Source organism: Phalacrocorax aristotelis, chromosome 1 (assembly GCF_949628215.1).
Source record: "Phalacrocorax aristotelis chromosome 1, bGulAri2.1, whole genome shotgun sequence".
Lineage (NCBI taxonomy): Eukaryota > Metazoa > Chordata > Aves > Suliformes > Phalacrocoracidae > Phalacrocorax > Phalacrocorax aristotelis.
The window spans coordinates 217,708,605-217,928,963 of NC_134276.1; the positions used below are offsets into that span (position 1 = coordinate 217,708,605).

General features: G+C 53.0%; 5 protein-coding genes and 1 long non-coding RNA gene across 11 annotated transcripts; 2 read left to right on the forward strand and 4 right to left on the reverse strand.

Moving 5' to 3' along the window:
- Positions 1-6,294: 6,294 nt before the first annotated feature.
- On the reverse strand, positions 6,295-31,560 carry STRIP2 (striatin interacting protein 2). 2 transcript variants are annotated; one of them, XM_075081753.1, is made up of 21 exons: positions 31,332-31,560; positions 29,643-29,712; positions 28,556-28,630; positions 28,318-28,452; positions 27,996-28,116; positions 27,615-27,683; positions 27,395-27,501; positions 27,160-27,287; positions 26,656-26,841; positions 25,111-25,334; positions 23,708-23,773; positions 23,001-23,064; positions 21,840-21,911; positions 21,466-21,540; positions 19,518-19,615; positions 18,845-18,971; positions 16,681-16,781; positions 14,553-14,619; positions 11,059-11,163; positions 10,482-10,686; positions 6,295-8,280 (listed from the first exon to the last, which is right to left on the reverse strand). In XM_075081753.1, exons 1-21 carry the CDS (start codon positions 31,506-31,508, stop codon positions 8,030-8,032), a joined length of 2,523 nt encoding a protein of 840 aa, XP_074937854.1. In that variant the 5' UTR covers positions 31,509-31,560; the 3' UTR covers positions 6,295-8,029. The 2 variants fall into 2 exon arrangements, with proteins under 2 accessions (XP_074937854.1, XP_074937853.1); XM_075081752.1 differs by having other exon boundaries at positions 14,502-14,619.
- Positions 31,561-32,939: 1,379 nt separating this feature from the next.
- Positions 32,940-149,417, reverse strand: AHCYL2 (adenosylhomocysteinase like 2). 3 transcript variants are annotated; one of them, XM_075081791.1, is made up of 17 exons: positions 148,950-149,417; positions 65,157-65,265; positions 57,036-57,179; positions 56,271-56,371; positions 55,808-55,910; positions 54,644-54,738; positions 48,643-48,749; positions 46,730-46,846; positions 42,745-42,808; positions 41,559-41,647; positions 39,980-40,050; positions 39,746-39,840; positions 38,840-38,938; positions 38,338-38,406; positions 38,174-38,252; positions 37,267-37,387; positions 32,940-35,649 (listed from the first exon to the last, which is right to left on the reverse strand). In XM_075081791.1, the coding sequence occupies exons 1-17, from the start codon at positions 149,349-149,351 to the stop codon at positions 35,643-35,645; spliced, it is 1,872 nt and encodes a 623-aa protein (XP_074937892.1). In that variant the 5' UTR covers positions 149,352-149,417; the 3' UTR covers positions 32,940-35,642. The 3 variants fall into 3 exon arrangements, with proteins under 3 accessions (XP_074937892.1, XP_074937895.1, XP_074937894.1); XM_075081794.1 differs by lacking the exon at positions 148,950-149,417 and adding an exon at positions 76,842-77,015; XM_075081793.1 differs by lacking the exon at positions 148,950-149,417 and adding an exon at positions 69,193-69,283.
- Positions 149,418-156,501: 7,084 nt separating this feature from the next.
- Positions 156,502-163,049, reverse strand: SMO (smoothened, frizzled class receptor). Its single transcript, XM_075081754.1, has 12 exons — positions 162,297-163,049; positions 161,182-161,387; positions 160,804-161,013; positions 160,552-160,724; positions 160,142-160,361; positions 159,910-160,033; positions 159,733-159,825; positions 159,419-159,527; positions 159,050-159,235; positions 158,559-158,707; positions 158,330-158,464; positions 156,502-158,189 (listed from the first exon to the last, which is right to left on the reverse strand). Exons 1-12 carry the CDS (start codon positions 162,571-162,573, stop codon positions 157,663-157,665), a joined length of 2,409 nt encoding a protein of 802 aa, XP_074937855.1. The 5' UTR covers positions 162,574-163,049; the 3' UTR covers positions 156,502-157,662.
- Positions 163,050-163,181: 132 nt separating this feature from the next.
- LOC142051950 (uncharacterized) lies at positions 163,182-167,355 on the forward strand. 2 transcript variants are annotated; one of them, XR_012658675.1, is made up of 3 exons: positions 163,182-164,558; positions 165,301-166,250; positions 167,164-167,355. It is a non-coding gene; the product is annotated as an uncharacterized LOC142051950 (long non-coding RNA). The 2 variants fall into 2 exon arrangements; XR_012658676.1 differs by having other exon boundaries at positions 165,481-166,250.
- Positions 165,274-169,359, reverse strand: TSPAN33 (tetraspanin 33). Of its 2 annotated transcripts, XM_075081757.1 has the most exons (8): positions 168,885-169,359; positions 168,026-168,083; positions 167,714-167,841; positions 167,533-167,607; positions 167,341-167,436; positions 166,941-167,069; positions 166,400-166,561; positions 165,274-166,167 (listed from the first exon to the last, which is right to left on the reverse strand). In XM_075081757.1, the coding sequence occupies exons 1-8, from the start codon at positions 168,987-168,989 to the stop codon at positions 166,066-166,068; spliced, it is 855 nt and encodes a 284-aa protein (XP_074937858.1). In that variant the 5' UTR covers positions 168,990-169,359; the 3' UTR covers positions 165,274-166,065. The 2 variants fall into 2 exon arrangements, with proteins under 2 accessions (XP_074937858.1, XP_074937857.1); XM_075081756.1 differs by having other exon boundaries at positions 167,533-168,083.
- A 26,304-nt stretch (positions 169,360-195,663) lies between these two features.
- On the forward strand, positions 195,664-219,924 carry TNPO3 (transportin 3). Its single transcript, XM_075092658.1, has 14 exons — positions 195,664-195,708; positions 197,044-197,244; positions 198,103-198,176; positions 198,928-199,084; positions 204,111-204,254; positions 207,762-207,937; positions 211,809-211,947; positions 213,560-213,706; positions 214,356-214,463; positions 214,823-214,914; positions 216,161-216,300; positions 216,392-216,583; positions 219,310-219,401; positions 219,853-219,924. The coding sequence occupies exons 1-14, from the start codon at positions 195,664-195,666 to the stop codon at positions 219,922-219,924; spliced, it is 1,779 nt and encodes a 592-aa protein (XP_074948759.1).
- The last annotated feature ends 435 nt before the right edge of the window (positions 219,925-220,359 follow it).

The window sequence follows — 220,359 nt, forward strand, 5'->3', positions numbered from 1 at the left end:
GGAAACAGGGCTTGCACTGGCACATGGGTTGCCCATCCGCCCATCTGCAATAAATTCTGAGCCGGCTGGCCGATTCCAACCAATATTGACACAGAAGTAAGCGTTCAAATACATCAATTCCCTACGCATTTAATGCAAATCATCAGCTGCACAGAGCGTGGGAGAGAGGCACTATTAATGTCTCTGCTGAGACAACCAGCTCAGCCTGTCTCTGGGCTCTTTGGCAGGGGCATGGGCTGTCATTGCAGTGCGGAGGACAGAGTGGTATTTCAGGGCAGTGGGACATGAACTTGTAGGAAGACAGTTTTGTTTCAGAATGATTCATTTAACAAAAACAAAAATTGTCTTAATTTTGGGAGCTGAAGGCCGTAAGTTTCAAATATCAGAAAGGCTCATCATTTTAGTACAATGGTAAGTACTGAAGTCCAATGTGTAATTTCTATTTTTTAAAAAGCACTTTTGGGACTAGAGGTGCCTTTACTTTTTAATTTGCCTATTGGACATAACAGCTGTCCAGCCTTTGTTTTCTCCCCTGGTAAGAAGTTTGTCCATATTACAGTCTGCTATGTACAAACATTTAAATAAATCAGCATTAAAAGGGGCTGTGGGTAGAGGATTGTAAGCCTGATTCACAAAAATATCCAACCATCTTTCCTGCTCTTCCTGGCAGCTACAGAGATCGTTTATCACAATCACAAATTTCCATCTCACAGAATTGCAATGATTAACAAGCATTCACGTGTTGCTTTGGATGCTGTGAAGTGATGCACTGGTTAGAAGGTATGTGGATTTTGTAAAGGAGCTTTAATACTGATAGAAGAGTGAACATATTTGGCTATGAATGTACAAGTACTGAAGGGGGGCAGAACAACTCTGTGTTGGCAGAATGTTTGTAGGTACAGTATTTCAGCGTGAAAATGGAAGTGGGTATAGAGAATGAGCCAGACCAGTGACTGCCTAGAGTAAAATGCAGTGGAACGAAGAATGATCAGAACGACTCCCAGAAATGAGAACAAAAGAAGAGATGAGAACAACAAAGAAAACAAGAGCCCAATAAAACATGAAAAGAAATAAAGGTATAGTGAAAGAAGGGAAAAAGGTGGTCAGGAGGAAACGTTTGACAGGAAAAATTATCACTGCGTGTAGATTAGATATCAAAAGAAGGCTAAATGACAGGAATGAGTGCAACAGCAAAATGCACCAGGTGATGACTAGAGGAGGAGCTCAGGAATAGAGAAAGTGAAGAGCAAAGGTGCTCCTTGGCAAAGTACATGTAATGATTATCTCTTTGATCAAGAGGGAAAGTTGAGCCAGGAGTGCAGGCTGGGTGGAGAAATGAGACCAGCAGACTTTGGAAATAATATCAGCTGGGTCATCACCCAACATCGTGGCTGAGCGTGGGTGTCAGTGGAGAACGAGATGCTGCTGAGGAGGGTGTTTTGAAAAGCAATTTTGAAACACGGAATGGAAACCTTAGACTTATTTGCCTTGAGCAGAAAGAGAATGAGTTAATGGAAAACACCATTTTATCTTTCCAAAGTAATGTGTTTGAGTGCCTGACCAGCTGAAAGCCATTACTCTGAGTATGATGCAGCCCTCTTTCTCAAGCCGGTGGAAGAAGCTTCTCTGTTGTAATCTGGACATGTTACATGTTTTCAAGAACAAGCAATATGACATTCAGTGCAGAAGACATACATCTCAGATTCTTTTGCTTAACATGGGTATTTTTTTTTTTCACTAGAAAATACTAGCCTTTTTGCTCTCATGTCTGTTCTCCGTTGCCATGAGTGGGATCCAGGAGAATGTGCTATTCAGAGGGAACTGCTTTCTGACCAGTGGGGAGAATTGAGCTTCACTGAGGCTAATGAGCATGTTACCTCTCTTCTACTTGGACTAAATGATGGAGCAGCTGAACTTCTTTGTATTTAGCAGTGAAGGAGAATGATGGATACTGTTACCCTGTCTCAGAGACGAAGCTTGTCAGGGCAGCGTAGAAAATTAATTGTGAAGAGGTTCCTTGCCATCTGAAAAGGCGTAGGACCTTGGCCTTTGGTTGTTCTAGGCATGTCTGTGGTTTGAGTCTTGTTCTCAGCAGCTAAGTTTACTAAAGCAGCTCCCAATCTTCCTTGTGCTGCTCGTTTCTCTCCCTTTCCTGTCTCTAAGTGGCCATGGGCAACTGAATAAGTTAACTATTTGAGATTAAAACAGCCTGGCCAGAAGAGCGTTCACTGCTGAGGAAAATCTCAGAGGATTCCTGGTGCCTGATTGGAAGGAGCCAAAAAAAGTAGTGAAAGAAGCAAAAGAACCAGAGAGGATAGGGAAAGGCTCGATAGCATAGCTCAGAAAGAAGGTCTGCTGATTTTTCTAAGTAAAACTCTTTTGAAGGAGTCTCGGGATGCATAATGAAAGAAATAATGAAAAAAAAAATTGATTTTTACTGTGTTCAGGGAAAAATTATTTTGTGTAATTGTTATTAATGAACCACATGGCATAAAAGAAGCAACCATAATTATACTCATTAGCTCCTTTTCACAAAAACAACTGGCAAGAGACCACATTATACTAACTATTGAGGCAAAAAGAGGTAACAGTAGTGACAGGAGTGTCTGAAATGTCACATCGAGGAGACAAAAATTAGCCTGTGCAGTCAGCTGTTGTATTTTGTGAAGATGCTTGGACCTGGCTACAAAACAAGCTACTGTTTACACATGCAAGGCTTTCGATAAATAATTAAGGGATGTTTCTGCAAACTAAGCGTATAATAAACCTGGCTTCATAAAGTCACTGCTGTAGTTACAACTGGATAAAGAGTGCTTTAGCTTCGGCAGCTGTCAGGCCAGGCCATCTCAGTATCATTATTTTTATGGAAATATTCACATAAGAAAAAGGAGAGATATTAGGTTATGGTCCTTTTCACAGAGAGAGGAGAAGATCTATATGCTTAGCCAGGGGACCACATCCAAACCGAGAATCAAATGACTACTGAGAAGTCGGGGGGGAGGGTGGGGGATACGTAATGTCTTATGTTCCTTACTCCAACAAGTTGATAATATCTTTTTTTCTGACAAGTTGTTCCATAAGCTGTGGAATTAACGGAAGCTGGTGTCATACAGATTCGTGTCCTTTCCCTGCAGTGCTCTGCAGCTCAGCCTGCCTCCTCCTTGTCTTGTCCCAGCACTAACCAAAGCCCTTCCCCATGTCCTGCAGGACAGAGTTCCTCTTCCCCCGCAACCCCGGCGCATGAGGCAGCTGCAGCCTCACCCCGGCATCTGCCAGGCACTTGCAGATCTGCCGGCCATCACATGGGCATTAACGGGCCCGCTGCCTTCTGCTCAACAACCCCTGCCTTTGCCTCAGTTGGGAGGTAATAGGGTTGCTCTCTACCTAGCTGCCAACTTTCACAGCTCTGAAAGGAACTTAATGTCTTTGAGGCCTTTTATCCTTCACTCAAATTTGCATGAAATTAGCTAACCAGTTCAATAGTTGCTTACAGAGGACTGAGCGTAATTGCATGTGCCTTATATTCCTAGGAAACAGTGCTGAAAATAGAAGAATCTGTACTGAGGTACTGAAGAAAATGACTTACCAACAGCAAAACTTCCAGCAACCACCTGTAGGCTGAAAAATAATAAAAAAAAAAATTAAAAAGCTCTGCATATACCATTTAGAACAGAAACTGAGAACACACGAGCATTCCTGGAATCAACTGTCATGTTTGAGGTAAGATAACAGATGTGGTTCCTTCAGCTGCACAGAAACCATCTGAAACTTTGTTCTGAGACTTTCTTGCTATACATCAAGATTATTATTCTGTAATTGCTGCCTCCTAGCTCTCCTGAGATTTTTTTTTAAAGAATAAAATCCTCTCTGTGAATCCAAGAAGTTTTAAACTGCTACCTGCTTGCAGTTTGAGAAGTGCAATAGGAGGGTGGCGTCCTTGCTAGTACTGCTAGAGAAGTAGCATCTGGGACAGCCCGAAGTACTGGTAAGGGGGTTTTTTAGAGGGACCTCAGCTAATATACTGCTCAAACACCTCAAGGGGAGGTCTTTAAAGTATTATGTTGTTTGAGTTACCCACGTCTGTTTGTGAGTGGAATAAACTTATTAAAATAGAGATTCCCTCTATTCCTGTTAAACTGGCACTTCAGCCCCACAGCTGCTCTGCAGACCGCTGTGCAGTCTGTAGTGAGGCCAGCAGTTTTTATCAGTGTGACCTGAAACCCATGTTTTCCAGAAGATACCTTCACTCATGGTGCATCTCAATAGAAGTACAGTGTTTCTGATAGATTTGGGATGAGACACAAATATTTAAGTTAAAAGATGTACCTTTCCCTACTTACTTTTTTACACAGAGGTTCTTTCTGTATAAAGGCATATCTCTAGGAAGTTGAACTTGTGGTGGTAGTGGAAATAAATAGTATTCAAAAACAACAGTTTATACCATCTTCTACCACACAGACATTCAGGGAAGAATTTGTATTTCTATTCTCTGGCTCAGCAAAAATCAAAGGCACTGAAAAGCCATGTAAACCTTATATGAAGCACAATTTCATAGAATCATAGACTGGTTTGGTTTGGAAGGGACCTTTAGAGGCCATCTAGTCCAACCCCCTGCAGTGAGCAGGGACATCTTCAACTAGATCGGGTTGCTCAGAGCCCCGTCCTGCCTGGCCTGGAATGTGTCCAGGGATGGGTCATCGACCACCTCTCTGGGCAACCTGGGCCAGCGTTTCACCATCCTGGTAATATTTTTTTTCTGTATATCCAGTCTAAATCTCCCCTACTATAGTTTAAAACCATCACCCCTTGTCGTGTCACAACAGGCCTTGCTAAAGAGGTCACCCCCACCCTTCCCACAGCCCCCCTTTAAGCCCTGAAAGGCCGCAATAAGGTCTTCCCGCAGCCTTCTCTTCCCCAGGCTGCACAACCCCAGCTCTCCCAGCCCGGCCTCGCAGCAGAGGGGCTCCAGCCCTCGGAGCATTTCTGTGCCCCCTCTGGCCCCGCTCCAGCAGCCCCGTGTCTGTCCCGTGCTGAGGAGCCCCGAGCTGGACGCAGTGCTGCAGGCGGGGTGTCTCACCAGAGCAAATTTAAATATATAATACAGAAAAATGTACATTGTGTATGTACTGGTTTGGTTTTGGTTTTTTTTTGACATAAACATTGTGGGAAGGAGACACTTGGGGTGGGGGGGAGGTTTAAGCCAAAGAGCTGGGGCTTTTCTGAGTTTTTGAGTCTCTAATCATTCATCCATTCCCTTGTCCCCTTGCAGAAACACTTATCTTTGTGAGCAGTTTGTTAAAGACTAAAGGGATGTGGCTGCCTTCATAGTATTCCTTTTCGTGCACACTTGGTTGTTGGGGAATTAGACTGTATTCTACGTCGCTCTAAAACAGAGAATACTGGAAGAATTAGAAAGCAAGGGGTGTAATATGGTTAACCAGAAAATAAACCCACTCCACACTCTTTCAGTCTGGGGTCACCATGTGAAGGAAGGGAAAAAAGGAACCAAGAGTGCTGGAGAGTTGTCCCTTGTGTCAGGATACATGATATCACGGAGAGGCACAGCTAAATTCCCAGGGCCCTGGCCCGAGGGGCAAATTGCACCCTGTGTAGGAAAATATGAGACAAAACATTACAGTGAAGATCCTGAGCTTTCTAGCTAGTGATGGGCTCTGGACCCTAGTACCTGCCAAAAATAGTATTTATACTGCATTTCTGCTACTTAAATATTTTACAGACCCTTCTGATGTCTGCCATCTCTAGTTGGGGTTTGTTAAAATATCTGTGTTTATTTAGTCTTTAGTTTATGTACTACCAGGAGGCTCTGGGGAACTCAGGGAAATGTTAGGTGCCATTTTTCAGAAAGAGCTAAAGCACAGACAGTGAAATGACTTGGCCGGAGCTACAGAGCTCTCCCACTTCTGGGATCCCTAAAGGCAATGCCACGCGTCCATTATAGATTTTACGACTCTGGGTTTTGTGCCATACTGCTTGGAGAGGCTTTATTTATTTTTAAATAACTTTTTTAAACAAGCACAAACACTGTGAAGACTTCTACAGCCCATAATTCTGTTTTTCTTTTTTAGATTTCTGTAGATAGATCAGAATAGACCATCCAAAGTATGTCAGACCGAAGGCCTTTCCTCAGAGAGAGAGAGCAGAGATGGGCAGGGGTCAGAGGTGAGTTTATGGGTTGGTTTGTGGGGGATGGTTTTGTCCTTTAAAAGAAAAACAGCAAAGGAAGCATTTAAATTAAGGCGCAGGAAGAAAAAGGCTTAAGTAATTGTACATGCTTTAAAGTTGCTCTGGTTTATTATGAACAAAAGCATATTTATAAAGGTGAGCGGGTTTACTAAGGCTATTTCTTTGAAAAACACCTTTTACAAACCACATTAAGGAAACATTCTCAGTATAATTCCACAGCAATAAGCACAAATCCTGTCACAACATATACTTATGGTTTTATCACTCATGTGCTTGATATATTGATAACAGCGTGGCCTAAGTGCTTGCCTGCACTATATGAACACATGCTTCTTTGACAAAAGCCAAAATCCTGGTTTCATTGCCGGGGGCGGGGGAGGTTAGACCCAGGATTCCCTGTGCTGGACTGATAAAACTTTGTAGAGAAAGATTATAGTTTGCAGGCTCTGGCATAATACTTTTGAAACTACTGTGAAGCCCAGCCTGCCTTTTCAGTGCGGCCCTCGGGCAGGGCCGTTGGGCGAGGAGAAGGTACCGTCACCCCTGCACAGTACCAAGGGCTGAGATTAATTCAGCGGGTCAGTCCACAGCTCCAACCAGACACAAGGGCTTCCAGCCTGCCTTCAGCTGCCATCCTCATGCCACGCAGCTTTACCCAAGTGTAGAGTTTGTATGGACGTTACAGAAAGTTTACAGCTCGATATGCTATTCATTCTGAAAGCTAAGGACCACAGTGTCTGCTTTTTGCCTCATATGGTGGCAGTAAATTGCTACCAAAGCACTTTTCCTCCCTGCTTTAAGACTTAGCACATTCCTCCAAATAACCAAAATACAGTGTAAAAATTAGGTTATTTAATGTGGCATTTACTGTCTCCTGCAGGGTTACAAGGGCTGAAGAGTAATGAAGAAAGCTATCTGGAAACCTAACATTGCAGTAATTATCCTTCAAAAACAATCAGGTAGAGAGGAATGGGGCAACCAACCTCCTGAACAGCTCTAAACTCTGCACAGCGTACCGATCATTATACTCTAATACAAATGGTGAGTGAAAGGAGTGATGGAGGAAAACGGAGCAGTGAAAAGGTAATGGATTGCTGTCCCTGGTGAACGATGCATAAACTGCCAGTTGTGGAAGCAACCCTCTGTTAAGTCGGGTTGTGTAATCCCAGCAGCAGCAATGCCAGCCCAGGGACAAGAGGTAATGTCCTCTCCTTTGGCCAAGTCAGCCTGTCACCTCTGATGGAGGCTGTCACAGACAGTGCCATGTATTTCTTATTTTCAGCTTCATTAGGAAAGCAGGGCAGCTTGTTCATGGCAGTAGGGCATTTGAAGCACATTATCAGGCAGCCATAACTGAGTAAATGAAAACAAATTAGGCACAGCGCGAGGCATTCGGGAGAGATGAAAACCTTTCACGGTTGAGATACTCTTACAACAAACTTACATGCATGAACCAAGCTAAGAGACAGACCTGGACTCTGAGCTCTCGTACATGGTGTCAACCTGCAGCAAAGACCAGATAACCTCACTCTTGACACTGCCACTAGTGTGACACTGGAACCTGCTCCGTGGCCTCTCTGCAGGTCTGTTGATACTGTATGGTCTCCAAGAAGTCCCAGGAAAGGGATGACCTCCAAAAAGTCAGCAGTTGCATACCCAGGGGTGTCTGGGTAGATACAGAGAGGCTTGGTCTCTTTGGAAAGACTGTAATTTTTTTCCAGCCGTGCTTATGAACACCCACGTCCAAAATAATCTTCCTTTCCTCACCCTGTAGCACCTTGAGTCCTTATTGAGGTGGGAGGGGGGGCAGGTGAAGGTGTCGCACTCACTGGTAGTGCAGCAGCTCCTCCCAGCGAATGGGCTGGGAAAACACCTCCCGCTCCAGCCAGAGTTCATAGGAGTAGTGGAAGTCCTCGGGGAGCTCCAGCCGCTGTCCCAGCACGCTCTGCAGGCAGTTGTCCACCGGCGCAAACTCCGAGTCTTGAGGTTTGTCGTATCTCCGGCTGTTGAAGGCTTCGATATTGGCTCTCAGGGTGCATTCTTCAGCCTGGAAATCCCATGGTCTGGCATCGATATCTACATCAAAGAAGAAACAAGCTGAAGTATTGTGGAAAAAATAACTCTGATAAGGTTTGGGCAAAAGGAAGGATGAAGATTTTACAGCAACAACGGGCCTGAATTGACCAGAGTATTAGCCAGTCAGTTATTCCTAATCAATTCCCATTACGTCTGTATTTTAATTTAAGGTATTTAAATGACATGTATTCAAATAACCTGTAAATTAAGCAGAGTAGAAGACTTCCTATAGAAATGCCATTATTTTGCTCTGTAGTGTGCTTAAAGGACTCTCTAAAATTACCAAGCTCCTGCTTTTTTCAAAAAGGCCCCACCACTTTTACTGAAAACCTCCACAGATGTCCAAAGCAGAGATCAAGATTTAATGCATGAAGCTAAAAACTGGTGAGCTTATTACGAGCTACTTAAAACAAAGGTGGTTTTTTTTAATTTGGACAAGTTTAATTACTAATGATGTTGAAAATCTAATAACTGGCTGTAATAAACATGATATTTTAAACATGCAACGTGAAAAAAAATGGTATTTTGAAAGTTGGTCCTTATGAGCTCTAGATCTATATGAAGTAGTCATTTGATCCATAAAGGTTCAGTAAATTTGTTGGCAAAGCTCAGCAGTGGTCAAGGGAGGGAAAGGTCTGCGCTGAGTATCAACGCAGATATACAAAGATAAAAATAAACTCTCCAGGAAAAACCCTTCCAGATTGTGTCCCTGAAAGCCAAGTGCTTCCCTGGCAAACTGTCCGGGTCGAGATGCAGTCTCTGCTAAGTAGTGAATTGTGCAGTCGAGTGTTGTGTTGCCAATTAACTCATTTGGGGGACACACACTCACCAATTTATCCTTTGCAGCTGTCTTAAAAGTGCATTATTCTCACTACTGCCACGTAAATTCAGTTGTTACGGCAAACCCTTGCCCCAGGGCAGGTGACTTAGGTAGTGGTCTTCTCCTGCCGTTTTAGAGCACGTAGTGCTCAAGCTATTTAGGTCACCCAAGGCAGGCAGTATCCCATAGCCGTATCCCCTTAGTGGCATAAAGAAGCCTTGCTGCCATATTCAATCCCAGAGGGAACAATCAGCATGCTGAGAAAGGCAGCAATGGGATAGAAATCCTGTAAAACAAAGGAAGTCCCCAGTCTTCCAGCCTTCCTGCTCTTTGGGTTTTTTTGGGGGGAACTCCACTAACCCTAAAGTGAAATTAAAAATAGCAGGTCTAGTTTTTGGTTCTTCTGAGTTAATGTCATAGTGCTATAATGGCTATCAAAAGCATAACAAGTCTTCAAAAAAAGCATTATATCTTTTACAGTTGAAGTTGAACACCCTGATGAAATTGTAACTCCTTTCTCCCTTGTGAAAAGGTTACGATGTTAGGCTTTTACTTAGAATCATAGAATCATTAAGTTTGGAAAAGACCTCTAGGATCATCAAGTCCAACCATCAACCCAACACTACTATGTCTCCTTAACTTCTTGCCGTGTTATCTTTTGAAACAGGAATGCTACCCAGTTTTTGTACTTAATCCTCATTAAGAAGATACATGCAGAGCAAAAATTTAGGACTGTGTTAATAAGGCAAAAAGATATTTTAATACTTTCTAGTCCTAGGCTTAGGTCAGTCGTTGCAGCAACTGGGTGTTCTTACAAGGGAATAAGAGTATGAGGACTGATGCATCCCATGGATGAATATGTGAGCAACATCAGGAAATTCATGACATGCCTCAAAAAACCCACAGATTTAGACGACACGAGAGCTGTTTAATGGATCAGCACATCTAGTCTGTGCTTCAGCTTAAGGATTCAGAGTATCCATGCTGCTGGCTTGTAACCGCTGTCATTTCTCAGGTGTGAGCTGCAGAGCTATCGGTCAGATTTTCACTCCACAGCCGTCCTGAGCACACAGATTTGGTGTGGATATAGGACAGCTTAGTGGCAAAAGTGATTTGGGAACGCAAAAGTGCAGGCCTGGGCTTGGTGGAAACTCATGTCTTGGAGACCTCAGCTGACCATGTCCCACGCTGGTCTGATTGTTCCCACCTTTCCTCATGCAATCAGTTTGTTCCCTCCTGAACAGAGCCTTAAAGCTTCTGAAAAAAACCTCAATACTGACCCAAATGAGTTTATAGGATCCTAACAGGTCAGAGGGCAAAACCCCCTGCATGCCGATTTCAGCTGCGCATGTGGAGAGGATCCCTCCCTGGTGCGACTCACCGTTGCCATAAGCCCAGTCATCGTTCATGCGGTGCCGCACCTTCTGGTAAATGGCAGACATGGTTTTCATGTTGCTCTTTCTCCACTGGCGCCCCAGGTATTTGGTCTGGATTTTCAACAGTTTGAGGACATATAGCTGCATCATGGCCTGCTTCACCTTCAGAGCTCGTTTCAGTATTGGGGCCGACTTAAAGACAACCAGCATCTGCCAAGGAATCAACACAAATTAACACAATGTGTTCAAGAAAGCAACACTGTCTGTGCAGCTTTGGGCACTAACACCTGGGCCACGTACAGTACAAACCCCAAGAACAGGGGTGTTCAACATAACCAACGCTTGCTGCAGGGGGCTTGAGGGTCATTGAAATAAGTATTGTTTGCTGAAGAAAAACATTTTCTGCATTTGAGGCTCAATCGGTGAAAGAAAAACGGCCATCTTATGAAGCCCCAGCGCTGCCAGGAGAAACTCTTAGCAGGAAGGCTGGGTTGAAGCCGTGCAGGGAAGAGCTAGGGACACGCTTGAGGTGCAATGCTGGCAGACCATGACAGGTCTTGGGGAGACGGGACATGGTCTTACCATTGTTCTTGAGTGCTTCCACTTGGTCAGCTTGTTGAGGATCCTCAGCAAGTTAATGCAGGAGAATAAATTTCTCCAGCAGAACTGGTTGTTGTCTCCAGCTTCCTGCAAAGCAGAGAAGGAAAAGCATAACCCTAATGGCAACGTTCAACAGCACCGCCACAGAGATATCCCTGTGCAGAAAGGCTTTATTTTTACTATCTGCACAAGTCTTATTTCCAATGGAGAGTGACCAGCGGAGCTACCTTCTCACTTGGGTTGTGATTTGCTGCTGTGACACCAACAGATTCTGGGGAAAACCATTCTGAAAGACTCAGATGTAATCAGTGTTTTAATCTGCATTTAGGCTTAGAGTAAGAGCTAAGATAAATCACATTATTCTGTCATGGGAAATATATATTGTGGTAGGTTTGTGTTCGTTGTTTACAGTCAGACAGCAAATTACAGCCTAGCGATCACCATGGCTTAGAAAACAGGTTTTGTTAATTATATAAACTAATTCATAAATTACTGCATGCTTAGAGGACATATCACAGACAAATAAAAGGAAATCACATAACAACAGAGGATGACAAACAGCAGTGTTTGTGTCAGGAGGACGAGACTTTTCTGTAACAAAGATCCCCTCCAGTTTAAGTGCAGCTGAATCGTTATTTTAAGTATTAGCTAAATGTAAGCACCCCCAGCTCCGCTTTGCAAAAATATTGCCTGTGGCACATTTGAGCAGTAATTCCACCACTACAGTAACTTGCTTTATGTTTGAACAGCACCGAGCACAGCAGAAGTGTCCCACGAATAACCTATTTGGGGATGAGAGTGGACACAGGCGCTGCTTAATTTACAAGCTACTTCCTGCAAGCTACAGCCCTAGCAACTCATGGCAAAAACGGCAGCCTGGTGCACGATCCAGGTTCTGGGCATCCTCGGGAGGAGTTTGGGGACGACCCCAGGGACCCCCTTCTGTCAGAGTGTCTAATCCAGCTTTGAAACTAGATTTACCCAAGAAAAGCCTGCCAGCAGAATATCTTTGTTCTTAAAAGCAAGCACCAAACCTATCATTTCAGTAAGCTGGTAAAATGCTATTGTATGTATGATTTTTAAAGGCCAACGAGAAAGTGCTTCTGACTGATTTTATTTAATTCTGGGATTTGGGAGAAGCCACTCTGAGTGAATGCACTTTTCTGCCAGCAGAGGCTACGTCCGTGCCGGAGGCTCCTGCGCACACAGCAGAGCGCAGAGGCGGGATGTCACCGAGGCGCTCGCGGACGCTGTGTGCAGCTCGGGGGGTACCAGCTCAGGAGCAGGGTCCGTGCTGTTTCGTATCAGTGCCCAGTCCTGATCTGCTCCCTCTGCACCAAGTCGTTTTCCCAAAAACTCCCCAGGAGAATCAGCTAGTACCAGTTCCATAGCCAGCTGGATTTATTTTTGTCACCAATCTCTTGTTGTCTCTATAGCTTCAAGCAAGTGAGAATCTTTCCATGAGATTTACGGCTGGAGGGAACAGGCTAAACAGACTTTAATCCCCCTTTTACACCCATCTCCTGTTACCCTCTCCATGGCACCACGACATGGGGAGCTGGAGGGGAGCAACAGCCCCGTGACAGGAGAGGGGAGATGGGGACCGGCAAGGAATCGAAGAGCCTGTCCCACAACAGGGTGGGTGAAGCCCCTGCTACCTTGCCAGGACTGCAGCCGCTCCTGATTTACACCACGTGGGGACAGCCACTACCCCTCTGCCAAAGGGTCCCTCCTCTGGAGATGGTGCCTCTGAGCTCGTCCCAGTTTTCCATGGAAGTAAACCAAACACACACCCTCCTGCGTTCAACCCACTGAAAGCACAATCATCTGTTATATCTGCTGAGAAATGTGTTACGGCTGGGATGTTAAAATCAGTGCATTGGAGTATTGGGGAAAAAAAAGCTAAAACGATGCATAAAACGTTGGCTGAAGAAACAAATGCATACAAAAACATATGCCTCTGATGCACCAGGGCATTGTTAATTCCTATACAAATCCTTACATTCATGGGTATCCTCCCAAAGACAAACACACACGGTAAAATTCAAGTTGGTTTCTGCATATTTTCTAATTAAATTAGTCTCCCGTGAGGCTGACATCCGCGTCTGCTGGAGGAAAGTGATAAGGCACTGTCATTTAATGCAACAGCTCCCAAACTGGGGAGCAGACCCTACTGGGAAAGGGTAACTGGGAATATTTTCCCTAAAAAAGTTAAGTCTTCTCCTACAGCCGTAAAGCTTAGCGTGAGCGTAAGGATTAGCACGAGCCATCGGAGCGCTCAGCAACGTGTCGCTAGATGTCCCCACCGGGCCAGGATACGGTCAGTGGGAGCCTGGCAGGGCTGGACAGGCACCGAGCCTGGCCAGGCCACCCAGCCCTCAGCAAGTAGCCCACGGACCAGCGCAAAACAGGGCACTGATCCCGTTGATAAGGAGGGAGGCAATCTCCAGGAGCTGTCACCCTGAGCAGGCACCCGAAAGGAGGCAAGAAGCGCTGGCGGAAAGGCACGTGGGACAGCGGTGGAGGGCTGAGCCAGCACACCGGCCACACGTGACGATCCCACACGTGCTCCACAGCAGGTTTTTATACAAATTTGAGCTGGCATAATCAACTCAGGGCAGGAATTTGCACATTAGAAATGCCATGGCTACAGATCCAATAAAACCAGTTTGGCTGTCCTGGCTGACCACAGCCTTAGAGGGATTTGTGAGAAACTTTGGCTCATAGAAACTAGGGAAAAATCTTTCACTTTGTTTTCATGATTTTAATCTTTACACAGCTAAGGAAAACAACACAGGCTTAAGATTTTAGCAGCCAGACAACATGAGATCATCCCTGCCCGGACTGGTTTTGGTCAGGCTCCTTCTTAATGACCCCTGCATCATTTAGGGTCTCCCTTCCTTCTGATCCCCCTCCCTGTCAACCCCAAAGCTTGTCCCTGCTCTGCGCCCTGCCCGAGTCCAACCTACGCTGCATTTTCAATTATTGCAGTTAGGAACCCGCCAGCATTAATGTCTCATCTGGAGTCCGTATATTCACACAGCCCATCGTGCTGGCCGGTTTCCATAATACTTAGGGCTCCTCTCCATAGGGAATTTGGTTCATTCCGTAATCTACTGGCATTTTACGAAACACAAGTGCTCAGAGCAATTTAAACCTGGGAGGCAACAGCCTCTGGGCAAATAATTTTTAAAAGTAGGCTCTCTCGCTTGGAGAAGTGAAAGGGAAAACTCTAAACTGAACTATTTTTATGGGGTGCACAAGGCCAGCAGTGCCTCCTCCCCACTGCTCCATAGCTGATAGCGAGTCAGGATAACGACAGGAGGAATTTTCAAGTCTGGAGGGGAAGAAAAAAGTCGAATTTTGGAAAGGTTGGGGGTACAGAAAAAGAAGACAGAAAAAAGAAAACAAAAAACCTTCCTCACCCTCTCGCATACAGCAATACTGGTTACAAGGACCCTTTCTGTTCTGCTTACCAGGCTTTCTGCAGTGAGCTCGGGCAAATCATAGACCGTACAATGTGGATAATCCAGGACAGAGATGCTGTGGAAGACAGGAAAGAAAGGACTTGTTAAGAACCAGGTCAATATGAAAGCAACTTTTTAAAATGATCTACATGATTATGCCCAGCAATCTGTAACGTCTTCCTTCCCTGTGCCTGGGGTTCGAATTGCAATGGCCGCGCTGCCTTATGCAGCTAGTAGTTTGTATGGGTGGCAATCCCAACTCCAGCGAGCCACGTTGGGCACGTGAGCCAGCCCGCAGCCGGTGCCGCGTGGACGTGCCTCCCTCCTGCATTTCCAACTGCACAGACGGCATCCAAATGGGCTCCCAGCCTCACCACCGCTGCCTCACGTCTCAGCTTAATGGAGCACGTCGATTCCTCTTGGCTCCAAAGCGCATCCTGAGTACGTTAATAAGGACTCGAAGGATTTCGATCCATTAAGACATGACAGATTAGTTATTCATATGCATATTTTAAAAAAGGAAAAAAAAAACTCAAACAGATCTGAGGTTAAAATGGAGATGTCTGTTTACCATCAAAAAAATTCACAATGAGGGCATCAGGTGTTTTGAAGACCTCCAGGCCTACCGCCTTTGTAAAAGTAGCCAATAAAAAGAAAAAAAAGAAAAGCATGTACGTGTATAAATATACAATGTATGTATACAGACACTCTCTCTAATGCTACCTGTGCCCTGAGACGTGCACCAATCTAAAACGAAGCGTGCGCTATCACACTGCTCCAGTTCTTGTGTTCCCTCTTTTTCTTCTTTTTTGTTTTTAAATCCAGCAGCTGAGCAACAAGCTGACCTGTAACAATCACTGAGTCGGAGGCAATGCAGGATGAGACCCAAGGTCAGGAGATCCCCTAAAACAGGCTTTGTTTACAGTGTTTGGCCCAGGAAGGGCTTCTCTGACCACAAGGACAGATGCTCCTCGCTGGCTCCTACCCATCATAACCCTAAAACTGGAAGTGCAGTTACAAGCAAGAGAGCTCAGAGGGAGCCAGCTCGGGACCAGGAGCCCCACAGCTCATTTGCCCCAAGTCATCATTGTCCTGACATCACTTCCAATGCTTCCCGCTGCAGCATCACTGGACTTGGGTCCCTACATCTAAACACGACGCAATCCCACAATCCTTTTTGCAGGGCAGTGCCCGATGTTGTTCACCACTGTCTGACAAACACGTACTCCGGGCTGGGCAGAACACCCAGCTGCAAACCCCACCTCATTTCACAGGAGGGCATCCTGCCTGTGAAACCTCCATCAGAAAGCAGAGGAGGGAGCTAAGTGCTCTTGGGCTACGTTTCCTCCTCCCTTCTGTGACTTTAAAGCATAGGACCAAAAGTGGAAATGTTTATCAGTGAGAGAATTAATATATTACTTTATATTTTTCCATGCATGCCTTCTCACACAATCACAACCATAGCATGCAGGAGACAGACCAGCCTATGCACGCAGCTGAAGAGCAACAAAAAGAGCATCAAAACGCAAGGAAAAGGATCTTTTCAGCATTCCAACAGCAACATCCCCTGCAGCACTCCCTTCCGAGTGGGGAAATCCTACTCAGTCCTATGGAGTTGTGAAAGAGCTGAGCTCTTTCAGTTCTTGCGCTGATTTGCACTAGTCCAGCCAGTCCCTGTACAGACTCGAAACGGGGATAGTGTCTTTCTCAAGTCAGAAGTAAAAGGCAGTCACAACTATGCAAAACCTCAAGAAGTCAGGAAAGCTGAATTATAGCTATAAAAAGTGGAAAAGACCTAGAAGACTCTACCCCATGTAGCCTTTTGGAAGCTGTGGCCCACAGATGGCACTGGACTGCTTTCCAGGAGCCCACGTAAAGATGAAAACAAGCCAACTGTCAGCAAAGGAGATGGGTCTACGTGTATTTTAGTAGTCCAGTGAGAGACTGGTAACTCCCCATCCAGTCTTCCTCATTAAGCAGAAGGGATCTGCTCCCCTCCAGTGGATTCCTGCAATGGAGAACACACTGCCCCAAAGCCATGCTTGGGACCAGAGGTCACTTGGTCCCACCATGTGTTCCTCATGCACAAAGCCTCCCTTCTCCATCGCCTCTCTCTCTTCCCCAGAATTGGCTGTACCTGTTTTTGGCAGTGATATAAGACATGATGTTTTGGTTGAAGAACTTCAGGATCAGCGGGATGCAGTTGGCAAACACCAAATGTTGGGACACGTACTCAAACTGAGGAAGAGAAGTGAAATGGGTCAACGTTAGCTGGAACAACTGGGAGCATCACCTGGGAATGGACACCCATTTCCAGCCAAAAGCGAAGCAGTCTTGATGGTTTGCTCTAGACACCTCGCAGACCATCTTCCCTTTGTGGAAGTCTGCTGTATAAAGCTCACATCATATACAGCAACTCCCACCAGCTGGAAAACTTGCCATAGAGCGCACACAGACATTTTATGGCAGTACTTTGGGAACAGTTGCACCTAATGACTGCAGTGTAGCTTTGCAAGATAAAATTCTGTGGCAAAACAGTATATGGGAAAGGGGGAAGGAGGACATGTACCTATTACATGAGAAAATACAATAATTCCTATTGCTGTCACAGGCTAACCCCAGCCCCCCTTCAAATTTTTACTGAGAAAAGTACCCTTACCTTCATAAATGCTTTTAATTTTTCTTTCCCTCTAAATGTTAAATGGTCTGAGTATGTACGGCTGCATAATACAACAAATCTCTACTGTCCTCTGAAGAGACAGACGCAAATAGCTGCAATGTCATATCCTATCCCATCCTATCCTACCCACGCCTCTCACTAACCTGCAGTCAACATCCCAAAGAGTGAAGAAACATGTTGTTCCTACATGTCTCATCTCAGCCTGGTACAAGCTGTTGACACTCGCTATGCCACTGACGACACACCGCCGCCGTTATTTGTGTGTGAGTAACTGGCAGTCACCGCTAGCCGGGATCCGAGATGCTCTCACTGCTTTGAAACGCAGCTGCCAGCCACTAGTATGTTATACAGGATCGGATCAAAGATAATGCTGACTTGCTGAACTGCAATAATTTGATGGCATTTCTCTGTTGGCATAAGAAACACCAAACCTTGACAGAACCAAGACAAAAACCCCCATGATCTCTGTTGGCGTGCAGGTCCGTGCAGTTGCTGCCTCACTGATGTGGCAGCTGCAGAGCACAGGGTGACCCCCAGTAGAGCCCGGATCAGCCACGCTCTCCGCTACCCCTGTCACTGCTGGAAGCACCAGCCCAGCCCTCACAGAGGTTTTTGGTGTGGTCCTTGAGACCAGCTTTGGCACTGAAAGAAATTATGATGGCTCACCCAAATTCAGGCACAAAAGCAGAATCGGGGGGGGGTGGGGGGGGAACCTCACAGCTTTCTCCAGACTTAGCACCAGACTGCAAGGGTCCTCCTGCCATAGAGGAAGAAATAAGGAGAGCTGTTTTGGTGTTGAAGTGAGAAAAATTAGTGAAGGGACACAGGGGGACCCAGAACAAATGTAGGATTGTAAAAATGTGGGGTTTTGTTTAATTTTATCCAATCCAATATATGGATTTATATTTATCTTCAGATAAATATCAGTGGGCTTTGTAATATAGATGGATTTGTACCATGCTGAAACCTTGAAAAGAAAAAACAAAAATAGAAAACACTAATTGCAGAATGGGTGGAGAACTGGGCCCAGGCCACAACTCGAATCAGTCCTCCATCTGTATTTAATCTAGGAATGCACTCACATGGGTGCAGTTCGATTGGTGCCATGCAGATGAAACACAAACCAGATTGCATCTAGGACCCAGACCTCCAGGCTCTGTTGAAACTGGAGCCCCAAGAACTTGATCCTGCTGAGGGATAGAGGACCAGATTACTTGACCTCGTGAGGTCCTACCCAGCACTATTTCTGGTCATTGGAGATGAGACAGAGCAAAAGAGGATCTTGTCTAACCCCCATCCCTTTCCCCCTTCTGCCAGGGAGACTCATGATATCTCCTACGCTTTAACCTGATCAGCCACAGTATGAATTTTTCCAGAAGTCTGAAAACTCCTTCTACATGAGTGGAAACAATCCTGTTGAAACACAGAGCTATACTGCAGACAGGTTAGCATTGCCTGAGTAACCCTATAGCAATCCTGGCCCGGGGCTAGGGTCCACTGCTACAGAAAAGCGATCTGCAGCTCCTCATGGAAATCCTTCCTGGAGAGATCTTAGAAGAGGCTCTATCAGGACACACCAGCTTCAAGACCAGCTTGGCAACGGGCCCTTCTCTACACTCACCTGGTAGATGTGATTCAGCTTGAGGTGCTTGAGGAGCAGCAGCAGCAAAGCCGAGATGCTCTTCACAATGATCTCTTTGTGTCTGTTCACATCAATCCCCAGTTTCATGCTCTGAAGAACAGTGATGCTGGGTTGGAGGGAAAGAAGGCAACAGCACATTGAGTATGGGAGGAAGAAGGACTAAGGGACTGTTGAGTTCTTGTTCATCTGGACAGGCTCTACAGAAACAGAGACCTTTGCTTCCCTCTGGGACTTCCATTTCCATCCCCTCCTGTCTGGTGACACCAAAGTGCATTCAAAAAAAAACAACCCAAAAAAAAAAGCTGATTGCTGTCTGCCAGCAACCCTGGGGGAGCAGTATGAAGGACACCTACCATATGCTCCCATATCTTTATGATTGGTGTCAATTAGCATGATTTTATGATTTGTGTCACTCAGCTATCAGAGCACAGCGGCTGCCAACTGTGCTCGAATTGTTATGCTCTTGAAAAACTGGCATTCTCATCCTTGGCTTTCACCCCTCTGCCCTGACTTGCAGTAGCTTGCACCTATCCAAAGAGACATCCCCAAATGTGGAGCCCCCAAACTTATCAGCAAACCCCAGCTCTCCTGCTCAGTCCAAGACATTGTGGCAAAGCTGGGATGGCTGGTGGCTGCCTCCTCAAGGACTTACGGCATCTCTTCAGGCAACACGTCTGCCAGGATGTTGATGGAGTCGGTCTTGGCTTTAGAGGTGGGTGCTGCAGCAAGGAGGATCTTCAGCAAAGCTATCTGCAGAGGAGGACAGGCATGGAGGGATGCTCCCAGGAAGGGGTATCCCTTCCTTCTCCTTCACTTGCTGAAACTAAACAACTTCAAGCCAACTCTATAGGGTTTCACCATCCCAAGCTCTGCTCACTGTAATGGACTGACTATGACAAGGCTCAACCTCTCCTTTTATACCCTGAACAGACAGACCAAATGTGGGGACCATGGCAGCTGTTTTAGTCTTAACTTAAGGCATCATAGGCCAATAGGATGCTGGGTTGCATCAAAAAGGGCATCACCAGCAGAAATAAAGAAGTCATTATCCCGCTCTACTCAGCGCTTGTCAGGCCACACCTGGAGCACTGTGTGCAGTTCTGGTCCCTGCTATACAAAAAGGATGTGGACAGGCTGGAAGGGGTCCAGAGAAGGGCCACCAAGGTGATAAAGGACTGGGAAGCTGCCATACGAGGATAGGCTGGGAGAGCTGGGTTTGTTCAGCCTTGAGAAAAGGAGGCTCAGACGGGATCTCATCACCATGTACCAGCACTTAAGGGGAGCTACAAAGAAGATGGAGACGCCCTTTTTACACAGAGCCCCGTGGAGAGGACAAGGGGGGGATGGACACAAGTTGCTCTTGGGGAGATTCCGATTGGACACCAGAGGGAAATTTTTCACAGTGAGGACAGTCACCACTGGAATAATCTCCCCAGGGAAGGGGTTGGCTCGGCCACGTTGGACACCTTCAAGAGTGATCTGGACAGGGTGCTGGGCCATCTTGTCTAGACTGGGCTCTTCCTAGAAAGGTTGGACTAGATGATCCCTGGGGTCCCTTCCAGCCTGGGATTCTGGGATTCCGTGATCATGAGCACCTGAGCTCTAGTAGTATGTATAAAATAACGCAAGGGACACCTGGAGTTAATGCATTTAAAGCTGTGTTTGTATCTCCCTACGGACAGAGTGCACGTGACCCAATTACCATCTCAGAATCATAGAATCACAGAATGGTTTGGGTTGGAAGGGATCTTAAAGATCATCTAGTTCCAACCCCCCTGCCTTGGGCAGGGACACCTTCCACTAGACCAGGCTGCTCAAAGCCCTGTCTAACCTGGGAATGTAGCTGAATTTCAGGACATGCATTGTATTCCTCTGGGAATCTCTTGGGGCCATGGGAAGGCTGCAAGGGCTGCCCATGTAAGGAAGGTCATAACCTACAGACTCTCCAGAGTTTGAATTATTGTTGAGAGCACAGCCAGCTTGGCAGAGACTTGAAGGCATTACCACCTTGTTTGCTGAGCCACGTACAGCACAATGATGGTTTAGTTTGGTTCCTGGCCCAGCAAGCCATCACGCTCGGAGATCAGTGTAATACCATAATGGAAAGTTAATCTCAGCAAGAAGGACAACAGCTCAAGGGACCAGTGAAGTCCATAGGTTGCTTCTTGAAGTAAGAAGTGAAGGTACCTCCACCAGCATGCAACAACTTGATGGTAAATACTACAGCTCACGCGGCTCGAGAGACGACACGGGGCCATCCCCGACTGGTGTCCCTCAGTGTCCAGAGGGCAGGAGCCAGTTCTGAGCTGCCACCCACGTGGAGGACTTTGTTCCCAATCCTCAGCACACATCCTATTTTCTAACCACTGACCTGTCTCCAACCATTTGCCTGTGTCCCTGGGTATCTACACCCCTTGCTCCTCTGAACCCCTCCTGTTGGACTGTACTTTCCACCCAACTCTGCTCTGGATTCCCACCAAAATCTCACTGTTCAAGTCCTGAACACGCCCCAGCAGCCCTGTGCTGAGCTCTGCAGCTCACAGATTAGCACCATTCCCCACTCAAAAGCTCTTCTTTACTTTTAAGAAACACAAGCTTACCATATACTGGGGGAGGTTGTACAACATTGCTCGATACAAGATCTCACAAGGGGTTTCTTGGACTTCTTCTTCCCCCTAGCACAGGAAAACATTAGAAAGAAGGGAAAAACTAAGTACTTCTAGTCTACACACTTGAGATATGTCAGTCACGCCCAGTAAAACCCAGCTTGAGGGCTTATTGGTGGACATAACTGCATGCTGACTGCAGGAGCCTCCAGGCCTTTCTCCACTGCTACATTTGGTCAAGATAGGGATTTCTAGAAAAAAGAGCATCCAAGGTGTGTCCTAAAGCTCATGCAGAATGTATGAATTTCTATGACACCTTGGAAATCTTCCACACATCTGTCTAGTAATGGGGAGCAGCAGCTTCTTACCAGAGACATGGGGCACTTCTCCAGCTCCTCCTCGTTCTTGATCTGGATGTCTGAGATGGAAACGTACTTGTGCTGGCAAAATACACAGACAGAGGCAGAGCAATATCACAACTGAAGGATGAAACAGTCAGCAATGACAACACTTGCTGATTTCAGTAATATCCGAGTTAGGTGTATAGGTTGCAGCAGATACATGGAGAATTCATCTTTGTGTGGGACATCCCTCTGCCCCTGAAGCCCCTCACACATCACTCCCTTGATTGCTTCCATCCAATCTGTCTAGGATCTCTCTGTAAGTAAATGGAAAGGGACAAGCGCCTCCAAAAGGCAATCGAGACCTCAGATAGGGTCAGTTGACCTCTAGAGGTGTTTTACTCCACATGCAGAGCACTGCAGGAGCCAAGGCTGGCCATGCTTCCCTCTGTGAACAGCACAGGTCTGGGCGTGTATGTCCAAGCCCAACTCTGGAAGTCTGTCACCGTCAAAGCACGATGTGGCAAATGCTCACCAGGATGCAGCAATGTTACACCTCGGAAAATGGAAAGTCTGAGTGCTGGACAATCTACTTGGAATTGCAGTGAGGACTCAGTTTTCCATTTTTTTGCCCCAATTCCTGCAAGAAGCTCCAAAAGCTTGTCCTGTGACAACTAACAAGAAGGGATCCTCTTACTCCCTCCAGTAACTGTGTTTCAGCCAGAGGTTAGACATGAGGAGCCCACACTGCATGTGGTGGATATCCAGCCACTCTCAAGCTGTTCAAACCTTGACTGGATTCACCACGTTGCCTTCCTAAGGCAGAGAGCGCAAGAGCTCAGACCGAACGTGCTGCTGAAGAGGAGCAGAAGACTAAATTCATGTGAAACATTGACTGTGGGCTGAGACCATACATCTGAGGAACTTGAAACTCGTTTTAAGTACTGTGTCACAAAATTTATGTGTGTGAGACTTGATCCCCCTGCACTCTCCCTATGGCCCTGGTGATCTGAGCCAGTGATTTCCCTACTTCCATGAGATCCCCATGGGTCCGATCCCACCTCAGAGCATATGCTGAGTGCCAGGGAGCAAAAATAGCATGGGATGAGGTTAGACAAGCTGACTGCCACTCAGCAAGGCTTTACGGGCTGCTTCACCCAAGTGCCGAGCATGGAGCCACCATCCTACCTGCTTCAGTGTCTTCACGCTTTCATGGATAGGCCGTGGTAGCCCTATCAGGGTTTCAGTGTCTCTGTAGGGAATGAAGGAAGGTAAGTATGAGGCTGGGAAGAAGATCTGGGTTTAACACTTCCATGTCATACAAGGTAAAAGAGGGAGCCTATAGTCTACTGAGCACATCCCAGATGGGTCAGGAATTGGGAGAGGTGTTGGCATGAGCTACCCACCCTCCCACCTCCTCCCAAGCAAATCCTGCACAAGAGAGGGACAACACTGGGGTGAAGAACTGGTGTGAAATCAGGTCTCTGCATGGACCCAGCACTACACCTAAAAATTAATATACCTGCAGGATGACTCTGCACCTGCTTCTTGATTTATTCACAAACTGGGTAATTTGCTGTAGATACCAGATTGTCCCAATTCCCTCCTGCATTAAACTGCTCTCTGGCTTGGGCCAGGGGTCACTTATTCTGGGCTAGGTCTGATTTTTAATAGAAAGAGGTCCTTGGAGACCAGCATCTCCAAGAAATTGTTTTTATAACACTGAGTGCACTGCTGCAGCCCCAGTGAAATCCAGCTGCGCCGCATCGTCCCGAGATTGCCCTCCACTGGCGGAGTTTAGAAAACCTAAGCTCTGTGGACCCCTCCCACCAGTTAAATTGCACCGATAGGAGCTATGAGGCAGGCTTTGTTGGATCTACACATGTAACACTCACTGTCCCAGCGTGAAGCCGATGAATTTGTTCCTGCTTGCTTCCAGAAAGTGCTCGATGTCCTTCTGTCTGATGGAGCAGCAGAGAAACAAAAACAAGAAGGTTGGAAAATAGACGTATACCAGATCACAGCCTACGTTGCTCAGAAGTGACAGCAGTGTGGGACCAGCAAGAACCTTTGAGCTTTCCAGGATTGATTTCTAGAGGTCTTAATAGCAGCAGGCTAGAGCCACCATTGCTCTCGCTGGTTGGGAGCAACGCGAACCAAAGCCATTTGTATTTTCTGTGCAGCTCCATGGGAGCGTGCAACTAAATGGAGAGGAATGCTCCATGACCAGCATCTTTTTATGCACCTTCTGTGCACCTAGAACATGCATCTTCAAGCAGCATCTGCTCGCTTTGTGCGAACAAATGTTGTCTCCGCAGTCTGGCAGAGCACGTGCTGCTTCGAGAGAGCAAGCTGACATCTTGTCCACCTTGGGCGTCTTTCACAAGAACTGGTCAGGGTCTCAGCACTACAAGTAGGACATGAACCATGAGCCAAGGCTCTCACAGGCAGCAAGAAACCCAGCTGGATTTCCAGGCACCAGCCAAGAAAAACAACGGTCATTTGAGTTCAAAGCTGAGCGCATTAAGTTACATGGAGTACCACAGCACTGCATGCGTGGAGACCCATGTGGGAAACCAGTTCTTGCTCTGTCCCTGCGAGGAGTGCTCTGGATAGACACACTTAACCCTGTCACTGCTCCCACATCAAACAGATGAATTTGCTCCCATATTTTAGGATACTGGATTAAATCAGGCTTCGGATCAACAGCAAAAAAGTTCACAAGGGTTAGAGGGAAAAGGGCAGAGGTTTTCACCCTCTTTTCCTAATGCTCCCCCATATCATGTGTAGCAGAACTGATCTTAGGAAGGGAAGGCACCAAATTCTTTATCGTGAGACGGTTTTCTCTGATTTTTCACCTTAGAGCAAGGCCACTCAAGAAGGCTTCATCCGGCAACACAAGAGTCCCACTCAACAAGCAAGATGCAACGTCATTAACCTTTCCCAAGATGATTAGTCTACGACCTTGTCCTGCTGAGATCCATTGGTGCCAGTTGGGAAAGCTGACCCTGCTCCCACAGCGCTCCAGCACAAGCCACCTTCCCAGTACAACCTGGCATGTCAAAAATGGGATTGCCACTTATCGGCCAAGCTTGGCCACGCTTGGTTTGTAAAGCCTGGGGAAGAGCTTAGCTAAACTCAGTCCAGAAAGGACCAACTAAGACAAAAAAAGAAGAGGAGTCACTTCAGTTCAACTTGCCAGAGGCCAACAAATTTGCCACAGACTGACGCTCAGCCTGCAATGAACTCCAGGAGAGGTAGGACTGGGGAGGATGGCAATGACACCAGACGGTTTTACCTGACTTTGGGGGCCCAGGGGAGCCCTTTGGGGAAGGACACCCTTTCAATAGGTGGGCGCTGAGCAGGCATCGCAGGGATAATCGCATCCCGCTCCATCAGGTCCAGTTCTCCCTCGATCCCACTGTCCACATCATCGTTCTCCTCTTCGTCGACTCCTGCTTCATCATTCTTGAAGGGGTCTCTCTCGTTGTAGATATCCAAACTGTCTTGCTTCACCAGGGGCTGCAGCGGAAGGAGAAATTCAAGTAAATTCCATTGATTTTATTTCCCTCCCAGCTGCTGGCACCAGACCTCTCCATCCTGGAAGGATCAAGCTCCCAGATGTTCCTCAGGTAAAGATTTCCCTCCTAGCTGTTGCCACAAAAGCCTGGTCAAGGAATAACCTCCTCTGTACCTCTAACCTTGCTGTTCTAGGAGATGTGACCCCATTTTCCATCTTAAATCTGGAGCTACCATCTGACACCTCTCCCCTAGCAAAAGGGGTGCTTTCATCCTCGGATCATAACACAGCAACTCCAAGAGTGGAGCTAAAAAAAGATGAGCTTGCTGCAAGCAGTTTGCTCTTCGGTGCTTATCAGCCCTTTGCCATAGGGTCAGGATGTCCTCTTGCTTCCTCTGGATCAAACACATCATGGGACTGGTCTGCCACAACTGAAATTGCTGGATTAAATACTGGAAATGAGCTGGCAATGTGCACTCAGCCCAAAAGGCCAGCTGTACCCTGGGCTGCATCCCCAGCAGCGCGGGCAGCAGGGCGAGGGAGGGGGTCCTGCCCCTCTGCCCCGCTCTGTGAGACCCCCCTGCAGCGCCGCCTCCAGCTCGGGGCTCCTCAGCACGGGACAGACACGGGGCTGTTGGAGCGGGGCCAGAGGGGGCACAGAAATGCTCCGAGGGCTGGAGCCCCTCTGCTGCGAGGCCGGGCTGGGAGAGCTGGGGTTGTGCAGCCTGGGGAAGAGAAGGCTGCGGGGAGACCTTATTGCGGCCCCCCAGGGCTTAAAGGGGGGCTGTGGGAAGGGTGGGGGTGACCTCTTTAGCAAGATCTGCTGTGACAGGACAAGGGACAATGGTTTTAAACTAAAGGAGGGGAGATTTAGACTGGATATAAGGAAGAATTTTTTATAATGAGGGTGGTGAAACGCTGGCCCAGGTTGCCCAGAGAGGTGGTCGATGTCCCATCCCTGGGGACATCCCAGGCCAGGCTGGACGGGGCTCTGAGCGACCTGGTCTGGTTGAAGATGTCCCTGCTCACTGCAGGGGGTTGGACGAGATGGCCTCTAAAGGTCCCTTCCAACCCAAACCATTCTGTGATTCTATAATAAACAGGGGCTCATATTATTGCAGAATTAACCTCAAAACCATCTTATGCATTGCTGGTGATGTAAGTGAGCCAGTTTCAATTTTGCTGGCACTCCTGGAAAACACAGGAGCACTTTGAGGGAAAGGAAAACATGCTCCCAAGCACAGGCTGGCTCCTTGAACGGGTGATGGTCCCCATTGGAAAAGCATCTCGGGTTGTGCACCGGGAGGATGTGCCCACTCTTACCCTCCGGCTGCGGTGACCACGCTTCTGCTGCTGCTGCTCCATGAGCTCGATGGAGTAGGTGGGAGGCGAAGCGGCACGCATGCTGCGCATCACCTGAATGCTGTCCTCCGGCAAGGGTGGCAGCCCCAGCTCCTCCCGCTTCCTCACCTTCATTGCCTGCAGGGCTTCAAATCCACCCAGCGTGAACTAGAGATCAACAAGAGAGGTGAGAAAGCGGGAGCAGACACCTCACCTGGCCTGCATGGCTCTTCTGGGTTTCCAGGCCATCAAACTGGAGAGTTGAGGATGAAGACACCACATCACTGCTTTGTTCTCCAGACCTCCCCACCACCCCATGTCTCAGCTCACCCTCATCCCAGAAGAAACTATTTGCCTTGCGTCAGCTTCCTGTGCCCTCCTAAATAACCTTGTTATGGTTGGACTGAATAGTGGGGAACATCTAGGCTGCATCAGCACTATTCCCAAAATGATCAGTTTCTGGAAAAAGGAAGGCTTTGCACCCACCAGAAGCACCTTCCAGAGCAGGAGCAGGACCTTCTTCATGGGGAAGTGTGGAGCGTGGCCACTGCAGAACTTGGTCACCATTGTGAAAAGCAGAAGAGCAAACGGCTCTTCATTGTGCACAGGGAAACCTGGCAGAGAGAGGGACCAGGAGCAGGTTCAGAGCAGATCCCCCATCCCTGAGGTCTCCAGCATGACAAAGGGACTTTGTTAGGGCACAATGAACTTTGTGGCTCACTCAGCTCCATCCTGAAGGTCTCCTGGCAGGTTTTCCACTCGGGGGGATCTGCCTCCTGCTCCACACGGATGTTTTCCACCATCAGATACATGACACTGAGCAGCACCCTGCCAGGACAGCATAGCAGGCAGGTGACACTGCCAGCCAGAGGCCACTTTGTCCCCAGAAGCTGTCCCACAGCCTCCACCCAACGTGCTAGTGCGGGGCTGAGAGGGGCTACCTGAGCTCCGTGCTGTCGGCCAACGAGATGGCCGGCTTCCTCAGGGCACTGCTGCAGGCCTGGCTGTTGCTGCGGGGAAGGGGACGAGCTCAGCGCCGGCCACCGGGCACAGGCTGCTCCTCGCCCCGACCCACAGCCTATGTCAGAAGCACCGCGCTGGGGGATGTGCCGTGGCTGCGGCACCTCCCTGGTCCTCAGTGAGGAAGAGGAGAAAGGAGAAAGAAGGCAGCGAGAAGAATGGGCAGAAATAAGATGAAGGAGGGTGAGGAGGATGGGGAGAAAGAAGATGAAGAGGGCAAGGAAGACTGAAGAAGAGGGCGAGAAGAAAGAATAAGATGAAGAAGAGGACATGGAGGGCGAGAGCAGTGCGGATCCTCTCACTCAATCTCCATGTTGAGGAGCTCCAGGAAGGCGGTGAAGGTTCCCAGCCGGTACAGGAGGAAGCTGTTGTGTCGAGACCAATGGAGGACATCACCTTCATTATCGCAGTCTCCAAAGACCCCTGAAGAGGCCCAAAGGCAGGCACCGGTTAGGGGGGAGCTGCCTTTGAACCCCTGGAGCACACGGGACCATCCTGGGAAGGAGCGTCACTGCACCGACCTGGCACAACCCCATGAGAAGGTTTCTCCCAAGCCCCCATGCTGAAGCCAGCGAAGGCAGCGGATATGTGGCCGCATCCAGACACAGGGGACGTGGTCCTTACCCTGTGCCAGGTAGAGGATGGCCCGTGCTACTTTGAGCCGCTTTTCCCTGTTGACCACCTCCAGCCCATCCAGCAGGTGCATGACGTAGGCCTTCTGCTGAGCCCCATCCAGCTCCAGCCACCTCCTGCCCTGCACTGGGAAGGGGACATGACAACCAGCGGGGTGCCTCCCTGGGGGTCCCGCTCTCCCCCGGCGGGGCTGCCCCGAGACCTGGGGTGCTGAGCCCAGAGCTGATACCTTGAGCGTGAAAATCCTCCTCGAAGCATCTCCTGTTGGTGCTGAGCTCAGGCTCCTCGGTGTAGCTGTACAACTCTGATGGAGAAAGGGGTCAGCAGGGACCCGGAGGAGTTTTACCCTCCTCTTCATTGCCAAATGCCTTGTGGGACTCTGAAGCATCCCTACACACCCGAGGAGACATGGGCAGAGACCTAAACTTATCCCTGAGCTCTTCTGCAGCTCCAAGGGGCGTCTTGGAGCCACCCAGTGCTACCAAATTCATCATTTTCATCCCCGTGTTCGGGCTGGGCTGTTCCCACGCTCCTGCCCACAGCGGCAGCGCTCGAGCTGCCTTCGCAATTTCAAAGGGGATTTTGGGGGAGAATTTTCTGTCTCAGTTAAGCCAGTTTGCAAAGTGAGGGACTGCAGGAGCACCTAGGCAAGACCTGCATGGATTTCACACCCAGCGGCTCGGATATTTTGGGACCTGCAAAGAGGATTTGAAGGGACATGGTGTTGTGCCTATTCCTGTGTAATTCCTACCGTTTCCTATAGAATTCCTATAGGTCCTACGATGCTGAACAGCACCGTGGGGGACTGAAACAGTCCTGCAAGGGAGGAGGAAGGATCCCTCAAAGAAAAAATATGCTTTAGCCAGGCCAGCTTGTGCAGCTGAGACACACAGAGCTAAAAATAACCCCTTTGCTGGTCGAGATACACTCAGGACCCCGAGGGTTACAGGGCAGAAGCAGCCGGAGTTGGAAGATACGGGATGAGGACTCGACCCATCGTGACAGCCATGATGAAGGGTGACACTTCCCACCCTGAGCTGTGCCACTGGGCATGCCGCCCGTCCTCCCACCCCTGCATGCCTGTCATCATGTCCCGGATAATTCAGAGCGCAGGGTAATCCCCGTGCCCCTATTGCTCATCCCCAGGGAGCAAGCAGCTCTCTATTAATAAATCCCTCTTGCTCTATTACCGCAAGGATGATACCACTGGATATCCATCCCCCATCCTGCTCGCCCGCCTCCCCGAGGGACCTTTTCTTTCTCCCTCCCCAGCGGACACCTATTAATAGCAACACAGCACCCAAAAGCCGGTTCACCTGCTAACTCAGCGCCATGGCCATCGGCATCCCTGTATTCAAACTCCAGGTTGGGGCAATCCACTGAGCCCTGCGGAGAGTGATTGGGGTTAGCAGCGGGGCTGGCGCATCCCCACGGGTATTTTGGGAGGCGGGAAGGCTGCCAGAGCTCTCAGCCTTTGCATTAAAGCTCCTCCAGCCGCTGGAGCAGCAACTTGTGCATGGATGGTCTTGACGTGGGTCTCCAGGGCTTCAGCAGGACATCCGTGTGAGGCTACTTAAAATACAGTGCAAATTTGGAAGGCGAGTATAAAAATAGCAATTCTCAAGTCCCAGGGAAAACAGAGGCAGAACTCAAAGTGCCGCTGAGTATTTGATGCATTTCAGAGCCCCACGTATGCTTAAAAACAGAGTCTGGGGCTGGTTTGAAGCAAAGATCCCTGAGAGGATGCAAAACCTCCTCATGCTCCATCCTCAGCATCCCAGATCCGACAGCTTTTGGGGCTGGGCTTTGCGCTTTTGAAGCCCGTAGGGTTGTGGCTCTCCCTCTTCCTCCCCTGCGGATGAGGAACTGGAGCATGAAACTTCACCGGAGAATTACAGCAGGGCAGGGAGCGGGCGGCCACGGCCAGACGACCCAAGGCCGGCATCGTGCCGCCGTGCCCCGGGGAGGGAACACATGAATGGGTAATCAACTAAATTAACATAATTTCTCATTCTGAGTCCCAGCAGCCCTTCTCGGCAGCCGGGCTGGAACTGATGCACATCGTCACGATTAATATTGATGACCCTGGAGGACACACGGCTCCGGGCTGAGCCCGACTTGCTCAGAAATGCTGGTTTCTCACCCAATTTTTGCAGCCTAGCTGGCAGGGCAGTTTGGGGAGCTAAAGCCGACGAGGAATTCGGTGAAGCGCATGCGGCGCTAATCCGCTTTGCGAGGCAGAGCCAGAGGAGAAAAGCAAACCCCCCAAAGCCGGGCAGAGCGCGGGGCCATGACTTGGGCACCGTTCTCCAGGGAGGAGGGACCCTTTTTTGGGTCAGCCGACCCCAGAGTGCCCCTCGACCTGCAGCTCCTCGGCAGGGAAACAAGGTCTTCCTGCTCACGGGTGTTCCTCGGTGGCTTTATGGTGGCCGGGAACATCAGTCCTGGGCCAGATCCTGGTGACCAGAGCCCAGTCCTGCTTTCCCAGCCCTGCACCCACGAAACCGGACGGGGCAGAGCAGTGGCGCTGACGCAGCCCAGGGCGGGTTTAGTGGTTACATTATTTGGGCATAAGGGGTGAAGGCTGGTGGAGGGGTCTGTGGACCCCAGACCCTGGTGAGTGGGGGGGTAAGAGGGTGCTTGGAGGGTGTGGGGGAGCCCGGGGCCCAGCTGGGACCCCAAAAGCCATCTCCCAGGAGCGGGATGGAGGGGTGCCAGTGCCGAGGGCTGCCTCCCTGGCGACCTCCACTGCGGAGCGGACACCCTTCACCCCCGCAGGACCCCCAAAACCCCCCAGGCTGGCTTGGGGGGGGGGGGGCAGCCCCAGGACAACCCCCCCCGCCCAAATCCCGATCCGGCACCCTCCAACCGCGGCTCCGCAGGACCCCCTACCCCCGGGGCAGGGACCCCCCTCCCCATTTGGTGTTCCCCCCCACCCCGAGCAGCGCCCAGAGGGAACCCACGGGGAGGGGGGGGAGTGTGGCACTGCTGCCCCCCGCCCTTACCTCGGACTCCTTCCGCTGGGTCCTGAATTGCTCCCGGCTCTTGGGCTGGGCCTGGGGCTGGGGCTGGGGCTGGGCCTGGGGCTGGGCTGGCCGAGCCCTACCCGGGGCCGCGGCTGGGGCTGGGGCTGGGGCTGGGGCTGGGGCCGGGGTCGGCGCCGCGCCGCCCGCCGCCTCCATGCCCGGCGCCCCTCCGCACACGTGGGGGCCGGACCCTGAGCCCCGCCCTGGACCCGCCCCCACCGCCTCCATTGGTCCGCCGCTCCCTGGGGGCGGGGACAAAGGACACTCCCCCGTTCTGCCATTGGGCGGGGGGCGGAGCTAGAATGGGCTTTGGGGAGGGGCGTCCCCGGGGTCGAGGGGGTACTCGGGGGTGATGGGGCGCAGGGACGGGGGGTTTGGGGTAACCCAGGGGGTGTCGGGGGTCTTGGTGGGGGGGTGCAGGGGCGTGGGGGCACGGGAGCCCTGGGGTGGGGGGTGCTGGGAACAGGGGGTGCTGGGGGGATTAGGGTGCACCTGGAGGTGATGGGTTTTGGTGGGGGCGTGGGATGCCCCAGGAGTGACGCGGTGTCCCTGGGGGTGCTGGGAGCAAGAAATGCTGGGGGGGGCGGGAGTGTTATGGGGTGCCCCTAGGGATGCCCCTGGGGGTGCTGGAGGGGGGTGGGTTTATGGGGTGTTCCTGAGGGTTATTGGGTGTCCCTGGGGGTGCTGGCAACAGGGGTGCCCCTGGGGGGGGGGTTATGGGATGTCCCTGGGGGTGCTGTGGAGAATATGGGCTATCCCTGGGAGTGACTGGTTGAGGGGAGTGGGGGGTGCTGGCAGCACTAGGAGGTGCCTGTGGGGCTAATGGGGGTGCGGGGGGGAGGGTGGCCATGGGGGTAACGGGGTGCTGGGTCCCGCTGGCACCTGGGTGGCTGCAGCTGCCCCACTGCAGGCAGGAGCCAAGGGTCTCTGTCCCCGAGGCAGCCCCCCAGTGTCACCCACTGAGGTGGGTTGTCTAAACCCCCACTACTACAATTTTGGTTAAAAGCAGCTCCTGGGGGTCTGGAAAACAGGGTTGGGAGAGGTGGGGGTCTCCCCTACCCGCTCCCCTCTTCCCTCCCTCGCCACCTAATACTGAGGGCGGGGGAGGGTTGTTTTTAGGGGTGACCACACAGGCACCCAGACAGGGAGGTGCTGGATGCTCTGTCTTGGTGCTGCTCGTGTCCTGCATCCTTCCCCAGCCACTGGAAAAACAATCTTTCGGTTGATATTTCCCTCCTCCACACCGGCAGCGCTCCCAGTTCTGCAGCAGGGAGGTGACAGATCGGGAACAGAAGCGATAAGGGGATTTTTCTGGCACCGTTCATCCCACTTTGCCCAAGGACGAGAGCCAAAACAGCCGCCCGGAGCCCAGACAGCCCCGGCTGCCCCAAGGATGGGCAGCTGCCGGAGCAGCTTTCCCAGCCAGGTTTTACACAGCAGTGGTGGGAGCTCAGGGCTCTGGCACCACACCGGGTTTGGGGACAACGTCCCTGTCCAAACCCCAGGGCATCACCATCCCTCACCCCCTCGTTGTACCCCCCCAGCCCCAAAACTTCCCATCAGACCCAAGAGATGTTCCGGAGAAGGTTTGAGTTTTCCAATGGTTTATTTGTGTTTTGAGATTACAGAGTCTTTATTGCTGATCTAATACAATCACTCAGACATTAATATTTAAAACATCCTTTTGAAAATGTTACGGTTGCAAAGTTTTCATTTCCTCACTGCAGGCTGATGACAGGTTTTGTCTTATTATTTCTAAAGTTCAGAACAGAATTAATTTCCTTATACAATTTTGCTGGTGTTACCTAAAACTCCTTTTTCCTAACTCTTTAAAAATGTGTTACATTTAAAAAAAAAAAAAAAAGAACAAAACCCAAAACCCATTACACGTTTAATTTAGAGATGATCACAGAATATGATTCCGGATTGATTAGGAAAAAGCCAAGCAAGCAAAAAAGCTTACAGAAGAAGCAGAACGACATGGAGAAGAGCTTTAAAAATCGAGGTGGGAAAAGCCAGTTGGGATTTTATTATTATTTTTTTCTTTTTCTCCTATCTACCTGGCAGTTAAAATGGGCTTAAAAATCAGCACGAAGGAATTCACGGATGAGGACAGCACCACCGTATGCTGCACGAGCGACGGACACAGGAGAGGTAAGCGGCTGCGTGAGCTGTACCGAAGGGTCATGCAGATGGAGAGGGGTTTTCCCGGGGCAGCAGCAGCTGCGGTGGCGACACCTGTTTTCCAAAAGCTGCTTTGCTCAACGTGACCCCTCAACCGCCTCGCCCGAGAGCAGGATTTCACGCTGCGCATCTGCAGAGAACAACACAAACTCGGGGGTTCGTTGGCTGATGCGGACCAAGGTAATCCAGCGCAGGGAAAGACCCGAACGTGACGTTTCAAATAGCTCAGGGGACCCTTCGCAAAAAGCTCAGGATCTGGATAGAATTAATGAGTGAGTAGAGATTATTTTGAGTTTGTGGTTAGTGATCGGTCTATGATAAAGTCTTTTCCAAGGCCTAAGGTCTTCTCAAAGCCCTAATGTCTCCTCAAACCTCAAGCCTTACTTCTAGGCTTTGAGAAATTTCAAAGAGGAACTCGGAATAAGCAAGCACACGAGTACGTTCACTCCAAAGACGAGCAGCTTGCGGTCGAGCTGACTTCAGGCCTCGGCATCAAGAGCCACGAGGAGTACTTGCCCGCCGAGATTGCAATTCCACAGTTTTTCCTTTCTTGTGCGTAAACGAGCTACCACAAAAGAGTTTTTTCATGATGGCAAGGAAGTCCGTGAGGACAGAACAAGAATCTGTAGCTGACGAGGGACTCAGGTACCAAGGCAGCAACCACAGGATGAAGGCTTTTGAGCTCACGGGATCGGGCAATTTTATTTTAGAGGGACCATGTTCTCCATGTGAACCATAAAAGTGACCCCGATGAGACACGGAGACTTGGAAAGTCACCCTGGTCAGCACACCATGCTGTCCGCAGCATTCAGGTAGCGCATCCTGGGCTAAAGCAAGGAACTATGGCAAATTTGTTCTCCGTCAGCTCTGATGCATCAAGATTTGAGGTGATTGAAGGGTTTTAGTGATGCTAAACTCCTCCCTGCGCACAAAATTGGGGCGGGGATCACTCTGGCGTACGTCTCTCACACTCAAAGGGGATTTCCAGATTTCATCATACAAATATTACTAGAAAATAAATCTCCGAAGATTTCCAATGAGGACTGAAATTCAGCTGGAGAAAGACCTCGCGCGGACACAAGTCCTCCCAGCTGGGATGGCCGACAAGCTCTACCTGGGTTTGGAAGAGCTCCCCGACGTGTGAGCAGCATTCATTGGTGAGGTTGCAAGGCTCTTCCACCAGCGTGGGCACGCAAGGGTGCCCATAGCCCCAGCGGGAGCACGGCTTTGGTTGAACCGTAGGAGGTTGGCACTCGTAACGTAAGCAGCAGGAAAATACTGCGGAGCTGTGAAGAAGGGAGCGGTGGTGGGTCCTACCCCACCGCCACCACGTCCATTAGGGTCTGCCTCCGAGCGGGCACTGCTCTGCCCTCCCGGCTCCTACTGCGCGCTGGGGGCGATCCCCGGCCGACGCTAACGACCGGACCCTTCGTTACAGCTTTCAGCAGTGCTAAGGCGAAGTTCACCGACTTGCTGGCAGAACCGTCCCTCGGGCAGTTCGGCAGAATTACGAGAGGTTTCTCCAGTGATTGCCGGCGAGATTTACCGCTTTGCTGCCGAGGCGGCAGCCGGCTCTTCGGTGGCGCCTGGCGCAAACACGGTTTTTAGCTGCATTGTCAAATGGCATGAGAAATGCGAACCCGGCCGCCCTCTCACGGCTGCCGGGACCCTGGCAGAAGCGCTGGGATGCGAAGGAAACCAAAAGCAACCTGCGACCTCGAAGTCGGATCCCGCGGCTCCCGTCGCGTGCGTCGAATTAACGGTGATAACGGACTATTCCAAGTACATCGCAGCGATTCGATTCCACCAGCTTCTTCCTAGCTTCCTCCATCCTCCCAGCCCCGAAAAAGAACAACCCAAAGAGAAAAATGAAACAAACAGAAAGAAATCCACCGTCTCCCAGTCCCGCGGCAGTACGAACACCAGTGGCAGAGGCCGCATGTACAGTATTCTAATTTAATAAATAAATAACCTAAACACACTGTCTACTATGTGAGCAAGCCCAGCTCTAACTTAGGAAGCTTGCGCTGTTTCATCCTGTACAGTAGTTGAGAAAAGACTTGGGTTCTCGTTCCTCGCGTTTCTCTGGGATAAAGCAGCAGGAACTTAATATCTGGGGAAAAAAAAGAGAAAATGAGGTTTTGGCGAGGCGCTGGGGAGGAGATGTGAAGCTCCCCCAGCAGCAACACAGTGTATTTTGGGAGGGGTAGAGACCAAGAGAAGAAATGATTTAGAAAGGGACTCGGTCCTCTTCTCCTCCCCCACAAATACCACATCGTATTTAGCCGCCTGCCCTCGCTGCTTGAACACAAAGCCTCTCGCTTCGAGTACGGGAGGGGGAAAATGCAACGGTGCCCGACTGATTCAGGGACTGAGTCTCAGCGGTTTGTGGCAACGTCGGCGCAGAAACTGGGGAGGATGCACTGAAGGTGCAAGAGCAAATGCCTTAAACACCAAAGCCTGGCTCAAACTGCCTGAATTTATCAGGAAGGCTCCCGTTAGACTGGGAACTAAAAGCGGCTCATTCACATCACAAGCAGAGCCAGGTATAAGGAGAGAGAGCTGCTTGCTTTATCGAAGCAAGCTGTTGAGCTGCACGGGGATGAAGTCTAATTGCCCGTTATATCCAGAAAACGAGGTACGTGCACCCGGAGATCTCTCACTCCCCGTCCAACGCACCTACACATCAAAATAGGGAACTCTGGAAAACTTGACTCTTTGCCTTTTGTATCTGGAGGCTTAAATTCCTGCGGGACACCAAACCAAAGCCGCCTGCGTACATCTGCACCCCGTGGTGCTTGGGGGATGTTTGAGCCGGCGTGGCTCTCCCTCAGTGCAAGGAATTTGCCATGACCCTCTACTTATCCCAACTTCTCTGCGTGTGGGAGAAACCGCGCTCCCCACAAGGTTGGGACTGCAGCCGGGCACCGAAACCGGGCAAAGGAAATTGAAGCGGAGGAAATTCCTCCACGGCACGGCACGGCACGGCTCGGTGGTGCAGCAGCACCATGACGGTTTTGCACATAGAACAGGGCAGGAAAAGAAAAGCTCAAGACCTGGAAAAACCCAGTGATTCCCCCAAACTGGAGCATTTTGGAGCGGCGTTGCTCTCGTGTGAGCGCTGAAGACCTGCACGCCAAGAAAATGCCTTTTCTTGCAAGAAAAGGATCAAGGCTTCAACCCCACCCCCCAAGCTGATCTGTGTTAGTGCGAAGCCATTTCATTTTCACGGTAAAAAACGCGTTGCAGCGCTGGCTACAAACATAAGCCTGGAAAGGGAAGCGATCCAGGGGCTCACGTTGAAAGTTATTATTTCTGGGGGGGCCAGCACAGGCTGTGCTGGGGGAGGAGAGCCACTGAGGCGAGCCCGCCCAAGCAGCCGCCGGCGCGAGGGGCGAACGCTGCTCTGCGCCATCTCATCCTTCGTCAAACTTTAAAAATAAAGCTGTCATCTGAGTCGGCTGGATGGCATCACCCTGCCATTTGCCACGTCTGGGCGACAGCTGCTGCCAGATACAAAGGGCTCGTGCCCTGCCAAGCGTGCTGCGTCACAGCTCCAACCGCGCCGACCCCCTCCCGGCCGGACCACTGCCTACGTGGCGATGGGAATTATCAGAAAGCCTGTGATATCTTCTCAGGGGAGCGGTGGGATTAGACCCCGTCCCCTCTGCGCCCCCCGCACGCGTACCCCACCCGCAGGCCAGAGGAAAGAGAGGTCGAGGAGCAGCACCTGTAGTAGTTTGGTTTGAAAGGTCCGTTCTTATTCAGTCCCAGGTATTTTGCTTGTTCATCCGTTAGTTCTGTCAGGTGGGCATCGAACGTTGGGAGGTGAAGGCTTGCCACGTACTCGTCTGAAACGATTTCAAGCCTCGTTAGTATGGGTAAGGGGAAGGCAACGCGTCCCCTCCTGCTGTGCACCACGTCCCTAAAGCCCCAGCTGGGAAAGGCACCGCTCCTCACGCCTTTGCTGCTAAATTGCACGACTGCTTTTCACCCTGAACGGGTAAAACCACGGCTGTCATCTATTTTGAGTGAGAGGAGAAAAACCAAACCTTCCTCTGAAACACCCTTCTGGCGGGACTCATGGGTCTGCCTCTGTGTTACGCCGTACCCTCGGGCAAGCTTGGGCGCTCTGCTGGCGCAGGAGCCGCCGGACCTTTCTGGTAGGTGACCCCTAACGCCCAAGCTAGGGACAAGCTGCGCCTGGTCTCAAAAAAGACAATTAAGGCAAAAAAGTCCAGTTTTGCAGCAAAAGCGTGGTCAGTATAGCTTGTGTCCTCAGGAGGGGGTTCTGCTGGCAGAGCTGTTGGTCAGGGACTACGTGTCTTTGCAGCCAACGGAGGCAGCTCTGCTGGCAGAAGCCCTACGTGAAAAATCCCCTGCATCAGCGCGGATGGACTCCTGCGGTCGGCCAAGCCTGTTTTCCCCAGGTGGGGCGGAGAAACAACACGTCCAGTTTAGCGAAGAGCCCGGACCCAGTGGGAAGAACTTGCTGGAAGACCCTGAGCTTGGCAGGGAGGGAAACGAGAGACCCCAGGATGCCGCGATGCCCTGCCGTCCTCAGCCCAGCCTAAGCAAAACCTCCCTTCTGTTCAATCTCAAAACCAAAAGAGAGAAGGCACCGAGTACGTCTTTACCCATTTTCTTAGGCAGCAAGTACACGTCTTGCTTGTAGCGGCCTTCGGGAGCGTTGTACAGCTCTATCAAAGCCAAAGCCTGGGTGGAGAAGACACTTAGGTAAGTAACTGCTGCCCGCTCGGGCGCGAGGCGCTGCTTTCAGCTCAGCCCAAACGCTACTCGCCTGCGTGGTGGCGGTGATGGACAAGACGAAGGTGGGGACGGTGGAGCAGCTCAGGTTCAGCAGGCGGCCCTGGGAAGCAAAAACTGGTTGTTACCTCAAGCCGGCACCGAAACCAGTTTACAACCCTACAGAAGGTACCAGAACCGCCAGTGAAACGCGTCCCTTCTGGGATGAAACACCGTTTATCACACGCACGTGAATCCCAAGGTACTGGTTGCCCTTCTAACTCAGTAGAACTATTTAGAAGTGAAAATCTGACAAAACACCCCGTGGGAGATACCCTGGAGTGGGATAAAGAAAAACACAGGAGCTTTTCTGCCTTCCAGTAACTCACGGGCCAAAACAGGGTCACGCCAAGCCTTCCAGCCAGAGGGACTATTGAGCTGCTGAGGCCCAAGGAGGTGATTTCTGGACACCCTTCGGCTCCACAGCTCACCCAGCCCCCATTTTCTTGCTCCGCAAGCAGAGAACAGGTTTTGCAGTTCCTTTGCCTGCAACTCACCTCCGCCAGAAGGACTATTCTCTTCCCGTCTGGCCAGATGACGTGGTCCACCTGGGACCTCACCCGCTCCCAGGTCAGCTCGGGTGTACGCAGGCTTGCCTGGAACAGAGTGTTAAAATAGTTAAAGCACTGGCAAAAGATCAAAACCCAGAAGCTATATAATAGGAAGGAAAAGAGGAAGCAACTTGCTGACATTGTCCTGAGCTTATAGTTTCCTTTGGGTCCGGTTGCAGTCCCAGACCAGTGAAACCTTTATGAATCATAACCTATAACCTGGAACTATTTTTATGACTACAATACATCAAAGCTCCAGCAACAGCTATTGTTCAAGCTCTTCTGGCTGAAGAGGAGTCACAGTCACCAACTAGACCGTGCACGGCTGCGGTCACTTCTTTCCAGCACAAAAACCGGCTTTAAACGCACGGGTTTTGCCGGGCGATTCCCCACTGACCTTCAGACAAGACTCTCCTGTTTTTCTACTCATCTCTAAGCATGGATGAGCAGATTTCAGTGGCGTTCGGTAAAGCGCGGTGGGGCTGAGCGCGCTGTGTTGCACCAGGCTGAACTGGCTGGGTCTTAATGGTGTAACAGCACAAAAGCAGAGGGGTGGGGCTGGAGAGGGCGATTCACTGACTCGCTAGGGGAAGGAATGAGGGTGGGGGACGCCACACACTGCTCTGGAAGCTGGAGCAATGTGCCTGGCTCAGTGGCATCCTTTGGGATCGCAGGAATGACGACGACGTATCTGACAGTGTCTGCCGAGAGACGGGCAGCGATGGATTATTTGACCTCCCCCCAGGCGCTTGCTGAAGCGGCGCGGGTCAGACAGGGCTGCCGAAGGGTGCCGAGAGCCCCGTCACCCCAGGGCGGGCCCTCCCCGCTCCCGACGCGCGTCCCTGCGCTCACCACGTCGATCTCGGTGTTGGAGTGCCCCATGTTGCAGACGATGCAGCTGTTCTTCATCCGATCCAGGTGCTCCCTGGTCACCACGTTCTTGTTGCCTGCCAGACAGCAATATCCGTAATGAACACCCGCGGTCGCTTTCCCCACACTTTCTGCCTTTTCCTTTGGAAAAAGATGGGTGCGATTTTGGGGTGCGCATCCCCGGCGACCCGTCCTCCTGCCTCGGGGACCACGTACCTGTGCAGGTGATGACGATGTCAACTTGTCTGATGACTTCATTGAGTTTCACGAGCCGGAATCCATCCATGCTAAGAGGAGAGGGGGGGAAAAAGTAGCCTGAGAAGCAGCAAAACTATGCCAAAAATAGGATAAAAACCCCATCCAGTGATTCTCAGGTACTCATTTTAACTCTCGAACGCCAGGCTGGAAAACAGCAAGGCAGCATGCGAAGGGCCACGTGCCCCAAGCCATTAGGAGGGTTTCTGGAGTCAACCCGGAGGATTCGTGACTGTTGTGGGGAGAAGTGAAAAGAGATCTGGGGGGTTTCACATTTTCTGCCAGGGCCTCCGCATCTGCAAATCTCAATTTTCAATCGAGTCGGCTTATTTTAAAGCTGCTACTCCTGCAAAGTACATCCAGAAGATGCAGATACGCCCTCCTGCTGCAGGATCCTTTCTGATACGGATTTAGATCCTCTGCAGAAAAACCCAAACACCCCAAGCCCACAGATGTCTGTCATTAACCTCGCAACCCATATTTAGGCACCTACACGATCTTTAGAAGTGCTGAGCGCTCAGCAAGCCTTCCCTGACTTCACCGAGCAAGGTGTATCCAGCGCATCGGATAACAAGGGCAGGACTTTTTTTGTAGGATTTGTTGACAGTCCTCCCGAGAACCAATTTCTGTGACTTTCACAAGCTGCAAAATCATAGTTACTATAAAAAAAAAGGTCATTTTTTTCTGCTGTACGTCCCATTTCCTGGGTTTATTTTTCCCCCCGAAAACGCCTCGCAAGAGGGGCCGCACGGCGTTGCCTTGTGCCGAGGCAGGGAAGGCGTCGCTGCAAACGACCAAATTCACGACTTAAGGTTGCGGCTGCTGGATGTGCCTCTTGTGAAGGTCGCAAAGCAAACCAAAAGCCGATCAGCTCTGCTAATTAAGCAGGGCTCATTAGTTTCCTCACCGCGCTAGCCCTTCGAAAGCTTGCTGTTAGGAAGAGGCTGCGGGTTTAGTAACGCTCCGGGTATTTTTGCGACTCTGCTTTCATAGTCACGTCCCATCTCGCACCCTGGGATGCAGAAGCGGCGTCTCTGCACCAAAACAACCTTTACCTGGAGGAAACGAGGTCGGGTCTAACCGCATCGTGCCCGTGCGAGGGGGCGGCCGTGTGCGTTCAGCCCTGCGTCAGGGTACCGGCGTTAGTGGGGAGAGGCGTGTGAGGGGCGGGTGACCACAGAAACCAGAACACCCCTCGGGTGAGGGGCGTGCATAGCACAGCAGGGCCCGGCTTTGCACTCCAAAGGTCACAGTTCGCTCCCAACCTCCTTTCAAGCCGTATCATTAAACTCTTGGCCACTGTGGCCATGATTATGCAAGCTGGCACGTGGCATACAGACTAACTGGGTGATGCTTTGGTGCAGGAACCCTTTTCTGGCCAAAAGAGAGAGCTGTGGGTCACCCTGAGGGTGTGGAGAAGCCACGAACCCCTCACCAGCATCGCTCTCGGCAGGGACGACTGCCGACCGGTTTCTGGCCATGGTTTTCCTGGGGAAAATAAAAGGCTGAAGGAGAAGCCGGGCTCGGTGCGGCTGCTTACCAGGCCTGCAGGGCACAGATGGGATCGATCTCTGTCACGTACACTATGGAGCCCATGGCCTTCAAAGCAGCACAGCAGCCCTTTCCAACCTGGGGAGGGAGAGGAGCACAGAGGAAGAGCGAGGTGCCGAGAGCTCGGGAGAGGCCGCGCGTCGGTACGGCTGGGGGAAGCTCACAGGGGACGTACGGCTGCGGGCGTCTCTTCTGCAGCCCCAGGAGCCCTCTGCAGCCCGCTTAGCAACGCTGGCTGCATACACCCAGTTTTTGGGTGCATGAAATTTCTGGATTTGGAGTAACCTAGGATCTGAGTCAGGCCCAGCTTAGCTAAGAGAGGTACTAAAAAATACAAAAGTGCCGTTGGTTTTGGTCCCAGAGAGTTCTTTTTCCCCCAAAACTTCTTGATATGTAGAAAACACCACGATAATGAGAGGTTTAACTTATCTCAAGGGAAGTTTAAGAGTCTCTTGTAACCTTTAGTCTATTTAGGAAGCTTAACAATTTAATCTCCAAGGGTTAACGAGCTTTAACCTTCACACAGCATACAGGTGCAGCTCACAGGGGAATTCAGGGGAATGGTTAAATGAGCAAGGGTTCCCAAAACCTGCGATTACACCTGAGAAAATTGTCCCATTTCAGCTCTTTGGGAAAAAAAAATAAAGAGTCCCAGTAGAGCACCCACAGCACAGCCCACCGTAACTGGTGTGAAATGGTCCCAACAGGAACTGCCGAAGGGTGAGTAACCCAGTCTCGCCTCGAGAGAGGGCTCCTCCGTTTGGGGGTGAAATCACAGGCGTGAGTCAAGAGTCATTTATCTTTCCTGACCACGCTTCAGCGTGCAACGCTGCGGCTGCACAGTACATCTGCAGAAACCCTTTAATATATAATATAAAGGATAATATTAATATGTGATATATTAATAGCTGGATATGTCAATGTTCAGATATTAAAAGATATTCAGCATACTTAATAGTCATGTCTTTTAAGATTCAGGTTTGGTATCTGTTTAATACTAAAGAAAGATACTGGAAATCAAGAAAACCTTCAGTTTGGGCAAACCCGGCAGGTTTGAAGACACCTGCAGATGCTGAGAAAAGCCCCGAGGACAGAAAAGCCCCGTCGGATACAGCCATGCAAAGGATGTGCCGAGTTTACGCGCGGTACTCGCATGGAAAGTATGAAGCCCTTACCTCCCCGTAGCCACAAACCACTACTTGCTTTCCTCCAAACATCATGTCTGTCGTCCTTTTAAGGCTAAGGTAAAAGAAAAAAGAAAAAAAAACCAACAATTAAAGAACAGCAATAAGATCTATTCTTACAGGCTGGGAGAGCTGGGGTTGTTCAGCCTGGAGAAGAGAAGGCTGCGGGGAGACCTTATTGCGGCCACCCAGTGCCTGAAGGTGCCGACAAGAAAGCTGGAGAGGGACTTTTTACAAGGGCATGTAGCCATAGGACAAGGGGCGATGGCTTTACACTGAAATAGGGGAGATTTAAATTAGATATAAGGAAGAAATTCTTCACTGTGAGGGTGGTGAGGCACTGGCGCAGGTTACCCAGAGTTGTGGATGCCCCATCCCTGGAAACACCCAAGGCCAGGCTGGACGGGGCTCTGAGCAACCTGGTCTGGTTGAAGATGTCCCTGCTCACTGCAGGGGGTTGGACTAGATGATCTGTAAGGTCCCTTCCAGCCCAAAGCATCCTGCGATATTCCATGACGATGCTGTGCAGGACAGCGCTCCTCCTCGGTTTGCTCCTCCTAAACACCGTGGTAGGGTCCGTACCCCTGAGGACACGCAGCAGCTCTGGGTGCAGACGGGACCCGGAAGGCACCTAAAAATGGGCTTTTTGCTTTGGGAAGGGCGGGTGCTCCCAGTGAAATGCAACAAAGAGCAAGGATTTGGGGTTTGGATCCCTTTTTTGTGTATTTTTGTTGCTGTTGTTGGTTCGCTTTGTTTCAGTACTCCAGAAATATTTAAAATCTTTTAAAAAAATATTTTTTCTTAATTTTTTTGTAAGTCAAAATACCCCGCAGAAATAACTACAGAAGAAGCAGGGAAGTGGTAATTTATTGCCAGAATCCCAGTGCCTCCCACAAATAAAGCTCTCCTTTCCACACGGTTTCCTTCTGGTTTCTCCTGAAGAGTGTCCTACATTACAGGCTATTTTTAGCACACGAGTAAATAGGTTAGCAGTGCAGGGAAGGTGAAATTCCCTCACATTTCCAAAAGAATTTAGATTAAAACCACAGCAGATTTAATTGCACCTCTGCTCAGATTTCCCTTGGCCCACATTTAGATGCCTGAGCCAGACTTAACTCCGATCCCAACTTACCCACCCACGAGGTCCATCATCCATCACAACCGAAGACCAGAAGATAAAGAAGATTTTTAAAGATTTTAACGTTTCTTAGCCACTGACAGCATCTGCTACACACGGAACATGGAGCTAAAAGTTGCCTCCTTGGGCACTCAAAATCTGGGGGCAGCCGACCCCCATGACAGAGGCTGCCTTGGGTGCCTTGAACCCGGTGACCACAGAGCAGGGGCATGGCCGTAATAAAAAAGGAAGGGCTACTTAATCAGAATTACTTCATCAAGATGTTTTCATAGAGTCAGAGACTGGTTTGGTTTGGGAGGGACCTTTAGAGGCCATCTAGTCCAGCCCCCTGCAGTGAGCAGGGACATCTTCAACCAGATCAGGTCGCTCAGAGCCCCGTCCAGCCTGGCCTGGAATGTTTCCAGGGATGGGGCATCGACCACCCCTCTGGGCAACCTGGGCCAGGGTCTCACCGCCCTCGTTTTCCCCATTATTGCTTCTAGCAAAGCCCGGTTAGCGGCGCGTTGCGTGTTGGAGTACGCGGCTCCACACCGCACCTTCACAGCTTGCACTTTGGGGGCCACCTGATGATTTCGATAGAACGTTTCCAGTTTTGGTGGGCAGGAAGGGCAGGAAACCCCTGGCTATTTGCAGTGTCACATTGTGGAATAAACCATTTTGGCACGGAAGAGCCAGGTACCGTCACCGCTGACACAACAAGGAGCCCAAAATTTAGTCTTTTAGGACAACGTGTGATGGAAACGTGGGGAAGAAACCGCATGCGCAGCGGATCACCCAGGGAAGCGTATCTGGGGCTTCGCTAACTCCTACGGCGCTTGCACGCATGTTAAAGGTCATCTTCATGCCCCTGTGTTTGGACGCACAGGTTTTACGAACGTGAGTCTTCTTCACTTCTCCTGGTCGAGACGACCGCTCGGAAGAGCGCTTCGAAGGCGAGGCGGCTAATGAGGCACTTTACTAAAAATCACGCAAAGACCTGGGAGAAAGGGGTTAGAGCAGAGCCCGCCACCCACGGGGAAGCCTCCGCTGGGTCTCTGGGTACCTCTGGTGCTACCAGACTGAAGGCAGCGGTAGCACAGCTGAAGACCAACAGCACTGCCAGATGGACTTTGGTTGAACAGAAGGCGACACCTCTGCGTCAGTAAGGAGCCGAGAACCGCGGATCTCAAGACTTGTTTAAACTTTAAGCCATACCAAGTTATCAACATGCAAAAAGTCTTTTCTCTTGAAGCAGCCTGTCTTCTCCACGGAGGGTTCCTCCTCCGCACCACAGCGACCTGGCACAGAGCAGGCAATCTTTCCTCTGGTATTCATCTCATCAGCATCAACGCCAGCCTGGGAAGTCAAAGCTGTCCTTCCTTCTGGGCTTACTTGTCTATCGCGACCACTACCAGATGCAATATGGCACAGTCTGAACTGTAAGAACAAAACTTGTCCTAACCTCCCTCGGCTTTGACAAAATTTGGCGGTGGAGGTGGTGGGGACACAGACACCCGATTCCATCAAAATAAAGAAAGAAAAAAGAGAGAGAGAGAGAAAAAAAGACCACTGAGATTTACACTCTCTCTAGATCACAACTTCAAGTATTTTGCACTGCATCTTGTGACCAACAATCTCGGAAGACACATCATGTTCCCGGTGCCCACGTATCCGTCAGCAACTGATTCCCGGCTGATCCTAAAAAGTTCAGCACCGTCAGGATGCTGCAGAGCTGCTCCCGGTCCCACGGTCTGCCTGCTGGGACTTCTGCGGGGAGGCAGCGCAGAGGGAAGCAAACGCTCTCCCGCTGCTTGTGGCTCCAAATCCTGCAGGACCAGGGTGGGGAGAGGTGGCTACAGCTTTCAGGAGCCCTGTCATTCCCACCCTCTGCGCCTTTATGCTCAGCTGAAGGACAGGGTTTAATCCTCGGGCTCAGGTTTACACTTCAGGCACACAGCTGTTATGGGATAAAGTGTTGGTCTACCACAACCTCCTCTATTTTCTTCCTTTTGGTTTATTGTATATTCACAGGAGAGGATAAAAAAGGAAACTAGAAAGGCAAAAAGTGCTGTGATGAAGCAGTGGGTTGACTCATACACACGCAACAGACGCAGATGGGTTTTATCCTGATGCCACAAAGGTAAGAGGGATGGGAAGGAGTACCGTGGCCGTATGTGAGGACTTCTGAAGTCCTCACACAGGAGTACGAGAGGCTGCAGGGCTTGAACACGGCTCCAGCCACGCTCACAGAGAAGGGAAGATGCGTGCGGGTCACCTACACACCTGGAAGGACGCCACCACCCTGAGAGCACACTGCCTCAGTGAGCTCCCTTGAAGGCCACTGGGAAGTGTCTTATGTCACTACAGCTAATAAAATATTTGATGTGTCTTCCAGCCACTCTGGGAAAAGGGAAAACATGCTTTCCACAAAAGGAGGAGCAGAGGCAGGACTGAAGTGATGTGCCCCGTTCATACCTGTGGCTGGGTTAAAAATATTGAATCCAGACTTGTAGAGATGCCAAGGTCTTTGCTGCAAGACCATTCTCCGACAAACACAAGATTCAACGTTTGTTTTCTGGTGTGCATATGTTTGTAGAGCTTTACACACAATTGTATGAACGAGTCTCAGGACCTTCTGACCCCCAGAGACATAGCTGCCGTCTCCAAGCGCCTCGCAGATTCCCATACAAATAGGACGGACCGGGGGTAACAAAGGGTCTTTGTTCTCTTCTGACACATCAATCGATCTAAAATGATCTGAAGTGGCAGGTGGGACAGGCCCGTGGGCCCAGCTCCCCGTGGGGGTCCGACGCGACCCGAGCAAGGGCCACGGCCCCGCTTGGGAGGAGGCGTACGCACCCGTCCAGGATGGACTCTCTGCAGCAGTACAGGTTGTCAAACTTCTGCTTTGTGACTGAGTCGTTGACATTCATGGCTGGGACGCAGAGTTTCCCCGCTTTGGACAACTGGTACAGCCTGTTATGAATACGGGAAGAAATAGATGATCAATGGAAAAATACTTCCCTGTGCTCTACTGTTGTGACTCTCGAGGTCTCGTTTTGCTGGAGTAAGCAGTACCCATCTGGGGGGTCAAAGATAACCTCTTAATAGCAGCTCCTCATTTCAGGAGGAGACGTAGCAGCTTACCTTCCACAGACGTTTGCACCCGTTTCCCTCCCCTACGGAAGAACTACCAGGTTGGCACGAGGCATTTCATAAAAACGCCAAGCAGCAGAGTTCAGAAGGTGCTCTAGACTCGATGTGCCTCAAAACCGTCAATATTACGACCATCCTCCGACGTTCTCAAAAGGACAAAACCCCCAAATCCTGCCTCAGATAACACGAGAGCTCCTGTGATTCCTCAAGCTCTTACAGCTCGAGACAAATAGAAGCGGCCACGGGAGGGTAACACCGACGGCAACGTGAAGCTGCTGCGACCAACCCCTGCAACAGAACACCCGTTTGAACAGCAGCAGGAGCGTAATCACCAAGATGTAGCACAAGAAGCAGCCGGGGTGAGGAAGACACCAACCTGGCCTCCTGCTTCTGAGAGCAGACTGAACTGGCAGCAGCAAAACCACTAAAAATGAATCTAAGCTACAGCAATGAAGAGAATCTGAAAATCATCTCCCCGCTCCAGACCTTGGGAAGGAGAACCTGCTCCCTCGGTCAGTCTCCACAAACCACGACCAGGTTTCCCCCCCCCAGTCTCACTTTGTCACCGGGGAGCCCCGGTCCCCACGTTGCCTGTCCCCTGGAGGTGAGGGCCACGCGTTCCCCACACGCGTGCACTGATACCACCAACCTCAGAAAAGACCCTCGCTCCTGGCACGAGACCGCGGGGAACAACTTTTAACGTTGCTTTGGTTTTGCACGTCGCTTTTGCCCAAACGGGGAACGATTCCTGATGCTAAAAATATTATCAAGCCCTTTTCTTGACCTCAACTGGCTGCAAAACTGAATCGGTCACTTCCTCGTTTCATACATTTCGTTCCCCTGTTTCAAGGGCTGCCTGCACCTCTGCCCAAACTCTCAGCCAGCTCCAAGGGCTGCAGCCAAGCCTTTCTCCCTGAAAAATAAAGAAAAAAAGCAGTGTCTGCTGCTCTTCTCCTCAGACCCCTATTTTCTGTCACCTGCGCTACGATTAACGCCACTAGAAGAGCACCTCTGACACCTCTCCTAGCCCTGGGAGCCACCTCTCCCACCACAACTCTGCTTCTGCTGCAGAGCGATGGATGCCACTCACCCGTACGGCTGCGTCTCCGTGGTTCTCCCCTTGCAGACCCCCCACCCCAACTAGAGACTCATTTCCTCTTTCCAAATCTCACTTCCCATAGATTTAGTGTAGGACCACGCTTCTGACTTTCTCCAGAGCCCAGCCCTTCTTCTGCAACACCCTCATCCCTTCCTTTTTTCATCTGCAAAACGAGGTGAGATCACCATTGCTCCTATTTCCCAGCTGGAAAACCAAGACCTTGTGCGCTTTCTGCAGCTGCGCAATGGTCAGCAGGTGCTTCTCCTCCCCGTCTGAAATGCAGAGCAGCGGTTCCAAGCCTACTGCTTTCGCTGTACAAGAGATTTGAAGCAGTTCTTACAGCAAAGCCAAGCCCATGCTGAAGGGAAACCACAGACCACGTATTAGGAGGCTCAACATTCGGCTGAGTCTGTGGCACCTTACAGCTTGGGGACCTTTTGCTACCGGCGCCCTGAGGCAGGAGATGCTTTTGTCCAAACACCTCCGTGCTCACAGCCCAGCCTGGCCCGTTCGTTACCTGTGGACACCAGTCACGCTCTCCTCCACAATCCCCTTGATCTTCTTAAACATGTTGGGATATTTCTTGTAAATCCAGTGAGTGAGATCTCCTCCGTCATCCAAGATCTGTAAGCAAAATAACCACAGAGTCACCGCTCTGAAGATCCAGCAGGCCTGCGGACCCCAAGGAGGTGCAACGGATAAATCACACGCTCGAATCATTCCTAATCAAGCCATGTTTTGGCATCTCAAATACCCCATCGTGACAGCTTAGGTGAGACTACGCGGCCCGACTATTCAGAGCAGGAGTGCCGCGTCATCGGTATCGTGCTGGAAAGGCAACAGGTCAGGCGAACACGGCAGACCTCAGTGTTTATAATGAGACCGGGGGAAACACGGCAAATCGCTGTGGGAGCTCCTCTCTCCCCATCTCCCAGAAGCACAGAGGGAAAAGCCTTTGAACCTTAAGAGTCATCAGCTCTTCTAATATGACTGCAAATGGAGGAGGACAGGGAAGGAGGAGGATGGAGAAGGAGGAGGATGGAGAGGGAGGAGGAGGATGGAGAAGAAGGACGATGGAGAAGGAGGACGATGGAGAAGGAGGACGATGGAGAAGGAGGACGATGGAGAAGAAGGAGGATGGAGAAGGAGGAGGATGGAAAAGGGGAGGATGGAGAAGGAGGAGGACGGAGGAGGATGGAGGAGGAGGAGGATGGAGAAGAAGGAGGAGGATGGAGCAGAAGGAGGAGGATGGAGAAGAAGGAGGACGATGGAGGAGGAGGAGGAGGGTGCAGAACCACTAAAGCCAATTATAATGTAACTGCAGCATAAAACACTGCATATTAAAAATACCGAACCTCTCTTAGACAACAACTTTGGGTCTCTGCCCACTTCATCTGGCTGTGAACCGCAGTCTCAGAAGTACAAAACTCTTCTTTATGAGGTCGCGAGTCTCGCGAGCCACCCGTTTCCTCCTACTGACACATTTCAGGGTGGTCGAGAAAGCCAGAGACTTCCTGCTCTAATAAAAACATTGAAGATAAGCAAGTAAAGGTGCCCTTTGAAAAAGTGCCTTGGAAAGGACGGACACGAAACCAATTTTGTCACAGAAATCTAAAAATTGCAGTGAAAAGAGATGTTTAAGAGCTTGTCTCTTCTCTGCTGGTGAGAATACACATATGTGTTTCCCAGCATATGGAAACGCACCTGGTAATGGCTTTGGATGGGAGAGTCCTAACACCGCTGAAAGCGTTACCGGCATCCAGGTACACCCTTGCACGGGTTGATGTTATTCAGGTATTTTTGTGACGTGCTACAGCACCGCCAGGACAGCCGAAGACTTTAAGCCAAGGCTTATTTTTTACCTCTCTAAGTACAGAGCCTCTGATAATTACAGAAAACCTCACTGCTAGTGATAGCCAGCGGAGTTCATTAGGAGTCTGTTGTGTCTGTCCTACACACTTTCCTCATAATGAACGTGGCCCCAGTCCCAACCAGTTTGGGTCAGCCATTCCCAAAGGGGGTTCTGAGCTCTACAGGCTTCAAAGAGGGACCCACTGGGTACCGTAAAGGGGTGCACAGGAAAGAAGATAAAAGAAAAGAAAAAAAAACCTCAAAACATGCATTTCCTGAGTCCTCCTGCCACCCTGGTGGCCTCAGGTGGCCCAGGCAGTGCCCAAGCAAGGTGGGAAGTGTGACAGGCCCCGAGGGAACGGCAGGGAGATGTGCCAGGGGAGGGTTAGGCTGGGCATTAGGAGAAGGTCCTTCCCCCAGAGGGTGGTGGAGCCCTGGCACAGGCTCCCCAGGGAGGCATCACGGCACCAGCCTGGCGATATTCCAGAAGCACTTGGCCAAGGCCCTCAGAGCCCTGGTGTGAATTTGGGGTGTCCTGGGCAGGGACAGGAGCTGGGCTCGATGGTCCTTGTGGGTCCCTTCCAACTCAGGGCATTCTGTGATTCTATGATTATTATCTTTCTCCTCCTCCTCCTCTTTGCACGCTCCCAACACCAACGTCAAAGACTTCTGACTGAATCATCATCATCCTCTTCGCACATTCCCTATCATCATCATCCTCCTCTTTGCACGCTCCCGACACCAGCGTTCAAGACTTCTGCTGCCAAGCCAGCCCTTATTAACCGACTGGCGTGGCGCGCGGGTGTCCTAAGATGCAAACATCAAACCCGGGCAGAAGCGTCCCTGCTCGCTGCCCGGCGGCGGAGCCCGGCGGGGACCCTCTGCCGCAGGCGCCAGCAGCTCTCCCACCAGCATCTGCAGCCACCCAGGAAAAATTAACACTCCCACCACACTCCTGCGGCAGAAGCCCCGCTGCGGGCAGAAAGATGCCGTTCCTGAGCTTTGTCACGACGCGACGTGGCGGCCGCGCGGAGCCACCCCTCCGTCATCCGTAGGCAAAGAGTTGCTTGGAAATGCTACGTACTATCACAAGCTTTTTCTCTCTAAATCGCATGTTTTTCCAACGAAGACAAATGCTGTGGGTAGCAGCTGCTCCTCCACGAATGTCTGGAAAGCACACGGTGTCCTGCCAGAGCAGAGCACGCGTCTTCCACGCAGACCCAACTCTCTTGAGTCTCCAGGGAACCCCCAGACCCACCTCCTGTTCACAGGCTGGGAAGCAGAGGCAGGCAGGGGTTAAGCGGGCTGAGAAGCTCCCCTGGGCCAGCTGAGGTAGGAATTCAGCAGCCTGGCTCCCAGGACATCTTCATTTCATTAATCTCCATTTAATAGGGCACATAATCCTCTTTCTCAGAGAGAACTCTGGGGGTTGGCAGTTTCCTCTTTCCTAGGAGGGCAGGAGATGAAAAAAAAAAGCCAAGCCACATCAATGGAGGAACTGGCTTTTGATGGAAGGTCACCTTTGTGTAGCAGCCCCAAGTGGCCAACGCCAAAGCCCGTGGTGTGAGCCCCGTATTCCTGCGGTTTTCTCAGCTTTACACAAGTTATCCGCCTTCCTTCGAATTCTTCCCAGGCAGATTTTTTTTCTGGGACATGGAAAGAATTTTTCTTACAGAAAACGAGCCGTTATAAGATGTGAGGGTTGCTCTGCCTCTCGCTGCCGCTGCCTGACGCCCACCGAGAGGCACGATCTGCAAACCGAGGCTCCCGGCTGCGGTTCGTCAACCTCCCTCGTGATTTTGGCACTTCCATCGCGGAGCAGAGCGTGCCGGCGTGGTCGCGGCTGTAAAAACCATCTCCCTATCACCCTGTGCCTGCAGAGACGTTCCTCTCGTTGGAGATGGGACTGTCCTCTGCCCCCAGCACCGGGAGGTACCTACTCCTGCTCCTCCGCAGCGGTACTCACCCTGAATTTTTATGATCTTTGACTGATTTGGTGTACCCGTATCCCCTTGGTAGGTGTTTCTCCCTCAGTGCTTTTCTCGCCAAGTAACCAGTTTCACGTTGCTGCCTGCACAGCCGCGCTGTGACTTCTCGCTCCCTCAGTCGTCCCATTTCATGTTTTCTCCAGCAGGAAAATCTCTGGCTCTTCCATGAAAGAAACTGGCGTCTCGAGGTGCCATTTTTACAACCTCTTTGAACCCATCTAACATCCCGCTGCCACCAAATGTCTCACCCCCTTCCAACTCTGTTGGGGCAACAGTTGACACCGTGGGGCTGATCTCGCCAAGAACAAGCTGAGGCTCAGCTCAACGACATGACTGAGAATAAAGCGCTACGGAAAATGCCTGGCGAGAACACAAGGAGGTGGCAGGAAGGCACGGTCGGAGGCGGCATTGAAATGCCCCGGTGGCAGCGTGGTCCTAGGTGACTTTATGCTGCAAAGGAAACCAAACCCTGCGGATTTGGTATTTTTCAGAAAAAACCCCTCTGAACCATTCCCGTCCAGACAGAGCACCCCTCTAACGGTGTGCTGTTCCCACCAGAAAACCCAACGTGTTTTTTCTTCGGAGACTCGCGGTATTCCTGGCTAACTGCTCCCATGGAGTAGTGCCACACAGAAGCCCAAACATTGAATATTCAGGTTTTTGGACTGTTAAGACTTCCCTATTTATTTGCACGGGACATACAAAGTCAGCTCCGTCACGCCTTGCAGTGCCTACCTGGGCACGGGACTGGTGGGGGGCAGCGAAGCAATGCTAAATGAGACTCTTGGGGGGTATCTCAAGCCCTGATATTAAGTCAGCGTGGCTTACAGCAAGCTGCTGAACTACTCTGACCCATAGAAAATGAGACTGAATTTCTCTTTATTTTCCTTAAAGATGTAGAAGCCGGGAAGTGGAGATGCATTTCCACGCTACTTTAATCTCGGATCAACAAGTAAAAGTTGGATGGATCAATGGGTACAAGTTGGATGCTTATGCTCTAAATGACTCCACAGATATGGGTCCAAACTGATTGGTTTGTGCGGGACAGAGATAGGCATGGTACTAAATGACTTTCCACAGAGAGAGAATTTCCCATGTGATCACACCGTGGCACGAAGCACCGCACAGGCCCCCTGCAAAGCACTGCACGGCCACTAATAATTGTCAGCGACGCTGAAAGGCATCGTTGGTATTTTGTTGGTGGGAAGAGAAGAGAAGGCAAGAGACAATTCTTTGCTGTGAGGCTGGTGAGACCCTGGCCCAGGCTGCCCAGAGAGGTGGTCGATGCCCCATCCCTGGGGACATCCCAGGCCAGGCAGGACGGGGCTCTGAGCGACCTGGTCTGGTTGAAGATGTCCCTGCTCACTGCAGGGGGTTGGACGAGGTGGCCTCTAAAGGTCCCTCCCGACCCAAACCAGTCTCTGACTCTATGAAAAGATTGCCTCTTTGGCCAAGTTTGCCAGCTCACGTCTTCTGAAATAATCATATCAAGAAGATCCTTTCCACACACGTTCTTCACCCAGTGTCCAGCATCCTATTTCTTATCTGTAAAAACATGGACCTCCGAAATCCAGCGTGCGAATCTCTGGGAACTGCGAGGTCCGGGGCACCTGGTGCTCCCCAGCAATTATTTCTGTGCTCCAGAAGCAGGTCTGAAAATACACCGATGGATAGAGACACGTCGCAGAACCCAGAGGTCTGAAGAGATCCTGGGAAAGCATAAATACGCATATTCTGGTACATCGACTTCTTCAGTTACTGACATTTTCGATGGGAAATCATTCCCCAAAAAGAAGAAAAAAGCTGCTCCCGTGTCTAGATTCAGACTCGTAGCTTGGGGGTGGATTTTTTTGACATTCACAATTCTTTTTAAAGGTGACAGCGAGGAATTGAGCTGGTGTAGACTGGAAGGGACAAAAAATCCACCTCGAACAAGCTGATATTGGCAAACAAACAATACAGACACACGCCCATCTTCCACCTTTGATTACTTTTTGTCTAATTTAGATCATAAGCTCCAGGGCTCAAAACCTGTCAGGAAGCCTGATGCAAACAGCACATTTGACAGCCGTGAATTGTTCCGCTCACCTTGCTCAGGGTTCTCTGTTTTCCCTAGAAACAAGGCCAGGATAAACCAGCAAAGTAAGGATTTGGGCTACCTGGGGTTGTGTGTTTGTACAGTAAGGACATCACCTAAAATCTAATTTTTATTCTGAAATAGAAGCCTTGCCTAGACAAGAAAAATCACATCAACCAAAGCCGTGAATTTAATCGAATACAGTAAAATGGACGCAACCGCTTTTCAGAACATACTGATTTTGACTCATTTTTTACTGGCTACATTAAATCAGTTTGGTTTGAACTGCAGCAAGCTACTCTGGAAGCAAACTAAGCACCCTAGAAACTTTGCGCTAATACAGCCATGCTTGTTTAGAAGCCAGTTAACCCACCGTCCCCCTGACTGCACACCCGTGAGACTGCACGTCTTCCCGCATCGCAGAGTCGATTGTAAAGTACTTTAAAGGTTAGTGCCGTGTTAGCACCGAGCCGCAACTGCTGAGTTAGGTCTAAATTCAGGAGGAAAACACAGACCAGCACTAAACCCTCTTCCGCCTCTCTAGATGAGAGCTACCCATGCTTCGACACGCGCCGAGCGCTTTAGAGCCGGCCCCGCCTCACCATGTTGGGCTGCCATCCCTCGACGTTGACGCAGCGATCGATGCACCACCAGAAGTCGTCTTCGGACTCTCCCTTCCAGGCGAAGACGGGGAACCCTGGCACAGAGAGGGAGACGGGTGCTAACACAGGCTTAGCAAACCCCTTGGGGATCGGCTCTCCCTACGTCCACGCGCGATGAACCAGGCTCCCGACACCACTGCAGCCTCACTTGCAGTCTGCTTTTTCAACATCTACCTTCTAGAAGAAGCTTCAGAGATATACACTGAAGACACACTGAAGGCAGCAGATAGGAGTTAGCTTTAGCCCTCCTAATTTCGTCCTCTCCCCCCAAAAAAGCTCTAGCCACCAGACGAGAGGGCAACACGCTCTCAAGAGTAACATTTATTTGCAAAATCAAGCTTTTGCTGCGAGTTAGGTGTCCTACCTTCCCGTTAGGCACGTTAGCCACACGTTTACTTGAATGTATTCTGACTGATGAGCAATTATTTCTCAGCTTCAGTGAGCAAGACCAGGTAACGGGCAAGCTGGTGGGTTTGGCTTCTGGTTCTCCCAGCTCTCATGGTAAAATCCTAAATTCAGTTTATCCTAAATTCAATTTAGGGTATTAAAAATCCTAACCCTAGGTAAAAAATCTTAGGTAAAATCCTAAATTCAGTTTATCCTAAATTCAGTTCAGGGTGTTAAAAATCCTAATCCTAGGTAAACTCCTAAATTCAATTTTCCTGGGCCTTACCCAGGTAAAACAGGATTTGAATGAAGGCACCTCCCAGGTGAGCAGCAACATGGACAGCTTCTGTTTTGTGAGTTAGGTCCCCCCCAAATTCTCTCTTTCACCCCTTTTAGCCAAAGTCATGACTCAAATTTATAGCACTGAAATAAAATTTCCCTTAGTTTCTTTTAGCAAAATAACTTTCAGGTTCACCCAGCCCTGATGCCTAATAATGTGCATCATCATCAGTTGTACTACATACTTCTACGCTCCAGAGAAAAATCATTCTAAGCTTGTCAGACCAAAGGAAGGGATTATCGCGTGCTGTTTACCTCCTATAGGTTTATTCTAAATTGAAGATGACGAAGGAAAAAACCATAACAGATGGTAAATGAGATAAATACAACGGGACAGTAAGAAATCTTTTTAAAACCAGACAGAATAAAGTTTCCTACCGCTCTCGGCGAGGGCAGCAGCCACTTCATTAAGAGTGGAGTAGATGTTGCACGCAGCCCACCGGCACTGCGCACCCAGCGCACCCAGCGTCTCCATGAGGACCTGGATTTAAACAACAACAACATAAAAAATCAGAAAGAGCAATGCAAAGAGCAATATACAGCTGGGGTTTTACTTGCTATCTACGGGGAAGCTTCTTGAGGAGTATCTGAAGTGGGTTTTAAGCCACATCAGGGTCATTAGAGAGTTGCAGAGGCAACAACTTTGCAATTACTTCTTTTTCTTTACAATTTAAAATGGAGGAAGTCAATAAGAACTGGATGAAGTAAATAAGAACTTCAAGGTATATTATATATGCAGCATATATATGTGTGTGGGTACATATATATTAACCGCTTGGGGTCTGTTTTAGAGGCGAAGCAGTGCAAAATCCCCGTCCAGAGTTTCCTGACGGGGCCTTACCGCTGTCTGCGCTGTGATGTGCGTGCAGCCCACGATCTTGGCCCCAGCCAGCGGCTTCTCTCCCTGAGCTCTCTTCCTCAAAGCCATCAGTGCAGGCATTTCTGAAAGGCAAGAGAAAAAAGAAGTCCATCAATGCGATGGAAAGAGGGAAGCGCACAGAAGGAACAGTCAGCATCGCTCCTTGCCCCGCTGTCTGGGACCCTGATGGATTTGCACAGCTGGGGCAGCTTCAAAAAAAGCAAAACCCTGGAGAGCAGGGTTCAAATAACCCAGCTGAAAAGGACCAAATAAGCCTCTGAGGTCTTTTCCTGCTGTTTAAGATGCAGCCTCGTCACATTTTCAGATTTCTACTTGCAAACACCCATGTGAGGCTGCAGGAAAATCTGCTTCAGACCGAGGCGGGACTCGCTGCTCTGACCAGCCTCTCCAATATCCCGCCAACTGCATGGCCTTTGCTACGGGTTTTTGGAGGCAATCAAGCTAAACCAAAGTTGCCTTATTTATTTGGTGGATTTAATCTTTTCTACTGATTTTAACAAAATGCATTTGTAGTCCTTCAGTAGTTGGTCGGTTGGAGCTACACGGCATAACCCTGTAACTCCTTTCCATCCCACAAAATCCCATTGAAGTTTTCCCATCTCTAACAGGAACGGTGTCAAGAAACCACCACGTACCGAACCTCAAAAGAAGAGGATTTGGGGGAAAGAAGAACCCCGCAAGACGGCCTAGAACAATGTGGAGCTTGAGGAACGCGCCCCATTTTACCTTGTTCAGCAATTTCAATCTCTCGGCGCCCAAATTCTGCCTGCTTTATGTTTTTCACACAGAAATCGCTGCTGCCTTTAGAGTTCTTCTGCTGCTTGTCCCGGGGGGAGGTCTCATCATCAGAGCTGTCTGTGTAGGAGGCAGCTGGAGGAAGAAAAGGAGGTCAGAGACAGAAAAAAATATTCCCTAAAGCCAAACCACCTGCAGTGGGAGGGCGCAGATGATCTGCTGAATGTGTCCATGGTGGTGCTTCTCCATGTGCACGTGCCAGCTCCCTCTGTCCTCAGCCGGCATCTCCTCTTCTCCTTACAATGACCATCTCCCCACAGCCAGCTTTTACCTGCAGTGACCTCCTCACGCTCATCTGCCCCTACTGCACCACCACACCCGAGGGAATTAGCCCGAGCACTGCCCGTGTCCCCCAAGGGCTCGTCTCCTCGCGCTTTGCAGCTCCTCTGCGGCCTTCTCCCATCACTCTTCCCAAATGTTAAGCCTTTACAGCTCTAAAATAGCCAACAAAAATGCCTATTAGTGTACATCCAAAACATTAAGGGTTGTAATTTAAGACAGGGTAGATACAAGACCCTATTCCATTTTAAACAGCGGCATGGCGGAGCCTCTGGTTAATTATTATTCAGTTACGGTGCTATTCCCAGCCCTTGGATTTGCTCGATTTCAACATTCCTCAATAAGGGCAATGGCTACAAGTTGCTGCTTGGGAGGCTCACATGGGACGTGGGAAGAAACCTCATCGGGAGGCTAATGCCACACTGGCACGGGCTGCCCGGAGGGGTGGTGGATCCCCACCCTTGCAGGACTCCAGGAATCTGTTAGAGAGAGTCGTGGTGCACCTGATCCTGTGCTGGCAATGCCCTGCTCTGAGCGGGCAGGGGCGCGAGATGACCTTGGCGGTTCTTTCCAACCAACATCTCCGTGCATCTACAGACAGCTCAATCCAGCCCTTGGATTTCCCCCTTCTTTTCTGTGATAAATAACAAACTCTTGGAGACGTATTTAATGTTTTGCCTTCCTCGGTCTTCTTGAAACCCTCCTCCGCCTGGCTCTTTTGATAAGAGGAAGAAAGACGGTACCACTTCTCTCCGTAGGAGCCTACAGGGGATGGCAAGCATACGATCTCACAGAGATTATGCTTCTTGTTTGAGATGATATATGGGTACCGGGTGTGGATGTGCGTGTGAACACAGAATTAATTACAGTTGCTGTCAATAACTGTCTTCTTTTCCTATCAATGTCCTCCAAACTTCTGGTTGGGCAACTAGTCTATGGCAGACACTTGAGATTTACTGAAGAGCCCTTCATGGAGCTAGAAACCCCCCTTCCCATTTATTTTGATTACTAAAATCACATGCAGGGTCCATTTTCGATTTGAGCCGCGATGAATTAGCTACCACTTCTGCTTCCAGCTTATCAGGATCAGCTGAAGAGACTATTGTGCCACATTTTCCCCTGGAATATGCCCCCATGTGGGAGACCAGACATCTTTTATCTTCTAGAACTGGCATCAGCAGTCAAAGCACCTCCTCAGCTTGGAGATGAACTCGGAAGCACCCCTCTTTCCTTTCTAGAGACAAAGCAGCTGGAGCGTGAGGCTTTTGGTCCAGCCGAGCTCCTCACCTCCATCATCATCATTATCACCATCTCCTCCTCCTCCTCTCTGGCAGGAGCCACGCCTTGGGACCCAACTCAAGAGCCTCATCCACATGGTCATCCCCCATTCCTCATGAAATTGCCCTGAAATTTTACTCCAAGTCCTTACTCTCCAGATCATGTGGCACTTCTGAACGGAACACGAGACCTGGCATCAGATTATTTGTCACGGCAGAGGAGGACCTCCTTTGTAGAACAGCACTATCCATGACAGCCTCAGTGGAGCCGCCCAGTATGATGCACTGCTGGCAAGCGATGCGCGTGTGTGAAGGCATCACATACGGCAACGAGTTCTCCTTCCACGACACCAGAAAAGGACTGGTCAAATCTTTACCTAGGAAACGTGGCATAGTCAAACTCAACAGCTACTGGCTTTGGGTGATGAGTTACTGCGTGCGTGGGCCAGCTTCTCTCCCAGGCACAGTCTCCAAAAGGGAACGATCTACACCAAACACCCAAGGGAGTTGTCCTACCCAAAAGTCAGTACTGATTCCCAACTTTCTACCCCAATTCTGTGCCAAAGGAACTTGGCAGCACGAAGGGTGAACCTTCCTACACAGTGTCATAGGAAGAATGGCATGGCTGAACCCATGGTCTTACCACCACCCACCAGTGCTCCCAAAGAGCTGCAGCTTTCCAGGGGCATCCAGACCTCAAGTGAAGACTGATACCAAGAGCCCCTTCCTAAAACTGGGAGTAAAGGCAAACCACCCTCTGCCCAGCATTTCAATAGCGCTGTTAACATTTTCATGCCAGAAAACCCAACCCAAGGAGTTAAACCCTTCCCCCCCAAGCATGGCCATGGGTTTGTCTTTCCTGCAGCACCCAGCAAGCTGATTACTTTCTCTTCTGGCTTGCGTGAAGCGCTTGTATGATCCCAAGGAAAGAAAGCTTAGCGCTGCCACTGTCGGTGTGCCAGGCTCCCCAAGACCCGCTCGGGTCTTAATCTGCTTACGGAGGAGAATTATGCATTGCTGAAATTTCTCTGCAAAGGCTCCATCCTCAGCAGGGTGTGAAAGGCAAGTCCGACCCTGCCAACAACCTGCTGACGGCAACGTATTTCTGAATTTGTGCTCACAATCCCAGAGCAGCTCTTGAAGGACCGGGAGCCCGGCTTAATAACAAAAGAGCACCTTATATAATACCAAGCTCTTGTATATCAAGGACTCCAGAAGGATTAATTAGTTAAAGGAAGATTATTTCCTTGAAGACAGCTAATCTGTGCAGAGGTTTCTTTAAAACCAGAGATCTTGGTACTGGGGGCTGAAAGTAATTATGTTAAACAAAAAAACCCGCCTAGATGGGAGCCAGATTTTCATATGCAGATGGTTTTTACTGTTACATATGTATAACAGTGCGTATAGCACTATGGTAATCATGGAATCACAGAATGGCAGGGGTTGGAAGGGACCTCTGGAGATCATCTTGTCCAACCCCCTGCTTGAGCAGGGAAACTAAAGTTGATTAAGCAAAGCTTCCTAACTGGGGCTGGCATTCCGTAGAGCCGTGTAGAATTCTAATATAAACCGTGTTATTTCAAAGAGAATGACATGAAAACAGCAGCAGGTCTCAGGCATCCTTATCCAGTGGAGAAATGTTGAAGGGAAAAGGAGACACCTGCAGCCCACGTCCTAACCCAGCAAAGACCATGTCAGAGCCTAAAGTCAGCAAAGTTTAGCTATTCTAACATTTTAGATGAGGATCCACTCACATCTGGAAAGTGCCCGGCGGAGAAGGCCCTGGGGGTGCTGGCTGACAGCCGGCTGGGCATGAGCCAGCAGTGCCCAGGTGGCCAAGGAGGCCACCAGCCCCCGGGCTTGTGTCAGCGCTGGTGTGGCCAGCAGGAGCCGGGCAGGGATGGGGCCCCTGTGCTCGGCCCTGGGGAGGCCCCACCTCGAATGCTGGGCTCAGGTTTGGGCCCCTCGGGACAAGAAGGCCCTGGAGGGGCTGGAGCGTGTCCAGAGAAGGGCAGCGGGGCTGGGGCAGGGTCTGGAGCACAAGTGTGCTGGGGGGCGGCTGAGGGGGCTGGGGGGGTTTAGCCTGGAGAAGGGGAGGCTGAGGGGAGCCCTTCTCGCTCTCTGCAGCTGCCTGAGAGGGGCTGGAGTGAGGGGGGGGTCGGTCTCTGCTCCCAAGTCACCAGCGATGGGAAGAGAGGAAACGGCCTCAAGCTGCGTCAGGGGAGGTTTAGGTTGGAGATGAGGGAAAATGCCTTCCCTGCCAGAGGGGTCAGGCCCTGGCACAGGCTGCCCAGAGAGGTGGGGGAGTCACCATCCCTGGAGGGGTTCAAACACCGTGCAGACGTGGCACTTGGGGACTTGGTTTAGGAGGCCTGGGGGTGTTGGGTTGGCGGTTGGACTTGGTGATCCCAGAGGCCTCAAGCTGCATCAGGGATGTTTAGATTGGATATTAGGAAATAGCTCTTCATGGAAAGGGTCGTCAAGCACTGGCACAGGCTGCCCAGAGAGGTGGGGGAGTCACCATCCCTGGAGGGGTTCAAACACCGTGCAGACGTGGCGCTGAGGGACATGGTTTAGGTGGGCTTGGCAATGCTGGGCTAACAGTTGGACTTGATGACCTTAAAGGTCTTTTCCAACCTAAATGATTCTATGATTCTTCCCCTCCATTAACATCTCTCTGCTCCTCATGCTGCTTCTTTTGCAGCCTCTCCCTATCCCAGGAGGGCTTAATGGGTTCTCTAGACTGTGCTACTGCTCAGCCCTAAAAGGAGAACGACAAAGATCCACGCCGAGAGGTACTAATGCGATTTATCTACCAGCCTTACAACTCTCCTGACAACAGAAGCCTTCCATCTTGACTGTCAGCCTAGAAGCTTTCATTAGGAGGGAAATATAATACTTTCACAAGCTAATTAATTGCAATTGCTGATGCTTTAGCAGGAGATGCAAAGTGCAAGGGGCAGAGGAGAATTTCCCAGAGTTGCTCCAGGTTCTTTCAGCTGTGAATGGGGAGCAAACACGATGACATTAGCCGGGCTAATCAGCCTATTAATCTTCAAAAATGACAGTAGTGAAACCTACCCTGCCGGTTAGATATCAGCTGGGGTTGTAAGACCTGTACAGACGTTATATTAATCACAGACCTGTATTAGAGAAGTCTAATCGTTAATGCCAGCTTAAAACATGCTACCAAAGACGATAACATTACATACGTGACCCAGGTGGCTGACAAAGAGCAAACAGAGCCCGGGCTGATGTCTCTCTGGAGAGGACATGGCACGCACTGTTCCTCAAGTTCTCCTAAAAGCCCTTTGCATGGGAACACAGCCACTGCAGGGGTGGTGGGTCACCCAGGTTGTCCCCAACCTTGGGGGGGCTCCTCCAAGCTACTGGAGGAGGCTCTGGAGGTTCCTCCAAGCATGAAAGAAAGAACCCAAGAGCCAGGAAAGGAGACAAAGAACAGCTGCTCATTCCACAGGAATGAGGATGGAGCCATCAGACTGGGCGTGGCTTTCACTTTTTGAGCACGAAGGATCAGATCACAACCTCCAGCAGTTGCGTCTTCTGGAGATGGGCACCCGCCTCTGCCGGGAGCAGAGAGGACTGGATAACCATGACTCTTCCACCAGTTACCTTTGCTCTTCTAATCCTGGGTTGTTGAAAACCATGAAAAGCTTGAAGGTCCTCACCTAGTGTTGGCAACGATCTCTGTTATGGGCAACCCACTACCGCCACAAAGCCGCTTCGTATCGATCTGCTCGTGTTCATCGCGCACGGGAGGTTTCATCCTCTTTGCTCCCAACACGTACCATGACAGGACAGGCACAAGAACAGGGACATTCCCTACAGTTTCAACAGTCAAGACCTACTTGGACTTCAGACAGGCATCAACTTCAGCTGTAGTTGTCAGCTATAACCACCCTGGGAAGTAAAACCGGCGAGGGAGTGGTCTCCGGTGCTGGGGCTGGTCGGCGCGGCAGAGCTCGGCTCACAGCCGTCCATGCACGCCCAGGGGCTCCGTCCTGCATCCTTCAACAGCAGGCAGGCAGCTGGAAGCTGCAGGTGGGATATGGCCGAAAACGCCCTCACACAAGCAGACGGGGGTGGACCGCCTTCAGATTTGATTTTCGGCCACGGGCTTTCAGTGTGCGGAACGCGACCTGTCCGTGGCCAGCAAACGCGGCAGCCGAAAACCAACCGTAGCTCGCAGCATGTCATCCACCCCAAACCAGGAATATTTCTTGTTATACACAAGGTATCTAGCTGAGAGGGTCAGGGTACGATGCACCTTTGCGCTCTCGTGGGCTCTGATGCTCTGAACTACCAGACACCTACCCAGATTCTCCCCAAATATGCTGTGACCTACCAAGGATCCAAGAAATGCATCCATGTCACGGATGGGTGCATCCACGTCGTGGACAGGGACTAAGTGAAGGACTGTGGTGGAGCCTTGCCGTGAATGCTCCTTATTCCCCGTGGCTCTGGCATAAAGCCAGACCTCTGCAAGGTCTACAGCCAGACCTGAATACCCACCTGAGGGCTCTTGACGGTACTCCACCTTGAGTTTTGGAGCACGTCACCAGAAAGGCCTGATCATTTGCCTTCACGGCCATGAGGAACGGAGGGATAATACCTCCTACGCTTTCAAGTTGCTTACATCTCCATTCTTTGTAGCCTTGCATTGGAAGCTGATTTCTTCTGCATCTTCTTCAAGGGACCAGGACCAGGAGGGGATCAGATGCATTAAGTCTCCTTGAGGGATGGGGAGTTGGACCCAAATTCCTTTCTGTGGTGGTCCCGGCTAGGACAGTAGCTGTAACATTTCAGGTAGCAAGCAGTATTCCCTTCAAAGTGCCGAGGATCCCGGGTGGACCCATCGTGAACAATCTGAGAACATCCCTGATGACCTCTCCCTATTCCTGGAAAGCCACTATCCTCATAACCAACTCCTGAAGTGACACGAGCTCTCCGGCACAGTAATAATACTTAATGACATATTCAGAAACAAAGAAAAGAGGACCCTGGAAGGTGAGGTATGATGCCAGTCCCACACGGGTGTTACTGGACTAGGGAAAATTTAGCTCTTGGGAGCATAACGTTCTACCGAACGGACCGGTGGCGTCCCTCCGTGCTGGCAAGTGCGGTGGCACTGAGTTTCCTCAGCACTCCGTGGTCACAGTGACTTATTTGCTGGATAAACCAATGCTAGAGACTGTTCGTGAAGCGCAGGGCAGCTCGCCTTCGTCACTCAAAGTCAAGGCAAGTTTTAGCAGTCGTTCTCTCAAAGCTGCGCTCTTTCCTGTAAGGAAAAATGCCAATTTCCACCAGAAGACTTGTTTTTCAGGACCTTCTTGTGCTGCCTTTTTTTTGCATCAGCTCTAGATGTTAAATGATTGATAAATGTTGAATGTTTGATGAACAGGGCACTCAATGAAATTAGTCTTGTTTTTCAGGGGATCTACCTTTGATTGGGTTTTATGAAATCTTCCTGGACCGCTCCAGAAATGAAGTTTCAGTTGTCTACACTGAAAATCACGCATATTCAAAGAAAAGAAAACAATTGGAGCACCTACACAGGACAACCCAAAACTTTGCTGTGCCATGTGCTCACAGGAACGAGCCTGCTGCCAGGGCGACCAGACTCTGAAGGTTTCCGGATAGTGCTACACAAAGCACCGAACATTAGCCCAGACAAATTGAATTTCCACAACCAAACCTTCAGAAGAGCCCTGAAATTTGAAAGAAAATAACCCACCCCCCTCCAACAAACCCAGCCTCCCTCCGCAGTGAGTTCCCGTAAGCACAGCCAGCAACTCCAAACCGCAAGTCCGCCGCTCGCTACAAGTTTCATTTCACGGATTCCAGGAGGAAAAACACAGAAGATATGCGTGGCCTTCAAAGGTCACCACTGCTCTTCCAAAGAGTCCAATTTCACGAGCCATGGGTGAGTCCAAACCTACAGTGGGATCCACATGGATTTATTCAAGAACGGGAAGGGAAGATGACGTGCGAGCATGGATGTAGCAGGAACACTGTTGCTGAGCCTGGAAGGAAAAGAAAGGGAAAGAGGGGAGGAAAGCCAGAAGCAACCACACACGAGGGTTGTAAGGAGGGATCAGAAGTGTGAAGAGCGGCGGAGTATCTTGATTTTCCATCCAACTATACAAGAAGATGAAAAAAAACCTGCAACAACCCCCTTCCCGTGGCTTCCCTCCGACACCACACAGCACAGCAGAGCGGGGAGATCCCTGAGCTGCTGCAAAACGCAGGACAAACCCTGTTGGTCTGCAGAGATGCTGTAAGATCACAGGATCGTAGAACATCTCGAGTTGGGAGGGACCCACAAGGATCATCGAGCCCAGCTCCCTGCTCCTCGTAGGAGCACAACCATACATAACTTTATATAACGGTAAAAGATTTCAGCTTGCTTTTAAATAATCTTAAACTTTTAATTATGACAATAAATAGGAGCAATCGATGCCGTGACGGCACACACCTGAGCTGTAGCTATCTGTCGAGGACTGCGAGATGGAGCGGGAAAGCGAACGGCGGCCGATCTTCGTCGGGCGCTTGTTGAATTCTTGCTTTTGGTCAGCAAACTGGATCTGTTAAAAGAAATTAATAGTTAAGTCAGACAGTCTGACACAGAGGATTAATCCCGAGAACCCAAAGCCTTGAGCAGGCACTGACACATCTCAGGTGCGGGCTGAATCGCAGCTCCTATTATTTGACTGGAGACAGGGTACGCTGAATTGCCAACTTTGTTTAATTTCAGACCCTCCACCAGACGCAGCATCGACACACTTGTCTTTCAAATACCTTGAAGCTCCTCTTTTAATGATACAAATTAGAAAGCTTCTGTCCCCATTACACACAAACTTATTTTCCCAAAATGCTGACGATAAGGGTTATTTGTCGCAAGAGAAGCCCCGTTAGGGCTACCCAACATTTGCAGAGCTGATGCGGACACTGACCTATCTCGCAACGTTTATGGTGGTGACCAGTATGAGGCGGTCCCTGTTTGCTCTACGAAATTCAAAAGGCAAAAATAAAAACACTTCAAGTAACGAACACCGCTTCCAGCTGCACTCTGTGTTGAGAAACACTTGAGATTAGATACATCACCCGAGGCTGTTGCAGCTGTTGGGAGCGTGGAGGACACAAGTATTTAAGGGTATTGCATTTAAGAGTCCACAACTCCGTACAACGAATCAAGGAATGAAGGATGAGGCATGTAAAGGAAGCGATGTGCAGACTGGCAAGATGTAATTATCCAAGTTGGAGAGAGGGAACCAACTATCACTGACCAGCAACACCTACAGTAACGCCACGGCAATGGATGTAGCACCAATATTTCGTGGCATTTTGAATCTACCCTCTGTTTTAATGGAGCTCACCTCCTCGAAACAAATTGTTGCGGTGACAAATAGCAACCGGCACAACCCGAGGCGAAGAACCGAGCCCGTTTCCATTTCAGTCACCACCAAGGAATGAAGATCCCGGACTCCCCAGGAGCCCTCGCGAAGCCCCAGGAGCGGCAGTGGGTTTGGGAGCGGCTGAGCCCTAGCAGGCTCAGCCCACGTTATGGCTGCGGTAACTGCCAAGCCGAGAGATAAGTATTTATTTTAAGTCGGCAACTCTGACCTGCTCCAAAGCATGCAGAGGACAGAAGAGATAAGTGAAGAAGTGTCACTTTTATCTAGGCAATTTTAAGGGGAAGATGACGTTTACCATTTGTATTTATGGAACAGGCTCCTGCCAGCGGCTTCACGCCCTCCTTGGCCAATGCATTGCTTGGAGGAGAAGAACCTCTTCCTCCAAGTGCCATTTGACTCCTGCCCTTGGTCGAAGAGAAGAGCAAGAAGGCCGAATAATTGGTATTTCCTTACTATAAACCACCCAAGTCCAGGTTTTCACATAAAGCAAACATCTGCTCTTACAGATGATTATCAGTGATTTTACAGTAGAAACGCAACCCTTCCGTGCCCCGTTGACGTGCATCTCGGGTTGAACTTGTCTTAATGCTTCTGTGCTCACATCAGCACCAACCTTCAGCTAGCGACCCCAGAAAGGCTTCACGACCATCAGACACATTTCAACAGAACTAAAGCTGCTCAGAGCCCGCCCGCCTTGCCCAAGGGACACGGTGCATCTCAAAACCACAACAGCAGCTCAACGTCCCTTTTAGTTCTCTCTCTATGTGGCTCCTGGGCCACATTTAAGCATTTGGGAGAACAGGGTTATTGGTTTAGGGCACATTTTAACTCATCACTTTGTCAGCCAACTACCGATGCTCCCGCCACGTTCACAATTTGTGCTGAATCTGAGGGAAATTGGGAACACGACTTCCAATTTCAAATTCCCTTGGACTTTGCTACGGGCATCAATTGACTCAGTCTGGTGCGACAGGGTTAAATATTTACATCTCCATAATACCTAATTGAGTCTATTAACTTAACGCCTTGGGGTATTTTGAGAAGTTAGTTTTGTTTAAAGAAGTCACCTAACCATAAAGATTTTGATCCCGTTCTGGGAACTCAAATTCAGGCTCAGTGGTTCAAGTAGCAGCACTTGGCATTGCACTTGAGACGGGCTGCTGACGCTGGAGGGCTGGTACCCGGCTCCTTGGGCCTGTAAGTGAAGGAGAAAGGTGACGGAGGTCTCGGGTGGCAAATTCAGAGTCCCCTGTGAAGCCAAGTCTGAGCTGGCCGGGGACAGCCGGCCCAAGCTGCTGGGGAGGCGGGAGAGGACCTGGGAGAGGATTTGCAGCAGCACCTGGAAGCTCTTTTTTTTTTTTTTCCTGCTAATCTTAAACCAAACAACAGAACGGCACCGGATCAGGAAACACACAAGGGAGGAAAAAAAAAGCCACGCCAAACTCATATTACAGTCAAGAGTTGCGTTGCAGATTAACACCTCTGATCCCGGTGGGACGGGGTCTTTGCACACACGATATTTTTTATTCTTTTCGAAGAAGCTGTTGACTTCTTTTTTTGCTTTTTTCATTTAAAACAAATCCCTCGACAGCTGAGCAGCTTCACAAAGCATCAGGTTATTTGTGCAAAACGATGCTCTCGGCAACGCGAGATACGCTGGAAGTCTAACAAAGGGCGAATAATTTGTATTATAGTTAGCGTTTTCCTTTTCTACATCATCTCTTCAAGGACATTCAAAGCAACTACTTCAAACGACACAATAATATTGATAACAGCATTCAGAGCTCTTGAAGTTCCTCCATGTTCAACATTGATAGGCAAGAACCTGCCGAAATGCAAAGTCAGTCATGAACCAAATTAGGCCAAACTAGAGCTAGACTTTATAATAAACCCTACCCTAAACCCCTTCAAGGGTTTAAACGCTGCCACAAGCTGGGTTTAGCTTTAGCTGAGCACGGGACTGACTGGCAAGAGGTGGAAGGAGGCGTCAGAAGAGGGGAACGTCGGGAAGGGGTCTCTGCCAGGTCAAGGCTCAGGTCTGCTTTTGCTAGCGTTGACCCTTCACCAATGTCTTTTGACTTTATCCTTCGAACAGAGAGCGGGCAGGAATAGGGGCTGGAATTAGATTTATTTGAGACATCACCTTCCTCCAGTGCTAAATTCGGTATCACATGGGCATGTGAAGGGTACAAGGTGCTGGCAGCAATATACCCTTAAACCAGTTTCCACAACGCATCTGCATTTTAGAGTTGAAGTTTCAGCAACGCACACTCGATCCAGCCACAAAGAGAAAACCCGACCCTGCTCACCCAGACCAGAACTCTTGTTTAATTCCCTACCAAACGGCGCAAGGTGACCGGTGGCACAACATGCCACATTCCAGCCCAGCTGGAAAGATGGGGGTGTTCAAGCCAGGGATGAGAACAGTGATTTGGTTCCAGGTTGAACTCGCTCAGCTCAAACCGAAACACCTTTGAAGGTAACAGCCAACTCCGAACAGGCGAAAGCTCAAAGGAGAGATCGTGAAGCCTTTGAGAGCTGCAGCTGCTTGGATTTAGGAGTCCAACCTGCTCTGCAGCTACACAAACGCTGCTGCTCTCCACCTCCAGCAGGAAAAAACACCAATTCAAGGTGAAAAACCTCACCTCCAGAGGTACAAGGGGTTAATGGCTTCCAAATGCAGGTGCGTGCTCGTTACATTTCAAATGAGCTCTCATTTCCACCTGGGGTTTCCACCACGAAGAGCCGCTCTACGCTACTTCACCAAGCACAAAAGTCTCGCCGGCCAAGGTTTTCCTGGGCAATCTCCCTGCTCGCAAACCCATCGACTCCTCCATCACGGTGCTCCGAAGAACAACCCCAGAGCAACGTGTTTGGCTCAACACTTCATCGTTTTCAAACCTCCTGCTCCCAAGAGAAAATGAAGAGAAGTCCTCTGGAGATGGGGTTTTCTCTAAGAGGGGGTGCAGCCAACTCCAGAAATAAGTGATTGGGGAAAACAGCAAGGAAAGGAGGAGGGGGAAAAAAGGGGGTAGAGAGAAAGAAACATATTTTGAAATAGAAACATGATATTACGATATTAAAGACTGCCCTCACCTGGGCTTTAATCCCCGAATCTCCGTTCACATTGTATTTCTTCTTGTTCGGCATGACGGCATCACCCACAGCCCCTCCGCACCGTCTCCCGCCGGGGCAGGGGCTGCCCCCCATTTATACCTCCCAGCCCCGCCGATCCCGATCCTGCCCGCTCTGGTTTCAGCTGCGGGGTGGAGGGAGAGGGAGGGAGGGAGGGAGGGAGGGAAGGGGAACCGCTCAGATTTTCAGACTCGCTTTTTTTTTATTTGGCAGGAAAGGACCCCAAGACTTAATGAGGCGTCCCGCCAAACAAGCCCTACTTCTGTTTTATGTTGAATTACAGCGTTTGCCTGACCTCTAGACAGTTAGCGGCAGTTTTTAACATGGCCCGGCTTGTGTGCGCATAACAATAGCTTATTTATATAACCAGAACATTTCCCTGCTCGCTATAATTAACTTGCTAATTAGGCTCTTTTTAACTTGGGTTCTCCCCCCCACTTTCTTTTTCCCCAATGTCAGATGATTACGTTAACAGAACCTCATTAGAAGAAAATTAACTAATGAGCAACAAAAACAACGAAGGCATTTGTTAGACGGCAAAGTGGTTTTTAATTATGCCGGTCCCTGCTCCGTCCCTCACGGCAGCAAGTGCAGCGAGCCCGTCCCTGGAAGGGTCCAGACTCCAACACCCATCGCGCTATTCCTGTGTCGGACTGTTCTGTTTAGAATCATCAAATCACAGACTGGTTTGGGTTGGGAGGGACCTTCAGAGGCCATCTAGTCCAACCCCCTGCAGTGAGCAGGGACATCTTCAACCAGACCAGGTCACTCAGAGCCCCGTCCAGCCTGGCCTTGGGTGTTTCCAGGGATGGGGCATCGACCACCTCTCTGGGCAGCCGGTTCCACTGCTTCACTGCCCTCATCATGAAAACTTTCTTCCTTATACCTAGCCTCTTCTCACCTCGCAGGTACCGACAGCAGCAGCAAAAAAGCTGTGGCTAACACCAGAGGGATGCTCGCCCAGCATCCAGGGTTTGGGAAGCACGACGCTTTGCTACCAGTGCCCAAGCAGATCTGATGCAGGGCATTTTTTATTTATTTAGTGGTTAGAGCTCTTATCCAAAGAGTTTTGTCCCTGACAATGTACCCAGGACAATTCCCGTAGAGAATCTCAAGATTTGCTTCCAAAGAAGGGGGAGTTGGGAAGCGACAGGGCATCGCCGATTGACCTCAACGCCAATTCTAACTAAATATGAGAAAGAAGCTCCCCTCAGCTCTATATATTATTATATACATATGATTTAGAAATAATTTATCACTAATCTGAATTAATATTGCGCTGATTTGATATCACAGGATCCCAGAGTGGTGGGGGCTGGCAGGGACCCCTGGAGCTCACCCCGCCCCACCTCCTGCTGGAGCAGGCACCCCCAGAGTGGGGGCACAGGGCCGCGTCCAGGCGGGGGGTGAATGTCTCCAGGGAAGGGACCCCACAGCCTCTCTGGGCAGCCTGTGCCCCTGCTCTGGCACCCGCACAGCAAAGGGGTTTGTCCTCATGTTCAGGTGGAACTTCCCGTGTTCCAGCTTGTGCCCGTTGCCCCTTGGCCTGGCGTTGGGCACCACTGAAAAGAGCCTGGCCCCATCCTCCTGACACCTGCCCTTCAGGTATTTATAAGCACTGACGAGATCCCCCCTCAGCCTTCTCTTCTCCAGGCTGAACAAGCCCAGGTCTCTCAGCCTTTCCTCCCAAGGGAGATGCTCCAGCCCCTGATCCCCTTGGCAGCTCTGCGCTGGCCTTGCTCCAGCAGTTCCCTGCCCTTCTTGAGCTGGGGGGCCCAGAACTGGCCGCAGCCCTGCAGGTGTGGCCTCACTGGGGCAGAGCAGAGGGGGAGGAGAACCTCCCTCGCCCTGCTGGCCACACTCCTTTCCATGCACCCCAGGACACCCTTGGCCTTCTTGGCCCCAAGGGCCCGGTGCTGGCTCAGGGTCACCTCGCTGCCCCCCAGCACCCCCAGGACCCTCTCAGCAGAGCCGCTCTCCAGCAGGTCCCCCCCAGCCTGTACTACAATATTGCTCCTCAGTTGTTGTCACTGTTGTCCAGTGGATGCCCAGCACGATGGGGAAAACGCTGCCAGGGAAACATGGCTTGGAAATGCTCCTCCAAAGCGTTTCTGCGGACAAGCACGAGCCATGAGGGCATTTACACCCCTAGAGCAGGTTTCAAGGAATCCACTAAAAGAATAAAAATTCCTGGGCTCTATGAAAGCAACGTCTGCTTTGTGAAGGGGGAAAAAACCCAGGATTCCCAACTTTAATGGATCTGTAGAGTAATTGAAAAATGGAAATATGGATTATCTCCAACATGGAAATATGTCAGGAAATACGGGACTGGGGTTAGCACCATTTGCCTCAACTGATGCTACAGCCAAAGTTGTGTTTTCAAGTTAAGTTTTAAATTTTTAACATTATTGACGATTGTTTTCATGCAAAATCCTAAGGGAGGTGCTACTTCAGCCCAGGGTAAGCCAAGGAAAGCCTGGAAAGGGGGCCACGAAGCTCACACCACCGAAGCACAAACTACTTTTTCCGGTAGGTTATCGCATCAAGATGCTTAAATCAAATAGCTTTTCTGGGGTGGGGGTGGGGGGAAGCCTTTTTTTGTCAGTAAAGACTGAGTCTAAGACACTAAAATTAAGAACATCTAATCTATAAATACGCTAAAAATAAAGTTCTTTCCTGCCCCTCCAGTCCACAGCTCAGGGATCTTTTGCAAGTCGCATGTCAGTTGTAATCTGGCTCGATCTTCAAATAAAACCAGGAGAACCATGTTCAATCCCAGTAAAATCTGAGTTACGGCTATAATTTAATAAACCCTGCACGATTAACATCTGCTTTTTAATCATGGTCGGAGACCAACCTTACTGCAGCCTCCCTCTGCGTTAGTTTAGCCGTGGGCTGGTAACATTTTCTACTTAAAAATTGCTAAATGAAACCTTAAAATAGTGTAACAGCTATCAAATCCCCCACCGCTTGCGCAACGTGCAAGAGGAACCATCCCTCTAAATTCTCTGAACTTTTCAATTTTGTGAGCGCAGCGTTTTTGTAGTGCTGGTGCCTTGAATTTATTCTTAGCTGTGGTTCTTTTTCTTGTTTTTTTAAAGGAACAAAGGGAGAAAACAACGGTTTTCTGTGCGATTAAGTCGCACAAGCTCTCCGGCATTGCTAACGGCTTGCAAATCCACCTGCCACGAACGTGGGAAATAAAAAGGAAGTTATGGAGCTGATTAAAATCCATCTATTCACATATGGAACGTCAGGTCAAGTCTGTGGGCTTCAAGAGCTGCCACTAGTTGGTTATTCGTGTGACAAACTGCCTGGAAAGTCTTTTCCCAGTGGAGAGACTTCTTACCCATCTGTGATGCCAAGTGATAGAGTCAATTAATTATTTTCTTTTTTAAAATAAAGGGTGAAGATCGTGAGAGAAGTAAGTTTGCAGCTGTGACTAGAACAGAGAGGACCACCATGGCTCTTCCAATGTTCCACCAGAGCCCAGGGCTTGCAGCTCCCAGACCAAACCTCCTCCTCCCGCCCTCTCATCCCTATTCATGAAGGAAGAGCTAGTTTCCTCCAGAAGTCGACCTGCTCCACCTTCCCCCGTGAAACCGGAGATGTGTGTGTAGGCACCAGGTGTCGGCATCTGAAAGGCACCTGGGAGGAGACCCGCTCCCCTTGCGCGTTACCAGCGACGCCTTCCTCCCCCTCCACCACGATGTGAGCTCGCTCCGTGCTTGAAAGAAGCTGCAACCCTCAGCTTCACCATTTCAGGCAGCTTCTGTTCTGCTAATCCACCTCCTGAGCCTAGATCATCCCGCTTCAAGGAAAGGACTCACCAAACCCATTTATTCCATAGTTTTGCGTGACTTAAATTAATACGTAATCCTGACAATGCTGCTCACTGAGCCAAAACTTTAACTGGAGCTCAAAGTGTTTAAGATTCCAGTTCTCCAGCCAAAAGGTCACACGGCGACCGACTCTGGGATTAACACACACGTTTAACCCTTTGGCCTCTTCCTTCTGAAAAAAACAGCTTGAGAATGTGCAGGTTAAGGCTGACCTTACCTACAGGACTCGGGACAGAAAGGATGGGCATGGAGAGTCACCCACCTGGGCCAAAGCAGCTGCCAAGCGTGTTAGAAATTCAATTTAGGACGAGAGGAAACGGCCTCAAGCTGCGTCAGGGGAGGGTTAGGTTGGAGATGAGGGAAAATGCCTTCCCTGCCAGAGCGGTCAGGGATTGGCACAGGCTGCCCAGAGAGATGGGGGAGTCACCGTCCCTGGGGGGGTTCAAACACCGTGCGGACGTGGCACTTGGGGACACGGTTTAGGAGGCCTGGGGGTGTTGGGCTGGTGGTTGGACTTGATGATCCTGGAGGCCTTTTCCAACCTTAATGATCCTGTGACTCCATGATTCAAGTCAATGATTCTTGATCCACCCACCCGCAGGGGATCCGCCACACTCTGCAAACTCTCAGCCCAGCGTATTTCTAACTCACGTTCAGCACCGGGCTGAGGTTGTGACAGTGCAAACACCAGACCATGGCCCCAAACACCTCAATTGGTTGTATTTTACTAAGACCGAGACCAATTTTGGTCCTAAGACCTCCAAGACAAATGCTAATGAGGACCAAATCCCGGTCCACACCTATCAAACCACTGCTCTCATTCTACTGCCTGAGACTCACTCTTAGTTTACCTCTTTTTTAAAAAAAAAAGAATCCTCTGTGGCCCACAGCCACAAAGCTGCAGGTGGGAAACCTGGAGTTAAAACTAAAAGAGGCTCTTTCAACACCTTTGCTTCCATGGTAGCGAACAGCAGCACCACTAGCCAAGGCGTGACAGGAACGAGCGCAGCCATCCCTGCTGCTGGAGCTGGTGGGAAGGGGAAGGAGAAATCTTTAAAAAAAAAAACCCAGAAAATACCAAACACCTAAAGCAGGCAGCCCCCGTGGGGACACTGCGAAGCACAGGGAAAAGAGAAACCCTCTCCCCCAGCTGTACGACAGACCCCTCGGTCCACCCCTGGCTCCGCTGGTCACGGTCCCATGACACGGCAGGCGAAAGAGGAAACGGTTATTTCCATATGGCTTCAGCTTGCGCCGAAGGGGCAACTTGTGTTGCAGAATTTAAAAAAAAAAAAGTGTAGGATATGGAAAACACCTACTGAGTCATCACGAGCCAGCGCATTGCCTCGAGCAGTAAGTGCATTTATACTGGGCCAGCCTCTCACGCGCTCTCGCAGCTCCTTCGTAGGCTTGATGCTACGGCACAGTCCAGGCGCTTTCCCTAGAAAAAAACTGTTGACCGTTACAGCGAAAGCCTCTCCTGTTAATTCTCTAACGATGGCTATTAAAGGCGACGCAATCAGAGATTATCTAAACAATGACACAACCTGAAATCGCCAAAACCTTCACAAACAAGACACCAAGTCGAAACAGCACCTCTGCCTGACGCGCTCGCTGGCTGCAGGATCTCAGAGAGCCCAGACCTCAAAATTCAAAATTTCCCCTTCTTTTCATCCCATCCCCGCAGGGATGAGAAATTCACATGCCACGACCGCACACAGAAGTTTTTCCCTCACTACTGCAGGTACAAAGGTGTTCGGTGTCAATATTAAATCCAAGCTGTACATTACCTGAAAAATTGAGGGGTTTTACCCAATAAGGGAAATCCTGCGAGCCCTAATTTGGCTCGCAGCAGGTCTGCAAAACCCCAAACCTCTATCACAGCTCAGATGCAGCCCCGCAAAGCCAAAATCTGCAGAACCTCCAGTCGTCAGAGACACAGAATACGGGAGAACCTGTATTTTAACCTGTTTTCCTGAGAAGCGACCCAGAAGGGATTGTTATTATTGTTGTTATTGTCATTATTATTATTGTTGTTGATATTATTGTTGTTATCATTATCATTCACTAATTTTTTCAATATTCGGTTATTTGGCTAATAATAAGAGATATACTGTAGTAAATGTAGGGCCTTGGTAAGAATGTCAAGACATAAGAGACTGCTTGAAATAATGACCTTAAAGATAAAGCATTTTAAAGCTTAGGCTAATTATTACTTGAAATGTGGTTGTTAACTCCCACGTTGTCCTGAGAAACCACATAAAATGCAAATCAGTCAAGTTAAAATCCTGATTAAAAACATTGCTAGAGGACATAACCTTAAGCCCTTTGTAGATGGAGTTTGATGCCACAGCAGCTTTAAACCATCTATAAAATCACGCATCCGTGCTGCAAAAGGAAATTGCTACGGCCATAAGGAAAAAAAAGATCTATTTAAATAAGTTTTTGCCATCTGGGCCCAGCCCCAGCGGCACCAATTCATAAGGGAGGAAATTACAGAGGGGGATAGATGCAGAGGGAGAGGTTTGATGCTTGTTTTTAAGCAGAACCCCACACTTTTGCAATGAGTACCAAAAAAATCCACATTAGAAACAATTAAAAAGCTGCATATGACCCAGTTTATCGCTGCTAACCCCTGAACGCAAAGCTCATTTCCTCGCCGTTGATATCAATACGACGTGACTTGGGTGAAGGCTGAAAGAATTGCCGGCTATAAAAAAAACGAGTGAGAAGCAGAACAATAAACTGTGATTTTACAAAAATAAAATCCATAAAGCTTAAGAAAGGGACAGCGGGGGATACGTAATGATGGGTATTAAAGGGGAATAATGAGGTTTGAACCAAATCACGATGCGCTGACTTTTATTTGTAGGTAACGATCAAAGCGGCGAGACCACCTTCACAGGAGTACGAGGCTACCAACTTTTTATTATAGTGACCTAAGTATTTTTAGAACTGCCAAGAGGGATGACTTCAAAAACAGAAACGGAAGATACGAGCAGAAACCTTGGAAGATATAACAAATATTGATACAGAATGTCAGTGCTTCTGAAGGGTCATGAATATTTTTGGGCCCCCAAGGCACTGCACAGACCCTCGGGGGACACGCGAAGCCAACCTCCGGACACGCAGCCTTCGGTCGCCCAAGCGCTGCCTGCTTTTTGCAGCAATGTCACCCTGTTTTCAATTGCTTTGGGAGTTCTTTCCACCGGAGAAGCAAAGCAAAGTGATTTTTAATATTTGTCGGTATCTACTCTAACCTCTTTAAGCACCAAACTGAAGCTGAGCAGTGCACGCTGCCCTGACGGGTGTCGGAGGTGTTAGAGGTTTTATTTCAACAACAGAATCTGATGATAAAAATTAAAGCAGCCAAAAAACCACTGTTTACTAGGCTGATCCTGATGAAATTCAGAGTTTCCCAGAACACACTGCAAAGCTTCTCCCACTCCTCCTCTCCGCTGGTCCCAAAGCGCTATAAATATTTGTTCTTAACATAACATATCTGCAAGATGGGGTGGCCCGGGGGGAGGGACCATCCCCTCCCTCGCTTGACCATTTTCAATTAGGCAGCTCACTCCGAAGAACGATGCTGCGCTGGCAAGGGAGGATGCCTAACCGGCCTCGTTAAGGTCGGACTTTAACGACTCTCATTCTGGCTAAACGCCATCGTATCCCAACGCCGAGCAGCGAGATCCGAAGCTGCCTCTAGAAATGCAGTAGCCATCAGCTGGCTCGGCGCTGGTTAAAATAACAAGCTAAATAACTCACCATCCACTTGGGCACGTGGAAAGCAGAGGCGCTGGCATTGCCGTCCCACCCCTCCATAGGCGAAACGCCCCGCGCTCACATTTGCTTGGCAGAGGGGATGCAGAGGGATGCGCAGCGGGATGCACCAGCCCAGCAGCCGAGCCCCCCGCCCCTGAGCTCACCGGAGGCTTCCCTGGTCGGATCTTCTCCCAGCTGAGGTCTTTGTTATGAACCAGCCTCGTCAGCCAAGCGTTCGGGGGCGAGACGGGTGGCTCAGTTCCTCATTCCTGTTCAAAACCCTGCGCCGGGCGAAGCGCTCAGATCCAGCCTATTTTTGCAGCCGTGATTTCACGCCGACCCCAGCTCTCCTCGACGTTTGAGCCCAGAGCAAACGAGAGCAAGCTCTCCGTGGCGTGGAGGAGACGTCCACCCATGGCCTGCCTGCGCCTCCAGCCCCGCGTCCCCAAAATGCTCATACCCTGATCGAGACAACAGCAAGGTCAAAGAGGCACACTGTATTTAGAGCTGTAGGTCTCCTGCACCGAGGACTGCACTGGGCGCCATCAAAAGTTCATGCAACGTCAAACGAAACAGCATACGGACACCTCTAACGCTGAACAGCTTTCGGCTTCAAACTCAATATAGTTAGAAATGAACTTCACAATCCCATGGCCACGCGCAGAACCTGGTACGTTTTTAAATGATTTGCATTTAGCCCAGTCGCAGGGACGGAGCAGGGATGGAGCAGGGACAGAGCAGGGACAGAACAGGGACAGAACAGGGACAGAACAGGGACGGAACAGGGACGGAGCAGGGATGGAACAGGGACGGAGCAGGGACGGAGCAGGGACGGAGCAGGGACGGAGCAGGGACAGAACAGGGACGGAGCAGGGACGGAGCAGGGACAGAACAGGGACGGAGCAGGGATGGAGCAGGGACAGAACAGGGACGGAGCAGGGATGGAGCAGGGACAGAACAGGGACGGAGCAGGGACGGAGCAGGGACAGAACAGGGACGGAGCAGGGACAGAACAGGGACAGAACAGGGACGGAGCAGGGACAGGACAGGGACGGAGCAGGGACAGAACAGGGAGAGAACAGGGACGGAGCAGGGATGGAGCAGGGACAGAACAGGGACGGAGCAGGGATGGAACAGGGACGGAGCAGGGACGGAGCAGGGACAGAACAGGGACGGAGCAGGGACGGAGCAGGGACGGAGCAGGGATGGAGCAGGGACGGAACAGGGACGGAGCAGGGACGGAGCAGGGACAGAACAGGGACGGAACAGGGACGGAACAGGGACGGAGCAGGGACGGAGCAGGGACAGAACAGGGACAGAACAGGGACGGAGCAGGGACGGAGCAGGGACAGAACAGGGACGGAGCAGGGATGGAGCAGGGACGGAGCAGGGACAGAACAGGGACAGAACAGGGACAGAACAGGGACGGAGCAGGGACAGAACAGGGACGGAGCAGGGACGGAGCAGGGACAGAACAGGGACAGAACAGGGACGGAGCAGGGACGGAACAGGGACGGAGCAGGGACGGAACAGGGACGGAGCAGGGATGGAGCAGGGACAGAACAGGGACGGAGCAGGGATGGAACAGGGACGGAGCAGGGACGGAGCAGGGACAGAACAGGGACGGAGCAGGGACGGAGCAGGGATGGAGCAGGGACGGAACAGGGACGGAGCAGGGACGGAGCAGGGACAGAACAGGGACGGAACAGGGACGGAACAGGGACGGAGCAGGGACGGAGCAGGGACAGAACAGGGACAGAACAGGGACGGAGCAGGGACGGAGCAGGGACAGAACAGGGACGGAGCAGGGACGGAACAGGGACGGAGCAGGGACGGAGCAGGGACAGAACAGGGACAGAACAGGGACGGAGCAGGGACGGAGCAGGGACAGAACAGGGACGGAACAGGGACGGAGCAGGGACGGAGCAGGGACAGAACAGGGACAGAACAGGGACGGAGCAGGGACGGAGCAGGGACAGAACAGGGACGGAGCAGGGACGGAGCAGGGACGGAGCAGGGACGGAACAGGGACGGAGCAGGGACGGAACAGGGATGGAGCAGGGACAGAGCAGGGACGGAACAGGGACAGAACAGGGACGGAGCAGGGACAGAACAGGGATGGAGCAGGGACAGAACAGGGAGAGAACAGGGACGGAGCAGGGACGGAGCAGGGATGGAGCAGGGACAGGACAGGGACGGAGCAGGGACGGAGCAGGGACGGAGCAGGGACAGAACAGGGGCGGAGCAGGGACGGAGCAGGGACAGAACAGGGGCGGAGCAGGGATGGAGCAGGGACGGAGCAGGGACGGAGCAGGGACGGAACAGGGACGGAGCAGGGACGGAGCAGGGACGGAGCAGGGACAGGACAGGGACGGAGCAGGGACAGGACAGGGACGGAGCAGGGACGGAGCAGGGACAGAACAGGGGCGGAGCAGGGACGGAGCAGGGACAGAACAGGGACGGAGCAGGGATGGAGCAGGGACAGAACAGGGACGGAGCAGGGACGGAGCAGGGACAGAGCAGGGACGGAGCAGGGACAGAACAGGGACGGAGCAGGGATGGAGCAGGGACAGAACAGGGACGGAGCAGGGATGGAGCAGGGACAGAACAGGGAGAGAACAGGGACGGAGCAGGGACGGAGCAGGGATGGAGCAGGGACAGGACAGGGACGGAGCAGGGACAGAACAGGGACAGGACAGGGACGGAGCAGGGACAGAACAGGGACGGAGCAGGGACGGAGCAGGGACAGAACAGGGACGGAGCAGGGACGGAGCAGGGACTGAACAGGGACGGAGCAGGGACAGAACAGGGACGGAGCAGGGACAGAACAGGGACAGAACAGGGACGGAGCAGGGACGGAGCAGGGACAGAACAGGGACGGAGCAGGGACGGAGCAGGGATGGAGCAGGGACAGAACAGGGACAGAACAGGGACAGAACAGGGACGGAGCAGGGATGGAGCAGGGATGGAGCAGGGACAGAACAGGGACGGAGCAGGGACAGAACAGGGACAGAACAGGGACGGAGCAGGGACGGAGCAGGGACGGAACAGGGACGGAGCAGGGATGGAGCAGGGACGGAAGAGGGACGGAGCAGGGACAGAACAGGGATGGAGCAGGGACGGAGCAGGGACGGAGCAGGGACGGAGCAGGGACGGAACAGAGACAGAACAGGACGGAGCAGGGACAGAACAGGGACGGAGCAGGGATGGAGCAGGGAGAGAACAGGGACGGAGCAGGGACAGAACAGGGACGGAGCAGGGATGGAGCAGGGACAGAACAGGGACAGAACAGGGACTGAGCAGGGACGGAACAGGGACAGAACAGGGACAGAACAGGGACAGAACAGGGACAGAACAGGGACGGAGCAGGGACAGAACAGGGACTGAGCAGGGACGGAGCAGGGACGGAGCAGGGATGGAGCAAGGACTGAGCAGGGACGGAACAGGGACAGAACAGGGACGGAACAGGGACAGAACAGGGATGGAGCAGGGACAGAACAGGGATGGAGCAGGGACAGAACAGGGACAGAACAGGGACGGAGCAGGGACGGAGCAGGGACGGAGCAGGGATGGAGCAGGGACGGAGCAGGGACAGAACAGGGACAGAACAGGGACGGAGCAGGGACGGAGCAGGGACGGAGCAGGGACAGAACAGGGACGGAGCAGGGACAGAACAGGGACAGAGCAGGGACGGAGCAGGGACGGAGCAGGGACAGAACAGGGACGGAGCAGGGACGGAGCAGGGACAGAACAGGGACGGAGCAGGGACAGAACAGGGACGGAGCAGGGACGGAGCAGGGACAGAACAGGGACGGAGCAGGGACAGAACAGGGACGGAGCAGGGACAGAACAGGGATGGAGCAGGGACAGAACAGGGACGGAGCAGGGACAGAACAGGGATGGAGCAGGGACAGAACAGGGACGGAGCAGGCTGGCGGGGCTGCAGCTCCCTCTGCTGAGTAGCTCAGCCCTTGCTCTGCAGAAGGGGAAGAGGACGGGATCAACAGGGCGATTGCAAAGGGATCTCCTGCTCCTGCAAAGACACGTTTCCACGTCTGGCAGCTCCAGAACGGCCCAGATCGGGATACAAACAAAATTTTGCCACTTTGTGGTGCTGAAGACTTGAGTTGAGGTTTCAGCTCAACTGAAACCTCTCTGGTTCACTCAAAATAACAAAGGACTCTACCCTCAGGAATTAATGAGCCATCAGCGACTGCTTTCTGAGCCTGTTTTGGTATTTTTTCAGTACATTTCCACCCGCAAAGCGAACAGGGCACAGCGAAGGTGGGGCTGGCAGCGTCTCACTGCAGATCCTCAAGGAAATTCCCCTTCTCTGCCGGGAAGCTCTGGCAGCTCACCAGCCCACACAAACACTTCCTTGTTTTCATCTTCCTTCAAGCAAAACATTTTATTTGGGGCAATATTTGACACAAACCTCCCTTCACCAACTTCCTCCTCCTCCTCTGGCAGCCTAGTGAGTAACTTGGCTTATGGGCCACCAGCCTGCCCACCACCGGTAGCCACATCCCGTCGGGCTGCCGGCACACCTAGACAGACAGGAGAGGGTCTCCGGTTCCCTTCCTTGCTCTGTTCTCTCATCGGGCGCACAATTAAATGCTGGAAATTTTGGAGTTTGCTGTTTCTGGCTAAGACAGGGTGGCGGGAGGCTACGGGTGAAAACAAGTCAGAGACGTAACTCGTACCTTCTGTGCAAACACCACGCATAACCCAAGGCAGGTAGATACATTCTGCTTGCCTCACCACCTAAGTTGATTAGCAGAAACCAGGAAGAGTTTGGTATTTTGGGGGTGATATTTTCACACTGCTGGCAAGCTCACCCTTCCAGACTGAAAGAAGCTTCCGTTCAGTGCTGCCTTCAAGCCTTCAGGCCGTTATATTCATGGAATCACAGATTCATGGAATGGTTTGGGCTGGAAGGGACCGTAAAGGCCATCTAGCCCAACCCCCTGCCATGGGCAGGGACCTTCCACTAGACCAGGTTGCTCAGAGCCCCGTCCAACCTGGCCTTGAACACTTCCAAGGATGGGGCACCTGCCAGGGATGAGGTCTGAATATTCCCATGTCCAACATAAGTAACATTAAGCTTAACTTGAGCCAGAAAAACACCCTCTTTATCAAGGCACTCCCCTGAGCAGCACTTCATCCAGCGGCGGAGGCTGGTGATGTCCCCCCCCTGCAGCAGGGGAGGCGGCAGGGCGCAGCGGTCCCTCTCCGGGCAGGCACCTCAGACCTCCCCACCGGACCCAACGCACCACCCGGCTCCAGACGTACGGGTTTTGTGCAGCATGCACATGCCCGTACAGCCAGCAACGCGCTTCCCAGAGCACGAGCTGTCCCTGCACGCTGGCCATCCCGGCCCCAGTGCAAGACATCCCCCAGGCTGCTCTACTGTCTTCATGGCTCGAAAGCAAACCCTGTCCCAGCATCCATATAATAATTATGCCTTCCCCAACCTCTTTTTAAGGTTCACCATCGGATGCCATCCGTCTGCTGTTATAGTGGAGGTTGTCACCATCAGCCCCAGCGATCTTCAAAGCCTGCCTTGCAACACGGAGTCATGGGCAGCCTTATCTCAGGTGCTCCCGGTAGCGACAGGCCAAGGGGGAATGGGTTTCAACGACAAGAGGGGAGATTGAGACTAGATATAAGGAAGACATTTTTTATAATGAGGGTGGTGAAACCCTGGCCCAGGTTGCCCCGAGAGGTGGTCGATGCCCCATCCCTGGAAACACCCAAGGCCAGGCTGGACGGGGCTCTGAGCGACCTGGTCTGGTTGAAGATGTCCCTGCTCACTGCAGGGGGTTGGACGAGATGGCCTCTAAAGGTCCCTTCCCACCCAAACCATTCTGTGATTCTATAATAAACAGGGGCTCATATTATTGCAGAATTAACCTCAAAATCACCTCATGCATTGCTGGTATCATAGGTGAGCCAGCTTCAGTTTTGCTGTTAAATGCAGGGAATTTGGGTCATTTGAAAGACAGAACTAACCATCTATGGATGGGATTTGGCTTAAGAAGGACAGGCAAGACAAAACCTTGCCAAAAATACTGCACCGGCACAGTAGGTTGCAAAAAAAAATATGCAGCCTGGCTGCTGTAGGCCCAAGGGACAAATTGAGTTACGTTTTTTCCCAAATAACCTAAAAACCATTCGGGATTGGCAGTTTCAGCATCCCCAGATGAAAGACACAGCAGCAGCTCTGCCTTGCTGACTACCTACATCTTTGCCGTAAGCCCTAATGTCTCCTGACTTACACTACAGACCACAGCAACATTCCCAGTTACTGCTCAAACATATCTTTTAGCCTTCAAAATACCTTAAATGAGAAACACTGACCATTAGCCCTCCCTTTCAACAAACTAGCAACACCACTGAGTGGTAATAGAATCACAGAATCCCAAACTGGTGGGGGCTGGCAGGGACCTCTGGAGCTCACCCCGTCCCACCCCCTGCTGGAGCAGGCACACCCAGAGCAGGGGGCACAGGGCCGCGTCCAGGCGGGGGGTGAATGTCTCCAGGGAAGGGACCCCACAGCCTCCCTGGGCAGCCTGTGCCCCTGCTCTGGCACCCGCACAGCAAAGGGGTTTGGCCTCATGTTCAGGGGGAACTTCCCGTGTTCCAGCTTGTGCCCGTTGCCCCTTGGCCTGGCGTTGGGCACCGCTGAAAAGAGTCCAGCCCCATCCTCCTGACACCCGCCCATCAGATATTTATAGGCACTGCTGAGATCCCCCCTCAGCCTTCTCTTCTCCAGGCTGAACAAGCCCAGGTCTCTCAGCCTTTCCTCACAAGGGAGATGCTCCAGCCCCTGATCCCCTTGGCAGCTCTGCGCTGGCCTTGCTCCAGCAGTTCCCTGCCCTTCTTGAGCTGGGGGGCCCAGAACTGGACACAGAAGAATTGTAAAGGCAGCTAATATTTAGAAGTTGTTGCATACGCTGGCAAGTCCTCCATAGACTGGCTGAACTGGCCCCGAAGGTTGTGACGGGTGGCACGAAGTCCAGCAGGAGGCCAGTTGCCAGCAGCGTGCCCTGGGGTCCATACTGGCGCCAGGAGTGTTGCCCATCTTCACTGATGAGCCAGGCGATGGGGCAGAGCGTACCCCAGCAAGTCAGCAGGAGACAAGAGGGAGGAGCGGCCGATCCACCTGGACAGCCTGGAGGAACATGCAGAGAAGACCTTCATGAAGTTCGGCAAGGGAAACGCCAACGCCTGCTCCTGGGGAGGGATAGCCCCACGCACCAGTACGTCCTGGGGGCCAAGCAGGCCGGAAGGGAGCTCTGCAGAGAAGGTCCCGGGGGTCCCATGGACACCACGCTGACCACGCAGCAATGTGCCCTCGAGGCAAAGGTGGCCACCAGAGCGCTGGGCTGTGTCGGGCAGAGCGTTGCCAGCAGGAGAGGGAGGTGGTCCTGCCCCTCTGCCCATCACTGCTGTGCTGGGGCCAGTGCTGGGCTTCCCAGGACAAGAGAGACAGGAACATACTGGAGTGAGCCCGGCACAGGACCATGGTGATGGTTAAGTGTGGAACATCGGAGAGGCCAAGAGCTGGGACTGCTCAGCCTGGAAAAGGGAGAGCTCAGCGGGACCTGACCAGCGTGTACGACCGTGGAGCCAGGATCTTCTCAGTGGTGACCACTGAGCAGACGAGAGGCACCACAGAATCACAGAATCATTTAGGTTGGAAAAGACCTTTAACCGTTAACCCAGCACTGCCAAGCCCACCACTAAACCATGTCCCTCAGCGCCACATCTACAGGGCTTTGAAATGCCTCCAAGGATGGTGACTCCCCCACTTCCCCGGGCAGCCTGTGCCAGCGCTTGACGACCCTTTCGGTGAAGGAATTTTTTGCATAAACTGAAATACAAGAAACTCTTTTTAACAAAGAAAAAATTCCTTCTTTACTGTCAGGGAGGTCGTGCGCTGGCACAGGCTGCCCGGAGCGGCTGTGGAGGCTCCATCCTCAGAGATACCCAACACCCGACGGGACGTGGTCGTGGCCAACCTGCTCTAGGTGGCCCTGCTTGAGCACGGTGGGCTGGGCTTGATGATCCCTGGAGGTCCCTTCCAACCTCAAGCACTCCGTGCAGTCTGATCCAACTCTGCTTGCTAACCAAAGGTTCAGATGTATTAAACACCCAGATGTTTCATTTTTAAGGAAAAAATGCAATTTTAAGGAAAAATGCGTTGCAAACCCTTCAAGTTTTGGACAATATCTTGGACCAGGAGTTTCAACACCACGTTTCTCTGCAAAGAACGAGTGCTGTGTTCCCATCACTTCTCCTGCTGGACCCTACAGCCTTACTTTAGCAAAAGAAACCTAGAAAAAGTGAGTAATGTATTCTTGCCTGCTACTACTTGAGTTCTTTTTAAGTTTGAGGTGAAATGAAGCTTTAGCCCAGAATGAGCAAGCGAGGATCTGTTTTCCTCTTCTCCAATGTGATCCCTTCACTTGAGAGGTGAAGACACAGTGAAAAGACATCGGGACAAATCCTGTCTGATGTTACCCAACCTTTAGCTGCCCACGGGTCGTGGCTTCTAACCTCCACGACTCAAATCAATGTTTATTATTTTTTAAAAAAAATGACTAAAAATACCAGCACTGAGCTGCTCAGAAGGCTGCACTGTGCTAAGTACCGAGCTCCGGGAAAAGTGCTAACAATTAGAAAAAGCTTTTTAAAACCTGCTTCAGCAGGGAGATGAAATGGTCACCAGGCGAGATGAACCAAGGACACTCTTTTGTGTAGTAGCACGTTTCATAGCAGAGAAAAGAAGCAGTTCAAACCTCAGTGAATATACAGCTGAACGGGACTAAGGCCCTGACTGGAAAACAAGAACTGGCAATTATCGCTCGAATACGCAGAAATACGTGGCTTGCCATTTCTGCTGAAAACCTGGGAGCAATTTAATGACTTGCTTGGGAGCTGTTGCAGCAGAAGCATGAAAACAAGCCGGCCCTTGAAAGCATGCTGGGCTGCTGGAAGAACACGGTAATGAGAAAGTAACGCAAGATGACGGGCTGCAAAAGCCCTGTGCAGACACGAGGGGGAGCGAGAGCCCGCGGAAAAATCCCCAAAGTTTAAGCCTCGGCCTATGAAGAAAAATGAGAGAGTCGAGTGGCTTTGACGACCGCCCAGGTTTATGTTCAGGTGTTCGTAGAATCTTCTAACCTGCAAGCGTGATCAGCTGCTCAGGAAATTAATGCAGGTTGGCAAGAGATTAATAGGCTCTGCCTCTGTAAAAGGGGAGACGAGGAGGAGCCCCCGTGCCGTGTCCTGGCGTCCCTGAGCTGACGCTAACACAAACCCGCACGTCCCCATCAACGGCTTTAGGCACAGCTCATCTGGGACGTGCCTGCAGGCGGGGCACGTCCCCTTCCCTCGCTATTCCAGCAAGGTATTTGCTATCGGGTAGACTTAAACCCCACTAACTTCTTGTTCTGAAACTGTCCTCAAATTCAAATTCTCTTAAATGCCGATCGCGCCCTTCGCTCCATAACCCAACTGGGAGATGCCAGCGCAGCGTCACCTGGCTAACGCTGGGCTGCCTCTGCTCTCCATTTCTGGTTTTCAAAGCGGTATTTTCCCAAGTGAGTTATAAATTCTCCCATTTTAAACCTTTCTGCCAAGTCAACCTCAGAAAGGTCTTTATGGGAGTTATATAATTTCTGCAGAACTTCTCCGTTTTCTGTAATACCAGTTTACCACGAATATTACTGCAGCCCAGACTGTTAAGACCGCAGACTGAGCATCTTGCAGCAGGGAGGCATCAAGCTCTTCGAAGACTCAAGCAGCAGTTTCTTGAATATTTTTTCGGTCATCCTTGCTGTGCGGGGACAGCGGAGCAGGGAACGGTTCCAGCTCAGGACGACGACAACAACAACAGATAGAAAGAAGCTTGTAAACTTGTTATTTTTAACGCAGACAGGTCACCGCCTGGCCCCGCAGGCAAGCGTACAAGATGCTGCATGATGTGGGCAGCGTAAACCAGCACTGCAGACTGTACCTCCACACTGCTCCCTTGTTCTTCTGGTAGATATGATGTTTCTGAAATATATAGACAAGGAATCTGCTTCCCCAAAGGCAAAATGGGAAAAAAATAAGCCAAACTAGATTTAGAAGGCTGTTTCCTTTAGGCTTTTCTATGACACCTATAAAATGTGCTCATGCCAGCTCTTCACTCTGCTCAGCTACTACAAACACTTACCAGGAACTCATTTTATCACTAATTTATTCCACTCTCTCAGCTGTGTTCCACCCTTCGCCTCCCAGGAAGCCCCATTCTGGAGTATTTATAATGCTGTTGACTATCTGCACCATCAACTCAGCTTAGTTAAAGTGTTTTCAGAAACTAAAGGCTGGGCTTTACAGCAAGGACCATCTTCACAGGCAGGCGTAGCTCCTGGTATCATGTCTGAGTTTCAACGGTGCAGGTATCATGTGGATAAGTGTAAGTGTAATGGCCTCGGTATCATGGTTATATCTAAAAAAAGAAGACGTTAGCTTGCACGGGGGGTTTGAGACACACAAATTATTTAACAGCTAAAAATTTGTTAATAAATCGGTGAACATCCCCTTCCTTCCTACACAACCGTTCCTAAAACCTGCTCCAGAAGGTCTGAGCAAGTGCCGCGGCAGAACCACGAGCGGCCTCCTCCCCCTTGCACCGAGGAGGATGACCATTGCTCAGCGCTGCCGTTGATCACAACCCCGGCAGCGTCTCACCACGCCGCTAACGTGAGCTCTACAATCAGCTTACACAACCCCCTCTGCCGCGTTCCCCGCGGACCCCGCGGACGGTACGACCTGCCCCGGCACATTCAGATGTCCCACCCTGCTCACAGCGAAGCCTCTCTGCTGTGCCGTGCAGAGAAAAAACATCTGTTTGTCTGCTTTGCTGCCTCTCCTCCGGTCATTGCCCGCTCGTCCTCCAGCTGTAAAGTTCTCTAAGCGAGTTCTTCACCATCACTAGTTTTTGAAAAGCCCAAGAGCAGGTATTAATTTCTGCAATCCTGGGAAATCGTAGGGACTTGAACTTCCAGCTCAGGCAGGAGCTCCAGGTCAATCCGTGAAGAAAGAACCGAAGCTCTGCGCAACCAGAGGGATGAGTTTACTCAAGATTAAACCCGGTTTCAGAGCGCTCTCGAATGGGAAGATGGTCAGCCTGCTTGGCACTAGAAGTCAAGTGAGTGTGTTGCAGATGCTGAGGCTAAATAACAAATAATAAATTAATTTATGCTCTCCTTTTTTCTTTTTCTTTTCAAATAAGGAGCATCCAGAAGCATAGCTAATAGTGCTTGGATACAGATCTGCTTAAAAATCAGGCTGTTTACAGATCCTGCTTCTAGATTTTATCATCAGAGGAAATTTCTTTTTAAAAAAAATTATTTTCCCACAGGGCTTCACACACTCCAGGGACATGCAGACTTCTGCATCCGAAACCACGACCCAGCTCGAGCAGACTGTGGGTATCAAGCAGAAGGTAAGGCAGCACCACAGGAATTCCTGCCATTCTTGAATTACAGCATCACCCCTGCTATAAATAACTCCAAAATATCATCTCTCTGATACTACAAGTAAAAGACGAGGCGGCTGAAGCACACAGGGACACGCACCTATCCCTGAGGAACAGCCTGAAATGTCTCACCATCCCCGGCAGCGTGGCCACGCCGGCCAGCCAGCTTGAGTGTGTTCCCTCGTTAGAGTACAGGAAACATAACGGATATTCCAGGAACAGCTTAAAGAACATATTTTCTCATTAATAGAATTAAAATGTGTCCTAAGAACTCCCTGCAGAATAAAATATCTCCATTGTGCAAACCAGGTGGAGAAAGAGGCATCTTCTTAGCACGCCTTCGCTGCAGGCAAATATTCACCAACTCCGGTGAATCATAGAATCATTAAGGTTGGAAAAGACCTCTGGGACCATCAAGTCCAACCGCCAACCCAACACCCCCAGGCCTCCTAAACCATGTCCCCAAGTGCCATGTCTGCACGGTGTTTGAACCCCCCCAGGGACGGTGACTCCCCCACCTCTCTGGGCAGCCTGTGCCAGGGCCTGACCCCTCTGGCAGGGAAGGCATTTCCCCTCATCTCCAACCTAAACCTCCCCTGACGCAGCTGGAGGCCGTTCCCTCTCGTCCCATCACTGGTGACTTGGGAGCAGAGACCAGCCCCCCCCTCACTCCAGCCCCTCTCAGGCAGCTGCAGAGAGCGAGAAGGGCTCCCCTCAGCCCCCTCTTCTCCAGGCTAAACCCCCCCAGCTCCCTCAGCCGCCCCCCAGCACACTTGTGCTCCAGACCCTGCCCCAGCCCCGCTGCCCTTCTCTGGACACGCTCCAGCCCCTCAAGGCCCTCCTTGTCCCAAGGGGCCCAAACCTGAGCCCAGCACTCGAGGTGGGGCCTCCCCAGGGCTGAGTACAGGGGCAAAATGAGCCTGATTGTGCAGAGGTCTCTCAATCAAAGAAAAAGCAAGGGATAAGGTCTTCAATAGCTGGAAAGTTTCTACGAACTAAAACCGGATGACAAGAAATAAATCGTATGAGTTCGTGTTTGAATTAGAAAGGGCTGAACTTGGAGAGAACAGCTCTTCCATGGGTTACACTGTAGGGCACCAGCTTTTAAACGGCTTCTTTAACAGGCAAAGTGAAGCTCAAAGCAAGATTATGAGACTCAACACAAAGGCAAAGGCCATCCTGCATCTTCATTTCTCATCAAGATGGCCACGTTTCCCACTAGAGGAAGATGAACCTGGGTCAGATCCAAGCCCACGACAGCACCTGTGCTCTCTCGCAGGAAAAGCACCAAATAGGAGTCATGCTTCTGCCGGACGACTCCAGGTATTACTTACAGCACAAAAACCCAACAGAAGACTTTCCAGACTAGTAGAGGTCGTGAGAGAAGATAAAACTTTGGATGTGTTTCCAAGTTGGCAGCAACTCAAGGAACTGACCTTCCAGGAGGCAGAAGAGGTTGTCAAGGGGCTGCAAGCGAAGAGGTGACAGATCTGTAAGGTCCCATATAAGGGTGCAGAGCCGGTGGTTTTACAGGACACTCCTTGGTTTGGTTCATTTTTAAAACACATAAAATTGCTCCCTCCCAGGTATATCAGAAAATACAAGAGCAAAGTGTTTAACTTCCCCAAGATAAGGATGGGTTTTGGCGCTGAAAAGTTGAGCGTAAGTCTACCACTGACCCAAAATTAACTACACATTTTACATTTATTTTTAATTCCAGGGAGGCAAATACAAAACTCCTGATCTGCACGAGAAAGTTAGGTTTGAATATGCTCCTGTCCCAATACCTGTCCCCTCCTGAGAATTCAGTCTCCTGTAGCTGAACAAAACAGCTGCCGCTTACCAGGAAGATGGGAACCATGTCAAAAAATGATATCCGATTAATATCAGCTGTCTTCTATACGGGAGCTCTGCGCCTGTAGGAATGCCAACATCACAAACCCACAAATAACAACAAAAATACTTCTTTAATTTGCTCTAAACCGGGAGAAGGAAAGGGCACCTGTATCAGCGCGGCCTTCGACAGCAAGTTTCATTCCAGTGCATGGATGACAAAGGGCTTGCTGTGGCTCAAACACGAGCAGAAAGAAGATTAATGAGGAGGTCTGAAGAGAAAAGCCATTTACACATTTCTGAAGGCAACGACATCAGTCGGAAACAGAGACACCAAACAATTCGAGCCTGTACATGCCTGGCACTTCGGAAACCCCAGGCAGTAGGTGCAGCCCACCCCCTCCCATGCGTCTGCAAACCGCTCTGCCTTTTCACAACACGTCCACGTGCATCACGTCGCACGAGGACAGATTTCGGCTGCTTGGCTGGGAGAGGCGGCATGGAGAGGGTGGATGCGTAACCACAGCTCAGGACTCTGTGCAGAGACAACTCCTAAACCTTTGAATAAACAGCGTATCGAACCAGCCTTCCAATGGTCAAATGATTAATTTTGATTACAAGCAAACCGAGAGACAGAGAGCCAGCCGTGCCCTGGGCTGCATCCCCAGCAGCGCGGGCAGCAGGGCGAGGGAGGGGGTCCTGCCCCTCTGCCCCTCTGCCCTGTGAGACCCCCCTGCAGCGCCGCCTCCAGCTCGGGGCTCCTCAGCACGGGACAGACACGGGGCTGCTGGAGCGGGGCCAGAGGGGGCACAGAAATGCTCCGGGGGCTGGAGCCCCCCTGCTGCGAGGCCGGGCTGGGAGAGCTGGGGTTGTGCAGCCTGGGGAAGAGAAGGCTGCGGGGAGACCTTATTGCAGCCTTTCGGTGCTTAAAGGGGGGCTGTGGGAAGGGTGGGGGTGACCTCTTTAGCAAGATCTGCTGTGACAGGACAAGGGACAATGGTTTGAAACTGGGAGAAGGAAGGTTTGGACTGGATATAAGGAAGAAATTTTTGCAATGAGGGTGGTGAAACCCTGGCCCAGGTTGCCCAGAGAGGTGGTCGATGCCCCACCCCTGGGGACATCCCAGGCCAGGCAGGACGGGGCTCTGAGCGACCTGGTCTGGTTGAAGATGTCCCTGCTCACTGCAGGGGGTTGGACTAGATGGCCTCTAAAGGTCCCAAACCAGTCTGTGATTCTATTCCATGACTCTACGATCTGCCTGTATCGGATCCACTGGAACGCTTCTACAGGTCGACACACTGATTTTTGTTTGTTTGTTTGTTTTTTCAGGATGATGATATACTATAAAGACTAATTTCTATTTCAGTATGCTTAGATTTCCAGTTTTAACAGCTTTGTAACTTTACTACCTTGTCAAAGGCGTACACCTGGAGATTTGTTTAAAGTTTATCCATCCACAGAAATATTTTTGGAGCTGAAGCTCTGAACCGGAGCTTACATCCACGTGCAGGTCCACCCACCCGTACGGTGCTGTCGCACAGTCCCCGCCGTTTACCCGACTGTCTCTTCTCTGCACAGAAGTAACAGCATCTTTCTCTGCCGGGGAACAGATGTGCTCAGAGTATTACCAACTGATGTGAGATGCTTGGGAATTGGACAAAATCTGAAAAGGAAAACTAACTCCATACAAAATTTTCAGTGTGGAAAATACTGGGGAGCGAGAATTCACCCAGACTGGACTGAAGCGAAATGAAGAGCTCTTCTAGAGAAATAAATGCTTACAGAAAATATCCTAAAAATGCAGAGCCTGCCTTCCCAGCAAGGCTGTCAAACCTAGAGCCACCGAGGTCGATCAGGAACGCAGCCGATCGTCTCCTCGGGCTCGTGAATATGAACCAGGAGAGGAGCCTGGCTGGAGGAGATGAACCGTCCCAGCTGGTTAACCAGAAAGCCGGAACTAAATGGGATGAATTCTAATGAGGGTGCCATTACGTATCTTCACTGAATATTGGGCTTCTTTACTAGTCTCTGTACTGTCATCTTGCGCAGGTTTATGGCAGTTGAGCCGTCTCATCTGCATGCAGTACCACAACCAACCCAAAAGGCCAGACTGCAAATTTTACGTCACTTTGACCGGTGCCCAAAACCCCCCGAACGATACATTTCTGTTAAAATTAGATTTGGAGAAGAGGCAAGAGGAGAAGCGGGAGGGGAAAGTAAGAGAGGCAGCACTGCTGCGCCACAGCACCTGCTTTAATTGCCCAAGCACTGCTTTGATACAAGATTAAGCCAGGGTGAATCCACACCCCACCCCCTGCGTGAACCACCCCACAGAAAACTTGATCGGTCAGAGGGAACACGCTACTAGAGAAACAACAGAGAGAAAGAGGAAGAGAAGGGGAAGGGGGGGAAAGGGGGGAAAGGGGGGGAAGGGGGAGAGGGAGGGAGGAAGGGAGGGAGAGAGGAAGGAAAAAGAATCACACAGAATCCCAGAATCCCAGGTTGGAAGGGACCTCAGGGAACATCTAGTCCAACCTTTCTAGGAAGAGCCCAGTCTAGACAAGACGGCCCAGCACCCTGTCCAGATCACTCTTGAAGGTGTCCAACGTGGCCGAGCCAACCCCTTCCCTGGGGAGATTATTCCAGTGGTGACTGTCCTCACTGTGAAAAATTTCCCTCTGGTGTCCAATCGGAATCTCCCCAAGAGCAACTTGTGTCCTGGGAAGAAAGAAGAATGAAGAAAGAAAAAAAAAAAAAAAAAAGGAAAAAATGGGGAGAAAGGAAAAGAAAAAAAGCAAGCGAGCCGGGGGAAGAAGCCCTATTGTATCCATCCGCTTGCAGTTTTTCATATGCACCACCCCAGACAGACTGACCACTTCTTTGAAAATACACCAAATAATTCCTGCTATCTTAACGCTTTATCCAGCGGATGTCAGCCGAATTTTGTTCGTCGCCAGCCGCCTACCCTGCGACACGCAAACATTTGCACTCCAGTTCTCCTCCATTAACAGCACGGACGAAATCTGCAGCAAGGATCACATCTGCCCCGCTCCTGGCTACCGCCACGCACTCCGCGTTGGGATTATCTCTTAGGACAGATTATTTCATAGGCTTTGGATACAACCAAAATACCACAGCTTTAGCAGCAGCCATTGAATATAAATATATAAAGTGTGTGTATATATATAAGTATAAAAAACCATTTAATACCAGTTCCTTGTAACCTCTCAAGCTCCTACTTGCTTCTGAGAGCAGTTCTAGGCAAATTAAAAAGGCTTGGGTTTGCTTTTTAAAGCATGGTGCTCATTATTTCATACTTCAGTAACCAGACGTATCCCCCATTTCTTTCAGAGTTTGGTGGCCTTCAGAGATCAATCTGCAGCTCATTTGCGGAGGCAGGTGTCTGATTACCAACCTGCCCAAACACGGATCCTTTTAAGAGCCAAAGGCTTAGCGGAGCCACCTGTACGACCAGCTTGCCCATTTTTTTATTGTAATCTCTTAGGTGCTCCACGGCGTGACACTAATGCCTATTTAATCAATACGTCTGCAGCGTACGTACATGTTTTTTAAGTTCAAAGGGATGCAGACCGCTTCTGGTTCTGCCCGTTGTGAGGGCGACTTCACGAAAGCACGACGTCAAATCTGGCACAAAGGAAAATACGTTTGAAAGCTTTAACCTAAGCTTGCTTTCTGTGCATAAAATCCAACACGAAGACAGTTTCTACGTGGAAAGGCTCCTACGTGGGATGGTCAAGCCAAAATGACCGTGACTCTGTTGGTGAGAGTGGTAAATAGGAACAGAAAGCCAAGAACTCCCGGTGTTTTGGGGACATAGTAACAGCCAGATCCAAGCTCAGCAGCCCCTCGTGGAAGGAGATGTAAGGACCACATCAGTGTAAGGACAACACACAGCCCCCTTCCTGCTGCATGAGGTCTCATTAAAATACCTTCTAGCAGGAGAGTCTTATTAATGGTGTAAAAAAGGTCCTTCTGCCAGGTTTGGGCCCCTCGGGACAAGAAGGCCCTGGAGGGGCTGGAGCGTGTCCAGAGAAGGGCAGCGGGGCTGGGGCAGGGTCTGGAGCACAAGTGTGCTGGGGGGCGGCTGAGGGGGCTGGGGGGGTTTAGCCTGGAGAAGAGGGGGCTGAGGGGAGCCCTTCTCGCTCTCTACAGCTGCCTGAGAGGGGCTGGAGTGAGGGGGGGGTCGGTCTCTGCTCCCAAGTCACCAGCGATGGGACGAGAGGGAACGGCCTCAAGCTGCGTCAGGGGAGGTTTAGGTTGGAGGCTAGGAACAGTGTCCTCACTGCCAGAGGGGTCAGGCCCTGGCACAGGCTGCCCAGAGAGGTGGGGGAGTCACCGTCCCTGGGGGGGTTCAAACACCGTGCAGCCGTGGCACTTGGGGACATGGTTTAGGAGGCCTGGGGGTGTTGGGTTGGCGGTTGGACTTGGTGATCCTGGAGGCCTTTTCCAACCTTAATGATTCTGTGATTCTATGACTCCAGCTTATCGGTGCTTCCTCAGCCCTTGCTGTCACAGCATTGTAGGCTTCCTGCGGTCTGTATTTCAGGTTGACAGAGCCACAGCATCATATTATTTTGGACAAGAATTAGAGATGTAAACCTGGGAGAGATGTGGAAATTTTCTTCAGGCTTTGATGTGTGGAGGGGGAAGGATGGTTAAGAAAAAAAAAATAAAAGTCAAGACTCCCGGGCTCTCAAAATATCACTGCCTTACCTGAGTGCCACAGCGCTAACGAGGAGGAGGTGAACTGGTGATTCCACTCAGAAACTCTTTTCAGCGGTGCCCAACGCCAGGCCAAGGGGCCACGGGCACAAGCTGGAACATGGGAAGTTCCCCCTGAACATGAGGCCAAACCCCTTTGCTGTGCGGGTGCCAGAGCAGGGGCACAGGCTGCCCAGAGAGGCTGTGGGGTCCCTTCCCTGGGGACATTCACCCCCCGCCTGGACGTGGCCCTGTGCCCCTGCTCTGGGGGTGCCTGCTCCAGCAGGGGGTGGGACGGGGTGAGCTCCAGAGGTCCCTTCCAGCCCCCACCAGTCTGGGATTCTGTGACAGTGAAACTGTGAGCTCCACGTTTGGGAAAAAAAATGAACGCGTACGCAGTCGATAAGCTCCAGGGGAACATCCCTCAAAAATTGAGAGATGGGAAAATTGATTGCTGAGAAAAGACATCAAGCTGATACGAAAACCATGCCCTGATCCAACACCGAACCCAGAACTTGGGCCTTTGAGATGCAAAAAGCTTCCCTGCTTGCATGCTAGGAGCTATCAGGTTAGCAGTGTCTTATTTATTCCTGTCTCCGCGCGTCAACGGCTCGATACATACCGAAGCCTATCTCCCCGAGTAAATCAGCAATACAGCCCGAGGAACCCGTCCCCGCCAGCAGCGAGACGACGGCAGCAGACTGACGAGGTTGTCTGACTGCAGGCTTGCTCTGGCTCTCAGCATCCCCGAGCAATCCCACCTCCCACGCGCGGTACCCACGGCGGCAAGGCTTCTGGGGGAACTGCCAACGCGCCAAACCGGTGCTGGAAACGCCGCTCCTCACCTCGCGCGAGCCGCTCAGCTGTCAGCCGACGAGGGAAAATGAAGTTAATGAGCAAAGCTTTAATCAGTGGACCTTGGTGTAATTAGAAAGGGAGCCCCCTGAATACGTAATGACAGGCCATCTCTCCCCGACTGCCCGTTTTCCCATGGGAAGAAGGTTACAGTGGCTCAAATGGAAAAGAAAAAGCCATCAAATCAGGGATTAAATATTCGTTTATAGAAATGCAGCTTTTCTCTAAGCACCGGTTCGTCCCCGCGTCCTCCCAGGGCAGAAGGCGACTGAGCCGCAGGAGATGCAACAGCAGGGTCAGCAACGGCTCGGGTAAGGACAAGAAACACATTTGCTCGTGTGATATTGCTGTTCTGCTTATAAATCTATAGACAGACACGCCTCATTGACTGAGGAACAGTTTAATTCCAGTTTGTGGCAAATAAAAACAAATGCTTATCTGAAATCTACCCAAAATTAGGAGGGTTTGCCCTCGCTTAGCCTCCGCAGGTCGGCGCTTGCTTAGAGCAGAGCACTTCTTCCAGGCAAGGTGCTCACGAGTTTTCCTCCACGGAATGTCTGGACCCTGCCACAGTCTAAGAGTCTTTACTAACCCTTATTAAGAGGCTGTTAAAGGTCCCTCGTCACGCAGAGATTACAGTGGTGAGCCAAGAGCGCGGTCCCCAGCCGAGGGGTGTTAGGTCTTCGCTTTCCCATGGTCAAAGCACACGGACTGAATTTGAACAATCTCGACCCATTTAGGCTCAATGTGTCTACACTCTGCCACCGTTTGACGTATTAAACGGGTATTAAAACCAACGGAGCACTGAGCCTGACCTCCACTTAGCACACCTAAGCCGAGCCTATAAAGCTGTGTTTAGCTAATGTGCATTTTCCTCGGGCGATTCCCTTCACTGCTCGCCCTGCATGTTAATCCCATTTACAATTTTGCTTTCTAAACCACTAGATTTTTTTCTTCCTGGCTTAAGTTTGGTCTGAACAGCCTCCCTGTAAGCGCACCTCATCCTCAAGTTCCTCCTGAGGCTTCTCAATAAGCTCAACAAGACCATCCTCTCGGCATAAGGGAACTTCGTCAGCACCCGAACGCGCCACGAGCCTCCTGGGCCGCGCCGTGGGTCAACTGCTGGCGGAAATAAAGGGATTTCCAGAAACTGCGTTATCAAGACTATCAACAAAACAAGCCCCAGTTTGCACTCTTTACCCTTTAAGGTTTTATCCCAAGCTCTGTCACAGCGTTCATTCACAGCCCTTGCCAGTTTTCTTGCCCACAGCGACCCCCTTTAGAGTGACCCTGACTAACAAAACACGCTTCCCTTCCCCTCTGCCCATCCCTCGCTGCGCCCCGCAAGTGCTGCGTCGAAACTTGAAGAGACCCGGGTTGGCACACAATTCTAGGGGTGCGGAATGAAAAGGTGATGATGGCAGCACTGCTCTGAAATCTATCCACAATTTTTAAGCCATTTTTATGTTTAGTTTAGTATTTTAAACAATTTTATTTAAGGATTGGGCTCGTCATCCATTACTTGTGACTTACAGAAATCCCTGGCTATGAACTGCTCCTAACGTGACTGTCACTCGGTGCCTTCTTAGCTTGCAGAAATTACAGTATTCAAGTGATTTTAACCTTCCTGCACCAGAAGCAAAGTTACAGCCCAACCTAGGCAGTCATCCTGTGCATAGGAAATGTCTTTTTGCCATTAAGGACAAAATATTCCATCGTGGGAGTTGGCCACATGAGTCATTGATCGTGTTTTACCTTCTGTAGACCAAGCCTAACGATAACCTTGTTACCAAGCTTTCGGGCGAGTCCGAAGGTTACCTAAGAGGAAGCTGTGAAGAACAGAGCATGGTATGAATTTGAACTATAAATTCACTTTATTAATACAAAGTTATTGGGGGGCGGGAATAAAACCCAGAATAAACATGCTGTGAGAGGGAGGGGAACAGTCACTGTACATTGAACAACCTAGCCTTACCTCTTTGTACTTTCTCTGGCTTAATCAGGCCTCAGCGGAGTCAAGTTTGACAAGCGCTATTGGCCTCTGTTAATTTACGCATTTTGATCATCCAGCATCCAGGGCGTTGCAGAGAGCGACGTGTGCTGGCTACGGCCAGCCCCAGAGGGACAATAGCCGTTAGCAAATATTTCTGTTAACGCGCCCTGGTGCCTCGGCCCATAGAAAAGCCGTTGCCAAATCCTACCCTGCTGTTAAACATTAATTTTTCGTAACAACCTCCCGGCTCCAAGGGCTGACACGGCATCCCCGGACTTCTCAAGGTCAGAAACCTTTCATTCGGCTTCCCTCTGTCTTTGGGCAAAGCGGTCATGAGCCCAGCCGCGTTCAGCAGCGCTGCCGCAACGGCCAAACCCAAACCTGTCTACGACGCGGTTTCATCGACTGTACCAAAAATACGGCTTTGAGAGCAAAGTGAGTTATTTTAATAACCTGACTTACACCCTTCTTTTTAAACTAACTGCATTGCTCTGGATAACAGGAACAGCAGCACATTTCTATCGAGTTTCTAGTGATTTCCTCTTCCATTTCGTTTCCTACCTGTGGCTGCTCTCAAGGTCTGGGATGCAAACGCAGCAGCGATTCACCTCCGCTGCAATCGCCTGCCCCATCGCTCAGTAAAGCGCATCGCACCCCACGCTTGGCGAGTTATTTTAAACAAAATCTAACAGGAGTTGGACTGAAGACGAAGGTGTTCTTTGTACTTTGAATTACAAAGGAGCCATTATCGAAAAGTGCACAGTCGAGAGCCCTGTTAGCGTCCTTGGCGGAGCCGTCACCCCAGCAGGAGCAAATGGGAGCTCTGACTCACACCAGTGCAGCGAGGGCGACAGAAAGCTCAAACGAGATGAATAAATCCAGCGTTACAAGCACAACAGAAATCAGAAGTGCAGGTAAATCCATTAGGCACTCTTCATGTGTATTAAAAGATCGAGAAGAACATTTAAATACATGTGAGATACTTAAAATTAGACTAATGAGGGATTACTAACAATTCCTCTCTCCCAAACCAGAACGCTCTGACAGTTTAAAAGGCAAATGCTTTATTATTTCGTACGTGGGCTTAGCATTTACTCCCACATGTGGGAACGGGACACACGGAGGTGACAGGCATTTGAAAGATGTGAAATTTGCCGTGTAGGGATTGAGAACTCTAAGGGAAGCTTCAAAATCCAATGATGAAACCTTCCTTCCTCAGTATTTGGAGAAGGATAAATTGATTGAGATATATTTGTGGGTGTATATACGTACATAAAAATATCGATCGCACTGATATTAATCACACTGATATTTTCACCTTTCCGTAACAAAACCCCGAAGAGTTTGGCCGCCTTGTTAACAAAGCCAACGTGCCCTTGTATCGCTTCGGTTTAACGAGATGTCGTAGGTTTATCTCTGCAGCCGCCCCTTCATCCCTTCTCTGCTGCCCTCTCCCCATACGCACCCGCCTAATTGCTGCGATTATAGCACAGCTCTAATTTGCATCCCACCCGAGGACCAGGCAGCAAATTAAATCGGCGCACGCTGTCCCAACGCACGGCTTGGGTTTCTCAGGCTGGCTTGGGTTTGCTTTTTGTAGACGGAGAGAAGACAACTCGCAAAGCACTGCCTGTCCTCAGCGACAGCATTGCTCCCAGGGAACAAACCCCTTCCGGGGAACTGCCGGCGACTCGTTTTTGCAAAACAAGAACCATCACCTCTGCGGCGGAAAGAAGTTGCCTCCAGAAGCTTCAGGTGATAAACTTGTTTAAAGCTTAGATGTCATTCAGACTCGGAAAGGTTTTTAAAAAATAAGCCATGCTGTCAAGGCTAATCATCTCCCCCCAGGTCTGGGTTTTTTTTAAACAAATTTTAGGTCCCAGAGGCACTTCATGAGTGATTTGGGAAACCCCCGCTGCGACAACAGGTCGCAAGAACACACAGGAATCCCAGGTCAGAAGGGACCTCAGGGAACATCTAGTCCAACCTCTCTAGGTAAGAGCCCAGCCTAGACAAGATGGCCCAGCACCCTGTCCAGACGGCTCTTGAAGGTGTCCAACGTGACCGAGTCAACCCCTTCCCTGGGGAGATTATTCCAATGGTGACTGTCCTCACTGTGAAAAATTTCCCTCTGGTGTTCAGTCGCGAGGCTTTGGCCCTGTGTAACCTCGGAGGTGGCAGGACCAGTTTCCCGCAGGCTCCGGTGGAAGCAGCAGCAGGATGACTTTCGCCTGCCCTGGCTGCCCTAACGCCAAACTCACCGGTAGCCCGTTCAAAACCCGGTTTTTACCCAAAGAACGACGGGCGCGGTTTGGGACCGTGTGGGAGCGAACGGCGCGCCGCCTGCAGGTGCTCTGTACAGTGAGGGTGCTGCCGACTGATAAGCAAGGACTCGTATCCAGAGCGACAAGAAGCTGAGATCACAGAGCTCCGACCCTAACGCTGCCCTTACAAAAAGGAATAAAGCATAAACAGCGTGTATTATAGATGGCGCAAGGCGATAACTCCTGCAGAAGATGAGATGCCAGCACTATAAATCTTGAATGACCCAACAGGATATTCAGTGTCCAGGCACCACATACACCGTCTTGCACTTTTCAAACGCTACCACCCCACGCAGAACAACACAGAACCAATAATTGGCTTAAGGGAGCTCTAACGACATTTTTAGGCCATTTAACCTTTGCTCTCTTGGTTTAACACAGCAATAATCCCTCCAGGTGAGCACCACCTCGCCCCTCGCCTACGCGTACCCGTTACCGCGGGCCCCCCAGCAGCCGCCTTTAGCTCCGGCACGGCGGCTGACGTCACCGGGCTTTCACCATAAAACGCAGGGATAATTTAACATGCAATAAAAGCCGACAGCGGGCGCTTGTGCGCAGGCAGCCATGGTCAGCACGGTTGTTTCTTGCTCCGCGGGGGCACAAGGAGCGTCCCGCTTCGCAGGGCTGCAGGAAATCCCACCCTCGCCCACATTTCAAGCACTTGATCCATTTTCCTTGCTTAACTCGCAACTTCGATTAACGCAGACACACGCTGATGCTTCCCCTGGGAAATCCAAGCTCCCTTCATGAAGGTATGTTCTTTTAGGAAGGAGAGGCGCGGCGTTCTTTTAGGAGGGAGAATTAAATTGGGAACCCAAGCCTGACTCCTACCTCTCTCAGCTAACTGAGCCCAAGCGCCTCCAAAAATGGGACAAAGACATCGGCACCGGCTCTGTCGCTTTTGCATTTTGCAACGAATCATTTTAAAAAGCATTTTTCCACTGTTTCTCCTTCTGGGGTATTTCTTTATTAAAAGGAGCAATTAAAAGGATGAAAGGGACGGAGAATCTATCATCTACCTCCTCACAACTACTTATAAACACTTAAAACTTTCTTACTAACATGGTAAGAAAGCCTTAAACTCTTAAAACTTGTCTTAGAATTCTCCTATTGTTTTAACAGCATGGAAAGATGGGGGTTTCTTCAGGATCACCGTACTTGCTTTAAACTAAACTGGATAACGGGGGGACAAGGCGGCGGGGGTACCCAAAAGCTTAAAACTGCTCAATTAAACGCAGCCGAGCAGTAAGGACACACCGTTAGTAAGTCCTGAGGTATGGATAAAAGTGAATTAGCAAACGCTGGTCTTGGAACCCAAAATGAGATTTACAATGCACAGAGCTTCCCACCTCCAGTGACAGGGGAGGTATCGGGATCTGAATAAGCCAGCGCTGTGCTGTCACACAGATGAATTCACACATGAATTTAGATTAAAAAACCCAACCCAAACCCTCAGTAATTTGTCCGTTTGCTTTATGTTCCACAGGGGAAGAAAAAAAAAACATAACTAAAAATGGAAACTACTTCACTCACCAAGCACAAAGCGTGCCTTATTGCTTCTTCATCACAAAAATCAAACTAAAGTGAAACTAAAAGTCAAACTAAAATGAAAGTTTACAATTATAACACTGGGACAGAAGCTTTCCAGTCTGCAGTGGAAATTACAGTCTATAATGTTGAAATGGCTCATGAGATAATGTTCCTCAGAGGAAAGCTCAGAGGAAAGCTTTTCCTGCTCCAGATGAGAGAGAGACCATTTCAGTTTGGTTTCGAAGGTAGATTTTTTCTTTTTATTTTTTTCTTTCCTTAATAAACTCCAGAGATTCCATCACTGGACACCATGATTCAGCAGGACCAGAAGCAGAAAATAGAGTCAAATCCCGAAGCACGCAGGCCTGCTCCTGCCCTCCGCCTGCCTCCTCTCCCATCTCTCGGCTGTTCACGTTCTCTCCAAAGGCGAGGCCTCTGTGAACGGCTCCCAGAGAACGCGATCACCGCCTGAACCTGGCTGGGAGGTCAAGGAAGACACTGAAGCAGCGATTTGAGGAGTTGTTGCTGCGTTAAGGAGCTTTCCCTCCGATTAGTTTTATCGGGAAATAAACCAATGCAGAGGACGGCTGGTTAAAAACGCAGCTATCGCAGGTTCGCCGGAGCTGCGCCACATAGCAGCAGCACGACGGGCGTAAGAAAAGCCAGAGCTGCTGTTCCTGTCAAAACTGTGATGGATTCCCTCACTCCGATCTCCCACCTCCGCTATTATTCGAGTAAAGGGTACGCACGCTGACAAGGAGCTGAGCGGAGGAGTAATCACCGCCTTCCCTTCCTCCCACGCAGGACGGCAAGTCCTCCTCGCTGCCACAACCTGGAGCCTTGCATCACGCGGTTTTCCGAGCAGCGGCGGCACGTGCGGCAGCGTCTCGGCGAGGGGAGGTTTTTGCCTGGAGCAGCCACGGGAGTTGCTGCCTCTCGGGAGAAAGGGGGGAGCATGTCGTGGGCTGCAAGCTGGCAGAGTTACGCGTATTAACATTTCACTGCTTTAAGGCAGATTTGGCAACGTGTGATGCTGATTGCTTTGAGTTCTGTATCGAAGATTGCTTCTGAAAAATACTGGGTGCTCAGCATTGGTTTTAATGAACCAATGATTCAAAAACGTTTTCCTGAATCTGCTACATGAGCAGCTTAATCATCGGAAAAATACAATCCTTTACTGCATCCCATTACTGTTTCCCAATCCTTTAACACTAACGAACCATCAACCTTCCCGATTTTTAGGCCAGGACACAAACGTACAGCTAAGCCTCTAATTGAAAACACCAGCAGGAACGCTCTTCCACCGTCGCTTACACGCCATCGTGACCACAAGCACGAGACCTTTGGCAGCCACCTTCCATTGTCAAGTGGTTTGTACCCTTTTTCTCCATTTGCACAAATCCCCAGCATTATTTTAGGGCAAATGAGAAAAGCACTATATAGCACTCCTTTCGATACTTCAAGGGGGCTTATAAGGAAGATGGGGACAGACTTTTTAGCAGGGCCTGCAGCGATAGGGCAAGGGGGAATGGTTTTAAATGAAAAGACGGGAGATTTAGACTGGATATAAGGAAGAAATTTTTTTATAATGAGGGTGGTGAGACCCTGGCCCAGGTTGCCCAGAGAGGTGGTCGATGCCCCACCCCTGGAAACACCCGAGGCCAGGCTGGACGGGGCTCTGAGCAACCCGATCTGGTTGAAGATGTCCCTGCTCACTGCAGGGGGTTGGACTAGATGAGCATTAAAGGTCCCTTCCCACCCAAACCATTCTATAATTCAAGTTCAAACTGGCTACTTTAGGTTAATGACTACAAAAAAAAGCAAACGTATTCTCGTACCCATAATATATTTGCTTTTCTTTTTGCAGCCGTTTTCTACAGAGCACCGAAGCTCTGCAAACTCTCAAGTAAAAACACAAAAACCCCTCGGACTCGTCTCTCCGAGCAGCACGGAGATGGCTCCTGAGCGTGCCTGTGATTTAGATGTTACAGAAACAGTTACGACCGAATCAGGGATTACAAGGGAAATTCTGGTATGGACACCACGGAGACTCAGCAGTCTCAGCGCTGCTGGCATTATTTCAGCTCCCAGAAGCGTCAGTCAGGTTGAGATCTCGCCGCACATCGCGGCGTGCAGTCGAATACGGCGCGTACGTGGCCGCGTGACCCAGGGCATCCGTTTCCACGTGTCAACGTGGGACACCTACATTACACACTTGGAAAAAGCAGCAGATTCCTCCCGACTCTTGCAGATAATTCCCCGAATGCTCCACGCAGCAAAAAAGCATTGTGCAGTCGGTTGCACGCACAAGGGACCGCAGCAGAACAGGGGTACCCGACGTGACAAACCAAGGGCGCTGCGCTGGGTGGCACACGCTGCTCCCGCACCCCCGGCAGAGCAACATTCAAAGATTAAAAAGCCGAAACCCAAAGCATTTCCAACGTAGTTAAACGGGAAACTATTTCCAGCTCTTGTGCCCACTTAAAGCTAAAAGCAACTAATAATTTAAGGGATAAATAAGCAAAGCTTCGCCGATTCTGCGCACGGTGCTTTTCAGAAGTACTTTGTGCCCGTTTCCAGAGCTTTCCCTAATCCTGTGGTCCCCTCAAATCTGGTTTCCTTCCGTCCACTTTCCTTGGTGAAACTGTCCCCCTTATCCATACACAATCATGAAAGAAATCACTACAAAAACCAAGCGGGTGCTACACATATCAGTTCTTAACCAAAAAATTACTGGTAAGAGCTAAATGCATCCCTTTGTTTACATGGTTTTCATTGTAACACATGCTTAAATGCATTATTTCCTTATTTTTATTGAAAAGTCATTAAAACCCCCAATTTTTTGCAGCCTTGGGGACACACAATCTTCTGGCTACAGCTAGAAACGCTGATGCTACCACCTCTAGCCGCTTACCAATAACCACCCCAGCAAAAGTTAGCAGCCCCTCCAGTATGCCCAGTGACATTTTTTGGGGTGTTCCTAACCTGATTTAGACAAAAGGAGCTCCAGTGATTGCCGTCGTAGGTTATCGCTGAAACAGTCCGTTCTGACGGCCAGAAGAAAACATCTACATCACTGGATGACGTGTTAGACCCTGAGCGGTTTGAGGAGACAATTTCAGTCGATGGTGGAACTTGCAGGCTTTATAAAAAAGCAGTGGATGCGGGAACAGCGCACACGAACTCCGCAAATTAACACGCAAGGCAAGAGCTGCGGCACTCGTCATATTCTGCTTGCGAAGGGGCCGGTAACTGGAATATCTATCTTAGAAAAAACTGGACACAGCTGCTACTAGATGGCCAAAATCATCTAGAAACTTGTCTTCTTTTTTTTTTTTAAGTATTTTACATAAGCATACAATTCTGAAACCTGCATAATTTAAAGGCTTTTAGAATTTTGAGTGTTATCACTGAGTAAATGGGTAGCTCAGTAGGACCCATGGAATAACTCAAAGGATCTACTTGTGATAAGTGTTGGGACTTTGCAGAGGGAGGGATGACAGGAGGATGCTCTCAACCACTGGCTTGGCAACCGCCTTGGTTCTCCTGGCCCGCCTGGTGGGTGAGGGAAAGGCTGTGGATGTGTCTGCCTGGGCTTTAGCAAAGCCTTTGGCACCGTCTCCCCCAGCACCCTCCTAGAGAAGCTGGCGGCTCATGGCTTGGCCGGGTGGCCCCTTCGCTGGGTAAAACCCGGCTGGTGGCCGAGCCCAGAGAGTTGGGGTGATCGGAGCTAATTCCAGCTGGCGGCCGGTCACGAGCGGGGCTCCCCAGGGCTCAGTGTTGGGGCCAGCCTTGTTTAATGTCTTTATCCATGATCTGGGTGAGGGGATTGAGTGCGCCCTCGGTGAGTTTGCAGGTGACACCAAGTTGGACAGGAATGTCGATCTGCTGGAGGGCAGGAAGGCTCTGCAGAGGGACCTGGACAGGCTGGATCCATGGGCCAGAGTCAACAGTATGAAATTCAACAAGGCCCAGTGCCGGGTCCTGCCCTTGGGTCACACCAACCCCAGGCAACGCTCCAGGCCTGGGGCAGAGGGGCTGGGAAGTGCCCGGCGGAGAAGGCCCTGGGGGGGCTGGCTGACAGCCGGCTGGGCATGAGCCAGCAGTGCCCGGGTGGCCAAGGAGGCCACCAGCCCCCGGGCTTGTGTCAGCCCTGGTGTGGCCAGCAGGAGCCGGGCAGGGATGGGGCCCCTGTGCTCAGCCCTGGGGAGGCCCCACCTCGAGTGCTGGGCTCAGGTTTGGGCCCCTCGGGACAAGAAGGCCCTGGAGGGGCTGGAGCGTGTCCAGAGAAGGGCAGCGGGGCTGGGGCAGGGTCTGGAGCACAAGTGTGCCGGGGGGCGGCTGAGGGGGCTGGGGGGGTTTAGCCTGGAGAAGAGGGGGCTGAGGGGAGCCCTTCTCGCTCTCTGCAGCTGCCTGAGAGGGGCTGGAGTGAGGGGGGGGCTGGTCTCTGCTCCCAAGTCACCAGCGATGGGAAGAGAGGAAATGGCCTCAAGCTGCATCAGGGGAGGTTTAGGTTGGAGATGAGGGAAAATGCCTTCCCTGCCAGAGCGGTCAGGGATTGGCACAGGCTGCCCAGAGAGGTGGGGGAGTCACCGTCCCTGGAGGTATTTAAAAGAAGGGTAGATGTGGTGCTTGAGGATATGGTTTAGTGGTGGACTGGGCAGTGATAGGTTAGCGGTTGGACTCGATGATCTTAAGCGTCTTTTCCAACCTTAATGATTCTATGGTCCTCTGTTTCCTAGCTCAGCCTGCCCCAAGCCTCCATTCCCTCAGCATGACCTCCACGTGTGCGTGGAAGCGGCTGATCTGCTTAAGGAAAAACTCCACCTGCGTCTCCTCTTCTTTTTGCACCCCCTTTTCCTGGGGTGCTGCAGAGCTACAGCCGCTTGGACGCCAGCGGGAGGGCAGAACCAGGTATCGCCTCAAAATGTAAAAACCAGAAAAGCTCCTTCAGGATCATAGCTAAAGGGATGTCCTAAATACGCATCAGGGAACAACACGTGAGGCTGTAGAAAATGTATAATTTGGCAGTTTAATAACCTGCAGCAGTTGCAAGAAGCAATCCCTGTGCACCTTCCTCTGGCAAAACCCTGCCTGAGGAGGAGGGTAAGAAGCCTTTCACAATCCACGTACCGAACATGAAAAGCTTCAGAATGTTCCTCTTCTGCACGCAAAACGACGTTTTCTCAAGCACTAATCAGTCAGAAGCATCTCTCGCTTACATTAGTTATGAATACATTTATAACTGGTTGTGCCAGAACACTTTGCTATAGCTGTTGAGGGATAAAAAAAGATAAAATAAAATAAACCCTCCATACACCCCTTATAACTTCCCTGATCATTAAACACCGGATGTTCACTATGACAATCTCATTTTCCTAATAGGGCGTGTCAACCTTAATAACGTTCAAATACAAACCTCGATGGTGCTGAAAATCACGTCCTCGACTCTCCCTCGCTCCCGTCGCACACCTTCCCTCGCTGAGCCCCTCTCCCCCAGTACAAGTGCACAACCGGTCTGGTGGTTCTCCGTTGGGCTTTTATTTTTAACTCTTACCCAAATCTGGGTCCAGAAATATTTCCTGCTAGAGTATTTCCCCCACCACCACCCTCAAAGTTTAAAAGAGATTTTGTTCAATGACATGATCTTTCCTTTTCCTTCCCTTACTTTTCTGGGGGGCAGAGGGTGTGTTTTTAATCTACCGCTCCTAGCGGTTTTAGAGCTTTCCTTTTATAATCATAATGCATTTTCCCATCAGCTGGGGTTCTGCCTTGTTTTCTTCCATACGACCTGGTATATTTTTTACATTTCTTAGGGAAAAAACCAACCTGTTTGAGGCAAGAGAGATGGCTGCAAGGCACATGATCAATAAATGTATTTCAAGAATCTGTCTCTGGTTTTAATGGGCAGCTAAAGCTCCTCTAGGACCCTGGCCAAGTCACCCGGTTCTCTGCCCGCCAGCTTCCCCATCCATGAAGTGGCAATAACGTAATAATTGCCAAGAAAGTGCAAAGCTAAAGCCTTTGGGAGTTTGCAGGGCTCATCAGAGAACCTGAACCCTAGACAACAGGTGATGCAACTAATCTCACTGAACTTCGGATCAGTCACCATGCTTAGTGCACTCATAAGAGCTCGCTTGGAAACGGGATTTACTGAGCACGGCAGAAGCAAGATCGAAAGGAGCAACTTAAAAGACCAAAATTTCTAAGTAACATGGGTTCTGACAAAGAATGTCCACGCATTTAAATGTAACCTACCGAGATAATGGAAGAAAAAGTCTGAAGAATCAAATGTGGGTGGTCTTTGGGAAAAAAAAAAGGGAAAGCCTAGTGAAAAGTGCAAGCTAATGGAGAATGTGGGAAGAGGTAATCACGTCTGCCTTCAGCTGCCTCTGCACAGCAAGGTTAATAGCTCAACCATTTGGAACCTCAGCAAGTTTCTGTCTATAATTTTCATGATAGAAGAGAATGCATTGACATTTATTAGCTCAACTAATGTTCACGCTTCAGATAGAGACTTGCAGACTGATCCACAGTCTTCAAGTTTAAAAAAAAAAAGGCTGCCGAACTATTTGTAATATGCACAACAAGGCAGCGGTATCACACAAATAATATCACTCCGTAAAGCTCTTAATTGAAATCTGACTTAACCGTAGCTCACAGCCCTCTGAATGTTCTTCCAGGTCCAGTAGAGAGGAGCAGGAGCATCCCAGCACGCACGGATCCGCCACAGCGTGTTGCTTGCAGGAACTCAGCTGTGCACTTGCATCAAGATCTGGAAGATTCGTGCCAAGGATGGGACAATGAGATGTTTGAGCTCAGTCAAGATCCCATCAGCGAGCTCAGATGATGTACCCCAAGCACGGGAAGTGCCAGCCACGCCTCTCTGGGTTCAAGTCACCCGGGAAATGGCTAGCCCTACCTGAAAGTGGTTCTGCTTATGCAACATTAGAAGCTAAATTTAAACGCAGTTCATAGTGACTGGAGACATCACAAACGAGGCAGGTGGCCGTCTGGTTAACCGCAGTAAGATGTACCATAAATAGGAACGTAGATGTAATTCCCTTCAGAACCGCAGAGACGGTCCCGCAAAGCCAGAGGTTTAATTAAGTCAGGTCTCGCAGGGTTCGGCTGGAGAACGGGAAGAGCAAACAAGGCGCCTGGCCCGCGGCCAGGGCGAGAGGTTGGGGTGTATCGACAAATGATGCCAGGGACGGCAGCGCCTGCAGGGCGCGCAGCTCTGCCTGGCGGGAGCTACAGCAGGCTATTTTGGGTACACTTGGTATAAAAGCTGCCAGGTTTTTTTGAACTTACTCTTAGGCAAAGTTCATTTGATACGGGCAGATAGAGAAGCCAACTTTCTGTACGTCAGAGGTTGTCAAAGAGCTCAAATCGAGTCAACAAAATAAAGGCAATCCACCCAAATTCACTGGTATTATGGCACATAATAAGCGCCAAGTGTGTGACACTGAGCTAACAACGCTTTGCAGTGTTCCCATTTAAACAGGCCTTTTATAAGGCCTGTTTTCAAAGGCTGGGATTAGGTTTTCAATATAAACTGGACTGAGCCAGATTAAAGATTTGCCCCAGAACACTGATCTGAACCGTGTTCAAAGTCACATTCATGCTCATCCTTCGAAAAATTATATATACATTAAAAAACAATAACGTATTGTTTACAGAAACAAAGCAGCTGGTAGATGCCAAGGCCAACAACAAATGAGATAAATTAGACGGCCTTTAGATTAAAACCATTGAGAAGCTCAAGCCAACAGGAAAAAAAAGCCTAACATTTCACTTGAAGCCGCTCATTATAGCATCAAGAATTGCATGAAGTGTCTGCAAGAACATACCACGTAGCGACCGCGCCAAGGTGGGCTTGCAAGGCGCTCTGCTGCACTGGGGGGAGGAACGGAGGGGAGGGAGAAATGACACCTAACTTATCTTCCGCACTTCACGGTGGGACGAACGCATTAGCGATGCGGCTAACCTGTACAAAACCTTATCCTCGACGTGGCTTTGCGCGGCACCATGCCGTGCAAGAGGCGTGGCAAAGACGATACTACGTAATGTGCTTTACAGACACAGGTGAGTGGGATCCAGGCTAACAGAGCATAGAAGGAAAGGAAAACGAGGGGAAAAGGCCCAGATGACCACGGTGGCGTGCTGAGCCATCCCACAAGTCTTGCCCGAGTGCTAGATGCTGTGTCACCTACCACTCACCCAACGCAGGGTGAGTGGTATCACCCTAAAATCACCTAGCCCAAGTATTGGCTTAGTGGATATTAGGAAAAATATCTTCACCAAAAGGGTCCTCAAGCCCTGGCACAGGCTGCCCGGGGAAGTGGGGGAGTCACCATCCCTGGGGGTGTTTCAAAGCCGTGTGGACGTGGCGCTGAGGGACATGGTTTAGTGCTGGGCTTGGCAGTGCCGGGTTAACGGTTGGACTCGATGACCTTAGAGGTCTTTTCCAACCTCAGTGATTCTACAGCACAAGGCAATCATCGACCTTCCGCCCCAGGCCAGCATCAGCCGAAGAGGTCAGAGCTCAGGAAGCTGCTGGCCATCCCCAAGCCCTTGGTACGCACGGATCCCATCAGCCGAGCCGCGGTTCGCTTCCCTGGTTTCCACCAAGCATTTCCACGCAGTTGTATTCGTCCGCGCTATGATGCTGGCTCTGTCAAAGGACCTCTAGAGCTTACGGCCACGTTTTTGGAAGCGACTTCGGCACTTGAGACAAGTTACCTGTTAAAAAGCCTAGCGTAGCCCTGCCTTACAGGGGACAGCGCACCCATTCCCTCTTCTGGCTTGGCACAGGGTCGAAAAGCAGCTTAAACAGCCGGAACAAAAAAAGGAGCAGTGTCCTAATCTTTGAAGCAAAGGAAAGGAATGGTAATAACCAGCTGTTCAACAATAGCAGCACTAATTTATTCTTTAGGAGCTGTGAATACAGGCAAGCTACAAAAGGTATTTCCAGATCTTATCTAACTTTTTAAAAAATAAAGGGGTACTACAGTGACCTTTTTATTTTCATTTAACAAAGATCTAATCAGCAGGCCTCAACAGTTTCCTTAAAAAGCAGCTCAAACTGCTTTTCACCCCCATTGTTTGTGACTTTTCCAACAGCACTAGAACCCAGGACGTAGGCAGTTCAGCTCGGTATTTCAGCAGAGTAATCTCCCTAATTACATCTCTGAACAGTAGCTCTTAATTACACTCCACTCCTGAGCTCTTGTTTGCTGGGGCTGCAGCAAGACTTTTAAAATTCACTTTCAAAACCAAATTGGTAAGGTTTGTTGCAAAGGCTCCACTTTTTAGTCAGCCCAGAGAAGAGACCAGGGTTTGGACATGTCCTGGGACATCCTTTAAGCTGAGTCTTCCATGTCTATACCCAAAATCAGGTTCATATTTGAGTTTAAGTCTTTAGGATCCACCACAACGTAAAACTACTACTTCTATATAGAGAAGCACCAAAAAAATGGCCAAATCCTTCAATGGAACACAAAAATATTTTCAATGCATTTACAATTTGTCTAAGGCACTCAAATCATGTGAATGGGATATAATCTAGACCCCGAAACTCCCTACACCTGCACATACATGGAACATCAAAAGCTGATTGCAACCATTTAAGCTTCTCTGAATGGTTTCTCATTAACCATGACACGTTCCCCTCTTCCAGAGCCACGTATTGCCGCTCCAAATTTCTTTGGAAAAACACTGTTGATTTGAGGAGCTTTTAACCACTGATCTCCACTGGAGCATCCCACGCTGCTGCACCTCACCTGGCAGCTAAGGCAGGCTGTTAGAAGAAAGCTTTGCCGAGGGCGGCGTTCCCTCTGCAATCCCAGCCCTCAGTCCAGCCCAGGGCAGCTCACTGCTCCCCCCGAGGCAGCGATGCCCGTTTCTCCCGAGCCCTACAGAAGGCGACCTCTGGAAGTTACACTTCAGACCTGGTTTGGGCCTGAAAAGCCTTTTGAAATCTTTAAAAAAAGGGGGAAAGAGGAAACAAAGAAGTCTTCTGCTTCTTCCAGGAAATAAGTTAATGCTCATTTTTCTCACCCGATGAAGAACAATTTCTTAGTTGGAACAGTAACGTGAAAACAAGTTTTACAGCCAGAATTTTCACTATTAGGCAAAACAGGCACGGCCATTTGGAGCGTAAGAAGAAAGTCACCTCGTGCCCAGCCCAAAGGTCACCCGTTACCTGGACGGTCTCTTCAACAGCTCATTTCCTCCTAATTTGTCCTCACTGAACTAAAATAAAAAAGGGAAAGGACTCACATCTCCATGCGACTTTTCACAATTCTTGCTACGGGACGCTGTTCATCCGTGGCCTCGTTTCCCTCATCCCATTTAACCCCTTGCTTCCAACAAGACTTCAAAGATTTAATTTTCACTACACAAATCCTCTTTGTCCTTCCTCTGTGTCTGGGCTTCCTTTTACTCATTGCCCAGCCAACACACCGATCCGGTCCTTTACAGACCGGTCACAGTTACTGTCTTATGTATTTTTTTTCCTTTGATAAGCCTCATCAACTACTGCATATGTGCCTTCCAACACAAAAATGCTAACAGTTCAGCACAATAATCCAAATAACGCCTTGAGCTATAACAAAAGGCAGCCCTTAATTGTTGTGTACGGATGAACCGGAGCGGTTCTGCTGGCTCAGCGAGTCCGCAGCCTCTCGCAGTTGCGGGCACGGGCCCCACGGTCCTTTCCAGCAGGTGCTCGGGCCTCATTTTAGGCAACCTCAGTCCGCACCATCCTGTCCTGTACAAATTCCTCCATCACAGTCATCAAATCTGGCTTGTTCACAGCATTAAAACCCCACTTGTTGTCTGCGTTGCTACGACGCGGGTAGATCTCAGCTGCCTGACAACACGATGCTTTGCCATTTATCTGTACGTGTATCAGCCAAATAAGACACTTCAAGAATAGTCTCGGTGTCTCAAAAGAATTTCAGCCTGGCTAGCCCGTACTGTCCAAACAGGCTGGGGAGGGGAAAAAAACCTGCAAATAGGAAGCAAGTCCCATTCAAAAGCAAAGCAAGTTTCTGTTCCCAACACTTACACACAAATGAGAAAAGGCTAATTGCACTGAAGTGTAAATGTACGTATTTTTAGTGGAAAGAAGAGGAAGAAGCAGGAACGCGAGCTACAGCACAGCCTGACTCTGCAGAGGGCTAAGCACGTTTAACTGCGCACGTTAAGAGCGATGCAATTAATACCCAGGCATTCAAGTCTTTGCCGGATTTGTGAGCCAGTCGGCCAATCTGTCCAGCTGCCCCAAAGGGTCGGGAACCGCTTCAAGCGATATTGCTCCCTTTTGCAGGATTCAGTCTTTGGTTAGCGTAGCTTCCCACCTCTGGGAAACCAACCACCTCCATCAAACAACGTACGGGATCAAGGGCATCTTCCGATGGAAGAAACAGCCAAGCTGATTACGTCTTGGAAGAAACGTTAAACTCTGCTATATATGTTGGTCAAATATTGACCTTCAGCACCTTCCTAATGCACTAAAGCCTTTTATTTTAGGTAGGTCTTGCTCACAAGCACTATATTGATGTGAGATCCAAGAGACAACACCACTTCTTGCAACGCAAATGGATGCAGATGTCAGTTTTCAGTGAAGATTTTGTTCGTGTCATTAAAATCCAACCCACCACAAAAGAAGCCTCCAAGAAATAAAGCAGCTGTGCAAGACCGATTAAAAAAACCCCAAAATTAGTCCTTAACCCAAATGTTCCTTTCGAATCTCTCAAGTTCTATCTTCATACAAATACCATTGCCTCTTCCTAAGGCTTTCAAAAAAGTGAAAATTAAAAGAAATGCTAAAGGCAAAGCATTTTCCTCGTCAGTCAAAGACTCCAGGAAAGCTAAAAGATGGCACATTCATTACAAGACAGAGGATGAAAAGAAAATCACCTCCCTATTTCAGTCTCCATCAACTACGCTGTTAAGTCCTTTTATGCCAATCTTCATTTTCTCTGAGCTTTTGGTAGGAAAAAAACCCTGTTATCCAAGATCACAGCTGTGATAGTCTGGCCGTAAAATGAATAAAAGAACCAATGAAAGTCAGGGAGTGCTGGCCTTGACACACAAGTTACTAAAGCTGATGGGCGCAGCATTGCCCATCATAATGCATTTTTTTTCAACCAAAATACTCACCGGTTTAAAATGCATTTTAGAAGTTCACATTGTCGCTCCCAATTTAGACCAAGCCCCAAATTCAGATTTTGCTTGAAATAGGCTAGTAATAATAAATGCATTACCCTTGCCCCAGCTTCCAATGAACCAAACATTAAAATGCTTTTTTTTTTTTCCTTTTAAAATATTAGAAATCCCAAGCTAAGGGATTCTGCTCGTGGAGGAGGGAACTGAAATCAGCTATAAACAACGGGGCTTTGCCATGCAAAACCGAGCAAGGACAAAGAAATTAAAACCCACGAAACTTATTCTCAAGCTTATTTGAAGAATTGGGTACTGCTAATGTTTAGAAGACACCCAACGGATGATGATAAGCTTTCACAGCCCAGGCAGAGGCTCAGCTCCGCAGCAGACACCTTATTTCCCTCCAGCAAGCTCAGCGGGTTGCAGCCTGCCACGCAGCGGGTAACGGCCACCTTGCCGAGAAAGCTGGAGGTGCCATTCCACGGGCACGTCACAGCTGGTCTGAGTGGAGATCGCTGCTGCGAGGGGCAGCCGCAGCCCGACCCTGGCACCAGCGCTACCCTTCGCGGAAGGGGTTGCACCAAGGAAACCGCTTTGCCCCTGAAAAACCACCTGGATGAGTTCCCCGAGTCCGTAATTACCTGAGCAGGGACCGTGGAGGAGGTGGCCAGAGCACGCCGCCAGGTCTGCAGGTCAGTGGCCAGCCTTTGAGCAGATGTGGAACTACAGGCTGGGAGAGGTTCGATTAGCTAAACTCATCTCAAGGCTAGACTAAACCACATGTGGGTGAGATCCTTCTCCCCTCTGCACCAGTGGGAATGGCCATCGCCCTGCTTCCACTGGCGCCGGTGCTCCTCTGATCTCCACTGGCTTGAAGAGCTAAATCAACAGAAAACATGATGTTTCTGGTAGCACCTTTTGTGAAGGTCACGAAAAAGTAGTCGCACAAGTACCAACCACAAAAATATGGTGTCTACCTCATGGTCAAGAAGTGCTATCCAACATTCCTGTTTCTCTTCTGGCCTGTGGACGTGAAGCTCTCCAGCCAGAGGTACACAACCCCCGGGAAGCTTTGCTAGCTCTTCTGCTGAACTTCAACCACACAACACATCAGAAACCACGGAAAATTCTGCAAGGATGTGGGAGCGTTCGGGATGACCCACTCCAGACTAACTCCCCACGTGGTTATCGTTACTGAGCATGAGAACTCCCCCAGACGTGTCCTCAGGAAGAGCTAATGCACTTCAAGATTTGTTCTACCGTAGTAAAAGGTGGCTTAAACATAGCAATATTCCAACACGTTTTTAAACTGGCTTTATTGGCCGAGCCACTGCATTTAGTAGGCGTGCCGCCTTTCCAAAAACTGAGCAATTCTTCAAAGTGTTCGTGAAGCAACTTCTTTTTATACCTTGCTTTTATACTTTGGCTGGTTCTTCAGACAAGGAAAAAGCCCTAAAAAGCGTCACAAAACTTGTTTCAATGACTTTCTGAATTTTGAGAGACGATGTCAGATGCTTGCTATACCAGACACAAAAAAAAAGAGTGTTCAATTTTACGCCTTCTCATTTGTTAATTTTAACTGAATTCGGTGGGGCATACGGCAAGGTGCAGGAGAACAAGCCCCCTGTGGGCTAAGCCTCCCAACCATGGTTTTTGGCAGTTTTCCTTCTGATGGCTGACAAGTATCACAAGCAGATTCCAAAGTTAATGAATAAGCAAATACTTATTTACTCATTTACCATTTACTCATGTTTGCAGATAATGATCTCGCTGCGCTGGTTTCAGCTCAATTATCCTTTTGAAGATTCTCTTTGCTGCCGCTTAAAAAAAAAAACAAACCCCAAATGTTTTTTAAAAATATTAAACTAGTTTATAGCAAAAGGGCAAGTTTCATGGTCAAGGCTTCGGAATACACCAAGCACTATTTAGGAGCGGCTGTGCTCCGCACGGCTGTGCTGAAGAGCGTGCCCAGCGGTTATGTTTATTGCAGAGACTCGGCGGCCCGGAGCTGCTCAGGAGGTGCTGCCGCTGCGTCCGCGCGGTGCTAAGCAAGCCAATACTTGGGCGAGGAGGTGAAATCTAACACCTTTTTAATCCAATCGCTGTAAAGCAAGCCTCAATTAGAGTGGTTTACATTAATACACATCCTCATCCTGCTACGACTGCCAAAGCCGTTAAGAAATCCACGGGGTGAGTTAAGTAATACCAAGTGACCCATTTCCCTCCAGAGGTACTTGCTTGAAGTCATCCCGACAAAATGCAAACGCACCAGCCATATTTTCATCGCAGCTAATTTAAATAAACACATTTAAAAACTGAAACAATCTTTGGATAAAGGAATGGGAGCCAAAGCAAAACACTGATTTCTCAGCCTTCGTGGTGAAAAGGAAAGCTTGTTTTAAAGGCCCCTGTCTGCCTGGGCAGCAGGTTACGACACCAGCTTTACACTCAGCTTTCCAATTAGTTTGGGGGAGGAGGTAAAGGTCAAGACAATAAAATTAAGTTAATGGCAGGGTTTTTAACATTCTCAGGAATAGCTGATATCAACTGCGCTATCAGATCCTTTGATTCTCCTGTTCCCAATACCCTGACAGTCACCGGTAGGACAGAAACTATTTCAGTTAATGAGATTCTGTCAGCCCCAACTTATTACCCTTCACTGCTCTACTCTCATTCATTTACTTTGCCAGCATCTCCAGTGCCAAACAAGAAAGAAAGGAAAGCGCTCAACATGTTTACTTGTGGCAGCTGAAATAGTCCCATCACTGGCGTTAACTTAAGTTAATACCAAACTGGTTTCAGAGAAAGAAATTTAAAAGAAATGTATTTTGTGAAACAATATTTGTGAAAGTCATCTGAAGTTATCCTAAAGCCATGTTTTTAACCTGAGTCTCCACAGGGCACCGAGAGAAAGCAAGTTTCTGTAATCAGGTAGTGCCACGATGAAGGGTTTGCGCCCCTGCTGCAAAATCTGGAAAAGCTTGAAAGTCATCACTGTAGCATCACCTTTTTCACTAAAAAACAACTCACAGCCCGTGTCGCCACAGGACGCGTTTCCTCTCTGGGTACACATTTCTGACTATTACGCTCGATCTGCCTTCAAAATAGCTAATTATTAATAGTTGGTTCCTTGCTGTACTGGTGAAACGCTGGCTGCAGAGTTATTGAATTTATCACAGAATCACAGAATGCCCTGAGTTGGAAGGGACCCACAAGGATCACCAAGCCCAACTCCTGTCCCTGCACAGGACAGCCCCAAAATTCACATCGTGCCTCTAAGGGAAATTTAACAGTATTCTTAATACAACAGAGGAAACAGGGAGCGCCACCAGGGAAAGCACCCCAAAGCTCTCCCTCTCGACTGCTTGGGCAAGAAAGGCTCTTTCTTGGAAGAAACTAACGGATGACTGCGGTGGAAATAGAGGACAGCCGTGTTGGAAGGGCAACCCAGGCCAATGACAGCCCAAACACCATGACAAATAACACAAAAGGAGGCTGGAGTCAGAAGGATTAATGGCGCTGTAGCACCACAAATCTTTAACCAAATTCCCTCAAGCTTACAAGACTACAAAGCATAAGATTTTTTGCACGCTCAAGGGAACCAGTGTTAAAAATCTGTCCATCAATGTGCAGCGAGCGGAGAACCTCAAGGCTCTCCCCCGCAGGCCTGCTCTCACCATGTTCTGCAGCGAACACATGCCTGGCATCCTCAGAAATTTGGGAATGTCATCAAGCACAGACTCTGAGCAGCAAAGGTCTGCAAAACATTAAGCCTTAAACGAGTAATTAACATACTATGCACAGAATCTTACAGCATGTTTATCGCTACGGTTACACGCTTGCCAATAACGTCAGTTCGATTTCTCTAAAAGTCTGTCGACTTTGTTTTCATCATCTTCCCAGAGAAATGAATCTTGCCTTTGGCACCATCCTTGTTTTACAGAGCGGTTCTGCAATTCAGATGCTGCTGTGTATGTGTGGGAATGGGGTTTTCACAAGGATGCACGGGGAGCGGCATGAAGTCGGGTACCCGACAAGAGTCTCCCCCCCAAAACAGCCACCCTTTCCGATGAAAGGATTTGATGGCAAATCTTATCAAAGGTTCCCCGGAGAATTTCAGGCAGGATTTTAGACATCCCAGCACCAGGCTGGGGAGTGCCTTGAAGAAAAGGATCAAGGCCCTAAATCTGATTTGATGTTTTATAGAGCGGATAAGCGAACTCGGCGCTCTCACGGCAGACTGCATTCCCGTGTGGCTGTGCCGCAGCGTTCAGCATCAGTTGGAACTTCCTACAGGTGAGGTTTCATGTCCAAATAAAACCTGTCGGCTGATAGCAACGAGAGCAAACATTCCTGAAGCCCTGGGTCTTGCTGTGTTAGGAGAACTGGGCGTGTGCCTATACCAGGGCTTATTCTGCTACTATTTTTCCAAAGAACTCACCACAGCATCAGGTAGCCTTTTGAAAGGGTAGCGCTGCTGAAGCGCTGACATAAATGCAGCTTACACAGCTAACGCAGCCTCCGCGCTCTGAGCTCCCATTCATCATCCTTCTATTTATCACACCGGCGCGAAACATTTACAAAACAGTCTTCATCACGCTTTCAGCGACAAATAACATCTTCTGGCAGGGAGCTAATACAGGATAATACCTTGTTTTCTGTAGCAGCTTTTCCTCAGATATAATATATGGTCTTGATCAGGAGTAAGATCTCGCACAATCTTCTCCCTCTAACAGTTAAAGCGAGCTCTGGAGTGATGCTCGGCTCTAGACGAGCCTCCATGGGACAACATGAGAACCGCTCCGGCAAACAAAGAGATAACCAAAAGGGTTTTCCTACCTAGAGTGCTCCCTCCTCACCTGCTACGGTCTTGTACCCTCTTTACACCTGAAAAAGCCCAGCAGAGGCACTCGGACAAGACCACCGGGAACGAGGCTGTTGGTGTTTGGGGCTATCGGCAGTTTTCAGGAGAAACGCCAAGTGCTCCGGCGGGCTCTGGATGGTTGCTCAATGCACCAGATGCTGATTTTCTCTCTTAGAGGTAGCAAAAGGTCGTTTGGCAGCAGCTAAAACTAGCCCTAGAACCAATTACCCCAAAAGCACACATATTTTTAGTGAGTGAGGTCTGCCAGCTTCAGTGGGCAACAGGGAGAGAAAGATTTATGATTTCAGTTTCCTAATACACACATCAGTTACAAATGCAGACAAAAATGATAAGGTGGTAGCTGTGTATTTCTACAGTCTCTGCAAAGTGTAATTTTCAAAGGCAAAGATTTATAGAAACGTGCATGCCGACAGAAAAAAAAAATCCTACAACATAACAGCTCGTCGTCCCTCCAAGACGCAAGTGCCTTGACACATGAACCCAACACGGAACGTGCTACCATACAGAAATATGCCCTGCTCTGCTAATAAGAGCAGCAATAACTGGCAAAAAAAACCCACCAGTTACCACAGAGATAGTTTGGGTGACACTGAAAAATCACCTCTCCCGGCACTACATTATAATGCCTTGTGGAGATAAGCACGAAAGGCGGACTCGCCACGTGAAGATAAGGTGTGTTGGAGAGGACCCAACCAAGATCACCCAACCAAGGTCATCTAATGAACGTCTCTGAAGTCCTGTACACCTTGTCCCATCCCTCATCCTCTGCCAGCCTCCCTGAGGGATAACACAACACCAAACTTTTGGAAAACAAGACAATTTTTCAAACCTTCTCGCTGCTTTCATGAAGAAGTATCACCTCTTCCACCCCTGTTGTAGCAGCTGCCTTACGTAAGTTGGTTTTGCAAATAAGAATATGAAATTGTTATTGTTTAAACATAAAAACACCCCCATTGCATCAAAATACCTCGACCCATCAAAACCCAAACTCTTCCTGAAGGATCTTCCAGCGGGACTGCCCAGCACCGTCTTCCAGAACCTTAAGTGTCCTCTGCTACTGCACAAGCAGAAGGAAAACGTGCCACAGGACACTCAGTCCGCAGGACAGCGCCAGCACGGTCAGAGCACGTTGCAAATGGGAAGAAAGAGACCGAGTAGAGAAATGTCATCGCTCGTTTTTAGGTAACAGGAGAGTCGAGCAGCTGATAGAATAAGGATCTGGACTTCTAAAGAAGCAAGAGGCTCCATCTCAAGAAGCCGCGTATTTGGGTTCAGAACGCCACTAAAACGGTATCTTTGCTGCACACAGGAGGTATTTTAATAAACACGCTTTTCCCTCACCTGGATGCACACATGCAGCCACGGCTTCAGGGGGCAGTTAACCATGACATTCATTCTTTCACGGGTTTCCAAGAATTGTTAAGCGTTGGCCACTGTGCATTTAAGGATTATTTCGTTTATTTAAAGGTTTCTCAGAAGGTGTGCTTTTCTTAGAATACAAAGGCAGAGCTTAAGCTCTTCCCCTTATTTCTCAAGCCTAAATACAGGTGCTGCAGGACGTAAATTACCGAGTCCCTGAGCTTTTCAGCAATTGTTTGATATTATTAGAAAACTCCAACACTCAAAACCTTCCAGCAACACCCTTTCAAGCCTCACTGTACAACCACTTCAACTGTAGAGCTAAGATTTCTTAAAGCAGTTGACACTAATAATTCTTCTACAGGTAAATAACTCTGTAGTTAAAGACCGACAAGTTTCTCTCCTTTTCTGTATTTTCACCATTCCAGGACAAACCTTTCACCGAAGCAAAGAGGTTCCTGGAAAGACACGGAAGAGAAACGAACGTTTGAGAAACATCCAGCTCATCACCATTAGATATATTTAAAGAGAATCAGCTGCTACAAGGGAAGATAGAAACAAATAAAACTTAAACTCAAAGTTGGTGTTGGCTTTTCTGTCTTCGTTCACATCCTCTCTCCGGGCTGACTTCCCACCCCACTGTGTGCGGCTAAAAGGTCTGGGTTACTGCTTTACGCTTTCCACGTATTTCTGTTACAGAAAAAAAAGTGGCAAGAGACCATTAAAAAGGATTATTACATATTTAAATAGAGGTTTGTCCTTTAAAAATGGAAAGGTTATCAACGCTGTTGTGCTGTATTCTTTATAAGTGTTTGACTCTGCTTGCGTTGGCCACAACTGGCAAGACCAAGCCACAGTTTTGGGTCAGATCTTCCATTTGCAAGTCAGCTTTTTAAGACCGGGAAAGCTTTCCTAGCTGTATTTGAAGGAAGAATTTGGTTCAAAGGCTTTGTGCTTTTTTAGATTTGTTATTGTTTAAGCGTGCGGGTTATTGCGTGCTCCACACTGACACGCTTTGAAGACAGTTTGGGTGGCATACAGCCACCTACTTACGCAACAGTTTTTGCAAAACTAATTTTAACGAGAGCTACAGCTACAGGCTCCAATAACTGCATCCACAAGGCACGTGTATATTGAGTGCGTAGAATAGCAACTGCATATTGACCAGAAGCCTTTTACAAGAGACACAGAATTCTTTCTTCTAAACTCATTCCCTTAGTGTGGGGAGAACATTTATGGCACGGTTAAAGGCTTCTGAAGTTGGGGTTTTCATTGGAAATACTGATTGAACCATCAGAGTCGAGACCAAAGCAGCAGACGCTGCTGTAACACAGATACAAGCCTCAGAAAAATATTTTTCTGAAGTCAGTATCTGCCAAAAAGACAAAAAAAAAGCCATGGGTGAAGCTGATGTACCTCCAGAAGAGCCATTTCTTTACATGTTTGCGTAAGCACAAAAATCTGTTAAAATGAGAATCTGGAGGTTTTTTCTCCGTTTTCAAGTTTGTCAAAGTCTAACATTTCAGGAATGCAAAGGACAGCGTTTTGACAAGTCATGAGCTGGGACAGCGAAACAAGAGAAGAAATCTCTAGGCTCAAAAGGACTGAAATATAGGGCATGACTTTGTTCTACTTGGATTTTATAATCTAAAAATACAAGATCAGTTGAGCAGTGTATCTTCTCTGAAATTTCACCGTTCTAATAAGCACATCCACCGTGCTGGAAGCTAATTCTCCACAGATTTCATCATCTCCTGATGGCCCCACAAGCACGCGCCTCATTGCCAGGTGGTTGTGAGCGGCCTTTTTGGGGGAGTCAACTGCTGCTTTAAGCGACTCTTCCCTGCACTTGTGTGAAGGCTCAGGCCGGAGGAAGGCTTGGGTAATGGGTTGGGTTGGGAGGCACCTTTAGAGGTCATCTAGTCCAACCTTCCTGCCACGGTCAGGGACACCTTCCTCCAGAGCAGGTTGCTCAGAGCCCCGTCCTGCCTGGCCTTGAGCACTTCCCTGGATGGGGCACCCACAACCTCTCCGGGCAGCCTTGGCCTGTGCCTCTCCACCCTCATCATAAAGAATTTCTTCCCTATGTCCATGAATCTCTAAGAGCAGCTTTCTCCGCAGACCTCCGCAGACAACCAGAACAGCCCAGAAGTGTCACATCTCCGCACAGCTTCAAGAAGGGCATTCGACTGCAATTTGGAAAATTGCACTAAAGGAAGGAAGAAAAACCCGTCACAGATGGCACTCCTGCTTCCAATTTTTCAACAACGTACTCTGTAAAGCCACCTCTTTCCCAATACCTACTCCCTCCTAAAATAGTTCTGTTAGGGGAAATTTACTTTTTTGTTTTCTTCTATGTTAGGAAATAAAAACTTTCCAAAGGCCTGAAAATCTTGTGCCAATCTACTGCTACCGTGTCCATCTTAAGCAACTTCACCCACTCCATGGCCTCAATAATTTTAGTCCTCAGCTGGCTCTGGAAAAAAACAACTTCTCTTTTCTGAGGACCACAGTCATTTCAGAACACAGATGGAGGCATTGTTTTGGGGAAACCATAAGGTGGTTATTTCCAGACACCTCTGCTTTGCATTGTAACTGCATTCTCCGACTTTTGACGCTCCAAATCAGACTAAATAAAAAAGAAAGAAAGGAGGAGGGACAGTTTGTGCGATAGCACACCGAGCCAGCCAGCTTGACGTCTCCTGTAGCATCCTGAAGACTCAGCGCTGCCCCAGCTCCAAATAAAATATTCCATTTACTCCTAGTTTCTTTAACAATATTTTAATTACCCTGAAGGCAGTTACGGCTGCATACGAAGAGGGATGCCTCATACTTAATATAACAGAACACCAGGACTGCTGCCTAGCCACATTTTGTAAGTCTGAGAAGATTCTGTTGGGCAAAACACTTTGGCAGCCACATTTTTATGTTTTATTTTCTTAAATGGCCGCAAGCGTCAAGAGGCAGAAGCATTTATCACGCCACAAAACCCCGTGTGACGCATGGGCAAGCTCCTTTCCTAACTGGAAAATTATTTACGCCCAGGTTGCACTCTCCTAGAAGTCACCTAGGAAAAGCAAAGACATGACTGTCTTGGATAACTCCTCTACGTGCCTTAAGTGCACGGGCTCTTCTAACAGTCTGGTTATGTGTGGAAGAGGCAGGGACGAAACAGAAACGCCAGCATTAAGTCAGTAACTACCCAACTACTTCAACCCCATCCCCATATACCCATTCAAGAGCTTCTGCCTTGCTGCAGGTTGAAACAAAAGCACATGCACTCTGAAGTCGGGCAGATTTTTGAATTAAGGTGAAACTAAAGCAAAGCCAAATAGCTTAAGGCATCAAGAGAGCTAAGCTGGTGCCATTTGTTCAGAAAACTGTCCCTCACTCACCTGTGCTTTGCACAGAATGACCTCTGATCGTTTTTAAAGGAAGTTTGAACCACAGAGTTCTAAAACAGTCTAAAAGCACTGTTTTGCTTAGCTCCTTTTCTTCCTGGGACTGTGCAGTTTAACCTCAAACACAGACCAGATGTAAGGAGACCCAGGTGCTAGAGCACACTTCTGGAGGGCGACCTCAGCTCCGTCGTGTCTCATAACCGAACGGATCGTTCCCCGAGAAGCAGCTTCTCGCTGAAGTGCCTTGATCGTCAGCTGTGAACGGGAAAGCGTTATATTTGAGCATGACTTGGCTTTTCAAACTGCCCTAGCGATGGCACCCTACCATGTGCCAACCTTTTTGCAAAGCATGCTACGCTTTGCTCCCTTCTGCCCCTCCATATTCACGATGGAAATGGACTCTAGCACATGGGTCTAAATAAACCTAGCTCTAAATAGATCTTAGTACCTGAGGTGAAGCAGCTAATTTAGGCGACTCCTGAGCTGTCAGTGGAAACCACCCAGGCCTTTGGGTTAGACATCTCAATGCTGTTCTTCCAAGTCCCATGGAAAGTCAGGACCCCACAGCATTCAAAGCTCTGCATCTCCAGTCCTAACTTGCAGTATTCCCCAGCAAAAACTTAGGTGAATGTAGGTCACCTCTCTGCCTTAAATCAGCTCTAAGTTATTTTAAGACCCAAATATTAGACGCACTGCCTCTATATTAAAGTAGCCATCTGCGTACCCAAAGCCGTAGACAATACGATTGCTTGATACAAGCACAGCCCCTGCTGTGAAATGATGATGCAAACCTCAGCGGCATCAAAAAAAAAAAGCTAAAATTTGCAACCTTTATTCTGCCTGACATGGCAGGACCCGAGCAGGTGTCTGCTGGGTCCTCTGAAAGAGTCTGGTATTCTTTCTGCAGCTGTAGGTATTTGACGATCTAAATGCAGTTTACATGGAGAAATTAGAAGGAATAGGATCGCCGAAAGCCTCAAGACATACCGGGGGTCAAAATCTTTACAGTGACTGACTCAAGTTCTACTCTGATATATTATAATGCGCTTGAAAGGTGCCTTTTAAGTGGTTTTTCTGCTCTCGTTCTCTCCATTTTATTTGTTTCTGAAATACGTTCTATCTCTTTTCCTCAGTTCAAAAATCTGTCAGAAACTGAATAAAGACAGCAAAGTTTGACAGCTCAAGAACCTTATGTGTAATGAAAAGCCATGTCGGAACTGAGTCAAGGCTGAACTACTCGGATAAGAAGAAACCGAAGGAAGCCACATGAAAAGGAATACCTCACATTTCAAAACTGACATTCATCTAGAATCTTTTTTCTGAATCTGACACAACTCAAAACCAGATTTGTCTAAAACCTGCCATCCTGATTTCACCGTCCTCGTTGAAGAGAGCTGGTTTTTTAATTCACTGACGGTACCTCAGCAGGGAAACCACAAAGACTGGTGTCAAATGGCTTCAGGGATACCGTAAAATCGACATGATAGATGAAGTTATGAGGCTGCTTGATCCAACCCAGCAGCTCCATGGCACCAAAAGGTTCCTCTTCCTCCCCGCTTGGTCTTCCTCCTCCTCTTCTCCTGACTGCGTAGTACTTAGCTCTGCGTCCAGCAGATCCTTCTGTGAGCCTGTTCAACTCAGCCCAGCCCCACCCGCATCCTCCCCACCAACATTTTTTGCAAGGCTAAGTAGGAAAATCAAGGGGCAACAAAGCAAGGAGGAAGGGCGTGAAACCACACAAGTACAAGTGCCATCTCCTTCAGGCAGCACTAAGCGGCTGAGATGATTCAACAGTCTTGCCTAACTTTAAGATGAACGGGGAAGACGGCTCTCACTGAGAGAAGATAGTGGTTATTATATATAGATTTCTACCTCGCCTTTCTGCCCGAGGTCACCATTCCCACAGGAGACTCGGCAGAAGCCAACGCTTGCCAGCACTGCTAAGTTAACATAAAGTATGGGCAATGTCATTTTAACATATCGGGTGAGTCAGAGCAGCCAAGACACATCCATTCTTGCACGGTATCTCCAGCAAGGGAGAGGGACGGACAGTTAAAGGCAGTCATGTGTCTGAATGCTTCGCAAAGAAAGGCAAAGCTTATCGAACAGAGAAACACGGATGCTCACCTCTTGCCACGCCTGCAACAATTTAAAAACAAAACAAACCACCCCAAAACCCCCACTTGTTCCTAAACCCTGTTACAGAAGTCCAGAGAAACCACTGAAGGAACAGAATTAATCTGATCTCAAAGACAAGGTCATTTGATATAATCCATAACAACTTTCATCTGCTGGATGAAGGACAAATTTCAAGATATTTTCAAGGGTATTTTTTTCAACTTGTTCGGGGAGAACCTCAGTTCCACTCGCTGCAGGTCTGGGGTTGCGTGTGTAAATCTAGAGCAAGGCTGCCTCCCTACAGTTCAATAATGAGACTAAAGTGTCCCTTTAATCAATGCCACCAGTACTAACTTACTGTTCCTTTAGAGAAATGACAAAGAGCAGGAAACAAAGAACAAATAAACAAGGGAAAAAAAACATCTCAGAATGCCTGAAGTATAGAGAGGCCATTGTCTGGGTTGGGTTTTGGCCAGGAAGCTCAGCAGGTCCGTACACACCTACTCAGTGTTGCCACCAGGTTACTTGAGGAAGAGCAACCAAAGAAATAACATCCAAAAACCACTTGATGAATCAGCCAGAGCGTTGCACGGTCCTTCCTCGTGCAAGTTCCCAAAACACACTTCTGTCGGACTTTGCACGTGACTGACCACAGACGCAGCTTTTCTCGTGTTTCCTAATCACTGGATTGGCAGCGAACTTCTCTCTAAAGCCAGCTGAGACAACAGAAAACGGAGTGTGGAAGCCGTATCACGAAGAACGTTGACTGAAAATGCTCTACGTGTTCAGGCGGCCCCATGACTCAGTCGTGGTCATTTTGCTGCATCTGCCGCAGAGAAACCAGAAAGTGTTTCAGCTTACTTATATTAAAAATAAAAAGAACGGAAAAGCAAAGCACAAAGTTCTTGGCGCTTAGAGTTCCCCAGCAGCATCTTTACTGTGGTGACCAGATAACTAGCTTCCTAACCCAAGAGCTCCTGCGGACGGTGTCTGGGCACCACCTTCCTGTAATCGCCAAAGGGCACGAAACCCAAAATAATTCTTCAGTCAGTCCAGAGAAGCTGTGTGCACGGCACAGCGTATTTCAGAGGCTCTGCACTGTCTCAAAACAACTAATTCTGCTTTAAAAGAGTCCCACAAAAGTTACATTTACAAGCAATAAATTTCAGAACTCCAGAGTTGGAGGTTTATGCCACTTTTGTGGATGTTTGAGTCATCACCAATTTAAAATAAAGTAACTGGTTTAGAACTAACTGGACCCTTTTTCATTCGGGGGGTTGATCCCTTTTAAAAGCTCAAAAGATATCCTGGAACAGCGTGAGCACGGTGCAGCTGGGAGCAAACTCTCTCCACACCCAAACGCTCCTTCCTATCCTCTCAGGATACGTTCACCCTTCCCTTGAACTCTTTGGATGTCCGGAAATGAGTCCCGAAGACCGCGTTGGACCGGGGGTTTATAGGCGACGGTGGAAGAGCATGGGTGTGAGAACTAGCGGGTTGGCTGGCCGGCATCCAGGCAGGAAGCAATCTGGAGCGTGGAGTAATTCAGCGGGGTAAGAGGACACGCAAGCGTTTCAGAAGGCAGAGCTGGAAGGGCACAAGGAATTGCAGTGAGACGCCAGACAAAAAGCTCTCCTGAAGCATCAGGTGGATTGTTTCATCTATCTTGCATTTGCAAATGGTCTTCAAACAGCGCTGCACAAATACAGCACAGAGCACGTGAGAAACATTCATCCACCCGCGGATCTGCCTGCAGGAGATAACTGATAATGTCTCATTTTGTAAATAAGAGAAAGGTGCAGATAACTAAAGCAATTTGCCCAAGGTCATCTGAAAACCACAAGATTGCTAAGTTTGGAGAGTCACATCAAGATATTCTCTTCCTCTCTTGCCTACTTCCCCGTTTCTGAAAGCCTCTTCCAACACGCAGGGATGGGCGGAAGGTTTCCATCCTGAACAACGGGAGTTCACATCCCCTATTGTTTTCTCTGCCATTTGGGTGAGAACCTACGTTTGCACATCTAGTCGTAAACCACGGTGAAGCACAGGCCACAGCAAAATCTGCCTTGCGAGCGTTTCACAGGTCAACTGAACAGCACAGAAACAAAAGGCTTTCAGTGCTGCGTTCAAGAACGAGCCAGGAAAACAGTAACTGAAGGGTTTTTGTGAAAGCCTCCTTCCATTAGGAACCGACGCTTCAGCCCTCCTGTGCCTGCTGGTGATGAACGATCCCGAGCAGCAGTGGCCTTCACAAAAACATACATCAAAACGCAGCAGTTCTGGTTTGCTTCTCTTTTGGCTTTTTCTCCCCGTCCCCTCGGGGCCAGAAAGCGACTTCTGCTTCCCAGCACTTCTGCTCTTTGGACCATCTGAAAGTATCTGGAGGTCTCTAAAACCCCGCAGGTGTGCAAGTCCTAATCTGCAGTCAGGCAGCTTTTCTCCAGCCTACATATGCGCAGGCTAACCACCAATAAGCCTTCTGGGCTCTCTTACGTGTACTGCCTTTGTCTGATCCTGTTTGTTCAGTAACCACAGAAACAGTTTTAAAAACTAGATGAGCAGACACACAACCTTCACAGACCAAAGCTTCGGGCTTCGTTTCCATTTAGAAAGACCCATCTGGCACCCATTCGGCGGCTCCTCTCTTTGTTACGGCTGCAGATGAAGGATGCGCTTACCTCTTAAGACACCTCTCTCGCATACATTCCACACAGACCTGCTTTAAAGGAAAACGGTTCTTGTTTTCCTGCATAACAGCTACGCAGCTCCCTTCTGAAGGGTTCTTGCACTACTGCAGATCTCCCGTGCCATTCGGAGGCGCCACAGCTTCAGATGCAACCTCACGCTATTCTACAGCAGAATTTGTTTACGACCGGTCACGCAGGTGTCATAAAGCCGAAGCTGGAACATGAAGATCGCAGCACATCCCACAGGAAACACCATCAATAAAAGCCTGCTCTACCTTAACCACGGCTTCCCCTGCAGCCGAGCTCCTTGGCACCCACGACATGCATAACGCAGCTCTCGCTATGGGTAACAAGGCAAACTGCAACCATACACACACATTCATTACAAAACACCACTCATTCCTTCATTAGTTTTCTGTTCAAAATCGTTCTCCTTGCCGAAGGCTCCCCAGAGGCCCATCCCAGCCTCCTGCCTCGCCGCCGCCGATGCGACGGCCTTATCCCTTCACACAACCCAGCAGCCACCGATAAAACAGCCTTCGCTGCACAGATGGCTTTTCTGGACCTCTCCTCCACCTCTCGAGCGAGGAGGATTTAACATCAGAATTTCAGGCGAGATTTGAAACTAGTTTAGATTTTTTCTTCTTTCCTCCTTGTCTTTTTACTCCTACTCCTGTATCCTTTTGGTCCGTGTTTCAGCTTAGACATTATGGGCTGCAGTCTGTATCGAAGGTATTTACACACTAAAGTTTGTGCATAAAGCGTTTCCCGGTGAAGATGCCTCCGCTATCGTATCCTTATGGTATCTTTACACCCACTAGCAGTAGAGCTGCCAACAGAAGTACAGGCGCCGGCACATGACGGGGTCCTGTCCTCGCAGCTGCAGGAGGGCCGGAGCCAGCATCAACATCATTTTCAGATGTGGTCTGCAACAACTCCTTTGAATCCCTGCAGAGACGATCGCTGAAATATTCACATCCTACTCATCAACTAGAAAGTCAGAGAAGCGCAAGGCAAAAATCGCTGGGATAGCGAACGGTGAACGGTGGCAACCCAGGAAAAAAACTATATCCTCTTCTTCCCCCTCCCCTTTTTCACTCCTTTGCTTCCCTTCCTGCAGTTGTTGATCAAGACACAATTTATCTGTTTGAAAATCACCTGTTCCAGGCAGACTAGCAAGCTAGCTGTTCCATAAATGGAAGGATGTTTAAAAATTAACCGAGGAGTCACCAGCCGGGAATATTGGTCAATACAGAAAGGGAGGAATGAGCGATTGAACAGGCACTGCTGAATGCATAAAGAGAAATCTCTGGGTGATTTTTCATTTCAAAATAACACAAGATGCACACAAACAGAATTAAAAAACAGAGGAAAAATAGAAAGCTTTGGGTTTTGAAAGCACAGCAGAGCATCACAATAGTTCAATACTCCAAGGTTTTCCTGAAAATTCATACAACAAACTAGCTTTTTACCCCAGCTTTGACATTTAAGGATTTCTCCACCATTATTCCTCTGTGCTGCTCCTCTGCTCTCCAGCGGTACGAACAGCCGAAGCAGCCGTCGCCAGACTCGCCAAAACAACTGCAGCAAACCACGCTGTTAATTTTGGTTTGGGTTTTTTTTTTTTTTTTGAGAGCCAGAAGTTGGTATAATTAGCCTGAATTATAGCAGCCGATTCTCTGCACAACCTAAAGTAACCATTAAGCAAGACGAGAGTTCGCCACGCTCGCCGCCGTAAACCCACATAATGCGTCATCACGATTACTCGGAAAACTCGAGCGCTTTGGTACGCGCCGAGCGCCGCGCTCCAGCGGCATCTGTACTGACGAGCCAAAATATTACAGGAAGAAACATTCAGGAAACAAATCTGAGGGAACTAACAGGTTTTTGCTTTTCAGAGAAAAAAAAAAAGAAAGAAGCAGACAGGAGCGGGTTGGTGAGGCTAAAGGCTCACAAAAGATGCTCTCAGGAGCTGGTACGGTCACCCCGAGCGCCAGGGCACTAAACATTTTACATAACGCTGCGCGGCCGAACAGGGCAGGAATGAATGCGGCGAACGTGTACCCACGGGCACACACAGCCTCGCTTCCCAAGGAAGCCTATTTCAATTATAATGGTTGCCACGGTTACTTTAATTCCATCATAGCTCCAAGTAGTCTCACAACTCCGACTCCACACCACTAATCAGGAATCTTGCATAACATTAGCACTGAATAACCCAATTTAAACCAACTTAAAAGCCTGGATTATTGCAGAGGATGTTGATGCAAAAAAGGAGGAAAAAAAAAAAAGGGGGAAAAAAACTCCATAACAAAACTGTTTTGTTCAGGGAACCACTTTTTCTCTTATCTGTTTCCAGCAAGCGCTCGTCACCCTTATCCACATGAAAGCTGTGGATGAGCCCAGGCCAGAGAAAACCAAAATTAAATACTATTTTATTAGTCTAACACAGTCCCCTCCATTTTCTTATAAGTGAGAAATAAAGAGAGTGCAATGACATCGTATGAAGTCAAAGGTGTGGAGATAATTACTCCTGGCTATTGGGAGAACAAGACAAGAAGGCAATCCGGGAGCATCAAACACGGTAAGTTTGGCACAAGAGTCGAGCTGCAGGAAGAGGCTGTAACTTCTAAGCTACTTCTTCAACCATGGCTGACAAAGTTGTGTGGAAAATATTCCTGTAATTTAAACACAGATGAAATCACAGAATCCCAGACCGGTGGGGGCTGGCACGGACCTCTGGAGCTCACCCCGTCCCACCCCTGCTGGAGCAGGCACCCCCAGAGCAGGGGCACAGGGCCGCGTCCAGGCGGGGGGTGAATGTCTCCAGGGAAGGGACCCCACAGCCTCTCTGGGCAGCCTGTGCCCCTGCTCTGGCACCCGCACAGCAAAGGGGTTTGGCCTCATGTTCAGGGGGAACTTCCCGTGTTCCAGCTTGTGCCCGTTGCCCCTTGGCCTGGCGTTGGGCACCACTGAAAAGAGCCCGGCCCCATCCTCCTGACACCCACCCTTCAGGTATTTATAGGCACTGATGAGATCCCCCCTCAGCCTTCTCTTCTCCAGGCTGAACAGACCCAGGTCTCTCAGCCTTTCCTCACGAGGGAGATGCTCCAGCCCCTGATCCCCTTGGCAGCTCTGCGCTGGCCTTGCTCCAGCAGTTCCCTGTCCTTCTTGAACTGGGGAGCCCAGAACTGGACGCAGCCCTGCAGGTGTGGCCTCACTGGGGCAGAGCAGAGGGGGAGGAGAACCTCCCTCGCCCTGCTGGCCACACGCCTTTCCATGCACCCCAGGACACCGTTGGCCCCCTTGGCCCCAAGGGCCCGGTGCTGGCTCAGGGTCACCTCGCTGCCCCCCAGCACGCCCAGGACCCTCTCAGCAGAGCCGCTCTCCAGCAGGTCCCCCCAGCCTGTGCTGGTGTGGGGGGTTGTTCCTCCCCAGGGGCAGGACCTGGCACTGGCTCTTGTTGAATCCCATGAGGTTCCCCTGGGCCCAGCTCTCCACCTGTCCAGGTCTCGCTGGATGCCAGCACAGCCTTCCAGCGTAATGAGTAAATCTGACCTTAGCCTAGACAAAGAAACTCCCTGAAAGCTATTCTAGTCTTCCATTTGTGCTTCAGGTCTATAAAATTAGGCAAGGAGTACCAACCTAGCGAGTCCAGAGGAATAGATGAACACTACACTCTTCCATCTGTAGCCCTTCAGCAATGCAAACAAGCAGCTCGGTGCAGGACAAGTTACGTACTCAGCGCACGAGGATGTAACGGGCAAAAGAAATCTCCTCCCACCGAACAAAGCCAGTCTGGATCCTCTCTGCAGGAATTTTGAAAGTAGGACTCCTTGAGACCGAGGCTTTCCACAGGCACCCATCAGGTGGTCAGTTACCAGGACAGTAAAGCCAAATATATTTTTTCTCAGTATTAAAATACAAATTATTTTCTTCTTAATTAGTTTTTTTTCTCCTTCATAACTTCTGCTCTCCAGAATTTCTCCTGGACCTACAGTACCACTGTCTGTGCGGACACCTTCCTAGGTACAACAGGATGAAGCTCCATTTCTTCCTCTGGGAAAGAGTAGAAGAGGTTACATTTCTTCTTCCCAACCTCAAACATCCAAACCCCAGCATTTTTTCCCAAAGGCAAAACAAGAAGCAGCAAAATCTGACCTTTAGTGGTATCAGCTTTGGTGATCTACCCTGCAGACTGTTTTCTGTAAAGTCGTGTACGATCCTGCATTAGCTTTATAAGGGGCAGCAGAAACAGAAGTTTTTCCACTGTTTGCGATATCCCAGTAGAGATAAAGTAGATAGAGAAGCCGTATACACCGTCCTCAGCTCCTGAAAAATTACCAGCACAGTCCTAACGGATCTAAGCCTGGGAACCCTCCAAGATACAGTTTGTGCCGCGCTCTCAAGGCACTCCTCTGACTTATCTCCTGCACGGCGAATGATGGAGGCTTTCAAAAAGCTCGGCTACTTCGCAGCGTCCCACTAAACCCCATTTTCTACAACGTCTTCCAACTGACGTGGCTGGGGGTGAACCACGGGGACCAAAAACTGCGTAAATGACTGAACAAAATACCTTACGGTTTGATAAACGAAGCACAGAGGTGAGGACCGTAAGAGCTCGCAAAGCAACATGGTGCCTTCGGTTCACAAACCTCAAAGGAGAAATTAAAAAGCATTTCTAGAATATGTGGATACCACTGATTTGGTGGGAGTTGCAAACACCAGCAGCACCGGGGCCGCTACCCAGTAAAGCAGGGCTCCGCTCCGGCAAGGAGATGCAACAGTAGTTCAATACACTTCCCCCTCCCACAATTCTCATATCGAAGCCTAATTTGTTCTGCTTGTATAGCGCTCATCTATGCATTATTTAAATGCATCGCAAAATACCAGACTACCCCTGACTTTTGTTGTCCGATTCAGCACTTCTTCCACTATTTATCTTGTTGCTTGGTTATTCTCCTCTCCAGAGTTGTTTTTTTTTCCCCCCAACCAGCTAAAATTCACGCTTATGTTCGGAAATAGTGATTATGGCAGGAAAGCTAAGGTGGTAACAAAACCACCCCTCTGACTCGTCTATTTAAGCTTTAAACAAGATTTTCCGTGTAAGACTGTAGATATGGCAGCAATACTTAACAGCAGCGTTTAAAAGACTGCAGTCTAAAATACCTTCATTCTGAGCTGCAGCTCTCCTGCCGTCAGTCTCAGCGGCAGCAGGTTAGATCTCAACATCCATCAGAGCACAAGAAATAGATCACAGCGGTACGAATAAAGCAGAAGCAGAGGAAACGGCTAATATTTGTGCAGAGCTCTGGCGTGCTGTTAGTGCTCTGTTACTTGATAGCTAGGAATCTTTTATTTCTGGCCACGTACAAAATCACTTCTAGCTCTAACAGGTAAGTTATAATGACTTTTATTATTTGCTCTAAACACAGGAAAAAAGAAACCTGTTTGGAAGGATGCAAGATTTAGGATACTGAAATAAAGTTGCTGCTTTGTGACCAGAAAGAGTTCTTTCCTGATTCTTTGTGACCAGAAGAGTTCCTTCAGAGGAGCCCTGAGCGCAGATCACAAGTTCTAGGTAAGGAAAATAGGTGAATAAAAGCTGAGAGAGGAAACAGGGAAAGAGGCAGTATTAGCCGACACTCCGGTCCCTGGGAGCTGTGTTCTGACAGGAACACCGCAGCGCTGCAGGTACTCCCACCAAACCCGGATACCAACCGCCCCGTCCACCCACTCCCTTCCACGCCGAGACCTCCAGTCTCCATCTCCCTCCCTTTTACGCTCCTGTATCAGAAAAAGGATGAAAACGGGTTAGCGGAGTGCAGCAGCAGGGCGAGCTGCACGCTAACGCAGCTTCCAGCCGCCCCTGCGACAAGGGGCGTCAGCATACCGCCGCCCCGCCACCGCCAGGCTTCCGTCGGCATCCAGCAACGAAGGACCTGAAGAAGGATAAACGGCGGCTTTGCAGATGATTACAGCAACCTCCTTCCAAGCACGAAGGCAATGCGGAAGGCGTGGTTCCAAGGAAGCCGTTTCTGCGCTAACAAACGCCTGGTGGGGGGCCGGCATCGAGGACGGCACCAAGGCTTCGCCTGCCAGCAGGGAAGAGAACAGAGGCTGTGAAAAGGTGTGAGAATACAGGTAAGTCCTTGGGGGAGCGGAGGTGAGAACCTGCGCACGGTTACAGAGAGATGCCGCATAAGCCATCAGGAAAACAACTTTTTGCGGCAGTATTCTGGAAAGATAGGGGTGGAACAAGATGGTATTTGTCAAAAATCAGGTAAGGACAGAGTAACTGAGAGCTAACAGGAAAGCCTGGGCTGGCTTTTATGCTCTCGGACGCTCTTCCCTTCGGAAGGACGGGTGAAACCTGGACGCAGACTGGCAGGGAGAAGAGCCGGAGTGCGCTCAGGCAACGCCTTTGCAGTCTCTGCTACCAAAAGAGCCATTTCCACTGACGTTAAAGGAACTGAGAAGTTAACTTCGACTACCAAGGTCAAATAAGAGTATTAACTCTGTCCTTCTTGAAGACAAGTAATTCTTTTCCTCCTGCCTCTTTCAAAATGCTGAGGACCAAACTAGGCTCACCCTAAAGCTCCAAAAATTAGCCCTCCTACTTTTTCCTACAAAAGAAAAAAAATCTTAAAATTACACATCAAAAAAATAACGTGACACACTAAAAGACGACAAACCCCCAATGAACACTTGCTCCTTGACACCTTCGCTACCCTTCAGATCTAAAGAATTAATGAGCTTTTAACGTGTACAGAAATAACAAAACACGGGATTTGACACCAACTACGATAAGGTCTGGAGATTTACTTCATTTTCAGGCCAGCGTGACTCAAAAGATCATCCATTTCTAACAGGTTTGCAGGCTGGAGGATGGGCTGGAGACCAGATTTAACTTCACGAAGAGAAGGCATTGCCTTACAGACGGAACAAACACACGCCCAAAGCCAGACGCCAGCAAAGCTTACCTCTCTGTGTTTGCCTTCCCCTCTCCCGGCCGGGTTAAAGCACGGCAGCACGACATATCGCTACCGTACGTAAAAGCAGTTTAGCAGAAGACTAATTCTCAAAACTCTTACAGCAAGTGTCATAAGTCCTGTGAAATTCTCACCTCCTCAGCACACCCAACACATGGCAAAAGCAAGCATCCACCTTGTAGCAGACAGGGCACAAAATAAAGCTGCACTTCCCCAGCTATATCCACTTGCAGCTTCTCAGTAAGTTTGCCTGAACCTGCCAAGTGGCTTATCACAGTCCAAAAAATAAATTATACAAAAATAATACGTACACTGAAATATTACTCCTCGCCCTCTGGCCTTTACTCCAGTTTGTCACCTCTACAACCCACCACCAAAGCAGCCAAGGGAAAGTGAACAAAGTGAGCCAGCAGTGCCCGGGTGGCCAAGGAGGCCACCAGCCCCCGGGCTTGTGTCAGCACTGGTGTGGCCAGCAGGAGCCGGGCAGGGATGGGGCCCCTGTGCTCGGCCCTGGGGAGGCCCCACCTCGAATGCTGGGCTCAGGTTTGGGCCCCTCGGGACAAGAAGGCCCTGGAGGGGCTGGAGCGTGTCCAGAGAAGGGCAGCGGGGCTGGGGCAGGGTCTGGAGCACAAGTGTGCTGGGGGGCGGCTGAGGGAGCTGGGGGGGTTTAGCCTGGAGAAGAGGGGGCTGAGGGGAGCCCTTCTCGCTCTCTGCAGCTGCCTGAGAGGGGCTGGAGTGAGGGGGGGGTTGGTCTCTGCTCCCAAGTCACCAGTGACGGGACGAGAGGAAACGGCCTCAAGCTGCGCCAGGGGAGGTTTAGGTTGGAGATGAGGGAAAATGCCTTCCCTGCCAGAGGGGTCAGGCCCTGGCACAGGCTGCCCAGAGAGGTGGGGGAGTCACCGTCCCTGGGGTCTGGGTTCAAACACCGTGCGGACGTGGCACTTGGGGACACGGTTTAGGAGGCCTGGGGGTGTTGGGTTGGCGGTCGGGCTTGATGATCCGAGAGGTCTTTTCCAAACTTAATGATTCTGTGATTCTATAAATGAAGGGAGCACGACAAACACCTTCATTTCTATCACATCTTTCATCACGGGAAGCCAAGTATCAGCCTCAACATACTTGCTAAAAGCACATATAAGTAATACTACCTTACACCCCTGAATCAAATATTCAGGAGAATCTACTTTTTACATTACTTGAAAACAAAAAGGAGTTTATTATCAATTTTTGTAATCCCTCACACTGACGGCAGATAGCAAGACTGAAGTGGGATCCCATGCCAGCAAAAAGGAGAAAAACTACAGCAGTTTAGTATTACAGAAAGCCACTTGGATTAACGCCTAACTGCTTGATGTGAACTGCTGGACATTACGGCAGTAATCTCTCATCCCAGGCCATAAGATTGTTTTGGTTTTGTTTTTTTTAAATAAATATTTTTAAATCCACATCAAACACATGTCAACGCGTTCGGCAAACAATAAAAATGACCTTAGCCGATACCGAAAAGGATCCAAGCAGATTTCCCCACCTCCATAAACACTGAAGTCATGGAGAGAACCCCAAATCTGAGTCAGCAAGCTTTTGGGTAGCTGGAAGGAAAGCTTGCTGGGAACAGATACCAGCATGAACTGCAGTAAGCTGTTTTCCTAAATTGGTCCTTGAGTCATTTTTATGGGAACAGTCCATTCCCTGGTTTTTCCTCACATAACCTCAGGATTAAATGTCGATCGCTTTACCTCATCTCTGCGAAGTAAATAACAAGCAAAGCTTCCTAACTGTCAGACGAAGGCATGTTCATACTTATTCTATTTTTAAATACTTGCTTTTGGAATAAAATTTGAGACCGAGTGGTTCAGCAGTTCTGGGTAGCTGATTTGTCAACCGACTTTTCTTTCTGACACTCATGAAAAATGCAACTGGGTCCTATTTAAGGCTCTGTCATAAGAAAAAAAAATACCTGGAGTTCCAAAATTGCTACCCTTGCAATTTAAAGTAAGTTGGCACGTTGCAGCGTTTGAACATTTCAGACAGCAAAATGCTAAAAATGCTATTAGAAGAATATTAAGGCTGGAAAGCTGACCAAAAATAAAGAATCCCAGAAGCGAGGTTGCTCGGTCAGCCTGAAGTCACGCACGCCGCAAGAAGGCACGCACACACTATGGCTTTCAGAAGAACCTGTCTCCATCAGCAGACAGAACACGGTTTCAGGGCTGCACTTTGCTGATGCTCTGCTTCCCCTGTTGGGAAGCTGCAAAGCACACAGAGAGGGAGGCAGGAGACTTCAAGAAGAACAAGGGGTTTTGGTGAGGCTGTTAAATGCTGCCCCACGTAATTAAATTCTTTATTTTTCTTTGCCAAAGTTGCTATAGGCAAGTCTGCGCAGGCAGGTGCAGACAGACTGGAGCTCAAGCTGGATGGACAGCAGCCAGCGCTGGTCCAGAAGCAGCGCAGCGCTGTGCTGATGCATCCCGAAGAGAACAAGACATTAAGTGACTCATATCTGACCAATTCGGCATGTGCAGAGCAAACACGGGTCTGCCTGCATCTGTTTAGGCACGTCTTCAGCAAATGTAGGCAAGACACGCTCTGTAAACTTTTCATATCTGGCCATCATCTTACTCACCGCAAGTACTGGCTGCGGTGTCGGGCGCCACAGGACACTGAGGGTATAAAGCTACTGGAGAGTGTCCCGAGGAGGCCACGGGGCTGGGGAAGGGTTTAGAGGGGAAACCGTACGAGGAGCGGCTGGAGTCCCTTGGTTTGTTCAGCTGGAGCAGAGGAGGCCGAGGGCAGCCTCATGGCGCTCTGCAGCTCCCTCCCGAGGGCAGGAGGAGGGGCAGGGCTGGTCTCTGCTCTCTGGCGACCAACGCCAGGCCCCGAGGGAATGGCAGGGAGATGTGCCAGGGGAGGGTTAGGCTGGGCATTAGGAGAAGGTCCTTCCCCCAGAGGGTGGTGGAGCCCTGGCACAGGCTCCCCAGGGAGGCATCACGGCACCAAGGCTGGCGATATTCCAGAAGCACTTGGCCAAGGCCCTCAGAGACACGGTGTGAATTTGGGGTGTCCTGTGCAGGGACAGGAGCTGGGCTCGATGGTCCTTGTGGGTCCCTTCCAACTCAGGGCGTTCTGTGATTCTATGATCCCCTCGAAGGTCTGGATCACGAGCCATGAGAAGTGCTGAGCACTCCTAGCTCTGACTTAAGTCAGTGGGAACTACGCCTCAGTAATAGAGTGCTATTTAACAACGACTCGGGACACCTCGGGAACGAGGTGAGACCATCTCCATTTCATAGCAGAAACCCCAAACACATTGGCAAGTGGTCTTAATTTCAGTGCATCGACACCCCAGCTACAAACCCGAGATGAAGCGGCGCTATCTTGCAAAAGCAGGAAAATACCTTACAACACATTCCAAGGCCACAGTAGAGCTTTTCAAAGGTGCAGCGGAAGGTTAGTTCTAGGCTCTCACCCATCCTCACTTATTCTAGAGCACCCCAACGTTACATTTGCAGGAAGGCCTTTCATCTCAGACATAAAAAGAACACAAGCGTGACCGTGTCATTCGATTCTCAGAGAAGTCCCTGCAAATGTCAGTCACCTCGGGGAACTGTTCTGCTGGGCACAGAGTCTTCTGGAAAGCCACACGAAAGCCTCTGCTCTCTTTAACAACCATTTCATTTCAGAAGTCCGTGCATAGTTCTACTATAATAAAAATAAAAAATATTTCAATACATGTTTATGTAATTATACATGTATTTTCCAGTAACAATACTGTAATAAATTAAAAATTAGTTAGAGGTTCTCCCTACAGCACAAACCATATGAAAGCTCATGCTCAGGGAGAAGCATCGTAAATCAGGACACCAATTTAACCAGCTTCACGTACACTTTTGCAGAATAAGTAGTAACAACTTCTGATAGAACCCATCTCAGTATTCCTAATCCTATGATTTGTATTTCAGAGTAAGCACAGATTAGATGAGCCACGCCTCCAGAAAATAAGGAGTTTCCAAGTTTCGTTAGGAAGCCAACAACAAGTTCATCAACAGCTCTGTCTGCAAGGCTGAGTTCCTGCTCTACGAACAGCTGCACCATTTTTTGACATGAAAAATGCCAAGCCAACATACTTAGATAACATTGGCCTTCCCAAAATATAAGTAGAAGCAAAGAAAACCCCCGTTTTCTAAAGGTATTCAGTACACGGCTAGCAGGCGCAAGCACAACAGCAGTTTACTGCTTCAAGGCCTTAAGCAGGGAAATGGTCAGTTGAGAAGTGATCTCAAAAAAAAAAAAATTATTTTCTTAAACTTTTGACCTCAAAGCTCCCTGTAGAACCACCATTATTTCATATTCCTCAGCCCTATTTTCTCACTTACTGACTTCTCCCATTTCAGAGATTGGGTTTAGCTTAAAGCCCAGAAAGTCTTCCCTTAATCCAGTGCACGTGCACTGAACTTAGGTGTTCAGAATCGACTTCGCTTCTCTCTGCAGCAACCTGTGAGTGGGCTCTGGGATCACAATGCCCTGAGCTGGAACGGACCCACAAGGATCATCGAGTCCAGCTCCTGTCCCTGCACAGGACACCCCAAATTCACACCAGGTCTTGATAGAAAGACCCTGAACTGACATCGGTAGCCATTCGTTAAGAAAGGAAGAAACTAACTTAATTATGGCGTCTCTAGACTGAAATTGAGGTATTTCAGTGGGATTTTTTTTTGCTACAAATGCCTTTAACCACAGACCTGAGCGTAGAGGATTTTGAGCGAGAAATATTTAAAGCTTCTTTTATCCTTAATTCACCCTTTTCCTCCTAGTCTGTGGGTTGCTCATTTGAAGCCCTAGAACCTAGCAGTTTTGCTGGGATGTAAGGCAAGCAGCCTCCGGTATTTTTATTTAGAAGCTGGACCTTATTTCTCGGGCTGTCTCTCTTCCATTCATCATTTAGATTTTGTAACTTGCCCACAGCTCATCTCTGTATACAGGAATTTAACAGGGCATCAGCCGTCATACTTCAGGGACAAGGTTTCCTTCACGTGACTGAGGTTCTACTCACAGATCTCTGGCTTGAATCTGAAAAATTGAGGGTGAAAATAAATGCCAAAGAAGAAAATTAGGTGGATAGTTTTCATATCCTACCGCTGCAGTTGCTCTATACAACATTCTGAGCGATTCTGTTCTTTGTGTCTTTTGAATTCTTCAATTTAACCAACGCTGCAGGTCGCTCGGTCATACGGAGAAATCTGCCTATTCCATCTGAGCTACCTGGCGCGTTTCTGTTCAGCTTTACCTCCACCTCTTCCTTGCGCGAGTTAAATCATCACATTGTTTTACAATTCACTAGACAGAGTTAAAAAAGAAAACCTGAAAGGTCAAAAATGGCTCCGAACGTCGTAATTGCTTTACCTTGCTCATCTTTCAAGCGTCAAATCAGGGCCAAAGCTAAGACTGAGCTTTTAATTGTTCATAAATTCAAATACCAGGTTTCTGTCCCTCCAGGAAAGACAAAGATCATTATGTGTTTCAATGTTTTTTTACTTAAGAAAGCAACAGAGGTGCGGTGCCGCAGCTTCACGGCAAACGGCAAGTTTGCCATTCACAGTGGCAAGGTTTGAGGTACCCTGAACCGCACCCCAGCTTCTCATTTCCACATCATTATGTTTTACAGCCCACCACCTACTCACGTTCACAGCCATTACTTTTCTTTTTAATCACTTTTTCCCCTAACCTTCTTTTATCTTCCCTTCCGTTCCAGAGCCTCCATGCCAAAGGTTGACGTATTGATCTTTGTACACGGTTCCGCGCAGTCGCACGCAGGCACCTTCTAAAATTAAACCGCCCGCAATCACAGGGAGATAGGCCCACGAGTATTATATGTAATAAAAGAATATGGCCTCCAATGATAAGATTTTACTAAACAGCATTCAAACCACACTCATTACGAGCGGCACTTGGGAATTCGGCCTTGGGGGAAACATTTATTACCTAGCGTAAGTGATCGCTAGGGGTTCGAACGAGAGAATAGAAAAAGCCAACGCAGAAGCATGTATGAAACGGAGCGCACGCACGCCAGAAAAAAAATCCCTCTGCCCCACAGAATGACGCGGGAACGTCACAAGGAATTTACACACGTCTACAAGGGAAAAGCTACACTTCCATCGCAGGCAATGAAATCTGCTGGGAGTCAAGGTCAGAATCGTCATTTAGACAAGCCACATGAGAGTCATTTATAGTCTTAGCAGAATAAAACCTCCCATCGCAGCTCACCAGTCAGGTGATGTGCCAGTCTAGCGAGCACCAGGCATTTATTCTGAGGTAATCCCTTCACCAAGGAGTTTCACAGCGAGGACCGCTAGGAAGGTTATGCTCAAGCGGCGACATGACACAAGGATGTGCACCTCATTACTGTACACCTCCACGCCTTGCTTTTTCTGCTTTGCCCACGGACAAAAGCCACGGCTTTCTACGGCCACAGGCACTGCAGAGGCGGCGGAGCTCTGGAAAAGCAAGCTGTGCTCTGCTCTAGCCCACTAAATGAATCAACAGCACCGACAAACCAGCAAATCAATCCCTTCCAAGTCCAAACCCTCTGTTTTAACGATGCTAAGGAGCAAAAGAACACAGCTTGAAATTCAAGGAGTGAGCTGTGCTTTCTGTACTGAGCGGTGGGGACTAAAGAAAAATAACCTTTCGTTTGGTAAATTGGTATATGCTTAATACAAAAACTTTGCAGCTACACAATTGCTGTCGTTTAAACTTCCCAGTATGGTGTACAAGCATTTACTAAGCTTTACTTGCCAAGTAGTTAAGAATCATTAAACCAAGAAGTGAATCTGTTTAAGTATACGTTCTTCTCTCAGCTAAAGAGGGGCACAGAGCTGTTGTGACAAGGCTAAGATCACCCAGCTAATCGGTTTTGGGGTCTTAATTACAGCCCCTGACAGACTCCCACCCCTTGCACACAACATTTCCAGAAGTTCTGTGACTTTCAGTCACTTCTCTAGGAATACCCTAAGAAATAACACAAAACATAAGCGGCCACTCCTGCCCCGAAGCCACTGAGCGATCGTCTAGTCATCAAAACACCATTACACGTCCAAATCTAAACCCATAAACAACTCATGTGACTCAGGGCCTTGACTCACATCCACGGATAAGTTTAGCCCGGGACACCTGAAGCTGTTACTCAGCCCCACGGCTCACCCTGCTCCGGGAGCGGGGACGGCAGAACAAACCACGCATCTCCTGAGTCACCCGCGGCAGCTGCAGCCGGCACCCCGGCACGTTGGCATGCCGGCGGCTGCTGCCGGAGAGGCCTTTCCATCCCTCCCGCAGCCACCGACCTGCTGGTGCCGCTTCTCCCGCGCCATCCCCAGCCCTTCCTTAACCTCACACTGGGGGGAATCACGCTGACGGAAAACTGACCCAGTTCAGTGAGGAATTTTACCCCCTCATGTTGGAGCCGTGTGAGAACCTGGCGGGAGGGGAAGGGGAGAGGGTCTGGACCCGCAGTCAGAGGCAGGAGGAGATGTGGACCACCCCCGGAGCTCGGCCCATCAGCCGACGCCTCAGACACAGGCCAAAGACCCGCTCACCAGCCCTTCTCAGAGGCAGTGAGCTCTGAAGCAGCGCCAGACAAGCAGGGGTCGGCTAAATCTACCTGCGTAGGTGCACGTAAAGGTCACAGCCACATCCACGAGTCAGAGTCAGCTGTAAAAGTCAAGTCCAATGTCGCCTCAGAAATGAGGTCTTCTAGCTATCTCTTGAGAGTGCGGATCTACAGCAAGAATCCGAAGAGAACAAAAACGTGATTACAGAGATCTTCACCTAGATCTGACAGGAACCACCTCTGCAGGTGTCATGAAGACAAGCCCGGCGTACTTGACTTTGGCCTCTGGCTTTGTAGGAGCGCCATCATTTCTTGTACAAGCAGGTGTGCAAGACTGCAGAAACAGAACTACACATCCGCTGGAAAATTAAAGCAAAACTAAGCAACCATCTAAATAAAAATACAACCCTGCAAGGTTGTTAATACTTGCAAGTCTGGGCATGTGCACTCTGTCCCCACTCTGTCAAGGTAAAATATTCATTAACCCATCTAAAGACAGGCAGGCATAAGTAAAATAATAAGCCAACATAAAAGTAGTTTTATAATGAGAGCGGTATTAGAGGAAAGAAGAGTCACAGCTAATTACTGGGAACTTGTGTCAAAACTAGGAAATAATATTTATTTCACACATTACTTAACCCATGTTAAAGTTTCAAGGAAAGGGGAAAAAAAGCCCAGAAAACCCAGTACTTTCTATATATAGAATCATAGAATCGTTACGGTTGGGAAAGACCTCCAGGATCATCAGGTCCAACCCAACGCCCTCAGGCCTCCTAAACCGTGTCCCCAAGTGCCACGTCTGCACGGTGTTTGAACCCCCCCAGGGACGGTGACTCCCCCACCTCTCTGGGCAGCCTGTGCCAATCCCTGACCGCTCTGGCAGGGAAGGCATTTTCCCTCATCTCCAACCTAAACCTCCCCTGACGCAGCTTGAGGCCGTTCCCTCTCGTCCCATCACTGGTGACTTGGGAGCAGAGACCAACCCCCCCTCACTCCAGCCCCTCTCAGGCAGCTGCAGAGAGCGAGAAGGGCTCCCCTCAGCCTCCCCTTCTCCAGGCTAAACCCCCCCAGCTCCCTCAGCCGCCCCCCAGCACACTTGTGCTCCAGACCCTGCCCCAGCCCCGCTGCCCTTCTCTGGACACGCTCCAGCCCCTCAAGGCCCTCCTTGTCCCGAGGGGCCCAAACCTGAGCCCAGCATTCGAGGTGGGGCCTCCCCGGTGCCGAGCACAGGGGCCCCATCCCTGCCCGGCTCCTGCTGGCCACACCAGGGCTGACACAAGCCCGGGGGCTGGTGGCCTCCTTGGCCACCTGGGCACTGCTGGCTCATGCCCAGCCGGCTGTCAGCCAGCACCCCCAGGGCCTTCTCCGCCGGGCACTTCCCAGCCCCTCTGCCCCAGGCCTGGGGCGCTGCCTGGGGTTGGTGTGACCCAAGGGCAGGACCTGGTTCTTGGCCTTGTTAAACCTCACACAACTGGCCTCGGCCCATGGATCCAGCCTGCCCAGGTCCCTCTGCAGAGCCTTCCTGCCCTCCAGCAGATCGACGCTCCCGCCCAGCTTGGTGTCACCTGCAAACTCACCGAGGGCGCACTCAGTCCCTCTATCCAGATCATGGATAAAGACATTAAACAAGGCTGGCCCCAACACTGAGCCCTGGGGAGCCCCGCTCGTGACCGGCCGCCAACTGGATTTAGCTCCGCTCACCCCAACTCTCTGGGCTCGGCCACCAGCCAGGTTTTACCCAGCGAAGAGTCCACCCAGCCAAGCCATGAGCTGCCAGCTTCTCTAGGAGGGTGCTGGGGGAGACGGTGTCAAAAATATATAAATCACTCAAGAAAATCAGAATTTTTTTGCCCAGGAAACACTGTAAGAAATACAGTTTACTTGGTTTGACTACAAATTTGGTATGGTCCTGCTTAGGTATTTTAAATAGTCTTTTCCTTCAAGTACTAAAGCAAAGTTCTATTGGATTTGACTAAAAGATTTATCTGCTTCTTTTAGACTTATTTTTGTACCAAACCTTATTTCGACAGATGCTTCGGCTCTGCGTGCCCAATCTTTCAGTCACAGGATTGGGAACAATTTTACGGCTACCAAATCTGGTGTTTTATTTAAATAACATGACTTCCTAAGAAACGGCGGAAAGGACTCTGGATTTGTAAATCTGGTAAATGAAATGCCTAACAACCTCTCAAGTCTCTGGAACGCATGCATTGAAGTCGCTGGAAAGCAACAGTGCGGGAGGGGGGAAAAGGAAGCGAGGGAACAGTACGTACTCCCAGATACCCTCCATCAACACATCTCGCTTCCTCTAGCAACCAGACAGATTGTCAGCTCCTAAACAAACTCATCACCCAAAGCAAAGGGAGCCAGCTGGGGAGCTTTGCTGCTCCGTAAGCTTGCTGGCTCTTCCTCCCGCATCCAGGTTTCTCCTGAAAGCCTGGCACCCTTTGCTCCTCTCTCACAAGGCACCCTCTGCCGCTTCGAGGAGCATCCAGGGAGAGCGATGCAGATCCTGTCAAGCTGTTTCCGATGACGACCCCATCGCCCACCATCAAGACTCCCCTTCCCTCCTGCACTTAGCGGTGCAAACGTGCCCTCTAACACTGTGCTCCTCTGGCCAGGGGAGAGCTGGGCATCAGGAGCGGGGTACAAGGAGGCGCCCTTTGTGTGGTTTAACAAGAAAAAGAGAGGGATAAGGGAGGAGTGTAAGAAGTATGAAGCACACTTGAGGAGAAATATGGATACCCTGAGGGTCTCTAAAAATAGAGAGATTGGATTAGGCTATCAAAAGGAGAAAGCTCCAGACACCGGGGACGGAAGTCACAATCTTAGTGGAAAAATGTCCTTTACAGAGGAACTGAACCCCCCGCAGCAGGGATTTCTAGGGGGATGAAGGAGCACTTGATCCAGACTCTCTTCATGGGCAGACCTTGCCTTACAGGGATGTGCTCCTTCCCACAGAGTCCCTAGGAGAGACTCCGATTTCAGGGAAGCCACACAGGAGATCATGGTTATGGAGACAAAATCCCTCAGCCTGGGCCTTCTGAAGGGAGAGGAACACCAGAGCAACAGTGAAAGAGGGTGGAAGTCCATAGATTAAGTCTTCACCCCACAGTTTCACGAGTGGGGATGTTCCCCTTATGGCAGGGACGCTTCTTCCCCTACATTCCCCAAAAGGTTCTTGCATCACAGATGAGAACTCCTTCTCCTGAGATATCCAAAGGGCCTTCCCGTTGGTGCCAGACACGAACGACTTGGGTTGCTCCTACCCAGCAGTCCTTGGGGAGAATGTGCATGTCTCTACACCCACATGGAGGGACGTATGGCTGTATCTATACGAGGGTACACGTATCCCCCCGCTACAGGGAGCGGCTATGTCCGTGGGCGCATCGCCTGAGGAGCTTGGATACGCATGGATCTGTCTACGTGAACAGGGCAGGGAGGGGACTTAGGCGCATCTACAGGTGGATGTTGACACGCACATCATCTGCGTACGCAAAGGCGCGGGGATGCCCATACATGAGGCACGCGGGGCTGCCTGTGTCTCTCTCAACGCAGTAGTGTCTGCAAGGACATCTAAGTCTGCACAGCTGGGCGCGGGCAGATGTGCAATGCCTGCGCACGTGGCATACGGGTGCCTACGCACACAAAGGTGCTTCTCTGCACCCATATGTGGGCATCCGAGGAGAACAGGAGTGCCTTTGTGCGTATATACCCATCTCCATCAGTGTTTCTGCAGCTACAGATGTGTGTATGCGTACATTGTATTGACGGAATCATAGAATCACAGAATGGTTTGGGTCGGGAGGGACCTTTAGAGGCCATCTCGTCCAACCCCCTGCCGTGAGCAGGGACATCTTCAACCAGATCAGGTCGCTCAGAGCCCCGTCCAGCCTGGCCTGGAATGTTTCCAGGGATGGGGCATCGACCACCCCTCTGGGCAGCCTGGGCCAGTGTCTCACCACCCTCATTGCAAAAAAGTATCTTCGTTATATCTACTCTGAATCTCCCCTCTTTTAGTTTAAAAACACCACCCCTTGTCCTATCGCAACAGTCCCTGCTAAAAAGTCTGTCCCCATCCTTCCTACAGTCCCCCTTTAAGCACTGGAAGGCTGCAATAAGGTCTCCCCGCAGCCTTCTCTTCCCCAGGCTGAACAACCCCAGCTCTCCCAGCCCAGCCTCACAGCAGAGGGGCTCCAGCCCTCAGATCATTTTGTGGCCTCCTCTGGAGGGAACATAGAATAATTAACGTTAGAAAAGACCTCTAGGATCATCAGGTCCAACCACCAACCCAACACCCCCAGGCCTCCTAAGCCATGTCCCCAAGTGCCACGTCTACACGGTGTTTGAACCCCCCCAGGGATGGTGACTCCCCCACCTCTCTGGGCAGCCTGTGCCAGGGCCTGACCACTCTGTCAATGAAGACATTTTCCCTCATCTCCAACCTAAACCTCCCCTGACGCAGCTTGAGGCCGTTTCCTCTCGTCCCATCACTGGTGACTTGGGAGCAGAGACCAACCCCCCCCTCACTCCAGCCCCTCTCAGGCAGCTGCAGAGAGCGAGAAGGGCTCCCCTCAGCCCCCTCTTCTCCAGGCTAAACCCCCCCAGCTCCCTCAGCCGCCCCCCAGCACACTTGTGCTCCATCAAATCGGTACGTGTGCGCGCACGGGCGTGCATCCCTGTAGATACCTCACCACATAAGTGTGCGGATGTACTTCCCCTGCACGTGAAGGCATGTGTCACACATGCATACAGCCACAGCACACAGGCAGGTGCACACGCATCTATACACGTGTTTGTACACATGCCAGTACACATCCTGCACACGCGCACACCCACCTCTGTATCCACACGCGCGGGTTCGTATCGCACCAGCGGATGCATAGCTACGCCTGCGCGCTCACGCCCAAGCACACCAGCGGTTGCAGACGCACGTATAACCAGCTATGGGCACTCCTGTACGCCCATACGTACCTCGGGGGTATGCAGGCCTAAACAACATATGCGTCCAGAGGCCCAGCACATGTAGCACACCTGTGGGGCAGCGGCGCGCTCGGCACGTGCTCGCAGGGCAGGCACGATTCGAGGGGACAGGGGACATAGCGCCCACACCCAACGCACGCTGGACAGGCAGACTGCGGTCCGTGTGTTCCCAGCGTACACCCAGACGGGCAAGCGCCGGATGCGGGGTACCCCTAAGGACCGGGCACCCAGTGCACACCCACCCCTGGATGCGTGCGAGCGTGCACCCAGCAGTACACCCAGAGGCACACACGCACCCAGTGTGAACACCAGGTACGTCTGATTGTCCCTCCCACGCTAACGGGACGGGCACCTCGCTGTACGTTTTTATCTGGTGCCTATCTGTTATTCCCAAGCGAGGAGATAACCCCAGGGATGTGAACCCGACGTGAACCCACGCACACCCGGGTGCTCACGTACCTGGCACACGCTTTTCCCGCAAACACCCCCATGCCCGGGTGTGCGGGGACACAGCGTACACACACCCGGCGTGTACCCATGCTCCTCGATGGATGCGAGTGTGTAAACTGCACATCCCCGACAAGGCAGGCGCATGTCCAGGCAGACACACAGCTGACACGGACCACCCCAGGGCAGGATCACGTCGGTCACACGCATCCGTGGGTACATCCACGCTGTTTGTGTGCACCCCACACTCACTCACAGGGTGGAGACACATAGGGGGGAACCAGGGGTCACCCCTGAGAATGGGGCACCCCGTGCAGACCCACCCCTGGGTGTGCATCCCCGGAGGAACATGAGCCCGAAATGTAGCCACGGCCACGGGAGCACTTCCATGACCACAGGAACACCTCCAACAGACCCCACAGCCACGGGGGCAGTCTCACGGACACGGGAGCACCCCTCCACGGCCCCCACGGACACGGGAGCACCGGGGACCTCCACGCAGGGCCGGTCCCTGCCGGGAGGGAGGTACGGCCGTGTCCCCGAGCGCCAGGAGGGTTGCCCCGGTAGGGTGTGCGCCGGTGGGGGCGCGGGGTCCCCACGCTCGGGGTGGGAGTGGGGGGGCGTGGGTGCTCTCCCCCCGTGTCTGCGTCCCTATCGCCCCCGCCCCGTTACCTTCTTGACGGTGCGCGGCGCCTCGGTGACGGTGCCGTCGGGGCTGACGAGCGCCTCGGCCGCGCCGCCGCCGTCGCCGCCGTCGCGGTGCCGGTGCTGAGGGTGGTGAGGGTCGCTCCGCTTCATGGCCGAAGCCTGAGGTACCTTGGCGGCGCCCGGAGGCAGCCCGGCGGCGGCGGACAGCCCGGGGCAACCGCTCAGCGGAGGCCGCTCGCCACCGGAGGAGGAGGACGCCGGGGCCGCCTCACGCTCGGCAGCCGGCAGCGGGCAGGGAGCCGCCGCCGCCACACTGTGCCCGGGAGGGTGAGCGGTCACCGGCTCACACGGCGGCCCCGCCGCTTTATCCATGGGGCCGCTCAGCTCCTTCAGCTCCACGGCAGGGGCTGCCACCTGCACCGACATCGCCGCCTCGGCTCCCTCAGGGACCGCCCGCCCCTCCCGCCGCTGCCGCCGCCGCCGCCGCCGCCGCCTCCTCACGGCCCGCGGGGCACGCCGGGACACGCAGTCCTCCCGCCCGCCGCCCCGCCGGGACTACAACTCCCGGCACCCCCCGCGGCTCACCGCCCCGCCTCCCGCCTCCCCGCGGCGCGGGGCATCATGGGAAATGTAGTCCGGGCCGGGCGCTGTGTGTGGCGGCGCCGCCGTCCCGCCGCTGTCGCCCGCGTGAGGCGCGGAATGGCGGCGGCGGGAGGCGCAGCCCCCCCGGGGCCTCCAGCCTCCCCCGTGCCCTTTCGGGGCGGCCGGTGCAGCCCTCGTGGAGGACTTTGGGGGTTTTCGTTTGTTTGTTTTTTTCCCCTACGTGTTAACAGAATTTTCTGTGTTTCAGCCCGTCGTGACACCGGTCACAGGCCTCTGAGCAACACCCCACCCCCCCTCCTCAGCGCAAGGGCCGCTTTCCCGGGCACACAAGCAACACCCTGGAAAATCGACGAGCCAAGATGTTTCTGGCAAGTCTGAGAGCCCGGAAACTTGCTGTCCTGCCAGGTTCTGCGAGCCCACAGAGCCCCTTTGTAGGTCATTCTTTTTTCAGGGCCCTTCCTACAAACAAAAACCAGTAACGAGGCAAGTTTTTCTAAATCCAGGTTTTCAGGAAAGCTCCTCTTAGGGAAGTAGAACTCAGAAACACCCCTTTGGTTTTCTTTAGTATTATTATCATTATTAGGATTAATGCACCATTTCTGGGCACAAGCCAAGGACCGAAGCCTGCGTGTTCGGGGCCATGCAAACACAGAGCGAGCACAATGTTCCCGTCTCATTCGAGGTCGCGGCTGAGACATCAGGCAGCAGGAGGCAAAAAGCCAGTTTCTTGTACCAAAGGGGATGTGATCGGCCAAGCAGGAGGGTGCGGAGAAGCCTGGAAAAGGGAGAGGCATGAAATACTGCAACCTTGAATGGAGTTTCAGGATCCTTCAGAAATGCCAGAGGTTTCTGATCCCCTTCTATGGCAGGGTGACCCACCTAGTGGTTATGGGAAAGGCTGTGGATGTCTCTGCCTGGGCTTTACTTGACACCGTCTCCCCCAGCACCCTCCTAGAGAAGCTGGCGGCTCATGGCTTGGCTGGGTGGACTCTTCGCTGGGTAAAACCCGGCTGGTGGCCGAGCCCAGAGAGTTGGGGTGATCGGAGCTAAATCCAGCTGGCGGCCGGTCACGAGCGGGGCTCCCCAGGGCTCAGTGTTGGGGCCAGCTTTGTTTAATGTCTTTATCCATGATCTGGATAGAGGGACTGAGTGTGCCCTCGGTGAGTTTGCAGGTGACACCAAGCTGGGCGAGAGCGTCGATCTGCTGGAGGGCAGGAAGGCTCTGCAGAGGGACCTGGGCAGGCTGGATCCATGGGCCGAGGCCAGTTGTGTGAGGTTTAACAAGGCCCAGTGCCGGGTCCTGCCCTTGGGTCACACCAACCCCAGGCAACGCTCCAGGCCTGGGGCAGAGGGGCTGGGAAGTGCCCGGCGGAGAAGGCCCTGGGGGTGCTGGCTGACAGCCGGCTGGGCATGAGCCAGCAGTGGCCAGGTGGCCAAGGAGGCCACCAGCCCCCGGGCTTGTGTCAGCCCTGGTGTGGCCAGCAGGAGCCGGGCAGGGCTGGGGCCCCTGTGCTCGGCCCTGGGGAGGCCCCACCTCGAATGCTGGGCTCAGGTTTGGGCCCCTCGGGACAAGAAGGGCCTTGAGGGGCTGGAGCGTGTCCAGAGAAGGGCAGCGGGGCTGGGGCAGGGTCTGGAGCACAAGTGTGCTGGGGGGCGGCTGAGGGGGCTGCGGGGGTTTAGCCTGGAGAAGAGGGGGCTGAGGGGAGCCCTTCTCACTCTCTGCAGCTGCCTGAGAGGGGCTGGAGTGAGGGGGGGTTGGTCTCTGCTCCCAAGTCACCAGTGATGGGAAGAGAGGAAACGGCCTCAAGCTGCGTCAGGGGAGGTTTAGGTTGGAGATGAGGGAAAATGTCTTCCCTGCCAGAGCGGTCAGGCCCTGGCACAGGCTGCCCAGAGAGGTGGGGGAGTCACCATCCCTGGGGGGGTTCAAACACCGTGCAGACATGGCACTTGGGGACACGGTTTAGGAGGCCTGGGGGTGTTGGGCTGCTGGTTGGACTTGATGGTCCCAGAGGTCTTTTCCAAACTTAATGATTCTATGATTTTCATGTAGAAACACACAGGACAAAACAATTGGCAAGATCACGATGACCGGGAGAGTTTGTGATTCCCGAGTAAACGCCCACAGCCCAGTACCTTCGAGTTACTTGCACGCCCTGGGGAAGCTCAGCTGCGAGATGAGGCACAGTAGGAAGAGAGAAGGAACCCCCATAAAACCCCCCAAAAATCAGGAAGCAGAGGAACAATTGAGGGAGAGGGGCAGCAAAACCTGAGAACCTGAAGGAGTATTTTACATTTAGAGCGGAAGAACCTGGTCAGCAGCTGATGACACGCAGCGTTTGTAAAAAAATCACTGGGGACAGGAGGAAAAACGCTTTCATTATATGCAAGGGCAGCAGCTGGACTGGAAAATGCCTAAGACGGAGGCGAGGAGAGAAAGGTCTGCAAAGCATTTAGTGGGCTCCGAAGGCAAAGCTGTACCAGAGGCAGCGGAGAGGATGACGGGAGGAATGTGTGAGGGGGTTTGAAGTTAAAGGAAAAGAAGCGCATTGCTTTGTGTGTGAAAAGTACCGGGGAGAAGTCCCGACTTCATTGAACTAAAGCTATTTCCTTACTGAAGTGAAATCGGGATCTGCATGCGGGTTTCACAGCACATTTCTGCCTCGCCCTAGGATCAGAAAGCTCAGTCTCAGGGCAGATTTCAGTCTCAGAAGGGGCCTTTGAAAACAAAACTCTTTGAAAGCTGCTGTGGGAGGGATTTGAAGTCATAGCTGATGAATATCCCTCCCCTTCGATATACACTGCATTTCTTGCAGCCGTAAGGCAAGAGCAGGCTTCGTGCAAAGCCCCAGCTCCCGCGGCACCGCGGTTTTGCTGCAGAGTGGGGCTTGTGGCGCCGATGCCCAGGGCAGAAATCCTCCAGATGTTATTGCCTCCCGGTGCCGCAGAATAAACACCAGGTTGTTTTTCACACACCTGACCTGGGGGAATCAGCTGCCCGGGCAAAATCTGGATCTCGAGTTCGGTCCTTCGTGCTACCTGCGCCGCAGCTGTGCGTCACCCACCCAGCTCAGCGTATGATGTTCACCGCGCTTGCCCCGCTCACTTAAAGAGTGTGGTCCTCGAATGGGGTTACTGACAGGGATGGCCTTTTCCTGGGGGGCCGGAACCATCGTACGCTAATCTCAGCGCGCCCGAACGCCCTGGTGCCAGTTGCACGCGCCTCCGTCACGTCGGGGCACAAACCACCGCTTGCCTGCCGAGCAAATAGCTGACATCGCAGCTTGCCAGAGATCCAGCAAACCGTCCACACAGCCGGAGCAAGGCTGTACTTGACGATTTTTCTGGGAAAAAAACGACGGATATCAGGGAGGATTGAGCGCTTTGAACAATTGGGGCTCTGTGAGAGCAGCGCCAGCGGTGCCTACGAGAGAGGTTCGGGCTGGCTCCTTCCCCATGCTGCACGTCCCGGAGACAGCGCAAGGGATGGGAGACAGGCAGCGAGGGACGGGATACGGGCAGCGAGGCAGGGCTGCCTGCGCCTGCAAGGAGATATTGGAAACCTTCAGAGAAAGCAGCCTTGGGAAGGCGAGAGTCTCTTGAGAGCCGTGGCTGCGTGTAGATCCACAGGGGAGATAGCCTGGTTTCTCGTACCAACCATCACCACAAACAATAAAATTAAGCCAGAAGAGGAATAAAATAGCTGCGGTGTCTCCTTACTGCTGTAAGGGCAGGCTCAGCTCTGCTCTGCACCGTTTCGCCTGCGCCTGACCTGCTGGCATGGAAATACCACTTTCCTGACAGGCTGGGGTCGGGCACGCCGGGTGCGGTGGAACCAAGCTGGGCCAGGTGCAGCTCGCATCGCCCACGGCGCTGCCGGCCAGGGCCTGGCGTGCAGGATCCTGCTTTGAAGGGACGCAGCGGTGGGGAGCAGAGGCAGGGCACAGGCAGGTGGGAACCAGCACATGCAGAGCCCCAAACGGAGTGTATTGTAGCACAAAGGTGAGGGAAGAGTGAGATTAGACACCAACAGCAGACATTTCGTAGTTGTCGCAGACACCTTGCAGAAACAAAGAAAACGTGGGTTTTTCTCCACCAAAACAGCTGGAAAATTGAGCGTGGCTGAGCCGTTTGGCTCGTGAATTGCTATATTGCCCTGAAATCCCTCCAGGGAAGGGCTGGCGGTGCCGGGGAGGAGACCGGGCCGGTTACCAGGTCAGCAGAGCCCTCACTAACCACTTTCACGTCTGGATTTGCCAGTTCCTGTGATGTTCAGTCCTAAAAGCGGCGCTGGAAGAAGCACAGAGTGGGGGAGCTTCATGCTACAAAGGCTGAGCCTGCCAGAGGTCATTAGAAGAGGGGAAAAAAAAGAGATTTATATGGAAGTTTTCAATTCTCTGAAACTAATACTCTACTGCAAGCCGACAGACAGAGTCATCATCGTGCAGAGATATATACAATCCCAAATGACAAGTCGATACTGCCCTATAATATTAGCTCTTCTAATTGTACCTCTTGTACCGCAGATACGAATTTAAGATGATTCAGCCTGTCCCCACCTAATGGCATTTGAAGATTTGATATAAGCAATCTGATTTTACTGCAGTTATTGATTTGTTCTGGCAACAGCCCCGTGACCAACCCGCGCTATCGTCGTTTTTGTTCATTTAATTACGGCAAAAGCGACCAGATGGCCAGATAGCACCGACGTTTGTCCCCGGGGGCGCGTGGTTTCAATGTATTCAGAGCAAATATTATCCAGTTTCCTCAAAACCTCGCCCAGATGGAACGCTCGCGGGGACGTGCGACCCTCCGCGCCTCCCAAAACGGCTTAAAACGCCGAAGAGCGGGACGGGGGCGGATGCACACACATGTGTGGAATTCCTCTCCCCACACACGATCTTTGCAGTCTTTACCTGCGAGTTGACTATTGTGCCAGGCTGGGGGGATGCCTGACAGATGGACATATGCATAGGCATGTAATATACGAGACCCGTTTCCTTAGGAAATCGGCTTAAAATAATAACTGGAAGATATTAAAGCTGTTTCACAATGGGAGGGCAGGCGGGGGGAAGAGGAAAGGCTCTTTGCTCCTTTGTCATGTAAAGCGGAGCCTGAAATCTGCTCCTCACCAAAAGGGAAAAGAATAATAAATAAGAGGACGGTATTTGCGTGTGACCATTGGAGCTCTTCCCTTTCTTCCCTGCAGATACTCGATGTGCAGCTGGGGAAATTAATTGGGTTTTGCCAGCCTGGGAGCTGACGTCTGGGTCACCGGAGGGAGGAGGTTTGTCCCTCGGGTCCTTAAAACTTCCCCGATGCTGAAGGAGTCGGAGGGAGAAGATGCTCTTGGGGGAGAGGTTGAGCAGAAGTGTTGCAACGTTGGTCCAGCCTCGTCCCTGACCCCTAATAAAACTGCATCTCCTCCATCAGAGCTGGCTCGGCCACCCCCGGGGGTCTCCGGTCCCACGTCGTGCGTGTGAGCGCCGCTGCAGGCAACCGCCCGGCTTTCGCCGCTCACATTAGTGGTTTCCTGGCTGTGGTTTCCCCGCCAGTGGCATCGGGCGGGGAAAACCCACAGTGGCAGTGGTGGCTGGCAGCCTCGGCGCTGCCCCAGCGTCCTGGAGGAAAATCCCCTGGAGCCGAAACGACGGGAGAGGCAAAGCAAAGGCACCTCCCCGCTTTCTTAATTCTTCTTACACCTGCAAAACCTGACCCCGAGCAGCGTCCGAACACCACGAGCTCCCACGGTGGCAAGCGGGGCTGCCGCTCACTTTTGGCTGGGGACACTCAGCGCTCCCGGCCCGGTGCCGGGGCAGGACGCTCCGAGCGCAGCCGGTGGGAGAACTTGCGCCGAATTTGTCCTGTGATGGGCATTTCATCCCTTTTATCCAGGACCTTTTAATCATAACCCAGTTTAAACGATGATTTTTTGACAGTTGCTTTGCATTTTTCCCACTAGAGCAAAGAGCCGGTTCCATCTTCGGAGCCCCTTGCAAGGAAGATGCGGCATTTCCCAGGAAAAAATGTTTTTTTCTTCCTAAAAAAAACAGCTTCTTTGTCCCCATGTGCCAAATCCAGGGGGCTTTTTTTGTTGCCTGGGGGAAAACGCAGGGGATGCGGCGCGATTGGGATGTCTCCTCTCATTTCCAAAACTAAATATTTTAGCTTTTTGTTTCAAAACAGCGTATCATGAAGGAACAGCTGCTTCAATCCATTTTTCTTCGAAAAACAAGAAGCCCACAAAAATAAAATTTGGTAGTTACAGATGAAAAAAAAGCCCAAAAAAATAAAATACACCAAAATGTTTCTCTTTATCTATCTTCACCCCAGACAAACCAACCTTTAACTCTGGCTTCCCGAGCCCCGTAATGGCGGCAGAGCAGGGTTGGCCCGTCCTGCTTGCCAAAAAACATTGGAAAAAAACACGATTTTCACCCAAAAACCATTGGAAAAAACTCAATTTTCACCAGCCAATTCCACCCAAATTTCAGAGGGGCACCTCGTCTCCGGGATAACCAAGCACCTGGCTCCCTCACTCCCAAGCGAAATAAAAAAAGGATACTTTCCAAAAGCAACGTTTGTCCCCAAAAGCACCCTCCGCACAGCCTGGTGCCACGGGCAGCAACGGGTGCCCCTCACCCCACGGGGCCCCGCTCCAGCTGAGGCACCCAGCAGCACCCCAAAATTTGGGCCACACATCTGCAGGTTTGGGGATATTTAAGGCCATAGTGCCATCTGCTGGCAGAGGGCCCCCCCGGACCCCCCCCTTTTGCTGCCAAAACCCAGCGAGTGTCCCCCAAAACGCTCCCCACAGCACCTGCAGATGTTTCCAGCCCCTCACACCTGCCTTTGGTGGGCGAAACAGATGGGGCAGGGCTTTTAAAGCAGTTGGAGCCCTTTTAGGAGAAAGGGCAAAACCCCGCGGATGTTTCCCCGCGCTCATTCTCCCTGCAAAGAGCCCGGGGAGCCGCTGGCAATGAAAACTTGGCAAATTTAATACTGATAGAGGAGGGTTTTTTCCTTTACACAGCAAAAATTAACCCGAGGAGGTCACCGGGATCGCGAGAAAGCCAGGAGCCTACCAGGGTTTAATAAAGACACGTACAGGGATAATGGACAGATACAAAACACCAGCAGGGACCGGAGTCCTCCTACGTCAGGGCTTGGCCGGGTCCGCTGTAACTTCGGGGTTTTTTTTTCCTTAAGAAAAGTAATAAAAAGCTTCGCTCTGGGCAGGGGTGGGGGGGTGGTGCATCCCGACAGCAAAGGCGACCCTGGCTCACCCCGGGGATTTTAAACTTTCGCTTGGGTTTGGGGTTGTTTTTCTTTTGCATCGTGGCTCAAGGAACCCCAGCACGGTTCCCCGTCTCCTATGGCCAGGGACCACCGTCCCCCAACCCTGCGGTTTGGGTCTGGTTCAGCTCTCTGGGGAGCTGGAAGGCACTTTGGGACCCCTGAAGAAATAACGGGGCACCCAGGAAAACGGGTGCACCCGGGGGATGCCGCCACCACCGCCCAGTGAGGGGGTTCAGCTTATCCCACACCCTAGCGGAGGCTGTGCCTGGCCGTTACGTCTCGGTGTATTATAAAAAAAATTTAAAAATAATAATAATCGAAAAAACCAACCCTATTGGCACACGTGTTTGTAAGCTCTATGCACCGTCTAGCCGCGGGTGGGGGCAGAGGGCGAGTGAGGGGTGTCGGCGGGTCCCAGCACCCCGAGACACGGGACAAAGCTCACCAAAATGCACCCCGAACCTACGCTCACCCACTGTCCGGCACTGCTGTCCTGGGGGGCACCGCGCCCGTCCCCCTCGTCCTCAAATCCCCGCAGGACCTGCGTGGGGTTTGGTCCATCGACGCCCCATTTCTCTTCTCTCAGCGATGCCGAGGGAGACCCCAAAACCCTTCTGCCGGTGTCTTGTCACGCTGGGATGTGCATCGAGTCCATCCGGGCAAAGAAATGCCGCACTCCGAGGGGAGAAATCAGCCGTGGCCGGGCCAGGGGGATGCTTGGAACTGGCCCCAGCAGGATGGGGTGGGCTTCGGTGTCCCCTCACAGGCCACCCATGCTGGGTGAGGTTTGGGGTCTCACCCCAACTGTCCCCGTCCCCTCGCAACATCCCTGATGGGTTCAAAAGTCCGAATCGGCGTCCAGCAGCTCCGCATCCACCAGGTTGGTCCGAGAGTGGATGGGGGCCAAGCCGGCCCGTCGGCCCTGAGTCCTCGGTCCCCCACCGTGGGGCAGGGTGCCGTGGGGCCAGAGCAGACCCCCATTGAGCTGCTGGTGCCCGCTGCTGGGGCCGGGGCTCTCCTCCTCCAGGGACCCGCTCTCAGGGCAGAAGGGGTTGCTGATGAGGTGGAAGACGTTGGTTCTGCGGCGGCCGTCCCACAGCCCTCCAGTGAAGGTGGCTTCGGGCTGGCCAGGTGGGAGGCCCGAGAGGACGTCGGGGGCGAAGGCGACCAGGCAGGGCTGGGGGGGCAACCGGGGCAGGTGAGGGACAGTGCTGGGGGCTGGGGGGGCTGCAGGGCAGCGCTCAGGGCCTGGGCACACCTCCTTCTTCTTCTTCCTCCGCTTCTTCTTGCGAGCGCTGCGTTTCTGCAGGTCGGGGGAGACATCGGCCTCCACCACCCAGAGGTTGGCCCTCTCCTCCGGCGGCACTGCGGGGCATGGGATAGGGCAGGTGAGAGAGGCTGGATCCTGCCCCACACCCCCCAGCTCTGCCTCCCTGCACGTCCCCAATACCCCTCAGCCCGGCTCATCCCCCCAGAGCTGCCCCAAACCCTCCCCAAGGACTTGCCAGGCGTCGCCACAGGCGTCACGGAGATGTCCTGGGGTAGGATAGCCCCTCTCCTGGCCACCATCTTTGTGACGTGCTGGGCCCATGCCGAGGACACGTCGGCCGACGGCTCGTTGATGTCAAACGCTAAACCAGCTGCAGCGACAACAGGGGAGCTCTGGTCAAGTCAGGGGTGGATGGCGGAGACCCCGGCGTGCTGCCGAGACAGCCCCCTCCAGCCGGCACGTACCCACAGGGCCGTCGTGCGAGACGGTGTGCATGCTGAAGGACAACTCCCGGCCCGGGTCACGCAGCAGCTCCTTGCGCTTGGAGAAGGCCTTTGCGATCATCTTGCTCTTCTTGATCCTCTTGGGCTGGTCGTCGCTTTGCCCCGTCAGCCTGGGGACACGGAGGGACGGAGCAGGGACATGGGGTGACCCGGGAACAGGGGACACACAGGCATCGCAGCCAGTGGCAAGGGGACCCTCCCCATCTCCCTCTCCCACTCTGCACAGGGACCCCATGGGCTGGTGACTGCATTGGATGGGTCCCCTGGGGATGGAGGTGCCCCACAAATGGGACAAAAGACAAAGTGGGAGAAGCCACCCCGTTCCTAAACCACTGCCAGCTGCGACCCCACAGCGGACGGACAAACATCTGGGGACAACCTCCAACATCTGAGGATGTTGGATGGGGCAGGAAGGGTCACACAGAGGTGGGGTGACAGCCCCAGGGTCCCACCTGCACCAGGTACGCTTCCAGATGAGCAGGGTGGCCTTGGTCCAGACCCAGGTGCTCATGGAGACACCGGTGCCGAACATGGCGAAGAGGTTGATCTTCTCCACCAGCAGACTCGGCCGGTTCTTGATCTCACAATCCGGGATGGGCTTGTTGGTCTGCGTGGCGATGGTCACGTTGGCCTCGCACCTGCGGGGACAGACACAGGACGGCGGTCGTGAGGAGGAGGGACACCCGACGGACGCCCCGTGATGGGGCTGAGCCCCCACAGAGCAGAGACGCGGCGGCAATGCCGGCGGGGGACACTCAGCAACGCGAGGGGCTGGGATGCCACCAGCGTCCCGCTTGCCCTCCCATCCCCGTCCCGCTCACAGGACGTATTCCCGAAAGCTGCGCTCCCACTCTGCCTGGTTGAAGAAGTCATAGAAGTGGCAGCCAAAAGTGATGAAGACGAAACCGAAGGCCAAGAAGCCGAAGATGCCTGGAAGGGAAGCGGGACATCCCTGGTTTAGCTGGACACCGGGACAAAGATGCTGCACCGGGGCTGTGCCACCATCACTATGGCTTTGTCCTCCGCTGCAGCCACCCCCGGGAAGATGGGATGGGGCTGTCTCGGTTCAGAGGACAAAACACCCCCATTCCCGCTCAAATCCCCATGGAAACAGTGCTGACAGAGCCTCACTTACCCAGCCGCAGCATGGTCTCATTGATCTTGCTGGCCGCCTTCTCACTCAGCAGCCCGGGGTGGTTGCTCTTGATGGAGAAGAGCGTCATGACCCCTGCAGCAGAGGGACAAGGCGGTCAGGGCTGGGGGGACACCCACGGTGCCCCCTGTCCCCACACTGGGGCGAGCTCACACCTACCCCGGATGAGGAAATAGCCTCCCACGATGAGGACGAGCCCAATGGGTGCCAGGACAAAGCCGGCCCGGTAGCGGTAGTTCTTGTAGCCCACAAAACAGATGCCACTGACGGAGTCACCATCCACCTGGTGGGGATGGGGACAGGGAGGGGGCGTCAGCTGGCTGCGGCCACCCCTCCCTGCAGACGTCACCCTTCAAGGAACCGCCCAGAGATGTGATCGCAGTCCCGTTACCTGCGCCACAGCCAGGATGGCGACGGTGAGGACGAAGGGGATGGACCAGGTGATGAGGTGGAAGTAGGAGGTCTTGCCCAGCAGTGGCTGGTAGGTGGTGCCCAGCGCCTTGAAGGAGGTGTGCCAGGCATAGGTCAGCATGACGAACCAGATGACACCCGACATCAGCGAGTAGTAGACGATGACGAAGATGATGACGCAGGAGAGCGTCTCGTTGGAGCTACGGGGGGAGGCAAGACAGGAGCATCACCAACCTCCACGAGGGGACACGGGAGAGGAAAGGGGTCTCTCCGACCCCAGGAGCAGAGCATCCTCTGTGCTCCCAAGAAGCCAGGAAACCCCAAGATCTGGTCCCAGGGACACCTCTTAGCACACGGCCGTGGTGGGATGAGGACAAAGGTGACACCTACGTGGGTTCCCCCAGCCGCATGGTACCATCAGCCCGGCAGACGATCTCGTCGCGGGCACCATCCATGAACTGCGCCAACCAGCCGATGCTGCCCACAAAGAAGCAGGCATTGACATAGAAGAGGATGACGGCGGGGTAGCGGTTGGAGTTCCTCCAGTCGGCGACAAACGTGGCCTGGCGGCGGGGAAAAAAGGGACAGCTTGGCGCCCGGTCCCCTTTTGGGGACACCTCCCCATGTCCCCCCGTGTCTCACCAGGGTGAAGAACGTGCAGAAGATGGTGACGGAGCTGAAGGCAGCGATGTAGACGTGCATTTCACGGTGCTCCTTCTCAGTGAAGAGCGGGTTCTGGCACTGGATGCCGCAACCCTCCACGTCCTCGTACCAGCTCTTGGGGTTGTCCGTCCTCACCAGCGGCGCCTCGCACTGCCCCGAGCTGTTGAACTTGATGTTCTGCACCTCGTTCTGTTGGAGGAGAAATGAGGCCGTGAGGAGGAGGAGGAGGAGGAGACACCCTCACAGCAAAGGCTGGGGTGGACATCGGTCACCCGCGGAGGGCTAGGGACAGCCGGCGTTTTCCCGCTGCCCCGTGGGGATTTGGAGCCAGTCGTAACGAGTGGCAGCTCGTCGTACCGGGCATCCCTCGGGGAATCGGTCGGGCGTGCACTTGAGGAAGTCGGGCCAGCCGCGCTCGCGCTCCACGATGGTGCAGGGCGCCCGGGTGGCCTGGCAGAGGGTCTGGCTGGGCAGCTCTACCTGGCCGTCCTCGCACTTGGGCATGTAGACGGCGCAGAGCAGGGGCTGGATGACATCCCAGCAGCGTGGGGCATTGCGCAGGCCTGCGGGGACAGTGCTGTCACCCCCCCACGTCCCCGCCATGTCATCCTGTCCCCCTGCCCTGTGGCCCCACAGTGGGACGGGGCAGACCCCAGCAGCAGGGAGCACCAGCACGATCCGTCCCTCAGCTCGGTGCACGCAGCACCCAGACCCCGCTATAAAGCCTGTGGGGTGCTGTGCCCGTCCCCATGCGCTATACTGCTCCCCTGCAGCGCAGGGCTCAGCCCCACCCCCCTGCTATACTGCTCCTCCACTATACTGTGCCTGATCCCAGAACCCCTGCTATACTGCACCCATCCCTGCTCCCCTGCTACACTGCACCCACCTCCAGGCCCTCTCTATACTGTACCCTGTCCCCCACTATACTGCTCCCATCTGTGCCTTACCCACCCGTGGTCCCCTACTTCTGCCCCCCTAAACATCTATCCCCCTATATGGCAGCCATCCCTAGTCCCCTGCTATACTGCTCCCCCTCTATACTGTACCCAATCCCAGCCCCCTGCTATACTGTGCCCATCCCAGCTCCCCACTATACTGCTCCCCTCCACACAGCACCCATCCCCTGTTCCCCACTATACTGGTCTCCGCCATACAGCACCCATCCCAGCCCCCTGCTATACTGCTCCGCTCCATACGGCACCCATCCCCAGCCCCCCGCTATACTGCTCCCCTCCATACGGCACCCAAGACCCTCCATACTGCACCACCCCCCTATAGCGCTCCCCAGCGCCCCGTGCTCCCCCCCCAGCCCCCCATTACATCTCCCGCTCCCCCCTGCCCGTCCCGGGCCTTTCCCAAACTCCTCACTCCGTGTGTGCATGTGTGTCCGTGTCCCCCTCCCCATACCGCCCCCACCCCGCTACACCGCCCCGGGCCGGGAGTCCCCAGCCCCCCTCCCGCCCCGTCCGTACCGGACCAGAGCAGGAGCTTTCCGTGAGCCTCCTCCTGCGAGGCGGAGTCGGCGGCCAACAAGGTGGATGTGGCGGCGTAAGGCAGCGCCGAACCCAGGCAGGCACCGTAACGGAGCCGTTCGCAGGGCGCGGGGCGGCGGCAGCGCTCGGGAACGGCCGAGGCGTTGAGGAACGGGGCGGCGGCGGCGGCGGCGGGGCTGGAGGAGCGGCGGCCGCCCAGCGCCATCGCCATGCCCAGCGCCAGCGCCCAGCGCCACCCGCCGCCCTGCGCCGCCATCCCGGACCGCACCGGCCCTAGGCGGGCGGCACGGCCCCCGCCATGCCCCGACGGCCTTTGTTGAGCTCGCCGGGAGCGGAGCAGGGCCGCTCCTCCTCCTTCCTCCTCCTCCTCCTCCTCCTCCTCCCTCTCCTCAGCGCGGCCCGGCCCGCCACCGCCTCGCGCCCCTCGCCGGGGCGGGCTGAGGAGAGGCGGCGCGGGACGGGGGACGGGGGGGGGGCATCCCGCTTTTGAGAGAAAAAATGCCCTCTTCTGAGGAAAAAATGTCTTTTCCTGAGGAAAAAGTTACTTTTTTTCTTTAAAGCAGACAGGGAGGGGACCAGTTTTTGAGGAGGAAAAATGAAAAACGAGTTGTTGAGGACGGAGATCGCGCTCAGGGAGTTGGGGGAAGGGTTGTTTTCCTGAGGGGGGGGAAAGTTGGTTTTTGAGAGGGGAAATATTGGGGTTTGTGAGGGGAAATTTGGTTTTAGGGAGGGAGAAGGAGCTTCTGGGAGGGGAAATGTTGCTTTGGAAAGGGGAGGAGCCGGCGTTTTTGGAGGAGAAAGTTTGTTTTTTTCGGAGAGAAGTTGGATTTGGGGGGGAGGAGAGAGATTTGCGGGGGGGGTTGCTTTTGAGGGGGGAGAGTTGCTTTTTGAGGGAGAGAATTCTCGTTTAGGGAGGATAAAAGTTGTTTTGGGAAGCAGAAAGTTACTTTTTGGGGGAAAGTTGCTTTTTGGGCAGAGAAGTCGCCTTTTGTAGGAGAAAAGTTTTTTAGCGAGCTAAGTCACTTTTAGGGGAGGAAAGTTGGATTTGGGGGAAGAAAGTAAGTTTTCGGGTGGGGGGGAAGTTTCTTTTTGGGAAGGAAAAGTCGCGTTTTGGAGGAGAAAAGTTGCCTGTGGGGAAGAGAAGCCATTTTGGAAGGAGAAAAGCCAATTTTGGGGGGCAAAAGTTGCTTTTCTGTTACAAAAGATACTTTATTGGGAGAGAGACGTTTCTTTTTTTAGCAAAAAAGTTACTTTTGGGGGGAAAGTTGCCTTTTGAGCGGAGAAGACACTTTTTTTGGAGGAGAAAAGTTGTTTAGGGAGCTAAGTCACTTTTAGGGGAGGAAAGTTGGATGTGGGGGGAGAAAGTCACTTTTTTGGGGAGAAAAGTTACTTTTTAGGAAGGAAATTTGCTTTTTGGAGGAGAAAAGTTGCCTGTGGGGAAGAGAAGCGACTTTTGATGAGAAAAAGCTGCTTTTTGGTTACAAAAAGCACTTTTTTGGGAGATAGAAGTTTCATTTTTAGACAAAAACTCACTTTGCGGGGGGAAGACTACTTTTTGGGAAGGAAAAGTCACTTTTTGGAGGACAAAAGTTGCCTTTGGGGAAGAAAAGCTGCTTTTGCGGGGAAAGGAGTCAGTTTTGGGGGACAAAAGGCACTTTATTGGGAGAGAAAAGTTTCTTTTCACAGTTTCTTTTCTTTAGGGGATAAAAGTAACTTTTGGTGGGAGCTACTTTTAGAGGAAGACAAGTAACTTTTTGGAAACGAGAGTCACTTTGGGGGAGAGAAAAGTTGCTTTTTGGAAACAGAAGTCCCTTTGGGGGGGAGAAAGTTGCTTTTTTGGGGGCGAGAATAGTAACTTTTTTGATGGGAAGTCACTTTCTGGGGACAAAAGTCAGTCTGGGTGGGGGGAGAAGCCACTCTTTTGGAGAGCAGCACCTTTTTTGAGAACTTGCTTTTTTACAAAGTTCTCCGAACTTTGGAGAGAGGTTTTTTTTTAAAAAAAAATTTGGAGAAGTTTTGGGGAGAAAAGTAACTTTTCAGGCTGGGGAAGAGTCACTTTTCGGGGGAGAGATGCCATTCTTTGGAGAAGTGATCACTTTTGAGGGGAGAAATTGTTTTGTGTGAGAAGCCACATTTTGGCGGGGGGGTGAGGGGGGGCTTCAGGGGAAGAGAAATTGCTTTCTTGAGGAGAGAAGTTGCTTTGTGGGGAGGGGGACCCTTTCCAGAAGTTGCTCTTTTAGGGTGAGAAATCTTTTTTTTTTAGGGGAACACAGTTTTTGGGTAGTTTTCCTGGAGCAGCCAGCCAGGGGATGCCGGAGGGGACCGGGGGCAGCCGGGAGCCAGCCCTTGGCTGATGCTGGGGCAGGATCAGGCCAGCGCAGCCACCTCAGCCCCCAAGAGCCCTGTGCCACCCTGGCCAAAAGCCACTGCGGGGACACTGAGGGGACAAACCCGGGCGCAGGGAGGTTGCACAGGGGCACGGACCCGCTGGTGGGGCCGAGCCCCCGCCTGCCTGGGTGCCTCCCGGCCGCGCACAAAGGGCCGGGCGCTGGGCCGCATCCCGACTCTCTCTGCGGCGGGGCGGCGCGGGGGGGACCACCCAGCCCGAGGAGGGGAAAAGAAAGGGGAAAAAAAAAAAAGAAATTAAAAAAAAAAATCCAAAACTCCACCCACAGTTTGCAATAGCTCCGAAAAGTGGTGGCGAGGCCGAGGCCTGCAATCCTAGGGGGTGGCAGCAGCCCCTCGTTCCAAGCTTTGCACCCCCAAAGCTGTTTGGGGTGCCCCCCACCCCCAAAGTCACCCCCCCTCCAGAGCAGAGCAGCAAGGACCTCTCCCCATTTCATTGCTGGGGATTCTCTGCTGTCTACTATCTGGCTGTGCTGCCCCCATTCCCTCCTCCCCACTTGTTTTGGGGGGTCGCTTATATTTGTTTTCCCCACAGCTGGACCCCACTTCATTCTCTTTTTTCTCTTTATTTCCAAAGGGAAACGTCGTGGCCCGACACCGGCCCCATGGGGCTGCACCTGTCTCCTCATCTGCATGGGGCTCAGCGCCCCGTGGAGGGGTTTGAGCCCCCCAGGGCAGAGACGGGACCCCCACCCTCGGCTGACAAAGCGCCCTTGGGTCAGCCCGCAGCCTGACGTCCGCCTGTTCCTTCTTCCAGGGTAGACACGCAGGCGACAGCTCCTGCTGCAAGCAAAGCCCTCCTCCCCGCGGGACACCAAGATGGAGCCAACAGGATCTGCGGCACCCAGCGACCGGGGGGAACGTCCCCGGGACTGCAGCCAGCCTTGCCCAAGGCAAAGGCAGCCGGCTGCGTGGACGGAAAGACAGACAAACACCCATCTCCAGCCCAAGAGGCGATGGGAAGCACATCCGAGTGCAAACCTGTTTTGTGCACAACCTGTGCGCCAGCTCTCGGTCCCCTGGGACGGACAGACGGACAGACAACAGTTCACCAGGGCTGGTTCAGTCTCCCAAACAGGGCGCAGCAGCACGGCACGTCCTGGCCAAGCCCGGCAGCTCTTACGCCAGCTGCCGAAGCCGCCGAGTCCCCAGCGACCCCACTCTGCAGCACAGCGGCCACCGTGCACAGATGCGGGTGCCTGCAGCCTGCTCCAACCTCCATCTTCTCCAGCAAAGCCCCCTTCAGCTCTTCCCACGGATCCAGGGTTTGGAAAATCCCAGTTCCCCAAGCCACCGCTGTGCCGTGGGGATGGACGCTGGCTCCGCTGCGATGCACCGGGGCTCAGTACCAGGGGTCTGCCCGGTGCTGCTGGTTGTAGAGCTGCAGCTTGATCTGGTCTTTGACCTGGTTGATGAGGATCTGAGCCAGCAGGATGCCCACCAGCTGCAGGACAGGAAGGCAAGAGGAAGAGGAGGGCACTGAGGAGCATCACCCCGCTGTCCTACGAGGGGGTCGCGCAGCTCCAGGTGAGGATGTGCCCAACATTCGCACCACTCCCCCCACCCCAAATCCAGCCCTGACTCCCCGGTATTGCAGTTAAGCCTCAAGGCAGCTCCCGAACGACATGGAGAGTGAAGGATGGTCCCGCTGCCCATAAGGGGGGACACCCCGGTACCTGGGGGACGGCCAGCCCCAGGGCGATGCCCCCCAGCAGGAAGAGGTTGCTGTGGATCCAGTTGACCAGTTTGTCGATGCAGCCGTTGGTGTGGATGAAGGCGCTGGCCTCCAGGTAGCTCCTGGCCTGCATGCCCTGCCCGCACATGGTGTTGATGACGGCCTGGGATGGGGGGAACAGGACACCGAGGGGCTGGGGACAAATCACCCTGGACTGGAGGTGGGGGGTCCCTGCCTCTTAGGGGGGGCTCTGCCATCACCTCGGAGCCACTCGGGGTGTCCCTCCCCCTGGGCCACCCCACCTTCGGTGTCCCCAGCCCCATCCCTCCAGCACTGGGCTCCCTAAAACTCCCCAAAAAGGGACAATATTGGGGGTGGGGAGGGGAGACACACAGCGTCCCTGCGCCCGGAGGGCAGTGTGGGGGTCCCACACACTGCCAGTGGTGGGGGTAGGAGGGTCCAGGCTCAACGCAGCCCCGAGGGATGGGAAAAGGGGTGTAGATCAGGGCCTGGGGGGTTCCCCCCGAGGGCGCCGTCCTCACCTCATGGGCGTCCTGCAGGCAGCAGGAGAAAGGCACGGAGCACCGCTCCCGGCTGGGGTTGGCGGCGGTACAGTTGAAATACATGTTCTGGGACCAGTCCTTGTAGGAGACGCCTCCGCAGCAGCTGAACTGCGGGGAAGGGGTGGGGGGCGCTCAGCATGGAGGGGACCCCCGCCCCGCGGCGGAGGCCTGCAGCACACGGACAGACCCTCTTTTCATCCAGCTCTCCCCAACTTCCAGCCGGCAGAGCTTCGCCACTACCAAATCCTCACGGAGGAGCCACCCAACAGCCTCAACCCCGTGGAGTTAAGCCGGACCCATGAGCAGTGACATGTCCCTGTCCGTCCGTTCGTTGGTGGCGGTGTGTCGTGTCCCTCCCCACCCTGTCACTGCCACGCACCTCCTTCTGCCCAAAATCGATGAGGTTCTGCAGGTCCAGGTCGTCACGGTAATGGACGATGGCGCCGTTGATGATCTCGCTGACCTTCCCGCGTGCCTGTGGGGCGGGACGTGGGCAAGGCTGTCACCCAAGGGGACCATCTTGGGCCACCCGGCCCCCCCCCCCCACTGCCCAACCCCCCCAAACCACCACCTTGTCGGAGAAGACAAAGCCCAGCACGCCGGCTGCCAGCTGCAGGAGGAAGACGATGGTGAGGCAGACGGAGAACTGCGGGCGAGAGGAGGGTGACGACGGAGGGGGATGCCTCGGGAGTGATGCCAGGGTCCCGTGGGGGCCCCCCGGGAGGGACCCGCCGCCCCCACTGGGGACTCACCGCCTGCAGCAGGCAGATGTTCTCCCGCAAGGAGCCGACGCAGCCGCAGAAGGTGATGAGGAAGGTGAGGACGCCGACCACGACGAGCAAGACAGCAGGGTCCACCGCCAGGCAGGCCATCGCCGCCTCTGCCGCGGCGAGCGTCACCAGCCGCCCCGGCACCCCCGGGGATCCCGCGTCCCGCTCCCTCGGGGAACGTGGCAGCACCCCCGAGCGCCGCAGCGCCGTATCGGTCCTGCTCTCCCCTCGGCCGGGCGGCGGGGGCTCCAACGAACCCCCATCGTGAACCCCCCAAGTCCCCCCAAAACTCACCCGCGTGCTTCAGCAGCCGGGCGTAGACCCCCACCGCCACCATCACCATTGAGATCACCTGCAGGGCCAGACCCTCTGCCTCAGTTTCCCCTCGTTGCCCCCACCCCATGCAGGGTGTGGTGTCACAGGCCCCGCCTCCCGGCCCCGCCCCGCCAGACCCAGTGGGACCGAGTTTGGCGGAAACAAGAAACTTCCTCAAAAATGGGATTTTGAATGAGGAAACATCCCTCCAAAACTCCCGACCCTCCAAAAACCCCCCAAAACCACAAAAAAATCCCCACCAAACTGAAAATATTTTAAAAATCCCCCCAAACATTAAAAAAAATTTCCCAAAACAAAAAGATCTGCTGATATATGAAAAAAAAATCTTAAACCTTAAAAAAAAAAATCCCAAAACATTAAAAACCCTCCAAAACATTAAAAACATCCCCCGAAACATTAGAGAGACCTGAAACATTAAGAAACCTCCCAAAAATATTTTTTAAATTCCCCAAAACATTAAAAAACATTAAAAAACATTAAGATCCCAAACCGTATTCCCGGGGCGGGGGGGGTGACACAAGAGGGGTCCCTGGGGGTGTTCCCCCACCACCCCCACCCCCGGGGTCCACCACCCACGCGGGGCCAGGATCGGGCCCAAAGGCCCTCGCTGTGGTGGCGCTGGCACCCATTGGGGGGGGATGTGTGGCGACACGGGGACCCCCTCGAAGGGCTGTGGCACCCCGGACGGTGGGGAAGGCAACAGGTTTGGGGGCGGGGGGGGCACCCAGGGGTGACACCACGAGCAAGGGGGACCCCAAAAGCCCAGCTTTCGCCCCCCTAGCGATAAGGTGGGGGGGGTGCCGCCGCCTGGACTCACCCAGAAGAGCATGTTGAAGAAGAAGAGCACGTACTTCACCGCCGGGCTCACGAAGGAGAAATCCTCGCCGGGGGGGCCGGGGAGCCCCGCCGCCCGCCTCGCCATGGCCGGGCCGGGCCGAGCCGAACCGAGCCGGGCAGGGACGAGCCGGGACGCGCCGGGCCGAATGGAGCCGAACCAAGCCCGGCCGGGCAGGGCCGAGCCGGGACGAGCCGAGCCGAGCCGGGACGAGCCGAGCCGAGCCGGGACGAGCCGAGCCGAGCCGGGACGAGCCGAGCCGAATGGAGCCGAGCTGGGCCGAACGGAGCCGAATGGAGCCGAAACGGCCCGAGCCGAATGGAACCGAAGCGGGCCGCTGGGAGCCGAGCCGAACTGGGCCGAGCGGAATGGGTCGAACAGAGCCGAACCGACTGGAGCGGAGCCGAGCGGAGCCGAACCGGTCACCGAGGCGACACACCCCGCTTCGCGCCCCTCCCCTTCGCCACCCGCTCATTGGCCCGTCTGACCCACTGTGCCTTCCCATTGGCGGCTCGCCCCGTCGCTCAGCCGCCGCCCTCTCCCCGCCCCCACCCCCCTCGAGCGCGGTGTGTCGCCGCCGCACCTGTTCCTGGCCTTAAAGGGCCAGCGCCCCTCCGCCTTAAAGGGCCAGCGCACCTGGCTTATCAACCACGTGACGAGCCAGGTCGGTCCTGAACCCCGCTCCCGGCCGGCCCCGCAGCTCCGCCTGCCCCAAAACTGCCCGAATCGTGCCGTCCCCGCCCCGGAGACCCCCAGCCCTGGGGGGATCAGTTGCGTTTGATAACTAGGATTTATAATTGATTTCTGCCTTCAGTGACAGCCCTCGGGGGGGGGACACGAAGAGACAGCCGGGACTGCAGCAGCGACGGCAGGGACGCAGGAGAGCCCTCGTCCCTGAAACCCCCCCAGCTGGGGGGGTTCGGGGTTCCCGTGCAAGGGTACAACCCTCTGACCCCAAATTTTCAGAAATCACCCCAAACAGGTAGTGGCGATGCTCCGACCCCAGCGACCTTGCCGACAGAGGGAAGTGGGCTCCAATACCTGCGATTCCCCTCTCCACTGCAAAAATCTACGAGCTACTTTAAAAAATGGGACAGTTTGGGAGATTTCTTCAGATTTGCCTTTATTTTTGGGTGTCCAGCGTGACCCACCCGAAGCCGGCGGGGAGGAGGATGAGGATGGATGGATCCTTCCTCCATCCCAATGCTCTGCTCTGTCCCCTCCACCTTGTTCGCATTAATTACAGGCTCACCCCGGGGTGCGGGGAAGCAGCAGGGTCCCTTCCTGAACCGGATCCAAGGCTCAAATCCCATATTTTTTTTGGTGAATTTTTGCACCTAAATTTCTGTTCATCACGCTTCTGGCTCTCTTGGCCGGCGCGAGCAGAGGCAAGAGCCATCGCTGTGTCCCATCACACAGCACCACTCCCCCAGTTATTATTATATTTATTATTATATTTATTATTATTTATCTGCTCTCCTGGGGTTCATAAGGCTGGAAAGCCCCGGGAGCAGCTGCCGGTGCCGGCACAGCCCTTCCTGGCGGAAGGTGAGAGCTTTGGGCAGAGGAACTGCAACCAAAAAAATCCCCTTCTTGCTTTTAGTGTCACCGAGGTGGCACTGCAGCGATGGCACCAGCCCGCGGCACCGCAGCGATGGCACCAGCCTGCGGCACCGCAGCGATGGCACCAGCCTGCGTCACCACAGAGCCACCACCCAGCCCCGGTTGTGGGTCCCACCACCCAGGGAGATGCATGCGTTGGGTGCTGCTGGAACAAGCTCCCCAGGGTGCCGAAACATGGCGGTTGGTGCCAGCGGGTCTCTGGAGAACCTCCCTGGGCAACCCACGAGGTCTTGGTGGGGTTGGACACTCCAACATCACAGATCTGCATGTCCACCCAACAGATCTAAGAGTCTCCCAACAGATCTACGTGCCCACGCATTAGATCTATACATCCACCCTTCAGATCGACACACCTGCTGTAGGTCCATGCATCCACCCACCAGATCTACGCGCCCACCCACCAGATCTATGTGCTGACCCATCAGTCGTGTACATCCCCCCACCAGATCTCGTCCTGCTCCCATCAGACCCACACATCCGCCCACCAGACCCATCCGTGCCCCCACCACACCTATGCCCCAACCACCAGATCCACGCGTGTCCCCCCGCCTCCGCCCGGACACGGAGCGTGTTCCTGGAGCTGCCCCGTAGCAGCCGGGCAGGAAAGGGGAGTGAAAGCCACCAGTGTCCCTGTTCCCCGCCCACGGCCGTGGGGGTGTCACGGCGCCCACTCACCCCCACCCCGGTAAGGAGCTCCCCACAGCCACCCGCACCGAGGGGTCGGGGGGCCCTGACGGGGAGCCCGGTACATGCCACCACTGCCCCACTTGCCCTCCGGGTGACGGTGGCGGTTGTCTCCCTCCCAGCAGCGCCACCCTCCCCGGACCCCGTGACGGTGGCAGAAAGTGGCTCTGTGATGGCGGCGGGCAGGTCCCTGTGGACGTGTCCCCATGGACGTGTCCCCATGGATGAGTCCCCATGGACGTGTCCCATGGATGAGTCCCACGATGTGTCCCCATGGACGTGTCCCCATGGATGAGTCCCCATGGACGTGTCCCATGGATGAGTCCCACGATGTGTCCCCATGGACGTGTCCCCATGGATGAGTCCCTATGGACGTATCCCACGGATGAGTCCCACGATGTGTCCCCATGGACGTGTCCCCATGGATGAGTTCCTATGGACGTGTCCCACGGATGAGTCCCACGATGTGTCCCCATGGACGTGTCCCCATGGATGAGTTCCTATGGACGTGTCCCATGGATGAGTCCCACGATGTGTCCCCATGGACGTGTCCCCATGGACGAGTCCCTATGGACGTGTCCCACGGATGAGTCCCACGATGTGTCCCCATGGACGTGTCCCCATGGATGAGTCCCTATGGACGTGTCCCATGGATGAGTCCCACGATGTGTCCCCATGGACGTGTCTCCATGGACATGCGCCCACGGATGTGTCCCCATGGATGAGGCCCCATGGATGAGTCCCTATGGACGTGTCCCCATGGACATGTGCCCATGGATGTGTCCCCATGGATGTGTCCCCATGGATGAGGCCCCATGGACGTGTCCCCATGGATGTCACCCCATGGATGTGTCCCCATGGACGTGTCACCGTGGATGTCACCCCATGGATGTGTCCCCATGGTTGAGGTGGCCCCCAACCACCCCTCCCCGCACAGGGGACCATGTCACCCCCCAGGCCTGGGGGTCCTGGGGTGGGACCCATTCCCTCCCCGTGGCCGTGTCCCACCCCCCGCACTGCTGCTTCCCCACCCCCATCCCCCGCCCACGCTGTGGCCCTGCCGGGGGGACCCCAACCCTGGCAGCCCCCCAGAAAGGTCATTGACCCGAGGGCTTCACCCTGCTGCACCCCAGGGTCCCCCAGGGATGGGATGGGGTGGGATGGGGATGGGATGGGGGTGGGATGGGATGGGGATGGGATGGGGGTGGGATGGGATGGGGATGGGATGGGGGTGGGATGGGGATGGGATGGGGGTGGGATGGGATGGGGATGGGATGGGGATGGGATGGGGGTGGGATGGGATAGGGGTGGGATGGGGATGGGATGGGGACGGGATGGGGATGGGATGGGGGTGGGATGGGATGGGGATGGGATGGGGGTGGGATGGGGGTGGGATGGGAATGGGATGGGGATGGGATGGGGATGGGATGGGATGGGGATGGGATGGGGATGGGATGGGGGTGGGATGGGGATGGGATGAGGGTGGGATGGGATGGGGATGGGGATGGAGACGGGGATGGGGACAGGAGGGTGTGGGGAAGCAGGGGGTGTCAGGGAACGCCGATGGCCCTGCTCTGAGCCACGGTGGTGGCAGATTTGGGGTTCTCCATCCTGGGCGGCTGTGGGAGGAGGAGGAGGGGGAGGAGGAAGAAGTGGAGGGGCAGCAGCTATGGGACCCCGGGGAGCCCCAGGGACTGGAGATGCTGCTTGGGGTCCTGAGCCCGGCCCGGTCCCTGGCCCTGTGGGGACACCTGCCTGTGACAGGGTCCCCGGGGAGCTGGTGGGGCACAAGCGTGTGCGTGGGTGTGCGTGGGTGTGCACACGCGTGTGCAGGCGGGCGGGCGCTTCTGCAGTGCTAAAGCAAGGGGTCTGTGCATCCACCCTCGCGGGGGGGGTGGGGGGGACGGGGCCGGGGACAGACACCCACGGGATGGGGACAGACCAGAGCGAGGGGGCGAGGCCATTTGATGGGGCGTGTCAATGGGGCGGGGTGAAGGGAAGGGCGTGTCCGTGGGCGGGGTGAATGGGAGGGGCGTGGGCGTGGACATCCCCTCCCAGGCTCTCGCAGCGCCACGCAGCGGGCGGGGGGGGTGGTGGGGGGGAATGGTTGGGCGTGGGCGGGGACCCCGGGAACCCACACAGGGACCCCAAACCTTGGGACCCCACACCCAGGACCCCACACCCCATCCCCACCCGGGACCCCAACAGGCTGTGGGTGTCCCCCGTGGGTACCTTGACCCACCCCTCGGCCGTCCCTCGGGGCCTGGGCAGAGCCCCCTGCACAAAGCCACCGCGCACCCCCCCTGCACCCCCCCAGCACCCACCCTGCCCCCCCCCAGGTCCTTGCCCCCCCCTTTGCCTGCACCCCTGCCCCAGACCATGGCCCAAGCCCTGGATCCCCAGACCGCAGGACCCCCGGAGCCCCGCCAGGGCTGCATCCTGCACCGGAGTCACACGGAGCTCTGCCGTGGGGCAGCGCGTGCCCTCAGGTGCTGAGGCTCTTCACGTCACCCAAGGCCACCGCTCCTCCTCCTTCTCCTCCTCCTCCTCAGCCCACAGCTCCAGCCTCCTGGGCCAGAACCCGTGCCGAGTCCAATGGTGAGCTGGGGCCAAGGACCCCCACGTGCCACCCATAGGCACCCCAGCCCAGCTGTGCTCCATGGGGCAAGGAGCAACGCCCCCATGTCCCCACACGGAGCTGCTCCCAGCCCCATCCTCTTCCCCTTCCTCATCCCCATCCTGGTCCCCACCCCATCCCCATCCCACCCCATCCCCACCCCATCCCATCCCACCCCACCCATCCCATCCCCATCCCAACCCATCCAATCCCAACCCATCCCATCCCCATCCCCATCCCCATCCCCATCCCCATCCCCATCCCATGCACAGGTGGGGGACCCCCAAAGCGCTGGGGGTGCAGACAAGGGCTTCTGGGCACCACCCAGATGGGGAAAGGGGCTGGGCCATGTGTCAGAGGAGGTGATGGACACATCTGGGACTGTGGGGACCCCCAAAGTGGATGGTGTCACCCCCCGAGGACACATCCCCTGGGGCAAGATGAGCGGAGGCTCACCCGGAACAGCAGGAGGGAGGACAAGGCTGGATCCACAGTGTCCCTGGGGTGACCAGGGGTGATACCAGTGTCACAGAATCCCAAACTGGTGGGGGCTGGCAGGGACCTCTGGAGCTCACCCCGTCCCACCCCCTGCTGGAGCAGGCACCCCCAGAGCAGGGGCACAGGGCCGCGTCCAGGCAGGGGGTGAATGTCTCCAGGGAAGGGACCCCACAGCCTCTCTGGGCAGCCTGTGCCACTGCTCTGGCACCCGCACAGCAAAGGGGTTTGGCCTCATGTTCAGGGGGAACTTCCCGTGTTCCAGCTTGTGCCCGGTGCCCCTTGGCCTGGCGTTGGGCACCACTGAAAAGAGGCCGGCTCATCCTCCTGACACCTGCCCTTCAGGTATTTATAAGCACTGATGAGATCCCCCCTCAGCCTTCTCTTCTCCAGGCTGAACAAGCCCAGGTCTCTCAGCCTTTCCTCCCAAGGGAGATGCTCCAGTCCCTGATCCCCTTGGCAGCTCTGTGCTGGCCTTGCTCCAGCAGTTCCCTGCCCTTCTTGAGCTGGGGGGCCCAGAACTGGACGCAGCCCCCCAGGTGTGGCCTCACTGGGGCAGAGCAGAGGGGGAGGAGAACCTCCCTCGCCCTGCTGCCCACACTCCTTTCCATGCACCCCAGGACACCGCTGGCCCCCTTGGCCCCAAGGGCCCGGTGCTGGCTCAGGGTCACCCCGCTGCCCCACAGCTCTGCCAGGGCCTTCTCAGCAGAGCCGCTCTCCAGCAGGTCCCCCCCAGCCTGTGCTGGTGTGGGGGGTTGTTCCTCCCCAGGGGCAGGACCTGGCACTTGCTCTTGTTGAATGTCATGAGGTTCCCCTCGGCCCTGGGGGTCACCAGCAGTGAGACCACAGTGTCCCTGGCAGCCCCAGTGGTGAGACCGCAGCGCCCCTGGGCTGTCTCCCTGGCCTCCTCATGTGTGCGGTGCAGACCACCTCTCCCCCTGAGCCCCAGTGCCGCTGTGGTGACCCCTGAGGGGGTCCATCAACTAAGGCACGAGGGAACCGCACCCCTCACCACACCAGCGGTACAGGCAGCGATTTGATACAAGAGCTGACCCAAAACCCAACAGCTAGAAGGAGGCCTGATGTCACTAGACCACACCGTGCCTGTGCTCCCAGGTCTGGTGGCCACGACCATGGCCATGTGTCAACTGGTGTCAGCAGCAGCCCTGGGCAGGGGTGGCTCCTGGTGATGGCTATGGACGTGCTGTGAATGGCATTTACATCGTGTTTGATTTGTGTTGTCGTCAGTGGAAAACCGACGGTTTTCTGTTGGTGGTATTGATGAGCACGCAAACGTCTCCAGGCTAGAAGAGAGTCTACACGCTTATCACACACAGGGTGACGGTTGTGTTGGAAGTCAAGCGTTGAACTTTCAGCTGGAAACACAGAGGGACCAAGACGTGCCATGGCGCAGGCACCTGCCTTCCGCCAGGGTGGGATCTTATAGGTGTTGGTGCCACCATGCCAGCACCACTCAGGTGTTGAAGATGGCGCGTCACCAGCTTTGCCTGGAGTCATCACGGTGTTGGCCAAGTGAGTACCGTGGGTTGGAAGAGAAATTGAATTTCATTAAGGGTTTAGCTGGGTTGATTGGAAGGGGCGGTGATTTGTACAGCCAGATGTCTTCTGGGCCACGTGTGTCCCAGTCGCCATCAGTGTTCAGCCAACCATTACTCTGTAAACCAGTGAAAATTAGGACCAATTAAATTATTGTGTTGTTGACAATTCATATTATTAACACCCCATGTCAGATGCCAGAATTCCACATTATCAAAAACATCATCATTTGTAATTGGCGATTAATTATTAGAAGCCCATGAGGTGCCCAGGTGCGGATCATTAGGAGCTGCTGTTCACTTGTCCCCTGTACGTTGGGCATGATTGCAATGCGGGGCGTAATTACCGCGGCTCCTCTTCCCCGCCCAGGCTGAATCCGTGCCTTGGGGTGTCGTGATGCTTCGGAAGGCTGCGGTCGATAATTTGGGGTGCGGGGGAGAAATTATCCCAAATGAGGTTGATATCAGGATGTTTTGGGGGCAGGTTCTGCTGATCACCAAAATTCAGCATCTAACGGTGGTGAAGGAACCCAACAACTCGATTTGTTACCCACCGGAGAAATCACATTTGTAAATTGAATGATGCGATTGCGGTCCCACCCCTGGGAGAAGGGAACGAGCATTATTGTCCTTGCTACATGTGACCTAATCATTATACGATGACAATTATGAGGGGGAAATTAAAGGAGTTTTCCCCCAAAACCCTTCTTAATCTGGTACTCCTGGTTTCCCACACACTGGTTTTGACTCCAGGCTAACCGCCAAATGAGCGATCGGGATGACGAATGAGGTCGGGCCGAGGATCCAGGGAGGACAACCTGAGTAAGAGGGTTTGGCTCTCCACCGCTCGCAAACGAGATGTCCGTTTCCCTGGTGGTTGACCCCCTTCCACGTGGAGCTTCAAAGAGGTGTTTGGAAGCAGAAGGGTCTTATTGCCGATGATTAACCTGGACGGTTCGTCCAACGGGCAACTGGTGATCATCATTTACACCCAAAGGTGAAGTGACACCACGGTTGCCATCAAAAGCTTTCCAGATTGGGTGACAAAGACCAGTCATGGTCTACTGGTTGCCTAAAGCGGCGACCACGCCGCCAAGGTGACGTCGCCACCCATGATCCAGGCAGGGACTGGTTGAGGTTTGGGACTCGCTGGGCCACGTGCCAAGTCATGGCTCAGTTTTAAGAAGTCCGTGCAGGAATAGCACTGGGCTGGGGCTGACGAGGGATGTGGAAGGTCCCCCAGATTCCTTGGGCTTCAGCCCATCTCTGTACGTCTTTGCTTTTGAAATGCCATCCGCTGTCTGACGGTGTGCAAACCGCCGCCCTAATCCCAAAACGATGCATTTCACATGAGCTTGAGGGCGTGGGTAGGCTGTACCTAAACCACTGCCAATCTCTAGCCTGGTTAAGATACGCTTCCGTTTATTGGGAGTCTACTTGCCATGAGGACCACAAGTATCTGCCATCCCTCAGACTGTCCTAGGCAGGCACGTAGCCAGCCCGCCGCCACGCCGCCGGAGCTGGGGAGGGTGAGTGCGTTGCGTGGGAGAGTGACATCGATGCTTTCGAGGTCCTTTGGACAAAGGGTCTGCGTGGTGGTTCCGCCTGGATCCCCCTGCGCCCTAGACCTGCATCATCAGTCTAAGCCTTCACATCCCAGGCGTCCCATCGACCCGGTCGCGGCGTGCCATGAGCATCAGCATCTTCTGGATTGTGCCGGGCTGTGGGATTCCCCGGGGAGCAGGAGCAGAGTCTCCCCATCTTTCAAGGATGGGGAACAGGGTCCATATTTTAAGGGTGCATCTCCAGCCATGGGCCCAGTACCCAACAGGGAAGGAGCCAGTAGACGTTTATCCCATGGTGACTACCACGATGGGGAGCCTTCCCGCCTCAAAGCTGACCCAAACCATATGGAAACTCATGGGGCTTTATCAGGAGCTCGTTGCCACAATCCCCGTTGACATCCTCCTTCTGCGAGGCCTTGCCGAGGCTGGAGGGGTCTCCGTGTATCGTTGGGCCATGGCTTGAGGTTCTAAAGCATTGTGTATCATTAAACAAGGAGCCTCGTCGCGCGTAACCATCCATCCCTGCCCTCGGAAGCTGCGCTTCTGCAGGGGGGCGATGACAAACCCTGCGATTTGGCCTTGCCGGGATCCCTACAAACTCCTGAAGTTCCCAGGACTTGGAGGAGCTGCTTCTCATTGAAGGGTGACCTCAATTCGGGGGTCTGCTGTGAGGTGTGGGAGGGGATTCACTGCCTGCCATGTCATGCCTGAAAATCAAACTGTTTGGCTGGGTCCCCCTCATTCACCTTCAGGGCTGGAGACCCCCTTCCCTTCCGGATGGGCTGGGGTGCGGTTACACCTTCTGCAGACCTTATCGGAGGAACCCCCTCCCATTCAAACGCCACCCAGATGTTGATAAACCATCACCCCCGCCAGTTCCAGTGGGATTTGCTGGGTTTACGGGCAGGGGAGTTGCACAGGGAAGGAGTTTGCATCGTTCTCCATCCCGAATGAGAGCAGCTACGGCCAGCGCGGCTTCGGGGCCAACGTGACATCGTCCTCCGCGAGTCTCTGTTGGGCACAGCCTGCGACAAAGGCGGTGGAGCCCTCAGTTGGCCTTTTATCCGTAGACACCACGGGGGTTTAAATCCGAGGGTTTGCCACCCATGTGCCCAATGAATGACTTACGATCTGGGATTTTAATATGGTCATGACTAATACATCTATAATATATAATATATCTCACTGATCCTGTAGCTTCTGGGCGCGGGGAGCTGGTCTGAGCGGCCTGTCCTACACCCTATTCCTCCAGGAGACCCCATAAATGGCTCCAATTTGGGTCCCGCTCCTCTCTCTCAGGGTCTTTTTGTGCCAGGTCACTTGGTTTTAACACGGACGGCTCTGGTCTGCTACTGGTATTGGTATTTGTAGCAAATTTGTACCAAATTTGGGTCTGGATCAGCCCCGCATCTGTGTTTGGAGCGGGACCGTGGGACTGGAGGCAGCTCAGCCCTGGGAAAGGGGGGTCTGGCTGACGGCGGGACCCGGTGGGATATCAGGGCCTGGATTTGAGCCTTTCCCATCACCGCGCCCAGCCAGAAGCGCCAACAGCGGCAGCAGAGGAGCCGGAGCATCGAACCCTGCGTGCCGGCTGCTTTGTACCAGACAGCAAAGTCAGCAGGGCTGGCGATTTCGGTGCTCGGCCGGGCGGTCTCGCTGCGGAAAGAGCCGGTCCCGGTCCCCCGTGGAGGTGCGTGCCGGGGGGACACGAGGGAGGCAGGAAAACGAGCGTCACCCCAATTCGGGGCTTCTGATGGCTCCCCATCCCTTGAGCGGGAGCGTCATCCCTGCGGGCAGGGGGATAAGCCGGAGCCAAAGCCCTTCCCAGTGGCTCTTCTCCCCCCCAATACGCAGGTTTGCCGATTCTCCCGGCTCCGGGTATTCAAAGAGGGGTCAAAAAAAGGTCCGGATTAACCTAAAGTGACCCCATCCGGTGGAAGATCCCGGTTTTTCGACCGCAGAAGGCGCCAGAGCTCTGTACATGGGTGGGAGAGATCACGCTGTCGCCAGAAGCGCCCAGCGCCCCCCAAGCATCCTGCCACGCTCCTGTCTTCTTCCCTGGGGTCACCCAGCCCCCAAGTCTCGTTATCTCCCGCAGTTTTCGGAGGGACGAGGGCTCTGGGGCGGGTAATATCCTATGGGTCAGCCCCTTTCCTGAAAAAGAGAAGCCTCCACGGGGCTGAGGCCACAGGAAAGGGGGATTAGGGCACCCCATGGGGCCGGGGGCTCGTGGGACCCAGGGGGGGTCATACGGATGGTGCTGCGTTATCCCAGGGGAGGGGGGGCGTGATGGGACTCCAGTGGGATGGGCTGGTGGGACTGGGGGGGCTGATGGGACCCCAGTGGGATGGGCTGGTGGGACTGGGGGGGCTGATGGGACCCCAGTGGGATGCACTGGTGGGACTCGGGGGGTGATGGGACCTCAGTGGGATGGGCTGGTGGGACTGGGGAGGGTGATGGGACCCCAGTGGGATGGGCTGGTGGGACTGGGGGGGCTGATGGGACCCCAGTGGGATGGGCTGGTGAGAGTTGGGGGGCGATGGGACCCCGGTGGGGTGGGCTGGTGGGACTGGGGAGGGTGATGGGACCCCAGTGGGATGGGCTGGTGGGACTGGGGGGGCGATGGGACCCCAGTGGGATGGGCTGGTGGGACTGGGGAGGGTGATGGGACCCCGGTGGGATGCGCTGGTGGGACTGGAGGGGCTGATGGGACCCCAGTGGGATGGGCTGGTGGGGATGGGGAGGGTGATGGGACCCCAGTGGGATGGGCTGGTGGGACTGGGGGGGCTGATGGGACCCCAGTGGGATGGGCTGGTGGGACTGGAGGGGCTGATGGGACCCCAGTGGGATGGGCTGGTGGGACTGGGGAGGCGATGGGACCCGGTGGGATGGGCTGGTGGGACTGGGGGGGCGATGGGACCCCAGTGGGATGGGCTGGTGGGACTGGGGAGGGCGATGGACCCCGGTGGGATGCGCCGGTGGGACTGGGGGGGCTGATGGGACCCCAGTGGGATGGGCTGGTAGGACTGGGGGGGCGATGGGACTCCAGTGGGATGGGCTGGTGGGACTGGGGGGGCTGATGGGACCCCAGTGGGATGGGCTGGTGGGACTGGGGGGGCTGATGGGACCCCAGTGGGATGCACTGGTGGGACTGGTGGGGGGTGATGGGACCCCAGTGGGATGCACTGGTGGGACTGGGGGGGCGATGGGACCCCGGTGGGGTGGGCTAGTGGGACTGGGGGGGCTGATGGGACCTCAGTGGGATGGGCTGGTGGGACTGGGGGGGTGATGGGACCCCAGTGGGATGGGCTGGTGGGACTGGGGGGGCTGATGGGACCCCAGTGGGATGCACTGGTGGGACTGGTGGGGGGTGATGGGACCCCAGTGGGATGGGCTGGTGGGACTGGGGGGCCGATGGGACCCCGGTGGGATGCGCTGGTGGGACTGGGGGGCCGATGGGACCCCGGTGGGATGCGCCGGTGGGACTGGGGGGGCGATGGGACCCCGGTGGGATGGACTGGTGGGACTGGGGACGCGATGGGACACCACGGGACACGGTAACGGGCTCGGGCGTGGCGATGAGACCCCCGGCCCGGGTGCGATGTGTGCGTTCGCGTGGGACCCCCGCCCCCCGCGGGCTCGTTCCCGCCGCGGCGGGCGCGTCCCTCCCGCGTGGGGCCGGGCGCGCCCGGAGCGCTTTGGCGGCCGCACCACCGGAAGCGCGGCGGGGCCGTTCCGGGCGGGGCTGCCGGCGCGGCCGGTCGGCGGGCGGGCAGGCGGGAGCGGCGGCGGCGCGCCGGGCCGGGCCGCGCCGAGCCTTTGCGGGAGGGAAGGGAAGGAAGCGGGACGGAAAGGGAAAACGGGAAACGTCAGGAAGCGGAGAGGAAGGAGGCGGAACGATCGCGCCGCCGGGGACGTGTTTCCGCGGGGAAGGCGGTGCGCCGCTGCACGGCCGTCCCGGTACCGGAGGGCGGAGATGGCGGCGGGCGGGCGGCGCTGAGGGGCGGCCATGGAGGGCGGCGGGGGCAAACCCAGCCTCCAGGTGGTTTACCAGGCCGTGCAGGCCCTGTATCACGACCCCAACCCCAGCGGGAAGGAACGGGCGAGCTGTTGGCTGGGCGAGCTCCAGCGATCGGTGAGGCCCGGGTGTGTGTGGGGGGGCGGGATGGGGTGGGGGGAGGTGCGGGGTGGCGGCCCCTCCCGGGCCCCCCGAGGTCGGGGTGACCTCCCCCGGTCCGGCTGATCCCTCACAATCCCCGGGAGCACCTCCTCCGTGCCTGGTATCCCTTGGGGAGGCCCGGCTTCGCCGCAGGCCGCTCCCCGGGGCGCCAACCGGAGCGAATTCGGGGGTTTTTGGGGTAACGCCGCCCTCAGAGCGCCTTCGGGGAGCCCCAGGCCCGGTCCGTGTCCGTTCCCTCCGCCGCTTTTCTTTCCCATAGCAGGAAAGACGGGGCGACACGTTGGCACGGCCCCGGCGGCAGCTGGGAAGGAGGAAACGGCTCCGGGAGGTGTCGGGGGAAAAGGTGGGGCTCGTCCCGAGCTTCTCCCCGTCGCCCGAGGCGAGGGAGCCGGCGGGCATCCCGCCCCGGGGCCGGGACGGAGGCGTCGCCCTCCTGGCCCGGGGTTGGCGGGAGAGGCCGGAGGCGTCGGAGGGGATCGGGGATGGAGCCGGAGCCCCGTCCCTCCCTTCCGAAGGCTCTAAGCGATGCATGGCGAGCTCCTTCACCCCAGACTTTACCCGTAAGGTCACATTTGGGACCCAGTTCCTGTTTCCTGGCCTCACGTTGTCTTGGTGGGGACAGATCTGTTCCCTCACGGTTGTAAAGCTGGGGATGACGCTGTTTTCCCTCCTCCCCAAAGCCTGTTATTTCTCCTCGTCCTCTCTCGCACCGGTCCGTCGCTCCTGGCGCGGCTCCGGTGCCCTTTGTGGCACTGCGGTACGCGGTTTTCCTCCTCCGCTCTTCCCTCGAAACCTCCGGTGGCTGCCGAGGCCTTCCCGGGAGAAGCCTGATGAGTTCTCTCTGGCATGCTGGGACTTCTGGAGGAGCGAGTCTCCCGCCCGCCTCGCCGGCCTGTGTATCCCAAAGCCTGAATCCCATGGCGCGGAGCAGAGAGTTCCCTTCCTCGCTCCCTCGGCGCCCTCCTGAGCAGGTTTCACAGAGCTCCGCTCAGCTCCATCAGCTTCCCGCCAGCCAGTAAATCTTTAGACCATTTATTACCACAAACTCATGCTTTTCCCCCTTTTTTTCTTCGTTAATTTACATGAGCACACCCCGCAGAGTTACATCTCCGCCTACCAGCAGAGTTTGCAGCGGCGTCTGTTTCCACAGCTGTTCTCTTAAGTCAAAAAAACCCATCAGTCTGGCACGTGTACGTATTTTTGGCGGCCACCTTCCTCGTTTGCTGTGTTTTCGGCGGCCACCTTCCTCGTTTGCCCCCCCAGAAGGGGGTTTCGCCATTCAGAAAGCGCTTGGGGAGAATTTGGGTTCTGCGAAGGGGCTCGACGCCGACCAGCCACGGCCCCGAGCCCATGGTGGTTCTCCGGTGGGTCTGAGCGCCGCCGGCCGTGGTTATGCCCACACGAAGGTCTCGTTCGAGTTGAAAGAGGGGGGTTATTATTGCAGAGGTGATTCCTGTTCCGGAAACAACCCAAATCTGCGGCCGCTCGGTGTTTGCTGGGTGAGGCCTCCTGGCTGCCGAGTCCCTGCCGGAGGGGGCCAGGAGCGGCCGAGGGCTCCACCTTCTGTGCCGCGTCAGAGCACGAGGGCAGCTAACGCCGCCGCAGTTAACGTGCGTCCGTGCGTGGGGTAGAAAACCCTTTTTGCCATGCGCTTAGAGGAATTCTTGGTGAGCCCCTGGGGCAGAGCGGAGTATTGGGGGTGGGTGAGGGATGCAGTGGGGTGAAGAAGGTGGATTTCAGCCGTACTCCGTGCCGGGACGGGAGGCTGATGGTGGTTCCTCTGCGTTGGAGGCCAGGAGAGCCTGCTTCAGGAGTTATTTGGGACTTATTTTTATTCTTTAACACCCCGACCACCCATAAGGATGGGATCTCTCTGCCTGTGGAAAGCCTTGGGGTTTGTTTTGCTCCGCTCTGGTTTCTTTAGGCTCTTACCTGTGTCGTCCAGGTTGGTCTTAACGTAAACCGCAGGCGCCCGTACGTGGTTTTAGCCGCTGCGTTCCTACGAGGCGTCTCCCCGCGCTGCTCCCCTCGGCTGGCTCCGGCTGTGGCACAAACCGCCTCCTGAGGCCGAGCAGACGGTTTCTCTGCGCGGCTCCTTTTGTCCTGCCACGCGGATAAGCGCGCGCGGGGCACCTCGGCTCTCGTGCCAGAAAACAAAGGGGATCCCGTCGCCTTTCAGAGAGGAATAGCTCTGCTATCCCTTCTCAAGAGAAACGCCTTCAGAAATCCCGCTCCAGCTCCGCGCTGACTCTGTGGTGCGCACAAGGCCGCTTCAAACGCGAGCGGCGAGCTGGCTCGACGCCAGGGGAACGGCGTTTCTGCTTCCTGCTTTTTGTTTTGTTTGGCCTGATCCTTCCAGAGATTTATTTGCCGGGTCTAAGGATTCATTCCAGTTATTTCGCAGACCTTTGGGTGCTCTGGGGCACAGCTTGATTTCATTCAGCTTGTTTAAACTACCCTTTACAGCGTTTATTTCAGCTTCCAGGCGCAAGCCGGAGGAAGGTGAGCGCTTTTGATAGCATTAACATCCTCAGAGATAACACGCTTGACTTGCCCAAGGCCTGGGGCCTGTCCAGCTCCCCCATTTCTCATTGAGGGAAGATAACGACTGCTTCGGAGAGGTGACGTCGCGAGCTCTGCGGTTAACGAGGCAGCCCAGAGCGAGGCGATGCTGCGCTCGTCGCCCCGCGGCGTTGGGCGTGCGTGATCTTAACCCCGTGGTAAGAGGGAGCCCGCAGCCGCCGTGGGGTACAAGCGCGGTAAAACTGGTGCCGGGGATAATATTACGCTGTTTCTTGGCAAATTCTCTCTGCAGCGACGAGGTTGTCTGATCCCCGTGCCTAAATGAAAGCTCGGGATAAGAGTATTGTGTGTGATTGAGGGCGTAAAGCTGCAGGTAGCTGCCATCTGGGGTCTCCAACACAAATTTTTTCATAAAGAAGAAGGTAACAGAAGCTTCGGCAGCTTCTTTGTGAGACGAGAGGGGGGGAATTTGTGCTTAGCAAGCAGCGCTTGCTCCGTGCCCGTCGCTGGCGTGGCCGCGGCGCCGCAGGATTAGTGCTGCCTGGGGCAAAGCCGGGTTTAAAAGCAGGAAACTCGATTGTGGAGCGCGGTGAGGGGGGCTTGGGGCGAGAAGTTCGCTGGTCGCTGGACTTTGGCTGGAGCAAGCACCTGGAGGGTACGTTGGAAAGTAAAGGTCTTTCTGCTTTTTATTTATGCAGAGAGACTAAACTTGGATGTTTAAGTAGCTGCGTTGGTCGGTACTCACGACGGCAAGCATAAATTGCAGCCTCCGCTGCAGCAGGAGCTGGCCGTCTTGCTCCCACGTTGGAAGGCCGTTCCTGAAATGATGGCTTTTCCTCCTGTTGAAGGCTGTTGAAGATGCAAGTACTCTTAGTGTTCATTTATTTCATACATTTATATGTTGAGAAAGTTTATAATATGGAGGTTATTCTGCCGCCCTGCACCCTTAGAGCTCCATGTCCTCCCTCCCTTTGCAGAGGAGGAGCTGAGGCAGCAGCGGGTGAGCGTCCAGGCCGGGTAGAAGCCAGCTCGTAGGATGTTGAGCTTTTAGGGGGAAGATTGGAAATCGGAACTCCTTTGCTGTCTCTCTGCACCCTTCGCCCCTCCTCCTCTCTCTCTAACCACGTCTTCCCGAGCCGTGGCGCGCCAGGCGTCAGCGTTGTTGGAGGTACAACCGCGGCGACGAGCTTCGCGTGAGGATTCTGCGTCTGGTGGTCGACATCAAAATGTGAAAGCAGAGGGGGCGGCGGGTTTTGGTGCCTGGCTTCTCTAGGTGGGACAATGGGGAAAATAACTGGTTTTTTTTTCCCCTTCAGCTGTCAACAGTGATGAGCTGAAGGCTTTGGGTGTCACCTGCCGAGCGTCAAAGCGGCGGCTGCGCTCACCGAGTGCTCGCTCGGTTTGTAAATAAGGCCGCCTTCTGTCTCGAGCTGGGTCAAGTCGCTTGGATTTAGTAACCTAAAGGTCCTTTGGCCTCTCTTCTGTTCACAGACCACCTCCGTGCAAGCGACGCCCGCCTTTGATTATTTCTTAAATACTCATTTTCGGCCAGGACAGCGCGCGATTTGATGGGCGGGAGCGGTTTGCGCCCGGGCGCTGTTTGAGCGGTTCGGCCCGCGTTGGTCCCGTACGTTTGCCTCTGCCGGGACGAGCTGCCGGGGTTGGGTCGCTGCTGTTTTGTTTTTCGCGTTTCTGGAGCCGTGGTGTGTCGTTTTTACGGTCCCGCTGTTTGCCGGGACGGTCGTCACGCGCTGGAGCCGTCGCGGGGACCAGAAGGTAAAGCGTGAACGTCAGTTCGCGCGCGCCTGACTCGCGCCCTGGCGCCGACGGGGCGCTGCTGGGGGGTGCCGGTGAGGTCGCTCGGCTTCGTCGATCTGCTCCCCCCGCGACATCGTTTCTTGCCTTTTAACTGCTAATTATATCAGGGGAGCGAGGCGTGACGTAGCGCGGTGTCTTGAAGAGCGGTTGTGAGCTTGCCTGCGCCTTGTGCAGCACTCCGGAGGTTGGCTGTAGGTCCAAGTTCACCTAAACCACAGAATTTGAGGGTCGTTCAACCGGCGAAGCTACGCTACGTGTTTGGCCTTGCATAAAGGCTAATCCCAGACTAGTTGGAGTTGCTTTAATGCAGAAGAGCCGTACCAAGTGAAGGGATTAAGCTTGTTTTGCTCAGCTTTCCCATCCCGATTTCTTAAGTGTTTCTTCATTAACTTGTCTTTGGAGCGGAGCGTGCGTGAAATGTGCGGCGCAGATAAGCCGCTGCGAGCTGCCGCGATGGGGTTTTTGGCGTGGGTTAAGTGTCGGTCGGCCTGTGATTTAATGTTGATTCATGAGGTGCTTTCTAGGAGGTGGAGATTATATGTGGCTCGTAGCCAGATGGGGTTCATGGAATTGACTGATTCTGATATGGATTTCCTTTGATCTGTCCGTAAAATTAATTTATTGATAATATTGGGTAGAAGTATAACTCCTAATTCAATTTAAAAACCCGAACAAACAACTTTTACCAATTGAAACATGCTGGAAATAATTTTGGAATCCTTTCCCAAACCGTTCTAAGGGAAATACAGTCTCGCTGCCCTCGGACCCCGCGACCGGTGCCTGGGCGGAGAGGGGCCCGCGAAACGCGTGAGAAACGGATCGTCTCTGCGAGGAGAACCCGGCAGGCGCTCGCTGGCTTCCCGCTCGCTTACAAACACCGTTTGAAGCTTTTTCATTTTTAGGATGATGACAAGAGCAGTCAATGTAAAATCCCCGCGTCGCCCGCAGCCAAGCGGTCGGGGAGCCTTTGGGTGCCAGTCGGCTGCAGCATCCGACGTGGCCAGCCCTTACTGTCCCCTCCCGAGTGCCTCGAAGGTGTAAAAGCAGGTGTTACAGATTCATTTTAGCATCTCAGCCTAAATTTGTTCAGTGTTGTTGTGTGTGTTGCTTTTCCTTCGGGCTCGCGGCTTGGCGCTGCCTGTCGCTTTGAGGCTGGCGTGGGGTGGGGTTGTCCGGCCAACGCTTCATCCCAAACCCAAGAGCTGCCTGCATGGCAGTCCTTCGCCCCCCGCCGCGCTCCCTCCTGCAGCTGTCTGACGCCTCTAAACATCGGACTGAATTTCCTCCTTCCCTACCTGAAATAAAGTCACAGGATCACGGGGGAAAAAAAACCACTTTGGGGGGTCTCCGGTCCACCCCGCTGCTCGGAGCAGCACTGGCTTCGAGCTTAGATCTGGTCCTGTGGCAGTGACGGGTGGGGCCATCGCTCAAACCATCCTGCTCAACAAGGTTTTAGGCTCACCCAAAATTCGTGATTCAGGTAACCAGCAAACCGGTATAAATGAGAAACCCCCGGATTCACAGGAACGCTTGTTGCTGGTTACCCCAGGTACCAGGTACCCAAGGACGGGGTTACTGGTCTTCATCTGAGGGGGGTTTTTTGTCTGTTGGGGCACGTGGCCAGCTGTACCGGGCAGTCACGCGTGAGTGGCTGCTGCGGGGGGACGTCCAGAGGTCCGCTTTGGCATATCCAAAGGAGGCACTGGTTTAAAAGCATCGTTCTGGAGGCGAGCCGCTCATCGAGGGGATTGCCCGTGCCAGAGCTGGAGAAGACAACCTAGCCTCCTGCGGGCTGCTGAGCCCTCGAAGGATTTTTGAGGGGTGATGGCATCTTGACAGAGCTTTGGAAGAGGGTCTGTGCGCCAGCACGCGGAAAGGAGACCTTAGTGACCCTCTGTACAAGGGGCTGTGCTCATTCCCCAGTCATCGAGGTGCTCCGCACTGAGGGTGAGGCTCAGGCCAAGTCCTCTACTGATGCTAGTCTTGGGTTTATGAAGCATTAAATGCTCCGTGCCCAGAAATTTGCCCATATCTGGCCGAAAGCAATGGGTAGAAAAGGCTGTGAAAGAGAGAATGACGTGTCTTCTTGACCATTAGTGGAGAAGCCAAGTTTCCTGGCCAATGGAGTAGCCTCCTATGATAAGCTGGCCGGCGTGGTGGCTGGGGAGAGCAGTGGATGTCCTATTCCTGGACGTGTAACAAGGTTTTCAATGCTGTGTCCCTGTAACCAAACTGGAGAAGGATGGACCTGGTGGCTTGGAGGCTCTCCCAGTCCCTGGACTCGAGCAGTAGTGGTCATTGGCATGAAGTCCAGCTGGTGGCTGGTTATGAGTGGCATTCCTAGGGGTCGGTGGTAGTCTGGATACTGCTGAACCTCTTCATTGGTTACTGGGATGGTAGGACAGATGCGCTCTCAGCAAGTTCACAGGTGACACCACGTTGGAGGAGCGGTTGATGCCCTGGAGGCCTTTTCCGAAGGGCCCCGGTGGGTGGAGGAACAGGCTCACAGGGACCTCGGGCAGTTCGGTTTGTGGCTTGGGTTTTAGGAGACCAGGTTGCCCCTGGGCTGCATCAGGATGGATAAACCCTGGAACAAAGACCAGGCCTGAGGAGGTCTCCATCCTCAGAGACGTTCACAACTACCCTGAACGAGCTTGACTTACGTTGTGTCTGCTTTGAGCAGAGGGTTTGATCAGAGACCTTCAGGTCTGCTGCTTCCAACCTTGGTTATTCTGCAATTCCGAGTTTCAGGTTTTTCTGCTGTCTTATCAAAGTCTCCCTTGCTACGGTGTAAATCGTCTGTGGTAAAGATTGCCTACGGTAGCAGCTGAATCCTTTCAAGGAAGGGGCGTGAGATTATAATTTGGGGGAAAAAAATGCACGTTAAACACGTTGGTGGAAGTTCAGAAGGGAATGCTGCCTCTGCAGCAGGGTTTTACCAAAAGGCCCACCACGTAACTCCCTTCTGAGCTGGAAGCTCTTGATTCTCGCAGCACCTCCAACGCGTTATTCGTCTTTGTGCTGTTTTGGTATCTCTGTCTTAGCCTGGCATTGAACAGGCCTGTTCCTTCCTTCAGTTTGGAGTGTGGAAAAGGAGAGGAATTTCAGGCGTCTTTGCCGGACTCCAGCACCAGCCCTGGCCTCGTGGTGAGACCGCGTCCTCGGCACGCGAGCTGCCATCTGTTTTGTCAGTAACACACATAAGCCTGCCTGGCAGGCCGCCCACTGGAAGATGCCTACCTTCACTGGCCCTCTTAAGTCATCTTCAAAGTCTTGTTGAGCAGAAGACTTGACTTTGAATGCGCCGTCTTTGCCCAAAGCTTTCTTGTGCTCAGCGTGGTGATGTCCATCAGAACCGTCCTTCAAAAGCCTGTACGAGACCCTGGGGAGAGGCTGCTCAATAGCTGAGAGGGTTTGCCAGCTGGCTTGGCCTGGGAGTTATGACCCTGGGCATGTCATACTTTGGAGGTACCAAGAATGGAAACAGACAGCTCTTTGTTGGAAGGCCGGGGTGTAAGAGAAACACTTTGTGGCTGTCTTTCAAGCATGAAGCCTCCCCGCTTTTCACAGCTTTATAACTCAAGCCAGCCTTTGTCTAAAAAGGATCCATAAAATTTAAGGCTGTGTTAGGAGCCAAGTTGGCTTCTCCAGAAAGACTTTACTTGCCATTGACAGTTTCTGGCTGGAATGAGCGAAGCTGATCTGATCTGAGCTCTCTCCAACATCAGCACCTAATGTGGCACAGCAGTGAATCCCTCCATCTTACTCGTGGTCTCCTGCTCTGTACTAGGAGATTAAATTCAGCTGGAACTTGCTTTTTTCTGGTCACCATCTAGCTCCAAACTGGCTTTGGGGCCGAGGGACCAGCCAGAGGTGCTCAGGGCCATTTGTGCGCTCTTCGGCTAGACGTGCGTAGCCAAACTCCATGAATTTTCTTAAATTCTCATTTCAAATCTTTTGATGCTTTGTGTTCAGCACCGAAGGGATGCAGCGAGTGTTTCTGCAGGGTGCTTGTCTGCCTTCAGACTCAGGCTGGTCAAAGCTAAGCAGAGATTTCTCAGGGATGTGTCCTGCACCATCGAACGATGGCCGCTCTTGAGATGTCTGGGGAATTGTTCATCTCTTTGTCCAGCCCTCATCCTTCAAAATTTGTGGTGCCCATTTAGCCACCCTCTCTCCGTCTCCACTGTCTCCAGGGTCTCATCAGCTGAACTGACGTCGCTTCTGGCACTTGGTGGGCCTGGAGGAGTAGGTGGTGGGAATTGGCGACGTCCCTCGGGAGCTGTAACGTGAGCTGCCCTAAGCTCATTCCCGTACTGGTGGTCACGTTATAGTCCGGGGGCCAGAAGGTGGTGTGGTGCCAGCAAGAGGTTCTGTGTGGGCTGGAGAACAGCTGAGGTATCTGCCGGGAAGGAGATGGTCCCTTTGCTCCTGGGGATTTCTGGTGTGGACACGCCTCGGTTTGGGGACCAGGCCCACGACTTGAGGCGGGGAGGCGTTTCTGCATCAAGGCTGGTAGACCTGGCCTCCTTTGTAAAGTCCTTCTGCCTCTTGGTCAGCGCATCTTCTGAGCAGAAGAGGCAAAGTTACTTGGCCTTGAGAGCCACTTATGGCTTCCAACCTCCCATTTGAGGTCCTTTTAGAATTTCCTTCTAGCTGCAAACCGCCCAGCTCTTCTCTCCAGGAATGACTCACCTTGTGTGAGGTTTAACAAGGCCCAGTGCCGGGTCCTGCCCTTGGGTCACACCAACCCCAGGCATCACCCAGGCCTGGGGCAGAGGGGCTGGGAAGTGCCCGGCGGAGAAGGCCCTGGGGGGGCTGGCTGACAGCCGGCTGGGCATGAGCCAGCAGTGCCCAGGTGGCCAAGGAGGCCACCAGCCCCCGGGCTTGTGTCAGCCCTGGTGTGGCCAGCAGGAGCCGGGCAGGGCTGGGGCCCCTGTGCTCGGCCCTGGGGAGGCCCCACCTCGAATGCTGGGCTCAGGTTTGGGCCCCTCGGGACAAGAAGGGCCTTGAGGGGCTGGAGCGTGTCCAGAGAAGGGCAGCGGGGCTGGGGCAGGGTCTGGAGCACAAGTGTGCTGGGGGGCGGCTGAGGGGGCTGGGGGGGTTTAGCCTGGAGAAGAGGGGGCTGAGGGGAGCCCTTCTCGCTCTCTGCAGCTGCCTGAGAGGGGCTGGAGTGAGGGGGGGGCTGGTCTCTGCTCCCAAGTCACCAGCGATGGGAAGAGAGGAAACGGCCTCAAGCTGCGTCAGGGGAGGTTTAGGTTGGAGATGAGGGAAAATGCCTTCCCTGCCAGAGCGGTCAGGCCCTGGCACAGGCTGCCCAGAGAGGTGGGGGAGTCACCGTCTCTGGGGGGGTTCAAACACTGTGCAGCCGTGGCACTTGGGGACACGGTTTAGGAGGCCTGGGGGTGTTGGGTTGGTGGTTGGACTTGGTGATCCCAGAGGTCTTTTCCAACCTTAACGATTCTGTGATTCTCCCTTGCCGGCCCTGTTTCCACCGAGCGCCAGGGCTGAGGCTCTTTGTGTCAGGTTTCTCAATCAGGGCTGTTTGCGTAAGAGCTTGGATGACGACATCACGACTGCCGAAGAGCAGCCTTAACGTGGGGGCACGTGGCTGCTTTTGTGGCTCAGCTTTGGGAGGCGGGGCTGGGGGGCTCGATGCAGGTGTGGGGGGTTTGGGTGTGGGGTACTCATTCTGCTCAACGGCGTTTTTCTTTCCCCTCCTTTGGAAGGTTTTTATTTATTTAAAACTTGCTACTCTGGTGCTTTGTTCATGACTCTTAATGCTTCCGTAGCCGGCTCCTGTCCTCCGGCTGGTGACCTCAGCCCTTGGGCACCACCAGCACGGTGAACCTTGATGGGCACCCATCCTTTTTCCATGCAGAAAACTGATGGAACTGCAGAAAGTGAAGAGTAAAATGGTGAAAAATACACTTGATTTAATTTTTTGGGGGGGAGAAATGTTTTCAATTATGATTTTCTTGGGTTCTAACGCTACCAGTTGTCTCTAAACATTCTTTCTCATCCACCCGTTTATTAAAATTGAAAGAAATATTGCTTTTTTTTTTTTTTCCCCTTGTGGGGAAGGTTTTTTTTCTTTGTGTGAAGAAGGTCCCTAGGCTCGCCTTGTTTACATCCCTGTCTCTTGTTGTTACGGCCGTGTAAATACCCAGCTCGTATTTCATCCCAGTGTTAAATGTCAAGCTGCAAATGTTCTGCGCTTCAGCGTAGGGTTTTGGGTTTTATCCGCCTCTAGAAGCCGGGCGCATCAAGACAAAACCCTTTGGGTGCTCTTTGGAGCTCAGCGATAAGGGCTTGAGCTGTCTTCCTCGTTTATTCTCATTCCTTTATTGCTCAATTTTTACATCAAAAGTCGATTTTGAGCCCGGTATGGAGTTAGGTAGGTGGTAAAAGACAATTTATTCACGTGAGCAAGGCTCTGCCACAGATCGATCCTCGGGGACTGGAGGAAGCCGGACTTGAAGCCCACGGACTCTCACGCACCGACGGGAGCGACAGCGCATGATTCGTTTATTACGTTGCAACAGCACTCGGCTCCTTCCTCCCTGGGAGCTTCAGTACGTCTCTGCCAGGGCACCTTTGCTTCCGGCCATAAACCCCTCATTTTTACATAAAAATCCTTTCCTAAAGTACCGGCAACATCACGTTTGGGCTGTTCATACCGTGATCGGCGTTGGCCCCCGAGTACAACAGGCTACAGGCAAATGCCTTTACCCTGGAAGGGTGCAGGCGGTAGGACGTAGGAGACGTCCCGCCACGAAGCGAGAAATAGTTTGGGTTGGAAAGCGAAGCCTTGGTTAGTCTGATCCGATGGTTGATAAGGCCCTCGGGGCTGTCGCCCTCAGCGCGGTTGGGGAAGGGGACCTTGTCACCCAGGCCGGGGTCGCTCGTCTTCACGGATCTCTCTGGAAACCCCCTCGGAGCCGAGTCTGCTCGTGGGTGAAAACGAGGAACGTGCCTTTATTTCCAAAGCCGCTGAGGCAGGCTGGGTTGTACGCTTGTGGGCATTCCCGGTAGGAAGGCAATTTTTATTTAAGGAAAAAAGAAAACCAAACCCCAAAGCCCACAAGAGTTGGGGTGGTTTGCGAAGAGCTTCTTTGCACAACCCGATGGCCTCAGCACGTCGTCTTCCTTCCCGCCAGCGCCTGTAATCCGGGGGATGCCCTGAACTGCCTTTTTTTTTTTTTTAAGCGATCTGGTGGTCAACGCTAGAATCTAAAATCGTCCTCTAACATCTTGGACATACTCTGTTGTCAGATGCCCAGAAGAAGTTCCCCACGTCACGTTAACCTCCCGAAGTCCTCGCTGCTCTCTGGTCGCTGGCGAGACGCGTCCTTTGCAGGGAGACGCAGATCGGGTATTTGGTAGCTGCAGCCAAAGTCGAAGAGTTTATTTCCTTCCTACCCTGATGTTTAAGGTCTTCCGTACCTGTTCTGCTGCCGTATACATCTATTCTTGCTAAATACTACTTCAGGGTTGGTTTCCCCCCCCTATATATTGATGGACAGGCCAAGTAATCATCGTTGGAGCTGTCTGAGGGCGCACAAGCCAACTTATTTCAGCTCTCGAAGGGTTTGTATAATCTCTGAATACGCTGCAGTAAATCTTGGCCGTGCAAACAGCTGCTTTTAGTACCGCCAGTCATTAGCGATCACAAAAGCATTAATAATTTTGCCGTCTTTGTCGAACCGGTGACTCCCAGACGGTTAGATTATCGCGTGTATGGCAGAGCTGGGGCTCTCTGCCTTCGATTTTTCGCGTGCTTTTGGGAAGGATCTCCTCAGACGCTGCCTGCCGAGTCCCCCTTTCCGCCGCCGCGGCCGTAATTGCTCAGTTCGAAACGCGGTGGGAAACGTCTGCCCGTTAATACAGTTGAGAAGCGTTTTTAAACACGAGTCGCAGAGGGTCTGGTGTGATTCTAGCTGTTGTAGTTATTTAGATACTTGAGAAGGGTTTTTTTAATTTATTATTAGCTTGGGGGTTACCTGGTGAATATAAATAAACCCGCAGGGATGTTTCCATCAGAAATACATCCCAGTTTTTTCTTACTGCCCGATTTGAAGTTTTTACAGGCGGGTTATCCACCAGGAATACCCAGAATTATTGGAGAAAGCTTATTTAACAGACCCTGGTCACAGAGGCAGCTGGAAAGGAAGGATCAAAGCCTGGTAACAGCAAAGGAGCTCATCTGAAAGGCGGCAGCTCCGGAAAGACTCTCCTTGAACATGGCGAGCGACGGCTTCAAGGCTGGGACATGACGGGGACCGGCATTTCCACAGGGGTCACGGTCCCGCGGAGAAAATGTGCTAAATCCCGTTGAAAGCTGTGCATAGTGAAGCTCTCCCACTCCCGTCGGATGCGGCCGCAGGTGGTGGCGGGGGCGGATCCTCCCGCCGCTGAGGCGGAGCGTAAGGCAATTCCTGCGCGTCTTTTTGGGCTCCTTCCCTTGTATTTGGATGCAGTTGTGTGCTTGAATTTTGAGCTAAATGGAGAAGGGGAGAGGAGGTGGGAGAACGCCGGGGCGCTGAGCGCCTTGGGGTGGTCTGGGCGTCCCTCATGTTCGTTAGTCTGGGGTCTGGGTACTTTTGGGTTTGAGAGTGAGCTCGGGTGCTACGTTACGGGCTGAAATGGCCGTAGAAATACCTTCCAGCAGGATTTCAGGGAGCAGAATCAGGAGCTGAGCCCTGTGCTAATATTGGCTCTAAAGAAATCAGAATTTTCCTTTGCTTTATGCGGAAAGGATTGATTTTATTTCGCTGGGAATAAGACCGGATCGTCCTGACCTCGTCCTGAAGTCTTGAACAACCCGGCAAACTGCTCGTGGCCTCGTCTCTCCCCACGGCGTGACGCTGCAGACCCCAGGGCCCCTGCCCCGCCGCTCTCGCCGGGCGCCTGCTCCCTCAGCATCGGCTGGCGGTGTGTTGGAGGTCACCCACCGCTCTTCCTGGGCACCCGCCTTCCTGCCAGGGATGAATAAGTTTTGAAACATGATCATACATATTTTTTTCTTTCAAGGTGAATTTTGTTCAGTCTCTGAACGGTGGAAGGTTGACGGGGAGCGAGGAGTCGCGAGGAGGCTCCTCAAGCGTGTTAAAAGCAAATTCAGAATGCTGGTGTCGGGGATGCTCCTGCGCAGGGGAGGCAGCTGGGGATGTTAAACGCAGCTGGGAGACGAGGCTAGGCGGGCTGCATATTTTAAAAAACAATGGGTGTTTAGTCACTGGAACAACTGGCCGAGGGTTATGATCGACTCTCCTTTGCTAACAAGGCCGCGGTGAGGACTAGAAGGGTTGGTTTTGGAAAAAAAACAGAGGTTTTATTTCACACTGGATTCCTGTGTGACATTAAAGGATGTCGGAGATGAGGGCTGCAAAGCCTCATCGCAAGGTTCAGGCTCTGAAATGCTCGTCTGAAGTCTGCTGCCAGGTTTCTACATCAGTTGAATTTTATAGTTTTTTGAACCGTGCTAAACCTTAAGAGCAGTAATTCTGCTCCATTTTATGGACATCGGCTCATTTTTAACACCGCCGTAGGTTTGTGCGGCGCAAAGGTTCCTGGTGTGTAATTTGGTAAAATAATGCCGACGTGCCCTTGTGCGGAGGGTGCTTGAAATTTGTGTGGGGGGGAATCAAAATACCCAAGAGCAGGCTGTGGTTTTTCTGTCAGCCCTGATGCACCGGGGATGTCTGACCGAGCTCTCCTTTCATTTCCAGAGGCGTTCACGCAGGTAGCCCACATAACGTGCGGCCTCGTGAACCCGAACTGCATTTTCAGTATAAAAAACCCCCTTTATTTCCATAGCAGGGTATCGGCTGCTGTCGCTGCTCGGCCGAATCGCCGAGCCCTGCTGCACCGGGCAGCCCCGTGCAACGCTTCCCTTGCAGGGAACTGGGGGCATCCCAAAGCGCAACACCCAGCCGTGAGCTTAGGAGGAGCAGTTTGTGACTGTGAAGGACTAGGGAAGGCGACAGCCTGGATCTGCTTTTCCATGTGGATGTTTCCTCCAGGTGGGCTTAAGGGAATGGCTTTTTTTCCTGGGATTTCTGTTCACGCGGCAGCTTCAGGTGCACGAAGAACGTTAACGTCCACCTCTAGCAGTGGCCGGTATCGCCGCTAGGATTTTTGCTTATACGGTGGTTTTTAAAAGGCAAACAAACGGAATCCTTTGTATAACAGGTGATTGTAACGTATTTAATTAACTCTTCCCTTCGCTGTGCTGTTGGACCTGGATTGACTTTACATATATATGTGAAGTCCCCCTCTGTGGTGGTTGTGGGGTCCCGCCTCGCTGGCGGTTAACAGGAGGCCTTTAGGGAACCCCTCCTTTTGGAGTGTGATGTTTGTCTGTCTGTAATGTTGCCTGGAACCATCTTCCATCTCCCACAAAGAAGTCCTTGGGTGCCTCTCCCGTCCGCTACGACCTTTCAAAGATTTGGAAGAAATTTCCCTCCTTGCTGGCCCTCCTCCAAGCTCTTCGGCGCATCCACGGTCTGCTGCGGAGTCACCCGTCCCGCTGTGTGCTCTTAGACAGGCCGTCGACTTCAATCTTGCGATTATATATTGTTATTTTGATCTGGGGGGAGCTTTATCCAGTCCTTTTCCCATTTGTCCCTTGCTGGGCACCCTCCGGTTTTATAGCTCTGTAAGAGGCACAAAAATGATCCACCTTAGCCCCAGAAAACCTCTTTTGTTGCTCTTTGCTGCGAGGGTGGGCATCAGACCCGCTCTCTGAGCTGCTCTCCCGGAGGGACTGTGGTAACTGAGGCGGTGAGCGTCGTCTCGGCTGGGTGTGTGCTGGAAGCTGATGTGCTCCGTCAACTCATCGGGCGGGTGGTGCCGCGCCGGCACCTTCGTTAGCCAGCCCCCGCGGCCCGAGCTGCGGCAGCGACGTCGCGTGAAGTCTCCTGGTGAAAATTTCGGGGGTATATTGATGGGAGACAGTGCGTTTTCATCTGGGGGAATTTGGGCTTTCTCTTAAGCCCACCTTAGGGCTGCGGGTACCTGCTCGCTTTGCTGCCCGTCCCCCCGCCTGCCCGCTGACGATGCCGTGCTTTGCCGCCAGGTCCACGCCTGGGAGATCTCGGACCAGCTGCTGCAGATCCATCAGGATGTGGAGTCGTGCTACTTCGCGGCGCAGACCATGAAGATGAAGATCCAGACTTCCTTCTACGAACTCCCCACGGACTCCCATGCCTCGTTACGGGACTCTCTGCTGTCCCACATCCAGAACTTGAAAGACCTGTCACCGGTCATCGTAACCCAGGTAGGTGCTGAGCAGAGGGGTGGAAGGAGCCGCTCTAGAAACGTCTGGGAGGGAGGGAGGTCTGAGGCCGCCCGCAGCGGTAAAGCCTGGACCAGTCAGTCCTAACTTGCCGTCGAGAGCAGACCGGCAGCCAGGCTTGTGGCACAGCCCTGCTAGAGCCGTTCCTTACGGGAAACGCTTGCCTGCGGGTCTCTCCGACGGTGGCCAGCTCCAGCTTTTGTCACTTCTGACTTTTTCCGAGCCAAAGCCCTTCATCTCCCTTGGTTGCTTTTCCTCCAGCACGGAGAACAGAGAAGCGCGACGCCTGCAGCCAGCCCGGTCGTGCCTCCCAGTACAGGATTGTTTCCCCTCCTTCATTATACTCCCTTAGTTAAATGTTTTATCCTGTTGTTTGCTGTTTGGAGAGGGGAACCTGGGTTTTTCCCTGTGCTCTGCAACGGAGGCAAAGCGTTGATCTGCCCAGCAGCGCCCTGGGTGACTCCTCCAAGGCGCCGGCACGTTCTGGGGAATCCCTTTGCTCTCTGTACGGCGTTCCCGCCGTCCCTCCGCCCCATCGACGCGGCCCTGCGACGCAGGCGCTGCGCGGACCAAGGCGAGGCTGCCTGTTCAGCCCCTACACAGCCCAGCGGAGAGCATCGCCCCGTCGGGGGCGGTGGGCGGTCCGTGGTTAGCCACAGGGGTTGCGCACGCAACGGGGACATCGCGAATTAATATCCCGCCTCTGCAGGCTCGGGGTTACCTGCCAGCCCTGCCGAGCTCGGGGCTGACGGTCGCAGCACCCTTCCTCCTGTGCTCTCGGGCAGATTTCATCAGTCACCACACTTAACTCTGGTTTTTCCTCCCCCCTTGCCCTTTCAGCTTGCTTTAGCAATAGCAGACCTTGCCCTGCAAATGGCTTCTTGGAAAGGCTGTGTACAAACACTGGTTGAAAAGTAAGTAATTGTTTAAGTCGTTAAACTTTGAGCTGTTCCTTGAGTAAATGTTGAGTGGGTGGGCCTGCGCGGTCCGGAGAGGCGCGCGGCGGCGCACGGCCTGACCATAGGGAAGTTCTTTCTCAATTAATAATTTAACGTGTTTTGGGAGACGCGCTGGAGGGAGAGGTGGGCCTGCCCGTGCCCCTGTGTCACGGAGCGGCCGTGGCCGCGGCTCTCTGAGCCTCAGCGACTTGCTTCATCCCAGCTTTTGTTACGTGATGATCCCCCATCCCCTCCCAGCTTTAGCCGCAGCGCGGGGTTGAACGGGGAGGCCGAGCCGGTCGCTGCTGCTGTCGGGTGTCCCGAGGCACTCGCTCGGCCGGCGCAGTGATGCCCAATTTCTGTGTGGCAGCGCTTCCTGCTCTCCTGTGTTTGCCGACGGGGGATGCCACGTGCTGAGGTCTTGCTCGGGCACTTTGCCGTGGTCCCGTGGTGTTTCTGCAGCGGGAGGGAACTTGATGTGCTCGTGGGCTGGGGAAGCTTTTGCCAAAACCTTGAGCTAAACTACTGACAGAGACTCCTCTCGACAGGGCTCTGCCCTCACAGCTGGACACCGGAGGGTGTTTGCAGCAACGCTTGTGCTGCATCTCTTCGAAACACCCCTCCGTCTCTCGCTGTGCTGTGAACCTCCGTGCCGGTATTTAGGTTTTCTGCGCGCGCTTGGCTCTCACCTGCCTTCGTGCGCTCTCCTTCCTCCCCGTCGTTTCAGGTACAGCAACGATGTTACATCGCTGCCCTTTCTGCTGGAGATCCTCACGGTGCTGCCAGAAGAGGTTCACAGCCGGTCCTTGCGCATCGGAGCCAACCGCCGCACCGAAATCATAGAAGATCTGGCGTACTATTCCAGCACGGTCATCTCTCTGCTGGTAAGGAGACCGAGCAGCGACCGAGCCCCGGTCAACTGCTGAAGGAGTTCATGCAGCTTCTTCTCCCCCTCCACATCGCTGATCCGGATTATTCCAGGTTGGATGTGATGAAAGAGCCGGTCGGTGTGAAACAAACTGATCAAAACCACTGTCGGGTTCCTGTTGTCAGCACTGGGTTGAAAAACGGAGCTAGTTATGTCAACTTAACTTCGTCGTCCTCCCAGCTGGACCCTCCGTGGGGGGCCTGCCTTGTCCCTAGCTGGTGGTGCAGAGCGCTGTGTGTCTCCTGCCACTGGGAACTCTTGAGTTCAGGGGAAGGTCTTTGGTCCCCCGGTTTGTCGGCTCCGTAGCTGGCTTGGGCTGGAGTCCTGCGCTGGCTGCGGTGGTTTGGGGTTACCTGATGGTTAAGCAAGGAGTTACTTCATCCCGTTATGGGGGGGGCGGTGTATGAAGGTCTTTAGGTCGTCTCTAGACCCACACATCTCTCTCTGTACGTGTTAGAAGGTCATTCAGGTGCTTAGAACTGCGCTTTCCCTCTCTTCTCCTGCCCCTTGCAAACGTAAGTACGTGCCTAATTTCTGACCATCGTGTGATAAGCTGAGGTTCCACGTTTAGCTGCAGGTCAGGTGTAGTGTTGGCCCAACGGGGACGCTGTAGCTGGATCTCCTGGTTCTTCTTCAAAGGTTTTCTCATCCAGGGAGCGTTGGTGCTCTCCAAAAACAAGACCGTTGTGGGCAGGGCAGGTTTGGGGAGCAGCGAACAAGGGTTGAGGTGAATTGCTTCGCTCCTTGCTGGCTGCTTCCTTTCCAGAGAGACATCTCATGTTCTTCAGCGTTGTCGGAGCTCAAGAAACGAGCAGCCGACCTGATCCCTGGCGCAGGCTTCAAACGGAGCACGTGCCGTAGCCTCTAGAGCGCCCCGTAAACGTCTGCCATTTCACAGTGCTTATCTAAGGAAGGAGAGCGGACGTACCCTCGGCAGCGCGTATCGAGCCGCTCGTTCCTCCGAGCAGCCGGTTGACGTCGCCGTGCTGCAGACGGAGCCGAGGTTGGGTGCCTTCAATCGCGGTGTCTCGGCAGCAGTCGGCTGCTCTGCGGCCCCGTCTTTCCTCCGTGGGGTCTGTGGTCTCCCCGTCCCCCTGCCAGCCGCCTCCCTCTTGCCCTGCTAGCCTGCTGGTCAGTATTCCTTTCTTAATGGAATTGTAGCTGCTGAAGGTGGAATGAACCATAGGATCTTCATCCATGTGAAATGACCCACGTTTTGCTGTGCTTTTTTAATGCCACTTCTCCGAATGACAGAATTTCAGTCTCCCCCTGATACGTGCCTACACTCCGCCGTTAGGCTGGCGTTTAGGTTTCCTTCTCATGGATGAGCGAATCTGCAGGGCTGTAGTTTTACACAGGACCTCGTTCTCTTCCTCAATGAATACTTCTTCACGTCTTTCCTAGCTCTAGCATGCAGCATCTTTGCACGTCCCCAGTGCCGTGCTGCACAGAAATGGGCGGGGAGGGCTCTGGCCTTGCTCTCAGGAGCCGGAGGGAAGGGCGATGCCCTCCTTGGGGTTTGATTCGGTGCCCAGAGAAGCCTCGTTTCTTCCTCCAGACTCGTGTAACCTGCCATTTCATTTACCCCTCCCGCCTCTCAGACGTTACCTGCAGTCCCCCTGCGATGCCCCTTCCCTCCCTGGATCCCCTTCTCCCACGGGACCCAACACCAACTCAACCCCCAGCACTTTTCCTTCCTTTCATCTGGAGAAGAGGATGGAGCAGAGGTCAGGAGAGCTCAGTTTAAGTGTGCACCTGGCCTGAAACCTTTGCAGAAGGTCCCCGTTCTGTTTCCACGCTGCTCTTTGTGGGCCTGGGGTTAAGAAAGTCACAGAGAGTATCTGGAATAGAGATACGAGCGCGGCAGGTGCTTCTGGTGGGTGTTTCACGTTTGTGCAGTGTCTGGCTTTGGCTCTTCCCACAGGGGCCTGGGAAGGAGGCTTCGTTTTCCAGAGTTACTCCAGGAACTCTGAAGGAAGGGGCATCGTGATGATCAAGGATCATAGAGTCATTTAGGTTGGAAAAGACCTTTCAGGTCATCGAGTCCAACCGTTAACCCGGCCCTGCCAAGCCCACCCTAAACCATGTCCCTCAGCGCCACGTCTGCACAGCTTTGAAACACCCCCAGGGCTGGTGACTCCCCCACCTCTCCGGGCAGCCTGTGCCAGGGCTTTGCAACCCTTTTGGTGAAGGAATTTTTCCTAATTTCCAGTCTAACCCTCCCCTGGCGCAGCTTGAGGCTGTTTCCTCTCATCCTATGTGTCAGGACACAGAGTTGAGCTGTGTCCTCTGCTCAACACCAACTTAGGTCATGCTTGAGAAGGCTCCCTTCCCCGCTTAAGCTGCGTTTAGCGCAGCAGAGGTCCATGCCGTTACCGCCACAGCCATTAGGGGAGCCCAGCTCCACTTCTTCCATAGCCTTAGTTGTCTTTGAACGCATCCTCACTCAACTCTGAAACTCCTCTCACCTTCCTCGAGTCCCGGCGCGGTGCCGTGCCGTCCCTCCGAGCTGCCTCCAGCCCTCGGCTCTCTTCGGCGGACGTCTCGGAGGAGCCCGGCTGTCACATCGGTGAGGCAGGCGATGTCACCTCGCTCCGGCTGCTCGCAGCCTTACCGGGGGCGATGCGAGGCACCGCTGTTGGATCGCCGAGGGTCGTAGCCCTGTCGTAAGACTTTCTTTTCTGACTTCCTCCGCATCTGCCTGGAGCTTTGGTGGCAAATCCCAGCAGGGGCATTTCAACCACCTGCCTGAAGAGCAAAATTAAATATTCTGTGTAGGTTTTAAATGCTAAATTCTCTTTCCTGAGTTATAAAACGGGGTTTTAAAACATTGTGCAGGAACTGTGATGAAATATGATATTCCACCTCCAGGACTGGAGTGTAAAGGGAGGAGCGAGGATCTCTGGAAGCTCTCATGTGCAGGATTGCTTGGCCAGTCTCGGCTCCCTTCTGGGGATCCTTCTCCAGGTCCTGCCTGTCCACCTGTTCTTCCTTTCCCCCAGCCTGGCAAGGCCAGGCTTTCCCTTGGTGTTGGGTTTTGGTAAGGGTCGCTGTTAGGTGCTGTTGTGCAGCAGAAGTGTTGCCCATCGCTGGAAATGACGGCTGGCTGCTGCCAGACCCACATCCCATCTCTGACACTGCAATGGTGTGTTCGGGCTGACGCAGGTTGGCCTTTGGGGTAGGTCTGACCCCTAGGACCGATCTTGGACTCATAGAATTGTTAATGTTGGAAAAGACCTCTGGGACCATCAAGTCCAACCGGCAGCCCAACACCCCCAGGCCTCCTAAACCATGGCCCCAAGTGCCACGTCTGCACGGTGTTTGAACCCCCCCAGGGACGGTGACTCCCCCACCTCTCTGGGCAGCCTGTGCCAGGGCCTGACCCCTCTGGCAGGGAAGACATTTTCCCTCATCTCCAACCTAAACCTCCCCTGACGCAGCTTGGGGCCGTTTCCTCTCTTCCCATCGCTGGTGACTTGGGAGCAGAGACCAACCCCCCACTCATTCCAGCCCCTCTCAGGCAGCTGCAGAGAGCGAGAAGGGCTCCCCTCAGCCCCCTCTTCTCCAGGCTAAACCCCCCCAGCCCCCTCAGCCGCCCCCCAGCACACTTGTGCTCCAGACCCTGCCCCAGCCCCGCTGCCCTTCTCTGGACACGCTCCAGCCCCTCAAGGCCCTCCCTGTCCCGAGGGGCCCAAACCTGAGCCCAGCACTCGAGGTGGGGCCTCCCCAGGGCCGAGCACAGGGGCCCCATCCCTGCCCGGCCCCTGCTGGCCACACCAGGGCTGACACAAGCCCGGGGGCTGGTGGCCTCCTTGGCCACCTGGGCACTGCTGGCTCATGCCCAGCCGGCTGTCAGCCAGCACCCCCAGGGCCTTCTCCGCCGGGCACTTCCCAGCCCCTCTGCCCCAGGCCTGGAGCGTTGCCTGGGGTTGGTGTGACCCAAGGGCAGGACCCGGCACTGGGCCTTGTTAAACCTCACACAACTGGCCTCGGCCCATGGATCCAGCCTGCCCAGGTCCCTCTGCAGAGCCTTCCTGCCCTCCAGCAGATCGACGCTCCTGCCCAGCTTGGTGTCACCTGCAAACTCACCGAGGGCGCACTCGATCCCCTCACCCAGATCATGGATAAAGACATTAAACAAGGCTGGCCCCAACACTGAGCCCTGGGGAGCCCTGCTCGTGACCGGCCGCCAGCTGGAATTAGCTCCGATCACCCCAACTCTCTGGGCTCGGCCACCAGCCGGGTTTTACCCAGTGATACCTTTTCTATGGTAGTGGTTATTTTATCTTCTCTTTGGTAGTACTTGTTTTGGATGAGGAATATTAAATGGAGATTTGAGTGACTTTAGGGATTTATCACCTACGGAGCTTGTTCACGTCTGCGCTCCACCAGTCTGAGGCAGGATTCCACAGAAAACTGGTGGGCTGGGAATGAATGAAAACGCTCAAACTGCTTTTCTCGCTTCTGTAACAGCAGCTGAAGGCGACCGAGAGGTTTTTGCCTCTGCCCTACATCTCACCAAGCCCAGGGCTACTTTCCTGGGGGGTGGGGATGTTGGAAGCAGTCTGCTTCCATGCGTGTGCTCCGTGTGGACCTGCAGAGGATGCTCAGAGCCCACCAGCTCTTGAGAGGATGATTGTGGAACGGTCACGTCCCTGAATACCAAACCGGCGCGGGGCCACGGCCACCCTAGGTAGCGAAGTCCTCTCTGCTGGGGTGGGCGCCCTCGGGTGTCTCCTGGTGCGAGTGCCGCCCCCGCGATGGTACAGCGCTGCCGCTTGGTCGCTGGGCGTTGTGCCTGCCTTCGGAGGGGTCGCTGCCGGCTGCCCCGGGCCCCCTCTTTCATGCTAAGATTCATTGGGGGGCTCTTGATGCTGATTGCAGAGAACTCCAGGATGGTTTTCCAACAGTTACTTCCTATTTTGCTTGTGAAATGACATGTTGGAGTCGGTTCTAAGCAGTTCTTCCTTGTCCTGCCGTAGATGACGTGCGTGGAGAAAGCGGGCAATGATGAGAAGATGCTCATCAAAATCTTCCGGTGCTTGGGGAGCTGGTTCAACCTGGGTGTCCTGGACAGCACCTTCATGGCCAACAGCAAGTTGCTGTCGCTGCTCTTCGAGGTGCTGGTGAGTATTTCTCTTGGGAATGAGGTGGGGGGCCGTGGGTACCGCGATGGTGTCACTTAAATCTGAGAGCGTCTGAAGCGACGCTGCTTTTCCACGTGGGGAAGGTGAGTTTCATCCTTCCCATCCCAAGCAGGAACCCTTTGCTCTTTGCCTTGACCAGCTCCTTACAGCGTGCTGTCCCTCTCTGCTAGCAGGCAGGGAAGAGCAAGCCCTCGGCACACTGGCAGCGCTGTGCTGCCTGAAGTGACAATCTTCCTCCTGTACCGGTTGTCCACCTTGGAGGGCAGTTGGGGAGCAGCAGCACACCGCAAGAGTCCCCTTCTGGCCGCCGCTGCGAGTCCCCACGCCTCTTCCCTGCCTCCCGTTAGCCCTGGGAAGCTTAGAAGGTGGCACATAAGTAACGCCTAATGTCGGCTCTCAAGGGCGAAACCAGAAGTACGCTTCAGGGTTTCCTCTCCCTGTGTGCTTGGCCCTTAGTTCAGGATTTGTGATGCGAGGACAAGGCTGAGGGACAGAAAGTATTGGCAGAGATTTCAGATGTAAAGAAAAAAGTGTGTGTGTTTCACAGAATCGTTAATGTTGGAAAAGACCTCTGGGATCACCAAGTCCAACCGCCAACCCAACACCCTCAGGCCTCCTAAACCGTGTCCCCAAGTGCCACGTCTGCACAGTGTTTGAACCCCCCCAGGGACGGTGACTCCCCCACCTCTCTGGGCAGCCTGTGCCAGGGCCTGACCCCTCTGGCAGGGAAGGCATTTTCCCTCATCTCCAACCTAAACCTCCCCTGGCGCAGCTTGAGGCCGTTTCCTCTCTTCCCATCGCTGGTGACTTGGGAGCAGAGACCAGCCCCCCCCTCACTCCAGCCCCTCTCAGGCAGCTGCAGAGAGCGAGAAGGGCTCCCCTCAGCCCCCTCTTCTCCAGGCTAAACCCCCCCAGCCCCCTCAGCCGCCCCCCAGCACACTTGTGCTCCAGACCCTGCCCCAGCCCCGCTGCCCTTCTCTGGACACGCTCCAGCCCCTCCAGGGCCTTCTTGTCCCGAGGGGCCCAAACCTGAGCTCAGCATTCGAGGTGGGGCCTCCCCAGGGCCGAGCACAGGGGCCCCATCCCTGCCCGGCTCCTGCTGGCCACACCAGGGCTGACACAAGCCTGGGGGCTGGTGGCCTCCTTGGCCACCCGGGCACTGCTGGCTCATGCCCAGCCGGCTGTCAGCCAGCACCCCCAGGGCCTTCTCCGCCGGGCACTTCCCAGCCCCTCTGCCCCAGGCCTGGGGCGCTGCCTGGGGTTGGTGTGACCCAAGGGCAGGACCCGGCACTGGGCCTTGTTAAACCTCACACAACTGGCCTCGGCCCATGGATCCAGCCAGTTTTTTCCCAGAGAAGAGTACACCTGCCTAAGCCATGAGCGCCAGCATCTCTAGGAGGATGCTGTGCGGTGTGGGGTGCCGTTTGGCTGTTTGTGGGGGGGGGAAGGTGCCCCTGCAGCTCCTTCAGGATTGTTCTTTCCTGCCCACCTTCTCTTTTGGCCCAGAGAATATGCGTTCCGAGGTGAGCACCCTTCCCTCTTCTCATGTAAGCCTGAAAGCCTCCAAAACCTCTGGATGCCCTTGCCTGGTTTTACCGAAGCCCTTCCCGGCCCGCTGGTGCGGCTGCCCCGCGAGAGCGCTGCTGCTCCCCTCGGACACCGCGGCTTTCCCCGCGGAGCCGGCCGGAGCGACGGCGGCGGGGGGGGAGCGGAGCCGCCGCTCCCTGCCGCGCGTCGGGCCGGGGCAGGGCTGTTGCAGGGGCTTCGCCTCCGTGGGCTCATTAGTACGCTCGCCTGCAGGCAGTACAGCAAGAAACAAGCTCAAAGGCTGTTTAATCTTCTATTTATATCTGTTCTCCTTCTTCCTACCATACTAATCATCGGTTTTGGAGCCTAGGTTAGGCAGACACCTTGTCTAGCTGGAGCAGGAGCCAGGTGCCATTCGTCTACGACGGCTGCAAAACATCCAGAACAGAATAGGTTTAACATCTGAGGAAAGGCCCTTTCTAGCCCTTACCGTGGGTTTGCCGCTGCTGCCAGAGCAGGTGCCAGGCGTGCTTCTGAGCGTATTTGGACTTTAAATGAGAGGGGGTTTTGGTGTGAAAGGCGTCGCGCTTGGGCCTTGCTCCGAGCCAGATTGTTTTACGGGGCTCTCAACAAAATACGTTCGCTCAGCGCGTCGCTGAAGTAAGCGTGCCGTCGTCACGGGTCTAAGTGTTGATCAGTTTGGGCTTTCAAAGTTGTCTGTTGTTCAAGAAACTGCATTCGCTTAATACCAAAATGAGCATTTTTTGAGTGGTTTGGTTTGTTTTCTTCCCAGCTTTTCAGTAAAACGGTATTTTATCCCTTTTCTGACATTTTCACCTTGGAAAATTAACTACTGAAGGCATTTGGGCTTTTTTTTCCTGCTCCTAACTGGAATCAGGAGCGCTGCAGGGGCCGGTGAGGCAGGGAGGTTAGGAGAATCCCGCATCGCTGCGACAGGGAGGGCGACAAACTGAGCGAGGAGGAGGAGGAACCCCCGGAGGACAGAGCTTCCTGCTGTGGCACCGGCCAGACCCGTGCCCCAGCGCAGGAATTGTCTGTTCCTCCTCCCGTCGTTAAACAGGACCCCTCGTTTGCCTCTGTTCCGCGGTGCCGGCTCAGTTAACGGCAAAGGCGGGTGAGATCCCGGTCAGTGGGGGAAGGAACAGACGATGCTCGTGCCGACAGCCAGCTCCCGAGCGGTGCCGCGGCAGAAACCCGTCTCCTCAAGGACAGGGCGTTCGGCTCACGGGGCTTTTTGTCGTGTTAATGTCGCGTTTAAATCAGGCGTTTTCCTTCCTCCCTCCGTCCCCCTTCGCGCGGGACCGTGAGCTGTTTTCCAAACGCCACCTCATGTGAAGGGACGGACGCGGAGTTACTGCTCCTTCGTCTCCTCTCTCCTCCTCCTCAGCACGCCAGTCTTGCTGCCCTCCTTCATAGCTCACGTCTCCGCGAGAGCTGTTAAAGCACCCATTAAATCACCCTTGCACAATCCCTACGAACGTCCGGGGCCTGAAACCCGCTCGTTCGCCCCCGGACCCTCGCAGTGATAAATATTCCGAAAGGCGCTTGTGAGAAACCCCGTCTCCATCCTCGCCGAGGACTCGGTGATCCCCACGGGGCCCTTCCGACGAGAGACGCTCCGTGATTCCGTGACCCGCCAGGGCACGGAGCGGCGCGACGTTCTGGTTCCTTCCGCACCGCCGCGGATTTCGGTTGGCGTTTTTCCTTCCTTCCCAAGGGAGACTCGAGCGGGGTTCCTCGCGGGAGGGTCGGTTTTGACCTCAAGTGTTCGGGGTGGTAAAGCAGCACGGGCTTTGCAGGGCTGGCAGGAGCGGCTTGTGGGGAGCTGTGGCTACGGAGAAACCCTACAAAGTATTTCAGCACCAACAAAAGTCTAGTTTTTCCGTTACCATCTCATTTCATAGATAATCACGGGCCTCTCCCGCTTATTTCTTGCAGCAACAAGACAAGACGTCGTCGAACCTCCACGAAGCTGCTTCGGATTGCGTGTGCTCAGCCCTCTACGCCATCGAGAACGTGGAGACAAACCTTCCCCTGGCCTTGCAGCTTTTCCAGGGCGTCCTCACACTCGAGAGTGCCTACCACATGGCTGTAGCACGCGAGGACCTGGACAAGTAAGTGAACTACAGCCGTGGCTGTGCCTGGGAAGGAGGGCGAGGTACGGTCGTTAACCGTCGCCGTGTCTGCCCGCGGTTGTTTTTGGAACCCGTGGAGGTTGCGTGCGACACTCTCAAGTCTCTTACGCAAGTAAGCGTTTGTTGAACAAAGGCAAGGGAAGGAATGACTCCCTCGCCCTCGGTGCACCGATTTGTGCTCCGGGCTCAGGCTTTGGTAGAGTTAGGCTACCCCTAGGCTCGGCTCGCTGGGATGCTTGGTCTTCCGTGCAGCGGGCAAAGCTCGAGGGAGGAATCCTGAGGTGCAGCTGATGCGCTGCCAGCCTTAAAACAGAGTTTAGAAGTGACCCCGTTGCTCCTACTGCCTCCTCTCTGCAAACATGCCTACTTGGCGCGGCCGTTCCTCCGTGGAAAGAGGACTGGATGCGCTGGCTGGCTCATCAGCCCCTCGTTCTCGGCTTAAAGATAGCGTAGCCTTCGTGCCTTGATGGAGCAGGCTGAAACCAGCGCTTCGCGCACGCTGGCTGCTGTGAAGTGGTGCTGCTCTGAGTGGAAGCCCCCTGACCTCCGGCCTCAGCCGATTCCAGGCCCGTTCGTGCCTATCCTCTTTTGCCAGCGTTGGCTGAACTCGAACGGCTCCCCAGCCGGTGCTTATTCCGGGTGCACGTGTAGGTAGGAAGCAGCCAGCCTCGAGTTTGCGTAAACAGGCCCAGCTCTTTCCATCCTGCCAGATGCCTTTCTGTTCCCTGGGAGATCTTCAGTGCCCCCTGTTCCGAATCTAGCTTCCTTGAGCACACCTGAGGGGTACGTGCTGCTCCGGGAGGGATCTCGCTCCTGCGTGTCGGCGTCGTGGCTTCCCCGCGTGCGGGCAGCGCCCTGCCTGGCACCTCTCGCCTTGCTCGTGGCCTCGCGCTGTCGGTGGTTCGGTCATCCTGGGACCGATGAGTCCATCGGCGGGTGGTCAGAACTGGACAACTTTTCCTGCTCAATTTCAGGTGGTTTTCATTCTTCTGCACAGATATTGTATCCTGGCTTTATCACAGAATCGTTAATGTTGGAAAAGACCTCTGGGATCACCAAGTCCAACCACCAGCCCAACACCCCCAGGCCTCCTAAACCGTGTTCCCAAGTGCCACGTCTGCACGGTGTTTGAACCCCCCCAGGGACAGTGACTCCCCCACCTCTCTGGGCAGCCTGTGCCAATCCCTGACCGCTCTGGCAGGGAAGACATTTTCCCTCATCTCCAACCTAAACCTCCCCTGACGCAGCTTGAGGCCGTTTCCTCTCGTCCCATCACTGGTGACTTGGGAGCAGAGACCGACCCCCCCCTCACTCCAGCCCCTCTCAGGCAGCTGCAGAGAGCGAGAAGGGCTCCCCTCAGCCCCCTCTTCTCCAGCCTAAACCCCCCCAGCTCCCTCAGCCGCCCCCCAGCACACTTGTGCTCCAGACCCTGCCCCAGCCCCGCTGCCCTTCTCTGGACACGCTCCAGCCCCTCAAGGCCCTTCTTGTCCCGAGGGGCCCAAACCTGAGCCCAGCATTCGAGGTGGGGCCTCCCCAGCGCCGAGCACAGGGGCCCCATCCCTGCCCGGCTCCTGCTGGCCACAGCAGTGCTGACACAAGCCCGGGGGCTGGTGGCCTCCTTGGCCACCCGGGCACTGCTGGCCCCGGTGAACGCCGGTAGCGCTCGCTCTTCGTTACGTGGCTGGCGCCGATGGATGGGGATGAGATCGGTCGTGAGGTTGGTCTGGAACCTCCCTAGCACAAACGGGTGCTCCCCCTTCAGCGCAGCCTGCTGAGCACCCCATTACCCAACTGCTCAACCCTTCCCTCAGCTGGGCCTTACCCAGTTTAACCAGCTTCTCTGTGACGCCGTGATCTCCTGATCTGCTCCGTTTCTCCCCTTTTAAAACATTGCTGATAAGGATAAGGTGGGTCCAATCAGTCTTTGCTCAACCCTTGTTGTGTTTAGCCTCTTTCCCTCCCACTCCCACGTATTTGGATAATTAGGTAGGGACTTGCCTGTGCCCCTGAGGGCGCATGAGCTGCCCCGTATTTACCAGACCCTCTGTCCCTGTGGCCAAATACGAGCGCGCTCTGTGGCTCCGCACGGTGTTGCCATCGACGGAAACAGCAAAACCAGCGGTGAAGCTGTAGGACAGTCGCTGGGTGCCAGATTTTTGACTCGCGGGATGGCAGCCAGCCAGTCCCCTCTCCTTCCACCCGCAAGCGAGCAGATCCTCGTGTCTCAGTAGCCTCCGCCGGCCTTCGCCGCTCCTGTTCGGGCACAGCAGTGAAAACTGATGCACATTCACATAGTTTTAGCTGTGCCGCAGCTCTTTCCCCGTGCTGGCGGTTCCGCCGGCTCTTTGTTACAGCTGGAAAATCCCGCGCCATTTCTGCGACTGTCCTCGGCAGGGTCTGACGCCGGTTCGGCTCCCAACAGTTCTCGCTTGATCCCCGCTCATCTCGCCTTCTGGAATCCAGCTGCCTGCTTCTCAGTCCTCCTCCCCGACGGCCCTTCAGCTGCCTGGAGGCGCGTGCCTCGCTGCTGAGCCTTTTCGGATGATTTAGGCTCAAGAACTCAAGGAGCATCCTCCTCCCCTCGTTTCAGCTTGGGGTGCAAAGCCCAGATAAGGCGTGTGCCTTCGACTTGAGGAAATCCCGCGCCTCCGCCGCGCTGAGACGGCCACAGGCGAAATGAGTAGCTCCTCCTCAAAGTCAGCCCTCTCGAAATCGAGAATTATAGCGGCATCTGTTCCTGTTTATCCTTCCATTTAACACTAACAGAATTAGCCTTCGGTTGTCAGGCCCGTAAAAGTGTGTTACAACAACCCCTCTGCTGGGTGAGGGTGACTCCGCAACAGCACCTCCGTGACTCTCTGAAAAATCTGAAAGCTTCCACCTTCGGGAACGGCTGGGGCATGGAATAATTAGTAGCGCCTGTTCTCCAGCCTCCGTCAGGAGAAGGTAGCGTCCCCTAAACGCTTCCAGGTACTGTATATACAGCGCGGGCGGCGTCTCGCCCTGTTCGGTCTGCTGCTGGCGATACGCCGCGGAGCGGCCGGCTTGCGTGAAGGGTGAAGCCTTTTGGGCTTAAAAAACCAACAATCTCAGGCTGGGGGGGAGTCGCCTCTGACTTTAAGACAGGCTTTAGGGCGTGTTTGCAGCACATCTGACGCGTGCTGCTTTAGGATTTCCTAAACCTCTCCAGAACAGGAGCGTGAAAATCAAAGCCCAGGACTTAATGGCTTATCTTGTACCTCGCCCCCCACCCTCCAAAATCCCTGATTTGAGGTCGTTTCCTCGGCGAGGAGCCGTCCTCGGGCCGACGCCGTGCTTGCTCCGTCACACCGTGCTGCGGCTCCGGGATGGTCGCTGCCCTCTCGGGTTCGGCAACCTTAAAGCAGGGTAAAGCTTGTCGTTCACCCCAGGTGCTAAATTGTTTCTGCCTTAAGAGCAGCTGTGGTTTTACTGTCCCCTGCAAAGGCCGTGGGACATCCCGGGTTTATTTTTAAAGTAGATTTGTGTATTTGTCTTCTGAAACGAGGCACCTTCCGGCTGCTGGATCGGGCTCAAGCTGCAGGCGGCCTCGTCGCCTGGTGCTGTGGGTAATATGAAAATTTCGTAAGATTTGCCTACCAAAACCCAGCGTTTTCACCTACTTCTGAAGAAAGCCAAGTTCCCCTATTTAAGTGTTTCTCAACTGCTGACAGAAAGCTAAAGCAGAAGTTGGTATTTCTTGCTCTGAGACGAGGCTCCAGGGCTCGTTACCCCCACGGACCAAACCTCTCCTGTGCCGGAGTATCTGGTCCCACGTGCGAGATCGTCCTGACTCGTGTCCTGTGTTTTTTTTTTTTTTTTTTTCCACCAGGGTGCTCAATTACTGCCGTGTTTTCACCGAGCTGTGCGAGACGTTCCTAGATAAAATAGTGTGTACGCCAGGCCAAGGGCTGGGCGACCTGCGGACGCTGGAGCTGCTGCTGATATGTGCAGGTCACCCGCAGTACGAGGTGAGTGAGGTTCACCCGCGCCCCCCCTCCTCACCCCCTGTTGCCAAACCTCGCTCCTCCAGAGTCGAGCCAGTGGAAAAACCTCCCTCTTCTATCGCCACGTGGTCGGGAGGCCTCCGTTCCTGTGAGCCGCCGGCCTTGCAACGCCCGCTCTGCGTTCGTGACACAGAAATCTGCCTCAGCTGCCCTTTCCCGGTGCCCCGGATGCGTGGGACCGCGAGCGCGGCTCCGGAAGCCTCCGCTATTTGCTTTCCACGCGTTCCGCTTCACGCTGAGCGCTGCGGGGATCGCAGCGTGGCTCATGGTGACCTTGTCCTCCCAGTTAAATACTTTTTAGAGTCGAAGGCCCCCCCCCCCCTCCTCCCTTAAACACAGAGCGTGGGTTTTAAGATGCGGGCTCTCCTTTTAGCCCCACTTTCTCTTCCAAAACCGGTAATTAAATCCCAGTAGCTGATGCCTGGCTGAGTTGTGTCCGTGTTCGGCGGGCGGAGGTCCCTCTGCAGAGGGCTCGTCCTGCTACATGGGACACGGGGGGCAGGGAGGTGCCAGCTGGGATTTGCCCGGGGGTGCTCCCATCCCTCCCTCCGCGTTTAAGCCTCCCCTGGGGGAGGAAGGCGGCCGCCGCAGCGATGGATGCAAAGTGGGAATGGAGAGAGCTAGTGCCCTCCCCAGGACTGGGTTTCCCAGGAGCTTTCAGAGCCTGGCAGTACCTCAGACCCCAGAACTGCGTTAGCTATGGCACGAGGGCTGCTGCGACGCAACCCTTCGGGGCTTGTTTGCCGTGGAAATTGTGGGGTAGCTGTGCTTCCTCAGGTCTCTGCGGGGCTGGCTCGGGACTCGGCGCCTCTTTTAGTCCCCTTCCCGGGCCTGTTGAGCTCAGTCTCCCTTGGGCACGACCTCGTCCTGCGCCAGCGATGCTTAGGAGGAATTGAAGCTCTGCAGCTGCTCCTGAAAAAGATCTGCACTCCTTATTTTTCCCGCAATAAGCACATTTATAAAGCAGCTATTGGCTTTGGAGCAACGTCCCCTTCCAGCCTGAGCCGCTCCCGTGGAGGTGTTTTGCCCCTGCCTGGGGCTGCTGCCCCCCTCGCATCGGCAGCCCAAGCCCCTGTGCTCCCCGAGCCGGTGCACAGGCGGCGAGGATCGGCTCGGGGAGGGCAAACCCCTCCACCGCTGCGGCTCTCTGGGGATGGGAGCGTACCTGGGCACCCAGCGCCTCCTGCGCGAGCGAATCGCGTCGCAAATCTCTCGCTGGCGGATTTGACTGATGTGAGATGAGGTGACGCCCGGGCTTTAAAGCAAGAGCGGGTTCCTGTGCTTCGGTGTTCGTTTTGCAGGGAAAGAGGCTTTACCTCTGAGGGCCGGTGGCAGGTTTTCGGATTAACTTTAAAATCCCTTCTGAAGTGAGACCGGTGAAGCTGAGGGAACCAGTCCGCATTTCACCATCGCGTGACGGAGCAGCACCGATGGAGAGCTGTGGTTTTCCATCCCCCCCACGCTGCAGGCACCCCGGCGGAGGCTCCCCCGTCGGGAGCACCAGCAGAGCGGAGAAAAAGAAAACGTTCTTGTTGATAAAGAGACGCTGAATTTCTTTTTTTTTCTTTCTAATCAGGTCGTAGAAATTTCCTTCAACTTCTGGTACAGGCTGGGGGAGCACCTCTACAAGACGGACGATGCCGTCATCCACAGCATCTTCAAAGCCTACATCCAGCGCCTTCTGCACGCTCTGGCCAGGCACTGCCAGCTTGACTCGGACCACGTAAGGCCGCGTTTGCCTGGTTTCCTCTGGGGGCGGCGGGGTGGTGGGATGCGCCTGGCCTCGCTGCCGGTGGCTCCCGGTAGCTACAGGGCTCTTGCGGGTCCTGCAGCTGCAGTAACTGCAGAGAGAGAGGGCTGAGAGTAATCAAAATCGTCGTATTAAACCTCTTTTCCTGAAGTCGGTTCTTGTTCTAACAGAGCTTTCTGGGGTCTGGGGGGTGACCCTCTCCTGCCCCCCCCCCCCCCCCCCCCCCCGGGTGGTTCCCATTTCGAGAGCTGCGGAGAGATGGACTGTCCCCTGCTCGGGGGCGTTTTTGTTGGGCTAAAGCTTGCACGGCTCGCTAGCCGCAGTGCTGTTGTCGTCCTCCTCGAAGTCTGGCATGCGTTATCCTTCCTCCATCCCCACCTCTGCTCCTCACCCCCTTGATTTCCATCCCTTCCCCTGCGTGTCAGAGCGGGAATACGCGGCGTGTCTTCGGGCCGTTGGTGTTTTCTTTGTGCAAGGTTCTCCTTCAAATCCTCTTCTGTAGCTTGGTCTGGGGAGGGGAGCTCAGAAATGACGGATCTCGTCTTGTCCTAGCCATGGGTGGACGGGAACCCGGCTTTCTCTGAGCCGCTCCCACCCTTTTTGCTCTCCCTCGTCTCCTCAGGAGGGTGTCCCGGAGGAGACGGACGACTTTGGGGAGTTCCGGATGCGGGTCTCGGACCTGGTGAAAGACCTGATCTTCCTGGTGGGATCGGTGGAGTGTTTTGCTCAGGTGGGTCTGCGGGAGCGCGGCGAGGCACGCTGGCACCCATCGCTGCGCGGGAGGTAGCCGAGCCCGGGTGGCCCTAGGGGTGGGGAGGAGGTCACGCGGGTTGTCTCCTCGGGCACGAGGGAGCGGCCGCGTCTTGAAGCAGGTGCTGGGGGACCGTTCTGGGAGAAGCAGCGGGTCTCACCGTGGGAGGTGCTGGCTGGGGAGCGGGACTCTGCCCCCAAAATACCACGGCCATCTGTGGAAGGTGGGGGTTTCTCCGTGCCGGGAGCCTGGTATTTCAGGCGTGGGAGGAGTCGACCTCGGGTGGGGGTTCATGACCGATTTGTGGCGTCTTTTGTGACCGATTCTCTTTCCTGCAGCTTTATGCGACTCTGAAGGACGGGAATCCACCCTGGGAAGTGACAGAAGCTGTCCTCTTCATCATGGCCTCCATAGCGAAGAGCGTTGACCAGTGAGTGTTGACCTTCCTCCTCGTAAGGGCTGTGGGGTCAGGGGTTGCCTCCAAGCGAGTTTCGCAGAAGACACCTGCAAACATCCCAAGGACTCTCCTAGAAACATCCTTCCCCGGGCAGGAACATTTAAAAACCACACTTTAGTGCAGGTAGCCCTCAGCATTCGTGGCCTGCGCTGCCGCAACGCAGTACCCCTTGCTGGTGGGAGCAGTGCTGTAGCCCAAGGATCGAGGCCTCCGCTTCCTGGCCAGGAATACGGGTCCAGGACGGAGCTTGGGACTGCGTGAAGCAGTTGGACTTTCTCAGGTCTCCTCTCTGCCTGCCTGGGGAGTTTAATGCCTCATGCTTGAGTTCAGCCCTGATAAATTGGATAAGGGTGGGTTGTCCCTCCGCAGCCGGAGCGGGGAGAGCCACCTCCAGGTAGTGAATTGTCCCACATATGTTTAGAGAAGGCGAAATCACTTTCTGGAAGCGCCTTTCCTCCCCAGTTAGTGGTATGGAAGCGTTGACAGCTGACATCCAGGGCGGTGAGAGCGTGGTGAGTCCTCCTGCCCTCCCGACGCAGTGGGACGGCCCGGCTGGCCTTCACCGGCCCGGGAGCGCGGGGCCTCCCTTCCCCGGGGGGCTGGGGGAGTCGCCGCGTTGGCTGTACGCTCGCTGGCTCCCCTTATCTCTGTCAAGGCTGCTCTTGCTCCTTTTTATCAGCAGTTTTTTGGTTTCTGCTTTGTTTCCGAGAGCGCCGGCCTCTCGTGGCCTTGCGCTGCTGGAGCACGGGGGAGTCTGTTCCCCACCAGCGTCTCCCACGAGGTTCTTGCTCGCCCCGTGGCGCTGCCGAGCTTGGCTCCGCTCTTGCCATGAGAGAGAACGATGCCGTCCGCCGGGCGAGCCAGCTGGAGCCCCGCTCTCGCACCCTCCCACACCGGGAACAGGCTCCTCTGGCTTTGCGCAGTCCCGGCAGGGTTATTTAGCTTTGTTCTTGTGCCACGAGCACTCGAACTGGAGGTATTTAGTTTCTTCCGCTCTGTTTGGTAAAGCTGGAGGCTCCTGCGCGCCTGGATCCCAGCTCCAACAGCCCCGAGCCCCCCGCCAGCCCACATCCCAGCTACCCAGCGCACCACGGCTGCAGGGTTTGCCTGGCCGATTCTGCGCGACGCGGGAGTCGACCAGGCTCAACAAAACCAGCTGCTCTGTGGGAACGGTCCGGGAGCCGCCTCGGGGCTAAGCTGGCTGCCTTTTCCCCCGCAGGGAGAACAACCCGACCCTGGTGGAGGTGCTGGAGGGGGTGGTTCGCCTCCCCGAGACGGTGCACACCGCCGTCCGCTACACCAGCATCGAGCTGGTGGGAGAGATGAGCGAGGTGGTGGACAGAAACCCCCAGTTCCTGGGTGAGTCCCTCCTGCGGGACGCGCCACCGCTCTGCCCGGCGGCGAGCCTGCTGCCCAGGAGCCCTCCTCACCCCGGCGCTCTCCTCCGCAGATCCCGTGCTGGGTTATTTGATGAAAGGTCTGTGCGACAGGCGGCTGGCCTCGGCGGCGGCCAAAGCCATCCACAATATCTGCTCGGTATGCCGGGACCACATGGCTCAGCACTTTAACGGGCTGCTGGAGATAGCCCGTTCCCTCGACTCCTTCACGCTCTCTCCGGAGGCCGCTGTGGGGCTCCTGAAAGGTGCGTATGGAAAAGCTGTCGGTGGGGTGGGGAGTTTTTGTGGGGGGGTGTCACTCACCACGGATGCCGTAACCCTATTTTCACATGGTTTTTCTTAGATGAGAGTGTCTCGGTTTGCCCTGAGGTGCCCCACGTGTCCACATTTCATAGAATTCTAGGCTGGTTTGGTTTGGAAGGGACCTTTAGAGGCCATCTAGTCCAACCCCCTGCAGTGAGCAGGGACATCTTCAACCAGACCAGGTCGCTCAGAGCCCCGTCCAGCCTGGCCTGGGATGTGTCCAGGGATGGGTCATCTCCCACCTCTCTGGGCAACCTGGGCCAGTGTCTCACCACCCTCAGTGTAAAAAATTCCTCATATCCAGTCTAAATCTCCCCTCATGTAGTTTAAAACCATCACCCCTTGTCCTGTCACAACAGGCCTTGCTAAAGAGGTCACCCCCACCCTTCCCACAGCCCCCCTTTAAGCCCTGGGGGGCCGCAATAAGGTCTCCCCGCAGCTTCTCTTCCCCAGGCTGCACAACCCCAGCTCTCCCAGCCCGGCCTCGCAGCAGGGGGGCTCCAGCCCCCGGAGCATTTCTGTGCCCCCTCTGGCCCCGCTCCAGCAGCCCCGTGTCTGTCCCGTGCTGAGGAGCCCCGAGCTGGAGGCGGCGCTGCAGGGGGGTTTCACAGGGCAGAGGGGCAGAGGGGCAGGACCCCCTCCCTCGCCCTGCTGCCCGCGCTGCTGGGGATGCAGCCCAGGGCACGGGTGGGGGTTGGGGCTGTGAGCGCACGTTGCCGGCTCGTGTCCCGCTTTTCACCCCCGCCCAGGACCCCCGAGTCCATCTCGGCAGGGCTGCTCCCCATCCCCCGTCCCATGGGGATCCCGGGGGTGGCCCCGGCCCAGGGGCAGGACCCTGCACTTGGCCTTGCTGAACCTCATGGGGCTCTCCCAGGCCCCCCCGCAGCGTGTCCTGGTCCCCGGGGATGCCATTGTGTCCCTCTGGCGTCACCTGCCCCGCACAGCTCGGTGTCACCTGCCCCAGCACAGCTCAGTGTCACCTCCCCCCAGCACAGCTCGGTGTCACCTGCCCCAGCACAGCTCGGTGTCACCTGCCCCAGCACAGCTCGGTGTCACCTGCCCCCCCAGCACAGCTCGGTGTCACCTGCCCCCCCGCACAGCTCGGTGTCACCTGCCCCAGCACAGCTCGGTGTCACCTGCCCCCCCAGCACAGCTCGGTGTCACCTGCCCCCCCGCACAGCTCGGTGTCACCTGCCCCCGCACAGCTCGGTGTCACCTGCCCCCCAGCACAGCTCGGTGTCACCTGCCCCCGCACAGCTCGGTGTCACCTGCCCCCGCACAGCTCGGTGTCAGAGCACGCGCTTCCCGCCGGGCCTCCTGTGCCCCTCCCGCCGCGGCCGGTTTCGGGGGGGTGCGGGGGTCATGCCCGGCCCTCGGAGCCTGCCGAAGGATTCGAGTGCTCCCGAAACCCTTAAAAAACGGCTCTGCTCTGGAGCTTGTGCAAAGGAGGCCTTGTTGCGGCTGCGCCGTCGGGGTGCGCGACCAAAGAGACAAAACTCTTGTTTTTTTGCTTGTTTGCCCTCGCGTGTCGACGCAAGAGCATTAGCCCCGCTCCTGAGCCGCTCCTCTCCCTGCCACGAGGTGTTTTCTCCACTTTCTTTAAAACAACGCAGCAGATACGTGAGCTGGGGAGAATCTTTCGCTGCCGGTGTGGTGGTCGGCGCCAGCCCTGTGGTCTGCCAGCGCCTCCGCCGTGGGCGCTCCTCCTGCCTTTGTGCGGGACGCTGTGATGGGGCAGTGCACCTTGAGTGCCAGCCACCCCATGGCCAGCAACCCCACGGCCACGGCCACCCACCCCACAGCCACAACACCCATGGCCAACCACCCAACATGCATGGCTACCCACCCCACACCCATGGACACCCATGGCCACCCACCCCACGGCCACCCATGGCCAAGTGCTCAACACCCACGGCCACCCATGACCCCACAGCCACAGCCATTCATGACCAACCACCCCACAGCCATGGCCGCCTACGACCACCCCACCCCATGGCCACGGCCATTCATGGCCAACCACCCAACACCCATGGCCTCCCATGGCCAACCACCCAATACCCCATGGCCACCCCACCCAGCCACCCCACAGCCACGGCCATTCACGGCCAACCACCCCACAGCCATGGCCACCCATGACCAACCACCCAACACCCACGGCCGCCCCAGCCAGCCGCCCCACAGCCATGGCCACTCATGGCCAACCACAGCCACTCATGGCCAACCACGGCCACTCATGGCCAACCACAGCCATTCATGGCCAACCACCCCACAGCCATGGCCGCCCATGGCCAACCACGGCCATTCATGGCCAACCACCCCACAGCCATGGCCACGCATGGCCACTCATGGCCAACCACCCCACGGCCACGGCCCCGAAATGCCTCATCTGCGGGTTGAAAGAAGTTTCCTGGGACCTCGCGATGCTGCCGGGCAGGGGCGAGGCCGCCCGGCTCGGCTCGTGGTGCCCGTCTGCCTTCAGCTCGTCCCCGCGCGCCGGCGTTCCTTCCTCCGTCCCGCCCCGCCGGGAGCCTTTCTCTGCCCGGTTTAACCAACGGGCCGGTTGAAGCCGCGGAGCGCCGTCTTCAGTCTCGGGCAGGGCTTGTCCGGGAACCGACCGCGCTCCTACGCTGCCATCCTGCCCCTGAGCCCGTCAACTCTTGCCTTTCAGGGACAGCCTTGGTCCTCGCCAGGCTCCCCTTGGAGAAGATAGCAGAATGCCTCAGCGAACTCTGTGCTGTGCAAGTGATGGCGCTGAAGAAGGTACGTCCCGCTCGCGGCTGCGTTACCCAGCTCCCTGGCCCTCACCGCTTTGGGTGGGACGGGTCGGAGGCCATCAGCCGCCGCGGCTCCGTCTTTGCGCCGCGGCTTGATCCGCCGTGGTGACCGTGCGTCCCCCGAGCCAGAGGCGCACGAGGAGTCCAGGACCGAGGCCGTCCTCACCCCCCAGCCTCTCCTGGCTGGGAAACACGCAGCTGGTAGAGCGTGTAACGGGTTAAACGGGAAGAAAACGGTCCCTAGAAATCGGCTCCTGTGCCAGGAAGCCAAGACCCCCCCCTGAACCCACCTCGAATGCACCGGGTGGTTTTTACCCTGCGCCTCCAGGATGGAAAACGTGGGAACTCCACTTCCCCGAGGGGCACGTGGCCCCCAAAAAAAGGTCACGTTCTGGCTGTCCCGAAACCGTGGTGGCCCCAGTGACCTTTCCCTGCAGATCCGGGGCGGCAGGGAGAGGGAGGGAAGCCTCGAGAAAGGGACGTGCACGTCCTCGGTCTCCTCGGGATGACCCGTAGCCGCGCAAGAGCGGTCCTGGCGAGCCCCTCCTGCCAGCGCTGCCCGCTCCTGGCAGCTCTCGCCCGCGGGCAGGCTGCTCTTCCACCTCTGGCCCTGCTCCCCGCTCCTTCAGAGACCCCTTCGAGCCAGCTCTGAACACGCAGGAGACAAAAAGAGAAGCCGCTGCGAGCTTCTGGCGTTACCTGCGCGTGTGTGGCTGAGGCTGGGGGCTGCCTAGGTCCTAGGCAAGGTTTAAGGAGCCGTCTGCTCTGCTTTGGCCCGGCGGGGATGCGACGGCGCTGCTGGGGGCGGGTCGGGTGTCCAGGCAGCGTTTGCTGAGTCTTCACGGGGAACGGGGCTGCCTGCGGTCCTGAAATCCCGTCGTTTTCCCTTGTTTTCTAGCTGCTCTCTCAGGAGCCAAGCAACGGCCTCTCCTCAGACCCTACAG

Excerpts from the sequence above, each read along its gene's own strand:
- STRIP2 (XM_075081752.1), bottom strand. The coding sequence starts at position 31,508 with ATGGAGGCGGCGGGCGGCGCGGCGCCGACCCCGGCCCCAGCCCCAGCC. Across the intron at positions 27,684-27,995 it reads CTCCTCAACATGGAGATTGA|CAACAGCCAGGCCTGCAGCA; the intron begins GTGAGAGGATCC and ends CCTTCCCCGCAG. Across the intron at positions 23,065-23,707 it reads ATCGGCTTCACGCTGGGACA|AGACACTGAAACCCTGATAG; the intron begins GTGAGTGTTACA and ends CATTCCCTACAG.
- AHCYL2 (XM_075081791.1), bottom strand. The coding sequence starts at position 149,351 with ATGTCGGTGCAGGTGGCAGCCCCTGCCGTGGAGCTGAAGGAGCTGAGC. Across the intron at positions 54,739-55,807 it reads TGCTGCCCTCGCCGAGAGCG|GGTTCCCCGTCTTCGCCTGG; the intron begins GTAGGAAACTTT and ends TCTCTGTGCCAG. Across the intron at positions 40,051-41,558 it reads ATCTGTGCCCTGCAGGCCTG|CATGGATGGATTCCGGCTCG; the intron begins GTAAGCAGCCGC and ends CTCTCCTCTTAG.
- SMO (XM_075081754.1), bottom strand. The coding sequence starts at position 162,573 with ATGGCGGCGCAGGGCGGCGGGTGGCGCTGGGCGCTGGCGCTGGGCATG. Across the intron at positions 159,826-159,909 it reads AGGCTATTTCCTCATCCGGG|GGGTCATGACGCTCTTCTCC; the intron begins GTAGGTGTGAGC and ends CCTCTGCTGCAG. Across the intron at positions 158,465-158,558 it reads CTCGCACGACGGCCCTGTGG|CTGGTTTAGCGTTTGACATC; the intron begins GTACGTGCCGGC and ends TTGTCGCTGCAG.
- TSPAN33 (XM_075081756.1), bottom strand. The coding sequence starts at position 168,989 with ATGGCGAGGCGGGCGGCGGGGCTCCCCGGCCCCCCCGGCGAGGATTTC. Across the intron at positions 167,070-167,340 it reads TCGATTTTGGGCAGAAGGAG|TTCAGCTGCTGCGGAGGCGT; the intron begins GTGCGTGGCAGT and ends CCTTCCCCGCAG. Across the intron at positions 166,562-166,940 it reads GCCTGCAGGACGCCCATGAG|GCCGTCATCAACACCATGTG; the intron begins GTGAGGACGGCG and ends CCCCCATCCCAG.
- TNPO3 (XM_075092658.1), top strand. The coding sequence starts at position 195,664 with ATGTCTGACCGAGCTCTCCTTTCATTTCCAGAGGCGTTCACGCAG. Across the intron at positions 195,709-197,043 it reads TTCCAGAGGCGTTCACGCAG|GTCCACGCCTGGGAGATCTC; the intron begins GTAGCCCACATA and ends CTTTGCCGCCAG. Across the intron at positions 207,938-211,808 it reads GCACGCGAGGACCTGGACAA|GGTGCTCAATTACTGCCGTG; the intron begins GTAAGTGAACTA and ends TTTTTCCACCAG.